This window comes from Eucalyptus grandis, chromosome 9, assembly GCF_016545825.1.
Source record: "Eucalyptus grandis isolate ANBG69807.140 chromosome 9, ASM1654582v1, whole genome shotgun sequence".
Classification (NCBI taxonomy): Eukaryota; Viridiplantae; Streptophyta; class Magnoliopsida; order Myrtales; family Myrtaceae; genus Eucalyptus; species Eucalyptus grandis.
Genome location: NC_052620.1, coordinates 29342547 through 29611089, shown reverse-complemented (window position 1 = coordinate 29611089; position 268543 = coordinate 29342547). Strand labels below are relative to the sequence as shown.

The window sequence follows — 268543 nt, the reverse complement described above, 5'->3', positions numbered from 1 at the left end:
TATATCCAGAGTTTCATCTTGCTATTCAATTCATTTAGAGTAAATTGAGAAATCTGGTCTCGATTCAGAGGCCTTAGCCCGAAGTAAGTCATTTTTCTTGAAATATCGAATCTCCTTTACAAAATGATCGAATCTAAACGCGCTAGGCATATGATCGTGCCCCTGATTAGATATGAGGTCTCGCTAATTGTATGGAATGACCATTATACAAATTAGGTATGTCTTGACAACCTCCAATCTCCCATTTGTTTGAACCTTCCCGTTCTTTTTCAAAGACATGTTGAACAAGCAACGCAAATCGTTTCAATTATCTACTCCATCTTTCACCTTGAAATACTCTCGATTTCTCTAGAAAAAAAAATTCCAGGCCGATTTGACGATTAAACAAAACCTTTTTTACCGGGGCGTTGACCCCGGCGCAGCCCCGTTGGTCAGGCTGCCACGTTCGGCAGCTGGCCGATCTCGTGAATTTGAATTTGGGAAAACGCCGGCAAACGGCTCGAGCCGGTTTTCAACTGCTGCCGGCCTGATGATTCTGGATTAGCTTTGCTTTTCCATTTCGTCTTCTTCGTGCAATGGAGACTTTCTGTTGGGTTTTCACCTTTCTTTACTCCTCAGCCTGTCCCTTTCCCAGGTCCACAGATTCAGCATAAAAACGCTGCTTCCGTTGCCCCGTTGCTTTTGGTTTTTTGCAAAAGACTCCGGTCCGGTAGTTATTCCTGGATACGGGAGATGGTCGTCTCTTTTCCAACAGTGACTTGTCACCCGAACTTCACCAGACCATGGCGACTTCGTTTTTGCTTCCCTTACCATATCCACTCTTTTGAACTCTTCATTTTTGGGTAGCTTACAATGGAAGGAAAATTGGAAAAAGAGGAAAACTGAGAACTACGGAAACGACGAAGTCCGAATTCGCCCAGGCAAGTGGGGGCCGTCGATGATGATCACCCGTTGCTTGGAAAGGTACTACTCTGTATGACGGTTATGTGCGGAGGCACCGTGTGAAAAAGTAAACCAATCAAAATTAAAAATTTCGGTCTTCTAAAGAAAAGTTTGCCGACATGCATGGCGTGCTTATGATATTTTTTCCTATCCTACTTCGGTTTTGGATTACTATATGGTGAATCGATAATACTTTTGAATTTTTACGGCGAGGGTTGTATCGATGAGTAATTTGTTTAGTGCACTAATGTGAAGTAATTCAGTCCTCAAAATCACATATTGCACATGATGTGATGAATCACTGACCAGCTTGTGTCAACAGGTGCTTACAAGACACCTTCTCGTATTAATATTTGTATGATAAGTTTGATTAGGACGAGAAAAAAGTCATGAGACAATAGATCATTTTTAGTGCTCAATGTAACTTAGACTCTCGTTATGAGAAAGACGGCATGTCGATGCGTAAAAGCCAAGTGGGTTCTTGTTAACAAGTTTTCTGATCAGTTTGGAAATGGCTGGAGGATGAAGGTGGCAGATGAAGCACGGCACATTATGAATTGCTTGAATCGTAGGCTACAACGAATGGTCCCCTAGTCGTTCGTGCACGACACGAGAGAAGGCAAAACGCACGAGTCAAGACAAAGGCTTTTCAGCAATTTCCTTAAGGACAGAGGACAGCGCGGCTCATATCCGACAAGCGGGTCTCTATCCGAAGCATGTTCTCGCATTATGACGGTCCGGAGTTTGTAGCTCGAATGGTGTTTCGTTCCATCTCGCTGGTCATAATCAGTTTTAAATTCGAAGATACGAGTCTCTACTAATAATTACGACGATAAGAATCGTAAATTCAATGATTGGAACTCGCATCGTTGAGCTAGGAAGACAAAATGCAATAATTTTATATTTTTCGAGAAGCGACAGTGCCGGGAGGGGCACTAAGGCTAATGGTGCAACTGCGTTTTATATAAGTTATCATACCAATTGCACGTCACTGTACTCACATGAAACCCCAAGATCAAATGCTAACGAATTCATCGTCACAGCTACAGTAACATGCTAGAATTTGGGATCACTTCCTTGGTCATATTCTATAGACTTTAGGGGCTAATACATACTTGATGATCAGTTAGGGTGATTTTTGTTCAACTTTGCAAATGAGATTTTGGTGTAATTAAAATGCTAAAAGTCAAAACTATATTGAGGAAATGCAAATTGTGTTTGGTTAATATGTGTTTGGCAATGGGTATATGTATTATATTACATATATATATATATATATATTTGAAAAAATATATATATATATATTTGAAAAATGAGTCAAACCTTTGCTGGCGGCAAAAGGCTACGATTGCCAACAAGCCAAATTTGACATAAACGGTTGTTGGTTAAGGCCGCGACCCAACTGAGGGCCACCGAAAATCGCATGACCTCAAGTGACCCCTGGCAAGGGTTGCTCGACCTAGGCGACACGCGACTCAAGCGACTACTGCCTAGGTCTCACAACCTCAAGCAACCCTCGCTTGGGTCTTGCGAGGGTCGCACAACGGCAATCGCTTGGGTTGTGCCCCACGTGGGTCAAGCAACCCTCGCCGAGCATCGCTCAAGGTCACTCGACTTGGGGCAACCTCGATCAATGGGTGTTAGCGCCAAATTTGGCTCGCCAACAACCATAGCCCCGAACTATCAAAGGGTTGTCTCTTTTTTTTAATAAAAAAAAAAAAAGTATGAACAAAATCAAAATTTTGAAAAATTGGTGAGGATAGTTTAGAAAGGAAAAAATTAGTTTCGGTATTTGACTAAATATTGAAAGCCCAATATTAATCCCTACTAGTATTGGGCTTTCAACTTTCCCAAAATCAGTATTTAGCCAAAAAGCTCATTTAAATAGTTGTCAAATGATTCAATATTTATCAAAGGGGCTTTGGGAGTCAAAAATTTCTTGGAGATGCTGAATTAAGCGCACCTTTAATCCTTACAAGAAAAGCATTTGAATAAGCATTTTTTGGAATTCTCTCATCGCGTGTTTAAAAATTATTACCTGGTGTAAGATAATGCGATTTTTACTATCTGATCTTATTTTATGGCATATATTTTTATATACTTAAGTATATTTGCGAGAGAGGGGGGCGTACAAAAGTCTAGTCGGATCGGATAGCGGGCCACTCGACTAGCTAGAGACCCTAATGATCCCAACCCAACACGTCGGGGGGGCCCAAAAGCCCATTGAATCAATGGGCTTTTGGCCCGAACGAGTTGGTAGCCCAAGAAGCCCAACTGGCCCCGACCTAATCCTACGCCGCAACACGCGTGTTCCCCGCCGCGGCACGTGCTGTCTCCAACTTGATGCCCAGGCACGGCAAGAAAGGGATCAAAAAGGCAAAGGCGAACGCGAAAGCAAGCGAAGCATATTCCCCAGCTCACGGGCAAGCGGGCACGATTCCCACGTCTATGCTCGGGACGGATTCCCCGATTCCCCGATTCCCCGATTCGTCGATTCCCGATTCGTCGATTCTCCGTTTCGATTCAGCTGGGTTATGTGATGATAGTTGATGGTTCTTCTTCTCAGCTGCTTTTGAAGAGAAGGAGACTCGCCATCCCCGACCCCATGGAAGCTGAACCCGCAAAGGTCCTCTCTCTCTCTCTCGCTCGATTTTCTCCATGTTGATGCTGGGTCTGTGATGGTTCTTCGTTTACTTTCTTGGGTCGGTGATGGATCGAAGCTGCGATTGTGGCGCTTCTTGGGTTTTTGCTCGATCGGTGGTAATTCGCTTCACGAATTGTCGATTGCTTATAGTGAGAAGTAAAGATGGCTTTTTTTAGGTGCATTGCCAGTAGAGAGGGAAAGAGAATTTGAGGAAGTTGCCCGCTTTAGTTCACGGGGGTTGTTTCGACCTGGCTAGATGGTGGGGGTTCTGTATTCGTGTGTACAGGGATGAATCAAAGAAAGGGCATGATGGGCGAACACGTCGTCTGTCTGGTTGTCGCATTAGACAATGCACTGTCGATGCTGTTTGCTTCTGTATCTAATCACCGGTCCGTGTCCAGTGTGGTGATTTGCGAAAAAAATTTGTGAACATTCTCTGGCATTGGTTGGAAGTGTAACTCTAGCACTTCCTGCTAACTAGAACTATCCATGGAAGAGAAAAAAAAACTGGTTAATGTCAAGTACTATATGAAGTGAAGAGATACGGGTAGGCCAGTTGCATAGAGCGTAGGCATATGAGACAAAGAATTGACTCGTTGCAGGATAGGAGGACAGTTAGGTTGTGAGGGAAAATCTATGGTGCAAGTGGTTCTAAAGTTCATGAGCTTATGGCTAGCTATCTGATTCGTGCTTTGGATTTGACTTGTGTCTTGCCTAGAGTTATGGAGTTGTGCAGTCTTTGTTGCTTTAGAGACAAATCTCAAATGCGTCTCTTATTAATTTAAAGTTCCAAACTCTAAGATAACTTGGTCGTATTCATTCGTTGAACCAATCAACTCCCTGTACTGGACTATGTTCTACAAAAGTGAGATAAGAAATGTTATTCTAGGCCTTATTTCTTTTGCAGACCTTTGAATACTCTACGGCTTTTGCTATTTGTCTCATCAAATGGTTAAAACCCTTGCCTTTTCTTATCTATATCAGCAGAATGTGACATTCTAAACATGTTTCTTGCCAATTGTCTATTCCACTTCCAGTCCTGATTAAATGTGTGTTCTTGCTCTGATTTAAATTAGACAAGGGCCATACATGACGACGAGTACTTCATTGTATCTACTTTATCAAACACCCAGTATCACTAGATACCTCGTATAGCCTAAGATCATTGCAAATAAATTGGCATGACTGTCAATAGCAGAACTAAACACATGACACATCATCTATGGAAGGAAGGGCTTAAGAATCTTTTATATTGTGTGAGGAGGATATTTTGCATATCTTGGATTTGCTGCGTGCAATCTGGTTGATTGTTGTAGCTCATCTCAGGTGAAACTTGCTGAAATAAAGGAAAAATTTGGTCGTGAAATACGTGTGTTTGAAACTTCAGCAAGTTCTTCGACAGAAAATGCAGCTCCAGATACTGGTAAGAACAAGTTCTACCAACTGATTTTCAGTTCAAGCTATGTATCTTTTACCTGTCCAGGTATTTTGTCTGACTGTATTTTACAATAGATGAAACAGATGACTTCTATGAGTTCACTGCAGAGGATTATCACCGACTTTTGAGTACCAAAAAAGAAGGTATTATCCAGCAATAAGTCATGTTAATTGTGCAAATAGAGGAAGAGGCTTTAATTTTTACTGGTAGGATAGCGTGCCTTTTGGATGTTTAGGGAAAAAGACATCTGATTTCTAATCAACTGGGGTATAGAGTTACAGATATGTTTCCTTCTCGGACATTGAATCCCTGGCCTGCCATACAAATTAGGATGGAGTGGAGAATATGTTCTCTGCGATTATGTGTGCGCTCTTGGAGTGCTGTTTTCTCACATTATTGCTATTGGTGGTTTGAAATTTTAGTTTGATAAAAGAGTTCCTTTCTAATTCCATTTTCTAGTATGTTCACATTAATAAAAATAATTGATTTTATGGTTGTTGATTTTTTGGTTGGATGACTGGCAGAAAAATATTTAAAGACTAAAAAACTCCGAGAAGCAGAAGAGGCAACACGGCGCTCAAGAATAACAAAGGTGATTTAATATCTACTCTACCAGTGCCCCTTATGATTTTGTTTTTGATGCTCAATTTTTATGTGTAGCTTGTAATCTCAATATATAGCTTCTGTTATATTGGTTACTTGTGCAACATACCCCTAAAATCCCTCAGCTTTGTGATGCAGACTGTTATAAGGGTACGGTTTCCTGATAATCATACACTAGAGGCTACATTTCATCCGTCAGAGAAAATAGAGAGTTTGATTGTTCTCCTCGAGAAAGTGGTAGCTAAACCTGAACTGCCATTTTATATATGTACGTTTGCTCCATTGATGTAACTAATTTGCAATATTTCAATGATTTCGATATTCAAGTCTCGAGAATGTGTTTTTGGAAGCTAAAGCATAACGCAAATATCTGATCATGTTTCAGATACTGCTCCACCCAAGAAGCAAATAAAAGACTTGTCTCAGGACTTTTACTCTGCTGGCTTCCTTCCTGGTGCAATAGTTTATTTTTCATATGACACCCAGAAAGGTTCGTGTGCTTATTATTGACCTCAAATGTAGTATCTTCCTTTTTCTTTATGCTCACCACGGGTTGCTTCTTCATGTTTTATTTAGAGTGGCTCAGCTTTAAGCTGTTTTAAAGAAGCAAATTTGAGTTTTACTGTGTGCCTAAGTGATCCGAAACTGCCCCGAGTGCAGTTCACTTTTTTCTAAGCACCTCAAAGCTTAAGCACATTTACAGGTCCTTCTTGGTAATCTGCCTTGGGTATACTAACACATGCTGAAAGATGACCCACTCACATGAACTACCAACCGCTGCACGTTTGTGGCGATGTCAATTGAATAATTTGTTAAAAGGCTATTTCACCAAGATTGGATGTTGTTAATCCGTTGCTCATTGATTCTTGTGACATCAATGGTAGATTACGTGGGAGTGCTCTGACAATGGAATGCTAATATGGTCTTTGTGTCATTCCCTGTCAGTTTCAAATGAGGATATAGCAGCTGCTGAGATGGGTCCTTTCCTTCAAGAGTATGTCATGGCTCTGAAAGGCTTGGAGCGTGACATTGAGATTGTAGAGCCGGTTCAATCTGCGCCAGAGCCTGTAGAGCCAGCTCCTCCGCCTGTTGTCCAAGAGCGCAAGCCTGCTGATAAAAAGCCTGTTAAGCCAAAGTGGCTTAAAATGTGAATTGAGACCTGAGTATTCCCTTGAAACTCTCTTTTTCCCCTGTACGATATCTTTCACATCAAGATTTTTAGTTTTACTCCTTTCTCAGATTATGCTGATCTTGGTGCAGGTGCAGTTAACTCAGGGTATCTTTCATCGATCGTGACACTTCGAACCAGTTATTGTGGGCAACTGAGCACTCAATTCTGAAAGTGACTTAGTCGAGGATGGGTTATAGGAAGAATCCTTCAGAATTGAAGAGGGATGTCATAAGTGACTGACCAAGTGACTTTCTCCTAATGGAGAGACCCTTGTATTTCGATCATGTTTATTGTAAATCAACTGTGTCCTTTTCTGGTTGTGTATATCCATATGGTTCCCTAGATTATGGCCATGCGACCTCTCTTTGTTCACCGCATTTAAAGTTTCAATTTAGATTCTCAAGTTGGGTTTACGTATGGCCCTGTACGCGGTACCAGTTGGATCCGTTTTCCTTTCCGCCAGAGACCGCAATGACCTGATGTCCCTGGAATTGTGGATGGTGGTCGATGGTGGATGGATTTTTTCTACTCCTACCAATCGGAGGCCTGTCGTTAGTCTGGACTCCCCCAGGTAGGAACACTTATCAAGCGTGAACAGTATTAGCTTCATCTTTGGACCCTAGTCCTCAGGGGCGGTAAAGAGATGTAACAAGTCTCTCTGGCCTTCAGCAATGCTCCAGTATCAGGGTCCACTGATGTGAGTCACATTTGGCAAAATCTTTCTTGGAGGCGAGCAATTCCAAAGCAGGTAGGATATTCGCTTATCTTGGAAACGGCGAAAATTATTCGCTCTTAAATCCGGTTTGTCATACAAAAAAAGGGGATCGAACGGTGCGTACTCCCATGTTAAATGTGGTTGTGACTTGTGAGAGATCTAAGAGAAAGCCGAGGTCAGAAGTTTCTGAATGATCGATCAGTTGCATGTGGGGTTGCTCCTGGTTCGGTCAACGGAGGCACGGATTTCAGTGGACAAGCTTGGCAAATTAGAACGGAGGTAGGTAGCCGTGATTGAGGAGGGGGGGAAGTGGGTAGTTGCTTGGCTAGTCACTCACCAGTTGCCCCCCTTTTGGCATCGCGGACGAATCGGTTGGTTTTTAGACTTTAACCACACGCGTGACGCGTGGCCCCACCTGCCACAACCTCCCATTAATTTGTGTTAAGAGGTACGAGTTCAACTAACCTTCCATCATTACATGGACCGCGCGGGGAAGACGGTTGGGGTGTTTTCGGAATGATTGCTCGTCAATGTGCATTGTCGTCGAAGATGGAAAAGAGCATGTTCTGCCCTTTGACCGTGCGGATTCGAAAAATAAAAGCAGGAGGTATTTCTTTTTTTTTTTTTTTTATGTTTAAAAATAGTCAAATTGTGCTCTTCGACCTGTTGACATCATTGTAAAAGTTTCATACCAGTGATGAAATGTTCGATTTGAGCTGTGATTACTGCTTCATGTCGAGCAGGCCTATCACCATTACCTACTCACGATGCTAGTGAGAATAAACTCGGGCTTATCATATATCGTGGCATGGTCAAACCTACACTACAAAAGAACCAAGGCTTTCCAAGACCGACGATTAATAGGAAGGTTTCAGACTTGTACTAAGAGACCTTGAATCGCTTGAGAGTGAGTTCCACCCGAAACGAATCGCGCACGCATTTGCCTGTCTCCCTAATGAGAAAAAAGGCTGCATACTTCCAACCTTTGGAATTTCATCAAAGAGGGGGCTTCGGTATGTCAAGATTCGTTAATCCAAACTACGGTGAATAAAATAATTTCGCTAGAAGCTCTAGTTCATGTAGTAATCCACTTAGAACAACTGGCTATTTGCCATTTACCTATCAATTCATGTTTCTTTTTCTTTTTTTCGATGAATGTTCATTCCTAGGAGGGAGTGATAGTCATACCGATCAATGCCCAGCTCCCATATTTCCACGATTGCGCAACGGCTGACTTCATAATTCAACTCATTCTTTTTCTCAAATAAAAAAAAATAAAAACAACCACTTCATTTTCCTAACACGTTTCTGATTTTGTACGTCAAAGTGCAAAAGGTAAGAAATTTCTTCTTCTTCTTTTATCTTTTTTCGCATTGACGAGCACGTTTCATCTATATGTTGTGAGTTCTCTATTGACATTTTTTTTCTAAAAGACAGACCAAATTGGAACCGACTAATTCAAGTAGGTGAAGACTTGATACTTTCATCTTTTCTTTCTTTTTATGACATTGAATTCGGTTTGATTCAATTGCATGCTGACTTATAAATTTACTGAATTATACAACCTCTGAATCCGTGCAATAATAATCTCAGGATGTGGAAATCCAAGCTAATCCAAGGGATCGGAATGTCATCTTATGTGATGTGATTATGAAATCTACTATAAAGTCAATGACGGCGGCCATTGAAGTGGCGTCCACCGAGAGCGAAAACTGCCCCTTTAGAGAAGGGTCAAACAAAATATGCCACGGAAGACTTTCTGGTCAAACCATGTTGGCGACCCGACTCGAAACTTAAGTCCGAACCCGAACCCGAACCCAAAACCCTGTCCTTAACAGGTGGGCCCCACCGCTACGAACACAAACAAACTAAACTATCTCGGCCGCCTCCGGCGGGCGATGCGCTGCGATGCGATGACGTGGTGCGGGCTCGTGCAGTGCGGGGATCGCCTGCTCGCGCGACCAGGGGACGAGCAGGGTCTCCACCAATCGGATCGGCGGAGCCTCGCTACTTTGACTTTTTTTAGGTCTCGGCCGGCGGGTTTCCGGTGGTCCGCGACGCGGGCGATCTCGACGCTTGTCGAGGTTTCCGAATTCCGCACGTTGGCGGCGGCCCGTACTGCTGCTGCGTGCGTCTACCTCTACGTCAGGGTATCTTGGGGGGTGCAAAATCGAAATATCCGGTTATGGTGGACCGAAGGATAGAATAAAAAACAAAATATATGGTCAGGAACAGAAAAAGTTGATGTTCGCTTCGCAGCGACCCCGCCATTATTAAAATGGACCCACTTATCTTTTCTTAATTTCGGTTTAGGGTCCCTCTCATCCGCTCATGGCCGTAAGGGCCCGGTGACTTCGAAATAAAGGATTAAAATGCTTCTTGGGGGAATAGATGCTGCTGCCCCATATAGATATGTTTTGATACTTTTTATATTCATTGATATATGTTTGTACATATTCGGAACATGATGATTCGTTACACTCTATTTTTCAGTTGATTAATTGAATTATTGAAATTTGCACACAATAGATTTTTTTTCATATGAGGATACCATTATCTTCACAAGTTTTTTTCTTGTCATTTTTGCATATATTAATGGTAGGATTCATGATGATGAATTTCAACTATATGTGGAATTGGAATCGACACGCGGCAAAATGTTGAGAAAAATAATACTATAGAGTTAATATGTGAAATGACGTGATAAATTGTAGTTCGGTGCAAATAAATGCACTTAGATACATTTAATGGGTAGTTTACTTAAATACCCATGGGCACATCATTTGTGGTTGACAAATTCAACTTGGATGCCATAAAATGTACCTTTTGTGGTACACATCAACACCACATGTATTGATTGTCATTTTCAATCGGATGCAAATAGATTTCAACAAGTCACATTGACATACAAGATTTTCATGCGCTGGTCTCACCTTTCCCATTGCCGAGGGGCATAACATTGCATCCCTCATTCAATTCAATCATGACACTTGTGTTTCGTGTCCAATCTAGTAATCTCCAAAGTCTAGATTGTCTTTTTGCCCCCATCTATTTGAAGGAATGTACATCTATACCCAATCAATGCTAATTGTCATAAAATAATTGTTTGCCTGGCCCAAGTTATTGTTTTCTTATGAAGCACATCGAATAGTTAATTTCAATGGATTGATTGAGCAATACAATATTTAGAATCTTGTTTGCAAAAAGTCTAGGAATCACGTGTGAAACCATACTTTGAGAGATAATTTCTTTCCAATTTTAGAGCCCTAACATTAATGGCTGGTCTCTTAAGATTGGAAGATGAATCTATTCTTTGTGTGAAATTTGGTTCGCAATACCAATCATCATTTACATCACAACCTAAAAGATATATCATATCCCAAAAACACAATGCAAATATATTTGTTACCTTTTCTATTTTATTTTCCATACATGTTCATTTTCCTAAGAAAGAATGCAACGTCAAAATCACTCTTAACAACCGTCAATAATTTCCATTCTCATGTCTCTGCGCGGGCAGCACATCATCTATGTTTCTGCAAAACAAGCGAAGGATTCTGATAAGCAACTCCTCCTTTCAAATATGACCGTACGCCCAAGAAAATCAAAAAGTCGATCTTTTCTCCCCTGGCCAGGACACAGAACGAAGTAACTAGTACTCCTGAAACCTGAAAAACGGGATCTCATGCAACAGAAGAAAAGCCAGCGGGGGCAGAACCGCAAATACGAGAAAAATCCGGGGGAAAAGCGAGACGGACGAAGCCAGTTGGCTTCTCTTCCCACGTTGAATACGGGAGCAGAGAGCAAGGGGAAGGGGACAACCATTTCGTAAGGCAATTCGTCATCCATGGAGATGGACTCGATCGCGACCATTCTGAGTTGGTGACCGACTTTCTCCCCCTTTTCATTTCTTTCATATACCCAGCAAAGCGTCATTTCTCTGGCCGTGCTTTTCACATTCCGGGCTCGCACCACCACCAGGGAAGGCGGCTGTCGGTAAAAAAGCATTTCTTGATCTCTTTCTCCTCCTTTTTCCTCGCATTAGCGTAATTGCTGTCGCACCCGTGACGTTTGTTTATATTCCGACCCCTTTTTTGGCGCTGTTGATTATTATAAGCTGATCCCGCGACTCTTTCAACCCTCATCGATTCCGTCCCTCTCCCACTGTTTCTCTCTCTTCAACGCGTCGGCGTCCGGGCATTGCGGAGCCTCTAACTTCCGGATCCGGCTGCTGCCCTTTTGCTATTTGGGTCCTGCGCGTGCCCTTCGGTTGTTGGTTTTCTCAGGCGGGCTCATCTCAGGTGACGGGTTCGTTTTCGGGGAGCAATTCTTGTTATTGTTCGTTCTCTGGGTGGGTGGTAGTTTGACCGTGAGAGTGAGGGAGGCCAATAGAGCGCGGTGTGCGGTGACATGCTTGTCATGCTGCGTTTGTTGGTTTAGGATCGCGAGCGAATGCTGTGGTTTTTATATGTGATGGTGTCTCAGTAGCCAGGCGGTGTGCATAGCAGATCCTCGTCCCTAGTTCTTTTCTTTCTTTTTTCGTTTTGGAGTGATTGTGCGGAGCATTTTACCTCTGTTGTGGCCGAATGATGATCAAGTTCGTTCATTTTGCTCTAATCAACCCGTGTCTTGCTTCTAACTGCAGATCAAAGAGGTGCCCTGTTTGTGAAGCAGCATCTTTGTCTTCAAAACTCTTTAGAAGATGGGATCGGGTCAGTGGTCTGTTGAGAAAAGATCCAGTCTCAGAAGCGATTCCTTCTCGAAAGACATCGATGATGTGCCCGAAACTGGGTGCCTCTCGATTATAGTGCTCGGTGCTTCTGGAGATCTTGCCAAGAAGAAGACTTTCCCCGCGCTCTTCAATCTCTACCGCCAGGTCTGCTGCAGTCTTCTGTAGTCGATATGCCCACATCAATTCGCATACTAAGTGGACTTGCATTCTTTATAAGGTTTATAGCACTAGGTTGTTTCTGGAATGGCATTTTCCTAACCGTAGGCTGCAGGAGCGTCTGCCAAACAACGGACCTTTTTCTGCTGTGTCAATGCTCATGCCATCGTGTCCTTATCTGGACTTCACCATCTTCTTGATTCTATAATCACACGAGGACATCCTTTTATTGCAATAGTATTGTTGGCCAGTAGTTCCTATTATTTTTTTTGGCTCCGTGGTCATACGAGTTATCTTAACTCTTAAACTGGATGAATTGGTGCAGGGATTTTTACCAGCAGAAGAAGTCCACATTTTTGGCTATGCTAGGACTAAAATATCGGATGAGGAGTTGAGAAATCGCATCCGCGGGTAAGACATCCGTCGACATTCACTTTTGCATGATTTATCTGGCTTTCGTTTTCTTATTTTAATGTTTCATCGCACTTCCTTCCTTCTATAGTATGATTAAGAAGGGACATATTTTGTTTATCTTTTTTAACTCTGTTGCACCTGATATGAACATCATTATCATTACTACTCACTTGGGACTACTTTTGAGAAGGTATTCTATTTCATGGTAATCTATTTCTGGGTAACCACCTCAGTGGTTCTTTATATTAGCCATGATATCCATGATCTTTCAGTATTTTAGCTTCAGGAATTTTAGAAGTATTGACAATGGATGAAACTTATTGGCAATCAATATATCAGGTTTCTTGTTGATAACAAGGCTGCTTCATCCAAGTACTCTGACGATGTTTTGAAGTTTCTCGAGCTGGTTAGTTGCTGGTCCAGTAACTAGAGTTTTACAATGCATTCTCATGCTAACTCTCTTGATGATCACTTTCAGATCAAATATGTAAGTGGTTCTTATGATACTGAAGACGGTTTTCGGAGGTTGGACAAAGAAATTTCAGAGCATGAAATTTCAAAGAATAGTCATGAAGGGTCATCGAGGAGATTGTTTTATTTGGCACTTCCCCCATCTGTATATCCTTCTGTCTGCAAGATGATCAGAAACTGCTGCATGAACAAATGTAAGAGGATATCTGAAGTTTTATGAAGCTATATTGTTTGAATACTTGCTCTCCATCCGTGTTTCATTAGAAGTTATTATGGGAGTGCTGACTAGTAATTGAAGGCCAATCTAAATTTGTTTACTGGCCCTTTATAAATCGGTGGTTGTTTAGCAAGATAGCCTGGGATGCATCTTCTTAGGGAGTGCATGGTGCTGCTTTAATATGCTCATATCTTTGTCTGGCTAGCTAAGAGTCATAAGATCCCCTTAAGTTCTTGGGATCACACTTTTTTAACTGGGCAACAAGTATTCTTTTTGTATCTAAAAAGGTTCTTCTAGGCATCTCTCTTGTTGTTTTGGGGATGATGACGAAAAGTTTGTGAAGTAATGTGAATCTTACGAATAACTTACAGTTGCAGGCAAAGTTTTGGGCAATAAGAGCTGGGGCTTATTTTTATGTTCACACAAAAATGTCTCTATTTAACATATATGAACAACTGCATCTTGCCTTTTCAGCTGATCTTGGAGGATGGACTCGAATTGTTGTGGAAAAACCTTTTGGCAGGGATCTCGAATCTGCAGAAAAACTTAGTACTCAAATTGGAGAATTATTTGATGAACCACAAATTTACCGTATTGATCACTATCTTGGAAAAGAACTCGTGCAGAATTTGGTAGATATTTATTATTTTATGGTGCTCTCTTTTTCATTCTCTAAATATCCTATCTCTTCTCACTTCTATTCCTTCATACAGTTGGTCCTGCGTTTTGCGAATCGATTCTTTTTGCCCCTCTGGAACCGCGATAATATTCATAACGTGCAGGTAAGTGCCATTATCTTAAGTTATTATTTTGCCAAAATGCTGAATTTGCTTCTTTGACAAGCTTTCATTATTTTGTGCCTGCGTGCTGATTGTCCTTGAAATAAGAAACACTAGCAACATGGCTTTGTCCATTATTGACATTGTTGTTTCGTTGCTGTATTTGCAGTGTACTTATTTTTTTGTTTATTGTTTGCTTCTATCTTTGGCAGATAGTATTCAGAGAAGATTTTGGAACTGATGGTCGTGGTGGATATTTTGATGAATACGGGTATGCATGCTGTTGGTATTTTCTCCCTGTCTATCAAACTAGATGTCTGGATAGAGATTGTTTCTCTACCATCGAATCCATTTGAGATATTTAATTGTCTTGCGCCTTTCGCGATGGTTTACTTGATGATATTTCTTTAATGATGTCTAATCATCATGAGGTTGTTTTTTCTATGCTTTACTTGATACTAAGGCCCATGAACTGTGCCATCTGAATTTTGCAGGATCATCCGTGATATTATTCAAAACCATCTTTTGCAGGTACTGCCATTTTGATTTTGTTATTTACTTGTACCCTAGATATAATTAGGAAGATATGCCTAGCCCATTTGTACTGGATTGTAACTTGAATTGTCTTGGCACTTTTTGGCACCTTGGGTGCCAACATTTTTTCTCCCCATGTCCTTCTGCTACCCTGCTACATACCCATCACCCATCCTCTGTGCCCCAAACCTGCAGAAAAGAAATTATAAACTAAACTCAACAACCCGAGTATCATCTAAGGGGGAAAAAGATCTTCATTTGATTAATAAAATTTGAGTGGTTGCAGGTTTTCTGTCTGGTTGCCATGGAAAAACCTGTATCTCTCAAACCAGAGCACATTCGCGATGAGAAAGTGAAGGTATTCTCTTATTCCATGGCATGGCAACGGAATACTTCCAACTAGTAGCATGTCAGTATTCCTTGGCACGTAATACTGGTTGGTTTCTGATTATCATATGACATATGCAGGTCCTTCAATCAGTACTTCCGATTACAGATGAAGAGGTTGTTCTTGGACAATATGAAGGTTACAGGGACGATCCAACTGTCCCTGACAATTCAAATACTCCCACTTTTGCAACTATGGTTCTACGTATACATAACGAAAGATGGGAAGGTGTGATACATGGAAGTTGAAAGGAACCACTATCCAAACTTCCCTATGGACATTTGTTTTGTACATTAGCTACATCCTCACAGACATATGCTAATGAACAGCTGAATAACATTGTTTTAACTGCTCTAACTACTCATGCCATTTCTTTTTTAGGCGTTCCTTTCATACTAAAGGCAGGGAAAGCTCTAAACTCAAGAAAAGCAGAGATACGTGTCCAATTTAAGGATGTTCCTGGGGATATATTCAAATGTATGGTAGTATACATATTTGCTTTCCACTGATTTTCTAAAGTTCATGCTTGGTCAATCCATTGGTTAACTAAAGAACTGTTGATTTTTTTTTTTTTTTTCAACTTTTTAAGTGTAACCAGCATTTAAAGCATAAGCCTGAGGATGACATTTAGGGGATGTGTCCTGTCTGCTGTGTAGTTGCACTATATGTGACAGTAGTTACTAGAATTTGATTTCACTACCAGACGGGCCTATATGTACTGACCAGAGGACAAGAAGTTTTCATGTTTAAAACTTTTGGTTTTTAAAAACTTGTCGATTATGAATTTTGGCCACGTGAAATACTTTGTGATGTACTAAACAGTCAAATATTACATGTCCTCCAGTTTTGCTGCATATAGTCATTCTCTTATGGGTATTTCATTTTGGCAATGGGTTGATTTGCTCCTTGAATGGCAACTTTTCTTCAGGTAAGAAGCAAGGGAGAAATGAGTTCGTAATTCGCCTACAACCTTCTGAAGCCATGTACATGAAACTCACGGTATGTGACTGGATTTGCTAATACTAGCTTTCTTCAGAGTTAGTATGTCCAGAATGTTGTTGCTAAGGCCTGCTTAATGTTACGTGCATAAATTCACACACACACTAGCATCTATCCGTAAGTAAAATGCTCACAATGAGGTCTATGCTATCATATGCAGGACTTGGTATTGTGTCAGTATAGCCCACTCTTAGGTTGTTTGGATTTGTTATTTCTCACTAAAGATTGGAACTCAGAGGCAGCACTTCACTGATGTTGTGACATTATTACGGGGAGAAAATCATGATGTTCGAGAGCGATCTATAACCTACTCCTTTTTCTTCATGCAGGTCAAGCAGCCTGGGTTGGATATGTCAACCGTGCAGAGTGAACTTGATTTGTCATATCGGCAACGTTATCAAGGAGTCGTAATTCCTGAGGCATATGAGCGTCTTATACTTGACACGTACATTTCTTTCCTCTTTATTTAGAGTACTTCCAACTTAAAAAATCTCGTAGCTCTTTGTTTGGAGCTTAGCTCAGTGGAGTAGACTTGCATTCAGGCGGGCAATTAAATTGAGGATAGTTTTCTCTGGCATCTGATATGAAAAATCATATAATATGCCTCTTCAATTACTGCAAGTTTTTGTTGGTTGAAATTACTGCAAATAGAATAATGTGAAATTGAGATATGTCTTGCTTTACCATAACGGTTCTTTTATCGATAATGTTGAAATTTGGTATTGCAGAATCAGGGGCGACCAACAGCACTTTGTTCGGAGAGATGAACTTAAGGTACGAGCATTGCCATACTGTTGCGAAACTTTTATCCACAAGCAGGCACAACTTTTCTTTTTTTCCCCGGTTTTGCAAAAACAGGATTGCCCATTGACAGTTGCATTGTTCAATTGCAGGCGGCTTGGGAGATTTTCACACCGATGCTTCACAGAATTGACGATGGTGAATTTAAGCCAATTCCATACCAACCAGGGAGCCGAGGTCCTGTTGAAGCGGACGAGCTGCTGGAAAAAGCTGGTTACGTTCAAACGCATGGTTACATTTGGATCCCTCCAACCTTGTAGATATGAAGACACCGTCCACAAATAAATTTCGGTCCAGCGCCCTATAAGCTGGCAGTTTTTGAGGCCTCGTCCTTTAGTACTATAATACTACCAGTACTACAAACCTACCTGTATACAATCAAAGTGCAATATCTGCTGCAGGCGGCCTTGTGCTTCAAAGAAATCTCAGCAAGGTGCCAGCTCAAGAGAGTGAGGAGGTGTTGTGTGTAGACTTGAAACAATAATGGCATTGAGCCTTTCAATAAGTAACGAGTGGTGTCCCAATTATCTCTTGGTAGTTGTGTACTCGATTACAGCTCTCTGATTTCTCCGAATCGATTAAACGGGACAACTAGCTTGGTTATCATTGATTATCTTAACTAGTTTCCAAAGCTTATTGGAGTACCGGCATGTTGCATTTTCAGAAATCAAACTCAATACAATTTTACAAGAGCTAATATTGAAGCAACTGCCCAAACTCCTTTCCTGATTAGTAAGAACAGTGTCCATATGGACCTAGGAGCAATGCTTTGACCCTAGCCGGTGCTAGTGGCTATTTTCCTTCCCTGAGCATGTCCTGGAATATTGAACTAAACGTTTAGGATGAATTATAGCGTGAATCTTTAGGTGAGGTGGACCAGGTTGATTTGACATGAAGCTCAACCAATCTTAGAGACGGTGAAAGCATATCCACCGGATGCATATGACGTACATACCGAGAACAAGGGATTTCGCGGTGCATGAAATGAAATCTCGTGCGCTTCTAGCCCTCAAAATATCCATGTAGTTGTTACATTTTCTCATTATAAGCTGATTTATAATGATGCTCGAATCAAGCTCATAGCAAGTAGGATCTAGCAACTCTTCGGGATAGGGGGTTTGATCGGCTAATCAAGATGATTACTTCTTATAGGCAATAATAACCTTCCTCAATGGTGATGGCCAAAACCATCTTACATGCAATAATATAACCGTCCCCAATGGAACTTAGCAACGACTTCTTTCCTGTCACAGTTGCCGTCGCCTCCTCAGCATGCTGCTAACAAGTAGAGATGGTCTTGTGGAGCCGGTTGCTGACCAATTGGGGACCACATAGAAGGCGGTCTCAGGTTTTCAAGGCCTGTCCCTGAAGCGCTCTGAAAACCATCACCTCCATACGTGGGCAATGACCTGCATTTGTGACCAACGTCGCTATTGTCATCCACACGTTACAAATCAGTGCATTGAGGACAGTGGAGCGGTGACTATAAGTGTGACTTGCTTTTGCCCCCCCTATCACCATGTAAGGAATTGTTCATTCAATAATTGCTGCTTTAACTCAAAGCCGATTTTGATGTATTCAGAACTAATCCAATATTTAATCGGGTTTAAATCATACAACGCCATCCAATGCCAAAACGAATTGAAGGCATATAAGTATCATGAGTGCTCTTGAATGAACAAACAAGAAGAGTATAAGTGAATGAATTCACCTATGTTCTTACATCAATTCCATTAATGAAATCTCATTTTCTCGGATGCAATTGCAACTGAATTCTTACATCAGTATTCCCTAGTGATAACACTTTGCAATTGCATCCGAGAAAATGAGATAAACAAAACACCGTGTCCTAAAGCATTGATTGTCTAGACTAGTAACCTAAAGCTTCTCATCCTCACAGGCGTCCAGAAACTGACATTTTATAGAGAAAGCAACTATCCAAAGAAGACTGTTTATGTGTGTGTCTTCTCTGGCATCTGCAAACATCCATAAGGACAAACACACAGAAAGAAAGCTCAAGATTTAACAGAGTTTTTTTTTTTTGGTAAAATGGATTTAACAGAGTTTGTGAAAAAGAAAAACAAAAAACAAGCCTAAAGAACAAAAAGGAGAATACAGTTGACAACCTTCACCATGCTTTGATCATAATTTGTTCCGGGAGGTCCAACAAACTCATGATCAAAATTTTGGTGGCATTGAAAGTAACTGATGTTAAATTCGCCAAGGAAGGAAGTCTGAAAACCTGATGCTGATCCATCTTGTTTTACCAACTTGTAAAAAGTGACTCACAAAGATTGAGGACTTATACTTGCCAGCCAAAGTATCATTCTCATAACCTGAAAATATATATAAACATATAGAGTTGCTTGTGTTGATCTGTAAAAAAGTAGGAATACATTAAAGGTAGGGAACATACTCAGAGTAATTTGTATTCTGCATCATGCATTGTCAAGAATGATGTAAATTTCTATGCTTCCAGACCATACAGAGACGTGGCTCCTCAGCGAAAGCTGGCAGCACTGAATTGACAACCACTTTTTAATCCTTCCACGAGAGAACTGATGAGGACTTCTCACGTTACCAAATTATCATGAATAAGATAAGGACAAACTGGAAAAGAAGAACAATGGTAAGGTAAAACTCCAGTGATAACAAAGGAACGAAGGTAAAAAGTTGACTCTTCTTAGTTACTACCTAGAATGCATCGACACTTTCTAGGAGCCTTCATGTCGTGTCAAACACTCCGACACGTGTCCGACACGTGGTCAACTCTCTCAACATGTTTCAACACATGATTCTGACACGCATCGAGTCAATTTTAAAAATTTTCAATAAATGAGGGATCAATATATATATATATATATTAAAAAATAAAATAAAAATTTCAAAAAAGGTGAAAGAAGTGATTAATTGTCAAATTAAAATAATAAATGATATTAACAAATGGTGGATTAATGTTTTCAGTGTAAGTTCATTTTAGGCTCTTCTTTTATCATTTATTAAGTTGCAAATTTGAATCATATATATAAAAATATACATTAATAATATGTATCCTAACGTGTTGGAATTTTCTATTTTTTGAGAAATATCGTATTGAAGTGTCATGTTGTGTCGTGTATTGGCACTACTTAAGTTACATACACTAGGGCAATGATATCCATTAGTCATGGGATTAGTTGATTTGGAGCACTATAATGTTCTCAAGCAAGGGAGGAAACTAATATTTTATGAGATAACAGAGACTCTCTTGTCACATGTATCTAAACAGGCGATCCATTTCATTCCCATGGGCTGAGCAAATGGAAAATGCATTAGTTTCTCCATATTCAAAAAGCAATAGCTTATGTAAAGCAGTCTGGATTGCTGAGACAAGGCACTTAGGGATTCAGTGTGTGTCAGGTATACTTTAGTCCTGAAGAATAACAGAATGGCTAGCCAGTTACAAGACATTTCTCAGAGTACCTGCAGACCAAATGGTCACAGAGCGGTTTCAACTTCTTTGAAGCAGAAGCAACCCTCGGTGCTGTGGCATGGAACAGATGATGGATATTTACTTTATGATGCTCAAGATCATCTTTAGACCTTGATCATTTGGCCTCTAGTTGCATAGGAATAGACTTGGGATCCAAGTCCAATCCACCTGGCAGATACGAAAGGCAGCCATAAATTGAGTATTTAACAAAAAAGAACAAAGCCATTGAAGTGGAAATGATACTAGAATAAAAGGAAATCAAATCGCAGGGAGTACCTTAGTATCAGATATGCAGGTCACTGCAAGACACTATGAACTCCATCTTCAAATGATGAACCGGGGTCTGATGATACAGTAGGAAATCAACCACTTGACATTGAAGCTTCAGGCAGATAATTGTTCCTTTCAAATTGTCCATTTACAAGGATATCATATGTAGTATCATCAGGCACAAGTCCTCTGTCAAGCATTTCATCATGCAACCTAAAAGCCTCTTGAAGATTGCCTTCCTTGAAGTTTCCAGCAATCAATGTGTTGTATAAGAGAACATCAGGCCTGACACCTTTCCTATCCATCTCTTCCAAAATCTTGCCAGCATTCTCTAGCTGTCCCTTTTTGCAGAGACCCTTCATCAGGACATGGTACAACACCAAATCAGGTACAAGGCCCTTTGTAAGCAACTCGGAGTAAAGATCCAATACCATGAGTAGTTTACCCTCTTTCAACAGTCCGTCAATTAAAGTGGTATAGGTTCGCAAGTCGCAAGGGATACCCTCATCTACCATTTTCTTACGAAAACGAAGTGCTGCCTCCATGTTGTTTAGATCTCTAAACCCACTAATGAGGCAATTATATATGACTGTATTAGGAGATAGACCAACTTCTAGAAGTTCAGAATACAAGTCCAGTGCCCTTTCCATGTCTTTCATTTTGCAGAATCCATCAATTAGAGCACCATATGCGGTGATATCCAGTTCAAGACCTTTCTTCTTCATCTCATTCCACATCTTAAGTGCCAGATCAATATTATTGCTTTTGCAAGAACCTCTGATCAAGCTGGTGTAAGTAGCTACATTTGGGGTAACTCCAAAATCATGCATATCTTTAAAAGCACATAAAGCATAATTTATGCCACCCTCTGCAACAAATCCATCTATAATGCTATTGAAAGCCATGCAGCTCGGGACAAAGCCTTCATCGATGAACTTATTCAACGTGTCCCTTGCCTCAACAGTCTGGCCAGCTTTACACAAACCATCGATGACTATGTGAAATGTGAAATCAGAGGGAGCAACTCCTGCATGCTCCATCTGTTGAAACACATCAAGAGCACGAAATGGATCGCCATGTTTAAAGTATCCATTTATTAAGATGGTAAATGAAAGTACATTAGGTTTTAGTCCCCTTCCTTGCATCTCTAAGAACGTGGTAGATGCCATATCCATATTGCCACTTTTGCAGTGTCCATGAATCATGGTGTTGTATGAAACTGCATTTGGCACTACACCGTTGACCATTATTTTATCCCATAATTTGCAAGCTTCAGTCAAATCACCCTGAGTGCAGAGCCAGGACAGAAGATGATTATAGGTTATGGTGTTAGCAGCTCCACACTCAACAGCTTCCTCAAATATTTTACGAGCCTCTTCCCATGACTGAGCTTTTAAATATCCCCTAATCAAATGATTAAAATTGGAGTCACTAGGTTGTACACCAGCAAGTTTCATTTGGGAGAACACCTCAGATGCCTTTTTGACATTCCCATTCCAACAGCATCCGCTAATCAAAGCAGTGTAGGTCAGCTTGTTTGGGACAAGACCATCCTTGCAAATACTTTCGAACAAATTCAGGGCAGAATCTAGATCACCTGACATACAATATCCCCTAATCAAACTTGTTGCCGCCACCAAATTCATCTCATACCCTCTCTTTAGCATCTCATCCTTAACCCTCAGAGCCTCTTGCGTATAACCCTGCTTCACACAAGCAGTGATCACACGAGTAAATGTAAAGTTCGAAGGGACCAATCCCTTTTCTTTCATCTCATCCATCAACTCACACGCCAAATCTGAATTCAGCTCTAGACACCTAGCCTGGACCGCAACAGTATAAGCTGCATCGTCCAGTTCCACCCCTCGATCCTTGGCCTGTCTAAAGTACTCTCCAGCCTCCTCAGGCTTCCCTTCCTTCATACACGCTCGCATCACCACGTGCAACGTAAAGACATCACCTCTTTCGCCTTTTGCGACCATGGCATCATACAATTCCCGCACCGCCCCAATCCTGCGCCTCCTAAGCAATGCATGCAAAAGACCATTTAAGTACTGAAGGGAGGGCATCACATTGCTCTCAATCATTCTATTACAGCAATCCACGGCGTCGCCAACCCGATCAGCACGGAGGAGACTACCCAGCAAGTAATCAAAGACCCGCGAACCCAACTCGAAGTCGAACCGCTCGGCGCACTCGACCAGACCATCCACGAGCGCGGTCGGGGAGTGAGCCCGGAGTCGGCGGCGGCGTTCCAACGGAGCAACCTCCGAGCCGAGGGCCAAGACTCCGGAGATCCCGTCAAGATATGAAGCAAGACGCAATACGCATCGACGCTCCGAACGAAGCCGCGCCTCCTCTCGGCTCCCAAGTAGAACTTGAGCGCCAGGGACGGGTCGTCCCTGAGGCTCAACAGGGCGCCCACCACATCGGCTCGTCCAGAAACCGAACCGCCGGGACCGCGCCTGGTGGGTTCGGGATCATTTCGACCGGATTCAGATGGGCTGTGGGGAAAATCCGGTCTTGAGCCGATCTGCTCGGGATCGCTCGACTCCGGGCGCATTCTCTCCGGAAGAAGTGGTTCCGGAGCGGCGGAGCTCGGGCGTTCCGGCATTGAGCAAATGCGTCTCGAGATGGTTGGAGAACGGAGCAAAGCGGAGCTACTCGCACGCGACCGAATCGAGAGCTCATCGTTTTCTGCTAGATTCCAGCTGCGGAATCTTCGGAAATGCACAATCCCCTTGATAAACCCTATGGAAAATGGATAGAGTTTTTCAGGGACCAGGGGGAGAGTGACGATGCAGATGCAGCGCAAGGGACCTGGGCTGGGCTTATCACATGGAGGGCTTGGGCTTCATATTGGGCTTTCATGGCTAGTTTTGGAAGAGTCTTGGGCTGATTTGCTTTGCAATTTGTTTCTTGGAGGAGGCCTATTTAGGGGAGTCGAAAGGATTTTAACATTTTACTCGGGAAATTAGCCTTGTCTATTCTTCATATACTTTTCAGATGGATTCAATAATCTAATCAACAGTTTAATCGATTAGCTTGGGTAGATTCTTCCTTATAAAATGAGTGAGTTCAGTTACTTACTATCCTACCTTTTTAGATCTCATTCGGTTATGTGTGGACAAAGTGAATCATTTATTTCATGAGATCTTTCAAACCTGTTTGTATTTGGTAATTCATATTCGAGCATGGAATTTGAGTTACCAATCTGTGCCATGGCAAAACAATATAGTTTTTGTTGGGTGCATTGAAATATTGATTTATTATTGGAAATCAAACCCATTGGTGTCATTTCCATGTTTCCAATATGTGTTTTCATAAAACATATCTATCGTACAAAGGATAAGGAATGACATCCCTTTGGGTTTTCCTCATGGCATCAAAGAAAGCTTTTAAAGTCCGTCTCACTTTTCTGACCAAAAAACAAAAAAGAAGAAGTATTGCTCACCTTTCTGACCAAGAAAGCATATATTAGCATTGAATTCCACAGAATAATCCCTTTGGTGCTTAGATTGATCTATCCATTGTCTTCCTAATTGGTGTAGACCCTGGCTAGGCTGGCAGCATAGGCTTTAGGTTTCGAAAAGCTCCCATTTTGCTGAGCATGTAGGACGGGGCTCTGGCTGTCCTAACACGAGCGCACATGGTGGCATCTGACAAGCAGCTTTTTTATTTATGTAGTTTTCCTTTTCAGCAACGTATATGGTGGGGTTGAGAGTCCCATTCTTTTGTTTTTTCTTAAACAGGAACAGCTAGCTCTCTGTCCGGACCCCCACAATCTCATTCTGATTTTCGCGTGATACTGGGAAAATTAAAAGGAAAACAAAAAGAAAGGAAGAATGGCAGAGCAGGCCAGTTATGCAGACCTGAAAAAGAGGAATGTAAACCGGGGAAAGGAAGGAAAGATATGATTGGGCGCAACTACACCCACAAGTCCAATAGTAATTCCTACTCAAAGCACCACCTTCCTTCCTTCCTTGCCCCCTCAGCCAAAAGAAGAGAAGTGTCATCTTCCTCGTTCCCAAATGCTTGCTTGCTCCATCACTCCAACCAATCTCTCCCCCCCTCTCTCTCTCTCTGCACGCACTCTCGTCGAGTCAGCCTTGCATTGTCCCTAATCTATACAAGACTCGAACGTGGTGCCTAAATGATCGATGATCCGGGTATCAATTTGGATCCAGATATAGGTAAGTATTTGCCCATGCTTATCGATCACGCATCGAAAAGTTATTGCACAAATCTAGGTCTATTAATAAAATTGATCATCACAGTTTGATGAGGGAGAGTGTTGCGTAAGCCCCACCAATGGATCCCACGGCACCATTGATTGCGATTGTTTCCCGGTCCCCGCTCACGGGCTATTATCAAGAATCTCCCCTACCTCGCAATCTGAATATTTTCTCACTGATTAGACTTATATGTTTCTTTTTATGCACACTTGCTTTTCCGAAGGAGATTGGCCCATGAAAAGTCGCAAAACCTCAACTTCAGCAAAAGGAACCCCTCAAATCCTCCTGTCCATTTCCTCAACCTCATCATTAAATCTTTCAGACACCACGTCTCGTACCGCAGCCCTCCACATTTCTCCATTTCCAACAACACAGCTTTTGTCCTCACTCTTGACGCGGACTGACGAGACATCGCAGAATGACAGTTCCCTCACGCTGACGCATTTCCGTGTGAGAGTGTCATCTCTCTGACTCTCTCTTTCGCCTTTTCTTGTTTCTCTCGCGTTCTCGATCTTCCTTGATGCCTCCCACGTTCTTGCCTCTCCGGTGGGCGAACACCCGAGACCAGTGGTGGTGCGCCTCCCCTATAGAATGCGCAGCCGCCAGCGGCCACTACGAGCTCGTCCGCGAGCTCCTCCACATCGACCCCAACCACCTCATCGAGCTCACCTCCCTCCGCCGCATCCGCCGCCTCGAGGCCCTCTGGGAGGAGGCGGGCGACGCCGGGCGCTTCCGCGGCATCGCCGAGCACCGCTCCCGGGTGGCCCGGCAGCTCCTGCAGGAGTGCGATTCGAAGAACAGAGATTCCCTCGTCAAGGGTCGGTACGGTATCGGTGGGTGGCTCATGTACACTGCCGCGTCGGCAGGGGACTTGGGTTTCGTCCGAGAACTGCTGGAGAGAGACCCGTCTCTTGTTCTGGGAGAGGGCGAATACGGCGTGACCGACATTCTCTACGCCGCTTCCAGGAGCGGGAGCCTTGAAGTCTTCAGGATGGTGCTTGATTTCACGGTGTCTCCGAGGGCGTTTTTGTCGGTGACGAAGATTGCAGGGCAGGGAGGTGTTGCTTCCGTGTACAAATGGGAGGTGATGAACAGAGCAGTGCATGCTGCTGCCAGAGGAGGCAATCTGGAGATCCTGAAGGAGCTCGTCGCGGGTGACGGCCGCTCTGATGTTCTGGCCTATAGAGATGCTCATGGCTCCACTCTCTTGCACTCTGCCGCCGGCAAAGGACATGTCCAGGTGAGTTGGAAGCTCGCGGCCTCTGTGGCAGGTTTATGTCTTTTGATTGGATTATCTTGCTAGAGCAAGGCCCAGGACGCACGGTTTATTTCATGAACGGATAATTTTGCTCGATGGTTAGATGATGTCTTTCCTGTTTTACGGACTTTGAGGATGATCACGTTTTGACTGCCATAGGGTCGGTCACCATTGGACTAAATGTAGCTCTGCATTGTGACTGAATTTCGGCTTCGTCTCAGTTCAATTGGAACATAGCTTAATGTCGACAGTAAGGTCTCGACCAATCTGATCAATTCATCAAGCCTGTTAAACGCACCGAAACCTTTGTTAGGAAGGAGACTGATTCCCGCACCTGCTAGTTGTTTTATATTCGTTCGTTTACATATCACATAGGCTGAAGTCACAGATGATGCTAGTGCAGACCTAGTTTGTGATCTCCCATGTCTAGAGCAACTCACCAAGAAGATTAAATGATCTCAGTGTCGCTCCCATGTTGAAAACAATGCAGGTGGTTGAGTATCTCATGAAAGCCTTCGACATGATTGACTCGACCGACCATCGAGGCAACTTGGCGTTGCACATGGCTGCTTACAAGGGTCAGTTACCCACCATTCAGGCACTAATTTCTTCTTCTCCGTCTTCTGTCCTGTCGACGAACAAAAATGGAGAGACTCTCCTCCACATGGCTATTTCCGGTCTCCAAGCTCCGGATTTCCGAAGACTGGATGTCCAGATCGAGACAATGAAGAAATTCTTGAGCGGGGAAGTCTTCGATGTGGAAGACATAATCAATGCGAAGAATAACGATGGCCGGACCGCTCTTCACTCGGCAATCATTGGTAACGTGCATCCTAAACTAGTGGAGATCTTGATCGCAGCACGAGGAATCGACGTGAACGTTCCTGATGAGGACGGGATGTCCCCACTCGATTGGCTCAAACGGCGACCTCGCTCCGCATCATCAGACATATTAATAAGGAAGTTAGTTTTGGCCGGAGGCCGAATGCTCGGGATTCAGGAACTTTCTGCCAGAGAAGCCTTGCCTTTGGAGATAAAGACGCATGGTAACGGAACTACTAGTCCCGGAACAACTTTTCGAATAGCCGATAACGAAATTTTCTTGCACGCCGGAGTTTGGGACACGTCAGATGCGGACGGCTATCGGAATAGCGCAGGAGTCAACTCTTGCTCGTTCGACTCGACCGACAGAAACAGCAGTTCGTGCATCAGCGAGAGACCCGGTTCCGCGAGTAACATTTCGAGGCGACTTAAGAGGTTCATGTGGCCAGCGGTACGAGCAAACAAGCATGACCCAGGAATCTGCAACAAGTAAGGTGTAGAAACGTAGGGGCTTGAAAATCATAGTGGGAATGTATAACATAAAGAACTGAAGGAGAGAGTTTTTCTTCTTCGGCTGTTCAATGGAAGTTATAAAAACCCCGGTACAATTAGAGGGGTTCATTTCATTCTTGATTTTTAGCATCTGGGCCTAGTTTTCGAGCAATGTGCATGGTCATAAAGCGCGGGGAATCGTCGGGTCAATTTAGGTCCTAACTCCAGACTAAAGGCCCAAAGGATGATCATTGGATAGATCCGGACCACTCAAGAAGGCGGGTCGGGTCATACAAGAAGGATCTCTCCTCAAGACTACTCAAATTTGGTCTTCGGGCCCATTTAATCTGGGCAGGCTCAAGCAGGCCTACTGCCTTAACATCCGAGTCTAATCCTAACAATTAATGACGGAGAATACTCGGGTAACTGGAAAAAGAAAAAAAAAAAAGTTACCGAGTTACTCTTATTTTCCCATTCCTTACCGTAGATTTCCAATGAATGTTTAAATATGCTTCGCTCACTTGAAATGAAAATTATGCTTATCTAATCTCTCTGTTATGCAGTACTAAAAATCAGTGCTTGTGTTATTGTTATCATTCTTTTTGCTAGAAAGCAATTAATTCTTTTTGCTATAAAGCTAATTCTAATTGAAAATGAAGAGATAATTTGGTATCTGGGATAAGGCTGACATTCTCCATAGCTTTATATTAGGAAAAAATGATTCAAAAAGTAATTTAAGCACAGTAAAGAAATATATTGGAGTAAAGAAATGTTAAATTTTATTTTCGTAAATTATCCTCATGATTGTGGATTTTTTCACTTTGAACTTTAGTACAGATTTACTCAAAGATTAAATATTATGGCTGATATATGCATTATACACAATTTAATCAAAGATTACTCTCTTATTTGTGCTTAAATTACATTTTAAATAATTGTTTCCATGTAAAAAAAGAAATATAAAAATCATTAAAAAATAATTATTTTTTTTGCCATAAAAAATATAATTAGGTAGCTACCTATAAAATCAAGATTTTTTAAAAAGAGGTGCAGCAATTTTGTTACAAATTGACAAAGAAAGGGAAAAAACCAAAAAAGAAGAGATAAAGGCAAGTGTTGATCTTAAATCAACAATGGGCCCACATATAATATTAATAAATATTATTTGAGCATGGCATGGGTAGTTTGTCTCTAGTAAAATTGAAACAAATGGAAAAAAAGAAGATAAGAAATAATCTTAAATCTAAGGTGGAGCCTGTAAGGGTTAATATGGTTAATTCAATGTAAAAAGATAATAAGAGGGTGGAAATAGTGTGAGCCAAAAAAAAAAAAAAAAAAAGACAACTTTAATAGGAAAATTCAAGCTTCTTACAAAACTTGATGGCTAAGAAGGAAGGTAAATGGAAATTATAGGACAAAGCAGAATCGAAGTATGCTCCACGTGATACCTGTCTTAAACCTTAAGCCAGGGGCGGTCCGTGGATCCTCGGTGGTCCAATCATTTTCGCAGGATATCTAGGGTGCATCTCTAGCTCCAAAGCACTTTCGGTAGTCCCACGCGTTTTCCAACTACTTTAACTTGTACAACGTTTGGTCAAAGATGTTATTATATATCAAAACATATAATCATGAAGAATGTTGACATAGCATAATATGGAAAGTTTCCTTCTTTTCAATACCGAATACGGAGAAGTACCACATTTTTCCTTATTATAGGCGCGCGGGCAGGGGACTGGGAGAAGTCCGTAGGTCTTGACGGGTCGTGGAACAGGTAAAAACCGTGCAGTCCGGAGCAACGCAGGATAAAAAGCACACCTTCTTTCCTTAATTCCTTTTTTCTCGCTATCCCTGCTTTCCTGTTTCTTTCTCTGTGTCTCTTTTTATTATTTGTTCCAAAGCCAAATCGAAGTATTCGGCTACACGTGAGGCATGGACGTGTTGCCTTAAATGCAAAGAAAAGAAAAGTTACGATTAGAAAAGATTCACTCAAGAAAAATCAGATAATAAATAAAAAGAAATAACTAACATGATGAGATGGAATTGTCTATATATATGTGTGTGGAAAGAGAGATTCATTTCAAAATGTCAAATTTTTGTTCTAACATAATTCTTTTTAGATAGAAAACATTCGTATTTTAAAATTGAGCTACGCGAGGAATAACCGGAAATGACCGTAATTCTTTGAAAGTAAAAGCAATCGAATCCTTGGCCCTGCCCTTTTGGCTTTTCGTCTTCCCTCCATAAACATGAGTACTCCTAGACCCCACACGTTCCAAAATGGGTCTAGTGGTCCAACACGTTCTCCTTACCCCCTCAATTTTACAATGTTTTTTTTTTTTTTTGTAACCGAAGACTCCGCCTTGATCCGCCGCGCCCGGTGGCACCATCGGGCCTGACTCCTTTAATTTTACAACGTTTGATGAAGGCTTTATTCATAAATCAAAGGGTTTCCTGTTTTTCATATCGAATACGGATAAGTACAATCGAATGACGGGCACACGGTGGGAGGAGAAGTTGGATGGGTAAATCGGATGGGTAATCGGAACCGTGTGGTCCATGGCGACAACCATCGCAGGTTAAAGCGCATTTCCTCCTCTCAATTCCCTTCCTCCTTGACCGTCCTTTTCTGTTCCTTTCATTTCTTCTTTTTGTTTTCTTTCTTGTTCTCTTCCTCTTCTTCCCCTAGTTGGTGAGGTGCCTCGTCTTGGCCAGATGAGGCTTCGGTGAGGTAGTTGGACCTCGGTTGGTCAATTGCTAGCCATCGCCATGGCCAACGATCGGCTAGAGGAAGAAGAAGAGAAAGAATTAAAAAGAAAAAGAAAAAAAAAAAAAGTAATAAAATTATTTAAAAATAAAAGAAATTTTAAGTCATAAAAAAAAAAAATTAAGGTTCATACTAAATGCATTTTTATTTAGGGAATATAAATTTTGGATAATTACGAAATGTCTTCGAATGCTTATAAACTCGTCTAGGAATAGAATTAAAAAAAATTATAAGTAAAAATTATTCCCGAAAACATGATGGTTCTAAATGCATCCTAAATATCTAAAGAATTAGTATTAACCACGAGTCACCCTCGGGCTATAGTGAGCTTGCCATCGAATTGACCGTTGACCTTTTAGTATTTCCCATCTACACAAAACTTTTGGCTATGTCTCGTGGTGTTGCCAAAAGGTAAATGGGAATGAAATTATGAAAAAAATAGAGATGGTTGGAAAGGGACTTTTTAAAAATTAGAGATGAGATTAATGACTAAATGCCCAAAGCACTAGTATTAGCCATGAGTCACCCTCAAGCTATAGGGAACTAAATTTGGACGGCAACCTCATGAACATTCTCTCGAAAACGACTGAGATATTTCCTCAAGGTAAGATGCACTGGCTTTTAATGGATTAAATAACGCCAAACGCAACCAATTATAACCACAACCTAATTTACCCTATTGCACAGCTCGAGTTTTTTTTTAATAACATGAAGCATATGAACCTTTTCACTCCGCTAATTTTTGCTGATATATGTAAGCCGCTCCATCCGCGCGCATTAGGTTACACATCATCCACATGGCGGTTTATTATAAACCAGGGATGTTTTGATCAGAACACTGTTATATCTAAACAACACTCGCCTAACAGATTCCTGTGTGATAAAAACCAATAGAAGGCTGAAAATGCTTGCGTGAGTGCTTGTGTCACTATGAAGTGAATTTATACCAGCCAATACCAAATTTATTTAAATATTTTCAATTCAAATTCCCCCTTTTTCCCCAGCAAATTAATTAAATTCATTGTCGTTATCATCACCGGGACGAAGCCACCAGGAAATTTCCATGCCTCGCAGTCCAATCTTTCCAAGCATTTTACCCAATTTGCCAAACACATCGATAAGGACAGAATCTAAGATTTAGCGGTCTACCCGATTTTCCTTATTCTAAATCGATCGACCCTCTAAACGTTTTGATTGATCAACCCTCTAACTTTTCCATTTTCTAACATTGTATAATCAATTGGGTAATTGTGAAAATCGACTTTGCCAAATAATTGAAGTTTTCAAGCAATTTCTTGGTGGAAAAAAATTGAAAAAAAAGAAAAAGAGAAAATTCCAGTGTAAATGAACGGGACGAGAGAACTCGCGGCTAATAAACACAACTCAAATTACACGATTTGTTCTTATTTGTGTGGCTTAATAATCTTAAAAAATCACAAGCGAATCATTCGATTCGACAGCAAGAACACCAAAAAGTCAACCCCACAATAGCAGCCGAACATGATTGGATGTCGGCTAAGATCATCAATAGAGTCGGAAACCATGGTGGGTGCTTCCGTGCACAATTAGTCCCAAGTCAGCCCCAGGCCGTCGTGGGGTAATTGCGTTGTAAATTCCGAGGATCAAGGGCCCACTTGTTTTTGATTTCCCTTCCAAAGCCCCACGGCAATGTTTCCTAATATATTTGCTAATGTATGTTGGACACATTTTCGTGGTCGCAATACCTTAATAATGGTTACTAGGAAACTGCCTCGTCTAGGTTTTTATTTTTTGTCTCATCTAGCTTAGGCGCTGCAATTTGATAATATTAGTATATAAATGCATGAGTTATATGCAGTACAACAGACATTAGCTGCATAGAGCCACAACGCCGGCCGGAAGACCCTGGTTAAGCTTAGACAATACTTATGGGCTATTGTCAAAATGTGAAGGGAAAGGTAAATCGAGAGAGATGAGGTGTAGGAATTTCTATGTATTTCTCTATATCGTAATATGAGCACAATACATTGTATTTAACTACAAAGGAAGAAATAATAAAGGAAAATAATTATCCCTATCTTTCTAGGCCTAAGATAGACAATATTACATATCAATTTACAATTTGACATGATTTGCTAAACTTTCCTATTTTCTGCGTATCTTCCAACACTCCCCCTCAAGCTGGTGGCTTGTAGATGTTCAAGACGCCTAGCTTGCTCAAGAGATACGCATGCTGTTTTTGACACAGAGGTTTGGTGAAGACATCCGCCGGTTGTTCTTGCGTTCCAATCCCTTGTGTCTCAATCATCCATTCCTGGATTTTTTCTCGGGTGAAATGACAATCGACTTCAATGTGCTTTGTTCTCTCATGCACGATAGGATTGGATGAAAGTTTGAGAGCTGCATCATTGTCGCAGAACAATCTTGTTGGTCCCTTGACATGCACTCCAAGATCCTGAAGTAACCCTCTCAACCACACTATTTCACATGTGGTTTTAGCCATGGCTTGATATTCTGCCTCTGCCGAATATAACGAGACAGTTGGTTGTTTCTTCGTTCTCCAGGAAAGTAAAGAATCCCCCAATTTGATACAAAAACCGGTTATTGACCTTCTGCTCATAGGACAGGTTGCATAATTTGCATCGCAATATGTGATCATTTTCATGTCACACTTCCTAGAGAGAAGAATCCCAAGACCAGGACATTTCTTCAAGTACCTCACGACTTTCAGCGCGGCATTCATATGAGACTGTTTTGGCTTATGCATGAACTGACTAAGTGTCTGCACAGCGTAACTTATGTCTGGTCTAGTCATAGTCAAATATATGAGCTTCCCGACAAGCTTCTGATAGCCCAAAGGATCTTTGAGAGTAGGGTCTGCCTCCTGAGGCACTTCAACATCATAATCGGCGGTTGTCGGCTTGACATTTTGTTCAATAGGCACTACAAACCGGCTTACACCTAGATAATCCCCTTCGAAATGATCTCCAATGCAAATTTTCTCCGGCTGAGAGAGATTCCTTGGCTAGATCGAGCAATTTCAATCCCAAGAAAATACTTTGGCGATCCCAGATCTTTAATATGGAAAGTAGAATGCAAGTATCCTTTAAGGCCTTTGATAGCTATTTCATCATTCCCCATAATGAGTATGTCATCTACATATATCATCAAGTAGATAGATGACGTACCTTGAGTCCATGTGAATACAGCATAATCAAATCTGGATTGTTGAAAACCAGCAGCTATTAGTGATTCAGCAAATTTCGCGTACCACCGTCTGGATGCTTGCTTGAGTCCGTACAAGGATTTGCGGAGACGACATACTTTATTCTCCCCTTGTCTCCGTAAGCCTTGAGGTATTTCCATATATAGCTCCTCATCTAAATCACCATGGAGAAAGGCATTATGAACATCCATCTGATGTAACGACCAGTCGTGAGAAGCTGCTACAGAGAGAAAAGAGCGAACTGTGACATCTTTGGCCACGGGGGAAAAAGTCTCGTGATAATCGAAACCTTCCTTCTGTGTGAAGCCTTTAGCCACAAGTCGCGCCTTGTATCATTCAATCAATCCATCTGCTCGATATTTGATATTGTATACCCATTTACATCCAATTGCTTTACGATGTGGAGGTAAAGCAACAAGATCCCATGTATGGTTATCCATGAGGGCTTTCAATTCTGCCTCCATTGCCCTTTGTCATCGTGGATTAGTGCTTGCCTCATGAAAGTTGGATGGTTCTTGGTCTTCAGAAATACGAGCAATGCAACATCGATGCATTGGGGATAAACGATCGAAGGAAACATAAGAGGAGATTGGAAAAGGAATACCTGGTGAATTCCTGACTCCACATATATAGTCTTTAGTCCAGGTAGGAGGTCGAGTAGCACGTCCAGAACGTCTGGGTGGATCATCTCCTGAAGATGTATCGTCTGGGATTTCCACTGGAAGTGAGTCTGGGATAGGTAGATCTGAAGAAATCTCATTATCATTCAGTCTTTCATCCTGGGCTTCCTCTAAAGGTGTTGTGCTGTTAGTGGAGTTGAAAACACCTTGTGTATCCGTCGGCGGAGGAATAAATATATATCGGAACCCGCAGATCCATCGTCGCCGAGAATAGGTCGGAGAATGCCCTGTTCGGTGCCACTTTTGTTCTGGTGGACAAAAGGGAAAATAGTTTCTTGGAATATAATATCTCTGCGACGAAAAATTCTCCAAGATACTCGGATCATAAATTCGATATCCCTTTTGTAAGGTAGAATATCCCATGAATATGCAGTAGCGAGCACGTGGACCCATCTTATCTTTGGGCCCGTCAATAGCAGCGTAGCAGAGACAGCCAAAAACTCTCAAGTGGCTCAAGTCAGGCTTCTTTCCAAAAAGTACCTAGAAAGGAGACTGTCCATCCAGAACTTTGGTCGGCATTCGATTTATTAAATAAGCAGCAGTCAATATGCAATCTCCCCAAAATGTATCTGGAATAGAAGCTTGAAACTTCAAAGCTCTGGCAACCTCTAAGAGATGACGATGCTTCCTTTCCACCACTCCATTTTGTTGTGGTGTATAAGTACAGGAGCTCTCATGTAAAATTCCTTGAGATGAAATGAGATCCGCACATTCATGATTAAAAAATTCCTTCCCATTGTCTGTCCTTATTTTTTGTACATGTTTTCCAAATTGGGTTTTGGATAAGGAAAGAAAGGTTTTCAAGTGTGACACAACTTGACTTTTAGACTGCATGAGGAAGATCCAGGTGGCTCTGGAATGATCATCCACAATGTAAGGAAAAAACGAGATCCATCATGATTTACTGTATGGTAGGGTCCCCAGACATCAATATGTAGTAAGGAAAGGATATTTCTTGAACGACTTTGACTTAAAGGGAAAGGATTACGCGATTGCTTTGCAAGATGGCAAATTTGACAATGAGGGTAAGGAAATTGAGAACTATGACCCAATCTGGAGTGCAAAAGGAAATTTCTATCATTGGAAATTGAGTTACACAATGATTTCTTATTACAAGGAAAATTAAAATTTGCAGGCAAGCTTTTCCAGAAAAACAATCCTTCAGAGAGACTACCCCAGCCCATCAGTGTCCCAGTCGAAAGGGCCTGAAACAGACATGTATCAGTGTTGAAAAGAACTCGACAAGAGTTGTCCTTACAAGCTCTAGACACTGAAACCGGATTAAATTGGAAGTCCGGAATATAGAGGACATTAGTAAGGATAATATGGGGATTAAGTTCCACTGTTCCTGTTGTAGTGACATAGGCAATACTTCCATTGGGTAATTGCACAGTGACAGGATTTTTTAACTCTTCATTTACAGCAGAAAATAATCTTCTATCACATGCTATATGATCACTGGCTCCTGAGTCTATAATCTAGGTATTTCTAGAAATAGTACTTGCCAGGCAATATGAAATACCTGTAAAGCTGCTTCCCTTTTTCTGGACATCCAATTTCTGCAAAGCCTGCATAAGTTGCTGATATTCCCCATGTGTAATAGGCTGATTAGCAGAATTCATTGATCCTGAAATTTGATAGGCTGCTGCAGATATTTCTTTTCCTCTTTTTTCCTTTTCTCCAGGCCTGCCATGTAATTTCCAGCAGGTATCGATGGTATGGTGGGGCCACTTGCAAAAATCGCAAAATAATTTGCCTTTATTTCGAAAATTTGACCCATATCCTTTCGAATTTTGAGGACCGTTGGATCCTCTTAAAGCGGACGTATCTCCACCGTCCAGATGATCCGAAGCTCGCGTGCCTCTGGAGCCGTCGGATCGCGACATCCGATCTGAGCCGTCCGAGCTACCCCATTTATAGGGCTTTTGATCCGCGAACCCTAGTAGCCCTCGGTTCTCTGCGAACCCTAGCAGCCCTCGGTTCTCTGCGAACCTTAGCTGCTCCCTGTTCTCTCCTCCTTTTTGATCTAGGTTTTTCTCCTTCTCCTTTTCTACTCTTGCCGCCAGCGCTAGGGTTTCGGAGATCTTGCTGTCCGACGAGGCAAGCCTTTGATTCTCCTCTTGCACCGCAAGCTGGAAGATTCGGCCGAGGGTTGGCGCTGGTTCCATCGCCAAGATCTGCAATCGGAAGGTGAGATACGAATCGTTCAAAATCAGTAAGAACCGAGTCGCTTTCTCCCTGTCTTTCATAGCCTTGTACTGCTGGAGGGTTGATTCGGACCCTTCCAGTATTTCTTTAGCGGCTTCCAACTCGTTCCAGAGTGCTAAAAGCCTGTTGAAGCACGTCATCACCGATGTGTTTCCTTGCTTTAGTTCGCTGAGCGCTTGATGGAGCGAAATTTTTTTTGCCCGATCCAATTTGCCGTACATTTCTCGGATCTTTGTCCCAAATAATTTTTGAATCCTCTGTTGGTGGTAACCCACCGCGATTTCGGGTTGATGCGATTCTGGATCCATGTTCTGACTAATTGATTGCATTTTCTCCACTGTTTTCCCATTTTCTCGTTGGTCGGGATCGGAATGGTCCCGTCAACGAAACCCTCTTTGTCTTTGGTGATTAGGGCTTGCCGAAATTCTCGCGCCCAGGTTGTGTAATTCTCTGGACCCGTGAGAGGGTGGCTGATGAGCCGCAACTCCGGTCCGTCGGAAGTGGAAACATAGAGCGCGTCGCTGAGCTCTGGTCGTCCCATGGCGGCCACGAACGGAAAATTAAGAAAACCAGGTGGTATTCCCTGGGATTGTCCACGAAGTCCCGCACCCGATTGTCCCCGAGATCCTGTTCCCGGAGAAAATTCGATGCGCCCGTCTCGCTCCGGGCCGATGGTTGCGTCTGCCCCAATATTGGCTGGTGGACCTCCGTCGCTTGGCATACTACTCGGCAATGATGTGACTGGATTCATCCCTGGGATCCATGGATATGGCATCCATTGGTAGGGATACGCCGAAAATGGTTGACCCAGATTAAACTGAGCCGGAGCATTCTGCCAATACGCATGTGGATTTTGGATCTGGCCGAGTTGTTGTTCGGTCACAGAAGTGCCAATACCAGCACTGGAAGTTTGAGGAGTCGTCGACATTGGTTCATTTGGATTGAAGGTGAGGTTCTCTGGTTGGTTTTCTGGTGGGTTCATATTTGACAAAAAATTCCCTTCAAAAGAATTTGATTCCTCTCGGTAACCCTTTTGCAGGATTGGGTTCCTTTAGGCAATCAACAGAGATGGTGCGGAAGCAATGTCAGAGTCAAAGCTCTGATACCATGTCAAAATGTGAAGGGAAAGGTAAATCGAGAGAGATGAGGTGTAGGAATTTCTGTGTATTTCTCTATATCATAATATGAGCACAATACATTGTATTTAACTACAAAGGAAGAAATAATAAAGGAAAATAATTATCCCTATCTTTCTAGGCCTAAGATAGACAATATTACATATCAATTTACAATTTGACATGATTTGCTAAACTTTCCTATCTTCTGCGTATCTTCCAACAGCTATTGAGCAAAAAAATTAAATTGAACTCTCATGGTATGTATTACAACAACCTCACGTAACATGCTTCCACCGCAATTTCAAAACACGTGTTGCCGACACTAACGTGAGCGATGACGATTTTGATAGCCAATCTTTAAGACTTTGTGACCCACAGGTGAGCCCGCCCTTTAACAGTTCCACCGTCAAACCAAGTTGCGTCTTTGGCCCCACAATCATCGCATGTCTCTCTCTCTTGATGGCCCACCCTCTGAGACTTGCCACGCTCAAGCCAAGTTACGTCTTTGACCCACCGTCGTCATCACGTTTCTCTTCTCGCACAATTTGGTTGAAGGGTGGAGCCTCTAAATTCCAGGTCGGAACTCTCTCTCATATATATAAGGGCCGAAGCAAACCCGATCCTCACATTGCAGAAGATTATTCTACGGACTAAGGCGAGGACGCAGTCACGGGGGAACTCGAGCTCGGAACGATCATACCCCTGATCGCCAGTGCAGTGTTTCTCTCCCTCTCCCTCCCCGCCTCGCTCTCCCTCCCTCTCTCTCTTCCTCTCTCTCTCTATTGCCCTCCTCCCCCCCCCCCCCCCCAAAAAAAAAAAAAAAAAAAAACACCTGCCCCTCCCCAAGTACATGAGCATTTTTTTTTTTTGGGGGGGTCAAAAAGTACATGGGCATTGAAAATTTTCTTTTGGGGCGCAAAATAAAAATGATATATTTTATGAATTAGATGTAACAATGCACGTCTGTCCTCCACTTGCAGGGTACCAGTAGCACGATCTCATTCATTGCGGTAACCACAAGTGATTTCTATTAGCTGCCTAACTGTATAATTACTCTCAAACAAATTAATTAATGATGAAAATGTAAATTATCCACTGGTTTCGTGCCCGGACATCTGGTAGCTCTCGCTCTCTCAACAAGTGTTGGGCTCTCGATGGAAGCAACCCAAAACTCTTTAATTGTACATATGGGCAAAAGTAAAACGATTCTTGATTTGGAATTAGGATCATTTATTGGGAGAGTACATGGTGAGTCTTTAATGAAGCCCCTTATATTGAGATACACTTGTGAGCATGTTTAGAAAGCCTAATATTGAAAAATTAGTATGGTCTAGAACAATTAAGATATCATTTACTTATTAATTTAGAACTTTTGAATAAAGGTGAACATAACTGAATAGTTAACGGGCTTGGACCTGAATTCTCTTTTGGTAATCTCCCTGGGTGAAGATATCACACTTCTATCGTGCACTCCCAACACTTTACATTTTTTAAATAATGATCTTCCAAAATAATTTAATTTGGCTAAAATTTCTTTTCTTAAAAAGAAACTATATAGACTGGCTTCGCAAATAAAGACACATAGTAACAGAATTATTGAGCCCCAAAGCATCTCTCGAATAGCTAATAACGAAATTCTCTCATCAAATGTGGACAGATGTTAGAACAGTGCGGCAATCAACTCTTGTTCGTTAGAACCGGTTCCACAATTAACTTTGCATGGGGGCTTAGGAAGTTCATGTGGCCAACAATCTGAGCAAACAAGCGTGACCCAAGAATCTACAACAAGTAGATGCACAAACGTGGGGGCTTGAAATTGGTGTTGGAATTTATGATATTAACAATTGAAGGAGAGAATTTTACTTCTTCAGTTGTTCAATCAATTTAAAAGAACCTTGGTACTATTGGAGATGTTCATTGTCATTTTTGACTCCATGGGAACGCTCTGAATTTTCAGGAAATAGCTTGTGCGGCTGCGTGGAGAATCGTTGAGACCGCTGGACTAAAATATTATGACCTGAAGGGTCCCTAACTCTAGACCTGGGCAAGTCTTTAAAATGTTCAAAGGGACAAAAACAAGTGGGAAATCCTATTGTACTCCTTCATCGGGGAAGAAAATTTTTAAGGAGGAACCGGAGGGCCTTCAGTGGTGAAACTAGACATTAGGGGTGTGGAAAAAAAACTGAGCACACTCGGAATCATACTAGAACCAGCGGTTCCGAAGTTGAGTGGTCCAATTCCCAATTCCAATTTAGTAAAGTCGGTGAGTACTAGTCCAGTTCTCGGTTCTAGGTATGGAGTTGCCTATCTATCCACCTAGATTGGACCGGTATATATTAATTTTAAAAAAGAAATTTCATATCAATTATTTAATTATTTTGTAGTTTTTCAACCAAATATATGTGTACATAAATGTACGTTTGTAGTTATTTAACACTATTGATTGACTAACTATTGATTGGTCTGTTAAAAAAAAACACTATTGATTGACTAAATTTGTCTCTTTGGCGTATAATAGGATTAACCCCTTTTTTTGTCCATTCTAATAATTCATTTACTCACTTTCTCAACCAAAACAAAATAAACAAATGTAAAGGAAGGAGCGGCCAGATTAAAGATGTCTATAAAAGCCAATAACTCATTTTAAGAGTATAATTAGGTCTCTCCTTAACCATTTTCCTGATTATATTAGGTTGACATGAAAAAAAGATGGATCAAGCGATTAATATTTTAACTTATGTGGGGATTAAGACTTTTAACGTAAAGTCTAATTCACCACATATTTTCTGTGTTGGGAAACCTTAAGAGGATCACATTATAACCTTCAAAGAAATTAATTTTTTAGCTAATTAGTATTATCTATTTATTCCACCCTTAGTTTTCAATTCTTAATCAAAATCAATGGCTCACAATTTAACCCGAGTATAAGTTCGAACAATCTTTATAGAGATTGAGGACTGGTCCATAGACCCACTTGTGAACCGGACCAGACCGGCGATTTGGTTCTCGGATAGATCTATGAAACCAACGGATGGTTTTTAGTTCTAATTTTTAGGAATCGGTTCTTAGTAGGCGGTTTCCGATTTCAAGGTGGGAACCACCCACTCGAACTATGCTTACCCCTAATAGACATCACGTCAAGGTCTCGGCCTTAGCTACCGTTGAATAGATAGGTACAGTAGCCTCTTGCGCCTAGGGTGAGAAGGCGAGGATGAAATGCCCTCTACTAGGGCTAGCTGCCTTATGACAAAGTCTAAGCAATCGATTGCCATCCCTAATACTCTTGGTTATGTAAACTTTGCCACTAAGGTATTATGACCCGAAGGGTCCTTAACTCCTAAATAGAAGGTGATGATTGGACAGGTACAATCGTCGGATTGGACTCAACTTGTTGCTTTGGCTAGTCCATCGACAAAAACATCGCTTATTTAATCTAGACAGACACAAGAAGACCTAGCCGAGCATGACAACTATTTTGTTTATCTATTTTTCTATTTTTTTGTTCTTGAGAATAGATTTGGAACGAATTCCGTTTGATAACATAATTTTATTTTTGTATTTTTGAATAAATTTTTACTACAAAAATATTTTTATGATAGAAATGAGAAGTAAGGAAAAAAAAAAACTCTTCACATCATTTGCTCTCGCTACTAACTAGTTGCCCACCCATCGCCGCTTGCCGCCACTCATCGCCCTCTCGTTGCTGCTCAGGAAATCGAAATTATATGTTGTTATCAAATGAATTTTATTTCGAGAATAAACATAATAGAATAGCTATTATTCGCGGTTGCGTTATATCCAAATAAAACGCCTACCTAACAGATTCGTGTATGAATGGAAGTCGATGAGCGCCTGAAACACGTTGATGAGGACAAATATAGGATTTTGCGGTCTACAGAGGCAGCTGTTTTCTGTAATATTACGCGGTATACGCAATTTTTCTTGTTTTTAACTGACCGACCCTCTCACGTTTCGATTTTCTAACAGTCGTAAATTCAAGTAGGCAAATCTGAAAATCGGTTGGACTTTGCCAGATAACTGAAGTTTCCAAGCAATTTCTTTGTACAAAAAAAAAAAAAGAAGAAAAAAGAGAAATTTCATATACAGATGGACGGGATGAGAGAACTCGCAGCTAATAAACGGAGTTCAAATTACTCGATTTGTTCTTTTTTGCGTGGCTTCAAGAACCTTAAAAAATCACAAGCAAATCATTCGATTGGACCCCAAGAACACGAAAACATCAACCGTATAAAGCGGCAGCCCAACATTATTGGATGCCAGCTAAGATCATTAATAGACTCGAAATAATGGTGGGTGCTTGTGCACTAGCATTAGTCCCACCGTTGACCCGCCTCGTCCTTAGAAGTCCAAGTCGTCGGAGGTAATTGCGTTGGATCTTCCGATGGTTAAGGCCCCGCTTGTCGTATTGCTTCCTCTTCCGCCTTGATTTGATTACTAGAGAGGCGCAGGACAATGTTTCGTGATATATATGGGATACATTTTTATAGTCGCGTTATCTTAATAATCATAACTAGCAAACTGCCTTGTCTAGACTTTTATTTCTTGCCTCACCCAGCCAGTATTAGTATATAAACACATGAGTTATATAAAGCACATCAAACATTAGCTGCATAGAGCCACAACAACACCTGACGGACACTGGTTAAGCTTAGACAATACTTATGGGCTACTAAGCAAAAAAATTAAATCGAACTCTTATAGTGTGCATCTCTACAAAAACTTGAGTCGGAGGGTGCAGCATAATTTATTCGAAAAAAGAAAGACCTCGTCTAGCTTGTTGCAAATTAATCCAAAGAAAACAAACTACTTGTTATAATCAAAACATCAATGTAAAGAAGATGATAACGACTTTATAATATCCTTCCTTTTACAAATCTTGGAGAAAAAGAAAATAAGATAACCCATTCCAACAATTTGCAAGCCCTTTTTTTTTCTTGGTTAATTCTAAAGACATCAAAATTTTTATAGAATTCACCGGTGAAAGAAAATTTTCCTCAAAATACAAATGTATTGCAATAATAACAAGTTTCATATGCAACTTGACAAAAGATATTGTCCGTTCAACTTGTTCACTCCCCTAAAAAAGTTACTCTCTCGAAAATATATTTTACATGATCAGACAACAAAGTTTTTAATTATATCAACAAGAGAGCCATTATTCATTCAAAACAATATATATCAAGGAATAATTTTCAATGTTATCATGGAAGAAACTCCAAATGAACTTGTTGACATGATTGATTACTGTTCTTCACTCGCAATTTCATCATCAAAAGATACATTTAAGTAATTTGGGTCACCTTTAATATTGTCTTTCATAGTGACTGCTCTACAAAAACAATACAATGAAATATGAGTAACTGTGCAATGCATTCATTGACCACAATATTCTAGCTTCAAGTAAATTCTTGTAAATTTGTACTGCAAATAGAAATCGAAAAATTCACGAATATAAGAATTATTTAGGAAAATAAAGTTAATTATTTGCATAATAGTTTAGCAGCAGAGAAACACGAAGGATGTTGAAATATTAGGGTTGTGGAAGAAGCGGTTAGGATGAAAAAAAGTTGTTTGAAAGGGATGTGTGTGGTTTTGTTTTTTAATACAATTAAAACAAAAGAAAGAAAGAAAAAATGTAAGAAATAATCTTAAAATCGAACGTGAGACCCACAAAAGATAATATAGTAAATTTAATACGATAAAAATGTGTCAAAGCCAATAAGTTGGTGAAAATAACGTGGGCCACTAGAAAAATATTGTATTGAGCAGTTGGGTTTCAAGCCCTTGACTACAGCTGTAACCCAGCTCGTGCAGTGCAATGCCATCCTTGCTTGTCTTCTAAATAGCACCGACATGGACACGTGACACGTGATACGACACAACACGACACAACACGACACGTCGACACGTCATTTCTTAAAAATAGAGAATTTCGACAAGTTCCGACACGTTATATATTAGATATATTTTTATATATAAATACATAAATAAATAATAATAAAAATAGCCTAGAATTAATTTACACAAAAAATATTAAATAATATCATTCATTATTTTAATTTGTTACAATAATACACACAACTTAGAGGAAAAAAACATTGTTTAAAGAAAAATGCTGAAATGATATTTTTAAATTTATTTATTTATCATATATAGCATTTTTTATTACTTCTTTCAGAGTAAAAGACTTTTAAAAAAAATAAAACAATTCTAAAAAATAAAACTGAAAAAAAAAAAAAAAATTGACCCCGTGTGTGTATATTTATAGCAATTTTATTACTTCTTTTATTACTTCTTTTGTGTATATTTATATTTTGACCCCTCAAGTATTATAAATTTTTAAAATTGACCCGTGCGTGTCGGAATCGCATGTCGGAATTCTGGACTTGCGTGTCGGAGCGTGTCGGAAAGAGTTGACCACGTGTCGGATTTTTCAACACTCGTTGACTGCATGTCGGAGCGTGTCGGGACGTGTCGAGCATGTCGGACACATGTCGAGTGTCGGACACATGTCGTGTGTTGGACACGACAAGAAGGCTTCCGGAGAGTGTCCGTCTTACATAGCTTGTCTTTGCGTTCGTTCGTCGTTTTGCATAGTTCCATAAATGTCTTATTTCATCTTTTTCTAAGCTCCAACATGCATTGAACTTAGTCCATGTTTTTTGCAAAAATTGTCCAAAAAAATCCTAAATCTATTACACTTTCATTAATATAAAATTTTCAATTTTACTAATTTAGTTATAAACATTTTCATGTATTGTAAATTGAGCACACTTGGGCAATTTTAGCTGAAAATCGATGACATGAACGCTGACCATCCTACGTGATACAGCCAAGTACTAATGTAAACAATTATTAATAATATTTTAATATCTTTTGAACTTTTTATTTTTTTTTCCTTTTTTTCTTTTCTTCTCTTTTCCTTCTTTTCTTTTTCCCCTCGCCAACCATCACCAAGCCTCTTTAATGGACGGTGGAGGCCACTAGCCTTAGGTAAGGGATGCCTAGGCCCAAGCTGGAGAGGGCAAAGGTTGAAAAAGTATCAAAATAATATTAAATATTGTCTACGTCAACAACGCCGTGCCACATAGAACACTCGTTGGCGTTTATGTCAGTGATAATGAACTCAATTGGTAAAACACAAAAAGGTTTAGAACTCTATCGACAAAATTGAAAGATTTAGAACTGAATTAACAAAAGTGTAATCGGTTTTTGACTTTTTGGACAATTTCCCCTTATTTAGTTTGTATCTAAAGTGAAAAATCGAAATACTCATGCATTTTTATACCAAAATCTATTTTCGTGAAATCAAATTTATATTACTAGATTTTTCACCATTTATTTTTTCATCTAAGTCATAGGTCTTAATTAGTTGTTATTCTATAATAGAAAAAGAGGAAAAAAAGAAAGAGAAGAAGAAAAACATATGGACCGAATTTAAGCAATCATTGCATCATAGACTTGGTGTAACTCATAACTAGTCTTATTTCTCTTTATTTTGTTGACACATAAATTGTTATTACCTCATTTCATCGTAGATTGCATGAGGAAATTAGGGATTGATTCCAACCCCTAAACAAAAATATTGTTTAATATAATTTTCATTTATATATTACGAATATTTGATAGTAATAGGCAAATATAATTTGCATTTTAATTAGTCTGGTTTTAAAGATGTTGAATGGGTTTAAGTTGGACAGCCTAAACTAAATTAAATTTTCGAGATTAAGCTCTCACTAGCATAAAATTTGGTCGGAAGGACTACTTTTGTGCATAAGGTTTGGGGATAAATTGGTGAAATTAAAATATTTAAGATTGAATTTATATCTATATAAATAGATATAGGATTAATTGGATAATCTCCTCTTTTTCTCATTTCCTAACAATAATTAGGAGTTAAAATAAGTGGAATTTGTGCGACAACAACCCAAAACCCACCCCCCGCCCCGCGGGACCCCCAAACACCCCACCCCCTATAAATACGAGGGTTCCCTTACGTCCATTGCACAACCTCGAGGAGGAGATTTCCCGAAGACTCCACTCGAACTCTGAGGATATTCCAGAGATTTCGTGGGAGAGCAGAGGAGGAGGAGGAGGAGGAGGAGATTTCGCGGGAGAGCAGAAGAGGAGGAGTGGGAGAGCAGAGGAGGAGGAGGAGGAGATTTCGTGGGAGAGCAGAAGAGGAGGAGTGGGAGAGCAGAGGAGGAGGAGGAGGAGATTTCGTGGGAGAGCAGAGGAGGAGGAGGAGGAGGAGGAGGAGATTTCGTGGGAGGAGGAGGAGGAGATTTCGTGGGAGAGCAGAAGAGGAGGAGGAGGAGGAGGAGGGAGATTTCGTGGGAGAGCAGAAGAGGAGGAGGAGGAGGAGATTTCCAGAAGACTCCACTCGAACTCTGAGGATATTCCAGAGATTTCGTGGGAGAGCGGAGGAGGAGGAGGAGGAGGAGGAGGAGATTTCGTGGGAGAGCAGAAGAGGAGGAGGAGGAGGAGATTTCGTGGGAGAGCAGAAGAGGAGGAGGAGGAGGAGATTTCGTGGGAGAGCAGAAGAGGAGGAGGAGGAGGAGAGCAGAAGAGGAGGAGGAGGAGGAGGAGGAGATTTCCAGAAGACTCCACTCGAACTCTGAGGATATTCCAGAGATTTCGTGGGAGAGCGGAGGAGGAGGAGGAGGAGGAGATTTCGTGGGAGAGCGGAGGAGGAGGAGGAGGAGGGAGGAGGAGATTTCCAGAAGACTCCACTCGAACTCTGGGGATACGGAGGAGGATCTCCAGAGATTTCGTGGGAGAGCAGAAGAGGAGGAGGAGGAGGAGGAGGAGGAGATTTCCCGAAGATTCCACTCGAACTCTAGGGATACGGAGGGGGATCTCCAGAGATTTCGTGGGAGAGCAGAAGAGGAGGAGGAGATTTCCAGAAGACTCCACTCGAACTCTGGGGATACGAAAGATTTCCAGAGATTTCGTGGGAGAGCAGAAGAGGGAACAGGACGCCCTTATGGCAACTCAGGCTCCAGCCAATCACACGCCCGATCGCCAGCGCACTGTTACTCTCTCTCTCTCTCTCTCTCTTTCTCTCTCTAGAAACCATCAAAATCATCTAGTTTGGATAAAATTCACGATAGAACAAAACTAAAAATTAAGGAACCTTCAACCCAAAAAAACAAAATATGGAAGCCTATTCACTTTATCGGAGTTGTCGAACCCATGCTCGCCGGCGGAGTTGCCAGCGACGAGTCCAACCCAAACCCAACCACCATCGCTCACAGCCATGGACAGAGATCTCCATTTCTGTGTCTTTTTGTTTTTGTTGTTTTTGACCTGTCCCTGGCTCTGGGAATCTCCAGCTACCGTCCATGTCCCACCACCATTGTCCATAAACCCTAGACACAAAGAATAGCCTTGGATTGCACATCAATTATTTTTTTGATATAATTCTGGCAATGTACCAACGTCCATTAATCATAACACAGAGAATAGCTTTGAATTCCACACCAAGTCTTTTGTTATTTTAATTCTAGACAACCAAATTTTGAGTGGAATGTAGTGGGTCCATTCACGTGGCGGTTTAAAATTACTTAACACATGCACTTGGAAAATGGTTTTTTCCCCGGGGGTGGGGGGAAATGACAATGTTTTTGTATATCCCAAACAATTTAATTATTAAAGAAAGTGTAATTATCCAACATATCCCGTGTCCGGACGTAGTTTGGTGGCTCTTTCTCTCTCAACAAGTATTTGATATAATGGGGCAAGATTGTGCTTGATCGTCTGACACAGCCAAAACTTCGCAATTGTAGACTAATCTCGATTTGGAATTAGGGTTTTTGTTGGGTTGATCAAGTTTTTGGATGAAGCACCTTACATTAATTTGAATGGTCCCCAAGGGCCCAAGATCAATTTTAACTCTTTTCCTTTCAGCTAAAGTGTTTACATTGGGACCCAAATTCATCAAAATTTCGTTGGCTTTTCTAAAAGAGAAATGACATACGCATCGATGGACTGCATAATTTACAAAATTCGAATATCACACGAGTTCCCACGTTTGGACTTTGTTGGCGCAAGAACCTTTTCTTAATGCTCTTGCACGGAAATGGTGGCTTGGTCGTGCACTTTTGATTTCGCAACGCCCAATTATAGTCCGAGTAGCGTCTTTCAAGAGTCAGGTGTCATATTCCGAAACTCAAACCTTACCCTATAATTAGATAATGTACGAAATATGCATGTAATCAATTAAACCGTCCCCTGTGATAGATATCTCTTCTGGTGGGCATTATTGAGGTCAAAATCAGTAGCCTAAGTTGACCAAGAACCTTCCATGTGCCCATCCCGATTCTTCTTCTGCTTCTCCCAAGTGCAGAAGGTGTTGACTTTGGGTTGAGATCGATCTCATTTACCCATTTCTCTTTTCCTTCTTTTAGGACTTTCCTTGTTCTTTTGGTCAGAAAATATGTTATCCTTTCGTTAAGATCGGGTCCAATTACAAGAGCAAGGGGCTTTAAAACATTGTAGCTCCCAAAGAGGAGTGGAGGGCTAGAATCCAGTTAAGTGGAAGGGCCTTGCTGCTGGAGGCCTATAAAACTCAGTCCGCTAACTTATTTGTTTTTCTCGGATAGTGGGCCAAACTATGGTTTAGGAAGTAGGCCAGAAGAGGTAAAGCTAAATCTTTAGATATGACCCAGCAGATCCACACCAAACGGCTAAATTCGACACATATCTAAAAAGATCAATCCTAACTGATTTCAAATCCTACAAACCCGATGATAAGGTCCGACGGTTTGCCTGACCAAGCCGTGGTTAGTATTCGTCACTAGATGGACTCTTCCCTGATTTGAATGTCCAATTTATTAAGATTTTGTTTGTTTTGCGATTTCTTATTTTCTGAATTTATCGCTTAGAAAAATGAATCAACAAATTTTTTTTTTTTAAGTCAACGTAAAATCCATACTTAAATTTAAGAGAATGATTGCTTCAAATAAACTTAATGGATTTTTTTTTTTTTGTTATTGATAACAACTTTTTGTTTACTCATTTTTGTAAACAATGCAAATTATTATTTATAAGAAAATGTTTTATAAATCATTTATTTTCCCTGAATAAATAGAGCTAAAAAATCAGAAATTATTTTTCAAAATATGATTAAATATCGGCACTTAGATTATGAATTCTACACTTTGGTAGGGGAAATTTAATGCTTGTTCTCGAGTCCTCCGTGTCCAAGACCGAGTCCTCGACGCCTCAGTCCAGTCCATCAAAGCCACCCCTGGTTCCAGTGCCCAATACCCATGCTTAGATCATTAGCACTTGGGCCCTAGTCCACAAAGGTCTAGCCCGAGGCCCCAATACCCGAAAATGGGTCCACAAAGGCTGAATGTGGGACCCCGATACCCGTGCCCAGGTCCCCAACACGGGCTCTGATCCACAAAGGCCGTCCCGATCCTCAGCGCTTGGGCACGTTTAACAAAAAGGAAGGGAAAAAAAGTGGGCACGGTATTGTCCTCTAAGACTAACGAAGGGGGATCGATCTCCTTAGATACGTTCCAAAGAATTTAGCAATTTGGTGTGGATCTGCTGGGTTACCTCTAAAGATCTAGGATTAGGTGCATCTTCACATAGTATCTGTATCAGCCCTAGAGTCACCTTCTAAAATGTTTTAACCTTCTCTCCCTCCCTCTATAACCGGTTTGTAATAGTAACGAACTTTGTTAAATGGACAGCCATGAAGTGATGAGGGTTCTAAAAAGGTCAAAAATAACATCACTTGGTTTGTGTAGTATTTTGCTTATGATGTGGTGTTGAGCGCTCTTTGCATCGGCATCATGAAAGCATAGGATTACTCTGTTCATACTAGTGTCACCAGGAACATAAATTTGCAGCATGGCATGTTCACCTTTTTGGTCTAGTAAAACCGATGCTCTAACTAGTAAGAAGAATGGACTTCGATCTGCTATATGTAGCCTGAGTTGGATGTGTTATGGTGTCAATAGGTGGAAGAGAAATTGGAGAAGCAGACGGCAATTGACGATTGGCTACCAATTACATCTTCAAGAAACGCAAAATGGTGGGACTCGACTTTTCACAATGTCACCGTCATGGTTGGAGCTGGCATGCTCGGTCTCCCGTACGCAATGGCCGAGCTTGGATGGTGGTTATTTTTCTATCAAACACTTGACCGAATTCCAACATTACTTCCAATTTTACCTCTTTTTTTCGAATTGAATCATGTTATCCTGATCAATTTTGTCTTGCTTTCCATTTCAGGGGTCCCGGTGTGGCGGTGCTGGTCTTGTCCTGGATCATCACCCTCTACACGTTGTGGCAAATGATTGACATGCACGAGATGATTCCTGGAAAGCGTTTCGATAGGTATCACGAGATGGCCCAACAGGCATTCGGTGAAAAACTCGGTCTCTACATTGTGGTTCCTCAGCAGCTCATTGTCGAAGTTGGAGTTAGTATCGTCTACATGGTGATTGGAGGCAAATCCCTGCAAATGTTCCATGACACGGTTTGCTCGAGCTGTAACAAAATCAAGACGAGTTACTTCATCATGATACACGCTTCTGTTCACTTTGTTCTCTCCCACCTTCCCAACTTCAACTCCATTGGCGTCTCCTTGGCTGCTGCTGTTGTGTCTTTGAGGTATGTCCTGGTCTATTCTCTTTGAACTTGTACTCCAAATTCAATATCAGTTCTATGGATAAACAATCGGTAGCCTCGTCTTAATCAGATCGCTTGTCATAACTCATGACAAACCAAGGACAACAGCCTTGCTAGGCGAAACATTAATTGAATATATACATGAAGAAGTGATCCAAATTAACAAAAACTAGTGCTATGTTATTAAATTATGCATAGAGCGAAGCAATGGCTTGTGTATAGGGGGACTTAAGCATGCGTCCTTCATGTTTCCGAACAGCTACTACACTATTGCTTGGACAGCTTCACTCCACAAGGGAGTTCAGCCCAATGTGCAGTATGGGTACAGAGAAAAGTCGACAGCGGGAACGGTATTCAACTTCTTCAGTGCATTGGGCTACGTTGCTTTTGCCTATGGTGGGCACCATGTCGTGTTAGAGATCCAAGCGACAATCCCATCAACGCCGGAGAAGCCATCCAAGGGCCCAATGTGGAGAGGAGTCGTCATTGCATACATTATTGTGGCTCTCTGCTACTTCCCTGTCGCCTTAATTGGGTACTGGATATTTGGGAACTCGGTTGAGGACAACATCCTCATCTCGCTGGAAAAACCCGCCTGGCTCATTGCTCTGGCCAATATGTTTGTGGTTGTCCATGTGATTGGAAGCTATCAGGTGAAGATTGCGTCTTCTCATATCTTTTCCCTATATTCCTGCGATTTTTCAAGAATTTGGACCAATCTTACCCGCTATATACCCGATCTCATTTATGATTCTCCTGGCAGATTTCTTCAAGGCTGGTATTTGATATGATAGAAGCTGGGTTAGTGAAGAAACTGCACTTTGAGCCCACTAGAACACTCAGGTTTATAACACGCAATATCTATGTGGGTAAGTGGACTCAAACTCCGTATCATGATCAGTGGTTGACATTGCAGCGTTCACGATGTCTGTTGCAATATCTTCCCTCAAATTAGATGGCTTATCGCTTCTATTGAGGTTTAATTTAACTCTTGAATTGGTTTACATTACAGCGTTCACGATGTTCATTGTGATTACTTTCCCCTTCTTTGGTGATCTTCTTTCATTCTTCGGGGGATTTGCTTTTGCCCCTACCACGTATTTTGTAAGTGTACACATATAAGCATGGCACGCATATAAGCCAAATTGCAAACGTGCGTAACGACTGAGTCTTCTGACTTCTGCTCTTTCTTTTTTGAGCTTCCCTGCATGATGTGGCTCGCGATGAAAAAGCCGAGGAGGTTCAGCTTGTCTTGGTGGACAAACTGGGTATGCTTTCTTTTACCTGATTTTTTGTTCACTGTTCTCTCCTCTAAATAATTATAAGTGAGCTGGTTCAACTCGCGTTCGTTCATCCTGTCAGATGTGCATCGTGATTGGAGTGCTCTTGATGGTCTTAGCGCCTATTGGTGCATTGAGGCAGATCATTATCAAGGCCAAGACCTACGGATTCTACTCTTAGGTACCGCACTGAAGGGGGTGGCGTTGTTGCGTGTGTATCTTATGTTGCTCTTTACGCCGATTGCGGTGGGGCAGGTGCGGGGGTGTTGTTGTATATCTTATGTTGCTCTTTACGCCGACTTGCGGTGGGGGGTTGGGGGGTGTTTTGTTGTCTTTTTATATCTTATGTTGCTCTTGCCGACTGTGGCGGGTGTAAGATGCTGCTTTTAAATTTGGACAAGATGATGGCCCACTGGTAGGACCATTCTCTATATACGTCTCATATGATTTTCAATATAAGTCTCTTTGTGTTCGACTTATCTCTGTCCGAAAAAATTCCTTCATATCCCTCTATTATACTCTCCCTCAACAAGAGAATCCTAGACAGTTTATCATCGACAGGATCAGTCTTCACTTTTATTTTTTCAAAATTAATCATTAATATCATTATCATTCTAGTGTACAGTTGAAATATGCCGTAGTGGCTTCAACCCTAGTCGTACCTGACCATACCGAATCCTTGGTTCGGTCGGTACCCAAGCTGAGTGCCCACCAAATTTTCCTTTTGGTGGTGTTGTTGCTGTCATTCTGACGAACCCTAACATACTTCTTCTTGGTTCTCGCACCTGCTGAAACTTAAAGCAGCAACCCCTTTGCTTCCTGCGTGCGACCCGCCTGGGCCTGGGTCGTACATGGCCAGCTTCGGAGGAGCTATAGGCCCGTGTCAGCAATTTGCCGTTTGTAAAACCCATAAGCTCCCACCCATCTCACCTCCCGTCCGCCTCGGCCACCGCTCACTGCCGAGGACCCTCTCTCTCCTCACCGAAAAAATTTGGCGGGAGTTAACACGCGTTATCTATTTTCACTCATCACATCTGGTTTTTTCTGTTTTTTTGGCCCTTTTGGCCTAACAATGCCGAGAGAGTCGACGGGAGAGGAAAAGAATCTCCTGCCTAGGGCATTTCCCAATCATGTGGATGACGCGATTGCCCCGAATTTCTCGGTGTGGGGGCCCACTGGGCACATCGGAGAGGGCGAAGAAAATCAAGCCTCCTCCTGATTGGTCCCTGGGGAAGCTGCCAATGGGAGGATAGACAAGTGTCGAGCACCGCCGATAAGGCAAGGGACACATGGTGCTTTCGTCCGGAGTCCTCGGCAAGAAAGATTGGATGCGCGTCCTAAACCCTAAACAGAGAACGGCCTCCTCGTCGAGCCTCCACGCATGGAAGCCCTCCGAGCTCGTCCGTCCATCCTCCATACGTCGCTGGGCACGGCCCTCGCCCTCGTCCGCTTCTCGTCCCGCCATGTCCCTTGGCACGTGAACGCCTGATGCCATGTCATGTCAACTGCCTTCCCTTTGTTGGCTGGGTCCTCCCCGTATGTGGGGCCCAGCCAATATGATAAAATAAAATAAAACAAAAAAAGAAGAAGAAGAGAAACAGTCAAAAAGCAAAGGAAAGAAAAGGAAAAGAGTGGCTGCTTCGTGCATGTGCGCCCAGTAGTAGAGACAGAGAGAGAGAGAGGAGCGCCTTTTTTTGTTTTCTTTTTTCAAAGTTAGGGACCGTTGCCCCTCCACCTGTTCCCTGCACGATAAGTCCAAAATGCTTCATGAGGCCGGCCCTACTCAACATTCAACAACGCCACTGCCACTGGTGCCCAGTCTCGTGATCTAGTCAGACTCGTCCACTTCTCGTCCCGCCATGTCACTTGGCACGTGAACGCCTGCTACCACGTGAACTGCCTTCCCTTTGTCGGCTGGGTCCGCCTCGCATGTAATATGATAAAATAAAAGAAAAGAAAAAAGAAGAAGAGGAACAGTCAAAAAGCAAAGGAAGGAAGAGAAGAGAAAGGAAAGGAAATGTGCGGCTGTTTCGCTTCGTGCATGTGCGCCCAATAGTGCGAGAGAGGGAGAGAGAGAAAGTGAGAGCTCACCGAGAGCACCGGGAGAACAGGGGAGAAAAGAAGGGGCGCGGCTTTTGCGGTGAGCTCCTCCTCCTCTTGCACTGGCTAGTGTTCTTCCAAGCCCTAGCGTACCTCCTCTTTGCTCTTCTCTTCACGGTGAGCCAGCTCTTGGTCCCCAGGAGGCTACCAGGGCCGGAGACTGTTTCGCCAAAGACCGGCTTAGGTGCTTTTGGCCAGAATCTAAGCAGTATCGGATCAATTATTGCGATGCGCTTGCTAAGCTTCACCGTCAGATAGGCAGAACGTGTTCCGCTATCACATGAAGGAGCTCTGCCGGTGCCACCACCAGCTCAGCCCTCACGAATTCTCCCCAAAAACGAAAAATCTGGGGTTGTAGCCCTGAGAGATTCACGCTGTGAACTTTGACAGAATAGGAGCTCTCTTCAGGCGATAATGAATGGGATTGGCAAACACACGGTGGTCTGGGATACAAGCGTCCCGTGTGCAAACTCGAGCTGATAGCATTTCCTATATTCTAGAATTGAAAAAAAATATTGGACAGGATGACTATGCGATGGTAAAAATGAGAGCTTATATTTCTCACTAGTCACACGAAAATCTAATTTTGAATTTAGAATCTCGTAAATTAATATTGATCGTGCTAGATACAACTCTTAAACAAATTAGATGATAAGAGGTTTCTTTTATTTTTAATCAAATAAATTTCCTAATGTTGTCAGACATACACGACAAATCAAGAACCATCATTAAGGCATGACGGATATTCTCTATGCTACTTCCAAGATCGGAAGCCGTGAAGCCGTAATGATGGTTCTTGATTTCATGGTGTCTCTATTGAAATAATAGTTATTTCCTTTTGCACGTTTTGCTGATTTGGTTTTTCCGTTATTAGAGTTGGTGGAGTCATGTGTGTTTGTTGTCCTAGTTTTTAGGTGTTAGTGGAGTAAGTGTTTTATGCAGAACATGGATAGTTATGGGTCCTATTTTAGTGGTGTTTTTACGTTATGTATTTGTCTTTTGTAAAAGACTTTGTTGTTCTGTACGAAAGATGATGTTTTGGCTTCATCTCTCCTCCCTTTAGCAATTTAACAGTGGTATCAGAGCCTGAGAGAAGCGTGAGAGAGTTTTTAAAAACAAAGATAAAGAAGGTTTAGAGGTGTGAGATACTTTCGTGAAAAAATTGCAGCAGCAATATTTCCAATGGCCACCGAAAATTTTGTTCAACCAGCAATTCCACGCTTTGATGGTCACTATGACTATTGGAGCATGCTGATGGAGAATTTTTTACGATCAAAGGAGTATTTGTTGGTTGTTGAATCTGGAATTCAAGAGCCACCAGTAGGCATGGCTTTGACAGATCCCTAGAAAGCAGAATTGGAAGCTAGAAAGTTGAAGGACCTGAAGGCAAAAAATTATTTTTTTCAGGCTATTGATCGTCCCATCTTGGAGACTATTCTTTGCAAAGAAACTTCCAAGGATATTTGGGATTCTATGAAGAAGAAATATCAAGGCTCTGTTAGGGTGAATCGTGCACAGCTTCAAGCCTTGAGAAGAGATTTTGAGACATTAGCGATGAAAGATGGAGAATCCGTCACTAGTTATTGTGCCAGAACAATGGAGATCAACAACAAGATGCGATTCCATGGCGAGAAGATGGACGACGTCACCATTGTGGAGAAGATTTTGCATTCCTTGACACCAAAGTTTAATTATGTTGTTTGCTCAATTGAAGAGTCGAAAGACATAGATGCGCTCTCTCTTGATGAATTACAAAGCTCCTTATTGGTCCATGAACAGAAGATGAGCAGAAGTTCAACAGTAGAGGAGCAAGCGTTGAAAGCTTATACCAATACTCATTCCAACAATTTCAGAGGAAGGGGTAGAGGTAGAGGTAGAGGAAGGGGAGATCGAGGAAATATAGATGTTAGGTGTAACAGCTCAGAAAATTTTGAGAAAGAATGTCATATGGTTTGGAAACCTATGAGGAAAGTTTGGGCAAAGACTGTATATCACACTAACTCCATTGAACCCCGGAAAATATGGGTACCAAAGAAAGCTTAAGTTTCTTTTTTAAACACAAGTCACTATCAAGAAAAAAAGGTTAAATGGTACTTGGATAGTGGATGCTCAAGACATATGATAGGAGACTCAAATTGCTTCATAAAGCTTGTGCAAATTAATGGTGGAAAAGTTTCTTTTGGAGGAAATAACAAAGGCAAAATTGTAGGATTTGGAACTGTAAAGATTGGAAGTCTCACGATCAGTAACGTTTCCTTAGTAGAAGGACTCAACTACAACTTGTTGAGTATCGGTCAGCTATGCGACATCGGTTTCAAAATCAACTTTCAAGAAAAAATATGTTCATGAACCAGTAAAGATTCCTCTCAGATTTTCACGGGGCGAAGACATGGGAATATCTATCTTTTGGATATCAAACCAGAAAAATCCCAATGTCTAATCTCAATTCAAGAGAAAGCGAATCTATGGCACGAAAACTTGGGCACATCAACATGAAACAAATAGCCAAAATCTCAGCAAAGAAGCTTGTTCATGGACTACCCAATCTGACATACCAAAAGTCTGACCTATGCACACCATGCTTATTGGGAAAACAGGTAAGAAATTCATTCAAACCAATAAATCAAGTGTCTACTAATCGTGTACTGCAGCTATTGTATATGAATCTCTTTGGACCAACCAGAACTCAGAGCATTTGAGGTAAGAAATATTGCCTAGTAATTGTGGATGATTATTCATGATTCACTTGGGTATATTTCCTGGCAAGTAAGTCTGAAACATTTTCTTATTTTATAAAATTTGCTAAGAAAGTTCAAAATGAGAAATGGTATGTTATTTCAAGTATATGGATAAACCATGGAGGTGAATTTGAAAATCAAGACTTTGCTAAATTCTGTGATGAATTTGGTTTTCAGCATGTATTCTCCTCACCTTATATTCCAGAGTAGAATGGAGTTATGGAAAGGAAGAATAGATCGCTCTAGGAAATGGCTAGAACTCTTTTAATTGAAAGTAATATTTCTTCTCGTTTTTGGGCTGAAGCAGTTTCTACAACGTGCTATATTATTAATAGAGTCTTCTTAAGGCCTATTATGGAAAAAACTCCCTATAAGTTGTTCAAAGGAAAGAAGCCAATTGTTTCTTATTTTCATGTGTTTGGTTGCAAATGTTTTATATTGAAAAATGCAAATGATCGAATTGGTAAGTTTGAAAAAAAAATCAGATGAATGTATCTTTCTTGGATATTCAACCACCAGCAAAACTTACAGAGTATACAACAAAAAAACTCAATTTGTGGAGGAATCGATGAATGTCAAATTCCAAGACTTTATGCAAAATCAATCGATTCAGACTCAACCTAAAGAATCTGAACTTGCTCCAGACTCTACAAAGTCTAAATCTCGATAAGCAGCTCAAACTTCAGAAAACCAACAACGAATGATCATTAAAGAATTAAATGAAGAAAAAGACCAACAGTCTGACAAATCAACCAGCAATTGGAAGCACAAGTCTATTCATTCTAAAGAACTCATTATTGGTGACATTAATGAGGGAATTCGTACAAGATCCAAAAGTGTGAAGAGTTTAGTGCTGTGGCTCTTATCTTTGAAATAGAACCCAAAAGCATAGAAGAAGCTTTAACTGATGAAAGCTGAATTGAAACTATGCAAGAAGAACTCAGGCAATTCAGTATCAATGATGTCTAGGAATTGACTCCTAAACTGAAAGGTAAATCTATCATTAGAGCTAAATGGGTTTTCAGGAACAAGATGAACGAGAAAGGAAAAGTCGTAAGGAACAAAGCAAGACTCGTGGCCAAAGGATATACACAAGAAGAAGGGATAGACTATGATGAGACCTACCCACCAGTAGCAAGGTTAGAAGCAATTAAATTATTACTTGCTTTTGCTTGTTATAAGAATTTCAGGTTATTCCAAATGTACGTCAAAAGCGCATTCCTAAATGGATTTATCCAAGAGGAAGTTTATGTGGAACAACCTTCCGGTTTTAAAGACCCAAGGAAACCAGACTTTGTATTCAGACTGAAAAAGACGCTATATGGTTTAAAGCAAGCACCTTGAGCTTGGTACGACATACTAAGTAAGTTTTTAATCCAAAATGGCTTTGTTAAAGGTAAAGTAGATACTACACTGTTTATCAAAAGAAAAAGCAAAAACTTCTTACTTGTTCAAATTTATGTTGATATTATTTTTGGATCTTCTAATGAAAATCTCTGCAAGAAATTCTCTAAGACTATGCAGGATGAGTTTGAAATGAGTATGATGGGTGAACTATCCTTCTTTCTCGGACTTCAAGTAAGACAATTGAAGGAAGGAATTTTCATTCACCAAGAAAAATATGCTAAAGAACTTGTGAAAAAGTTCGGCTTGAAGAATTGCAAAAAGATTGATATACCAATGTCAAGTTCCTCGAAGCTGGACAAAAATGAAGGAGGAAAGAAAGTTGACCAAAAACTATACAGGAGTATCATTGGTTCACTTTTTTATCTTATTGCTTCTAGACCGGGCATTCTATTTAGTGTTTGTATTTATGCCAGATTTCAATCAGATCCTAAAGAATTTCATTTAAGTGCTGCAAAACACATCATCAAATATGTTGCATCTACTTCTAATCTCGGTCTCTAGTATCCTAAAGAATGAGACTTTACTCTTCTTGGATATTTAGACGCAGACCTAGTAGGATGCAGAGTTGATAGGAAAAGCACCTCGAGCACTTGTCAATTACTTGGGAATAGGACAGTATCTTGATTTTTGAGGAAGCAAAGTACTGTAGCTCTTTCTACTGCAGAAGCATAATATGTGGCTCTTGGAAGTTGTTGTTTACAAATCTTGTGGATAAAGCAACAACTAAGAGACTTTGGAATTGAAGATTCATGCACTGAGATCAAATGTGACAACGCTAGCACAATCAATCTCACCAAGAATCTAATTCTTCATTCAAGAGCAAAGCATATAGAGATCCGGTGTCATTTCATTAGAGATCATGTTCAAAATGGAGAAGTCTCGATTCAATTCATTGACTCAAAGAATCAACTAGCGGACATCTTCACAAAACCTTTGGAGAAAAGTCAATTCGAGCTTATTCGTTCCAGACTCAATATCTTAAAGTCTGAAAAAGTTCAGACTCAGGGATAAAAGTCTAATGATATTCAGACTCAGAAGTTCAAGATTTACGACTATAAGTTATTCTCGTTTTTGGAAATTTATCTCATGGATAAAATCTCGAAAATGTACGATTATCTATTAACCTATAATTGATTGATGTTATTAATCTCGAAAAGGTACGATTATCTTCCCCAGTTTTTGCAATTATTGTAATCATTCCTTTTCGAAAAATGAGTTATTTTTGAAAAGACGATTATCTATTTTTTTCAAAAAAGCAGTTATTTTTGAAAATGCATTTTCTATTTTTCCTTTTACGTCGTTCCGTATGCCTTTTTTCGATTGCTTTATATACTGATCGTCTTCCTCACAAACCCTAAAAGCACAGACCTTCGCTTTCTCACTTTTACTCTCTAGTTTAATATTCAAAATTCTCACATTTTTTCGCGAACCGAGTTTGGAATCTCTCAAAGACTGTGAGAATGGCGTCTCAAAGAAAGTCTTCAAGGATCACGAACAAGGGACCACAGCACATGCGTGAGGGTCCTACACATTTTGACCTCACTGAGGAAGAAGAATCCCCAAGACAGCAGCAGAGCCCATAACATTCTCAACCGCATCAATCTTCTCAAGCTAGACCTCGGGATATTGATCAAAGAACGGAGGAAGAAATCATTGAAGACGCAGAACCCGTAAGATCTCAAAAGCCCGCCTTTATCTTTAAGCTTTACTCTGCTTTGAAGAAGGGAGGCACTCCCTTGAAATATATCAATGAATTTTTGAAAGATAAAGGGTATCAAAATGAAACCCACTTTTTGCAAACAATGGAACGATTGAAGATTGCTCCTGCGAGGTCGCAGATCGAGCATTTGCAAATATTTCTAGTGATCCACATGTTGGAGGTCTTATTCAGCCCGATGGGAATGATGATGACAAAATGTACACTCATTTCAAGTCTAGAATGGGTGTTGGGGGCAAATATTTGAAGCAAATGGACAGATTTGTTTCGCTCGGAGGAACACAAGCGACTTTACTCCAAGTTGCTAAATAGAGGGGTGATTAATCCGAGAAGTGTAGACTTTGATTTTCTTGACTCTTTGAATGTGAAGCTGCGGGAGAAATTCACTCGACTTCAGCTTGAGCTTTTTTGTTCTGAGATGACAGAGGCATGTCCTGAATTTACTGCTTACTTCTATTCTAATCTAAGTTTCTTGGATGCGAATAGATTTTCGTTTAGTGTTCGAGATCAAGACTATATCGTTGACATGGACATATTGGCGGATGTGATTGGAGTAGAGCGAGGGGCATTCCAATCGATTGGTGTGTCTATTGGTCGTGCGACAGTGGAGCTTGTTTAGGATGGAATGGCTGAAGGAAGAATTTCGTACTTGAGGATGAATGCCTCTTAACATTCTGCTTCACAAGATCGTGATCAATTGCCTCAGACCCAAGTCAACTTCGAAGATCGACGTCTCTAACTCAGAAGCAAAGCTCATGTATGCCATCAACGTTGGCAAGAAGTTCTCTGTCTCACACAATTATGTTTCACATGTACAGAACAATGGCGAAAGACAGAGGGCAACTACCGTACTCAGCGCTTATTACAAAGCTTTTCAGATGTTTCGATATTCAGTCTCCTAGGATTTTATGTGTTCGATCATGTGATCAAATGATAGTAAGACTGAAAATGGTTTCCAAAATGCGTTTGAAAGAGCTGGACAAGGCTTTGGAGAGATTGAAAGAGAAAACCCCTGTCAAGTCTCACCAAGGTTCTTCAGTTGCAAAACGGAAAGGGAAGGAGCCCATGACAACTCTATCCAAGAAAAGAAGAGCACTCATTCTGGAGGATGAAGACGATATTACCGTTTCCGCTCTTGCTCTGAGAAATCTTCAAAGTGATGTTCCAGAGAGAGAGGAGAGAGAGGATCGAGACAGAGAAGAAGAAGAGGAAAGGAGTGGAGAGAGAGAGAAACAATGCAAAAAGAAGCAGAGGAAGAAAGGATTGCAGAAGAAGAAGAAGGGAGAGGTGAACAAGAGGAAACAGAGCATGAAGCGTACTTCTCACCTCCTGAGGGCATCGAAACAGGGGGAGTTGCTGAGAAAAGAGGTACATCTTCAATTGTTGTTCCCAGTGAAGGTGTTAGTCATTCACCTGTAGATCCATAAGACATCTATGCCTCTCAATTCCCAGAGGAAGGTCATGAGGTTTCATTGTCAAATCTGAGTGATCATGCTGGCTTACCATCATCTGCAAATACTCCTAGTGATCATGCAAAAGCCAGTACTCAGACTGATAATTCAGCAGACTTTCGTAGAGTGCTTGATGTTCTTTTGGAGATGCGAGGCTAGATTTATGCCTTGGGATGCAAAGTTTAGAACTTGCAGAATGCAGGTCAAGCCTCTTCAATTTTCTTGCTTGATCAAGTTCATGCCCTTGCTCTTCAAGTTCAAGCAAATGGCAAGGGTGAAGATGTAGCTCAACTAAAGGAGGATTTGAAAAAGCTGGAAGGGATTGTTCAGTCAATGGGAGATTTTCAACTTGTTCGCGTTCCTAGGCAACCATAATTCCATTATCTTTTTATCTCTACCTTTTTTAATGCTGACAAAAAGGGGGAGATGGCGTAGATTTGAAACTTGACTCTCGTTTGACCTTACTTTTTGAATGTCTTTTCACTTTTGTTTGGTTGTTTGGTTGTGATTGGATTTGGATTTAGACTTGGATTGTTTGATCGTCCGTTTACTTTAAGCACTATTGGTATTTCATGGCAAAGATAGTTTTTTATTAGCAGGACTAACTTATTTCCTGTGGATGCAAATTTAATACTATCTTTACTAAGTCAATTATCTTTTGTGAGATATCCATGTTTGCTTGAGTATTGTTTTGCAGGTCAAAAATATATCCAAATTTGCAGGAAAGTTTTGTCACCATAAAAAATGGGGAGATTGTTGGAGAAAACTTCCTTTCGTGTTTTGAAGCTGACAAAACATTTCCACCAGTCTAGTCTGAAGACTTGCAAACTCTTTAGTCAAAGTCTGAAGACCGCCGAACCGCCAGACTCTAGATTCAAAGTCTATTCTCATTGACAATTTCTAGACCGTCGAAGAAGACTTATCTAGAATTGAGCATTTCATTAAGGATTTGATTCTATGGACTGAAGAAGATCTCTCGGTTGGATATAGCATCTTGGAATCTATTATTCGTTTTGATTTCAATTCAAATAATTTAGATCCATTGATTGGCGAAGTATACTTGGAAGGTTCTACTTATGGAAACCTAGATCTTGATTGTATAGGCAAGCAGGATTTATGGGCTATAGTCATATTCCTTAAATAACTCGAAATCTCCCTAATTGATTCTATCCAACGGGTAGATTGGAAGAGCTCCTTTGGTAAGTGTCAATGGATATGAAGACATTGAGGAGTATATAAGGAAGATGTCATGATAGAAGAATTCAAAGTCTAAAGCTCATTGTTCTTAGTCAATTCAATTGTTGAGCGAAAAATTATACTCAAAATAGAGTTTATACTTTTGTGAGACCTTGATGAACTGTAGCAGAGTCTCTACATTGTGGAATCAAGGAAGAGCTATTCTGTAACAACTCTTTTGATTCTTAGTGAAATCCAGCTGGTGGGCTGTCAGTGCGGAAGAGTGGACGTAGGCTTGGATTAAGCCGAACCACTATAAATCTTGTGTTCTTATTCTCTTCCCTAAGCCCTTTTACTTTGATCGTAACTCTATTTGATTATTAGAGTCTAATTTCTTTTTCATAATTTATTGCTAATCAGAGTTGGTTTAAAAGCAAAATTATATACTCTACTCTGCAAAATTTGTTTTCGCATCTATTCACCCCCTCTAGGTGCTCGTACTAGCTTTAACAGTGATGAGCAGAGCAGTGCATGTTGCTGCCAGAGGAGGCAATCTGGAGATCCTGAAGGAGCTCGTCGCTAGTGGCACTCGCTCCGATCTTCTGGCTTATAGAGATGCTCATGGCTCCACCGTCTTGCACTTTGCTGCCGGCGAAAGACGTGTCCAGGTGAGTTGAAAGCTCGTGGCATTTGTGGCAACTATGCTTTTCAATTGAATAATCTTGCTATAGCAAGGCTTAGGAAGCGTGGTCTTTTCTCGAATGGAGAATTTTGCTTGATGGTTAGATGGTGTCTTTGCTGTTTTACAGGTTTGGAGGATGATCACGTTTTGACTGCCATATATTGTCACCTTAGGAGTGAACGTAACTCTGCAATGTGACTGACTTTTGGCTTCATGGTGTCTCAATACAATTGGAACATAGTTCAATTAAAAAATAAGGTCTCAGCCAATCTGACCAATTCATCAAGCCAGTTAAACGCGCCAAAACCTTCATAAAGGAAGGAGACTGATTCCTGCAACCGCTAGTCATTTTGTATTCATTCGATTGAAATTGCAGATGATGTTAGTGCAGACCTAGTTGTAATCTCCCATGCTTAGAGCAGCTCACCAAGAAGATTAAAATGATCTGTCTTGCTCCTGTGTTGGATACAAAGCAGGTGGTTGAGTATCTTATTCTAGCCTTCGACATGATCGACCGGACCGACCATCTAGGCAACTTGGCATTGCACATGGTTACTTCCAAGGGTCATTTACCTATCATTCAGGCACTAATTTCTGCTTCTCCATCTTCTATCTCTTCCAAGAACACAAATGGAGAGACTCTCCTCCACATGGCTATTTCTGGTCTCCAATCTCCGGATTTCCAAGAGATTGGATGTCCAGATCGAGACAGTGAAGAAATTCTCGGGCGGGGAAGTCTTTGATGTGGAAGACAAAATCAATGCGAAGAATAATGATGGCCGGACCACTCTTCACTCGGTGTAATCATTGGCATTGTGCATCCTAAACTAGTGGAGATCTTGATGGCGGCACGAGGAATCGATGTGAACGTTCCTGATAAAGATGAAATGTCCCCACTCGATTGGCTCAAACGGTGACCTGGCTCTGCATCATCCGACGTATTAGTCAGGAAGTTAGTTTTGGCCGGAGGCTGAATGCTTGGGACTAAGGAATTTTCTGCTAGAGAAGCCTTGCCTTTGGAGATAAAGATGCACGGTAACAGAACTACTAGCCCCGTCACATCTTTTCAAATAGCCGATAATGAAATTTTGTTGCACTCCGGGGTTTGGGGCGTTTTGGACGTGGACAGCTATTGAAAAAGCACGGGAATCAACTCTTGCTTGTTCTACTCAACCGATGGAAACAGTGGTTCATGCATCAGCGAGAGACCTGGTTCCGGGAGTAACATGTCAAGGCGACTTGAGAAGTACATGTGGCCATCAATACGAGCAAAGAAGCATGACCCAGGAATCTGCAACAAGTAAGATGTAGAAACGTAGGGGCTTGAAATTCATAATGTATAACATTAAGAGCTGAAGGAGAGAGTTTTACTTCTTCGGCTGTTCGATGAAAGTTGTAAAAACCCTGGTACAATTAGAGAGGTTTATTTCATTCTTGATTCTAGCAATTGGCCTAGTTTTCGAGCTCTGCGCATGGTCACAAAGCTGAGGTATCGTCGGGTAGGCCCAAAGGGTGATCATTGGACAGATCCGGACCGAGCGCTCAGATTCGACTCACCTTGTTGCTTAGGCCCATCCATTGACAAAGAAAAGAACACAGAATTTCTCCGACCTAGATGGACCTCTCTCAGGCTCAAGAAAGCGGGTCGGGCCCTGCAAAATATCCTCCATCGAAGATATTCAAATTTGGTCTTCAGGCCCATTTAATCTGGGCAGGCTCAAGCAGGCCTAGTGACGTAAGATCCACGATCAAGTCTAATCCTAATCATTAATGATGGAGAACGCTCGGGTAACAAAAAATGAAAAAGAGAGAAAAGAGTTACTGAGTTACTCTTATTTTTCCAATCCTCACATTAGATTTCCGAGGACTGTTTAAGTACGTCTCGCTTGAAATGAAAATTATGCTAATCTCTCTGTTATGCAATATGCAGTACTAAATATCAGTGCTTGTGTTTATTGTCATTGCTCTTTTTTGCTTGAAAGCAATTGATTCTTAACTTATCGCAATTTAGGATATGTTCGTGACGCAATTTGCTAATGTCTCTGCTAGTCCACGGAGACAAGTAAAAGCTAAATCTAATCGAAACTGAAGAGGGACTTTGGAAAGGGTTGACGCTGACATCTCTACAGCTTTGCGTGTGCACGGGACGAAACATACCTTCCGTGTCGCTTAAATTCTTTCCTCGGACGGAGAACCGAGGAAAGCGGCATTGACACAAATGCTTTGAGCAAACTCCCAAGGTTACTGTGATGCTCATCTTCTCATAAGCTGCCCAATCTGGCTATATTATATTTAGTATTAATTTAGTTTTTAACTTTTTAATTGGACTAGTTTTAAACATTTTCACATCAGTACCAATTTAATCAATTCAATCAATTTTAACTAGAAATTATTGACATAAATCATTTACATGGCACAATTGACGCTAATATTGATATTTTTAATAATATTTTAATATTTTCAAAATTTTTAAATAATTTTTGAATAATTTTTGAATAATTTTTTTTTCTTTTTCTTTTTTTTTCCTTTTTATTTGCCTTTTCTTTTGGTTGATGGCCATTGCCGATTGCTGGCCACAGGCCATAGCTGACAAGGGCTAGCCGCACTTAGGCAATGGCAAATGCCGGTTGTCCAAGTGAGCCGACTCTTACCCAAGCTAGGGTGGCCTTACCGCACCTCACTTGAGTGAGGATTGGCCTCACTAGGTCTCACCTAGGTGAGGGTTGGCATCCTTGTTGTGAGATCGACCCTTGCCTAGGCAAGGGTGAGGCTCACCGGTCTTGCTGTTGCTTGGTGAGATCGACCCTTACCTGTGACTAGCGAGGGTAACCTAGGCAAGGCTAACCCTTAGCTGCGATGGCTATGGCTGATGGTTGACAATGGTTACTGTGGCAAAAGAAAAGAAAAAAATAATTTAAAAATTCAACAAAATATTAATATATTATTAAAAATGTTCGTGTTAGAGCCGACTGTGTCAAATAAAACGACCAACATTCTTGTCAGTAATTTCTAACCTAATTTAGTCGAATGAACTAAATTAATACCAATATGAAAATATTTATGACCAAAGTAGTCTAATTGAAAGGTACATGACTCAATCAATGCCAATGCAATAAATTTAAGATCTTTTTGTTACTTTTCCTATTTATTTTACAATATCTTATCAAAATTTATTATTTACAAGGTATAATTCTGAAGAATATTCACAAGTATAGATGGAACAGTTCTTTTTTTCAAATGCAACCCAAAAAAAAAAAAAAAAAAAAAAAAAAAACGGGATCTCAATCTCAATCTCATATCGAAATATACAAATTCAATGGAGTGCGCGTGTGGAGAAATCGGTTGTTCTTGAAAGGGGGAAAAGGGAATTATATAAAAAAAAATTCTAAACATATTATATTGATACTAATTCAATTATAAACCTTTTATTTGAATCAATTTAATTCTAAACATTTTTACTTCGGTACCAATTAAGTCATTCCAACCAATTTTAACCAACAATCGTTGACGTGGATCTAGTTATCTTACATTCATGTTAGCTATTTGTGACTAAAATTGGATTGATTAAATTGGCAAAACGTGAAAATGTTTAAGAGTTAATTGATATAATTAATTATTTATGACTGAATTAGCAAAAATACAATAGGTTAATGACTTTTTGGATAATTTTCCCATCGAACATGCCTGCTACCATTTGTTCCACGAACAAGTCTAAACCTAGCAACTAAAGAAAGAGAATGATTGAATTAAAGAAAAAAGAAGAAGAAAAAAGCCAAGTTATTCTTATTTTTCCGGTAATAAACAACGATGCAAATGATACAAAGACTAATTTACAAAATTATGTAATACACTTCGAAGGAACGTTTTAATATGTTTAGCTTATTTAAATGGAATTATTCTTATCCAGTCTCTCTGTTATGCTACTGAATTAATCGTTGTGTCATTGTCACTACTCTTTCTGCTAAAAAACGATCGATTCTTCTTCGTCCAATCTGAGATTCGTATGCTATCAAGTCTATCATGTCGCATTATGGTCATATCTCGGCAACTTCCTATTCTATCAAGTGCACAAGCAAAGCTAAATTGGAGGTAACCTCGTGAGCATTATATCGAAAATGACGGAGATATTTGCTGAAGACCCATTAACTTTAAAGAATAAGATCACCTCAAACGTCGAGTTGAAAACTAGATATGTTAAATACCAAAACTCATATTTAATTTAGATATATATGCATTGGTAGTCTTAAAACTGATTAAGAAAGCGCAATTAAATTTTAAAATTTACAAAAAATATAATAAAATCTTAAAATTTATCAAATTGATACAATCGAATTCTTCCGTTAATTCCGTCCATTTAGACTAACAACAAATGCTGACATGGCTTTTTAAAAATATTTTCTTTCCCAACATGGTGATGACATCTGATTTTTACCAAAATCTTAATTAAATAAAATTTAAAAAATAAAAAAGGAAAAAAAAAATCCAAGGCAAGGGCTGAGCCTTGCCACCGTCACCCTCATCATCTAAAAGGGCCAATGAGAGCACAGTGAGGGCTGAATGACACTCGTCAAGCTCCCGCTGGTCCTTTTCGACAACGGGTGGCAATAGCAAAGGCCTGCAGTCCTTGCCCTTGGTTCCTTTTCTTGTTTTTTTTTTTTTTTTTAATAAATATTTTCTTATTTTATTTAATTAAGATTTTGGTTAAAGAATTAGCATTTAATCCAAAACGATGTCATTTTAATCATGCATTTTATGTTTTATCTGTGTTCTCACCACATAAGGGAGAAAATATGACAAAAAAAAAAGGTCATGTTAGCATTTTCTGTTAATCTAAATGGATGGAATTAATGGAATAACTCGATTGTACCAATTTAATAAGTTTTATGACTTGATTGTACGTTTTGTAAGTTTTAATACTCAATCGCACTTTCATAACAAGTTTTAAAATTTTCAGTGCACATATTCCTCCGATTTGTTACACCGTCAAATACCATTTTTTGTTTTCTTTTGTTTTTTTCATAACACAAAACATTCCGACCGTTTAACTTGAATACAAGTCATTCCATTCAAAAGGTGGCAAGCGTGGCTCACAATTACTATAAATGGGAGATACCACGAATTGAACACATTACCTGCTGCATCTAAGTAAAACTCTCAATTAACGTCCTTTGAAAGCTGAAAACCGTTTCTTTCTTTTTCTGCTTAGAAAAAAGGGAATACATAAAATGCATGTTGCATTGCAGCATGATTTGAATACAGATGATGTTAGTGCAAACCCAAATATAATCTCCCATGCCTAAAGCAACTCACCAAGAAGATTAAATGACCTTCAATCTCACTCCCGTGTTGAAAACAATGCAGTTGGTTGAGCATCTTATTCAAGCCTTTGGCATGATCAAGTCAATTGACCAACGACACAACTTGGCATTGCACATATAGTTGCATACAAGGGTCAGTTACCCACCGTTCAGGTGCTGATTTCTGCTTTCCCATCTTCTATCTCGTCGACGGACACAAACGGAGAGACTCTCCTCCACATGGCTATTTCCGGTCTCCAAGCTCTGGATTTTTAGAGATTGGATGTCCAGATCGAGACAATGAAGAAATTCTTGAGCATGGAAGTCTTCAATGTGGAAGACATAATCAATGTGAAGAATAACAAACCGCTCTCCACTTGGCGATTATCGGTACTGTCCATCATGAACTAGTGGAGATCTTGATGGCGGCACGAGGAATCGACCTGAACATTCCTGATGAAGACGGGATGACCCCACTTGATTGGCTCAAATTGCGACCACGCGCCACATCATCTAATATACCTGCAATGGAATTAGTAGCCCTAGAACACCTTTTCGAATAGCTGATAACCAAATTTTCTTGCACGCCATGGTTTGGAACACATCAGACGCAGACAGCTATAGGAATCGCAGGGGAATCAAGTCTTGCTTGTTTGACTCGACTGTTGAAAAAGTAGTTCGTCCCCCCCCAAACACACACACACACACAAATAAATAACAGTGGAACGATTAAAGAAGTTGATGTGGCCATCAATTAGAGCAAACGAGCATGACCGCAGAATCTGCAACAAGTAGATGCACAAATGAAGGGAATTGAAGTTCATATTGGAATATATAATATTAAGAACTGAAGGACAGAGTTTTACTTCTTCAGTTGTTCGATAAAGTTATAAAATCCTCGGCACAACTAGAAAGGTTCATTTGTCATTCTTGATTTGATTCATTGTAATGTTAGCAATTTTCTGTTAGAACACTCCGAATTTTCTAGCTCTGCATATAACTAAGTGTTGAGCCTAGGGAATTGGATGTGTGGGATATGTCCGGTCAGTTTAGGATCTCTAGTGAGCTGAAATATTACGACCAACGGGTTCTAGCTCATTGCTTTGAACCCACTGCAAAGAAAAGAACATGGTGTTTGTCCCAGCTAGATGCGCCTCTCTCATGCTCAATCAGGTTAGGTCTGGCGCTCCAAAAAGGGTCTCTCCTCGAGCCTATTTAAATTGGTCTTTTTAATCTGGCAGGCTCAGACATGCCTAGTGCCATTAGATCTACAATCAGGCTTAGTCCTACCTAACTACTAAAGACGGACAACTCCCTTGTAAAAAAAAATTAAAAAAAAATGCCAAGTTACTTCTTTGTTCCCAATAATAACAATGACGTCACTGGTGCGGAGAACCATGCAACAATTCACCATGAATAAAATATAATCCAAGATCAATTTCTTCCTCAAAAAACTAAACCAATCAAAATCAACTTAGCCTCAACAACAACTAGGCAATATAACCTTGGAATAAGCAATATAATGCCAAATCGATAAGGAAATAAAGCCAGCAATAGCACAAAGAATTTAACGTGGAAACTCAATGCGAGAAAAACCTCAAACCATCCAAAAACTTCCGCTAAACACTAAAAATGGCCTCAAACCATCCAAAAACTTCCGCTAAACACTAAAAATAGTGGGATGCATAAACTAGTCTTTTCTAGTCACACACTAAATGTCCACATAAATATTATAAGCTTATTTCCTCATCACAAAAGTGAATAAATATAAATGAGGCAATAAAACCCTAAATACGATTGGAGAATTTGGAGGTGGTTCTCAATGAACTAATATATTAACTCATAATCCTCGGTTTCACGAATAACATACTCAAATTTGAGCCTATTTTGTCGATGTTTAGCCTTTTGAACGGGGACCACAAAGCTGCAGTAGTTTTCTTCTTCTTTCTCCCCTAATTTAGTGAGCCTTCTATAGGCGCACTCTCTTTCTCCTCTCTGAACTCTCTCCGGGCTCTATTGGGCACACACGAAGCAGGCCCTTCTTTTTTTTTTTTTTTTTTTTACTTTTTATGTTAACTGGGCCCACGTGTACCTAACGAACAGATGTTAATGTCCAAATGTCATGCGAATGAATATTTTAGTGTTATTTCAATGAATTTAAGCTTACCTAATCTCTCCGTTGTGTAATTTGAAAAGGGGAAAATTTCAAAAAGGACCCGAAATATCTTTATTTTTTCAAATAAAGATTCGGAATATATTTTGTTTCAAATAAGGGCTTGAAGTAACCTTGATTGTTTCAAATAAATGTATCGATCTCACCGGTCGTTGATCGGCTAAATTTTCTAACCGGTTAGAGGGGTTTTCATTCAAAATTTCTTTTCTTCTTTTTTTTTCTTTTTTTTTTGGCGGCCATTAGCAAAGGCTAATAATCGATTGACAACCTCATCGGCCGCTGGGAAGGGCCAACGAGGGCCTGCAGACACTCATTGCAATGGGTGAGGGCCTGCAAGCCCTCATCGGTTGTGAGCAAAGGCCTACAAGTCCTCACCAGCCATGAATGAGGCCATCCTTGCAAGATCTAGCAAGGGTCAGCCTTGCCTGGCCCAGGCAAGAGCTCAACAACCCTCGCTAGTGAGGGTCGGCCTCACTTGGGGTCAGCGAGGGCTCAAAGACCCTCATTGGTCTGGTGAGGATGGTTGAGCAACCCTTGACAACCCTTACCTGTGGCCCGCGACGTCACCCAACCCTCGCCGGCCACAGGCCCTTGCTGGTTGCAGGTGACGTCACCCTTGGCCTCACCTTGCCAAGGGCTGGAGAGGGCCAACCTCATGGATGGCCACGAGGGGCGACCTCCCTCAAGGCTAGGGTTGCCTCACCCAAGCAAGGTTGTCCCTCGCCTATGGCCAGCGTGGGTGTCCCTCCCTGAATCGGGCGAAGGTCGCGTGAGGGCGACCTTCACCTTGCCCTCTATGGGCATCACTATTGGCTAGCCGCCACATTGGCCACTAGCAAAGAGGAAGAAGAACCAGATATTAAAAAAAAAAAAAAAAAAAAGAAAAATGAAAAAAAAAAAAAAAAAAAAGGGAAAATAGCAAATGATGAAAATACCCTTAACTACCTGAAAATCAAGTCCTTATTTGAAATAGATATAATCATTTTAGGCTCTTATTTGAAACATACATAACTATTTCAACTCCTTATTTAAAATAATATCCACTTTAAACATTTATTTGAGAAAGTTATGACACTGCTTATCCTAATTTAAAATAAGATTCATTTCGGATTCTTATTTTAAAAAATGAGGACATTTGAGTCATTTTTGGCATTTTCCCTTTGGAAAGTTGGTCCTTCCGTCAGTGCCAACACTATTGCTCAAGGTCCCCCAAGTTTTACTTGAGGACGACGAGGAAACAATTGTTTTTGAGCATTCAAGGCCGTGTCGCTTTCATGCTGGCTATTCACTCGGCAAGTTCAGATTCGATCATAATAGCAGAGCAAAGCTAAATTGGAGGAAACCCATCAACGTTGGACATCGACTTTAATGCATTGGATATCACCAAAAGCAGAGAATCAACCACAACTCAAATTTAATCTGTTACACCGCTATATTCCCTTTTTCCCTTTATTATTATTATTATTATTATTATTATTATTATTATTATTTGTAAAGCGAGACATTCGAAACTTTCAAATGGACCGATTTTCACGAATGCACGCAAGTTGTCAATTCCACATACATTAGGCAAAACACCATCCGAAGGGTGACAAACATGGCCGTCCTAGTTATTGTAAATGGGAGACAGGATGATTTAAACACTTAATCCGCTCAATTAACCTCTTTTGAAAGTTGATAACATTTATTTCATTTTCAACTTAAAAGAAGGTGATATTATTTATGGAGAATTAGTGAACTGGAATTCTCAAAACTTGTCGCAAAAATATAATTAAGTCCTAAAATTTTTAAATTGGTGCAATCAAGTTATTTCGTTAACATAGTTCAATTTGATTATCGGAAAATTTTGACCTTATTTTTTAATATTTTCTCTCTTTATGACCAAAGTGGAGTTGTTTTGGTTCAAATCTAATTTTTTTATACAAATTTAGTTAAATTAAATAGTAAAAATAGTTCAAGCCTAAAAAAAAGCAAAACTAAAAAAATATAAAAAAAGTTGGAAACCAGCCAACAGCGCTGCAAAGCCCTCCCGCCATCATCCAACCAACGGCGGTGGGGTGGCTGGCGGGGTGGCCTGATTGCACTAATGAAATTTGATTACAAATGACATAGGCTTCCGGCATCGTGCTTTTTTTTAAGTCAAAGGTACACGTAGGCTTGTTGTGTATCTTCCGGTGATTCCTGGCTCCTTTAGTCACCCATCATTTATTACGCGACGTACGGTGTGCAGACGCTTAGACCACTGGTAGATGACATGACCTAAGCATGCTTAGGTAAGCACTTAGGTCATGTCATCAACAATGATCTGGAAAAGCCTCCCAAAGACACGCGTGAGGAAACCTTCTGAGGAATCAGCCGCCCAGCCAAATTTCCACGTCCTTTCTTCGTTTCGTTTTCCTCCAAAATGACGAACCTCCGACCTTCATTCCATTCGTTAGCTTATAAATCACGTCCAAAGGATTTAATTGCACTAATTTGTTAAATTTTAGAATTTAATTATACTTTATAAATTTTAAAATTTAATTACACTTTTATGACAAGTTTTAAAATTTTAATGTATTTATTTCTATATAAATAATATAATGCAAGTTGTATTATGGTGTGATTGGAACTTTACATGATTGATGTAGTAAAATTATCTAGAAATCAACGAAAAGTATATATATGTGCGTGTATGTTAGTATCGTGGTTTGGTTGGAACTTCACTTAACCGTTATAGTAAAAATTATCCAAAACTCGACAAGAAGTATATATATAATTATATATATATGCATGTTGTCTTATGGTGCGGTTGGAATTTCACGTAACTGTTATAGTAAAAGTTATCCAAAACTCGATGGGAAGTCTTATATGAAAATAAGAAGAAGATTTTCTTTTTTAAGGAAAAAATGGTAACTTTTTTTTTTTAATAAAGTATTCTTTGAGATATTATTGAGAATTTTTTAAAGGGAACAAAATGACGGCGGTTTTATATATGCACGAGATCCTCTTTATATTATATAATAGTGTCGACTAAGGTCGCTGAAAATAATAAAGAAAGAGGTTCATAAATCTTGTTGTACTTGATTGCAACAGAATATATTAGAAAATTTAAATAATAAATCACGCATTCATCAAATAATTTAAACTTTTAAAATAATTGATAGTAGCCTCATAAATTTGACATGATATCAGAGCAAGAGGTCCTAAGTTCAAATATTTCCAAGCCCCATTTGCCTCTCCAAATAAATTTCCACACTTAATACTAAGCATGAGGAAGAGTATTTTCAGCCCTCATTTGTCTCTCTAATTAAAATTTTACACTTAGTAGTAAGTGTGAGGGAAATTGTTAAAATATTTAAATAATAACACGTTTTTATCTAACAACTTAAGTTTTTAAAAGAGTTCGTAGTGTGCCTCTCCAATTAAATTTCTACACTTAGTACTAAGTGTGAGGGAAAGTGTTAAAATATTTAAATAATAAATCACGTTTTCATCTAACAGCTTAAGTTTTTACAAAATCTAACAAAATTTTCTTCGTATCACACAATTTGGATTGATTGTGGCCCTACAAAATCTAACAGAATTTTCTTTGTATCTCACACAATTTGGACCAAGTTCACTCAAAATGGGCACATAAATTGTCGTATGCGACTTCGATCAATTACCCCCGCTCCTCTCTTTGCAAAGTTTGTGTGAACTCGGTAGCTACATCTTTCCCTGATCGATACTTCCTCTCTCTTTATATACGATATTTTTATCTAACAGTTTATGTTTTTGGAACAGTCAATAGTGGGACCCACAAAATTTTTAAAAAAAATCTTCGTATCACACAATTTGGACTAACTATGGCCCCACAAAATCTAATAGAATTTTCTTCGTATCTTGCGCGATTTGGACTAAGGTCGCTCAAAATAGGTACAGAAATTGTTGGATCAATTACCCCCCTTCCCTCTCTCTACAAAGTCCGTGTGAACCCACAAAATCTAATAGAATTTTCTTCGTATCTTGCACGATCTGGACTAAGGTCGCTCAAAATAGGTACAGAAATTGTTGGATCAATTACCCCCCTTCCCTCTCTCTATAAAGTCCGTGTGAACGTGGTAGCTGCATGTTTCCCGTGTCGGAACTCCCTCTCTCTTTATATACGAGGATTCTTGGACATTCTCCTCCACCCACGCACTTCCCATAAGCTGGTCTTCTTCCTCTCCGCCATCTCTCTCTCTCTCTCTGTGTGGCGTCCGGTTGGTCTGCAACACCAAGAAGAGGACGCAGTTATGGGGACTCAAGCTCCGGCCGATCATACCTACGACTGCCAGCGCAGCGTTAGTCTCTCTCTCTCTGTCTCCAAAGTACGTGCGCATGGAAGATCTAACAACACTACAGAATCTCTTCTTTGTTTTTTGGTCGAAAGAACTCCCTCTCTTTAAATATGAGGATTTTTGGACATTTTCATCCACGCACGCATTTTGCATAAACCCTTCTTCTTCTTCTCTTCTATTGCGTCCGGTTGCTGTGCAAAACAAGAAGAGGACGCAGTTATGGGGACTCGAGCTCCCATCGATCATACCTACGATCGCCAGTGCAGCATTAGTACTCTAACAAATTGATCAAGTTTTTGTATGGGATAAACATCTTCGCTGATTCCCTAGTGCCACTTACGCGATCTCCATTCCAATACTGATCGCCATGTGTCCGTGCAAAACCCCTGAAAAGAAAAGAGAGATGAAAAGGCACCTCCATTCCCTCCAGTGGTGGATCCCTCGGCTGGGAACACATCATACAGAGAACCCAGCAACGGCGACGGCCGCCTTAAACACCCCAAGGACACCTGATTTTTCTCCAGTGCACACGCCCTGATTGAAGACCCCAGTGACTCCGTAAAGCTCCAACGCTTGATCGGGTGGGCGACAGTTTCAGGCTATTCTTGGAGTCGATGTTTTCTGAGATGGTGAAAACCCTCTCTTTCAGAGACTACATCAGCTTCGTATGGTGTTCTCTGTATGGTGTGTTCCATCCGTTGGAGGGAATGGAGGTGGGCGCGCTCTGTTCCATACCTTTCTTGTAAGATAAAAAAAATGAAGCATTTTCAGCATTTTCTTCCGTCTTCTCTTTTTAGGGTTTTGGCCCGCGTTAGGAAGGAGGAGGCAAAAAGGTAAATGGCTCATTTGAACACATGGTGATCAATTATTGCGAGTGGAGATATCGTAAGTGGCACTCGGGAGCACTCCGGATAATGTCACCTAAATTCCGATATCTGTATTTTGTTTGCGCAAATAGCTTTTCCTAATGTTTGTGCACGAAAACGGTGGTTTTTTTATTTTTTTTGAACAGACGAAAACGGTGGTTTGCTCGTGTACTTTTTGCTAACGAACCCGATATGCACGCAGTAGAACTGTCCCATCTGATAGATACTTTGGTAGGGGTCATCCTGCACGTACGGCAGTATACGCGTTGCAATTTAATGTGATCAAAGGTCAAAATCAACTGCTTTCGTGGACAAAGAATATTCCATAAGGACCCGGCATTGTGCGATTATCTTGACTCTTGTTCTACTTCTCTGCATCGTTTATGGGGTTAATTTGAAAAAAAAGAACACCAATTTTAGATCGATTGACAAATTTGGCCCAAACTTCTTCTTTTTGTATTGTAAAAAACACCAACTTTAGGTCGAATAACAAATTTGGCCTAAACATTTTTTTTTGTCTCATAAAAAGGTCGAGTGACAATTTTAGCCCAAATTTTTTTTTGTTTCAAAAAAAAAATCACCAACTTTTCACTTAAATCCTAAATCTGGCCCCCTTAACTTAGATTTATTGATTGTCCTACAATTGCTGGCTAATACCATCTATTGTCTTCTTGTTTGAGCCACAGCTTGAAGAATAACAATAAAACTGTGTCATCTCATATACTTTACTAACAAGTAAAAAAATCTCCAGATTGAATTTTTCTGACTAGACTTTATCGTTTTGTTGTAATATGAAGTTGTAGATCACCACCGCCCGTCAAGAGAAACTATGGATGAGATCCACTAACCTCACGACTAGAGCATTTTCTCCTGAAATAAAGTCAACTTCAAATATAAAGTTAATGGTAGGAGTTAGATTTTGGATAAGAGTAAAAGTTTGTGATTCTTTATGAGAGAGAAAAAAATTGGGGCCAGTATTGTCACTTAACCTAAAATTGGTGTTTTTTTATGAGACAAAAAAAAAGTTTAAGCCAAATTTGTTCCTTGACCTAAAATTTATGTTTTTTCATGAGACAAAAAAAAGTTATGACCAGATTTGTCCATCGACCTAAAGGTGATGCTTTTTTATGGAATTAGCCCTCGTTTATGTGTTCACTTTTGAGTCAAATCGATCTTGTCAACTTGAGAAAACATCGCATAGGCTAGTCTTGTTAAGTCGACAATAGGTCACTCATTCAAAGCACGAGGGAGGAAGGGACAGAGAGTGTAAGTAAAGGAAGAGATGATGGAAAAGTAACGGGGAGAGAGACAAAGACTTCTACAAAGTGAGACCCTCTGATACACTCGACGAGATTTGAGTTGAGTGTCATTTTGTTGATTTGGTAAAATTGGCCTGTACGATATTTTCTTCATGAATTACAGTCTTTGAACTACTAAAAATAATAGTATACCGTGAGCTATAAAATCTCAAAGTAATAATCTCCATAACAATTTCTAATTATTTCTTATATATTTTTTTGTGGTATAAAATAGACTGTTATTTTTATAATAAATTAATGATAGTCATATAAGCATTTTCATTTCTCTATCAATCCATTTCTATTTTTTTTATTTTATCATATTTGAGGATGATTTAGTGTTCACTTTTCTTTTTCTTGAGATACGTGCATTGAAGTCCTAAAACTTATCACAAAAGTGTAATTGAATTCTAAATTTTTTTTAAAAATACAATTAAGTTCTAAAACTTGTTAGAGAATATAATTGAGTCCTAAAACTATTCAAAAATTTAATCAAATCATAAAATTTGTCGAATTGATTAAATCAAGTCATTTTATTAATTGCACTTTTTGAAAGTTATAGAATTCGATTTCACTTTGACGATAAGTTTTATGACTTAATTGTATTTTTTGAAAGTTTTATAAGTCAATTGTTGTACTTTCTCGATAAGTTTTAGCATTTCCAGTATACTTATCATTTTTTTCTTGTTAAACATGCACAACTGCAACTATGTGTAACTAACCATGGCTCATCAATATAAAGAGAGAATATTGCATAAATAACATCACTTAATTTGTGTACTAGTTTGCTTATGATGCAAAGCTTTGTTGAGTGTGTCCCTCGTATCGACGTCATGAAAGAATAGAATTGCTTTTTCATAATCACGTCGCCGAGGAAATAAAATTGCAGGATGGCACTTTGGCTCTAGTTAAATTGATGCTCTAATTAGCAAGAACAGTGGACTTTAATCTGCAATATGTAACCAAAGTTGGAAGTGTTATGGTGTCTATAGGTGAAAGAGAAATTGGAGAAGCGGAAGGCGATCAACGATTGGCCACCAATTACATCTTCAAGAAACACAAAATGGTGGTACTCGACTTTTCACAATGTCACTGCCATGGTTGGAGCTGGCATGCTCGGTCTCCCGTACGCAATGGCCGAGCTTGGATGGTGAGTTATTTTCTATCAAACACTTGACTAAATTCCACTATCTTCCCATTCTACCTCTTTTTTTTGGAACTGAATCATGTTTTTTAGGAGAAGTATAAAAAAAAATCATAAATTTATTGTATTGATACTAATTTACTCTTAAATCTTTCAATTGAACCAATTTAATCCTATATATTTTCACATCGGTACCAATTGAGTTCATCCAGCCAATTTAGATTAAAAATTGCTAATATGAAAGCTAGTAGTCCTATATGGCACTATCAACACTAACGTTAACAAATTTTATAATTGTTAGATATTTTTTAAGATTTTTTGTATTTTTTTTTTTTTTTCTTTTTCCTTACCCTTTGGCCAATGCCGATGAGGTTGCCGGCCATAGGCTGGTCTGGGTGCACCCTCACTGGCCAATGGCTAGGGCTGCCCCCCATCGGCCATAAGCGAGCATCGGGCCCCTACCCAAATCCAAGCGAGGGCCTTCGCCCCCTCACCCATGGTTGCAAGGGCCATGACACCCTTGATGGAAGTAATTTGAAGGTGAAATATTCACAACTTACACAATATCTTACTTTATCTCATTATATGTCATCATATTGCACCATATCTTCAAAAATAATCACTACACTTAGAAATACAAATAGACTTGTTAAAGATTATGCAACAATTATTACTCTTCTTCAATGCGGGTACCAAACAATCTTTGGTATCAATTCTGGCATCTTGGTGTCAAATTGTATTGGCATCGATGAATTTTGTTTAATTTCTAACAACTCTTGCCTAGTTTGAGCGGCACTCGCCCGCTAGTAGGCAAAGATTTTGGCCCTCACTTGGACCCAATGCCCTCACCTATGGTCGGCGAGGGCTCGGTGGTCCTCACCCAAACCAACTTGTGGCCAGTGATGGTTGGCTGGCGACCTCTTTTTTTTTTTTTTTTTAATTGAATCATGTTTACCTTATGAATTACGTCTTGCTTTCCGTTTCAGGGGTCCCGGTGCGGCGGTGCTGGTCTTGTCCTGGATCATCACCCTCTACACCATGTGGCAAATGGTCGAGATGCATGAGATGGTTCCTGAAAAGCGTTTTGATAAGTACCACGAGATGGCCCAGTACGCGTTTGGCCAAAAACTCGGTCTCTACTTTGTGGTTCCTCAGCAGCTGATTGTCGAAGTTGGAGTCGGCATCATCTACATGGTGACCGGAGGCAAATCCCTGCAAATGTTCCACGATACGGTTTGCTCGAGTTGTAAGAAGATCAAAACGAGTTACTTCATCATGATATTCGCTTCTGTTCACTTTGTTCTCTCCCACCTTCCCAACTTCAACTCCATTGCCGGCATCTCCTTGGATGCTGCCGTTGTTTCTTTGAGGTATGTCCTGGTCTATTTCCTTCGAACTTCAACTCCAAATTCAATACAGTTCTATTGATGAACAATCAGTAGCCTCGTCTAAATCAGATCTCTTGTCATAAATCGTGACAAACCCAGGACAAAAGCCTTGCCAGGCGAGACATTAATTGAATATATACACGAAGAAGTGATCCAAATAAAAAAAGTTAGTGTTATATTGTTAAATCATACAAAGGGCGAAGAAATAGATTGTGTGTTCGGGGAACTTAAGCATGTGTCCTTCATGTTTCCAAACAGCTACTACACTATTGCTTGGACAGCTTCACTCCACAGGGGTGTTCAGCCCAATGTACAGTACGGGTACAGAGAAAAGTCGACAGCGGGAACGGTATTCAACTTCTTCAGTGCATTGGGCGACGTCGCTTTTGCCTATGGCGGACACCATGTCGTGTTAGAGATCCAAGCGACAATCCCGTCCATGCCAGAGAAGCCATCCAAGGGCCCGATGTGGAGAGGAGTCGTCATTGCATACATTATTGTGGCTCTCTGCTACTTCCCAGTCGCCTTAATTGGGTACTGGATATTTGGGAACTCGGTCGATAACAACATCCTCATCTCGTTGGAAAAACCCGCTTGGCTCATTGCTCTCGCCAATATGTTTGTGGTTGTCCATGTGATCGGAAGCTATCAGGTGAAGATTGCGTCTTCTCATATTTTCCCCCGTCTTCCTGCAATTTTTCGAGAAGTTGGACCGATCTTACCAGCTATTTACCCGATCGCATGTGCGTTTTATTTTGACAGATTTCTGCATTGCCCATGTTTGATATGATAGAAACTGTACTGGTGGAGAAATTGCACTTTAAGTGCACTCGAACACTCAGATTTATAGCGCGCAATATCTACGTTGGCAAGTGAATTTAGACTCCATTCCATGATATCTCTTCCTTTCAAATTAGACGGGTTTATCGCTTTTATTGAGATTTAATCAAACTCTCGAATTGGTTTACATTGCAGCGTTCACGGTTTTCGTCGCGAGTACTTTCCCATTCTTCGATGGTCTTCTTTCGTTCTTTGGAGGATTCGCTTTTGCCGCTACCACATACTTTGTAAGTGTACCCATATGAGCATGACCTGCATTTCATTATCTCTAGCCAAATTGCCAATGTGCATAACCACTGAGTCTTCTGGCTTCTGCTATATCTTTTTTGAGCTTCCCTGCATGATGTGGCTTGCGATTAAGAAGCCGAGGAGGTTCGGCCTGTCCTGGTGGACAAACTGGGTATGCTTCCTTTTATCTGATTTTTTGTTCATCTTTCTCTCCTCTAAAGATTTATAAGTGAGCTGGTCTAACTCGGGTTCGTTCATCATGTCAGATATGCATTGTGATTGGACTACTCTTGATGGTCATAGCGCCCATGGGAGCATTGAGGCAGATCATAATCCAGGCGAAGACCTACCAATTCTACTCTTAGATTATGTGTGTCTATATCTTATGTTTACTTTACGCGGACTGCGGCATGTTGGATGCTCTTCTTATTGTTAAAGTTGGACAAGATGATGACCTACTGGTCAGACCATTCTCTATGTTATTCAACATATGTCTGTTTTTGTTCACCTTATCTCTGTCCGACAAAATTCCTTCATATCCCTTTAGGATACTCTCCCTCGACAGCCCATCATTAATAGGATTTGTTGGGATTAACGGATTCCCAAAATCGGATTCGACACTAAATCGAACCCCTAAAACGAATGCGGAAGACAAAGCCCGGGAAAATCACGTATCACCGATCCTAAAGCACACCATGGATTCGAGCGTACCTTGTTAGCCACAGATTAAACACCAATGCTGAAGATTGAGGAAGAGAAAATGATCATGTTCGATCCGATGACGTCAATTGGCTTTGAAGGGAAGACGGCGTCGCCTTTAGCGTTCTTTTTCTTTTGGAGGGAGAGAGGGAGAGGAACCTACGTTTGTTATGCCAACGGGTGTCTTCCTCTCTCTCTTTCATCCCTTATATACGTTCCTCCAATAGAAAGGAACGTACCCCTTCAACTATGGGCCCTAATCCCATGGGCCGGGCTTTTTGGCCCAACATGGGCGGACGGGCTTTAAGCCCATCACATAAAACCATAATCTCCCACTTGCACATGGTGGGCCGAACAAAATTCTCTTTACCTTTCTTCAACATTCGTACCGGTGAATAATCCGTGCGACCGGCATACTTTGAGAGCTCGTTGCCAATTGGCATCACACTCTAAGTAGATTTAGTATGCAGTACCCTAGATCGATCGATCACATTTATATCTCTTTTGATCTCTTTTAAACAATGATATATATATATATATTGTATTCACAATTATGATTATGCCAAAGACAGTCATAATTGGTTAACCAGTGAATACAAAACTACAATATGATTCTCCAAATTTGATCTTCCTCTTTCCTTCAAACTCTCAATTTTAGTTCAGCTTGCTTTTCTAGAAATGTCCCATTAGATCGAATCAACTCATGACCATTGGCAACATCCTAAGATAGCAAACACTAAATAGAAATATTAAGAATAAGTAAGAGTCATGAGGGAACTAAAAATTGAGGAACTCTTTTCCTCAAAGTCTCACACGACATAAAAGTTGAGATCAAACTTTTGTCACTCTTATTAGTCGTCTCATGCATACGTAGTATGAAATACGTATTACGGTATTAACTCCTTTCCCATGGAGCGTATGTCTACACCTTTCAATACCGTACAGATGAAAGTTCAGACATACCTAATGTCTAACTTAATGTCTAACTTGAGTTCACATGTCTACTCATTCACAAAAATTCATCAGAACTCACATCTAGCATCATAGACAAATAAAGTAAAATATGTGGGGTATTTTACTTTTGGACATAATAAGTATTATGTCCTCATTTTAACATTTAGTTAAGGCGACATACGTATTTTAAGTTTGAGCTCTCGATTATCACCTAGATAATAAGCTTAAAAACAGTCTCGTCTCTATTTATCACACAGTAAATAGAGGCGATTACCCGTGTGAGTGGGCTAATCTTATATCTGTCCGACATACTTTCTCAACTTAAAGTAATGCGCTGAGCATTAAGATGCATAAAGATCAAACAAAGATTCATAGGCATTAATGATGAAAACACAAATTCATCAAATGTGAACACTTAGGAAAATTATAATATTCAGTACATGAGCCTCTACGCAATCCTAGAGATTTCATATGACCACAAAACACATATCTAGGTATTGGCTTTGTCATAGGATCTGCTACCATTCTATGCGTAGTATGTACTCTAAGTTCACATCTTTTCGTGTAATCATATCCTTGACAAAATTATACTTGGTATCTTCTATATGTTTGGTCTTGCCATAATATTTTGGATCTTTGGTGTACGCTTTTGCTCTTTGGCTATCATAGTTAACCAACAATGAATCTGCAGCACTTCTAATAACACCTAAATGATCCAATAATCTCTTAAGCCAAACATCTTCTTATATTGCTGCTGATAATGCCACGAACTCAGTTTCCATCGTCGATAAGGCTATACACTTTTGTTTCTTACCGCTCCAACATATGGTGCCATTATTCGGTAAGAAAACAAACCTAGAGGTAGATTTTCTTTCATCTAAATCTCCTCTCCAATCAGCATCAGAATAGCCTTAGAGTCGCAGATCATTTCCATAATAACTCAGCGTATAATTAGCAGTCCCCTTCAGATACCTTAGTATTCATTTAACAGCTTTCCAACATGCTTGACCTGGATTGGATTGGTATATGCTCACAATTCCAACTGCAAAACATATGTCAAGTCTTGTACACATCATAGCGTACATCAAGCTCCCAACAACACTAGCATAAGGAATATGTTTCATTTGTTCCTTCTCTTGTGGAGTCCTTGGACACAGTCTATGACTCAATCCTTCACCTTTTGCAATAGGAGTATCTATGGTTTTACAATCCCATATCATTCATCTCAAAGTTAGAAGACAACCAACTTTTGACAGTATTGACAAGCTCCATATTGCTTCTGGCAATTAGTATATCATCAACATATAATGATATGATCACAAATTGATCCTTGGATCTTTTGATATATATATAATGATCCTCATCTATCATTGTAAAATCATATGCCATTATGGCATTATGAAATCGTATATATCATTGTCTTGACGACTGCTTAAAGCCATATATCGACCTCAAAAGTCGACATACCTTTTCTTCTTGGCCTTTCACTATGAAACCAGCATGTTGTTCCATATATGTTCATTCCTCTAATTCTCCATTGAGGAAAGCAGTCTTTACATCCATTTGATGTAACTCAAGATCCATACTAACCACTATTGCCAGAATTATGCGAATCGAGGTAAATCTTACTACAGAAGAAAATGTTTCTTCATAATCAATTCATTCCTGTTGATTATACCCATTCGCCACAAGGCGAGCCTTATGCCTTTATATCGAGTCATCAGCTTTACGCTTTATTTTGAGAATCCACTTGTTCCCAATAGCTTTGCGTCCTATTGGAAGATCAACCAGTTCCAAACTTGGTTTGACTTCATTGACTCCATCTCCTCTTTCATTGCATAAATCCATTTTTCCTTACTAGGACAATTCAGAGCCTCATTAATATTTCTTGGCCCATCCTCATCTTGTGGAGCAATCATAAAAGTTTCACCTTCAATGTCAAAACGTCAACGGGGAATACTTTGGCGACTTGTTCGCCGCATGGGAGATTGTACACTTTGCACATCATTCCCCATTATGCTCTCACTTGGATTAGATAATGATAACGTTGTCTCATCATGTGATTGCAATTGAGAATGAGTTGAATTCAATTCATAACTTCTCATATTACTCCCACTTGGACGAACTCCACTAATATTATTATCTTGATTCAATGTTTCAAGTATAGGTAATCTTCCCCTATTTCGCCATTCTTAGGAAATCCATCCTCTAAGAATGTGACATCCCATGATTAAAATTCAGTTATACTCCCACTTTCCTGCTCACCTATGAACACATACCATTTCGAGTGTTTGGAGTATCTCATTAAAATACTCTACTTTCTTTTAGGACCCAATTTCCCAAACTTGTGAGAGGACTCATGAGTATAGGCAGCACAACCCCATGGCTTAAGAAAACTTAAGTCTGGTTTTCTACCTGTCCATAACTCATATGGAGTGGAACTAACTAATTTGGAAGGCACCCGGTTAAGTATATAGACAGCAGTTAACAACGCATCACTCTAAAAAGTGATATGTAAATTAGCATGCGCCATCATGGACCTAACCATTTTCAGTAGGGTTCTGTTTCTTCTCTCTGTAACACCATTTTGTTGAGGAGTGTTTGAAATAGACAACTGTCTTTCTATTCATTTTTCACCATATAATTTTCTGAACTCATTAGATAAATATTCTCGACCTCGATCGGATCTCAATGCTTTTATTTTTTTGTCTAATTGATTTTCTTCCAAGTTCATAAACCTTTTGAAACAACTTAATGCTTCAGATTTATGAGAAATCAAATAAACATATCCGAATCGAGTATAATAATCATCTATAAAAGTGATGAAATAAACAGTCACATGCCTTCCTTTCACATTCATTGCACCACAAACGTCAGAATGGATTAAATGCAGAGGAAATTCAGCTCTTTTACCTTTTCCAAATGGTTTCCTTGTCGTTTTCCCTACTAGGCAATGCTCATATATGGGCAAATCGACTTTTTCAATATTGCCCAACAAGCCCTCTTTGGCCAATCTATTCATATGTTGTTAGCCAATATGACCAAGTCTAGCATGCCACACATTCACATCAATATCAAATGAATTAGGAGACGTGAGAAGGGAATCACAAACATTTGCATTAATATAGTCAATATCTAATACGATGAAACCATCTAGAAAATAACCACAAGCATAGTAGTTTGTATCCAAATACAAATCTACACCTCTATTATGGAAGTTCATATTAAAATCAAGCTTAACCAACACCAAAAAACAGACACTTAAATTTTGACGAATCTCCGGAGCATATAGAACATCATGTATGAACAAGGTGCGTCCACCACGCATGTTCAATTGGCAGGTGCCAATCCCTTTAACTTCATCTCTGGAGTTATTTCCTACATAGATCCACTTAATTCTAGTTGGTACTCGTCAGAATTCCACGAATGATCCTCTATCCTTCGCTACATCGTCTGTTACTCATAAATCTACAGTCCACAAATGATTGGATTCAGCTAATAATGCAGAACTTGACACATAAGCAAAGTTCTCAAATGTACAATAGGTGTTTACCTTCTTTGGCTCACGACAGTCGCAAACATAGTGACCTTTCTTGTCATAATTGTAACACCTCACCCTTGACATTTTCTTCACTTGTGGACGTTTTCCTCTCTTGTGTTGGTTAACTCTTGATCTCTTGCAATAAGGACTTGATCCTTTGCATTCTCACATATTGAATGAATCAATACGCTTACGCTTAGAGCTCAAAACCCTTTTTGAGCTAGAACCAGCATTGTAAATATCTATTTTCGGCTCACATGCCGTTAAGTGGTCCTCTACCAGCTCAAGGTGGCGCACAACATCCTCAAGATCTTCCATAACATGGTTAAGAGCTTCTAGTGCTTTTTGCTTTTCCAGCACGTATTGAATCTTCATATTCAATATTTCACAATTGTTGCCGTTCATATCAGCAATTACGTTCTTAGTTGCTGAAACCATCGATCTGAACATATCAGACATATATGCACGAATAATTAATGCCTATTATTTATACATCCACTTTGCACAGACCCATCATATCAATGAATAATTTCAAGTAAGGTTTCAAAATCAAAAGGTCACTACGTTTCCAATCATCCTCCAAAAATCCTAACTTAAAACTATTATTAATATAATTGTCTTATGCAAAATAAATTCTATGAAGTTACAAAAACTTCTATGAACTATCAACAAACAATAACAGAAAGCAAATAATATCTAACATCCAATAGAATAATAATGCTTCCACATAATATAACAATCCATTACACTAAGTAATATATTCAAAGAAGAAATATCAACATAGAAAGAGATATTCACATTTAAAAAACATCTCAAACTAATCTAAGAAATAAATAAAGAATGTCCCTTCTAATCTATCAGTCAAAATATCTAAGAAATTTGAAGGCACATTTGCCAACCATGGAAAAACTTTTGGAGAGCTCTCATGTCGCCTCCAAGGCGCATTCACTCTACGCCATGTGACACTCAATCTAAGGGTTGAAGTTTTGGTTAACTCAACCCTATAGTACTCTCTAACAAAAGCTACCATTAGCCTCCTATAACCCGGGACCACGTTGATCTCCCATAGCCGATCTAACACTGCTTGCCATTCAGGTAGAAGAGTGTTCATCAAAGCCGGCACATTCTCAAAATCCGGCATAAGATAATCATTCCAGATGATTTCCTGTATCATCTAATTGACCATAACCACGTGTGATACTAAATCACCATCATGCCACCGATAATCGGCTAACTCTTTCATCAGCCTTTTAAGTCTTGCTTTTCCTTCGTCCATTCTCGGGATTGCAGGTATCTATGCATAACGTATCATAGTTCATATAACAAATGCATAACTAAAAATGGATCACTTATAATCCACAATAAACAAAATGGAAAATACATAATTTTACATGATTTATGCAACAAATGCAGAATAAAAATGGATTACCTCTAACCCACACAGACATAATTGAAAAAGAAACAATTTTTTTTTTTTTTTCGGTCAATGGTCAACGGTCGTTGGTCAACGGTCAACGCCGGTCAACGGTCAACGGTCGTCGGTCGTCGGGCTTGCTGGTTGGACCGGATGGGCCGGTCGGACGAACCGACCGGCATGTGTCGCACGCGTGCGCGGGCTAACGTCACGCCGGCGCGTGCCAGGCATCCGCGCATGTCGGGTCGGGTCGGGTCGCCGACCGGCCAGCGGTCGTTGGCGATGACGTCATCAATGACGTTATCCCAACGGTTACCGACTGTTGGGTGACGTCACGATGACGTCAGCACGCGTCGGTTCGCCGGGTGGTGGCGTCGCGCACGTGCCGGTCCGTCACCGATGCGTGTGGTGCACGCACTGGCCGAGCCAGCGCTTCAGGCGCGTGGCGCCCACGCGCAACGGCTTTTGGCCGCGCGTGTGGGCTCGTGCGGCGTCGCCCGGCGGCGGTCGACATGTTGACGGACTCGTCTCGACGAGCCCTTTCACCCTATGCCTTCAGAAATCGATTTCGACTTACAGAAACTCGAAAAAATGGACGATCAGTGCTCGGGTGTCGGGTTTTCTCGCCCCAATCCGTGTCGGTCAATTATTTTCGCGAAAAATCAATCAAAAAACATCAAAGGGGTCGGGAAAACATGAACTAGGGCTCTGATACCAATGTTGGGATTAACGGATTCTCAAAATCGGATTCGACACTAAATCGAACCCCTAAAACGAATGCGGAAGACGAAGCCCGGAAAATCACGTATCACCGATCCTAAAGCACACCACGGAATCAAGCGTACCTTGTTAGCCACAGATTAAACACCAATGCTGAAGATTGAGGAAGAGAAAACGATCATGTTCGATCCGATGACGTCAATTGGCTTTGAAGGGAAGACGGCGTCGCCTTTAGCATTCTTTTTCTTTTGTAGGGAGAGAGGGAGAGGAACGTACGTTCGTTATGCCAACGGGTGTCTTCCTCTCTCTCTTTCATCCCTTATATACGTTCCTCCAACAGAAAGGAACGTACCCCTTCATCCATGGGCCCTAATCCCGTGGGCCGGGCTTTTAGGCCCAACATGGGCGGACGGGCCTTAAGCCCATCACATAAAACCATCAGGATTATTGCTAACTTCTAATTTTTTTCAAAATTCCTTGTTTCGGCTCGTGCCCACCAAATTTCTTGGGATGAATATTAGCTGAGACCCAAGCTGAGTGCCCACCAAATTTTCCTTTTGGTGGTGCCGTTGTTCTTATTCCTACCTACTCTTGATTCTCGCACTTGAACTGAAAGTAGCAACCCCTTGCTTCCTGCAAGCGACCCGCCTGGGCCCGGGTCCTCCCCCGCCGGCTTCGGAGGAGCTATAGGGTGGAATCCGAGCATTACCTGATCAATCCCCACGATTGCATGCGCCGTGTCAGCAATTTGCCGTTTGTGAACCCCCATAAGCCCCCACCCATCTCACCTCCCGTCCGCCTCGGCCGCTGCTCACTGCCGAGGGCCCTCTCTCTCATCACAGAAAAACATTGGTCGGGGTTAACGCGCATTATCTATTTTCACTCATCACATCTGGTTTTTTCTGTTTTTTGGCCCTTTTGGCCTAACAATACGAGACAGTCGACGGGAGAGGAAAGGAAGCACCAATGTGGAAAGGGCGAAGAAAATCAAGCCTCCTCCTGATTGGTCGCTGTGAAGCAGCCAACGGGAGGGGGATAGATAAGGGTGCGAATGGTAACGTTTCTGTTCTTTTTTTGTTCCCGGGAACAAACAAAAAAAAAGTGTTTGTTCCTGGGAACAATTTTTGAACAAAAGAACGCGTTTGGTAACGTTTGGTCCGGAATAAAAAATGAACGAAACACGTTTGGTAAATTTTATTCTTTTTTTGTTTCTTTTAATTTTTTAAACATTTTTATTTTATTTTTCATTTTTTCCTTTCTTTTTTATTTTTCTTTTTTCGGCCGGTCACCGGCCTCCGCGACCGGCCGACGGGGCCGGCGGCCTCGCCCGGCCACGGCGAGGCTCGCCGCCCTCGGCGAGGCGGAGGCTCGCCGTGGTTGGGCGAGGCTCGGCCTCGCCTTGGCTGGCGAGCTCGAGCTCGCCCGGCCATGGCGAGGCTCGGGCTCGCCGGATCTGGGCGAGCCCGAGCTCGCCCGGCCAAGGCGAGCTCGGCGTCGCCGCGCGGGCGAGGCCGAGCCTCGCCTTGGCTGGGCGAGCTCGGGCTCGCCCGGATCCGGCGAGCCCGAGCCTCGCCATGGCTGGGCGAGCTCGAGCTCGCCCGGATCCGGCGAGCCCGAGCCTCGCCGGGGGCGGCGACGCTTGGCCTCGCCCGCGCCGGCGACGCCGAGCCTCGCCGGGGCCGGCGACGCTCGGCCTCGCCGGATCTGAGCGAGGCCGAGCCTCGACGGCCGGTCGCCGGCCATGGCCGAGGCCGGCGACCGGCGAAAGAGAAAAGAAGAAAAAAAGAAGAAGAGAAGAAGAAGAGAGAGAAGAAGCTCGCCCAAAATGTTTCTTCATTTTTGTTTTCTGGAACAAGAAACAACAATTTGTTGTTTCTTTTTTTCTGTTCCTATTTTGTTCCAAAAAAAAAACAAAAAAGGAACAAAAACGCAACCAAACGCGTTTCTGTTCCTTTTTTGTTCCCGGGCACACTTTCCGTACAAAAGTGTGCCGGAAACACTTTTTTGGAGTGTTTCCATGCACGCCCTAAGTGTCGAGCACCGCTGATAAGGCAAGGGACGCGTGGTCCTTTCGTCCGGAGTCCTCGGCAAGAAGATTGGATGCGTGTCCTAAACCACAAACCGAGACCGGCCTTCACGTTGAGCCTCCATGCAAAACCCCCCGAGCTCGTCCGTCCATCCTCCATACGTCGTTGGGCACGGTCCTCGCCCTCGTCCACCTAGTAGCAGCATATACAACAAGTCTGCTGAAAATGCTAAAGAAGTTTCTCACCTTTGACATGACGTTTCGATCACGTAATACTGAAGCAGATAAGAATAACTGCAGCAAAGACAATAAAGTACATCATACAAACTCTGGGCACTCATGTAGAACATCATATGCAATGTGTCACAATTTTAGGAAGAAAGAAGGAAACGAAGGAAAAAATTGGGGAGAGGAACTATATTGTGTACTTCTCACTCATAGTAATACTGTATACAAGAGAGCCAATATATAATACAAAGAAGAATCAATAAAAAAGAAAGAAAATATTCTCTACTCTAGGTGTATCAAATCTTATCCTAGATTGATCGCAATCTCGATTAAATGTATCGATTACAATCAGTACAAATCTCTTGAATCTCAAGCATATCTTCCGACAGAATATAAGAAGCATGTCATTGGAAAGTTCATATCCTTAACTGTTTCTGCAGAATGAACAATTGAATTCTGTATAAGTCCAAGGCTTAGTTAGACTTTTGTCTTAATTTAGCAGCCCTTTCTAAAAAAACTGATGAAAAGTTCCGACTAAATTTTCGATCAACTCCAATTTCACCTCCTTCATAAATTCGATTCACACCCACAATCCCACCCTAAACCCCCGGTGAAAATTGTGGCATCCACACTCTCTCTGCCTTCCAATAGTTGACAGAAACAGACAACAAAGTGCGTTGGGTCGGCTGTGACGTCTTGATCGAGGACCCTCTCATCCGAACCCACAAAACAGACCCACGTCAGAACGATCGCGCGCATACTGAAGGGACGAAACAGCGGTTTCCTTTTTGGAAGGCTAAGAATCATATCGGAACTGGATCAAGCTCGAAGCTTTGCGTGTGTCCTGGGATTCTTGGTGAATTCTGTTGCCATATATAGATATAGGAGTACAGTTCGACATGTGAATAGGTGTTGATTCGAAAGTTGGACGTTTCCATCTTTTGTTTATCCGTTTACGATGACCACGACCAGCGTGGGGTATATCACCTTCGTCGGGTAAGTTTGGGTAGGGGGATGAGAGGAGAAGATAGGAGAGGAGACGAGACGAGGGAATCAGAGAGTGAATGAGGGGTTGACCCAGAAACGTATTCAAGTCGTGCTGCGTTTAAAACGTCAGAGGAAGTCTCTGGGAAAAAACTTGGATTACCTCTGAGGCTTGACGCATGGTGGGTTTTTGATAAGTTGATGGATAAGGTCAAAAGTCGGATCTTGACTCTCTGAATCGCTGTGGGGAGAGAGAGACAGAGATGGGTAGCAAAATCGTTCCGACATCATTGTCGTTGATCTTTCTTTTGAATGTTTAATAATTGAACATTTGTGAGAACGTACAAGTTGGTACTCTAACTCGACGGATTGACCATGAAATTTCTTGTGTGTTGAGTTCACGTTCCCTGTTGAAGCTCTCTCCTTTTTTGTATCTGTCTTGTATAAATGGATGGAGGGTCTTTACCCAAAAAAAAAAAAAAAAATGGATGTCAATGAGTAATGAATTTATTAAGTTACTAGATATGTAACATCGAACATCTTACTCAAGATTTTTAATTATCACATTCATATTATTGCAATATTGCATGTACATTAAACATGGCCATGATGAAATGTAGATAGATTATTACTTTTAAAAGTAGGATCTTCCTTTCCATTCAATAATATAGATATAGATTGACACCTAGTATTTAATCAATAAATGATCTATTCAAGAAATTATTGGCCTCTCGGTTTCCTTCCCCCATCTATCACGTGCAATTAAACTTAATCTATCCAGGTAAGCATTAGACCATGAGAGATTAATGACATGTCGATCTCTCAAATGCTAGTTTTTTACATAGATTCTTAACAATAAGGTAAAATTGGCAAGATTAATTGAGTCAGCATGTAAATGCATAAATGGTGTCTGCCTAGTCTAGATAATGAGAGCATCCACTTCAATACTTCAACACCATGTTTTTCTAAAGACTAAAAGGAGACAATACATACTCAAGAAGTTGTGTCTCTCGATATTGTGTGACTGAAGAAGTCTGTGATTTCTTACTATTATTATTAATGAATTGTTTTCTTATAGGCATTACAGTTCGAATTACACTTTTGACAAGTGCTCAAAAATGCTTGGATCACTCAACCCTATCTCAAGCTTCATGCTCTCCAATGATATATATTAATTTCATGCCTTTACATGAGAGATGACTTATAAAAATCAACAGATCAAAGAATCTTTACTATTATAAGAGTTATACATGACATCACACATCTAGCAATCCCCTCATGAAAAGACATGTTTTTTTTTTTTTTTTTTTTTTTTTTTTTGAAAGGCCATGAAAAGACATGTTTAAGTATTGCAATAATTGGTCACTTTATTAGAATGATAATCTTGATTTGATATGTATAAATGTGATAATAAGTCATATTATCCCAATGTCTTTTGCCTATCCAAAAGTCTTACCATATTTCTTGGATCTTTAATTCTATATTTGAGTATTCTTTGCTTAGATTGAACCAAAATCCAAACCAAGAGATTGCACATATAAAATGTTGGTGATCAATGCCTTACTCTATTTAATATTGTCCAATCAAAAGCAAATTAAAAAATTCATGATGAAGTCGCATTCTACGATCAAGATGTTTTAGTTGGCAGATTGCTTCCAATTCGATCATGACTTTCTCGCTAGAGTTTCTACACGGCTCCGTAATCCACGAAATTCGTGATAATTTGGCAAAAAGCAAGCTACTTTCCTTCCCCCAAATCCCAATCGTGCCAAAAGGCAATATCCTTTTCACCCATCGATTGGCTTTTTCCAATTTTTAACTTTATTATAGGTATACATCCTTTTTAATTTAAAGATTTAATTACAGGAATTTATTAACGAATATTTTAAGATACCTACTACCAAGAAACCAAATGAAGAACTAATTTTTCAAAACATTATTTTTGCTAATCGAATATATAATTGACCGTTTCCAAAATTAATTCTATTTAAAATACCCCTTCTTCTTCTTTTTTATAGTACTTTTCGCAAATATATATTCAAGTCCCAAAAGACTTTTCAATTTTTCCCAACTCATATATACGCAACGAAGGTCGAAATTCTCAAATTGCCCTCATCGAGATATTACAATAAATGATCCCTATCCACCCCTTCCCACATTTGTCCTTCCTCCACAATAAATTTCCAAGATCTTGCCCCCAAGACTCAATTCATCTCCTTAGGATTCGATCCAAAACACGAACAAACGCCTACGTCAACGCCAAAGTCAAGCCAAGCACGTCCTACTATTGATGTTGAGCCTCTACTATGTAACTAGTGAACAACACTTTATATATCCTACTATTTTTAGTGATTAGTAAAAGTTTTTTTATTGTCCGTGATTTTCTCCTCATTGGATTTCCACATTAAATTTTTGTGTTATTATTCTCTGTCTTCTTATCATTTCAATATTATATACTGTTGGTTAATGTAGGAGTTAAGTCAATTTCAATCCATTTAGTTTTGGTGGAGAAATTGATACTAGATTAAGTTAGCACTTGATGAATTGTTGCTTGATTCTCCCCAACGCCCTTCACCACCAGCCTCACCTCGATCTCTAGCGGTGGCCGATGATGATCATGATGATCTCCATTTTGGCCACTCCCAAACTAGACATATGCGTCATTTGTTGGGAAAATATGGCTTCGTATTGGGTAAAACAATAAAATCGGATTTTTAGAGTGATTAAGTCGGACTTTGAGGCGTGATGTCACTTTCTTTAAGGATTTATTTGCCCCCACAAAGTTGCTAATAGTTACCGGCAAATATTCTCAAGGATACAACAAAGTCTCAAAAATGTGAATATTATATAGTGATTCTAGTATTTCTTCAAAATCTCTCTAGGAAACAATTGAAATGATGGTTGTAGTTTTCCAAAAGAAGACTCGAAAAGATAAAAAAAATGATCACACTCACGTTCTTCTGAAAATTGACATGTATATATATAAAACAGTCTTAAAACATAAGCAACTCTTCGTGAAAAATTGCAAAATAAACAAATTTGTCCTTTCGAAAAATTGCCCATATGAACAAAAGCGTCCATTTAGAAGAAGTTGAAAAAATGAACAAATGCAACCCTTCGAGAAAAATTGCAAACTGAACGAGTATCTTTTCCAAAGATTGTCTTGAAAAGACACAAATAAAAATTTGGAATAATTAAAAATATATATTATTTATTTTAATAAATAAAATTTCGAATTTTTATTTTTATTTTTTAATAATTTTTAAAAATTCTCAAAAACAAAAACAACCTTTGAATTGATTAAAATTAATAAGATAACCATAATAATAATAACAATAACAATAACAATAACAATAACAATAACAATAACAATAACAATAATAATAATAATAATAATAATAATAATAATAATAATAATAATAACAACAACAAAAAGGGGTTAAACTAATTAAACCGCAGGCATGCAGGCGTGTTAAGTGCATCAAAATCACGCAATTATTCGCGCACTTGCACGCGGGTATAGTGGGGTCTAGTCCGCACCCAATCATTTACATAAAAGAAACCCTACACTTATTAATTGGCCAACTCCCTCCCACTTTTCCTACATGGGATAAGAAAACAAACATTTAATTTGTTTTACAAACAAACTTCCAATATCATTCACCCAGTGAACAAGGTTTAGGAAGTCCGATCGACACCAGACCGGGACAAATTTCCAATTGGAGGTTCTTTATCGTCTCGTCGTCCATGCGCTCAAAGAAGAATTCTCCCACTGTTCCCTTGCAAGGATCAACGCCGAACCACTCCTTGTCAGCCATGACACGCCGGCTCGCTTAAGCAGATTCACCATCGTCCAATCCCACGAGTTCTCGCCATCAGCAATCTGTCTAGGAAACCTCCCTTGGCGTTATTATCATCGGAACTAAATCAAGTGAAAAGCCGGCAGCCATCAACTCTCGCAGCTCAGCTTTCTCCGGCAGGACTTGGAGGGTCAAGACGGTCTTCCCATGATGGCGACCTCCGGCCTGTGATTTGCTCCTCCTCTTGCACTAGCTATTGTTCTTCCAAACCCTAACGTACCTCCTCTTCGCTCTTCTCTTCACGGTGAGCCGCCTCTTGGTCTCTAGGAGGTTACCAATGTCGGAGACTGTTTCATCTATGACCAGCTTCGGCGCTATCGGCTAGAATGTAAGCAATATATGATTAGTTATCGCGATACACTTGTTAGCTCCACCGTCAGTTAGGCAGAACGCGTTTCGCTGTCATATGGAGGAGCTCCGGTGGCGCCACCGCCAGCTGAGCCTTATATTCTAGTGATGGTTTTATGTGATGGGCTTAAGTTGGCCCGTCCGCCCATATTGAGCCTAAAAGCTCGGCCCACAAGATTATGGCCCATGGATGAAGGGGTACGTTCCTTTCTGTTGGAGGGACGTATAAGAGGAGAAAGAGAGAGGGAGGAATACATCTTTTGGCATATTAGGCGTACGTTCCTCTCCCTCTCTCCCTCTAAAAGCAAACGGTAAGCAAAAGTCGAATCCATCTTCCCTTCAAGGCCAATTGACATCATCGGATCGAGTGGGATCAGTTTTTTCTCTTCCTCATATCAGCGTTGGTGTTTAATCTGTGGCTAACAAGGTACGCTCGATTCCATTGTGTGCTTTAGGATCGGTGATACATGTGAATTTCCCGGGCTTGTCTTCCGCATTCGTTTTAGGAGTTCGATTTAGTGTCGAATCCGGTTTTTGGGAATCCGACATTTCCAACATTGGTATCAAAGCCCTAGTTCATGTTTTCCCGCCCTTTCATGTTTATGAATGATTTTTGATTGATTTTTCGTGGAATTATTCGGCGAAACCGATCGGGCGAAAAATCCCGACACCCGAGCACTGTTCATCCATTTTTAAGTTTACGTAAGTCAAAATCAATTTCTGATGGCATAGGGTGAAAGAGCTCGTCGAAACGAGTCCGTTGATGGGTCGACTGCCGCCGGGAGACGCCGAACGTGCCGACTTCTTGCCGCGCGCGGCCAGAAGCCGCTGCACGTGGGCGCCACGCGCCTGTAGCGCTGGCTCGGCCAGCGCGTGTGCCACACGCCGATCGGCGAACCGGCACGCGCCGGTCGGCGAACTGACGCGTGATGACGTCATCGCCCGGCGACCGGCCGGCGACCCGACCCAACCGACGAATCAACCCGACCCGAGATCCGATCGGTCGCTCACGTGTGCGAGGCACGTGCCGGGTCGGTTCGTCCAACCCGGCTCGACCGGTCCGACCCGCGCGACCGTTGACCGTTGACCGTGACCGACAACCGTTGACCGTTGACAAAAAAAAATTGTTTCTTTTTCAATTATGTCTGTGTGGGTTATAGGTAATCAATTTTTTTATTCTGCATTTGTTGCATGAATCATGAAAAATTATGTATTTTTCATTATGTTTATTATAGATTATAAGTGATCCATTTTTAGTTCTGGATTTATTGCAGGAACTATGATGCGTTATGCACGGATACCTGCATTCCCGAGAACGGACGAAGGAAGAGCAAGACTTAAAAGGCTAATGATAGAGTTAGCTGATTATCGGTAGCATGACGGTGATTTAGTATCACACGTGGTCAGAGTCAATCGGATGATACAGGAAATCATCTGGAATGGTTATCTTATGCCGGATTTTGAGAAGGTGCCAGCTTTGATGAACACTCTTCCACCTAAATGGCAAGCAGTGTTAGATCGGCTATGGAAGGTCAACGTGGTCCCGGGTTAAAAGAGGCTAGTGGTAGCTTTTGTAAGAGAGTACTATAGGATTGAGTTAACAAAAACTTCAACCCTTAGATTGGCGCCACATGGCACAGAGTCAATGCGCCTTGGAGGCGACATGAAAGCTCTCCAAAAGTTTTTTCATGGTTGACAAATGTGCCTTCAAATTTCTCAGATATTTTGACTGATAGATTAGAAGGGATATTCCCTATTTATTTCTTAAATTAGTTTGAGATGTTTTTTAGTATGAATATCTCTTTCTATGTTGATATTTTTCCTCTGTATATATTGTTTAGTGTAATGAATAGTTGTATTATGTGAAAGCATTATTATTCTATTGGATATTAAATATTATTTGCTTTCTGTTATTGTTGACTGTTGTGGGTAGTTCATAGAAGTTTTTTGTAACTTCATAGAATTTATTTTGCATAAGACAATTATATTAATAATATTTTTAAGTTAGAATTTTTGGAGGATGATTAGAAACATAGTGACTTTTTGATTCTGAAACCTTACTTGAAATTGTTCATTGATATAATGGGTCTATGCAAAGTGAATGCATAAATGATAGGCATTAATTATTCGTGCATATATATCTGATGTGTTCAGATCGATGGTTTCAACAACTAAGAATGTAATTGCTGATATAAACGGTAACAATTGTGAATTATTGAATATGAAGATTCAATATGTGCTAGAAAAGCAAGTAGCACTAGAAGCTCTTGACTAAATTATGGAAGATCTTGAGGATGCCATGCGCCGCCTTGAGCTATTAGAGGACCGTCTAACGACATTTGAGCCAAAATAGATATTTACAATGCTGGTTCTAGCTCAAAAAGGGATTTGAGCTCTAAGCGCAAGCGTATTGATTTGTTCAATATGTGGGAATGCAAAGGATCAAGTCATTATTACAAGAAATCAATAGTTAACCAATATAAGAGAGGAAAACGTCCTCAAGTGAAGAAAATGTCAAGGGTGAGGTGTTACAATTGTCACAAGAAATGTCACTATGCTCGTAACTGTTGTGAGCCGAAAAAGGTAAAACACCTCTTGTAAATTTGAGAACTTTGTTTATGTGTCAAGTTCTGTATAATTAGCTGAATCCAATCATTTGTGGACTGTAGATTCAGGAGCAACAGACAATGTAGCGAAAGATAGAGGATCCTTCGTGGAATTCCGACGAGTACCAATTGGAACTAAGTGGATCTATGTGGGATATAACTCCAGAGATGAAGTTAAAGGGATTGGCACCTGCCAATTGAACATGCGTGGTAGACGCACCTTATTCCTACATGATGTTCTATACGCTCCGGAAATTCGTCGAAATTAAGTGTCTGTTTTAGTGTTGGTTAAGCTTGGTTTTAGTGTGAACTTCCGTAATAGTGGTGTAGATTTGTATTTGTATACAAACTACTATGGTTGTGGTCATTTTCTGGATGGTTTCATTGTATTAGATATTGACTATGTTAATGCAAATGTTTGTTATTCCCTTTTCGCATCTCCTAATTCATATGATAATGATGTGAATGTGTGGTGTGCTAGAATTGGTCATATTGGCCAAGAACGTATTAATAGACTAGCCAAAGAGGGCTTGTTGGGCAACATTGAAAAAGTCTATTTGCCCATATGTAAGCATTGCTTAGAAGGGAAAATGAAAAGGAAACCATTTGGAAAAAGGTAAAAGAGCTTAATTTCTTCTGCATTTAATCCATTCTGATGTCTGTGGTCCAATGAATGTGATAGGAAGGCATGTGGCTGTTTATTTCATCACTTTGATAGATGATTATACTCGATACGGATATATTTATTTGATTTCTCATAAATCTGAAGCATTAAGTTGTTTCAAAAGGTTTATGAACTAGGAAGAAAATTAATTAGACAAGAAAATAAAAATATTAAGATTCGATCGAGGTCGAGAATATTTATCTAATGAGTTCAAAAAATTATGTGATGCAAAATGAATAAAAAGACAGTTGTCTATTCCATATACTCCTCAACAAAATGGTGTTGTAGAGAGAAAAAACAGAACCTTACTGGAAATGGTTAGGTCCATGATAGCGCATGCTAACTTACCTATTACTTTTTGGAGTAATGCGTTGTTAACTGATGCTTATATATACTTAACCGGGTGCCTTCCAAATCAGTTACTTCCACTCCATATAAGTTATGGACAGGTAGAAAACCGGACTTAAGTTTTCTTAAGCCATAGGGTTGTGCTGCCTATACTCATGAGTCCTCTCACAAGTTTAGGAAATTGGGTCTCAGAGGAAAAAAAAAAGTATTTTCATAAGGTACTCCGAACACTCGAAAATGTATGTGTTCATAGGTGAGCAGGAAAGTGTGAGTATAACTGAATATGAATCACGGGATGTCACATTCTAAGAGGATAAATTTCCAAAGAATGGCGAAATAGATGAGGATTACTACCTATTTGAAACATTGGATCAAGATAATGATATTAGTGGAATTCGTCCAAGTGGAAGTAATATGAGAAGTGATTAATTGAATTCAACTCATTCTCAATTACAACCACATGATGAGACGACATCATCATTATCTAATCCTAGTGGGAGCATAATGGGGAATGATGTTCAAAGTGTACAATTTCCCATACCGCGAACAAGTCGCCACTTTTATGATTGCTCCACAAAATGAGGATGAGCCAAGAAATATTAATGAGGCTCTAAATTGCCCTAGTAAGGAAAAAAAATAGATTCATGCAATGGAAGAGGAAATGGAGTCAAACCAAGTTTGGAAACTGGTTGATCTTCCAAAAGGACGCAAAGCTATTGGGAACAAGTGAATTCTCAAAATAAAGCGAAAATCTGATGGCTCGATATAAAGGCATAAAGCTCGCCTTGTGGCGAATGGGTATAATCAAAAGGAATGAATTGATTATGAAGAAACATTTTCTCCTGTAGTGATATTTACCTCGATTCGCATAATTATGGCAATAGTGACTAGTATGGATCTTGAGTTACATCAAATAGATGTAAAGACTGCTTTCTTCAATGGAGAATTAAAGGAAGAAATATATATGGAACAACCTGCTGATTTAATTAAAGAAGGCCAAGAAGAAAAAGGTATGTATGTTGACTTTTGAGGTCGATATATGGCCTTAAACAGTCGTCAAAGACAATGGTATATACGTTTTCATAATGCCATAATGGCATATGATTTTATAATGATAGATGAGGATCATTGTGTATATATCAAAAGATCCAATGATCAATTTGTGATCATATCATTATATGTTAATGATATACTAATTGCCGGAAGCAATATGGAGCTTGTCAATACTGTCAAGAGTTGGTTGTCTCCCAACTTTGAAATGAAAGATATGGGTGAGGCTGCATACATTCTTGGAGTTAAAATTTCAAGAGATCGTTCGAAGAGATTGTTATCTCTTTCGCAAGAAACATATATAAATAAGGTTCTTGAACGATTTCGTATGCAAGATTGTAAACCCATAGACACTCCTATTGCAAAAGGTGAAGGATTGAACCATCGACTGTGTCCAAGGACTCCACAAGAGATGGAACAAATGAAACATGTTCCTTATGCTAGTGCTGTTGGAAGCTTTATGTACACTATGATGTGTGCAAGACCTGACATATGTTTTGCAGTTAGAATGGTGAGTAGATACCAATCCAATCCAGGTCAAGTACGCTGGAAGGCCGTTAAGAGAATACTGAGGTATCTAAAGGGGACTGCTGATTATACACTGAGTTATTAACGAAAGGATCTGCAACTCTAAGGCTATTCTAATAATGATTGGGGAGGAGATTTAGATTAAAGAAAATCTACCTCTGGGTTTGTTTTTTTACTGAATAATGGCACCATATGTTGGAGCAATAAGAAACAAAAGTGTATAGCCTTGTCCACGATGGAAACTGAGTTCGTGGCATTATCAGCAGCAATATAAGAAGATATTTGGCTTAAGAGATTATTGAATCATTTAAGTGTTATTGGAAGTGCTGCAGATTCATTATTGGTTAACTGTGATAGCCAAGCAGCAAAAGCGTACATCAAAGATCCAAAATATCATGGCAAAACCAAACATATATATACCAAGTATAATTTTGTCAAAGATATGATTGCACGAAAAGATGTGAACTTACAGTACATATTACGCATAGAATGGTAGCAGATCCTATGACAAAGCCAATACCTAGAGATATGTTTAGTGGCCATATGAAATCTATAGGATTGCGTAGAGTCTCATGTACTGGATTGTAATTTCCTTGAAGTGTTCACATTTGATGAATTTGTGTTTTTCATCATTAATGCCTATGAATCTTTGTTTGATCTTTATGCATCTTAATGTTCAGTGCATTACTTTAAGTTGAGAAAGTATGTCGGACAGATATAAGATTAGCCCACTCACACGGGTAATCACCTCTATTTACTGTGTGATAAATAGAGATAAGACTGTTTTTAAGCTTATTATCTAAGTGATAATTGAGAGCTCAAGCTTAAAAATACGTATGTTGCCTTAACTGAGTATTAAGATGAGAACATAATACTTACTATGTCTGAAAGTAAAATAACCCACATATTTTACTTTATCTGTTTATGATGCCAGATGTGAGTTCTGATGAATTTTGTGAATGAGTAGATATGTGAACTTAAGTTAGACATTGGGTATGTCTGAACTATCATCTATACGGTATTGAAGGTGTAGACATACGCTCCATGGGAAATGAGTTAATACCGTAATATGTATTTTATACTACGTATGCATGAAACGACCAATAAGAGTGGCAAAAATTTTAATCTCAACTTTTATGTCATGTAAGACTCTTAAGGAAAAGAGTTCCTCAATTTTAGTGTCCTCGTGACTTTTACTTATTCTCAAGATTTCTATTTAGTGTTTGCTATCTTAGGATGTTGCCAATGGTCATGAGTTGATTCGATCTAATGGGACATTTCTAGAAAAGCAAGCTGAATTGAAATTGAGAGTTTGAAGGGAAGAGGAAGATCGAATTTGGACAATCACATTGTAGTTTTGTATTCACTGGTTAACCAATTATGATTGTCTTTGGGATAATCATAATTGTGAATACAATATATATATATATATATATATATATATATATATCATTGTTTAAAAGAGATCAAGAGAGATATAAGTGTGATCGATCGATCTAGGGTACTGCATATTAAATCTACTCAAAGTGTGATGCCCATTATGAGCTGCTATATATTCTTAACAGATGTATGGCAACGAGCTCTCAAAGTATGCTGGTCGCACGGATTATTCACCCGTATGAATGTTGAAGAGAGGTAAAGATAATCATGTTCAGCCCACCATGTGCGAGTGGGAGATGATGGTTTTATGTGATGGGCCTAAGTTGGCCCGTCCGCCCATGTTGGACCTAAAAGCCCGGCCCACAAGATTATGGCCCATAGATGAAGGGGTACGTTCCTTTCTATTGGAGGGACGTATAAAAGGAGAAAGAGAGAGGGAGGAATACACCTTTTGGCATATTAGGCGTACGTTCCTCTCCCTGTCTCCCTCCAAAAGCAAACGGTAAGCAAAAGACGAATCCATCTTCCCTTCAAGGCCAATTGACGTCATCAGATCGAACGGGATCGATTTTTTCTCTTCCTCATATCGGCGTCGGTGTTTAATCTGTGGCTAACAAGGTACGCTTGATTCCGTGGTGTGCTTTAGGATCTGTGATACATGTGAATTTCCCGGGCTTGTCTTCCGCATTCGTTTTAGGGGTTCGATTTAGTGTCGAATCCAGTTTTTGAGAATCCAACATTCCCAACATCTAGAATTGAAAGGGATCGGTAAACACACGGTGGTATGATATACAAGCGTCCTGTATTTGAGCAAACTCCAAGCTGATTGTATTTCCTTGGTTGATCACCCTCATATTCTAGAATAGAAAAAATACTGGACAGGATGACTATGAGATGGTAAATATGAGAGCTTATATTTCTCACTTGTCAAAAGAAAATTTAATTTTGAATTTAGAATCTAGTAAATTAATATTGATGGTGCTAGATACCACTCTTAAACAAGTTACATGATAAAAGGTTTCTTTTATTTTAATCAAATAAATTTCTTAATGTTGCAAGACATACAAGACAAAGCTGCAACTAGGGCCTCGCCGAAATTATTCTGAAATTGAGATGAGTAAGATAGAATTAAGATCAACCCTTCAGTTATTTATATTTTAAATAGCCCAAGGATATAAACCTTGAGACTTAACTATTTAGAGGCTAAAAAAATACCCTACAACCCAATTAAATTGAAGCCTTTGGCCTATAAAGGGAAAATTACTAAAAAGGTCCTAAGTTTATTAACTTGTACTAATTTAGTCTTAACTTTTCAATTGTGCCAATTATGTCATAAACCATTAAACGATTTGCCAATATAGTTCTTTCGGCCAATTTCAATAGGAAAATACTGGTGCGGTGGTCTAGTCAATGCTGGTCATTCCACGTGGTATGACCAATGTTAACATAGACAAATTTATTAAAAAAAAATTCTAATTTTGTTTTCTCTTTCCTTTTTGCCAGTGGTCACTCTCAAGTGATGGCCAAAGAGATTTGGGCAAGGGTCACCCTCGCTTGATCTGGTGAAGGATGGGACGCCTTGCCCACGGTTGACAAGGCCCTAGACGAGGTGTCCCTTGCTCAGATCTAGCAAGTGCTTGCAAGCCGTTGCCCAATGACTAGCAAAGGAAGCCAAGCCCTCACTAGCCACAATAAAGAAAAATAAATTAAAGAGAAAATAACAATTCAAAGTTTCAAAAAAAATTATAGAATTGCCAAAATTGTCCATGTAGGATGGCAAACGTTCACTTTAGCAATTTCTACTCAAAATTAGCCGAATGGATTATATTGGGAAAATGTCAAAAATTTTAGAACTAAATTGTTTTAATTAAAATGTTTAGGATTGAATTGGTATAAGTGCAATAGATATATGAATTTTTTAGTAATTTTCCATAGCCTATAAAAGTAGTGTTGATCCAAAATTGATTTGTTCTTAAGATTGGAATAAACTAAACTCATATAATTTGCATCTACTTCCTTTCTTTTGCGTCTGTAATTTTAGTTCTGGCTTCGAGCTGTATTTTTTTAAGTCGTAGGAGAGCATTACCCCCTTTTGCTTTTCCCTCCCATTTCTTGCATGTAAACCCACTTGTATCTATGGTATCTTTTTATTCTGTAAATTTGTTTTGATTTAGTTTGAGAAAATATTTATCTAGCTCCATTTATTAGTCAAAAATGTATAATTGAAAAAAAAATTTTCAAAAAAAAATAATCAATTGTATTTGTTAAAAAAATAAATAAACGAAAAATATTTACACATAATAGTTGTCGATAATGAAAACCTTTTTTTATTGACTAATTAGTTTAAGCAATCATTTCTATTAAAATATATTTTAAATCATCTATTTTTTACGAAATAATTGTATCCCGGCTCTGATTTTTTGTGCTAATAGAGACCAGGTTAGGAGTCCGGCCTAAATGGCTAGATGTGGGTTTCATGAAATTTCTAGGCTCAAAGGTTGTATTAAAGTCCGCCCTTCAGAGTTCCACTTGTCTAGCGAGAACTAGTTCTTGGGCCCAGAGACCCTGCCCAACCAGTGTGTAGACGGGCTCACTGGCCCCCGACTACCCTACGCACACATTTAGCCCAGTTGGCCCATATTAACGATATGCAAAATTATATTAGACCCAAGTAGCACGTCAATTATTTTGGGCCCAAATAGCCTACCATCTAGCCCATTTAGCCCGTGTTAACAATCTACATAAACTATAATAGGCCCGAATAGCCTGAGAATCAATCTGCCTCGAATATAGCAGGCCCGAATTGCTTGAATAACAATCTGCTCAGTCCTGAATAGCCCGGCAATCAACCAACCCAAACTATATCCCAAATAGCCCGAAACCAATTAGCCTAAACTATATCAGATCAGAGTAGCCCAAAACCAGTCGGCCTAAAATATATCCAGCCCGGAAAAACTTAAAGGCCCAAAGGGTGATCGTTCGATGCATCCGGACTGGGCCCCTACATTCAACTCAACTTGTTGCTTAGGCATGTCCATTGGCTAAAAAAAGAACACAGAATTTCTCCGAGCTGGATGCACCTCTCTCATGCTCAAGGAGACGGGTTGGGCCGAACGAAAAGGGTCTCTCCTCGACCTATCAAATTTGGTCTTCAGGCCCATTTAATCTGGCAAGCTCAAGCAACCCTAGTGCCATAAGGTCCATGATCAAGTCTAATCCTAACAATTAATGACAAAGAATGCTCGGGTAACCAAAAAAATAAAAGATACTGAGTTACTCTTATTTTCCCAATCCGAACAATAGATTTCCCACGAATGTTTAAGTATGTCTCACTTACTAGAAATGAAAATTATGCTTAACTAATTTCTCTATTATGCAATGATTAAAATCAATGCATTGCCATTACCCTTTTGCTCAAAAGCAATTGATTCTTAAATAAGCGCAATTTGGAACATTGTCGCTATCATGTTGCAATTTGCTAATGTCTTGGCATGTTCCCATTGCAGGTCCCGAAAATGGAACTCCAAGATCTCCATAGCTTAATTTGGAATCGATCATTAATCTCAAGTGCTTCTCCTTTATTGCCTTCTATATTGCTGGCTTAATGCCCCTCACCCTTAGCATTGAGTAACCGTTCCTTATGTGAGGAAATCTATCTATCAAAATTAAAGAAGAGACTTAAGCATTATATATAAAGTTTTAAAACACAAGCGCTCTCATCATAGACCTGGCTTTACTAGGCGTATATTAGCTAACCACATATTAGACTAATTAAAAAGCTATCATACCTTATTAGATTAATCCTGTAAAATAGTAAATTACAGTCTCAATTAACGTAACCCACATCATAAAAACTTTTAGCCTCATTTGGTCAAATGAGGCAAGTAAAGCTAAATCTTTGGGTTAGATCGAAGGAGGCTAATAGTAATTTGGGTAGTTGCCGAACTCTATTATCGATTTCAATTGTCCTTATAATTTAGCAAGCAAAGCAGGCTGATTGTTTTGCAGTTTGAGATTCTGCTAAAAACAGAGGAAAAGATGTCAATGTCACGGAGACGTTTGGTTGCATCTTTTGTGGGTTCAAGTTCGAAACCTTAATGGATGTATTTTAGGATCTTGAGGCAGCAAACGAGTTCCGTAATGGGAATGGAGCCTTATTCGCTAGCGATTAGAAGACAATTCCAATCTAGACATCTGCTAATCGACTATTTATTCATGTCTCTGTGATTCGGATGAGAACCGGACAAAGTTTCGGTCAGCGAAGAATTTAAGTTCTTCTCATCGGTTGGAGGATGGACGTATCGCTTATGTCGATGGGAAGTAACCATCGTTAGTTCCTTCTGCGTTATGCAGCTTTCAGTTGCCTTTGAAGACTGTCGTGCCGGATTGCAATGTCTTGCGAATACCGCCTTTGATTTCTTATATATAGCTCTACGCGATTCCTTTTCCTAGCATCAAAAGCGAAAAGCAAGAACATATTAAAAAGACACAGAAAATGAACAACTTCAGCTTTAAGTTCTTGATCTAATTGCTTCTTGTTCTTCTGGCTGTGTGTTGCGTGCTAGTGCAAGCTCAGTCGTGCAGGCCAAGCGGCAGAATCAGAGGGAAAAATCCTCCTCCTGGGCAATGCAACACAGGGGACGACTCGAAGTGCTGCAAAGACAGCCAAATGTATCCGCTTTACAGGTGTTCGCCGCTAGTCAGGCCACACCAGCGCCCACCTCACCCTGAACAGCTTTGAGAAGGGCGGAGACGGAGGCGGCCCATCCGAGTGCGACAACCAGTACCATTCTGACGACACGCCTTTAGTGGCACTGTCGACGGGGTGGTTCGATAACATGAGCAGGTGTCTCAGGAACATAACAATCTACGGCAATGGGAGCGTCGAGGCTGTGGTGGTTGACGAGTGTGACTCGACTATGGGGTGCCATGAAGAACACAATTACCAACCTCCATGCGATAATGACATCGTCAATGCGTCCAGAATCGTGTGGGAGGCCCTGGGCGTGCCTAAGGACAACTGGGGCTGGCTCGATATTACATGGTCCGACGCCTAGCTCTTTATGCTATGCTTATCACATGCTTATATGTACCTATCGAACGAACGATGTGCTTGGAACAAATATTGAAACTTATGCCAGTAAGCTGGTGCTTTTGCTGCTGAACTATTGAGAATGACAGTACCCATTTGCATATTGAGTTAGATTATCAAAAGAATCTTCTCTTATCTTTGATGGATTTACCTCTTTTTTATATTAAGGACTTAAATTCATTGAGTGTTGCATGAAATTACCAAATCGTAATCAAATTATTAACTAACTATTTTTTGATTAAGTGACTAACTAGTTTGGGTTATCAGCCCTCATTTGAGTTGTTTGCCGGTATTTTTGTTTGTCTAACTATTCTTTGATGAGCAAACAAGCATGAACAGGAATCTGCAACAGGTAGATGCAGAAATATAGGGGCTTGAAATTCATATTGAAATGCATAACATTAAGAACCGGAGGACATAGCTTTTTACTTCTTCGGTGTTTCAATCAAATTATAAAAACCTTGGAACAATTAGAGAGGTTTTGTCATTCTTGATTTGATTCGTTGTAACACTAGCGAAAGGCATTTTCTCATTAGAACACTCCGAATTTTACCAGATCTCATGTACGATTTCTCCCGGCAGATTTCTGCAATGCTAGTGTTTTTTTTCAAAACAATGCTAGTGTTTGACATGATATAAACTGTACTAGTGGAGAAATCGCACTTTAAGCGCACTCAAACACTCCAATTTATAGCGCACATTATCTATGTTGGTAAGTGGATTCAAACTTTATTTTATGATATCTCCTCCTTTCGAATTAGATGGGTTATTGCTTTCATTGAGATTTAACTGAACTCTCAAATTAATTTACATTGCAGCGTTCACGATGCTCGTTGCGATTACTTTCCCCTTCTTCAGTGGTCTTCTTTCGTTCTTTGGATGATTCGCTTTCGCTCCTACTGCCAAATTGCCAATGTGCATAACCGGTGAGTCTTCTGGCTTCTGCTATTTCTTTTTTGAGCTTCCCTGCATAATGGGGCTCGCCATTTACAAGCCGAGGAAGTTCAGCTTTTCTTGGTGGACAAACTGGGTATTCTTTCTTTTATCTGATTTTTTGTTCATCGTTCTCTCCTCGAAAGATTTATAGCTGAGCTGGTCTAATTCGGGTTCGTTCATCGTGTCAGATGTGCATTGTGATTGGAGTACTCTTGATGGTCTTAGCGCCTATTGGAGGATTGAGGCAGATCATAATTAAGGCCGAGATCTACCGATACTACTCTTAGATTCTACACTTTACTTACCAGCTTAAGAGGTGATATGGGAGGCACAAGTAATCGACGAAGAGGAGATTCATCGTTTCTACAACGTTCTTGACAGGTTCGACCTTCTCTCTATCCTCTCTTCCTCTGTGCGTTTCATCTTGTCCGAGGCTTGTTTGTTTAATTGCTTGTAGAGAGGGAAAAAGACGCACGCGGCTTGACTCTTTTCAATTTGGAAGTGTTATTTACCCTGAAACCAAAAGGCTCATTCTTGATCGAAGAAGGCGATAACTTCAACAGCAGAGACCACCCTGACGAGCTTTTCACAAATTCATCACTGCAAGGCGAATTGCCCGCGATGCAGAGTCGCACAACCGAGGATGATTTTGCAACAGTGTTCAGGAACTGCGACGCAGCACTGGAACTCGTTTTTTAAGCTGACCGCTCCCTGTGCAAAGCCAGAGAAACCCCACAAGATGCTCACAAACACAGCAATCACAAAATCTCCACGACCAGGAATCTAAAAACTAAGCCTCCCCTGAGGGTGGTGTTTGTAATTTGTCAACTGTTGCATGAATATAATAGACAGAAACAGATGCTGCCAATTCGTCGTAACTTCAAAGATTTAGGCTCAAGCAGGCCTAGTGCTGTAAGATCCATGATCAAATCTAATCCTGACAATTAATGACAGATAATACTCGGGAAACAAAAGAAAAAAAGGGTTACCAAGTTACTCTTATTTTCCCAATCCTAAAAGTAAATTTCCGAGGAATGTTTTCGTATGTCTCGCTTACTCGAAATGAAAATTAAGCTTATCTAATCTGTCTGATATGCAATGGTAAAAATCAGTGCTTGTGTTTATTGTCGTTTCCTTTTTGCTCAAGAGCAATCGATTCTTAAATTAGCGTAATTTGGGACATGTTGCTATCATGTTACACTACGCTAATGTCTCGGCAAGTTCCTATTCGGTCAAAGGAGGCAAGTAAAGCTAAATCTTTGGGTTATAGATCGAAGGAGGCTGATAGTAATCTGGGCATTTGCCACACTCTATCATCAATCTCAATTGTAGTCACATGTAGCAAGCAAAGCAGGCTGAAAGTTTGTTTTGCAGTTTTGAGATTCTGCCAGAAAAGCAGAGGAAAAGAGGTCTGTCATGCACTCCTTTTGTGGATTCAAGTTCGAAACCTTAACGCGTGTATTTTAGGATCTTGAGACAGCAAACGAGTTCCGTAAAGGGGAATGGAGCCTTATTCGCTAGCAATTAGAAGTTAATTCCAATCTAAACATCTGCTAATCGAACGTTTAATCATGTCTCTTGGACTCAGACAAGAATCGGACAAAGTCTCGGTTAGCGACGAATCCAAGTTCTGATGTGGACATCGAGTCACATCAAGGTGGAGGTGCTAGGGACCCATTGTCTATTCCTACTGGTTCGATTACTCGAGCGCGGGCCAAACAATTCGAGACATGTTTGTTGGCGTCGTGTTCGTGATCTTTGGCGTGAAGATGACCTTGGATCAAATTCAAATCTTGAAGAATTTTGGAAATCTTTGTGCAATTTAATTATCTTGTCACCAAATAATTGACCAAGTCAATTTATATATATTCTTGTTTAAGAATATTCTAGAATATAAATATTCTAGAATATGACGCATTAGATATATATTATTGTTTAATAATATTCTAGAATAGGAATATTCTAGAATATGACGCATTAGATTTTTAGGGTTTGTGTGGCAGGATTTGCCAAATTTCTTTGGGGATAGAGATAGATTTTATTTTTAAGGAAAATAATTGAGAGGTTCTCTTTTAACTGTTCTTTTGAGGACTTGACTTAATCAAGATTCTCTTGTGGCGGTCAATTCGACTTATCGAGCGAGATAGCGAATTCTTTCGCTCGTGGCATCTATAACGTTGGTTAGTTGACACGTCAACAAGTCACGTTCATACCAAGGTTGCCAATCACAGGTTTGATTGGAGGTCGAGGTTTGCAATTCGCACCATTTGGGCCTTCGTAGAATAATCCTTCCGCAACGATCACATCAAGTTCCTTCTGCGTTATGCAGCTCCCGCTTACCTTTAAAAACTGTCATGCTGGATCGCGATGCCTTATGAATACCGCCTTTGATTTCTTATATAAAGCTTTACGCGATTCCTCTTCCTAGCATCGCCGGCTAAAAGCAAGAAGAACATCTTAAAAAGACGCAGAAAAGGAACAGCTTTAGCTTGATGTTCTCAAGCTCATTGCTTCCTGTTCTTCTGGCTACGAGTTGTGCGGACGTGCAAGCTCAGTCCTGCAGGCCGAGCGGCAGAATCAGAGGGAAAAATCCCCCTCCTGGGCAATGCAACACCGGGGACGACTCGGACTGCTGCAAAGACGGCCAAATGTATCCGGTTAACGGGTGTTCGCCGCCGGTGTCGGGCCACACTCGGGCCCACCTCACCCTGAACAGCTTTGAGGAGGGCAGAGATGGAGGCGGCCTGTCAGAGTGAGACAATCAGTACCATTCCGATGACACGCCTGTCATGGCGCTGTCCATGGGCTGGTTCGATAACATGAGCAGGTGTCTCGGGAACATAACAATCTACAGCAATGGGAGGTGCGTCGAGGCTATGGTGGTGGATGAGTGTGACTCGACTATGGGATGCGACGAAGAACACGATTACCAACCTCTGTGCGATTACGACATGGTCGATGCTTCCCGAGCCGTGTTGAGGCCCTGGGCATGCCTAAGGACAGCTGGGACTGGGTCGACATTACGTGGTCCAACACCTAGTTCTTTATGATATGCTTATCACATACTAATACGTACCTATCGAACGATGTGCTTGTTATAAATGATGAAACTTATATGCTTCTTTAGCCAATAAGCTGGTGCTTTTGCTGCAAAACTATTAAGAATGACAATACCCGTTTGCACATTGACCTAGATTATCAAAAGAATTTACTCTTATCTTTGATGTATTTTCATTTACCTTTTTTTTTAATTAAGGACTTAGATTAATGGATTATTACATGAAATTACCAAATTTTATCCAAATGATTAACCAACTATTCTTTGATTACGTTACTATCTAGTTTCGGATTACCAACTCTCATTTGAGTTGTTTACCAATATTTTTATTTGTCTAACTATTCTTTGACAAGCAAACAAACATGAACGGGGGATCTGCAACAAGTAGATGTATAAACGTAGGGGCTTCAAATTCATATTGGAATGCATAACATCAACAAGTGGAGGAGAGAGTTTTTACTTCTCCAGTGTTTCAATCAAAGTTATAAAAACCCCAGTCCAATTAGATACTCAATGTCATTCTTGATTTGATTCTTTGTATCACTAGCGAAAGGACATTTCCCATTAGAGAACTCCAAATTTTCAAGCTCTACGCATGGTCATAAAGGTTCAAGCTTAGGGCTTCACATGTGCTCAAGCACACAGGGTATCCCCGAGTCAATTTAGGAGCTTCGGTAAGCTTAAATATTACGACCCGAAGGGTCCTAAGTCCAACCTAGAGTGTGATCATTGGGCAAATCCGGGTAAAACCTCAAGTATGACCCTTAACTTGTTGCTTCGGCCCATCCATCCAAAAGAAAAGAACATGATATTTCTTTGAGTTAGATGGACCTCTCACGCTCAATCGGGTATCACCATCCAATTTTTATTTAATGTAAGGACTGCCAATTCCACAGCGTACACTCAAACCTTGAAGAATGGAAGCGGCATGGTTGACACAACCGAAATTCCCAGATTTTGTTCGAAAAGCTATGTGCTTTGAAGAGGGTTGTATTGCAGAAACCATAGGCTATTTCGTGCTATACAAAAGGGTCTCTCCTCAAGCCTATTTCAATTAGTCTTTTGCCCCATTTAAACTAGGCAAGTTCAAGTAAACCTAACATCACTAGATCCACGATCAAGTCTAATCCTAATAACTATAGACTAAAACACTTGTGCAATAGAACAAAAAAAATGTCAAGTTACTTTCGTTTTCCCAATAATGACATCAACGTAAATGATATGGAGACTAATTTACAAAATTACATAATAATTTACAGATGTGCGATTAAATATGTCTCAATTACTTAAATAGAAATTATGCTTATCTAATCACTCTATTATACAATTGGGAAGTCAGTCCTTGCGTCATCGTCATTACCCTATTACTGAAAAGCAATTGAGAATCCTTTTCGTGCAATCTGGGATAAGTCGTCATCTTAGCGTTTTGCTCATTTCTATGCAAGTTCCCATTCAATCAATGACACGAGTAGAACTAAAATTGGAGGGTAAAACCTCATGCGCACTCCCTCGAAAAGGATGGAGATATTTCCTCGAGGCAGGCACATTGACTTTACTGGATTAAAAATATCCTCAGAAGCAATCAAATAAAAGCTAAACCCGCCATAAACCAGAACACATTTGATTTATCACACCTTTGAATACTTCCTCTCTTTTTTAATATCACGAGGTATTCAAATCTTTCGACTTGACTAATTCTTACGAATGCATGCGAGTTATTTTATCCACATGTATTGGGTTAAAACATTGGCTCCCACAAAGGAGCAAGTGTGGATCTCATAAGACATTACAATCCAAATAATTAACCCGCTGCATGCGAGTTGTTCTATCCACATGTATTGGGTTAAAACATGGGAAAAGTGCCAAAAGACATTCTAAACCTTTTGCCTTTGCATGCCAATTTTCTAGTCCACATGTATTACATGGGAAAGTGCCAAAAAAACCTTTTGCCATGTTTTAAACCTTTTTTGGTACCAATTCGGTCCTAAACCTTTTTAAGCTGTGTCAATTCAGTCCTTTCCGGCCAATTTTAGCCGGATTTTGCTTCTTGGACGCCGGCCGGCGACGTGGCATGATCGGCGCGACGTGGACAACTTTTAATAATATTTTTTTATTTTTTATTTTTAAATACTTTTAAATACTTTTAATATTATTTTTTCCTCCAGCCAAGGTCCGAGACCGGCCGTGACCGCGGCGAGGCGGGCAGCAAGGGCGAGCCTCGCCCATGGCCGCCTCGCCGAGATCAAGCCATGGGCGAGGCTCGCCGAATCTCAGCGAGGTCGAGCCTCGCCGGTCCCGGCGGCGGCCGGGCGATGGGCGAGGTCGGGCCTCGCCGGTCCTCGCCGGCCATGGGCGAGGCCGGCGGGTGAGCCTCGCCCATGGCCTGATTTGGCGAGGTGGCCATGGGTGAGGCTCGCCCTCGTCGATCCGACGAGGTCGGCCTCACCCTCGCCGGCGATCGCCTCGCGCCGGTCGCCGACTGGAGGAAAAAGACAAAAATAAAAATATATATATTAAAATATTATTAAAAGTTGTCCACGTCGGCGCCAATCAAGCCACGCGCCCGGCCGGGCATTCACAGCAAAATCCGGTCAAAATTTCCGGAAATGACTGAATTGGCACAACTTAAAAGGTTTAGGACTAATTGGCACCGAAAAAAAGGTTTAGGACTAAATTGGCACAAAGGCAAAAGGTTTAGGACTTTTTTGGCACTTTTCCCGTTAAAACATTGACTCCCATAAAGGGGCAAGCGTGGATCTCATAAGGCATTACAATCCAAATAATTAACTCGCTGCATGCGAGTTATTCTATTCACATGTATTGGGTTAAAACATTGACTCCCATAAAGGGATCTCATAAGACATTACAATCCAAATAATTAACCCGTTGCATGCGAGTTGTTCTATCCATATGTATTGGGTTAAAACATTGACTCCCATAAAGGGGCAAGCGTGGATCTCATAAGACATTACAATCCAAATAATTAACCCGATGCATGCGAGTTGTTCTATCCACATGTACTGGGTTAAAACATTGACTCCCATAAAGGGATCTCATAAGACATTACAATCCAAATAATTAATCTGCTGCATGCGAGTTGTTCTATCCACATGTATTGGGTTAAATATCGACTCCCATCTCATAAGACATTACAATCCAAATAATTAACCCGTTGCATGCGAGTTGTTCTATCCACATGTATTGGGTTAAAACATTGACTCCCATAAAGGGGCTATATTACAATCCAAATAGTTAACCCGCTGCATGCGAGTTGTTCTATCCACATGTATTGGGTTAAAACATTGACTCCCATGAGGGGCAAGCGTGGATCTCATAAGACATTACAATCCAAATAATTAATCCGCTGCATCCGAATAAATGCGTTCCTTTCATTTTCAACTTAGAAGAAAGCGAGTATACATGAGGCGTGCTGCCTTGTAGCGTGATTATAGCTTCTTGACACGGCATTAAGATTCATCCAAAAAGCTAGATGTGAGAATGAGAAAGAAGAGGGCATCCATCCTCCTCGGACCACTTCAAAAAAAAATCGAAAAAATGAAGAGAGGATTTGGAATTGTTGTTAAGCAATAAGCATAAAATGCTTACGTGAGCGTTGGGTCACTCACATGTGGATTTATACAACTAACATATTTATTTTTAAAAAAAATTAAATGCAATTGTAATTTTTCCCCCAAAAAGTCAATTAAATTCCTTGCTGTTAACGTTACCAGGAGAATCCACCAGCAAAGCTCCAACCATGTGTGCCCAATTTGTCAAGCACGTGGATATGGACAAATGCAGGATTTTGCGGGCTGCGATTACAGCTGTTTTCTTTAGAAATAATTGCAGGAAAATTGACATTTTTGGCACAAAATATGATTAATTGAGAAATTTTCCGTCTGCTGTCCTCCGGTACATTAATTTGTGGATAAGAGTTGAAATTAGTGTCCCTCGCGCGGTTTCAGTTTCCTTGTTTTTGACCGACCGCCCTCTATCGGTTTCGATTTTTCTAACGATGCATAATCAATTGAGCAACTCTGAAAATTGGCTGGACTTTGCCAAGTAACAAAAGTTTCCAAGCAATTTCTTGGTCAAAATATATATATAAGAAAAAAGAGAAATTTCTAATGTGAATGAATGCGACGAAGGAACTAAACACCTAACAAACGGAGCTAAAATTATTCAATAATTTCTTTTTCTTTTTTCGTTACGTGACTTCAAGGATCTTAAATAATCGCAAACAATCATTGGATTCGATATCAAGAACATGAAAATATCAACTGATGTCGGCCAAGATCCCGGTAGAGACGAAAACCATGGTGGGCCGGTGGGTGCTTCTGATCACTATTATTAATCCCACCGTTGACGTGCCCCCTTATTGGAAGTCCAAGTCGTCGGGGGTAATTGCGTGGGATATTCCAAGGGTTAAGGCCCCCACCTGTCTTTTTGATTTAGAATCTTTGAATGTATTTCTAACACGTCAAAATTTGCATAATTTTAGGAAGGGAACCTATGTACTAGCAAATGATCATCACATCTTAATTTTAGATATGCCGCTGAGAGATTTGATTCCTTTATTAATAGGAGATCAGGTCCAATCTAATTTCGTTAGGCGAATTCTAGTGTAAGATTTGGGTTTTGCCCCTTTCAATAGATTAAAAAAAAAGGCTCGGCTTGTCGTTTTGATTTCTTTTCCGTTTGATTGGATGATAACTTGAAGGCACGCCCCAATGTTTCCTAGTAGATATTGAGAATATTTTCATCGCCGCAGTACTTTATCATTGATTCTAGGAAACTGTCTCATCTAGATTTTATTTCTCGCCTTATTTAGCTTAGCACTGCAATTTGATATCAAAAGTCATATGTAGCACATCAGACATCGGCTACATAGAGCTACAACAATACACAACTAGATACTAGTTAAAGGTTGCGCAATCTTACAGGTTATTAAGTGAAAAATTAAATCGAACACTTATATTACATATACAAACACTTTGGTCATAGCATGCCGCATAATGTTTCAAAAAAAAGAAACGTCATCTAGCTTACCATTGCAATTTTATAACATGTGTTGCCATTTCATGGAAACTGCTCGGCTTAGCCTACTTGTGCTCCTTGATTGACAATATATACCTTAGGGCAAGCAACCACACCGATTCATAAGGGAACCGATTCAAAAAGATTGGGAACCAACTTTGACCATTTCAGTTCCTAATGCTACACCCTAAACTGATCAATTGTACCCACTAGCCAAAAACCGAACCAATTTTTGAACCGGTTTGTTTCTAACTCTAAAAAAGTTCTTTCGCTTTAAAAAAGAAAATATTTGGTATTATTGAATATATTTCATATATTTGTATTTATATTTGACACACGCATATTGTACATATAATAAAAAGAGAAAAAAAAATCCCCAATTGGTTCGAATCGGCTAGTTTAGTTCTACTTCAATTTCATGGTCAACAGAGTCGGTTCCGGATGCCAAAAACTAGGACTCTAAGCTCCAGAGTTCAGGTGTGAAATCTACCTACCCGAGCCATCACTTGTGGTCATCAGTGCGCCTTTTTTAGTTCCAAAAACTTTTGAAGCGCTTCTTAGTCTCCTCGAGCGTGGAGGTGGGACCGATTGAAGCATGAATTATAATAGAATAGCGCCACCCTTACTTTCTTATCTCTTGTCCATATCATATTCAAAGCCAAGCATGATTAACAGAGAATGCTATTGCAAAATATCTTGCCAACCCCCCCTTGCGGAAGAAACCAGCACTAACAATGCGATCATGATAAAAAAAAGGAACGAGGCCGACGAGATTATCTCCGAAGAATATTCAAGTCGCCAAGTATAAACGCAGCGATGCTTTTGAGAAAATGCCGCCGTTTGACCGCCCGCACATGAGTTAGATCTTATCAGGTTCTCCAACTGCACAGTTCGATAATTTGCACGTGCGAAGATCTTTGCGATGAAGTCAAGTTCACAGAACTCCACGCGTTTCCGAAAGGCGGAGGAGATAGGGAAATCAACCAGGAAATCATTTGGATCTAAGCAAGTCCTTAAGAAGGCTTAATCTTACTCCCGTTTGGATCTCGAGATCATCAAGAGGTACAACACAAAAGAGTATTCATTCCTCTTAGAAAAGATAAAGATACAAGGAGAATTAGGAATACGTGGTGTGCGGAAAATTCATTCGTGAAGTCCGCTATCCATATAAATGAAATGAACAGGCCTGGAAAATCCCAGTAGGAACACGAGGTGTAGGGGATGGGAAGTCAACCATGGAATGAATTGACCTTTCTTTTGGGCCGTGGAATCAAATTTAGACAGCCGAAACCACAAAAAGATAAAGGAGGGACGAATTGGAGATTGGGTGGCGTGTGGAAACACGTAGCCAAAAGGCGCATTCTTTGGATTCTACAGTGACGGATTGATCAAAAGGAGGCTTAAGGTTCAAACCCTCGAATCGGTCCAAACATAAGAAAGTGCACTTATCGTTGTCGAGTAGGGACTAGTTGATTTTTCTTCTTCTCTTAAGCTTAAAAGATGCTCATTACACGGCTCATATGTCATGCCCCCGCCACTTGAGGGATTATGTGTAACATCCCAGGCCCCACTGTGTAATATTGTCCGCTTTGGGTCACTCGCTCCATCCGCGTCAGAGCGGATGATCCAAAACGAACAATATTATACAGTGGGGCTCGGAATGTTACACTATGTTTTAAAGTTGAACTTGAGTTTGTAAGACAAATGGCACAAGCGCTCTTCTTTTATGTGAAAATCATCAAAAGAAAGTTATAAAAGTATTATATTTATGTCAACTCAATTATATAATTTTCAATTGTACACATTAAATCATAAATCTTTGGAAAATTTATCAATTTTATCTGAAAATTACTGTCGTGGATGCCAATCATCCTATGCGACGTAACTTGTACTGATATGATAATTTTTTCAATTTTTTTCTAAAGTTATAATAATTTTTTTCTTTTTTTCACTCTCTTTTTTTTTCTCCCTCCAGTGGACTAGCTAGATGCCAGGTATTATTTGGATTCTACAATGACGAATCGATCGAAAGGAGGCTTAAGATTCGACCCCTCGAATCGGTCCAAAAATAAGAAGGTATACTTATCGTTGTCAAATGGGGACTTGTTGATTTTTTCTCCTGCTAAGTTTAAAAGATGCTTTTTACGCTACGCATCTGGCATGCCCCACTTGGGGGGCTATATGTTTCAAAGTTGTACTTGAATTCGTACGACGAAGGGCCTAGGCACTTTTTTTTTATTATCAAAATTACCAAAAATCATTATATTTATATCAATTTAATTATAAACATTTTAATTGTATTAATTGAATTTTGAATCTTTTAATAATTTACCAATTTTAAATGAAAATTTTTGGTGTGAATGCTAATTGTCCTACATGGCTAACGTGGATTATTTTTTAGACTTTTCTTTCCAATTTTTTAATAATTTTATTCTTTTCTTTTTATTTTCTGTCCTTTTCTTTCTTTCTCTGTCAGTCGCCGTGGCCGAAGAATAGCTAGAGGTATTCTTTGGATTCTACAACAACAGATCTATCAAAAGAGGCTTAAGGTTCAACCCCTCGAATCGTTCTAAAAGTTAACAAAGATGCCCATTCCACTCGGAGGACTATATGTTTCAAAGTTGTCCTTGAGTTTGTAAAATGGAGAGCACATGCTCTCCTTTGTGAAAATTACTAAAAAAGTCATAGATCTATTATATTTGTACAAATCAAATCATAAACCTTTCAATTAAACTAATTAAGTCATGAACCTTTAGATAATTTGTCAATTTAGTCATTTCGACCAATTTTGATTGGAAATTGTTAATGTAAATGCTGGCCATTTTACATGATACTCTTAACTTTGATGTGAATAGTTTTATAATTTTTTTCTTAGAATTCCAATTTTAAAATGATTTTTAATAATTTTATTTTTTTAATCTTTTATTTCATTTTCTTTGTCCTTCTTCCTCTTCTGGTGGTCATGGCCTATGTAGCACGGACACTCTCTATAAGCCTTCGTGTCATGTCCGACACTCCAACACGTGTCCGACACGCTCCGACACGTCTTGACATGCTCCGACACGCGGTCAACGAGTGTCGAAAAATCTGACACATGGTCAACTCTTTCCAACACGCACGGGGTCAATTTTAAAAATTTCTAATACTTGAAGGGTCAAAATATAAATATACACAAAATGAGTAATAAAAGAAGTAATAAAATTGCTATAAATATACACGCATGGGGTCAAAAAAAAAAAATTTTAGTTTTGTTTTTTTAGAATTTTTTTATTTTTTAAAAAGTCTTTTACTATGAAAGAAGTAATAAAAAAATGCTATATATGATAAATAAATAAATTTAAAAATATCATTTCAGCATTTTTCTTTAAACAATGTTTTTTTCCTCTAAGTTTTGAGTATTATTGTAACAAATTAAAATAATGAATGATATTATTTAATATTTTTTTGTAAATTAATTCTAGGCTATTTTTATTATTATTTATTTATGTATTTATATATAAAAATATATTTAATATATAACGTGTCGAAACGTGTCGAAATTCTCTATTTTTAAGAAATGACGTGTCGGCGTGTCGTGTCATATTGTGTCGCGTGTCGCGCATCTCGTGTCGGTGCTACATAGGTCATGACTAATGATCCATTAGAAACGAGGTCAGCTTGCCGACCCTTACCACTCAACCTCGCCGGCTTCAAGCAAGGCTTGCTCAAGGAGCTCAAGCCTTGTCTGGGGAGGGCGAGTCTCCCTTAGACTTGGGCAAAGCTCCACCTCGATAGATCCAATGAAGTCGAGCCTCGCTCGAGACTAGCAAGGCTTGATCTCGTCAAGATTTGGCAATGTGGAGCCTTGCCGGCCTTAGGCAAGACTCACACTCGCCAAGCGAGGTCAACTCATGCAATGATGGTGATTGGCAGAAGAAAGAGGAAAAAGAAATAGTAATAAATTAAAAAAATCGATATTTAAAAAAAATTATAAAATTTGTCTACATTAACACCGTTTATGCCATATAAGACTATTGATATCCACTTCGACAATTTTAAATTGCCTAAATTTTATAACTCAATTAACACAATTAAAAAGTTTAAGCCTAAATTAATACAAATATGATAAGTTGAGATTTTTTTTTTTTTTTGTGGTTGATTTTCTCCACTCGTTTTGATCGTGCAAATGTTTCAATTTCTATCGTTGACCCAACCGGTCGGCCGGACGATTTTAGCACATTTAATTACGTGCAAGCTATTTATTTCTGATTTTTCCAAGGGAGGACATGTATAGGAGATATCGTGCCCTTCATTAAGGAAGATAAATAGTTCACCGATTCATGTACGGAATTGGTGAATTTAAGCCTTTTTGCTTTTTCCCCGTACGCATTCTCTTGCTCTATTACCCCTTTACGTGGGAGAATGAACAATCTACCCATTCCAAAGATCGGTCCGATATCTGTCTTAAATTTTTCTTTCCCGCATTCTTTTACCAAAAACAATTTTCATAAAAAGAAAAATATCGCAAATAGTACTAAGTTCGGCATGAGATGTCTTGTGAGGTAATGGCATAACGACGAAGAACTAGTTGTAAAACCCGAACGTGTAACATCGAAATATTTTATACACGTAACTCTCGGAGTTCACATAATGTGCGGGGAAAGTGGAGATGGACAATTCGCTCGGCTCGACGGTTCGCATTTTTGACCAAATAAAATATTGCATGAATTTGATACATACACTCAATCAAGTTTGGATCAGGCTTGATCTGCTTGGATCTGCTTGGATCTATATGGAACCGTCTACTTTCATACTTGACTCAATGCAACAATTTCTCCTTTTGAGTGCACAGGGACGGTAAAGGGTTAGGTGTTTTCCACAAATTGCCAAGAAAATTAAAAGTCGGGGAGAAGGTGCTTGTTCGATTTCAAGACCCATCACCATCCATGACCACACATGTGACATGTTGCGTGAACGCGTTCGCCAATATCACCTAATTAGAAAACATTTGGATCATTGATCAATAAAAGGAATTAATCATATCCAATTTGGGTAGATGTATTGGTATTAGAAATTCCTCCCTCATCGTTAAGATCGAGAGTTTGAATTCGAACAGTTACCAACGTTGTAAGGAGGAGCCATGGTGTTGGAGTCTTGTGCTAATTTCCCTTGAGGGCCGGTGCTGTCCGAGCACGGGGGCCCATGGTGGAGTCATCCGTCATCAAAAAGAAAAAAATGAATTATTCACATGGTATCTTATACACATATGCGTGGGATGAGGAAAAATATCATGGTTGCTCAATTTTTTTTTTTTAATGCAAGATTGTTTATAGAGATAAAGAAGATTCAAAATTTTAAAACGTAAGGAATAAAAATGGGATTTTAAAAATGGGATTGTCAATTTACGCATTTATTTATTGATAGAATTTTCTCAAAAAATTAATTATGTTTTTTGTAAAGGGGAGAAAATGACCGCGATTTTATATATGCACGAGATCCTCTTTTAATTTATATAATGACTGGATGAAAGTCCATGAATAGAATAAGAAGAAAGAGATTCCGGTTCTTATAATGACTTCACTCGAATTTTCTTCGTATCGCCCGACTCACCCGGCGCCTCCCTTTCTTTTTTTAAATTATTCGTCGCCGTCAGATTAGAAGACTTTCCACGGTCAAAGCAAATTACGTCACGACTCGCCTTCCCCCCCCCTCTCTCTCTCTCTCTCTCTCTCTCTCTCTGCACAGTTCGTGTGAACTGCGAAGCTGCGACATCCCCGGTCCGAACTTTCTCTCTCTTTATATACGAGGGGTCTTGGACATTTTTCTCCAACCACGCATTTCGTGTAAACTGGTGTTCTTCTCCTCTCTCTCTCTCTCTCTCTCTCTCTGAGGCGTCTGGTTGGTCTGCAAAATCAAGAAGAGGACGCAGTTATGGGGACTCAAGCTCCGGCCGATCATACCTACGACCGCCAGAGCAGCGTTAGTCTCTCTCCCTCTCTCTCTCTCTCTAAAAAGTACGTGATCATGTGAACTGTAATGTCTGATAAATGAGCTGCAAGAATAGCCGTCGGTCCTCCATTTGCTTGGAAAGGCTGGGGCCTAACAGTTCCCAGTCATCTTCCCGGCCCTGGTCCTTCCATATCTATTAGTGCTAATATAGATGCTTAGCCTTGATGTTAGAATAGGGCTTGGGATTGATATTAGGGTCATTTTACTTACCCGCCTTCCCCGACTAGCTAGTTCGGTTCGTTTTTATGAATACTCCCTTTTCGGTTCATACATAAAGGCCACCCTTGAGTTCTCTGCTAAACAAAGTTGGGAAGGGATAGCTGAGGGGGGGCGAAACGATCGATTCGGTTTTTCCGCTCATCCCGGAAAACTAGTTAGGCTGACGGAGACCGTTTCCTAGTAAAAAAATTGGGAACTACAATCACTTGTTAGTGCAATCTCGTCCATTCAGTATTTAGTATTCATTACTATATGAATTAACATGTGCAATCTTGCTGGATACATAACTACAGATTCTTGTCAAAACGTAGATAGATGGGTAGCTCTCTTGTTCTTCTCAAGTAACTTCGGCCCAGACAATGAAAAATAGAGTATCTTAAACAAATTAATTGGCAAAGATAATTCAATTATCGGACGGATCCTGTGCTTGCGCATAGTTCGGTAGCTCTTGCTCTATTAACAAGCATTTGGCTCTTGATGGGGGCAAGGTCATGCTTGATTGCCTGGCGTAGCCGGAACTTTGCAATTGCGGATTTGGGAAAGTTGCAACTTGTTGGGTTAAGTTAGGTAGGGAACATACATGTCTAGTTTTCGGATGGTCTACATCTAAGCTTAGGCTTTTGGGTAGAACATTTATAAATATAACATCCGAGTGTTCAAGTATTTCGGATCGCTCGAACGTCGTCTCTGCACCGGAATGCGCTTTTGTTTTCAGCAATTGGTGGTCTTTTTCAAAACCCAAAGTGGAACCCACAAGTGAATAACGTAGTATAAAATATACACGTAGTCAATTAAACCATCCCAAGCGGTAGAGAATCAGGCACAATCCCAAACCCTACGGCAACCATGCACGTGTCGCGTCATTACGTGTTCAAAGGTCAAAGAGTAATTGCCTTCGTTGACGAAGAACCTCGCAGAGGGGGCCGGGACCTGTGTGCCCATCTTGATTCTTCTTCTTCTGCTCCACTCTGCATTGTTCGTGTTGACTTTTGAGTCGGATCGATCTCCTTTACCCGTTTCGTTTCTTTTTTACTTCTTCTGTCGTTTTCCAGGACTATTCAGCGCCCGCTTTTTCCTTTTCCTTTTTGGTTAAACGTGCACAACTGTATGTAAACCAAACCATGGCTTATCAATATGATTAACGCAAAAAAGGGATGATACAGCATGAATGACATCACTTGATTTGCGTACTAGTTTGCGTATGATGCCGATCTTGTTGAGCGTGATCTTAGTATTGGCATCATGAAAGCACAGGATTGCTCTGTTCATACCCGTGTTGACACCAGAGATATAAACTTGCAGCATGGCATATTCGCTTTTTTGGTTCTAGTAAAATTGATGCTCTAACTAGCCAGAATAATGGGCTTCAATATGTGGCCTGAGTTAGATGCGTTATGGTTTCCATAGGTCGAAGAGAAATTGGAGAAGCAAAAGGCTATCGACGAATGGCTACCGATTACTTCTTCAAGGAATGCGAAATGGTGGTACTCGACTTTTCACAATGTCACCGCCATGGTTGGAGCTGGCGTGCTCGGTCTCCCATACGCCATGGCCGAGCTTGGATGGTGAGTTTTCTCTAAAAGAGTTGACCAAATTGCACTCTTGCTCTCGACTTTACTCTTTTTTCTTCTTTTTTTCCCAACTGAATCATGTTTTCCTGATCGATAGTATCTCAAATTCGATTTCAGGGGTCCCGGTGTGGCGGTGATGGTCTTATCTTGGATTATCACCCTCTACACATTGTGGCAAATGGTCGAGATGCACGAGATGGTTCCGGGAAAACGTTTTGATAGGTATCACGAGCTGGGCCAATACGCATTTGGCGAAAAACTCGGCCTCTACATCGTGGTTCCTCAGCAGCTTATCGTCGAAGTCGGAGTGAACATTGTCTACATGGTGACCGGCGGCCAATCCCTGAAAAAGTTCCACGATACGGTCTGCCCGAGCTGTAAGCCGCTGAAGACGACTTACTTCATCATGATATTTTCTTCCGTTCACTTTGTTCTCTCCCACCTCCCCAATTTCAACTCCATCGCCGGCGTCTCCTTGGCTGCTGCTGTCATGTCTTTGAGGTATGTCCCGGTCTATTCTCTTTGAACTCCAACTTCAATATCGGTTCATATGGATGAACAATCAGTAACGTCATCTAAATCAGACCGCTTGTCGTAGCTAACGACAGAGCACTGAAAGATGTCATTTAAATATAAATGAAGAAGCGATCGAAATAAAGGAAAACAACTGTTATGCTATCGAATCATACAAAGAGTGAAGCAATAAATTGTTTATTCGGGGACTTAAGCATGTGTTCTTCATGTTTCCAAACAGCTACTCCACTATTGCTTGGGCAGCTTCACTCAACAAGGGTGTTCAGTCCGATGTACAATACGGGTACGCAGCAAAGTCAACACCAGGAACGGTATTCAACTTCTTTGCTGCATTGGGTGATGTCGCTTTTGCCTATGCTGGTCACAATGTCGTGTTGGAGATCCAAGCGACGATCCCATCCACGCCAGAGAAACCATCCAAGGGCCCGATGTGGAGAGGAGTCATCGTCGCGTACATAATTGTGGCTCTCTGCTATTTCCCGGTTGCCTTAATTGGGTACTGGGTGTTTGGGAACTCGGTTGCAGACAACATCCTCCTCTCGTTGGAAAAACCCGCTTGGCTCATTGCTATGGCCAATATGTTTGTGGTTATCCATGTGATTGGAAGCTATCAGGTAAAGATTGCGTCTTCTCATATTCTTCCCCTTATCCTCCTGCGGATTTTTTTTATGAGATTGGACCGGTTTTACCATATCTCATTTACCATTTTCTCATGGCAGATTTATGCAATGCCGGTGTTTGACATGATAGAAACTGCACTGGTGAAGAAATTGCACTTTAAGCCCACTAGAACACTTCGATTTGTAACGCGCAATATCTATGTTGGTAAGTGAATTCAGACTCCATACAACGCGATGTCTCGTTTTTTTTCAAATTAGACGGGTGTATCACTTTTATTAAGATTTAATTGAATTCTCAAATATATTTACTTTGCAGCGTTCACGATGTTCGTTGGCATTACTTTCCCCTTCTTCAGTGGTCTTCTTTCGTTCTTCGGAGGATTCGCTTTTGCTCCTACCACCTACTTTGTAAGTGCACCCATATAAGCAAGATATGCATTTAGAATTTCTTCCCAAATTTTGCCGATGTGCATAACCACTGAGTCCTCTGGCTTCTTCTCTTTCTCTTTTTAGCTTCCCTGCATAATGTGGCTCGCGATTTACAAGCCGAGGCGGTACAGCTTATCTTGGTGGACAAACTGGGTATGCTTTCTTTTATCTGATTTTCGTTCGTCGTTCTTCCCTTAAGATGAGCTGGTCTAACTCGGGTTCGTTTATCATGTCAGATATGCATTGTCATTGGAGTTCTCTTGATGATCGTAGCGCCTATTGGGGGACTGAGGTTGATCATAATCAAGGCTAAGACCTACAAATTCTACTCTTAGATTCTTTACTTGCATACCAGCTTACAAGGTGAATCGGGAGTCGCTCCAGCAATCCAGATTCTGGCAAAATTATGGATGTAGATGAACACAACGGCGAATCGGTGCAAATTCTCATTGCCCAAACGGAACCGTTACCTTGTTTCCACGGGACCCCCAACAGGATCTTTGTAGTGTAAGCGTGCAGTATTTGTCAGCGGAAAAAATGGGAAGTTTATGGACATGAAATTAACTTAAAGGGAAGTGTACTGTTTTAGTTTTCGAGTGTATATGTCAACCTGTTCTTGTCTCAGGCTTGTTTGTTTCAGCGCTAGTATAGAGGGAAAAAGACGTGTGTGGCGTGATTCTTTTCACTTTTGGAGTGTGTTATTACCCTGAAACAAAAGGTTTATTCTTGATTGAAGCAAGGGCCAACTGTTAACTTCAACGGCAGAGCCTACCCTAGTAAGCTTTCCACATATTCATCACTGCAAGTGAAGTCACACAACCGGAGATGATTCCGGGACGGCATCGGGCAACTGCAAAGCGCTGCTTGAACTTATTTTTAAGCTAACCACTCTCTGCACAAAACAGAGAAACCCGCAAAATGCTGACAAAACCAACAATCGCAAAATCTCACCACTAAGAACCCAAAAAATAACCCTTCCCCGAAGGTGATTTGCCTGTAATTTGTTAACCGTCCCATGATAGATGATAACACCATATGCAGCCGCATAGCAAGTCTGCCTAGAGTGTTTTTCTTGGTTTATCAGAAAATAAAAGATAGCAACTGATGTGGGCCGAACTTTGTAGAATTGGAGCTCATGCGAGAACTCCTTTTTTAGCCCTGTCACCTTTCATTCTCCCAAGACATCAAAACCACCATTGAAGCAACTAACCGTAGAGGATGTCCTTCAATAGTACCTGCTGTGATGCAGAGTTTGCATGATGCACTCTTTTTCGGGACACGAACTTCCACAAAAACCACCTTTTACACAGTAACAGTGCAATTGCCAAAAAAAAAGTTTTAGGTGGCACAAACAAATCCTGCCTTTTTAATTCCCACAAAGCACACATTACAACTAATATACATTTGCAAGATTAGTTCGTCGCCACAGCTAGAATCTAACATCGATTTCATCAGAAATATCTGATCTTCCAGATTTCCCGAATGCATATCACCACATACAAGACTTAAACAAATAGATTTATTTTGCCACCACTTTCATCTTTCCATAGGTACATAAAACCGCAGAATACTTTTGAGGCTATGAGCTTTAGACCAAATTCCCTCCAGTCTCCAAGCTTCGGACTCTACATTGTTCCATGTTTGACCGATCTTTTTCAGCTTCAATCTCTGTCGAATGCATAACTCACTTCATTGCAGATCACCTACAAAGTCAGGCCACGCATATGCAGGGATTGATACTAAATGAATAAGGTGAATAAGACAGACCCAAACAGAGTCTCACAGAAAATCACAAGAAAAGTGCCAAATCAAACAAACTGATTCAGTACAGAAACTTATCTCACATATGATGTCGACTATTTGCGTGACCAAGCAGGCTGATAACTATTCAATAAGCTCTCAAAGGTTACCACATAATAATCGATTTTTGTAATCCGATTTGAACATATATAAGCTCTAATATTCTAGTCACATTCAATCTATGCACACAAGATGAGATTCTTGGCACTTTTATTGAGATACAGACAAGTGGCAGATATTAAATGGACGACCATGTTCGGTCCACACACTTCAACACGAACTTGCAATCTGTCTGTCTGTTGGTTCTGGTCTACACTATGTTCACTGCATACAAAGCAGTGAAAAGAAAACTCCTCCACCTGTACCGTTCAAAAGTTATGTCCGATCAAGAATCTAGCGACTTAGTTTATTAGTATATTTAGAAGTAGCTACCTATAAACACTGTTTATGAGAAATTTGTTTGTCCACGGTGACGACAGGAACCAGTTTTCACCAACTTTTGACTCGAAACCTATATCTTGCAGGCCCAGTAATCTATTAGGGCCACTCTACTTCCTGGGAATACCAACGTTGAGAATTAAATTTAGTTAAGCGCCAGGTCTAGGTCTAAATAACATGAACATACAAACAAGATTTAGTGAAACGACATGGTTCAACGAAAATAAATCATTGGCACAAATTTATGCAACATGAACATATGAAGAAGTTAATAGTGAACAAAACAAACGGAAGACTAAATATGACACGTGGAGAGATGGCTAAAGGAATTTGTTCAAAAGAAACCGAAAATCGAAATACTAAAACCAGATCAACAAAAACCCGACTCACTTGATGTCTTGCCTCGTTTTATTGCCTCTATTCCAATCTTGAAACAAAAGCAATAATAATGAAATCTGTCCTCAGGCAGGTTAATCAATTTTTTTCCTGAAGTAAGTTATCGGTTTTGTATCATATCGTCCTCTCTCATATGTTCAAAGCGTGCAATATTGAATGCCTAATCAATCTGTGTCATTCCAAAATACTGGTTACAGTGAGAAAAACCCAGAACTTACAGTTCTTGTTATCTTGAGCCTTTCATTATCTAGTTAATAAGGAAATTCAGATTTGGACTAAGGTTTCGACAGATTTGGACTAAGGTTTAAGCAGGAACCAAACCAAACAATGCTGTTCGCCGTTAGGTTCAGTACAACAGCTAACTTCTACCTTTTGAATTAATTTCGGCCCAAAAATTTTGAACTTTCATATTTTTACTTGGTTCGAGCACTTGAGTTTGGATAAGTTTCTAAGTCAAAGATAGTCTGTTTAATTGAACAGAAACTCAACTAATGAAAACAAGAACCAAACTAATCAGTTTGGCATAGGCTTCTTGTTTTGCTCTTTTAGTGTTGAGTGTAGGGATTTGGCTTCAGTGATGGCGCAAGGGAGGACGGAGAAGGGATTAGAGAGGAGATTCTTAATGCAACAGGCTGTTATTCTAATTATCATCTAGGAAAAAATCACCAAAAACCCCATATTATATTTACCGTGTCACATTTATCCTAAAAAAATTTTGTGACAAAAAAAAAATTGAACTATACACATCGTGACACATTTACCTTAAATTTTTTTCTTGTAACATCAAAAATCCTAAACTTGCACCCATGTAACACATTTACTTTCTGTCAAGACAACATCGGATGATGTTCTAGCCAAAATGATATCATTTTGAAATAGCCATATGGATGTCATGTTAACCTATTTACTTTCTGTTGTCCATACCGGAAAAATTTTAATGATGCTTGTTGATGGAATTTCGATGGGATAAACATGTCATACAAGTACAAGTATGGGAATTTTCATATCATTAAAAAAGTTGAGAGAAAATATGTCACATTGAGCAAAATTTAAGATTTTTGACAATGTTTCCCTAATTAATATCAAGTCATCAACTTACTAATAATTCGATAATTAAAAAAGAAGATTTCTACCACAATGACATATGCGATTGAAATGTGGTAAAACAAATTAACTAAGACCAACGTGGAAGTAAATTATGAAAACATAATTATCATAACGTTACTTATCTTTATTTGATTTTATGAAGAATTCAAAGGTTTAGCTTCAGTTGCCACAAATTTTCGGATTTATTTTGTGAAGTTTAGTGTATACTTATAATCGAAATAATATTTTGTGATGCGTTAATATACAAATTCAAATTTATAAGAGAAAGTAATACTATCCTCATACTAAATATGGGTTATACAACTACTTCTATCTTGTCTAAAAACTAATGCAATTAATTTAAAAAATATTTCTAATGATAAACGTAGGAGAAAGGCCATGCAAATATCCTACCGTTTTTCTTGAGGAGCTGGAGTTGGGACTCGGCGAATAAAATTGCCTTAATTTTTCCCAAAGGGGAGAAGGGCAGAATGGTCAGACTACATGAAATCTACTGAAGTGCTACATATGATGGAAAACGTTTTTTTACGCAATTAAACGTTAGATTCACAAAAAAAATGGTCATCGCTTTGTGCAGTCATATTTGAGAGCTTATTTTAGGGCCTAAGTCTACGTGTAATAGACTAAATTGTCAAAGATGGTGCCAAAGCAAGGCTTCCCTCATAGATGTGTGGCTCGAAGACGGACCAAAAGTGCATTTGTCTTATGAAAATTTCACAATATAAAAATATATATATATATATATATATATATATATTCTTCATAGAAATTATTTTCAAGAAAAATGATTGATTTTCATTTATTTTGTGGTTTGAGGAAAGTGATTTCCTTCTAGCTAGAAGGAAAAATTGTTTTCCCCAATCTCAACTTGTCATTTTCAGTCTAAGGAAAACATATATCGACGTCCAAACCCCAAAAGGTAAGAAAATAATATTCCAAAATGTATTTTCCTTTGAATAAATGGACCTTCGGTTCAAGCTAACATGTGTCAATCCAGCCAATTTTACATTGGCCAAGCCCCTGAGAAAAGTACTCAAAGTAACAACAGAAGCTAGTGACCAATTAGAGGCAGGTGTTAATTTATGAATCACTCCTCAAGGCCTTTCCCAACCGATGAGACACTATGGAGTATTCTCACCTAGCAATACTCTCCTTATTCGATATGTGGCCTAATCCATTCTTATCCCATTCACCATCCTAAAAGATTGCTAGAATTTATACCTTATTTGATCCCCTCACCCCGGTGATTACTCACCGCTCTCTTCAAATCGGACGTGGGGCTAGTCCGTCCACAAACCACATGTTTGTTGGGGGAATCCTGCTCTGCTACTGCCTAAATGAGGCAGCCCGTTTCACATGGGCTTAGTTCCCAAAAAGAGTACATGAAGTAACTTTGCAAGCTAGTGACAATGGTTGGGGTTAGATGTTTACTTATGAATCACTCAATCAAACCTCTTGCAACCAATGCTGGCTTTAGGATGTCACACAATCTAAGGAGAACGAGGACAGAATGTTGAGGCGAGAGTGCTCAAAATTTGATGCATCTCTCGGTTGGCTTCCAGAATGATAAGGAGTGCGTGAATGAGTAAAATCATGCACTGAATTAGGAGAGTATTGCTTAATGATATGGCTCGACACCAATGAGGAAGTCATTGCTTCTAAGTGGAGAAGTCAATATGTGATGCCCCTAGGTTCCATATTAAATGGAAGATGCCCTTTTTAGGCGACTCACAAAAAGACTCAACCATAAATAGGCTTAAATGATAGTGCAATTGAATATTATCTACTTATTTTGAAAACTTGACCTATATGGAATGAGTCGAGCCATTACATTAACCCATTCCATAATTTGCCCTCAGGTTTAATTATCAAAATCCCAAATACAAATGAATTAAGAAAACCTAAAGCCAAAATAGCATCAAGTACAACTAATTTAAAAACCCGAGCTAAGGTTGAGGCGGGATTCTTTTTCTATACCATCAACTACAAGTAACCTAGGGAACTTGTCCAATCAGTCCTAGACCTATTATATGAATGTCAATTTAGTCTAAATTTTCCAATTTTATCAATTTAATCATAAATCTTTGCGCGAAATTCCAATATAGTCCTTCCGACCAATTTTCGTCAGAATTAATACCACAGCATGCCACATGAGACAACCGGTGATGACTAGAGCGACGTCAATAGTTTCTGTGCGAAAAATTAACCAAAATGACCACATTGGAATTTCACGCCAAGATTTATGACTAAATTGATAAAACTGAAAAGTTTATAACTAAATTAACATATGTATAATTGATTAGATAATTTTTCCTAAATAAACTTATTTCGAACTCCTCATGCAATTTTTAACTCATTTTTTACTTGGCCGATTAGGCACCGAAACACTTTCGTGAACTTAGAGGTTATTTAAAGAAGTTGGAGTTTCATCAACATAAAAAATACAATGAAAAAATTGGGTTAGTTGCCTGAGCTTATAGGCCCTAGTTTGTACTAAGTGTGCCTAGTGCCTGGTCCGACATTGAGGGACGAGGCTGGGCACATGAGAACTAGACGTTCCACGTGTCGATAAGATTAATCAAGAACGAGTTTGAGAAAATAGAAAAAGGAAGTGGCATTATTTACTTTCACATTTTTAATCTAAATCATGCAAGAGATGTCCTTATATTAAGATCGATACCATATTCACATGCTAAATTAATAATTAGAAGCAAAATTCTAACTAACATCAACTTGTTAAATTAACAATTTTGTTAGCATTAAGTTCCGATGTAATTCAAGTAAATTACATGCACGAAACTCCATTTATGAGGAAATGTATCGATTAAGTTTAGCCTAACTGTATGAATGTCAATGACGAATATTTAGTTTTTAGCTACAAGTGAACAATAATGGTAAGGAAGAGTGACAGCATTTAAATAAAGCAAAGTTTAGAAAAATGCATTGTAAATTCAAAAGGAAAAAAAAAATTATGAAGCTAAACGATAGATTTCCCCTGATAAAAATAATGAGTTTGAAATATTTAGCGTGTAATGTGGTGGAATAGTCAAAAGAAAAGGAAAGCTAATTAATAATTGGATTTATTAATAGACTTAATAGGACAGGTGGACAGGGAAAGAAAATGACTGTAAGATTAAGAAACTACGAATGCAAAAGCTACGGTGATTATCGTATGTGTAATATGAGTATATAAAGGTTGGCGACAAATTATACATTTAGAGAGGGATATTCAAAGATAATTTACATTGCTTTAACGAAAAGACTTTCTTACTTAAGCATTTAGATCTTGACCGTATCTAATTTTACTATATAAGGGATATTATGGTGCAGCTAAATAAGTGCAATATGGTATCTTGACCCATCATGCACTTGTACTAAAGTCATTACTCTTATTTAATCGAGTGCCACTAAAAAAAGTCTTGCTAAGTATTGACCGAATTCGAGATCTTAAGTTCCGTTCATGATTCCAAACTTATATTTGAAAAGGATTAGATGCTTTCTGAAAATAAACTCGACATTTTCTTTGCTTTTCTTTCTAACCCCTTTCTTGCAATATGACTCCTTTTGTTAGCTAAGTAGTGCAAAAAGGAAGTAATTTCACATGCGGAATCGAAGGACAAATTGAAAGGGAAAGAAAAACCCATTTTCTCAAGCTTAATATGGTTTATAGAATAAATAGTTTATCAGTCCGTATAAGTACGACCAATGTTACCCTACAGGAGAGAATCCTAAAGATCTCTATTAATAATACTGTAGAAGTCGAAGATTATCTCCGTATATCTCATGTACTTCTCAAAAATAAATCTCTTTACTAAAACTGTGTTTTTTATTTTTCATGGTTCAACTATTCCTTCATATCCTTTTATTATATACTCTCCCACTCTCGACAAGAGAATCCTAAAAAGCCGTAACATCAACAGCATCATTTCTAACCTTTCTTTAATGTTTTTCGAATTAGTTATATTTGATCTCGCTCAGTTAATCATTAAATTTTATTATCATGGCAATGCACGGGTCGAGATATGATGCCCTAGCTTTGGTTCAACCCTAGTCGTACCTGATCATACCGAACCCTCATTGCCCGGTCGGTGGCCCCCGGGATTATCGGGTCGTGTCAGCTGAGCCCCAAGCTGAGTGCAGCTTTGACGTCCAGCCTCCATGCAAACCCTCCCATCTCGTCCATCCTCCACACATCGCACGGCACTATCCTCGCCGCCCACTTCTCCTCGCCCCACCACGGATGGTGCCGCCGCCTCAACGTCGCCCTACACGCGAAGGCCGCGCGTGTCTTGGGCAGCTCCTCTTTCGCCACCACCCGCACCGCGATCTCTACCGGCAGCGGGCCGCCGTCGGAGCCGTCGTCCGCCAGATGCTCTCTCGTCACCATCCTCTCGAACGCTCCGTTCACCCACCTCACCCGATTGCTCGGATCCGCTAGGAACCCGGGGCACGCGTCCGCCTTGAGACTCCTCACCCGCTCGGCGTCGGTGAGCCCTACCAGCTGATGGTGGTCCTGCGCGTCAATGTGGGTGTCGGCGACGGACTCCACGATCACCCAGCATTCCAGCACCGTAGGGTAACGCATCCGGTGAGGCGACTGGAAGGTCGGGTGGATGAGACCAATGGGGTCCGACCTAGACCACAGGGGCGGGACCACATTAGGTATGGCGAGATTCACGGTGCTAAATTCAGGACCAGAGTGGGTGCTGCAGCGATCGATGCTGCCCCGCCATTGAGGTTCCTCCTTCTCAGATTGCTCAGGCTTTGCTTTAAGCGCTTTAGATTCTCCATGATCAGCTTTCTCAGGCAACAATTGGAGGGTCACTATTCGCTTCTCCAGCCCCGACGAATCATCAGGCCCTCCTTTTTCTTTTGGCCCTTGCGCTGCTCTTTTCCTTTTGGTGGTGCTGCTGCTGTCGTGGTTATTATTACCGCTGCAATTACTATTGGCCTTGGCCTTGCGAACCCTAACGTACTTCCTCTTGGTCCTCGCGCCCGAAAGTAGCCACCCCTTGCTCCCCACATGCGACCCGCCTTGGCCCGGGTCCTCCGCTGCCGGCTTCGGGGCGATAGGCCGGAACCGGAGCATCGCCTGGTCGATCCCCGCGCCCCCACGCGCCACGCCGCCCCCACGCGCCACGCCGCCCCCGCCGGCCCTTTGTTAACCCCGTCCGCCCTACCCATCCCGCCCCCACACAGCCGCCTCCGCCGCCGCTCACCGCCACCAAAGACGCTCTCTCTCTCTCTCTCTTTCTCTCTCTCCTTCTCAGAAAGGCTTGAAGACTGACGGAGTAAACGTTTTTTTTTTTTTTTTTTTTGGGAGGGGCGCCTTTCGGCCTAAGAACACGGAGAGAGAGGAGTTGGTAGGAGCGGGAGAGAACCACGTGTCTAGGGCATTCCCCAAACATATGGACGACGCGATTGGTCCAATCGCTAGGCGGAGTGGGGGCCCACAGGGCACATCGGGGCTGGGGAGGGGGAAATCGAGCCTCCTGATTGGCACCGGCGGTTCCAGCCAATGGGAGGCGCGACCGTGTCGAGCACTGCCGATAAAGCGATGGGACACGTGGTGCTCGTGCGGACTTAGCGTCCGGTTGTCCCTCAGCTTTATATTCAATCGAAAAGGAGGGTTTTGCATCGTTCGAGAGAATGGGCGCGTGGCGCGCCCTCCTTGGCCCGAAGGCGCATATTTGAACAGCAAAAGTCGACCGGGGGAGCTGTGGAGAACACCCCCACGCGGGGGCGAGGCGCGTGGCGGGACACGGGGCTGGCGGTTGGCACCGTCGGGGGCACGCGCGGGAGGGGAGAGTGGGGGGTCGGGAGGGGGTCTTGGGCTCGGGAGGTACGATGAGGACGCGTGGATGGTCCGATGGCGGTTGCGGATCCGCGACAAGATCCGCCCACGTCATCCGAGGAACCCGATCGGCTCGGTCTCTGTTGCCGATGCTGTTGTTTCGAGTCGAGTCGGACTTGGATTGGATTTGGATTGGATTGGCTCCGGGACTCCAGCGCAGATGGTCCTCCTTTGATAGCGAGGTTTCGCTGCTTGCTACTGGTCCACTCCCCTTTAGGACATGCCTTGTTTTCCCAATCATCTAAAAATTCACCCTCCCTTGGAACTTTCTCCACAACATTTTCTAAACTTATTTAAATTTATAAATAAATAAAAATCACGGGATTATTATATGTACATCTACGTGTCAGCAATTATATATTGTTAAAATTTCGAAAGTTTTTTTCATTAAAATGCATCCAATCGCAAATTTTTCATATTAAATTAAACGTAAAACTTTATCGAGACACACCCTTAACACTGACGGCCAACCAACCACGAAAGGGTATGAGTATACCACCAATACCAACACCGAGTGGGTTTTCATGGAGTTTTGAACTTGAGTGATCATTCTAATATTTATTTATGGTCCATCACATCACTTTTTAAATTTGAAAGTTGCGAATTGTGACGGATTTTCGATTACTCTCTTCTAAGCCTAACATTTAGACGGCTAGAAGTCAAAATAGACTCAGCACAATGCTCATACGATGGATATAACCGTTTTATCCACATACCTAGACGACAACTTCCTTCAATCATGGTTCAAAGTATGGCTAATTCCAACTTGAGTGTGTCACATCAGTAGTAATATTGAAATGGTATTATTTCCTTCATTCAATGACACAAGATGATTAGACTCCAAAACTTAGATAGTCCAAAATGTATGTCCAACATGCATCGTCATACTATGATCACGCTCTATAGGAGACTCATTTACAATCTAATGTAGATCTATGGTAAAAAAATTAACATTCATCATAGTAGCGATCTCTATGACTTCACTGCGAATTATCATGTTCTCAATTCAAAACGAAACCGTATCAAAATTGCACATGAATCTCTTCGAGCTAAAGAGAGCCAAAATCAAAGAAATGTATCTCACATGTTCGCACGCATTCACTTCCATGTGGAAATTGGACGGTCCATATAAATGACGCCGATGAAAATGATGACTAATCATCCATTATCATGCTCAGCTCCGGACCGAATCAATAGGAGGATGCCAACGCATCTACCCCTATAGGAAAACGTCCGATTATGCGTCACTTGAACCCAGACCACGTGTCAGCAAGAAGAAAAGAATCAGCCCAAGAGCTTGCATTTCCTCAAGCCGGAATGGTGGTGTTCTACCAACTTTGTGACACCACATTCCGAGGTAACATGCATTCTAGCCGTGGACCAGCACACCTTTTCTGACATCGTAACATCCACGATGAAGCATGTGCTCATCCACCAATGGACAGCATGTGCCAGTAAACTTAGTTACCGTCCAAATAAAATGTGAGGATTGTGGTTTATTTCTCGCACATACTGCGGTGTAAAACCCAAAGACGGTGCAAACCAAAACTTTCTTCGACCACCGGCCGGCATATTGTCTAGATCACACTCCCAATGCCTTCACCAGAGAGTGAACTCGAAGATTTAGTTAAGCCTATGCTAAGGCAGTCGATGGTTATTTAACTATAAAGGGTTTCATAGCTATCTCCCCAACTAAAGTAGCACTTGATAATGCAAGCTAACCTACCCTTCACAAGCCCCTCCATGTTGACCAATGGCACGCATTCATGATGATGAAAGAGGTTCGATCTCTTTGCAAATTGTGCAATTTTTATTGCTTTATGTGATAGTTATCAAGACACACACACAGACACAGCCCCAACAACCAAGAAAATTAGATACGTGTCAATTTGGGACTCTGAGAAGCTTCCTCCCAAGGTCCTTACGTGTCCACAAGAGAAAGCCACAGCACACTTCAATCAATGTGAACAAATCCGATTCTTTTTTAAGCATATCGGAGCCTAGCTATCGGATCTTTCTTATTTTTTTTTCACACAGTTCATCGCTCCTCTCTTCAATCCCCTTGCTTCTTAGCGTGTGTATATATATATATATATATAGGAGGACATTCAGCTCCGTCCCTCGTCTATGTATCATCACTATTGTCTTAAAAAGACACCTCGCACATCGCTTTTTCTGTTATCTTGCTAGCATACGCAATCGTTCCTGAGTTAGGCAAAAGCTTTTCAGGGCCATTCGAAGATACACAGATATATATATATGGTTATACCTGAGCTTGAAGTGACCCTCTGCCTGGAGGGCTTTGGTCCTTTGCATTATTTGTTTCAAAACCCTAAACCGAGAGCGGCCTTCACGTCGAGCCTCCATGCAAACCCTCCAAACCCGTCCAGCCTCCACACGTCGCAGGGCACGGTTCTTGCCCTCGCCCACCTCTCGTCCCGCCATGTCACTTGGCACGTGAAAGCCCGCTGGCACATCGGCAGCCTTTCCTTTGCCACCAGCCTCACCTCGACCCCCGGGGACGGAGGCCGATGAGGATGGTGCTCCACTTCTCCTCTATTTTGGCCGCTCGCGAACCAGACGTACGCGTCGTTCACCCAATGAACCCGGTTCTGGAAGTCCGACACCAGACTGGGACACATGTCAGACCGGAGATTCTTTATCTTCTCGTCGTCCGTGCTCCCAGGGAAAAATTCGCCGACCGCTCCCATGCACGGATCGACGCCGACCCTCTCCACCGTCAGCCATGACACGGCGACGGCTCGCTTGAGCGGGTTCACCACCGTCGGATCCCACGAGTTCGCCCCGTGCACGTTTAACTTTAAGGGCCTTTCGCGATCCGGCTGGGAAACCTCCCTCGGGGTTATTATCATCGGAACGAGATCGAGGGGAACGCCGGAGGCCATCGACTCCCGCGGCTCCGCTCGCTCCGGCAGGAGCTGCAGGGTCAAGACCGGCTTCCCCCGACGGCGACCCCCGCCCTGCGATCTGCTCCTCATCTTGCACTGGCTATTATTCTTCCGAACCCTAACGTACCTCCTCTTCGCCCTCCTCTTCACGGCGAGACAGCTCTTGCTTTCCGGGAGGTTACCAGCGCCGGAGACCAGTCCTCCTGTGGCCGGCTTCGGCGCTATCGGCCTGAATCTGAGCATTCCCGGGTCGATTATCGGGACGCGCTTGTCGGCACCACCGCCAGATCTACCGAACCAGAACGCATCTCCGCCGTTCATGGAGGAGCTCCGGCAGCCGCCACCACCAGCTCAGCTTCCTCGGGAGTTTCTAAACGGAGAAGAGAAGAATCTCGGGCCGTCGCTCAGGCTGGGAGCTTCGAGAGAACAGAACAGCAGCAAACTCTCTCCATCTCCAGCCGATAATGAATGGGGATCGGCGAACACACGGTGGTCTGGTATACAAGCACCACGTGTCTGCGCAAAGCGCGAGCCGATATTATTTTATGTAAAGGATCGAAGATTAATTGGACGGATGATTATGCAACAGCTACAGGCTACAGTAGATATGGGATTTTCTTTTTCTTTTTTTTATTTCGCCTAATTTAGGATTTTGAAGAATCTCGAATTAAAAATTCTTATTCTGAGTTCGCGAATTTTTATATAAATTAAACCACATGATGGGGGGGCGCGAGACAACTGTTATTATAGGCTAGATAATGTCCCAACTCAGGAGCAGCGAGGGGACGTGATTGGAGAGGAGTTTTAGTTGAGGGGGGGCCCACGGAAAAGTGCCATATTTGGAGTAATTGCTTGGTCTGTGGGGGCGGGGCCCACGCCGGGGGGCCAATGGGAGGAGGCTTTGTGGCCTGCACTCCCCGAGGAGATGGACACGTGGACGTGTGGCTGAAAGCGGCTCTTGCCCTTTCGCTTGCTTCGTCGGGGGGAGAAAAAGGCCAAAAGAAAATGCTGCTGCTTCTACCACGGAGTAGCGGCTTCTCGCTCGGGGACACGTGGCCGGATCTCACCGGCGGGATCGGCCAACATCCCGTGCCTTGGTTGGTTCGGTGCGGGGAATAATTAAATGGGGCTCGACATCGCGATTTGATTCGGTTGGTGGACGGTCGTTTCTCCGTAACGAGGAGACGCAGAAACATTCTTTCGAAATTTTTACCTTTTTTCACTCGCGCTTCAAATTTCGCGTGACCCATCGACATGTGCTCCAATCTCAATCTCAGTTCAGTCCGGACATGTTTATCTCGATTTTATTTTTTTGGTATTATCAAAAATCTTAAATTCATTCCCAAATGATTAATTTAGCTCAAATTTATATTTATGTGATAAATTTATTCTGAATTTTTTTGGTGAGATGATTATCTCATATTTACATACATAACACGTTTATTGTCGTATCAAGATTTCTTTTTCTTTTCCTTTTTTCCTTCCACCTTTGTTTTTATTGCCACCCTTGTCACCCCTCCCCTTATTGTCACAATCACTACACCAATGAGGAAAACGAGCCAGGAAGTTAAAAAGAAATCAAAAAGAAAACGAGGAAAAAAACATACAATTAGTTGACATATTTTTGCTACATGATGTTTGTTTTCCATCATCCTTGTAAGCATCCACGCAAGATTTTTTAGTAGCGTTTGTAAACAGAATTTTGATAGAAGGTAAATATATCATACATTATAAGTGCATGTGTCGCACATATACAAATTTGAATTTTTTGTATCACAAAGAAAAGTTAAGGTGCTACACAAGTACAAGTTTGGAGTTTAATTTAGTGTGAATGTATCAGAGTGGATATAGTATTGGATTTTTTGTGACATTTTCCCAAAAAGAAATAATATAATAAATTCACCATCATTGGAGTAAGAAAATATGACTTATTATTTTCACAAACCTTGAATTATGCCCATTGTACTACAAATACTCCAAACCTTTTTTTTTTGTGTAACTAAAAATCATTATTTTGCCCATTGTGACACAAGCAGCCTAATTTTATTTTTTTTTATATCATCTATTTCAGTTCCATCCATAAGTAACTTATAATGTATATACCCTCCCTGGTTATATACGTCACACATGTATAAATTTAAGTTTTTATTTTTACAACGTAAAAAAAGTTTAGAGTATTTATGTCACGGTGGATAATTTAAAGTTTTTAATAAACGAATAATAAAGTTTGGGGTATATATGTCATATTAGATGCAACTTGAGATTTTTTGCCCCTTTAGTTTTTTTTTTATAATATTAAAAGCATTGAAAACTCTTGCAAAGTTCAAAATTTGTTTTATCATTTGACTCGAAATAATTTTTTGCTTGTTTTAGTTTGAACAAGAGTCGTAAAAGAATGACATCAACAAACTTGCTAAAAAGCACATAAACATTAGATCAAGTTTTCTGCTCTAGTCAGTACTCTCTTCAAGTTCTATCCACACTAATCAAACCATACCGACACTTGTCTTGTACTTTGATTAAAGAACGGTAATGACAATCCCTAAATTATAAATCTAAATAAATATTAAGATATTAGTTGTTCTTATCATGTGGAGCCGTGGACTTCATTATCTACACATCCAATGTAAATGAACTTTATCCTTATATATAGCCAAGTCGAATGGACAAGTCTCAAAGGTGCTAGAATCAATTCCCTTTAGCAATTGACAGAGTCACGAAGCACTCATGTTAATTCGACTTGGATTCGAATTATCGCTTCACTTAGTGCGGTAACTCAATCATTGTTGGATAACCTTACACATGGCAACTACGAGGATCAATTTTCCGATTTCAAGCATCCGGCACTAATTCACTGTATATATATTAAACACAATGGTTAAAGAGTAATTAGGTGATGACATGAGTTGAGTGCCCGAGGAATTTCAACTGGCCAAGACTTCACCAAACCCTGAATATCATTGTCGATGGGAGAGTGGTCAGCATCCTCGAACGTGGAAAAAGTTGACGTGAGCCGACGGGACGACGCGTGTCCCGGGCTGTCCAACGGAGACGCAGACGCTCGTCCTCTTCACCTCTCTCTCTCTCTCTCTCTAGATAATCAGAGAGAAGAAAAGGAAGGGAGGGAAGGGACAAAGGAAAATGATTCCTCCTCCATCCCGACGGAACGCAATGAGTGCAGCGCAGGGGAGGCAGGCCAATGGGATGCGTCGTTTTGGCAACATCAACATCATGTCCGACGTACGATCGAAAAGATAAGAGCCGTGCGCCATCGAATCATCTTGCTCCAAATGCTGACGGCCCACAACCAGAAAAAGGAAAAAGGAAAAAAATAAAAATAAAGGAGTACGTAAGAATATTCTTCGATATGTGGTGTCAGTTGTTATTTTACATGTCCAGCAAAATCCGGCTCTTCACCTGGAGAGAGCGATTTCGCACGCCCGATTGAATTGACCATGATGGTTTTCTCAGAGATGTCGTTCTTGGCTTTGGCTTACTTGCTTCCATGAAAACAGACCGATCTGGGGAGTACCGATTAGTCTCGTTCGTTCATTTGGGTACAGGGTTTACATATCTAGACGGGCTTCGTCGATGGTAATCTCCCCTTTCTTATAAGAACTTGGGGGGGTCCAATCGTGACCCTATGATATTCGGAGTTGGTGGCTCGTTATGTCAGCGAGGAGTGATGATACGTTTGGGCTGTGGAATTGGGACGCAAGGAAAGTCTATCAGATTCTCCATTATCTTCGTGGAAGTCAGCTCTCCTGATTCTCTTTGCCCTCCCCCGTTTCATCTGCCGCTCCAACCCAAAAAGTCGTGACGACCCGCATTTACCCCTCAAACCTCACCTTTCTATTTCACGTGAATCGTGTCAATGTCATGACAGATCGCTCGATGTGGGAAGGCCAAAGATAAGCCGGAACCGAACACGGCCTCCTCTGGTGCTGTCCTGTCTGGGCCATGGATTCAGGACCAAGGGATGGAACTCTTTTGATGCTAACCGAGTGCTTCTGCAATTGTGGGGACATGAGTGTTCGCGGAAATTACAGTCTCAATTTAGATATCTGTAACCCATTAGTGACAGGGCAGGTCACTCTCGTAACTAGAGTGAAGGAACAAACGACATGCATCATGCTACAGAAACCTGCTGTCCAGTATTACTTCATCCAGGAAAAAAAAGGATTCTTGAGGTGGTATTTCCAACTCAAGAACATAGCATTAGGAAGATCAACATCCAAAACTCAAGTCGGCCAAAAAGAAAAAATAGCATCTTGCATCATGTATATCGAAAACCTTATTTGCATCTCAAATAGCGAAGAGAGATTCCTTAAAAGTAACTACGTCGCCAAGTAGTCGATTGAATCAATTTTCGAGGGCGATAACAAAAAAATCATTTGATGAGAGCTTATTTCCAGCGCTCCACATGGCAACATATCTTAAGGCAGCTTAGTTGACAACGTCGAGAACCAACTTCCGCGACTTTAGCACCGACCATCTCAACCGCCGATAATAAGCAGCTTGCAGCAAAGCCAACGAAAGTACGAAGATCCACTTAAATCCCATCTGCATTCGAGGAAACAAAAGAAGTCAGGGATGCAATTGTTTCCACTTCGATCCTTTTAACTAACAATGACCAAGTAAAAAGGTACCAGCTTCCTTTCTTCCATTTCTGGTTCAGCAGCCCAAGACAAGAATGTGACGACATCTTTGCCCATCTAACATCATGACATGGAGACAATTAGCAGTAGAAGATAATGAATTAGAATAAACTAGGACGAGCTAGTTTGGAAACTTCGAGGCATTTAATTCTAATATGTGTCAACCTGTGCTTCAGTCGCAGATGTTCCATCTTCATACTCAACAGCTCCATCGTTGAGCATTTTAGGCATAGCAATTGCTCCACCGGGGAAATAGGGGTTGTAGTGTAACCCTTCTCTTATCTTCAGTCATAAAAAGAACGCATCAGGTTAAAACTTATCACCCAATGCCAATAACACACGAACTCCATAAGCAATAGAGTACAATAAGAAACTTCCGAAAGGGATAATCTCCACACTAAATTACCCATATCAAAGAAGGAACTCTGAATTGATTTAAGGTGGCAATATAAGGAAATCGAAGTAGAAGAGAACTGATTAGTAATTCTCCACCAAAGCAGAGGAAAACACAAGCAAAAACATCCAGTGCATCGGCTTATTTTTGCCGGAAAAAGAAAGACCTAGCAACTCAAAATGTGGAAATACAGGATATAATCATTCACAGTCTGCATAAAATATTATAAAGCCATTCAACTCATTATTGACCTCCATCAAAGTTGAATAAACTATTGTGTGAAAACTATTATTAAATAAAGTGTACACCCCATTTCGGTTTTAGCTCCTGCTTTCCAAAGGAATGATGAAAATAGGAGAAGCTTGGCAACTCTTACCATGACTTCAAAACACAAACAAATAATGACAGTTTGAGTGTGTTAATGCTTAGGCTACCATAAATGCTACTGCTTTAGCCCACCAAACAAACAGTCATTCACAATAATTCATGAAAAACATATGTCATCACGACAAATAATTACAAAAATACCTACCGCAACACCAGCTGGGGGATCACGGTAACCAGTTAGGAGAGCGAACACATAGTTCTGACCATTGTGCCGAGCCTGAAAACGAAAAGATTCATAATATTAGCGAAATTTTCAGCTTAATGTGATTTCTGTAAAGTTAGTAATAACAAACAAAACTCACTTTAGTTATTAGACTTAAGTCAGGAGGATAAGCCCCCCCGTTGGCAAACCTAGCTGCAGCTTCATTCGAATATGGCTGAGGGAAACGGTCACTTAGTTTACCAGGACGAGTGAACATCTCACCCTCATCATTAGGTCCATCTTCCACCTCAATTTCAGCAGCCATGGCCTTCACCTCCTCTTCTGTGTAAGCAACCCCTACCAGATCACGGTATGATATTAGAGACATAGAGTGGCAGGATGCACACACTTGCTGATACACCTGGTGACCACGACGAATCCTGCCCATCCACAGTATTTAAGATGAGTAGTTGCCACTAGAATCAGACAGCAAATTACTATAAAATAAAAGATATGACTGAATTTGATGAGGATCAAAATCCCTAATAAAAAGGTAAGAGAAACAAGAATCAGAAAGGTAGAAGGAAAGTTCGTGCTTAGGATTCACATGTAGATGTACATATGATTGAAAAAAATTTCACGATCATGCTCTAAATTACAAAAGCAGACTCATGAGCCAAGTGACGAGATTAACACTAACAAAGAAGTTAAACAGAGATCATGAAAAACTCACGAAGCATGGTCATATGAACTAAGAATGCCTTTGTGAGGCCATGGATAATTAGGGCACTCCAATCCATGTTCAGCCTCATCAGCAGATGCGACTGTTCCAAAGCTCAGGAAACCGGAAACTCCAGCTCCAACGAGTGCGATACTCCTGAAATAGTTTGTGTATGCGGAGCTAGAACCATCATGGCCTCTCTTTGAGAAGATAGACGACAACAAGGCAGAGGCCTGCTAACAGACAAACAATTTTCATAAGCCAACCACGTGAAAAACAAGCAAAAATGTGAAGAGATATTTGCAACTTTAGATTAACACTGTCCACGATCCGATAAAGTTAAACAAAGAATTACATTACATCAAATATATTACAAACAAGAGACTATGTGAAATAAGAGAAAGCTAATGGATTATCTTCATAGGAATCAAAAATTCATGTTAGACAAAGGCAGATATGACATGAGAAGCAATGCAACTTCACTGACACAGAATGATGATATTTCATACTATCAAAATCAAGTGAACAACATCACCAATTCTGAATGTCTCTTTGATAGGCTTATTGTCCTTTTAAGGTAAAAGTCATCAATGGCACTGGTAAATTCACCGCTGTGAGCACACCAAAATCTCATGCAGGTGCATAAAAGATTAATATGATTGCATCTCTGCAAGATCTAAACTAAAATGCAATAAATAGATGCCTTTGAAGCGGTTCCCTAATAAATACATAATCCCACCACCTGAGACTGAGGTTGAAGTTTCCTCCGTAGAAGCTGGTGGATTGCCCCTCCTCCAGCCATTTCACGTAGGCAAACCTTTCTGCTAGTGACCTAAAATCAAAGAGGAGAAAGCAAAACGGCACCATAAGATAAAAGAATGCGATCAAGGAAAAGGAGAAAATTTATGTCCAGCAATAAAGTCATTTCCATAATGCCAAACTAATGAAAATTGCATGTGTCGGATTAAGAAAGCTACTCTGATTGATTCAGTATCTATGGAACAAGGTTAAACATTGACATCCTCATAACCTCGCATCAAATGCAAGTAGACACAGATACAACTTATCAACATTCTACAAGTAGTGTGTCATGTGCATTAGGTTGGATGACTCTTCAGAAAAGCCAGAAAGCAGCTCATTCTACGAAAAACAGCGAGACCAAGTCATCTATTGAAGTTCAGGGACCGTATCCAGCTCATTCTTAAATTTCTATAGGCAATAACAGGTTCGCATCATTGTATTAGCTTTGCAAGCAGCATTTTCTGTCTTGATTGCCTTAGGTTAGCATCACCCTTTGAACTGCATAGACAGAGTTAACATGACACTGCAGAATCCCCAGGGATGCTATTATCAAAAACAGGATCTCCTGAAGATTCGGAGAACATGGGCTAACCTGAGGGCAGACACCACTTTTACTCAGTCTCTTTCAATTATTAGCTAAACGATAATGCATCAAGCTACTAAGAACAAACTTTCTTCCTTGCTGCGGAAAACCTATAAACACAAATTGGGAACTCTACAAAACGCCTCCCCGATCGCGTAGAGGAAAATTCTTGGGAAGGTTGCTAAAACCCATTAACTCGATAGAAGATATTTCGTCGTTAGTTATAGGAATCTACTTCTCAAAAAGACCCTCGAGCTCTCCAGAGACACATGACATTTCTTCGTGATCAATGCGAGAATCGAGACGACCGCCCACGAAATCCGAACTCGACATCGTTTTAAATTCACAAAATCAAAATGAACGCGTAAAAAAGCGAACCCATTCGACCAATAACACCGCAAATCTATCCACGCACTCAAGAGTCTCGAGCTGACAACAGCTACAACTAGACATGAATCTGCACCGCCCGAAGTCGATCGACCCAAGAAAAAAAAAAATCTAATTTTTCCTAAATAAAAAAACCGAACCCAGTAATTCTATTCCATCGAGCTACCTCACGCAGCTGAAAAAACGCATCGAGGGTAAAGTCTAGAGAATGCAAATACACAGATTGGCGGCCAAATCGAAAAGCGCGCAACGACTCGGATCGAGAAAGCGTGGAGGCGAATTGCGGAGCGCTCACCCGGGGACGGCGGCGAGAGGCGAGCGGCGAGAGGTCAAAGAAGGGCGACGCGGCCTCGGCCTCCTCGAGAGATCCAGAACACAGAGATGAGGACTGAAGAGAACCAGCAAGGCAACGAAGAATAGCGAAGTCAGGTGACCCGAGAGATAGAGAGAGAGAGAAAAACGGGAACGGAACGAGACGAGCCGAACCCTTTCCGTTCCGATGGGTCGGGGCCGATCCTGGGCCTTTCTCTGTGTGGTCTGGGCTTCATTTTGGGCCTTGGGCTTCTCGTTTTGCGGGCTATAACGTCCTACAAGCCTGTCCAGAGACTCCATCGAAGCCTCGAGAATGGAATTTTCTGTTGTAAAATCCCAAATTTTAAGAATTGCTCTTTCGATTTTTACGAATTTTTAAACTAAAAAGAAAACCCGCCCTGCCATTTCCACCGCCACCACGTGCCTATGTCCCCACCGCCTACCGTTTAAAAAAAAAAAACAAAAACAAAAACAAGAAAACTCAGCCACATTGCAAGTTTTTCAACTTCCAGCAAGCTTCCAACTTCAACTTTCTTTATTAATTTAAAAATCTTCGAAAAGGATGAAGATATTATTCATATACACATGTCAAAAAACTTTTGCACCAGAAAATTGGTAAGTTATAGAATAATTAATCCATAATTCACAAAATTAAACTTTTTGAGTGACGGGAATCAATCGAATATGTCGATGGACACAAACTTACATTTCTTCTTTCGGCAATTCCGCCGGCAAAAATATCGAATTTCTTCTGCCGCACGAGTAATCCAAAAAAAGACAGAGAGAAGAAAATAGAATAAAAGCCGAAAATAAAAGGAAAAAGAGACCCAAAAAAAACCATTGGCGCCCAACTCTTTCCTGCCTCAGGAAAAGGCTCCTCTCGAACCAACGTTCTCCCCCCGCCTTCCAACGCCTCTCTCTCTCTCTCTCTCTCTCTCTCTCTCTCTGTGGCAATAAAAATGGGTGCTTTCCATCGTTTGCGATTCACCGGTTCAGGACCTTTTCGGGTGAGCAATGGCGAGGAACGCCCACAAGCACGCCGCTTCGGCTACGCATTGGATCGCGCTGGCGACATGCATGGCTCTCCTCGGAGCCGCCCTGTTCGTGGACTTCCGGTGGGCCTACTCTTCTTCTTCCTCCTCCTCCTCCCCTCCTTCGGCTACCTCCGCCTTTTGGTCGCTCGCTTCCAACTGGGCTCTCGAGAAGTCCGGAATCATCGTCTTCCCCGACCTCGGATCCCGCAACGAGTCCGGTGATCAGGTACCTCTGCTTTTGCTGCATTCGTGTGAACGTGGGGTTCTGTGCCTCGGCTTCTTTCTATTTCCCCGGCGCTTATCTTAGCCAGCAGAAGAGTAGGTTCGGTTTTCCCTCTTGTTTTTCAGTTTGTCTGTGGAATAGCCATTGACCAGCTTGATAGCGATCCCGCTCTGATGCAGCATTCTGCTTTGATCTTTTGATATATGAATAATGAGCTCAGAAATGAATTTACTTATTCCGAGTAGAATGGCGCGTTCGCCGTTATTTAGAGAACGAGTATAGGGAGATTAAAATGCCAACTAAAGTAGCTCCATTGCCGTGAACTTTGGTAGTTTCACTACCTTGTTTTGCATAATCAAGAACGAACATTTATGCGCTCTGCACTCCGAGATGATCAGAAAACCAGAATCTAGATCAGACCCGGATACGGTTTCTCCCCTTTCCTGGTCATTCAATGCCTTGGTCGAATTGTCATGTTTATGTTATTGAGTGAAGTATGTGAATTGTGATTTTGTCTGGGCAAAATTCCAGTTGCAGGAGGTACGTGCTCAAGAAGATCGTGGTCCAGGATCAGACGCTAAAGAAAAGCGCGATCAGGGACCGGATGCTAAAGAAAAGCGTGATCGGGGACCGGATAGATTTTTATCAGCTACTTATGCCGATTTACCCGCTCCAGACATGAAATGGGAAGAGATGCCGCCGGCACCGGTGCCTCGTCTGGACGGTGCTGCAATCCAGATCGATAATCTGTTGTACGTCTTTTCAGGATACCGCACTCTTGACCATGTAATAACCAATGCCCTCGACTTTTTTCTCTGCAAAGTTTTTCATACCAGTACTTTTTTTTCTTCTGGCCACGGACACATGCTGCTATTAGATCTCTGGCTCCTAAATGCAGCTACCATTTTTAGAGTTTGTGATATGCGTGCAACTGGCTGACCGGATTCCGCTACTTTCACGCTTGCATTTCCAGGTGCATTCTCATGTGGATGTGTTCAACTTTACTAGCAATACATGGGGAGGGAGGTTCGACACACCGAAAGATATGGCGAATTCACATTTAGGAATGGCAACTGATGGAAGATACGTCTATATTGTCTCAGGCCAATACGGTCCACAATGCAGAGGGCCGGTGGCTCATACTTTTATCCTCGACACAAAGACGAAGAAATGGGATAAAATGCCCCCATTGCCGGCCCCAAGGTATATAAGTTCACTGATTAGGCGTGAAACACGACTGCCAATCTGTTTAGCCACCATATGGTTGACTCGATCTTAAGTGATGGTAGGTAATTTTCACGTCCTTCAGGTATGCTCCCCCTACGCAATTATGGAGAGGTAGACTTCACGTGATGGGTGGAGGCAAAGAGAATCGCCACACGCCCGCGTTGGAGCACTGGAGTATAGCAGTAAAGGATGGCAAAGTCTTGGAGAAGGAGTGGCGAACTGAAGTGCCCATTCCTCGCGGAGGACCACACAGGTATGGGAACGATCTATCTGGTAATTGCAATTCACGTCCAGAGATTGCTCATTTAGGTTGAATAATGTGAGCTATAACTTAACAACAGGGGCTTCTAATCTCCATTTCCGGTGATTAATTAATTGATCAGCAATTTGGTTTTTGCAGGGCTTGTGTCGTGGTGGATGATAAACTATATGTTATTGGCGGTCAAGAGGGTGATTTTATGGCCAAACCTGGGTCACCCATTTTCAAATGCTCACGCAGGCATGAGGTATGTAGACTTGTTACCATAATTGAATAGAAACATGCTTAGATGCAATCTTTGCAGGTCATGCTACTCATCATCTGGTCGTTGCTTCTATTATCAAAAAGTGCATGCTTGTGTCATATGATGTTCCATTCGAGTTGATTCTTCAGAATAGGATCTTTCCTATTTCAGGTGGTCTACGGCGATGTCTATATGCTTGATGCTGGAATGAAGTGGAAAGTACTGCCTCCTATGCCAAAACCCGACTCCCACATAGAATTTTCTTGGGTGGTGGTGAACAATTCCATTATCATCACGGGAGGTACCACTGAGAAGCATCCAATAAACAAGAGGATGATACTAGTAGGGGAGGTGTTCCGGTTCGATTTGGACACACTGGTACGATTTCTTCTCTCTCATTGAATACGAAGGACTGATGATGCAGGCGGGTGGAAAAGCTTTTCCTATCCAAAATTCGACAAAAAGCAGAAAATGATTCGCCATTTGACGTCTAGTCTAACGGAGTACTCGCTTTAGGAAATTTATGTGGCCATTGTTCAATTTCTCTTTAGTAGTTTCTCTAAGGTAAAATGGACCTGGCATGGCGGCCTTGCTCTGCCTGTTTCTTTAACGTCCTCTTGCTTCTGCACCTGAACGGTGATAACATTTGTGGACGGTGATGTTTTGTGGCAGAAATGGACAGTGATCGGGAAGCTTCCTTACCGCATCAAAACCACAATCGCGGGCTTTTGGGATGGCTGGTTGTACTTCACATCGGGGCAGCGGGATCGAGGGCCAGATAATCCGCAGCCTAAGATGGTCGTCGGAGACATGTGGAGGACCAAGCTGAGATTGTGATGCGAGTCGCGCTAAGTCGACCATTCAAAGCATTGTCTCAGCTTAGATTTTTTTTTTCCCCAAGCAAATTTTCTCTAGGCCCGGTAAATAGTCCAAGTATTCTTTCCTCAATTTTTCTACTTGAGCGAGGCATACAATTATTTAACTGCAGTTTGTCTTACATCCTTGTACAAAAGCGACAGTGTCTTGAATTGAATAGAGGAGAGCATTTACAAAGCAAACGCTGCTTTTAATTTCTCTGTCTTTTGGCGAATAAGTTATTATTTGTATTGAAGTAATTAGTTGCTAGATCGAGATTCTTCCATTGTGCTTTATCATATTAAGTTTGCCTTATCTCTCGATGCTTTGAAGTGCTCCAGGAGTGAAAGACTCGGATAGCCAAGGCTATATCATACGAGAGTCGGATAGGACAAAATTATCTTATCGAAACGTTTGAGGGTCCTGTCATGGATCTGATCAAATCCGGACTAGTCCATGAGAAGCGGAATAATCTAATCCTACCTGGAAAAGACATGGAAAATATAAAAAGAAATGGAGGAAGTCGAAGCTCGAGGTCGTAGGAGACAGACGCATGCAAATGACCACAGCGGCGATGGTCTCTCTCTCGAGTCTCAACCATCTCGTGGTGGTGACGGCCGCCGGCTCACGGTGGGTCACTATCCTGAGCCTAGAGCGAGTGGCTATGGGAGTTTAATGGTTGATTCAACCAGTCACATTTGGGACAGTTCTTATTTTAACTCTTACTACCTTCTAAATTCATCTGTGGATATGTCAATAGCCAGTGATACATTTGCTCATATAGAATACTGAATAAAAGAAAGCCTTTCCTCATCGTGCGGGCGATTAAAAATAGCCTAAGTGTACGAGTTACTGACATGATTTATTCATCTTGTTCTCATATAATTAATAGGCTCGGGCTCCCCGGGCGATTTGCTTTCAATTGCCATACACTTTTCCTTCGACATATTTCTTGCTGGATCTTCCAAATGCAGTCCCGAAATACTCGGACCACCCATAAATATAAAAGACTCTTGATTCTCAAAAGAATCAGGTAAATTTCAATTGTATCCATATTGACATTTCCTATTAGCCCTCCCACCAAGTTGTTTTTCTGTTCTCCGGAATAAAAACTTAGCTCGAGAATAGTTTTGAAATAGAAACGAGAAACAAAAAAAAATTGCTTCTGTTCCCGGAAATAATTTCTAGAAATAAGCTAATTTTCTTTTTTATTTTTCTTTTATTTCTCTCTCTTGCCGCGATCACCTTCAACCGCCCGGAGCCACCGCCCGGCCGGCCGCCACCGCCACCGCCAGTTGGCCTCCACCCGGGTCATCGCCCGCAACGCCGCCCACCGGGAGCCCGCTACGCCGCACACGAGCTGGCCGCTGACCGTCACCGCCGACCACCACCACACAACCCATCGGCAACTGGCGGTCATCAATCCGATGGGGTCATGCGCGGCACAGTGATGATCGGTGGCCAGCGGTCGTGCGGCGACGACGATGGGTAGCGGCAGGCGGCAGTTGGCAAGCGGCAACGGGTGGCAATTGGCGGTCAGCAATTCGTGAGCAAGAATAAAATATAAATAAATACAAAAAATAAATTATTGCGTTGCCAAACGCATTTCTATTCTTTTTCTATTCCAAAAGTAGAAATTTTATGTAGTTACCAAATGGGTTCTTTTATTCAGAAATTATTTCCCGGAATAAAAATAGAAAATAACTATTTTGAAAAAAAAAACTCTTCCCCGGTCAAGAAGCGTTACCATTCACACCCTAAAGGACCGAGCACAGGAACAAAGTTTAAATTGCCATCAGTCGTCTCTGTTTACATTTACATTTACAAAAGGTGGCAAGACAATATCCAGCACTAATACTTACAAAGCAATTGGTGCCTGCAAAATAACATCTTCTTGCCTAATAAAAAGATGAACACTTCACATGAAAGTCACACAGAAGACCTCCTATGAGGAAAGGGGCGGGGACAGAGTACGAAAGGCCTACCGAGAGTATCTTCATCATGGAACCAGTTCACGTCTTTCTCAAACCTAAAACACAGTGCACACTCTTGTCTTAAGGCCTGGATCAAACCCGCTGAGGTGGGGTTCTACATCAACTCATTTTTTGATAAAAACCCATACCCATCTGTCCCACTGTACCTGCACAACATGTGAAGAGCAGTTGAAGAAGACAAGTAGGAATCATCAGATGAAAGCAAGTAATCTGACATCAGCATCTCAATTCAAAATCAGAATGATGACTCAAATTCGGTTCCTAAATTCTAAATTGGCGAAACTCCAATGAATAATAGATCATCTATTTGTTATTTAAACACAACAAGGAAAATAGTGTTAACCATGTCCAGGCATGGGATACCGAACACCACAAAGATGTTTAATAAAATGAGTACATCACAATCATGTATGCTCACTACTAAGCAAAGAGCATACGAGAGAGAGAGAGAGAGAGAGTCCACTGCAAATTAAAGTGCTCCTCTGCAGCCAATGCTTTAAGCAATTTTTGGTTTTCCAGTCCCGGATAAATTCTGTCAGTTGACTTGATTTACCATTCGCAATCAGAATATATAAATGAGAGTTAATGTAAAAACTGTAGATTGTGACTGACCTGATTGTAATCTTCCACTTGAACTCCCCAAGCATCTGGATGCAAAACTATTACAACTTCTTTCTACATCATACAGACATTTCTAATTTCTGGAGAAAAATAAACCAAAATAAATTAGCAAAATAATGAGAGAAACCGGTTAAATCACAAGAAGAAAGAACAAGGAAAGAGAGTATTGCCTTTCATTTCAAGTAAGGAGCATAAGGAGCAGGACAGGGAGAAACAGTGTGATCAGGTAACTGATTTATCAGATCAACTGCCGCCTGCAAGCATGAATTTAGAATTTTCTTTTCCAACCGCACAAGCTGTGTGGCAACTCGCTTCTTTGGGTTTAAAGAGGGATCTGCCAACTAATGATGAAAGAGGAAAGGTAATGAAACCTCAGCAAACAGCTTACAATTGGCATCTTAAGATGGAGTACAGTGGAGTCAAATTACCAAAGTCTCATCTTCACTCAAGGTTGTAGGATAGCCAGCAATCCGTGACTCGAAATATTCAACTAATTGGTCCAAGACAGCCCTCTCTGTGCAAGGACTCACCTGAAGAAAACATTCAACATTTCACAAATTAATTCTTACCAAAATAACATGAGACTTACGGAGCTTCTAAAGCAAAAGACCATCAGTGAACTCTATACAAACAGTATTACATAGAGTAGCATCAGTGAACTGTAGATGAGGTCACTCTGAGAGACGCATCGAGAATCAGAAAAACTGAAAAAATAGCCGAAAACTAACATGTCATCCCCCAGAGTTTAATTTATTATTCAAACTATCTAAGCTAAATGCTAGATAAATGATATATGCATTAAGTATAACATGAGAGCACTTCAAAACTAAAATTGGTTTCAAAGGACGAAACTTACGGGACATATTGGACCTTGGGATGAAATGACTGACTGCATATCTGAAGGATCCGAAACATAGCCCAATCGCAAATAAGGAAGCATATCCCACACAGCTTCCCTTTCCTTTCCAGCATACACCTGCACAACATAGCGTTATAATACTCATGATAGGTAAATCCAAGCTACTAATTTGCCACAAAAAATTTCATACATAAAAGAGTTGTTTCGAAAGCTTTCCGTTTCGTTGAGCAACTATTCTTTTATCCTGATATTGAGGATCCTCAGTATTCAAAGAAGCCTAAAGAGACACAAAGGAGGAAAGCATATTAGAATGTTTGACAAGCATATGATAAAACGACACGGAAAAGAGCAGCCACGTTTACCTCAACCCCAAGCCGATCATAAGAGTTATCTTCATCAACAAAACCATAGTTCAAAAGCAATCTTGAATTAGGCTGTGGTCCACACCTAAGACCAAATATAACAACTAGTAAGGTTGCACTGAAGTGCAGAAGAAGGATGCCTTCAGGATTGCCAAGAAAAGAAGGAAGAGCTCGATTTTACACTGAAAAGCCAACATCAGGAAGAGAAGAATTCATACCAAACAACTATTGGTTCTCCAGCCTTATATGCACGATCAACCACTAGTTCAACAGCACCATCAACGGCTGTCAACATTGCCTTGCAATTGCTTCTATATGTTAGCAATGGGGGACCAAGAGGAACTAAAGCAAATCTTCGTGCAAGACTGACTTTCTGAAATTAAACAAGAGTCATCTGATTAAACAACTATAAAATAGTTCTCTAGTGAGAGCAACAGTGCTTTTTTCCCCGATGCAAAAGGTATGAAGAGCAGCACCTGCAAATGCACCACGCAAGATTGAATTGCCACAAAGGCTTGCTTGAAAATCTCAAACGGAAAGGCCTCAGTTGGAATATCGTAAGGGTATTGCTGCAAGATCAAAAGTAGGTAGTGTCACTGAGCTAGCATAATTACTGGCAAAAGTACAGACAAGAAAATTACTGGTGATAGGAAATGGACAGAGAAAAAGGTATAAGAGCAAAAATTATTACCTGAAACAAAGAACCAGCCATAAACCAAACAGTGTCAAGCTCATTGTATTCTCTTCTGATCCCTTCAGCCCTCTCAAGCACTTCGGCCTAATGCTCCGACACAGAATGTAGAGTTTCAGACTTTTGAAACATAAAACATATAAATACACTTTGATGTAGTTGTCGAAGCATTGACTACAGAGCAACTACAACACCATAGTGTTATAGTACCTTTGTTGGACTTCCTGTTAAGTAATCAAGTTCAGATTCTGCCCATAAAAGCGGAGATTCCACTGCCAACTGGCCCCTTCCACGCTGACGATCAAGCTCCCTTATGTAAGGGTACCAGAAAGACTTCTTCCCTTGCTTCTTCTCATACATTAGATACAAGGCCAAGCATGCCAACTCCGACAATTTGTTCGTGGCAAGTAGTTCCGCTGCAGAGGCCCACGAGATTCAAGCAAATTATGTGCAAGCTAAAACCTGTTGTACTTGAGGCTCCAGAGAACACTAGCGAATTTAAAATCAGTTGCAGGCATCACAGCTTTATCGAGTAGAAAAAGGGTGCTAGATGCAAAACAAAAAAGACCCAGAAAGCAAATTCTCTATCTAATGCTTGCACCAACCTGTAGTAAAATTTCAAGGACATCCATTCATAGTCCGGGGACCAGGCACATAAGTGGCATGTACCACATTTTACCAAATTCGGGATACACAACAGCTTCAGTCAATAATTATCAAGTGTATACTCTGTTCTAATTTTAAAATCACCCCTCGTGCAGTCATTGCTATTACAATAACGATTGCTTTGCCAAAAAAAGTACGCACCATCCTAACAATTCCATGTCATGGAAACAAGTCTTAAGACTAAATTACAATTCTACGACATGCCACACAAACTGCCCGCAGAAAAACCAGTAAAGAAGGTTCCGAAGGAAAATGCACCTTACCAATAGTCTCGTTACCCAGCACTCTCTCCAGTGTCACAACCAGCGAATTCGGAACAGAGAATGCGACATCGCCCACCTGGTCAACGGAAACAATTTTCAGCCTTCAAAAGCTTCACCAATTCAGCAACCGGAAATCAAGACATCAAGATTCGCGACATATCACCGTCCCCCGAAATCCGCACCTGAAGATCTTCGCTGGCGGCGACGTAGTGTATGGGCTGGTGCCTCTCATTGTGCGACGCCCTCTCCTTGAGCACGACCTTGCACGGTGGAAGCCCGTTCCGGTGCATCCAAGACTTCAAGTCGTCCTCCTCCTCCTTCTTGCTCACGACGACCTCGCCGCGCCGCTTCCCCTCCTCCTCCCTGAGCGATCCCCCCACCAGGGTCTCGGAGCTCGACGCCAGGCACAGGTTCCGGCGGCGGGACGGCCGGAGGGCAGCCCGGCTCCTGAGGAGGAAGGCGGCGGCGGCGGCGGCGGGGGAGGCGGGGGGAGAGGGAGCGGAGCGGGAGCGAGACGGGACCGTTGCTCAGGTGGGTGGCGTCCATCTCCGGCGAGGGAGGTGGTTAGGGTTTTGGGGGAGTGGAGAGAGAGAAATGGGTTCTGGTCGTCGTTGCTCGGGGTGAAGAAAGATCTTAGCTTTTCTCGGTTTTTTGCTGGTGGGGGAAGTTCAGAGACGAGATAAGAGAGAAGGAGAGAGAGAGAGGGAGACGGAGACGGGAAGTGAAGGGGCGGAAAGGGAAATGGCGTTCGAAGGACGAACAGATTCTTTTTTGATTGGAGGGAAGAAACTAAAATATTTCTTTTTGTCCCTTCATGAATTTGAAATAGTAAAAATCTCTCGTAAAATTATTGAATCAAATCAAACTTAGACTCGAAAGTTTCCAAACTTGTAAAATTAGTTATCATAATCTAACTATGATAATGAATTTGATTCGTACAAAGTTTCCTTATTTTCTTGAAAAAATTCATCAAAAATCCTAAATCGTGACTAGTACGACAAATTTACGCCAAACTTTTTTTGTAACATAAAAAGCTTTAAATTTTATCAACCGTAACACATTTATCAAAAACTCTATAATTGAAGGGCATTTTCGTCTTTCAATTTTTAAAGTTTTTTTTTTTTTCTTATTCTCTCTTCTCATGGCAAAGGAGAGCTGAACTCAAGCAAGGATTGTAATCGCTGTGTTGGGGGAGGGTTGCCCTCACTTGAGCGGGTGAGAGCAACCCTTGCCTAGGCTGGATTTATTGAGGAAGGCTATCACTCGACATCGAAAATGGGGCATGACTCCAACTAGGGCCGCCCTCACCTGCGTTCAATGAGGGTTACCCTCCTCAAATCTGGCGAAGGCAACCTTTGTCTGAGTCCAATTTCCCTCCGTCAGTGGCAAAGGGAAGGGATAAAAAGAAAAAGAAAAAGAATTTAAAAAGTAAAAGATGAAAATGCTTTACAATTTAGGATAAATACGTTACATGGATACAAAGTCAAAGTTTTTTACATTATAAAAGAAGATTTAAGATAAATGTATCGCAATTGGCAAAGTTTAATATTTTTTTTGCATCACAAAAAACAAGTTTTAGATAAATTTGTCATACTAGGTAAAATTAGGAGTTTTTTTTGGCTTTTTCATCAAAGCCAATAATTATTGTGGAGCCTATTATATATTAGATTTTTGATTGGGAAGAGAGGAATAAATGCTGTGAGGATGCTTTGTTAAAAGAGAAAATGCAATGACATTTTATAATGGTAAATCAAATCTAAATAAGTTTCTAAACCGTTTCATTTGAGGTTTTACGTGCATCTTAGCATCTCTTTAACGTAAAATATTTAAAGAAGAGAGTTGACTATGGAGCTCCAAAAAAGATATCGTGTGGATACCGATAGATTAAAATAATGAACGTAGTCTGGCAACCCACCACAGACGACCCCTATTAGTAGGAAACTACTCCTGTCTTGGTCAGATTACCTAGGGTGTGTTTGTTTATGTTTCTTTTTTTTTTTTTAAACATTTTTCTGTTTTTTGTTCTTTTGTTCCCGGGAACAAAAAAAGAAACACAAATAAGAAACACAAATTTTGTGTTTCTTATTTCAAACAAATCTTAGAAACACTTTTGTATTTCTTCTTATTTTCTTCTTCTTATTTTCTTTCTTTTTTTCTTTCGCCGGTCGCCGGCCTCGGCCATGGCCGGCGACCGCCGACGAGGCGGCGGCCTCGCCCGGCCATGGCGAGGCTCGCCCGTGACATCCCGATTTTCCAATTCTATTTTCAATAAATTGAGACGGGCATTTGGTTGGCACACATATAGTTCTTTTCCTTGAGTCGGCCACTCATGTGGAAACTAGTCTATCGGGTGAAGGTTAAGAGTTTCTAATGCATCGGACTCGAGAATTTGACCCGGGAAGCGATCTTTCGACCGAGTTAATGGGCAAGGGTCATTACGGCACAATTAAAATCGATTAGAGATCGGAGATAGGTCGACTCGACAGAGGCATGTGATCGGTGTGGGTGATTCCACCAGATCGCACAATTCTTGTTGATCGGCCTTGGACCGACTTTTTGTCGATTGGGTACCCTATGTTCGTATTTGAAACCTTGAGATTACCCCGACAACCGAAAGTCGCCAATGTTTCAAAGATGTACATTGTGGCTTGAGATGATAAACCACAGGTCAAATGCATGAAAATTTCTAAAAGCTACTCGGTAGGTTGGGCCTCGCTAATATCGTGCCAAAGTGAAATTAACCGTGGAATTGAGATCGAATCGAAATTGGAAGTCGGGTGTGTCACAAATCATTTCAAGATCATTGAATCATCTTTGGAAGATTTTTCATGCAAGCAGAGCTTTTTAGCAAAATAATCAAGAAATGGCTAATTTGGCTCGAGAAATTAGTATGTCGCTTTTGGTCGCGCTGTTGGGATCTAAGTTGATTATATAGACAAGTGAAGATGTGAATTAAAGTGTGGTGACATTGGATTAATTTTATGGACTTCAATTGGACTCAATTGGGAGAGAATTGATTGGAATTGAAGAAATTGGATGTACAAGAATTGGACTCCAGCGGAAAAATAAAATGGACCCATTGGAGAAAGGTTATGGAAGATTTGAGATAGTGGAATATGACATCACTTGGTGATGTCATGGTGTGGGGCAAGAATGGCTAGGATGTTGACAAGTGTAAGGTGGAGATTTGATTTCAAAAAGGGCACCCATCAACATCATCTTCAAGCTTGGGAAGAGAGAGAGAGAGAGAGAGAGAGAGGAGGGGAGGAGCCGCTCGTGCGACCCGGCCCGACGCCGCCTCCATCCGCTCGGCCAGGCCGCCCATCGCCGGAGTTTGCCACCTCGCCGTCATGCCGAACCGCCGTTGGCCGACCCCCTCTCCTTCCCCTTCCTCTCTGTTGCGGTCTCTCTTCTCCATCTCCCTTGGGCGCCGAGACCCGGCGGCAACCGGAGAAGTCCGTCCGAAGCTACACGCCAATCGGAGGTCTCGTCGTTCGCCGCCGCCGCCGTCGCGCGTCTACCTCGCGCTCGCTGCGCCCGGCCGCGCGCCACTCCGCCCGCTTCGCCCGGCTCGTTGTCCCGAGCCGCTTTGTTCGCTCGCGCAAGAGCTGCCGGAGCTCATTCGTCGGCTGCCGTGCACCGCCGTTCGTCGCCGCCGACCCACGCCATAGCTCCTCCGCCCTTTTCGACCCGAACCGGCGCCGGATCTACCCTTCCTCGGCCTCAAACCGCCATGGACAAAGCGGCTGAAAAAAAAAATGGGTATGCGGCGGATGTTTGGCCCGTTTTGGCCACCTTCCGAGCCCGGATGCTCGGCCCGCCTTGAGGAAAGTCGATCCTCGTGTCGTCCTCGTCGTTTTAATTCGCTCGGCTCGCTAATCCGATGAGTTTAGCTCATTAAACCTCGCTTAGAGGGTTAATTATGCTTTAGGTGTGCTTAGCTTAAGTTGATTAAGCTTAGGTGGTTAATTTAGTTGATTTAATTATGATTTAGATTAAGATGCTTGTTTAATCTAAAGTATGTTTAATTAAATGCTAAGAGAGTTTATTTAAAGTTAAACCTTGATGGGACATAATAGGGTTTTAATTTTGAATTATTTAATTGCTTCGAAATTCTGGAAATTTATAATATTATATTAATTCCGAAATTATTAAAATATTATTATTTAAAAAAAAACGGAAAAATTATTTTTGATCCCGGTTGTTCGAATTTCGTGCCGATCGTTCTTTGTGTATTCGGATTTTGAAATTGATGATTGGATATTATAAATTGAGCGTGGATCATGAAAAATATGAATATTATTATTTAATTATTTTCGGAATAAATTTAATTATTTAATAAATTCCGAAAATTTTGTCGAGACCCTAAACTCTCGGAATTTCATGCCGATCATTTCTTTGTGCATTTAGAATTTGATATTGATGATTGGTTGTGATGAATTGAGTGTGATTGCGATTTATAGGGATTCTTTATGAAATCTAAGTGTAGAAATTGATGGGAGATTGGCCGTGATTGACCACCTATTAGAGGTCGTGCCCAGTGAGGCCGTGAAATACCACCTAGGAAAGGTCGTGTCCAATGAGGCCGTGAAAAACCACCTACGAGAGGTCGTGCCCGATGAGGCCGTGAAATACCACCTATTAGAGGTCGTGCCTAATATGGCTGTGATAAACCACCTATGAGAGGTCGTGCCCAGTGAGGCCGTGATGAACCACCTATGAGAGGTCGTGCCCAGTGAGGCCGTGATGAACCACCTATGAGAGGTTGTGCTTAGTGAGGCCGTGATAAACCACCTATTAGAGGTCGTGCCTGATGAGGCCGTGAAATACCACCTATTAGAGGTCGTACCTGATGAGGCCGTGAATTACCACCTGATTACAGGTCGTGCCGAGTGGGGCCGTGATTGCCACTAATTGTTAAACCTTCCTATAGGGTTGGGATTAAGAGCAATGATTGATTTGCTAGAATGACATGTAATCGGTCGAGTCGATTGATCGCTGAGACGATCCAAGTGGTTGAATGGTTTGATAATGTGATTGTGCCATGGTTGTTTGGTTATCATAATTACACGTGGTTGGTTCATATAAATTGTGCTAACCTGCAGATAAAGGCTGAGGCGAGGTAAGTCCTCTGTGTGATGTGGCTAGGCCACCCGGGGCGTATTTTCTTTCTAATAGGGGTTTAGGGGGTTGAACTTGCTGAGACATCGTCTCATCCCTGGTTGTGGGATTAAAATTTCGGGTCCCCGTGGACGGAGCGACCGGATAGCTTTGGTTGGCCTTGAGGAGTTGCGAGTGAAGTCATAAGGATTGGAGAGCGTGTCCGACTTGTAGGTCGTAGGACAATTCCTTTTTTAAGGGCCTGGTCTTTTGTAGACGGTTGGCGCGAGACCTCTGTTTGTAATTACATTGAATTATGGAAGTGTTATGTTGTGATTTGGTTTCTCGCTTTCTATCCCGTATTTTATTGTCGGGGTTTTATAATACGTTCGCTTGCGCAATAAAAAATGAATGGGGTCGGCGACACTACAGGGAAGGTCGCATTTGAATGACCATGGTGAGATGTTGACACGCTCGGGGTTCGGCGTGACATCGCCGGCCCCGGCGAGGGTCGGCCTCGCCCGGCCACGGCGAGGCCGACCTCGTCTTGGCCGGGGCGAGCTCGATCTCGCCCATATCCGGCGAGGCCGAGCTCGCCCGGCGGCGAGGCTCGACCTCGCCGGCCACCGCCACCGGCGACGCCGACCAGGCGGTGGCTCGGCGAGGCCGACCTCGCGCCGGGCGGGCGAGCTTGATCTCGCCTAGATCCGGCGAGGCCGAGCCTCGCCCGGTATGGCGAGGCTCGACCTCGCCGAGGGCGGCGAGCCTCGCCGTGGCCGGGCGAGGCCGCCCTCGTCGACCCGGGTCGCCGCCCATGGCCGAGGGCCGAACCGGCAAAAGAAGAAAAAAAAAAAAAAGAAAAAGAAAAAGAAAAAAAATAGAATAAAAATATTAAAAAATAAAAGAAATAAAAAAATTATACAAATTTACCAAACATGTTTCGTTTATTTTTTATTCCTTAACAAATTTACTAAACGCGTTTTTGTTGAAAATTGTTCCGGCAACGAAACATTTTTTCTTTTCATTCGCTCCCTAACAATTTTTAAACAAAACACAACCAAACGCACCCGCAAGAACCAAACACCAAGGATCATGATCACCGGGTCGGATTCGTTCACCAATATTCGGCCCAAAAACATGGGCCTCCAAGCGTACACCGCTCTGCTTCCGTTTCCAAAGCCCAAGCCCGACACCGGATCGACCACTGAGCCCACGAAAGAAAACCATCACCATCTCCGATCTCTTTTTGTGTCTTTGCTGACGGATCCGAAGGGAAGACTCCATTCAGTTTTCCCCAGCTCCGATCACCACCATCATCGCCACCGCTCATGCTCGCCGTCCCCGATCTCGCGCCGTAGCCACGCTCTCCGCGCGCTTCGTTCGCAGCGAATGCGGAGCTGAATCGAACCGCTCCGAACGCCGGCGACGATGGACATCGTCTTCGCCCAGATCCAGGCCGACCTCCGCTCCAACGACGCCCTCCGCCAGTCCGGCGCCCTCCTCCAGGCGCTCCAGCACTCCGCCGCCGGCCGCGACATCTCCGTCATCGCCAAGTCCGCCGTCGAGGAGATCGTCGCCTCCCCGGCCTCCGCCGTGTGCAAGAAGCTCGCCTTCGACCTCATCCGCTCCACCCGCCTCGCCGCCGACCTCTGGGAGACCGTCTGCACCGGCATCCGCAGCGACCTCGACTTCCCCGACCCCGACGTCACCGCCGCCGCGCTCTCCATACTCGCCGCCATCCCCTCCCACCACCTCTCCAGGCTCATCACCAGCTCCCACAAGGAGATCAACGGCTGCTTCGACTCTCCCAGCGACAATCTCCGCTTCTCCATCACCGAGACTCTGGGTTGTATCTTGGCGCGCGATGATTTGGTCACGCTGTGCGAGAATAATGTCAGCTTGCTCGACAGGGTTTCCAATTGGTGGGCGCGGATCGGGCAGAACATGCTTGACCGGGCCGATACGGTTTCTAAAGTAGCGTTTGAATCCGTCGGGAGGCTGTTCCACGAGTTTGATAATAAGAGGATGAGTCGATTGGCAGGTGATAAGTTAGTTGATAGTGAGAACTCGCTGGCAATTCGGTCGAATTGGGTATCTTCTACGGTGGATTTCGTGTGGAAGAAGCGCAACGCTTTGATGGCAAGATCCTTGGTCCTGCCTGTAGAGAGCTTTAGGGCTACAGTCTTCCCTATAGTGTATGCTGTCAAGGCGGTGGCTTCTGGTTCAATCGAGATCGTGAGGAAGCTTTCGAAGAGTAATTCAAATGCAAGCGTGATTGACTTGAATAATGCGGAGAGATTGGTGGGTGTTTCGGATGTTGTTTCGCATCTGGCACCATTTCTGGCTTCTTCCTTGGATCCGGCATTGATTTACGAGGTTGGTATTAACATGTTGTATCTAGCTGATGTACCCGGTGGGAAGCCAGAATGGGCTTCACAATCAATTATCGCAATCTTGACTCTCTGGGATAGGCAAGAGTTTTCTTCTGCCAGAGAAAGTATTGTTAGGGCTGTGGTTACGAATCTGCACCTTCTCGATCTTCACATGCAGGTATGTGCCTGATTTGCTTCCTTTATTCTAAAGGACACTCATCTTTTTGTAGAAGATTTGTGGCTGAACTGATCTGCCTTCTGTTTATCATAACTGTTTGATTTCACTGATGATCATATGTGATACAATAAAGACTTGTTACGTTATGCAATCTCTTTTCATTCTGCTGCACCTAGCACAAAATACTGTCAAGCAGACTTCTAGGTGCTGTAAGAGCTGGCTATCGCTATTCCTAAGTCGAGTATGAAACTGAGATAATGCTGGATTCCCTAAGGTATCTATATGAAACTGCATTGCACAATGATTCGAAGAACTGTTAATGGGCATTTAACTAGTGTGCCATTATCTAAACCAAATAAAAATTTACCAACCAATTTGGTCAAATGGTCTTAATGTACCTATCATTATTTACAAAAGTATTAGCTTTTGTTAAATCTACCATTACTTGCAGTGTCTGATTGGAGTCTGCTTTATAGCTTTTCTAGGATCTCTATAGGATCTTCCATGTAATTGAATTAACATGTAGCCTAACAATGAATATCTGGAAGTCGTGCATTATGATGTTTGAGATAGAATTCCTCAAATGCCAACAAGCTAATGTCCGTGAATTGAATGCATGAAGGTTTCTCTTTTCAAGAGGCTGCTTCTTATGGTAAGAAACCTGAGGGCAGAATCAGACCGCATGCATGCCATGGCCTGTATCTGTCGAACCGCTCTTTGTGTTGACCTTTTTGCCAAGGAAAGTGTTCGAAGGGGTCAAAAACCTCTAGCTGGAACTGGTATTGCTTCCCTTTTTGAAGATGCAAGGATAAAAGATGACCTCAATAGTGTTACTAGTAAAAGCTTATTGAGGGAGGAACTAGTAGCATCACTGGTTGAAAGTTGCTTTCAGTTGTCATTACCTTTGCCTGAACAAAAGAACTCTGGCATGGAGAGCAGGGTCATTGGAGCCTTGGCCTATGGAACTGGTTATGGTGCACTTAATTGGACGGAGCCTGCTTTGGAGGTGGTGGAAGTCTGTAGACCTTGCGTCAAGTGGGACTGTGATGGTCGGACGTATGCAATCGACTGCTATTTGAAATTGCTTGTTAGACTTTGTTATATATATGATACAAGGGGCGGTGTTAAAAGAGTCAAAGATGGGGCTTCCCAAGACCAAATTCTAAATGAGACCAGACTGCAGAATTTGCAGCGCGAGCTGGTGAAGGACTTGCATGAGGTATGTATGAAAATCTCACGAGACCAAAGATGTGCTAAAGATCTTGCAATAGATAATTCAGATATGAATTGTACCGTTCGCTGTTTTGGAAACATACTTCTTCGACTTAAAAATCAGACTTGGTTATTAAATATTAATTTCATGTCACGATTTTTTTAGGCTGAAGATCATGACTCTGTTTATAACGTATTTCTTAATATAGCTTGCCTGTGGATGATTTAGCTTTCACTTCTCCAGCCCTGTTTTTTTTTTTTTTTTTTTTTGGTTTAACCTTGAAATTTCCATATGGCTTTTACTTTATGGTCTGGCACTGACTAAGTGCATAAAAAAAACTAAATTGCCCAATGCAGGCAATGGATGCTTTGTGCATGTGCCCGGTGTGGAACTTAATGCTCAGAAGTCAAAATTATTCATGAGGCATAAAGTAGAAATTGGAGTTATACATGTCTTCCTAGCTTTTACCTTTCCAAAGACAAGTCATTTTACCGCTATCTTAGAGGCCTATACTCTATGAAGCTAGAATATATTATAAAGGAAGAAAACACAAATCTGTCTGCCCAGGTGGCTGGCAATTTGCCACAATGAGTCTGTAAGTTCGGCAAAATGGAGAGGCTTACATGATGTCAACTTTATATGGGCCAGCAAGTTTTCTTTTTCAGTGCAAAGTTCTGGAATCTTTTTGACATGGCACAACCACGTGTGTCATCTCCACTTACTATGTTTATGCAGAGTCTTTATTTCGACAGTGTTGTCATTACTTTCAGGGTGTTCACTGGCTTCATGATAGAATTGGTTGGCATTCTTCTTATTCTAGTTTCAGCATTCTTCCTAGATGAAGAAAGAAAAATTTAGTTTCCGCATTCTTGACTACACTCTTGAAACAAAGCACGTTAAGTACTGGATGCTTGCTAACGTCCTTTAGCTGAAGCGCTGTACTCAATGGAGAGATTATTTTAGCCATGTGCTCTTATCTTTCATCAGCTACACTTTAAGTCTTGTCTTACACTTGCATGAATTTCTTCATTTCATGTGAAGATTGGACTGTTGTCTAATCAGCAGTCAACTGCCTGGGGGCGAATGCATATTTACAGGGGCAATTTCTCAATACTAAGCTGCAGAATTGAATTTAAGTGCACAAATTACTCCTGTGGTGATTCTCCTATCTTGACGAGGAGTCTTGAATGTTGTATAAAGTGGATGTATTTTGTTTTTGTTTTGCAACATTTCATCTAATGCAATATTTGTTCTATCATTTTTATTAAGGGAATGTTGAAGTCTTTTTAACATCTTCCCTATTTTTACTCTCTTTCCAGAGATTTGTCAAAAGGAAAATCTCACATATCCATCTAAATTGCAGGTGAATACCCCCAGAATATGTGCTCGTGTTATTTGGGCCATTGCTGAACACATAGATTTGGAAGGTCTGGATCCACTTTTAGCTGACGATCCTGAGGATCCACTTAACATAATCATATCAAACATCCACAAGGTCTTGTTCATGTACAACATGGATGCATCTGGAGAAGCAACAAATAGACTTCAAGATGTTCAGGCAGTTCTTTTGTCTGCTCAAAGGTTGGGATCTCGTAATGCCAGGGCAGGACAACTACTAATTAAAGAGCTTGAAGAGTTCAGAAACAATAGTTTGGCTGATTCTGTGAACAAGCATCAATGCCGCTTGATATTACAGAGAATTAAATATGTCACCAGCCATCCAGACAATAGGTAAGGTTGATAATCTTCAATTCCTTTTGAAAAATATGAGCTTAACGTTGCAGATCTTGTCTTCTCTTTCTTATCAAATATATTTGTGTGTATTTAGAATGAAATATGTATCTCTTTCAGGTGGGCTGGAGTTAGTGAAGCCCGAGGTGATTACCCATTTAGCCATCATAAGCTAACTGTCCAGTTCTATGAAGCTGCTGCTGCTCAGGACCGAAAGTTAGAAGGATTAGTTCATAAGGCTATCTTGGAACTTTGGAGGCCGCAACCAAGTGAATTAACCTTACTGCTAACCAAGGGAATTGACTCGACCTCACTTAAGGTTCCACCGACTGCAATTACTTTGACTGGAGGCAGTGATCCTTGCTATGTGGAAGCATATCATTTGGCAGACTCGGGTGATGGGAAGATCACTTTACATTTAAAGGTGCATTTTGGTTTAAGTTGGTGTGCATTTGGTGCCTAAGTCGTGCTTGCCACACTACGTCCTTTGAGATAATAACTCCCGTAAATGTTCGCTTGCATTTTTTGTTAAGCAAGATAAGAACATCTTCTTTGTCCTACATAGGCAAAAGAGTGAAAGATGGAAGTATTGGTTATAAATTACTCAGAAATGCATGGTTAATGAGTCTATGTGCTCTTACTAGTGCCTGAAATGGAAGCTTGTAGTGAGCACACTGATATTGTGTGAGGGTCCCTTACTGCAGAACCAAAACTTGAACTCATTTTCCAAGTCATATGAATGTAGCTGTGGAACCACTATCATTCTCTGCTGGGTTTTATGTGATTGCATGGCAGTTTAATTTTACAACTTTATATTCTGTTACTACAATGCTTTATTTTACTTCTGCTCATGCTTACTGAAGATAGAGAGCATTCCTATGTGCAGCTGTCTGGTATATATGTAACATGGGGGCTCATCAGCCTCAATTTTATTAGGAGATAGAAAGACCTCGGAATCGATGCAATTCTTTTCATTAGTTTTACACTGCTCCTCATTTTTTACTGTTCTATAATCCCAGTTGTGAAGGAATATAGTGCTAATTTGATGAAGTTATTTCAGGTGTTGAATCTAACTGAGCTTGAACTGAACCGGGTTGATATTAGGGTTGGACTATCTGGTGCGCTGTACTATATGGATGGGTCTCCTCAGGCTGTCCGGCAATTGCGCAACCTTGTTTCACAGGTCCCATTTCATAATCCATATATTTTAGATCCCTTCATTTGTGGTTCCTGGTATCCTATTTTAGGTCCATATAAACTTATACTGAGTGCGCGTGTTTGAAATTCTAGTTGCTAATCCATGAGCAGGAGACTGTTTATGTTGGATTAAGTCTTCCATGAATTACTATGGTAGAGTTATGCCTTGCCAGTAAGGTTGAGTTATTCCTTGTCAGTATGGTTGAAGGGATATTGAAAAAAACTTCCTCTTTCTTGGTCTTTTAGCCTGGTCTGTATGGATGTCCTCAGTTGCAAAAGCAGTTCTATTTTCTATTTCAGGAGTTTCCACATTAAAAGATTGGCTGTATAAATTATCCATAAACAAAAAGTTTTGCCATATAACTTATATAGTGGGATATTAATTACTGTCTCAGACGATAAATGTAAATTGATTAGTACTCTAATCTCGGCGATCTATTTCCAGGATCCAGTTCTCTGTAGTGTCACAGTGGGTGTCTCTCAGTTTGAGAGATGTGCTCTATGGGTTCAAGTTTTATACTACCCATTTTATGGAAGTGGTGCTGCTGTTGATTATGATGCTGATTATGCTGAAGAGGATCCACAGAGTGTCAGGCAGAGGCGAAGTCTAAGGCCAGAACTAGGCGAACCTGTAATTTTAAGGTGTCAGCCTTACAAAATTCCGCTGACAGAGCTTCTATTGCCTCATAAAATTTCACCTGTTGAATTCTTCCGTCTCTGGCCTAGTTTACCAGCTATTGTAGAGTTAACTGGTACTTATACCTACGAGGGAAGTGGATTTAAAGCAACAGCTGCACAGCAGTATGGGGCTTCTCCTTTCTTGAGTGGCCTAAAGTCATTGTCTTCCAAGCCTTTCCACAGAGTTTGCTCACACATCATCCGCACAGTGGCAGGCTTTCAGGTAGGATGTTAGACTTGGTATTTACCATTTACCTCCCTCTCTCTCCCTCCCTCTCTCTCTCTCTCTCTCTCTCTCTCTGTGGGGAACTACAGGTTGGTAGTTTGAAAATTCGTGTGCAATTATGTTCTCTTCTTGCACTTAGAGATGCTGTTGTCCTTTGATATCGATATTTATTCTTGATTATCCAGTAGGAAATTTGAGACCAAAACCATGGAGAAACTTCTGAATTATTGCAATAGGAAGCTGATGAAAGTAAATGCCTCTATATGTGTCGAATTGAGATTGTTGTGGTTTCGTAGACCTCTGGGTAAGTTGGTATATAGGTTGTGATGTCTCTGCACTCGGTATCATCTGTGGACCCCTAGCCACCATCTAGGTATTCTAACATTAAGTTACTATTATGATATTTGACACAGCTTTGCTTCGCTGCAAAAACTTGGTATGGAGGCTTCTTGGGCATGATGATTTTTGGAGCCAGTGAAGTGAGCAGAAATGTGGACCTGGGCGATGAGACAACTACTATGATGTGCAAGTTTGTTGTCCGAGCTTCTGATGCATCAATTACGAAGGTCATAGAGTCAGATCTTCAGGGCTGGTTGGACGACCTTACTGATGGGGGTGTTGAGTATATGCCTGAAGATGAAGTGAAAGTGGCTGCTGGTGAGAAGCTTAGGATCTCAATGGAAAGGATAGCTTTGTTGAAGGCAGCCCAGCCTCCTCCCAAGACTCCAAAATCTGATGATGAAGAGGAAGAAGATGAGGAAGATGAGGAAGATGAGGAGGACGAAGAGAAAAGGAAGAAAAAGAAGGAAAAAAAGAAAGATGGGGAGAAGGAAGAACCTAAGGGACCTGCAACCCTCTCAAAGTTGACGGCGGAGGAAGTCGAGCATATGGCTCTTCAAGCAGCTGTTCTACAGGAATGGCACACGTTGTGTAAAGATAGAAGCACCAAGGTTAATTGATTTGCTTATCTTAGAAGGTTTTGATTTTATTTTTTTCATAGTAATCTTATCCCAACCATGCAGTGGGTTTTGCATTGGGGAGATGACATGATTAGAGACAGGTTTACTTTTTTTCTCTGAGTTGGGTGTTTGTGAAAGAGGCGGCGATTGCTTGGAGGAGGATTTTGTTGTATATCTTTGTAGCAGTACCATTAGTCTGTTGTTCATAAATCCGATTACCAATGAACTCGTCAATTCTTTTGGAGGTTGTCATCCCGTAGAAGTCCCAGAACATCTATGGGGACTCCCTGTGATATGAAAAGTTGTGTATTGTTTTACCTTTTTGGCTGGTTTGAGTTGTGTATTTGGTAACCGTCCAAACTGTGGCCTTCATCTGGAAGGTAATTTTTTTGCCGGAGGTTTCGATTTAGATGTTCAATGTCATTGGCTTGTACATCTGGTTGCCATGATAAGGCTCAATCGATCCACTCCACGCGTAATCAGCTACAAAGACTTGCTGTTCTGGGGCACGGGCATTTTGTTCTGCGAGGCACGATGCGGGTTTAGACAGCGATCACGAGTAACCTTGGCCGACCATTCTGAGAAATGAACCGGATGATGACAAGCAAGACGCAGGAAGTATCGAGCCAAGAATTCTGACAGCTGCAGCTTAAATCAACAATACCGGTTGACTAGTAATTACTAATAATCGTCTCAGCTTCATGCTCTAATAACATCCGATGAATGAATTCTGCGATCCGGGCAATCCATTAGTAGACACACCAAAGTCTCCCTTCATAGATACACTTGCATGCTGCATGACACGTTCCAAGGTCAATCACCATGAGCAAATGTTCGCAAACAGGTCTGTTGTTCCTCCGAACTTCAAGGACCGGGTAAAAGCGCTCTACTTTCTGGGGTTTATTTACCCTGGAACGGCATGCATGGAAATAATTATAGGAACGCTGAGCAGATTCTTGAAATGGAACAAGATGAAGAGGGATTTCAGGAGAAAAAAAACGAAGCCCTGAGCGAGAGCTCCCCATATATATGATTATCTCCCATTAGCAAAGAAGCTGAGAGCATCCATTTTCCTCATTCTTGCTTATTTTCAGTGAACTAGGAGAAAAGGTCCTTTGTCGGCAACAATGTTGCAAAATGGAAAGTCGGATGCAATGTTACATAATGGAAAGTCGGATGGTACTCCACCAAAAAAACTGTTTTTCATCAACCAAATGGGGGCCTAATTAGCACTTGTGGTTCCAAATAATAACCTCGATGATTACCGCAAAAGAACAAAACTGGGGAGCAATTTCAGCGAAGAAAACTCAACTTGCTTCTAATTTCATGACTCTTAAAGAGAATTTTCATTACAGATATTTGCCTTCTTCTATCTCAATTAGAAGCAAATTGAGCCGGTGAACAATGGGAGGTTGATTTTCGAACGGATCTAAACATTTTCGTCCCATATGCATATCCTCAGATGGGAAATTTCTGGGGAACTGTATCGAAGTCATCAAAGTCGAATCTCTGTCGCTCCCTCCCAACCTGAGTAAACAAAACCTTCAGAAACAACAGTAACTTGCCTCAAAATCTCAAAGCATGTCCTTACCTTGCTTAGGTATAGAGGATCATATGACATTAGCTCATCCATAGCATTCAGTTTCCTGGACAGTGTCATTATCCTGACAAAAAACAGATAATAAGTACCACATGCTTTGCAGCCTATGAATTTACATTGGGCATGCAATTGCACAAGTATCTCCAAAGAAGAAGAGTAGAAAAAAGTTTTTATCCTATCCACAATACTAGTGGTCCAGCAATAGAACTAACTAGATCAAATAAAAATCAACACAAAACGACGACTGGCAATTGACCTTGACCGCTACCAAAGTAACAACTCCTGCAGTTGCTTAAGAGGACCTCTAGTTATAAATAAGGTTTTAAGAATGCAAAACAAGAGTTCACTGGATAGAAGGTGCAACTTAACGAGCTTCGAGATAAAACATGGACCTGGGCAACAGTTGATCAAAATGATCACCGGGAAATGAGAGCAAGCAAAAGAAACATAGGGCTATTGGAGAAAAATAAAAATTGACTTCAGACTATCCGGGAGAGGTGATGTAACCCTAAGAGAGAGTACAGCACTATGTACTGTCCAAAAATCTGTACCTCTGGATTGATGAGTCGATGTGTTCAATCATCTGGCAGGTTTTATACTGTTCAGGATCCTCCAAGAACCTAACCATTCCATCTTTCTGATTAATGGTTGCAAAGATCTCACCATCTTGAATCTAAAAATTAAACACTCAATAATTTAGAGACGGTTTAAGAGCAATATATTACAAAAATACAAAAGGAAAAATATGATCTATTATTCTAAATACCATTTGCAGAACATGCATTTCTGCCTCCTTTGGGCTACCCAGTTGCACTGTGTTGGCTATATCTTGAAGTGAGAGAGTCAAGTATGTTTGAGTCAGCCTCTGGATGTTATGCTTGTACATGGAAGATACGACTTGCTTAACCAGACCTAGGTTTTTGTCCTACAATGAAATCAAAATTATTTTTCATAAGCATAAAAAGCCTTGCAACAGTTGTCGAGGCAAGTAGAGAAGAAAAATGGTGGATGTTCAGTACTTACATTATCATATTTCTCCCTATTTGTATCAACATATATTTTGAACTCCGCAATTTTCCCTGAGCTATAAGTAGTTGCTAACTCTATATAGGGCTGATTAGGGAGAAACAAGGTTAACAGAACAATAATCAGAGAAACCGGGTTCATCATGGAGAAGAATAAGAAACAATATAATAATCAAGAGATGCCTCAAAAGAACAGGAAAAAGGAAAAATACAGGATCATCAAATGAAAGGTAATATTTAACAGAGCACGCATGTGGCAAGTATAGAAAGGAAACGCCTGCAGAGCAAACTATTTTTATTTGGAACTTTACCTTCTGGCTTTTCCAATTACAGGGATACTTCTGCTTTAAATTTCTGTTCAGTCGCTCATTAAAACTAGATGCACAATATCGTTGCTAGAAACAAGCAATTTCTAATTGTGCTTCTGTGGTCATACGCTTGAAACATATATATCGCTATTAAAGCATGAATATGACACTTGAATCTCTTTCCTCAAAAGTAGTACACGTAAAGCAACTTTTAAGTACAAGTACTCTGTTCAAAAAATGCCAGTTACAAGTACTAAACTTTACAGGTCAAGTTGAAATCACCAAGTCAGATATCCTATAAGAAGTCATGCCAGTAAACAACAATCTAACCAGACATAAACATGAATCCTTTCAATGCAGATTAGAAAACCTACAACATGATATACTCACTTGGATGTGTTCAATTAAGCCTTCACAATTACCAATATGCACAAAAGTCAGTTTGGACTTGAACTGGTAAAAATTGGAAATCATCATACAATAGGCATTTGATTCAAAAAATAAATATCCTTGGAAATAAGGAGAGATATACACAGCTATATTGTAGCTTAATCTCAACTTTATTGTCCACATACAACATCCATGTGACCAATCTATGCTATTAATAGATGCTTTACAGAATCTGCATACCTGGCAGAAGTTTTTTAAGTTCCTTTGAGCTGCTGAAGAAGCGTACTTGGGAAGACTAGTTGAGAACTATGAAGAAAAGTGCAAGATATCCATCATTCTCAAAAAAGAAAATTTCAGCAAGTATATATATCGTCTCCAAACCAAACCAGCACAGTATTAAGGAAAGAAAGCTTACTACAATAAGAAAAAAGTTCATATCATCAAGACAAAAAAAGTGAAAAACTACAATGTTGCAAATATAATTAGAAACAAGTTTGCAAGGGATCAAAGTACACATTTAGATAATAAGTACCTGCCCATAATGTATTAAAGAAACCAGTATGTACTTTTTATATGCTTCAACGGCAATAGCATTGATTGTGTTCATTGGAGCAGTAACCACCTGGAATTTGATATGACAATGGAAGAAACTGGTCATAACATAGAACTGCACAATAATTTACAATATTTCAGTACATGCATGTACATTAATTACTTACATTGTGCAGAAGCTCCAATGCTTTTCGAAAACGCTTTTGACCAATGCATATCATACCCCTACAGCCAAAGTAAATATCAATCAAAATAAAATAACCAAAAACACAAGACGCACGTTAAAAAACCGATATTGGACAAAATGTGAAAGGATAGAACTATTAATGCAAAATATTTAAAAGCTCATTCTCACAAACAAAAGGGGCAACGAAACAAGAGAAAATACTTCTCATGTAAACAAACAATGTAGGAATGTTCAAGCCTGATGCCTCAAAAGTCAACAAAACCACATAATGGGACTCGGCAAAATAACCCTCCACTTATTTTTGTGACGTGGCTAAAACATCAGCTTCATCACTTCAAATCGAACTTTTTATGACGAAGAAAGCTGATCATGTTCGAATGTTTGTTAATTCTGTGGATAACCTATATAGTCAATATGCAGAAAATCAGACAATATTCTCATTGGAGCCTCACTTCACATCCGAAAATTCGAGAATCAGAGAAATTAATCCTGTTCAAAAGTCCATTCTTGGTTTGTGTGGTGGACATTATGACCAGCCCCACTTCTTGGGATGATGCTTACTTATTTCTTTGCTGTTGAAAATATTTTCTGAAACGCCTCAAGTGCCATTTTCTTACCCAGCTTAGACAACCCAGCTACATTGTATCGTATCAGATATCACAGACACCCTTTTTCTAGCACACTTAAAATTTTCATCTAATGATTGAGAAAAAGATTTAGATGGCAGTAGCATTAGTAAATCTGGCCTGTTACCTGAATACAAATGGTGCAAAATGTACACTGGAGAAAAATAGACAAACATATAAGCAAAGCTTACCCATAATAACAGTATAAGAAAAGGTCCCTTGGCTGATCAACGTCAAATATATCATCCTCCAAAACGGATAGACCAATGTTATAGCTCTTGGACAATAAACAAAGAAGGAGAAAATCTGGGTGTAAGGTAGTCAAATGTTCAGAGGTAGTCTGAAGCTTTCGGACAGCTGCTCGCATTGGAGATACACCACGCAGTGGGGATTCAATCAACAAAACATGATCCTTGAACCTTTTGCAGACAGAGACAACTGCGGGCTCAATAAGAAGAATCAATGCTGTGAGTTAGCAACCGATGTTTAACAATACAAAGCGAATCACAGTTTGCTTTGAGGTATAGAAGGGTACATTTATCAGGTGCGAAACGAATTTGTTGTGCATCGCAGCAATTGATAAATCTGGCGAGAATCGGTATGAGGGTAAGCGCTTGCTCTTTTGAAACTGGACCGGACGTGAACGCCTCTCTATTGTATATTCAGACACGGCAGTCAAGTGAGTAGCAATACAAGAAGAATGTCTCGAGAAAGCTATTTCTGTGTGCTTAAATCAGGCCAATTTACTACAAATGCCACATAATCTCTACTCTACCCTATTCCTATCCTCAGTATCTCCACAGAAATACAATATATTCAAATTCATAAGTGCCGTGTTTGCAATAACAGCCACTGCTTCTAACACTTCCAAATCCACCATTTCACTTTAAGCTAGTAAAGAAATGAATACTCGCGTCTCCAGCAATTATTTCACGCGAGATTGATTTCCTAAGTACATCGCCATCCGATCCCCAGTCGATAACTAAAAAACCACACAATAAACCACATCGCGCGGGCAAATCGCAATCCACACGTCGTCCCAAATTCAAAGCACGAGCCCGTCGAAAGCCGAAACCCTAGGTAGGTCAATGCAGCGAAGTGCCGCGAAATCGCGATCGTCCCAACGGCCGACCGCGGCGAGCGAAGCGAGGACTCACAGGAAGTAGAGGTAGCCGAGGGAGTGCTTGGCGGGGTCGACCTGGTCGAGGACGGAGCTGAGGGCGCTCGGCTCGGCGTGGAGCGACTCGTCGGCGACCTTCAGGATGTTGTGCAGGTGCGCGATGTCGTCGATGCTGCCGGAGAGGCCTTGGATTTGGGTCACCAGGTTCTCGATCGATCCCATGCTTCGTTCCCCAGTTCGGACCTCGGTCCCCGGTGAAGAATCGGAGGAACCAGCGGAAGGGGCGAAGGTGGAGGGGGCAGAGATTGCATCGGCTCCCGCGTGACTCGGTACGGAATCGGCCGAGTCGATTGAGTCGTCGGGCTCGGTGGGCTGACGGAGGAGGGCCTTTGGGCTTGTGATCTAGAATCTCGGCCCATCTCGTCTCATCTGGATTGGACCTGATCTGGGGTGTTCGTTTTGCCACCGAAAAGACGGCCCGTTTGTGTTGCGAAAATGTTCTCAAATTTTTTTATTAAATTTTCTATTAAAAATTACTTTGAAAAAAAGAATCGACATTATTTTATTTTATTTTTTTGTTGAAAACGTGTTTATTTGTGTTGCTTTTACATTTGTGTGTTCCGATTTCATGGAAAACCAAGTCGAAGTGAAATTCACGAAAACTACTTATTTTTAAAAAATACAATTATAAAAAGTGGAAACAATTGTTCATATTCTACTTTGAAATCATTTTAAGCATGTGTGGTTTTTCACTTTGAGAAAAGATGAAACTAGACCCACCGCGTGTTAGGTATGGCCGTTTACGGCGGATTGGTCCGATGATGCCAATAATAGTCTCAAATGATGAACGGTTTCCTTGTTAAAGGGAACCAGATCACATTTTATTTTTCTTGGCCGAATTTATTATTATTTAACTGTTAGCTAGCTACATTTACATAGTGAGAGTGGCGGTCAACAGTGGATTTCGCGTTAATGGCAATAGCCCATGAACTCACTCGAGATTAATTCTGGCTATTACAATAATTCGGTTTAAGGTAATTTAGGTCAAGAGACTGAAAATGGAATCTCCCTTAAATAATATCAAGTATAGGTATAGACTGGATTTCAAGTACACGCTACACGATTTTGAGGAGTGGTCTCTCACGAAATTGACTAAGCTGTTGTGTAATGAAATGGGTCTCATTTCCTTCACTCAACTAAAATGACTTTTTGATGACTTAAAACATAAACATTAATATCAATTACGCATAAAAATAGACGAATTAAAGAAATTACCCTACCGATTTGAATCTTGTAAATGAAGGCATGTGATGAATTAAAACATTACAAAATCAATTTTGAGATCACACGAGTCAAAACAAAAGTTTCAAAAAAAAAAAGAAGAAGAAGAAGAAGAAGATTTTTGATCGAATCATGTATGAAGTTTCTTCTTGGCCAATTAAATTTCTTTTATTCGGGAATAATATTCTTTAAAAAATTTCTTTAGCTAGAGAATAATATCCACTATTTCAAAAGTCCTAATTTAGAACTCTCGAGTCTACTTTAAATCTTTTAGTTTGGCGGACCAATATCCAGCAAACTCCGTATCCCATCTTTAACGGCACCGTTCCACACTAACGTCCCATTTTAATTCTCAGTTAGTTTCGCTTGGCGTAGGATTCGAACCTCCGTCGCGGACGACACAATCGTCCCCTCCGCGAAGACGACGATGGAGCAGGGGTTTAGCCATTTCTGCTAGAACCCTAAAGCCAGTTCCTGCAACCCGCCTTCGGACAGAGCCATGGCCACGTCCTTGCTGCTGCGACGCGCCGTTTCATGTCGAAGCGTCCTCCTCCGCCGGTGCATCGACCTCCAGAGCCGCGATTTCTCTGCCGCCGTCGCTCGCCCCGGCGGCGTCTCGTCCGATCCCGCTCGCCGGATCGGACCTCCGTCCCTCGCCCCCGCCGAATTCATCAGATTGAACGCCAGGGATTCGCCAAAGGCAAAAAATCAAGTAAATCCCCTCCCCCCTCTCTCTCTAACATCTCTCTCTAGCAAAATGGCATCTGAGTTGGCCAACCACCCTCGGCGCCGCGAGTTGTGTTCATGGTTTTTTTTGGGGTTCGCGTGCTTTTAGAGGATGATTCGGCTGCCGGTTCGGTCGACGTCGCGACGGACATCGGGCCCAGCGTCAAGGAAGCTGCCAAGTCCCAAATGGATGCCGCCGTGGTGGCGTTGTCGCGCGAATTGGCGAAACTTAGGACTGGGAGGGCCTCCGCAGGTTGGTTTTGCCGGACTCGATGCGATCGCTTGTTTCCGCGTCTTGCTCTTTTTCTAGTGGTTGATTACCACCGTGTGATGGTTTTTCCCAGGGATGCTCGATCACATTATAGTGGAGACCGGTGGCGTGAAGATGCCTCTGAATAGGTTAGCCGTCGTGTCGGTGATTGATCCGAAGACGCTGTCGGTCAATCCTTATGATCCGAATGTAATTAGCTTCTATTCCCTCAATGCAATAAGCCTGTTTTCTTTTTTGGGTATCTGTACCTTTTATCCCATTGCATTTGTTTCGGGTTTCTTTCATATCGTTGCGACTGCAGCTGGAACTTATGGATCATCCCCCCTCTCCTGCAGACAGTGAAGGAATTAGAGAAAGCTATTGTTTCTTCTCCTTTAGGATTAAATCCTCAGGTGGATGGTCAGCGTCTGATTGCCAATATTCCTCCGTAAGCCTCGTTCTGTATTTAGCTTATTTGGAATCGACAACTTTTGTTGATGCAAATTATGAGGTTTCTCTCTATTTGGAATTCGTCATTCTTTCTGGTATGCCAAATTTCCTGTATTGACTTGTCACCTTTCTGTGGTTAGGTTGACAAAAGAGCATATGCAGGTGGGAATGTGCTGATCTTTGTCCCGGTTAATTTCTGTTTCTCCTTCCTGTCTGTGACAATGTTTTGCTCTGCACAGGCAATGAATAAGGTGGTTGCCAAGTCCTGTGAAGATGTTAAACAGAGTATAAGAAGGGCTCGCCAAAAGGTATTTTCTTGGATCCTTCTATCAAGGATTGGACTATGAAGTACATGTTGCGGAGGACTAGACATCGTAGTGATTGATATGAATACTAGAAATCGTGATGGTGAACCACAATACATCGAAGATGATATCTGCAATATATTTTTAACACGAGTCTCCACTCCATCTTGTTTTTTTGATAATGCAAGCCTCTGATCTGCTTGGTATACAATCTATTCATATTTGCATTATTCTCATGCTATTACTTTGAAAAAGTGTGTTGTCACCTGATCTTAAGATGCTACTTCATAGGAGTTGGATCATTGTTTTCACTAGGGAATGGGAGCTCTAAAATGACTACTGTTCACATATACAAAGCCACGGTGATGTCTAGGGCAATATAAAGTTCAGCCTTGGGAACAGACTCTTTTAGTGTAATTCAAGGTGCATGGACCGTTTCGGAAGTACTCAAGTTGAACCCTTATTCTCAGAATGGAATTGCTAAGCTGCATACATCTAGGAAGTTGTGGTGCTGTTTGTTTTGGTATACTAAGTTCTCGTGCAACAGCATTGACATTAAATTTTTCAAAGGTATGTTAGGGGCAATGACTTTACATGTTGTAGTTCCCAATATGGTCATGTTGCAAATTGGCTTCCTAGACTTGATATTTGATAGAAGGAACTGAATGTTATATATCGAGCCTTCTACGTAGTTGAAAAGAAAAGTATTAATTTGATGAGGCGTAATGGCGAAAGGCTGCTTATGACCTGTCCATGCAGCACACTTACTGTAAATGGCACAGTAGTTTGAGAGAGTCAAGGTGTTCTTGTAGCCTACGGTTGCAGTCAGCTCATGCTCTGTCTTTCACTAAATTGTGCAGGCATTGGATACAATAAAGAAAGCCGGTTCCAGTTTCCCCAAGGACAATGCGAAAAAATTGGAGAAAGAGGTGAGTAACGGTTCGTCATCTATTGTGCGAGTCAAGCAATCTTCTTATCTCCTCCTTTTCTTTTTTTTTCTGCAGGTAGATGAGTTGACTAAAAAATTCGTTAAATCAGCCGAGGAGATTTGTAAAGCAAAGGAAAAGGAGATCATTTCTGGCTAAACTGTTGTCGTTAGCAATTTGTAATGAAATCGAGATCTCGTCTGAAGAGTAGTCATCTAGGCACCGAAAATTTCGTAAAATTTGTTCCTCTGATCGATTGGGAATTTTTGTTGTTGTCATATTTAAACTTACGGACGGAACCGACCGTTTATATATATGGTTGGGCGGATCTGTGTGGCTTGATGACACTTCCAAAAGTAGTGCTACTTATTTCTCACCACCACTTTAGTAGCGGAGCTTCCTAGGCATTTGTTGACATTGCATTTAGCAGTGGGACACCTTAGATGAAAGCAAAGTTTCACCAAATTGGAGCCCTTTCTAATGAGAAATTATTCATGAGTTTCTAATGCATTACACAGATAGGGCAAACATTTACAACCACTCCAATCTGAATCTGGATTGCATCAGCTCAAATCCTAAAAATCTGTACATCAAAGTAATGCGGAGCCTCATGGTGTTCTCTATTTGCCAAAAGCGACGTCTCTGGCAACAAGCTTTATACCTCGGACCCAAAGTTCAGCCTCCTCTGTTCCACCCTCGCAAACGAAGTGGACCTCCCTGTTCTCGGCGGTCACCACCCTGAAAATCCCAGGAGCATCGGTACCGCCTTTCCTCAGCCTATTTTTCTGAAAGGCCTGGCTTGGCCCGACCTGAACCTCTCGGCACATTACGTTTCTGCGGCTTGATTTCCCCCACCTCAGCACTCCAGAGTTTCTGACCACCCTCACTTCTTTCTGGTGCGGAGTTCCTTTTCCTCCTTTGGTGTGTTTCCATACTCGAGCACCGCCCAAAACAACGTTACGTGCGAGCTCGTCCAGAATCACATTGACCGTGCCATTTACCATGCCGCTATTTTTCCTTGCGATTGAGAGGGCCGTTTCGCCTCTGGAGTTCTTGAAATCACAACGCGACCCACTTGATATCAAAAGCTGGCACATGGACATGTGGCCTTCCCTTGCAGCCAACATCAGAGGAGTGTACCCGTCCCCATCTGGGACGTTGACGTCGTAGCCTCTGCTCACCAGTAGTTTGACTGCATCCAGATCTCCATGCCGAGCTGCAAAATGTAAAGCGTAAAATCCCCACGCACTGCAGCTGCCCTTTTCAAGTGCAAAATCCAGCATGACCTTCTCAAACAGGTCCCTGTTTGGGTTCAGTTTAGATATGGTAATTGCAGTTTCACCAGCTTTGTTTGATAGCTTGACATCTGCCCCGGCATAGACCAGTAAGCCGAATACTTCCACATGGCCCTTGAGAGCAGCAATCATGACGGCTGAAAAGCCATTTTCATCTTGGTAGTCAAGGTTGACGGCTTCAGAGCCAATAAGAGTTTTTAAGGCCTCAGTATCACCGGCTTGGGCTGCCAATAGCAGTGGGTGGAAAATAGTGTGGTTGCTGGAATAAGGAATCTTTCCAGCTTGGATCACATCTACTACTGCTTGTTGAAACCCAAGGGACCACCGGTTTGATCCGGCAATTGAACTTGCAGATTGACCAAATGTATTGGTAAGGCCAAAATCTGCGCCAGCCATGGCCAGTATCTTGAAACACTCCCTGTGCTTATATTTTGCACAGATCATCAAAGCCGTGTCACCAGAAGTTGTCCTGGAGTTCAAGTCACAACCAAAGTCAATTAAGCATTGGAGAATTGTTGAAAGACCAAGACGGGCGGCCATGTGTACTGGACGAATGCTGGTTTTAGCAGCAGTAACAATGGCAGTTTCCTTGTCGACGCCTGATTTGAGTAGCACATGTACAGCCCCTGAGTTGCCGCACAAGATGGCATGATGGAGGAGAGTTCTTCCATGATGATTTTTATTGGCAGATATGTGCTGGAGAAGCATGCGCAAAATAGCACCACTAGCTTCGAAATACTCCACTGCACACCAGGTGATGGGATAAGGCTCAGCTAGTCCAGCACCAACTCGAAACTCTTCATCAGAAGCTATGTCCCATGACCATGCTCCCAGTCTTACATTGACATCCGTTCTTGCACCAGCCTGTTAATGTGACCACATCACGTCACGAAGTAGATGACAATGAAGAACACTATTCTTTGATAAAACTTCAAGATAAGGGTACTAACTAATTCTCAGGCAATCAGAAATAAAGAATGCATCTGGGGGTCACGCCAATATATGTCTAGATGAACTGAAACTTGGCTTACCTGTAATAGCAGATGGACAGCAGCGACCTGGCGACCAACAACAGCAGCAACAAGAGCAGTGCAGTCAATGTTTATATGCAGAGACGGCTTGGATGACTTGAGAAGAAATCGATCAGATGCACTTGGATCCACTCCACACTATTAAAAGTTCAACCGTCTCAGTCACACTAAAAAAATTAGTAGCAGAGTATAGAAAAATTCTAAAACAGTTGGTTAGTCAAAGCCATTGTAAAAGCATCATTGGATATATGTCTATCTGCCATTCTATTATAACGAAGGGCCTGCCCTTAGCAAAGGGAAATCAAGCGTGGGCTAGCTGATATAATGCCATTGTATCTTTTTCTAAGAATGTAGGATCAGTCACGTGAATCTTTCTACGCCATTGCCTTAGCTAGCAGAACATGAAAACTACTAGTAGGGTACTCAATCTGTCTTGACATTACAGTCATTATGTTGTCCAGAACACCCAGGCTGTTGCGCAAATTAACATAAGTTACCTACGTTAATTTTTCTAAAAGTTTTCATTTTTCTATTCGGAGATAAACTCTACGATATCATTTAATATAAACAATACCTTAATGAGAGTGTCCACTACATCAGTAAACCCCCTGAAGGAAGCAGTGACAAGAGCATGCACAGCGACGTGAGGCCGAATAAGATCAGAGCCCATCAAGAGCTCCACCAGCCTTGCCCGTCCATGACAGCTCCCTTCCAACAGGGCCTCCTCACAGGCTGACTGAGTGGCTCCAGCTTTCAACAAGATCTCCAGAATCTCAAGGTGGCCCTCCCGTACGGCCGCGGTAGTTGCACAGCCCTTGAAGAGATTCTGGTTCACATCAGCTCCTACGCTCTGAGATTGATTATAACAGCTAGATGTTAGCGAACAGCGAACAGAGATGGTGCTAAGACCCAAAGAGTAGACTTCTACTGTTGTCCACTTTGTTTTTTTTTCGTTGTTCACTTTGTTTTTTTTTCGTTTAAAGCTTATATTCGCCTGAGACCTCGATGGAACCCAGGAAAAGGACGGAGGCCCGGTACGGAAGTTTTGGATTCTTCCCAGTCTACAAAGAATGGGGACACCAAGATAGCTAAGGAGGAAAAAAAAAATTAACCTGATGTGATGGACAAGAAAGCTTGGAAGTATCATCAACAGTGCGTAAAAAAGATCATTGAAAGGTGAGACATTATGCCTATGCGGATTGTCGCGTGCTGCAGGATCTTCAGTTCGCCAGAAGCAAATTGCATATGGGCCTCATAGACGAAGTGACTGAAATGTATAGCAACTTAGCAGGTTCTCTGTCTTTCCCCGATTTTACCAGCACAGAGCACACATGCGTCCAAGCGAGTTTCATACAGTAAAACATCTGACCCGACTTCAAAAAGATATAGAAAAGATGATAAACGCCTTCTCCTCTATCTTTGCCGACAAAGAAATCCCAACATCAGGAATCAAATTCGAATCTTTACTTTAGAAACGCATACGAGATTACCAAAATAATTTCCTAATTTCTTCTCTGCGACGAAAAGAGATAAAAACCCGACATTTATCTTTGGGACCAAGGAGGGGAAAAAGCACAAAGCGACATAAAACTACGACTCGTAATAATTAAGAACTTCGATTTCAAAACAAGGTGCCCGCCTTTGCTTTTCCGGCACAAAAAAAAAAAAAAAAAACTTAGTAGTTAGTGCTATTTCTAAGAAGATAAATTTCCAGCAAATGTCGCGGCTGAGGAGATCGCACGTTTAAGAATAATCGGTACGTTGACTTGCGAATCGAAACGTAACGGATTCGAATGGGGATTTGAAATCGAGTGTGTTTGAATCAGTGCTAGCTTCAGTTCGATGGCTATGGAAATTGGCAAAACTCAATAGCAGAGAGCAAGGAGAAAAATTAAAAGCAAAAACAAAAAATCGCATCGAAATTTGCAGAGCATTTCAAAATTACACGAAGCCAACGGCTTCAGCTCAAGCTCTCGCGAGCTCTGAAACAGTATATCCGCTCGAAAACGAAAAGAGAGAGGATTCAACAGAGGAGATAAGCCAAGCAGGAGCTAAATCCACCATGCAATCGAAAAAGGAAAGAATTTGTCGGAAGATGAGAAACGTGTCGCCTGAAGAACGCCGAAACTCGCTGAATGGAAGCTACGAAAATGAAAACAGCGTCGCAGTTCGAAGTTCAAACCAGAAGTCTCGCTCAAGAATGGAGGATGGGGCACGGATTTTGACGGAAAATGCTCGAATCTGGTTCAGGCGCTGCAGCGAGTTTGAAAAAAAGAACAACGGGAGGGAATAGCGGGAGCGTTACCAGGAGCTTCTTCACCAGGGCCACGTTGCCGACGTGGACGGCGAGGAACAGAGCCGTGACGTCCGTCCTGAACTCCTCGTACTCCACCCGGACCTCCGCGGCGGCCTCCCCCCGCAGGACGACGTCGGCCCGCCTGGTCTTCAGGCTCACCGCCCCGACGTAGTTGACGTCGACGAGCGGGTCGGCGAGGCACTCGGCCGCCGACTCCGCGTCGCCGCCGAGGGCGGCCTCCAGGAGGCGCTGCGAGACCTCCGCGGCGCAGTCGACGGGGACCACCTGCCTCCCGCTGAACGCCGGCATCGCCGGCCGGGGCAGGGGCAACGGCGCCGCCGCCGCCGCCGCCGCCGCCTGAGCCGCTCCTCCGAGCACCGGCGCGTCGCGCTTCCTCTGCAGCATCGGTGGCGTCGCTCCTCCGCCGCGTGCGCTCCGGAATCGAAAATCTCTGTCGCTCGCTTCGGGTTTCTCTTTCTATCTCTAGAAAGCGGAAACGCGAGCTTTTAGAGAGAGAAAGAGAGGGAGGAGACTTCAAAAGAAGTGAGCGCCAGAGTCTAGAAACGCAGCGAGAGGGAAAGCAGCGAGGCCGGTATATATTATTATTTTTTTTTTATTATTAATGTCTTTATCGAAAAGAAACGGGCGAGTATTTTTAATTATTTATTTTTATCGTTCGATTAAATTACAGTTTTTTGTCGCAGCTGAATTTCAGCCTTATTTGAATTTTTAAAGGATTCTTTTTTTTTCATCCGGACATCGCTCGTTTCGTGATGAGAATCGAGACTCGGTGAGATTTTGAAATAATTTAATTTTATACAAGTCCCATGATTTTTCTCAAAAGCTTCCTTCGGTGCCATATCATGCGCCTGAATTTTTACAGTTTTGAGAATATTTATGCCTCTAATGAGAATTTATTAATTGTATCTTGCCCGATTCGTCATCCATGTAAATCTCATGTAATTAATAAGAAACCCTTTTTGCACCTCTTGCTCCGTGAATTGAAATTTGGTTTGAATTTGAAATTAATATGCTAGGGCTCCTTAAAATATACGAGCATTTCTTATGCCCTATCGTGTTTCGTTGTCATGGACCGAAAGAAGAAAAAGAAAAGGTTCACCTAGAAAATGGAATTTCCTGTAGAGGATTTGAGCTATCACAAATTACATAATTAAAATCGTTCAATGAAACTCTCCATATAAATGGTTGACATTCTTTCGGGAGTTCAATAAATATACTCTTTTGGGATACGATACCATGTGCCATGTTCATGTATGAGTCCTTTGCCTTTGACGTGAGTAGGAACTATATCATCTCGCTTAAACCACGAAAATTCAACCTGCTTTGATTATCTCTATACGACAACGGTATAAATGAAGTTAGATTTAGTGCACATCACCAATTGGCAACGTTGTTTCTAGATATGTGTTAAAATGAGAGATCTAGCGATCAACTGAATTATGGAAATATGCTTGTCACCGATGAAAATACGAGATCCAGTGATTAACGATGAATTGTTTTGCTTGATAGATTTGTTTTTATGGGTCGAGCGTGTGCTTAATCCCAACTGTGCTCTATTAATCATTATTTTTTTTGTTTATATTGCAGTGTTTCGAGTTTTGCTTCGGTTCGAATTATTTTGCTTTAAGAAATATGTATCATTTTGAATAATTAATATAATTTTTTGCCCAAAAAAAGGGTCGAGATTTAGCCGAAGTGTTCCTAGTTCGGATAAATCTAACTTAATGCAAAGAAATTCTCGAATGAAAGGAGGGGGGCCAAGTTCAGCTGAGGTCAGGCTTTAGTGATTCCTTTTGGTTCAGTCTCAGCGTACAACCTGGAGCAAATATCGGGAATCGCCATCCCAGAATCTGCTTTCTCTCTCTGTCGTTTTTTTTTTTTTTTTTCTCTGTTTTACTTTTAATTCTTTAGGAGGGCCGGCAGCAACCTGAAACGTGCATATTATATATGCCATAAAATAGCTACACGATGCTGAAACCGAACATGCTCGTACGTACTGAGATAACATATCGCGTGACGACGGTTCGGCTCAGGAAAAAGAAGAAGGGAGGAAGAAAAGAAATCGATCTGTTGAGGGAGGAAAGACGCATAAGGAATCGCGTCCGACCATGTGTTGAGTGTCAGATAGGAAGGCTATGCCCCTAGCAGCCACGATCCCTGACGACGACGCATGTGGCCTGTAGCCTAGCCATGTTTGGTACACTGCACTGGCATTTTTCTAACCTGATCTTGGCATTGTACATGGCCGTGTCCAGAGGAATCGGAACATCCCATTTTCCTGCACTGGTGGATCTTGGTATTCGGTTTCGGCATTTCATGCTCAGAAGAGACAGCATCCTATGAGAATTTCGTGGTATCCCAATCCGTTTTGTTAAAATATCACACCACATCACTCGACGGCGAATTTTATCCACTCTTTATATAAGCACGATTTAATACCACTTAATGATCATATTTCTTTTTATACGACTCAGAAATTCTCAAGACTCAATTTGACAACAAATTTTCTAAAAATATGCAGCATAAGAAGGGGGCAAATTGATGCATGTTGCTCCTGGTTTTCTAAATGCTCTGTTTCTTGTGTGCGTACACTGCGAAAGCCTTACCAACAAAATGTGCAATTAGTACTTTCACTGATCTCGAGAGTCCATGGCAACAGTTATAAATTCAATTCAACCATCATTTTTTGCATTGATCATTTGTATGAATGGACAAGACACTTGTAATGAAAGCATTGACTGGAGAATCTTATCCATTGCAATTGCATCTGTATCATCAAGACAAGCATATATGAAAGAAGCGAGAACAGTATGATAAAAAGCCATAAATGTGAAAGTATTGGTAAATGCTTGCTTCAATATCATGTCGGACAAAGCTTGTACGTCTCACGTGCAGCCGAGTGAACTTCCCGTTCCGAGCAATCATACGCCGGGGAAATCTCAGGAGGGACATGGAAGTGATTCACGGAGCCCCCTAGGACCCTCTCTAACAACCGGCTGTGGTGGGTGCTGAGAGGGAGTACAATGTACTTGTCTTCAATTACGGTGCGGAAAGACATAAATGTGCAGGAAGAAATTAGAAGAGCACTGAGCTCAAAAGAGGATGATAGAGGTAAACGCCCACTTGGCGCGATCGTGGCCCCGACAATCTCTCTCGCCAGCTAGGTATCTCATCCAAGCTCTCGGTTAACTAGTCTATGTCTGAGTGGTTGACACAATCAGACCCGGGCCACGGAGGGACTACATCGTATCCTAGTCAATCTTTCATTGTCCACGAGATTTTATCATACGCGAAACTTATTTCAAATATGAGTCTATGATTCGATTACGTGGTATCCCAATCAAACACTCATGGGTTATATCATTTTATATTTTTTTTGTGCATGGTGCGGTTATAGCCTGGAGGGTATCCGCAATGGTCAACAGCAGTACTTGAGAAGCCACTTCTCATCTTTCTGCCGGGACTCCAGTCTCAGCGTCTTTTTGACCGTGTCCTATATTTTTATTTTTTGGGTTTTGCCCTTTTGTCTTCCATGTTGTTCTGAGGAAACCTCCCGTGGCTTGCCGTTCAAGTCACCGTCGTTTTATCGATTGCGGTAGGTATTATTACTAGCTCACTTCGATCCATGACTGACCCGGCTTCACGGCTCCGGACCGATGTCGCGTGCCGGACCTCCCTCGGCGATCGTCCACTTCACCTCAATCGAAACTCAAGCAACTAGCCTTGAGCGTACTCATGTAATGACACCGTGCATTTTGCTTCGGTCGAGCCCCCCGGACGGCGTACTGAAATATGCAATCTTTCCTGCGCACGGTCTCCGCTTCTTAATCAAAGTATCGATCCTCTTTGGTTGGACACGAGAACGGGGTGCGATGTGGCAACTATCTTATAACGTTTGGATCCAATGTCTCTGCATAAATATGTGCTGAAATTTCCCCGTGTTGTCAATGCAAATTAGCACATGGCTTGTTAGTTTATTGGTATCTATTAATCAGTAAATTGACCGTTAAGGGCCTACTCGGTAACACTCGAATTATTCCGAGAATATAAATTTTACGTATTTACCAAACGTGCTCGAATGCTCAGAAACTCGTATATGAAAAAAAAAAAAAACTATTAACATGATAGTTACCAAAAGCACCATAAACCTATCAATTAGAGTGAGTACAATTCCAAGATATGAAGGGTAAATTCTAGATTAAAAAATAAAATAAAATGAACTTGTTCTAATGGATGGATTTTAAATCGAAATGGAATTTGAAACCGTTGATCTCTATTTACTAGCATCCTTTCACTACTTATACGCAAAATTGATTTGTTAAAGCCAAAGCAAAGATATGAATTCTCAACAACTAGATATAGCCACCAAGTCCTCAAATCCTCATTTGGTCGTGGCACACTTAAAAAGTCTAAAAATTTAGTTAAGTTCTTTTAAATCCGGAAAAAAGAGGACAAATTAGGCTTAACTAAAAATGAAAGAAAAAAAGAGAAGAAATCAGCCAGTTTTTTAATAGACTCTGAAATATATGACATGATACATTTTGGATTTCAAAAAATGAAGAACAGCAACCCAAGCGTCACCGCAAGACTTCTATATTCCTATGTATAGGTTATAGGTTTTGGGTGAAACTGTTCATCTCTAAAGTCTGTGCAATCGAAATTCTCATAATTGTCGACCAACTGCCCTCTCAAATGCATGGAAATCCTCAACAACAGGAAGCAAGAGGCCAAAAAACGCATTGGAATCCGCCATCCGGGCAAGGCCTTGTCTAATTGTACTTAGGACTAGATCTGGTTTTGAGATTGCTGACCTTAATCTCATTCTCTTGTACTTGTTAGCGTCACCTCAACAACCGATGTCGTTCTTTGGATTCTCATGGCTTGACCGCGTGCAAATCAAAACCCCTGATGATTACTTTAATCGGACCACGTCACGTCAAAATGCAAGTCGAATATCTCTCTCAGGACTTTTCTTTTTCGGCTGAGTTGCCCCTCAGATGCAGACGGATAGGGCATCCCTCGTCTGGGACTTTTCTTTTTCTTACCCGAATAATTATGTCGAAATATTGTTATAAAACAAGTTGTGCAGAAGTCCAAACCCATGAGTCGAAACCGGATAAGCAGATCGGATGTTGAATTATTCGCGCTCCAAGATAAAGGGAGCCAAACGCGCGCCGGCCGCGACGCCTGATCTCACACGAATGAAATTCGCCCGTTCATCAATTATTAATCAGGCCTCATTGATTCCTCTCGTGTATTGCTAGACGGAATGTTATGCACGCCACGCACCTGCAATTTGGGCGCAGGAAGTTGCATCTACCGAAATCACACGAAGGAATCAACAATCCAAAGTGCCCAAAAGTCGTGCAAAATCAGTTACGGGCGTCCACCTACCAAAACCCCGAAGCAGCATCATGCGTGATCGGTCGAAACTGCTCAACCACGCGATTCCTATGTCTGCGTGATTGTGAAGACATGAATTAAAATGGAGATCATCCTGAGGTTTAAATCGAGAGCGCTGTTTCCACTAAAATAGAGAAAAGTAATTATGGGTCCAGGGCAACCTCGGCCCAGCTGTTTTCGTGAATCTTGAGGACATGGAAAGGCCACTAAAGGGCGTTTGAATTTCCTCCTACTCTTCTCTTTTTTTTCTGCGTTCGTTGGTTAAGCAAGGTAAATTTCAAATTTAAAATTGCACGAGCCCTAATTCGAGAAATGGCTACCAAACGAGGTCCATGCCAAGTTTTTTGAGGGAGACATATGTCTAATAATTCATTCTCATTCCCCCACCACGTCCACAAAAACCATCATCACATTTGAAGTTCCAATCACTTTGGCGCCTTCACCGACCCCCACTAGCGAAACAATAGGATTCCGATGTACTAAGAAAGCGATGCTCGATTCAATTTAAAAGTATGGTGCAAGAAAACCATTGATTTTAAGATATCATATAGCGTGAAAAAACTATCGAAAAAATTATCAATTTATCAAACATATGTCAACTCAATCCTATACTTTTTAATTTGTCTAATTTAATCTTAAACCCCTTGACAATTTCTTAGTGTAGTTATTCGGATCAATTTTGATTGGAAATTATTTATATGCCTATATGATACAGTCTATGTGTGACGTGGACGATTTTTAATTTTTAAAAGTTTTCCTTTTTTTTCCCTTCTTCCTTCATTGGTTGCCAGTCCTTGGTGAAGGCCGGTCACAGGTGAGAGCCAGTGAAGTTGACCCTTGTGGAGGCTTGGTGATTAGCTAAGAAAAGAAGAAAGAGAGAAAATTGTAAAAACTATACATGGGGCATCACGTAAGATGAACAACGCTAATCGAACTACCGCGTAGCAATTTTTTGATCAAAATTAACCGAAATGACTACATTGACAAATTATTAAATATATTTAAATATTAATTGGTTATGCAATGCGAGAAATAAGTTTATGACTTCTGGTAGTTATAACTATACAATGTGAGAAATGCGAAGTTATTCCATAGATAATACCCAAGAAAAACCTCTCGAAGTGATGGGTTTTAGAATTCACTTGTTTAATGAAAGAATTCATGGACAAGGCCTAAAAAAGACAGATTTCCCGGGGTCATGATTTCGTGCGAATACAATGCTATTTCTTTTCTCGAAGGCCTCGACCAACTTTCGCCTCGTTCAATCACGTTCACTTGAGCCGCCGATCACTTAAAACCAATCCCATCTCTTTGCTTTGGCAATCTTTCCTTGCACAATACGAGATTTTCATGGTGGCGCTCCTTCGAAGCTAGGGGGGTTAACCGCTCCATCCAAGGGACAAAGGAAAAAGGGGGAAAAAGCGCAAAGCAAGCGAACGCGATTTTAAATTAGGGGGCAAGTTGCCGGGCCGGGGGATGATGAGGGGGGAGGCCCCAAAGCACCTTGTTTGGCCATAGCAAAGTGGGACAAATGATGGGATTTTGAAGATTTGAGTGAAAAATTAGGAGTGAAAAAGAAGGGGTCGATTGAGTGGGTAATGAGGGGGAGAAGGGAATCGTGACTTGTTTATGAAAACTTTTGTGTCATTCCGTGGGAACTTAGGCACGAATTCGAGGCTTCGTGTCGCGGGCAAATAATGAAAGAACCGAAGCTTGAACCGCACGTTGCTCCTCCTTTGCTTGAGGAAGCATGTTGGGGGGAGAGGATATGTGGGTTTTTCCTTTTTTGCGGGAGCTAAAGTTGTGATGTGGGCTTGCGTTTTGATGCTGAAGGTAATCATTAGCATTTGTTCTTTTGTGGCTTGATATTTGGTTCTTTAGATTAAAAGATGATGGAAAATACTTTATGACTTTTCCTTCTTTTTTTTTTTTTTTTTAATGATACACAAACCATTCTGTCCACGTACATCAAGTAAAACTTCACTTAATCGGCTGATCGCAAGGGTGGCTCCCAAGCTTTAATCTGAAGAGCAATCATGATTTGATGCGACCAATCTATCCTTGGATTTTATATTTGTGAATTTTTTACCTTGTTCGCAGAAAATGGAAAATATTTTTCGTGAAAGATATGAGAACATTGACCGCCCATAAATCCATTTACATCAGAATTGTTCGTTTTCTCGATTCAATTTTTTTCTCATAGCAGTATGGTGACTCTATGTGCACTAGTTTCCTAATGGGAAAAGTTAAAAGGCATCGATACTCACCTAGATCGCGGTCACCTTATCGTAAACTCATCATATGCGTGACGACGCTTTTCAACTTACCATTTGGACATACGTTTGTGTGACGATGTTTGTTTCCTTGGGCCATAAACTCTGTTCACGGTACCCTCTGATTTTCTCAATGTCTCGAAGACATGTCCGTGGGGCTACGCTTGAGCCCGTGGAACGAGCCCCGAAATGGCCCGCAATAGTTTCCGGGTCTTGAAGCAGGCCGTTGGACCCATGAACGCCATAAGAACCCACCTCGCAGCCGTCTCTCTTTTCCGACTTCATCATCGCGTTTTGAATTAGCATGTTTTACTACTGCATTACAGAATTTTTTTTCTTTTCTTTTTTTTTGGTCTGAAAAAACTGCATCACAGAAGTTGAAAGCTACGGATTGCGAGCAAGGTGGTCGATCATGTCGTTACCAGTAATTTATAGGCCCATAAACAGCCCACTGAAAGGTCAAGCCCATTATTTGTTAGCCTTAGCCCATGTAAATTAAGAAAGGTCTTCTCCTCCAAGTAAGCTTTGCGAATGACAGATAAAGAAAACGAATGAGCGGACAAAACAAGGAAATTGAAGAAGGGCTCGTCCATGAAGAAGGCAAAAGGGGAGAAAGAGAGGAGAAAAAGAAATTTACAGGTGTAGCAATTTGGGACGTCCCGACAAGCCGAATTATCTTCAAGTTGCAAGGATTGGTAAGTATTCAGGCCTTTTATTTGTCTAATCAGAGTAATTTTTCGAAATTAAGTCATAAATTTGATGTCAATTTTGGACTGTGAGGGCTGAGTGAGAAGTTATTGAGATGTGGATTTATACAGAACGATGGTGTAAGGCATCGTGGAGCATTTTAATGAAGATCAATTTCAAAGTACAGCTTAAACGAACTTCTGAAGCTACGCGTCGAGTTACGCATAACTAATAGTACATGTAACGGGAAAGATGAACGTACACGATAAGCGAGTTTCTTCTTTAGCGCATAAAAATCATTTTATCGGTGATTAAGCATAGTTTAGTCAAGTTGTTTGCTAGTGTAGTGTATTATTACTCAGCTTTTTATAACATTTTTCTAATTTGTAGAAATATGAGTGCGTTGTCTCAAGTAACCATTGGGAAGTGGTTTTTGGTTTTCCCAGGTGAATGATACCATCTCTATAAATTTACAAACTCATATCTTAAAAGTGGTAAATATTTAATATAGAATGAGTCATGATAAGTTGGATCGAACTTTTGCAAAATCTTTTTAGTTAGTTAAAAAGGAATTGGAGATGCCTCATTTGAAATAGTTTGAAATGATCCTTTGGGAATGTTTTGATTAAATGTTTTGTGAAGGGAATTGCCGAAAGCTATATGTATTGATTTGTCAAATATTTTATAAAATACATTCTATTTCAAATGGAATTGTGAAAGATTATATAATTCAATTTATGAAATCGGTTTATAAGGCGAGTCATGGACTGTTTTGTTGGTTATTGCAGAATGATATTAGGATGTCCTTTGGGTCAAATCGACTGAAATAGATGAAGACTTAGCTAAGGGGAGTAAACTTAGCCGCTTTTGTTACACCATAGTTAGATATTTGAGTATTATATTAGTCAATGGAATGGACCATTGATGTTGATTTGATTGAGATTGATCAATTATATTGTCAATATTGTTGATTGATCTTATGTATAAAAACTTTTGTTGAAAAGATATCATTTACTTTTGATATTTATATTGTTGATTTTGGGATTGATAAGTGTTGATATCATTTTATAAAGATACACAGTGAACGTCCGGTCTACTCATAAAAGATGTATTACTCACTAAATTGTAATTGCTCATTTCATTTATCTTACTTGTTTTTTAGGTTATTTAGCGAGCCTTAAATAAGACAAGAGTGTTTTATCATGAGAAATTTTTGATAGTAGGGATTTTTGGATATGGGTGGTATGATAAACTTTTGAGTGAATTGCTTGTTGGACCTTTTCATTTGCATTTTCTACTTAGAAAATATGTATTACTCACTAAATTGTAATTGCTCATTTCATTTATCTTACTTGTTTTTTAGGTTATTTAGAGAGCCTTAAATAAGACAAGAGTGTTTATGTTATCATGAGAAATTTTTGATAGCAGGGATTTTTGGATATGGGTTGCATGATAAACTTTTGAGTGAATTGCTTGTTGGACCTTTTCATTTGCATTTTCATCTTGAATGACAGTTACAACCAAATTTTGCTTTGGTCCTTCCGTGGTCCAATGGAACGAGATGTCCAGATGTTAAGTGGGCTATCGAAGCAAATTCAAGATTGAGACTTTTTTTTATGCATGCCGTTGTAAGTAGTGTTGACAAACACAACACGCTAGACAATTCCCAGCGATGCGACGTTGATTACGTGAGTAGTTCCCAATCATTTTGCTCAAGTTAGTTAGTCGCCATTGATATGGAGTTAACTAATCCTACTGGCATCCCTACCGAGGAACGTGCCTTGGATTCAAGCACTAATAAAGATGGAAAAGATAAAGACCCGAAAGCCAGTCTCTCCTTGCGACCCGCGATTCCCTTTGCAGTTAAAATAACAAGGGAAGAGGAAAAAAAGGAAAAAAAGTAAAAGTAAAAAGCGTGATTAGAGCAAGTTGCTCTGAGGCTTTCCCCTTATTAAAGTACGTGGGCGGGTCCGTTCAAATCGCATAGAAAATTGCTCAGCGGCTCATCTTTACACAAAAGACGACAAAATGCACAAAAATGTTGGGAACTTGGAGATTGATTTGACTGACCCAGATGCCTAAATCTATCTTTAACTATACCTTGAACACAAAAAAGAAAAGGGGAGGAGAAAGAATCCCATGTGAGGAGAAAATATAAATCGGTTTTCCGAGTTGATGAGGTCAAATTCCTATAGAATGTCTTGGGTGTCTATATTTTGGCTTGTTGATTGTATTTCCTGCTTGAGCAATCTGCTCACCCCATAGTGGTTTTGAAGCCATCTTTACCTCACCCGAGGCATAGAGAGCTATTATATTCCCCTACCGGACGGTAGCTAATGCAAGCATCGACAAGGTGTCTACTTTCACTATCAGCTGACCCTTTGATTCTCACTCGAGCTTTTATTCTCAGTGAGTGGGAATACGGAAAGTGACATTGTGAGATCTCCTACCCAAAGGCGGATCTCTCACTTGTTTCTTCTTTTTTATCTTTAACTATATCTTAAAAAAAAAAAATGGCAAGGAGAAAAGAAATCCCATGTGAGAAAAAATAAGATAACTAAAGTGCATTATAAATCAATTTTCTAGTTATTTTTTGCTCAGTCCATTTTCATGGATCGATGAGGTTGAATTCTTATTGAATGTCTTGGGCGGCTACATTTGGCCTTTTGGTTGTATTTCCTCAAATAAATTTACGATTACCCTCTTTCCACTGCTTAGACGATTTATTTATATATTACTTATGAAATAGATAATATTCATTCGAATAATTTAAAATTCAAAATCCAGCTACTTTTTATAGCTTATTAATGTTAGAGATACCAAGACTCATGCGTTGAATGAGTTTACTAAATAAGATGATAGATTTGGGACTTAAATAGGTCCGCTAATTTATTCATCACTAACCATTTAGCAAATTATTTGATAAACCCATTTAGCATATCGATTTTACAGATATATATGAATTGTATTATTAATACACGTTAAGATTGATTAATGATGAGAATCGACAAATACAAGCTGCGTTAATAGATAATTGGCGCTTTCTGGATCCATGGCCAACCAACATGCCTCTTTGTCTGGGCAGTCAACACGGTCTCCGTCCACGTCACCGTCCTCGGAACCCGGCACATGACTAAACAGTCCCACCCGCCCTCGCTGGCGCGTGTACCGCAAAGCCCCGAGAGGCCCCAGGGGAGTTGGCGCGTGGTCGTGACGTCCCCGCCGCTTCATGGGATTCCCGAGCCCCCCATCATCCGGTAGATAACGCCACGTGGTCTCGCCATTCGAAACAGGCTGGCCTGCATGGGCTAGCGGACCCCACCCACCCCCGGAACAACAGTTCCAAAAAATCCAAGGGCGGCAAAAGCAGAGCCAGCGGTCCCCAATAAAAAAAATCCAATATGGCACTATCATTTCACCTTGATTCGTTATAATTGGTAGCTTTTGATTAGATCTTGATGCAAATGATGGACATGACAATCTCCCCCAAGTTAAAAGCTCTTACACATGGGATATCCTTAGATAATGCACATTTTTGTCTACATTTAATTTTATCCCGATAGACTTGTGGGAATTCGAGTGAATAAAATGGATTCAAAGTCCCTATTTATTCGATCATGGCTATTTTACCATCACTTTAAATGAGAAAAATGGTAAAAAAAAGTTGTATCTTGAGCCGACGAAAGAATCAATACAAAAAAGAAAAATAAGTTGATAAAAGAAGATTGAGATCAACCCGAATCAATCTTAAACTCAAATGAGTTTTTTTAGAATATGTTTATTTTGGATTAAAAAATAAAAAAAAGGGTTTTCTTTTAAGCTTTCCCAACAAATGTAGGAGAGATTGTTTGAATTTCAAAAAATATGAAATATTATTCTTGGGTCCGCAGGAATACTAAACTTTAGCTTTCTCAAAAGATTTTTGGCATTCGATGGTTAGAATGCAAGGAGGATGCCGAACTTTAGCTTTCTCGAATCCTTGTGGGGCAAATAACTTCCAAGATAAGAATTGTACACATTAACTTTTCTCGATCTTGGCATGACTAACCTATTACGAAATGAGCACATTTTAGATAGATATGTTAGCAAATAATTTTAAAGTCACTCTCTTTACAAAACTCCTAATAATCAAAGCTCTATTATAAAGCTCCAAAATTGAATTTTCCAAGAAGTTAAGGATCAAGCATCAACCGAGTTACCAGACACGCGGCATCCGTCCAAAGCGAGTCTCAACTCTCCGCATCAATTCGAAAATGGGGAAGGGAGACCACGTGATGGCAGTCCCGCAAATAGCAGCGGGATCCGTGGGTATTTCATCAGCCCACCAACAGCTAAAGCCCAAATATAATATAAAAAAAAGGGCCAAAAAAATTAAATCCAAAGAAATAAGACCAGAAACGCCTGCAAAATCTCCAGTCCAAGTGCAGACTCCCGTATGACCAAAAAAAAAAAAAAAAAAAAAGTGCAAAGTCCCGACTCGCACCTCCACTCACCGAGTCGCGGAGATAGCGAGTGACCGAGTCGGACTCTTTCTTCTTCCTCTTCTTCTTCGTCTTCTATTCCGCTCGCTGTCTGTCTGTCTGTCTGTCTCGCTCGTCGTCCTCATCTCCACCTCGGCTTTCCTTGTCTCTTTTGAGGACCGACCTCGACCGCCATTAATTTCCTCTCCCTCCTCCTCAGACCGAACCTGCAAAAGTCGCATTACCTGCGTGCCCCCTCTCTCTCTCTCTCTCTCTGCCACCACTCCCTGACACACTCCAACTACCTCCATTACTCTCTCTCTCTCTCTCATCATGTTTCGCCTCGCATTCAATGAAGATCGGTCGTACAGCATTCGGTTTCTTCATTGCGAGCTCTGACAGCGATCTCACCCCTCCTCCCGAGGCTCCGTCACTCCTCCGTCGCGGCAGTTACTAGCCATTTCTTTCTCCCCTTCCGTTAACCAGCCCCGTCTCTCCGTTTTCCCCGTTTCCGTTTCCGTTTCGTCTTCGTGTTTCCGAGTTTCGACTCGGAGTCCGTCCTGAGACATTCCTTCCGAGCAATTATTAACCAGCTAGCAAGCAGCATTTCCGCCATTTCTCTCCGACTATATATTCTCATTCCCTCGATTTCGCGTGTTTCGTTTGCTTTCCCGGGAAAACGGCCGCCGTGTGTTCCCTTCCCGGCATTTCGCGGCGTGTTCTCGGAATCCTGTCTATCTTTCTCTCCCGCACGTTGTCCAGATTGTTCCCTGAATTGATGGATGCGAGGGGGGTTTCAATCTCTACTTGTCCTCTCTTCGGCGTGTTTAACCTTCACGTTCGATTTGATCAGGCTATTCTTCGGTTTTAGGACCTGACCTGCTTCATCTCCAGCAACTTCTTCTTCTTCTTCTTCTTCTTCTTCTTCTTGGCGGTGAAAGTGAGAACTCTCGAGATACTAGAGCTCCAAATTTCTCTCCGAAATGGGCCATGTTTCCTGCTTTCTGTTGCTTTTTCTTTCGGGAATCATCATGCTAATTCCGACCACACACCAACTGCAGACGTATCAATCGCAGGTCCTGCTTCAAGTACGGAAGCACCTGGAGTACCCACCATTTTTGGACGTTTGGGTAAATTACACTGGAGATGTCTGCAGCGTCCCTCACTCTCCCCAGTTGAGCATCTCCTGCCAAGACACCTTCATCACCGAGCTCAGGATCATGGGAGACAAGCGCGTCAGGGGCTGGGACTTCGATGGCCACGCAATTCCCAACCAGACTCTGTCGGAGACCTTCTCTGTCGATTCCTTCGTGACCACTCTGACGAGGCTGACCAGCTTGAGAGTGCTCAGCCTGGTCTCCCTCGGCATCTGGGGACCGCTCCCTGATAAAATCCACCGGCTATCTTCGCTCGAGCTCTTGGATTTGAGCTCGAATTACTTGTTCGGCCCGATCCCGAGTCAGATATCGAGGCTGGGGAGCCTCCAAATACTGACTCTAGATGGGAATTACTTCAATGGCAGCGTTCCTGATGGCTTGGACTCCATGTTCAATTTGACCGTCTTGAGTCTCAAGAACAACCGGCTCGGCGGTCCGTTTCCGTCATCCATTTCGACGATAAAGACACTCACTACTGTGGCTCTATCTAAGAACGAGATGACTGGTAAATTGCCTGATTTGGGTGCCTTGAGCAGCCTTCACCTGCTGGACTTGATAGACAATCATTTCGATTCCGACCCGCCTAATTTGCCAAAAGGGTTGGTCACTGTGCTTCTGAGTAGGAATTCTTTCTCTGGTGATATTCCTGAGCAATATGGTGAATTGGGTCAGCTCCAACACCTTGATCTGTCCTTCAATCTTTTGACCGGAATGCCTCCGCAAGCCCTGTTCTCTCTGCCGAACATCAGTTATTTGGATTTGTCCTCGAACATGTTCAGCGGTTCGCTCCCGGGGAGTCTACATTGCGGAAGTAAGTTAGGCTTGGTAGACATATCTAACAATAAGTTCATCGGCCAGCTTCCTTCATGCCTGGGCACTACTTCGGCCAAGCCCGTGGTTAAGTTTAGCGGGAACTGTTTGTCCGTTGATGTTAAACATCAGCACAGCGAGTCTTACTGTAAGACACCTGCTGGGGGGAGGAAGCATTTCCTTAGAGGAGAATTAGTAGTTTTGATAGCCGTCCTCCTTGGTGCTGCTCTCGTCATTGTGCTTTTGGCGATTGGACTTCTTATCTTCCGTAGGAAAGTTCGTTCTAGAGGACCATTTGAGCAGCATGATTTTCCAAAGGTTGTACAAGAGAATGCTCCTACTGGGCTGTCTGCCGAATTCCTGGCCAACGCCAGTAAGTGATTGCTGGATTACGGTCTTATGGTTTCATCACCCACCTAATGTTTGTTACATTTGAGCATTTCGGGTTTATTCTTGTTCAATGAGATGTTGCTAAGGCATTGATTCTGAATCAAAACTAACCTATGCATCTCTTCTGTTCCTTGGAGGGTTGATATCCGAGGCAGCGAAGATAGGGTCACAAAACGCACCTTCATATCGACTGTTCGCATTGGAAGAGTTGAGGGAAGCGACGAATAACTTTGCTGCATCAAATTTTATTGGTGAAGGCTCTATCGGGAAGGTAACTCACAAATAAGATTTTCTTGGAGATCTCATAACCTAGCTTGATAGATATTGTTTGCTTTAACTATTCTGTGATGGCTGCTTGTCATCGGAGACTCAGAAGTAATTCACTTGAGATAGCAATCTCTGAAGCAAAGCAAAGCTCGAGATTGTGATCTCCTAACCGCTGCTTTCCCTTACTCTCTTTCAAAGTAAGGTCTTCTTGAAGGATGTAATTGAAGATATCCGCAAATACATACTTTGCTTTACTTTGAATAGGATTCATCCTTCACGAGCCGCAATCACTTTATCGAAGCTTGTAATGTTCTTTGAATTTGCTTCTCTCTATTGACATGCTCACTTCCGGCCTCCAATGTTTAAAATTATCAAGTAAAGAAATCATACAGAGAGACCATAAGACCGGATGAAAGTACTTGAAATCTCCCAGAGCCATTGTGACTTTTTATTCCTTTCAGCTTTACAAAGGAAGGCTTGAGAGTGGAGCCTATGTTGCCATTCGATCCATAGCCTCGCTGAAGAAACATTCAGTGCAGAATCTCAGGGTTCGGCTCGACTTGTTTTCGAAGCTCCATCATCCACATTTGGTCGGACTTTTGGGCCATTGTGTTGGTGGTCAAGCACAAGATGAATCCAGTACTAAGGTCTTCCTCATATACGAGTATGTGGTCAATGGAAATTACCGTACCCACTTAACAGGTCAGAATCCTACCGTCGCCATATAGGAGAAATTTCACAAGTATGAAACTATCAGTGTGTTTGAGAATGCTGCCTTCTTCGTAAGGATAGTTTATAGGAATCCACAAATGGTTCAAATCCCATGTTCTATGTGTTCAACATCTTCATATTCACGTTGTATGCAGAGAATTCTCTGGAGAAGGTTCTGAATTGGTCAGATAGATTGGCCATACTCATTGGTGTTGCCAAGGCTGTGCATTTTCTTCATACCGGAGTCATTCCCGGTTGCTTCAACAATAGGTTGAAAACAAATAATATATTGCTTGACGAGCATCAGATTGCCAAGCTAAGTGACTATGGGATGTCCATTCTCACTGATGATTTCGAAAAGTTGGAGGTAACTTTCTTTGGTATTACTTCTTGATACTCATAAATAATCTGCAGGTATTTTTTTGTACGAATTTGTTCCTGATACATTATTTTTTGCTTATTTATAGGCAAAGGGAGAAGGACATAAAACAGGGTATGGAACTTCATTTCTGAAATTCTCGTTATATCGTGTATTTGCATCATTACACGAACATACATAGTACATGCACGTTCAAATGTGTATTTGGTCCGCGGACAATATTGTGCTGTTTGAATCACCCGTTCCTTGATATACTATTATGGATTTCATGCACTGACCTTAAGTCATTTGGAGATTTAACCAGAGCTAGCGACATCTGGAAGTGTATATTGATTGAATCATTGCAGATGACTGATGGCACTGAAATACCCAATCATCACCTGTTATTTTCAAATTTCTCGTCATTTGTTTAATTCTATTTACTTTGAATTCCATGGATGTAGTAGACTAGTAGTAATGCTCAATCTTGACACTTCCTTCTTGCAGTCGGAAGATGAACATGGAGGATGATGTGTACAATTTCGGATTCATATTACTCGAGTCCCTTGTCGGGACCATAGTTACCGGGAAAGAAGAGGCATTTCTGCTGAATGAAATGGTAAGCCGAAACAAATCAAATGTCTAGTCAGTTTCTCAATGCAAATGAGACTCACACAATTCTTTTTTCGAGCTTCAGCTTTTTGTTCTTACAACTTGTCTGTTCGGATAAGTGGCTCGGATCTACACCATCGTGTTATCTTTTTTAAAATTTATAAGGTTAAACTTAGGCAAAGGGAATGTATCTGCCTGGAAGCTTTTGACAGGGCTTAAAACTGGCAGTTTTAAGGTTGTCTTCATCCTAGATACAGATATTCCTTTGTCTGGCGTTAATGTTTTCTTCCTAAGAGTGCGTAAAAACGTTTTAGATGATAACAACAGCTACATGCCGAAAGATCTTTTCATCCATCTTCCTAGCGGTCCTGCTGCTGCAGAAATTTAATACCCCGTTCATCGTGCAGGCATCTTTCGGTAGCCAGGACGGACGGAGACGGATTGTGGACCCAATTGTCTTAACGACTTGCTCACAAGAGTCGTTGTCCATCGCGGTATCCATCACGAACAAATGCATATCTCCCAACCCGTCCGCTCGGCCCTCTTTTGAGGACGTCCTCTGGAACTTACAGTATGCGGCCCAAGTCCAGGCGGCCTACGATACCGACCAAAAATCCGACACTGCCTCTCAGTCCTGAGGAAGGGCCTGCATTTTCAGGGACCGAGCTCTCCTGTAAATAGTCGGGGGGGCTACGCAGGCGTAAACCGATTCTTCTTTCGATTTCTCAATACAGGCGAGAGCGTGAAGCAGGCTTTGACATGTTTGCCCATTTGAATCTCGAATCCGTCCGCCATACGGTCTCAACAGCAAGCATCAGCATCAGCCCGTGATGCTCAATCGGATTATTCTCATCTGGATGGTACATCGTTCGGTGATGCTTTGTCCTGGAAATGGCTGTCTTGTCCAGGAGCATCTATCGACTCTCTCTCACACGGTGTCCACATTTCTTTAATTTTGGGCTTTTTACTCGGCCTTAGGTGGTCCAGTCATTGCCACTCCCCACTGAAAAATAAGACGATTCCAAAGCATTTGATGGATTCTCCACCGTCCATGGTTGGCCGTGAGCTGTGCTGTACGAGCTGAAGTCAACGTCACCCACGAACCAATTCGTCTTGCTCATCACTCCCATCTCCTTTCGCTCTCGCGAGAACTTGTCTTGTCGTGCCGGCTTCCAAAGTTTCTGGCTCTGCTGTTGCAATTCGTATTCACATGCTATATTCAAATTACGAGATGGTAGAAATTGATTTACTTTCTTTTTTTTTTCGATATTTTATCTGAAACTCCATAAGTCAAAGTTGCATTTATTAATTCCTTTCAATTTTGTATTCGTTACATGTTCCAATTTGTATATAAAAATTGTTTTTATTCCTCTATTCTGATAAAATAAGTAAAAAATTCTGTGATTCAATAAACAAAACAGAAATTTCCATCATTGCTAAATCAATTGGTGAAGAATGGGTCAATAATGGAATTTGAGATAATGCGACCGGAAACGATGTTATTCTTTTCCAAGAGGCTACGGTGGCATTTGTTTTTATAAATGTATCAAATCGGGTCGAGAATTGTCGGCACGTTGACAATTTGCCCACGAGTTGCTACTTTTGGGGGAGACGATCAAATAGTATATCACATAATATATATATTTCGCGCCGGCAGCTTCCCGTTCCTGCTCACCTCCACCAAGTTGACACTAGTCAACTCTTTTTTTTTTTCTTTGATTCTGGGGCTGGGATTGCTCTGGACGTGGACTCTTCAACCACAACCTATATATTAATTATTCCCCTAATTATTCAAGACCTACCAAAATAGAATTAGTCTTCATCACCTTATTTTGAAAAAATTACTTTATATTAGGCATATTACCAATGAATTGAATAAAAAATGATTCGATCTAAATAGACAAATTTAACTTATTTTAACTATTTTGTCCAGGACACATCCAATCCGATTTATATTCTTAAAACCTTTTCATATTTAAATAAATTTAGAAAAATCATATCCAAACCGAGATAAGATTGTAAAGTAAGCCAATAAATCGAATGAGAATAACAAAAAATGAAGAGATAATTATAGATATGGATTAAGCTTAAGTAAATTATAAATTCATTTATGATCTATTTATTGAATAAATAACTTATATAATAATTTGATGCATCATATATGAATGAAAAAACGGATCTATAACATTTTTGGTAGGTCAACTTTATGTCTACTTCCGGGAATCATCGTAGGAATATCAAATCATATATCTCCATAGCAAGACGTGGGGTCGCTCTCGTGGGCTTTGTTGCGGGTAATGGGCTTGGTCCGACCCATCAGCACGGACGAGGATCGCGGCCGTCCGCGTGTAGTGCTGGATGAACGGGTGAATGGGACCCACGTCTTTTCAGAATTGTGTCGGCGTATGACGCCAGCCAAGCTTTGACAGCGACGCGCCAATGTCCCACTATACGCCAGTCCTCTCAGTAGTCAGTACCCCACGCGCGTTTGGACTCACGCGCTGCTTTGCTGCCGATCAAACTCCGTCGAGCGTTAGGTCATGGAAAATGTATTTTTTATGGGTTCCTATGCTCATCAAATGATTGATGTGAATATACTAGTCGTTTTGCTTGTCATTACAATTCGAAATCAATCATTTTTTTATTAACTTATGACATTATATCTACCCAATTCCCCGTCGTTTTGTGTGACCATCACATGTTGGGTACAAAAACAGGCATAATTCGGCCCCGCAATGAATATCCGTTGTAATATAGTTAAGTCTCATTTGCGTTATTTTCACGTTGCGGCCGGAACGGGAAGGGCTCCTCCGATTGGCCTCGTCCGACGCGCGTGGAGATCCTCGCTTTGTTCGCTGCATTCAGGGAACAAGTCATTTCCGCCCAGGCGTCGCTATCGAACGAACTCAAAACGACGCGATTTCCAATCCACGGACCACGTGGAACGACATCGCCCTTTTGCCGTCGAAATCAGCGCCCACCTGGCCAAACCGAGCTCGCTAGTTAATTATTAAAGAAAAAAGGGAAAAATAAATAAATCTTTTTTTACTCAGTCATGGCAATTCTTCTGCTCTGCTCTGCAGATTTCTGGCTCGTATTTTTGCGCAGTTCACTGAGATTCTCTCTGAGCTGCATCTTCTTCCTCCTCCTCCTTCGCTTTCATTCCCTGCGGAAAGCTCCCCCGAAAACGTCGGGCGTCGCAGTAGGCCGGGCGTCGCGCGAGTTTGACGGAGCGACGGGTTCGTGCTCAGCTTCTGACCGGCTTCTTCGACGAGTTCAGCGGCTGCCGACATTTTGACTGTTGAGGAAGCGTGAGTTGCTGGAGCCGATGATTCCGCGGAGTGCTCGCTTTTTGCCTGATCTTGGTAGTTGAATATGGAGGTTTCTTCATGTGTGTGTTTGTGTTGTGATTTTTGAGTTAGTTCTGGTTGCTGCATTTTGGATGTTTTTTTTTTTTTTCTCTTAGTCGCTGTTATGCTTTGAGCTTTGAGCGGTTTATGCCGGTGTTCAGAATGCTGTGGAGTTTGTACGTGTCGAATGAGAAATTTTGCTGATTTCGAGCTTCTCAGGTCACGTTTGCGCTCCGTGAGCTGGAAAGACGGGCTTAAGAAATGTGCTAGAGCTTGAACTGCGGAAATAAGAGACGGTTATTTGGTCGATCGTTCGTGACAGGACTCTGGTTTTTCTTGCTTTGTGGCAGTGAAATTTGAGCAGAGACCCTTTGCGGTGAATGCATAGATTTTTCCGGGTCGTGGGAAAGGTGGAGTTTTGGCAACGATGGTTCTTGGTCTGAGGGCAAAGGCCAGGAGAAGCGCCTCCGTTAAGCGCCATTATCTGATCCACATTCAGGAGATCAGGCCCTGGCCTCCGTCGCAGTCCCTCAAGTCGGTCCGCTCTGTCCTGATCCAGTGGGAGAATGGAGAAAAGCATAGCGGGTCGACGAGTTCCGTCGTTCCATACCTGGGCTCTGGCGCCAATGATGGCAAGATTGAGTTCAGCGAGTCCTTCAGGCTGCCGGTGACTCTACTGAGGGATGCCGCTGTCAAATCGGGAGACGGCGATGCGTTCCAGAAGAATTGCTTAGAGTTTCACTTGTACGAACCTCGTAGAGATAGGAGTTTGAAAGGCCAGCTGCTCGGTACTGCCTCAGTCGATTTGGCAGACTATGGTGTCATCAAGGATGCCATAAGCATTACTGCTCAAATGAATTGCCAGAGGAACTTTAGGAATACTGCTCAACCTGTTCTGTACGTTAAGATTCAGCCTCTTGATAAAAGTTCCTCGCAATCATCAATGGACAAGAATGGCAGCGAGTCTGTTGCCGCCTTGATGAGAGAAGAATATGCAGCGGAAGCGGAAATGGCATCTTCCACTGATGATGATGTTTCATCCCACGCATCAGTGACGGTTCCGTCTTCTCCATTAAGAAGTAATGGCGTTCTACCTCCTCAAAATGAACAGGTACTTGTTCTAGTCCCTCTGGTAGTAACTACCAGTGTTTTTCCTTGGATACCTTGAATAATTTTAGTGATGATAGTCCATTCATGCTTGAAGAAATCCTAATTATAACATTAGATATTTTTCCTAGAAACTGTACCAGCCTCCTGTAGCATGTATTTAGGAACATACAACAAGATAGTGAAAAAGCACTGTTTTGTGGTTTTGAGTCTGGACCATTTTCCTCAAAGAATCCAGGTATATGTTGGAAGGATATGGGATGCACCTAAATGTTTTTGAAACACCATCTGATTCTTCAGATGATGTGAAACTTGGTGGGCTTGGGCTTAAAGTGCCAATTAGATTCATCTTTGGGTTATGTGCTCTTGCATGGAGGTATAAGACCTGTGTGGCACTGGGCTGATGGGTTTGGACATCTAACTTAATTGCTTCAACTTTACTGAAAGGACTATTGGCTTTGAATGGCAGAATGGATCTGTTGCCATTGACAAGACCGCCATAAGGATTGAGGAGAAGCACCTTTTAGCTTCAGATCCAGTGTTGGAGCTCAGAAGATCTGATGTTACATCAGAGATTGCGCTCGCAGAGAACTCGCAGCCAGCAGAGAACTTGCTTCCAACTTCTTCCCGCTCATCATCAGTTGACCTTTCTTCCGATCCAGGGAGTTTGGACAATGGCAATGCATCTTCTACTAGCTTGGGAAGATCTAGTTCAATGGCCTTCTCAAAAGCAGGTGGTCATAGTGCTCATTCTTCGATCTCATCCTTTGCCATTGACCAAGCAGAGGAAGAGTCCATTATCGCTCTAACTTACGGCAGCGAAAATTTGACCCATGATGCTCATGGAGAATCTGAATCAGGTGTTGAAACTCTTCTAAATGCTAATGACATTCTAATTACTTCTGCTAAATTAACTCCTCCTGGTGAAAATCTGGACATCGTGGATGATACTGATGCTCAGGTCATTGACAATGATGATGAGAAATGTTCAAAAGTGGGTCAAGGTGATGTTTGTAAATATTCAGCAACAGATGGAATTGGGGCAAATGGGCACTCGGAATGTTACTTAGAAGAAGAAAAAGGTACTGTTGGACATGATTCAGTCGATGCTGCTAGTGAGCAGAGCTTTCTCACAAATGATGAATTTTCTTCTGGGGGAGAAAGCCATGGAATGAAAGGACATGTAATTGACAGATTAAGATGTGCAAAATCTGTCCGTTCACCTCCAGATATTGCCAAGAGCATCGGAACAGCAAGTGCTAACCTGTTAGCCAGTCATAATAAGGAAGGTGCTGTTACACCGATTGGAATAAGAAGCTTCAGAAGTATTGAAAGAAGGGATGCTAAGGTTTATACTACGGACACGAGAAGTGCACTTTTGGAAGCTAAAGTTCAGCAATTGGAGAATCGAATCAAAATGCTAGAGGGAGAGTTAATTGAAGCGGCTGCAGTTGAGGTTGCTCTGTTTTCAGTAGTTGCAGAGCATGGTTCTTCTATGGCTAAAGTCCATGCTCCGGCTCGGCGACTTTCTCGATTATATATTCATGCTTGTAGAGAGCTTTCACATTCAAGAAGAGCTAGTGCAGCTAGAAGTGCTGTCTCAGGTTTAGTGTTGGTTGCAAAAGCTTGTGGCAATGATGTTCCAAGGTACACACTATATAGAGTGAGACTTTTCTGGAAATTTTGTTTTCATTAGACATTTCTGATGGTGACCATTATGTGTCCAGAAGTCTGAAAATCTTATATTCAACATCTAGAATAACTATTATAGCTTATTCAGATTTTCAACAACGATGCATATTTTCGCTTCTCTGAGTGGGGATCATAAGAGTTTTATTTTATTTTTCATCAGTCTGGGGGATAATATGAGTTTACTGACATGATGTTTTAGGATATTGAATTACCTGCAATAGCAGATTGTAGGTTTAAATTGTAAGATATATTTGGAAGCTATAGAAGAATAAAGAGTCCTTGCAGAAATTGTTCTACCATGACTATGCTAGTGGATCATTGACTAAGTCCATAACAACCTATCCATATCACCCACTTAGACAATTACTTCCGAGCATTAAAAATGACAGATGGTCCATATTGGTTGATTTTGCTTCCTATGTGCTGAGTGCAGGTTAATGTACTGGTTGTCCAATTCTGTTGTATTAAGAACAATAATCAGTGAGATGATGCAAAAGATGGACGTATCACTTTCCTCATCGACCCAGAGCAGCAAAGATTTTGCTGGGAAGCAAAGTGTTGAGATTCCATCATCGTTAAAATGGAAGTCCTCTTCTCGTAGGAATGGAAATGCGAATGGTGGAACAGCGTGTGACTGGGAGGACCACCATACATTTGTATCTGCACTGGAAAGGGTTGAAGCTTGGATCTTCTCCCGTGCAATAGAGTCCATATGGTGGCAGGTCTTACATTTAATTTGTTCTAACTTCTCCCCCTCCCTTTATACTCATATCTATTCTTTTTCTGAACTGTATTGCGGGCTTTATGATCTTCACAAGAAGCAGCTTTCTTTTCTGTCCTGTATGTTTCTCTTTTCTGTTGTGGTTGATTCATAGTTCCTTATATTCTTTCCAGACCTTGACTCCATATATGCAGTCTACTACTATAAAGGCTACCGTTATCATGGATTCTAGCTTGAATGAAAGTGGTGAAAAAGTAATTCACGAAGATGTTCAAGGGAACATTTCACTGGACCACTGGAAGAAGGCATTTAGGGATGCTTGTGAAAGACTTTGTCCTGTTCGAGCTGTGGGACATGAATGTGGCTGCTTGCCTATGCTTGCGAGGCTGGTATGAAGTTGCTGCATGGCACGAGCCATGCATGTGCTCTTTTCTACCGTTAACAACACCATCTACAGTGGCATAATATTCTTATCTGATGCAATACTTGTAATATGGCTGTGAACTTGTTCTGCACATAGTATCAATTCAGGTCGACCATTAACTTCCACAAGAAGATGGGGTGATACACAACAGATTAAAGCAGCAAAATGCTCATTCCAATTTTTTTCCATTCTTTCAGATGATGATGCTTTAAACAATATCGCAACCGAGCAGTAAATGGTCCTTGAACTTGTGCTGCACTTTATATTCTATATGCAACTGATAAATGACAAATACTTTTCTTTGGCCTTGGTTACATAAGAGTGACCTAGCTTCGGCCATGATTCAAAATCGCTTTTAAATGAAATGCTTTTTCATAATTTATGTTAGCATGACAGGAAAACAATGAGGATGCACTAGTCTGAGAACTTGAGCATCATGTGATTTGTAAACTGAAAGCCTGTATCTGTTGTAAAAAACAATTGTAATGTTACTCTAACTAGTTCATCTCTCTCCATTCATGATTGTCTTTATCCAACCAGTGCTTTATTTCCTTGTCCTTAGAATTACGGCATTAAAATTGTGGTTTTGTTCCCAATTTCTGCAGATTATGGAGCAATGTGTGGGAAGATTAGATGTGGCCATGTTCAATGCTATTCTTCGTGATTCTGCAAATGAGATCCCAAGTGATCCAATATCTGACCCCATCGGTGATCCCAAGGTTCTACCTATACCAGCAGGGATATCAAGCTTTGGCATTGGTGCCCAACTAAAGAAAACGGTAGAATTTTCAAAGTTGTCCTACTTATTCCCTCTTTTTTTTTTTTTTTTTTTTTTTTGGGGTGGTTCTTATCATCAGGCAGTTCCTATGTCATAAAAAATTTGTGTTCTTGTAATGCATGAACTATAAGTATAGACGTAAGAAATAACCTTCAGAAGTCAAGACACCTCGAAATGTCAATTTTTTTCTATAATGAAGAAGCCCACTTCAGGCAGATATGCCTCGACTCATTCGATACCTTACTAGATTTCGAGTCTATTTCCTTAACCACTCAGACTTATTGACAACTTATTCCTGTCCTTGGACTTTAACCTGGGTCTCCTGGCTGAGAGCTGAGAATCCCATACCAACCAGACTACAGCAGATGTTGACTCAGCCACGCTAACTCAATGCAGATTCTCTTTCCTTCCCAAGAAATAGCAGTGCATATGAGCAATGGGTAACCATGCTGTTAAGGACCATTGTGAACTTCACGGTTTATGTAGCATATTTCCTGAAGCAATCTTTCTATCTTTTGGTGGTGTGTGACAGCTGTTGCCTGATGCAATAACAATCCATTTTTTTCCTGAAGTTCTTTCTTGGTGTGATTTACAGATTGGGAACTGGTCAAGATGTCTTACTGATTTATTTGGTAGAGATGGTACTGATTTACCAGAAGATGAGGGTGAATATGTTGATGAGGGGAGAAAAGACAATTCCTTTGAGTCCTTCCATCACTTGAGTGCGTTGAGTGATCTCATGATGCTGCCGAAGGACATGCTTTTGAGTAGATCTATCAGGAAAGAGGTTTCCTTCTGAAGACATTACCCTATGATATGCTTTCCTGGCACGTGATATTGTAGATTACTTACTTTCAACACCTTTCTTCAGGTATGTCCTATGTTCACTGCTTCACTGATCAAGAGGGTTCTCGACAATTTTGTGCCAGATGAGTTTTTCCCTGAGCCCATTCCAGACGTTGTGCTTGAAGCCTTGGAATCTGAGGTTAGTTCTTTGTCAACCAACACACTAAACTGCATTTCTGTGTTTAGGTATGCAAAATTTCTCTTATTGAAGCAGCAGCTTATTTTCACGTGTTAGTGGAGTACTAGGAGATTCAAAATGCATTCTTTTATACATATACATATATTTAACGTTACATATCCAAATTGCAACAAGGAGGAGAGAGTGTTTGGGATAAGTTACTCCCAAATGCTGTTATCCAATAAATATTCTGGAACAGACAGCAGACTTTGTGAGTCTCATAGTGTCCATATCCATAATCCCATATCCATAACCAGCTTATTGCTTCCAATGCAGGTTCACAGTTTGGATGCTGAAGAATCCATTGCAGACTATCCATACCTTGCAGCACCTGCGATATACACACCACCTTTGGCATCTACTGTTGGTGGAATTATCGGGGAGGTTGTTACAGATGCTCAGCTTGTACGATGTGGGTCCTCTGTGATGAGAAAATCATACGCTAGCGACGATGAACTCGATGAACTGAATTCTCCCCTAGCTTCAATCTCCATGGATGGTCCTCGGTCTTCACCTGTTTCGATTAAGCCTAGTTGGACATTGAAGCAAAATGCCAATCAAAATACTGTCAGATACGATCTTCTTCGGGAGGTGTGGACGAACTGTGAATAAGTGCGGCATCACCAGAGCTTTGTACATGCGTGATTGACGCATGAACAAACCACTGCAGTCTCTGCTTTTGTTCATGCTGTATATATCTTTTACAATTTTGGTCACACGTTGTGAAATACGTGAAAAGATCGACCAGGCGGCTCCCTGATCATCTGGAGAACTTGCAAAAAGGTCGATTATGGGTGGTGCATGGAACTTCTTAAAGAATAAACAGCGTGTGTTCAATAAAGTGGAACTCGTCATTCTTAATAATCTTTTCACCAGGAGTCTGTTTGCGCAGAATCCAATCTCAGTTCTCCACCCGAATATTCAGCTTGCATTTTACCAATTTAGTAGGGTATTTCATGGTCTTCCTAAGTCAAATGACCTTTCTAGTTTCGATTGAAGATGAAGAGTCAATAAGAACCTATTTTTTTAATTCCTTAAATCAGCAGAACAGGAACAACGGAAACAGCAGCAACATATATTTAAAAATTGATAAACTCATTTAAAGATGGATGGGCAAGCTGCAAATTTCACAACATAGTCGATGTTTCTGACAATGTGAACATGGAGTACATAGAGAACTTTCAGTGTGTACACCCACTACATATTTTGTTATTGCTGATGATTTCAAGCCGAAGTGGCCTTCCTATCCTTCTCGTAAATCCTAAGCTGCAGTGGGCAGATTCATCCTTTGATTACAGAGGACTCTGCATCTGCATCCATATCTGGAGCTACGAAAGCTTACACGCCACATGCTTTCAAACAACTACATTTCTCGTTTGTGCCAACGCGAATATACGGAACACAAGCTAAAGAAAATGCAATCACCTCAATGTTAGTTCTGACTTAAAGACACTTTTATTGATGCATGAAAAAGGAGGGATACAGAGTGTGGGCATGCTTCTAATTTGAATTTAGGTTCGACAGCGAATGTACATGACAAGAACTAGGACATTGGCCAGAAAATAAACTTGTAATGACCTGATCATAACTCAAAACCGAAACGTTTCAGTTTCCAAACAGTTATTTACGGCGGGTTGGTAGCAGCAGCCTGCACCAGAGGCTTACAGGAGCTCTCATTCACCACGCTCTGTTCTCCCGGCAGTTCTTCCACTAACCTCAGCAGCCTCTCAACAATTTCTCCGGCACTTGGCCGTGTAGATGGATCTTCCTCCGTGCAGGCTCTCGCAAGATTGGCCAACGTGACTGCTCCGTCGAATGAGTAATCTTCTCCCAGAGCGTCATCCATCCATTCCCTGAGCTCATCCGCATTGTCTGATCGGAGAATCGACCGAATTTGGTCCGACAGCCAAACTGCTTCCTCTCCCTCGTTCTCAGACCTGGTCATCGGCATTTTACCACATAGTGCCTCCAACAAGACAACGCCGTATGCAAAAATGTCGAGGCCAGGTGATATGGTGCCTTGACTTATGTATTCAGGTGCTAAATATGCCTTGCTCCAAGAGTCTGGCTCGTCGGCTGGTGCATTTCCACTGCCATCCTGGATACAGCAAGCCATGCCGAAATTCCCGATCTTCGCGGTGAATTCTTCGTCCAAGAAGATGTTCCGGCTCTTCACGTTCGTATGCACATAGCTCGGGTTCATTATGTGGTGCATGTACTGCAAGGCCATCGCCACATCAAGGCAAATCCTCAGCCTTTGGCTCCATGTCAAGAAGCAATAGCACGAAGCTATGAACTGGCTCTTGATCGCCAAGCCTCCATGAAGCCAGTCTTTCAACGATCCATTCTTCGCGTACTCGAAGACAAGATAAGAATCTGGGCCTTCGGTCGGACACGTCCCCAGAAGTCTGATTATGTTGGGGTGCTTGTGGGTGGCGTCATGGAATAGCCCGAACTCGATCTTTGCGAAAGTTTCCGTCTTTACCATCTTCACTGCCAAGTTCTTCCCACCGAGCCGGCCGTGGTAGACGGACCCCTCGATCTGGTTACTCACATTGAAGTCCTCGGTGGCCCTCTTAAGTTCTTCGATCGTGTACATCTCAACCTGCATCTTGCGCGGTGTGGCGTCGATAACTTGACCGTCCAGGGGACCCTGCGAACCGTCGAAGGAAACTTTCTTGTCGCTCGTGGTTCGGACGCTCAAGCTGAGTTGCTGCAGCTCCACATCATCCGCTAGACTCCCTGGCTTGCATAAATTCCGGTTCCTCCTCTTGTGATGCATTACCATTATGACCGCCACAATCACCCCGCTAATCCCAACCGCCACACTACTTGCAGTAACGTAAATCCAAGGCTCCCACATTCTTGATTTCTTCTTGTGTCGATGGACTATCGGCTTGCTAGCGTCCTCAAAATCCAAGATTGGCTCGTGGGGTCTAGCGGCAGAACCGAGCATAGGCCGACCATGAATGGGAATTAAAATGGATGTCGATGGAATCAGCCTTCGGGGATCGAACTTTCCTAGCGATTTATTATTGACAGATATGATAGCTTGAGGAGTGGTATTGAACTTCGAGGCCAAGCCTGATAAAGTGTCTCCTTTGCTTACAGGATAAGTGAGCAAGACACCAGGACTAGTTTCAGAAGAAGGGCAAGCACATTTCAGTGGCACATGTAACTGGACATTTCCATTAAGGTTGAATTGAGGAATACCCGGGTTCGCCTCTTGGATAGCTCGGCAGGTTGTTAAGCCTTCGAGAGATTCAGCAATGCCCCGAAAGCTCTCTCCGCGTATCGTATTCTTTATCAGCTCTGCCCGGAACGACCTGCCGCTGCATTTGCATTCCACTGGGATTGCTAAAGGCTGATCCAGGGGAAGGAACTCTGTGTCTGCAGAAAAGCCATTAGCCTCTGCAACTATGGATTTGCCGATACCCAAGTATAAGCTCAGATTGGAGAGGGAGGAGTAGTAGGATTCGCGCGAAGTACGGCGAACGTATGACACCGTTTCGGAGACTCATTTTCGATGCAGAGGGACCAAGAGGCCTCTGGAAGTGAAGTTTCGCAGCTAAGCAAGTCCTCCCCAAGAAGAAAGGAGGGCAGAAAGCAGATAGACAAGACCAGAAGTCTCAACTGGTGTTCAGTGATCAGCAGAGCTTCCTTGTCCATGACCAAAGTACTTATAATTAGGAAACGAGATGGCACCGAATTAAATAAAGAGCTTGCTCAGTTACAGAGGTTGAATATTTTTGGATCTCTACACAAAGTGGTGTTGAAGAAAAGTTGTTTTTTAGGGGGCTGACAAGATTCTTGGGGATGATAAAGAAAGTGGAAAATTCCACCTTGCTGTGACCCAGCTCCTTGTTAAGATAAAATTCTTACCCTGGGGCATAATTTCCAGTGGCAGAGGCAAGATCCATCTATCCCAAGATTCAAAGTGTGAGTATAACTATGCCCTTGTCTCTTTTGCTTCTTCTCAAGACATTGGTATATGGTGCGGACCAGGGAGTACGAATTTTGCTATATCAATTCACACACTAAAGAGATTTTGTTAGTGCCATCTCCATTTTGCAATTCGATCCGATCCATTAATTTGTAGAGCTATTTACTCGATCACAAACATTTCTAGAACACTTCTGGACAAATAGTTAATTTTTAAAGAACTTATTGTCAAGAGTGCAAGTATAGCATCATTGCCATAGTGCTTTTTTTATTGTGGTAAGGAGGGAAAAGAGACAAAATCAAAACTCATTTTTCTTGAAAAATGGAAGGAAAAAAAGATCATTTTATTAAGAAATTCAAAAATTAGACTAGAAAAGGGTATGCTGTGAGAAAAAATGCGGCTCTCATGGCCTGGTTTTGGGTCCGTAATATTTTACATTTGTAGGTCGCGAAACCGAACGATTTACACAAGAGAGGGACGTGGTCATTTTCTCTGATTATCGCAAATTCCACGGACTAGAACACCTTTTTACCAAGGCCATGCACGCAAGAATTAGAAGGGACGGACAGACAGAGACAGAACTCGAAAAAGCATACGGAGATAGATGGAAGAGACGCCATGCGGGGCAAAGCAGGAGCAAAGACCGAAAGGACGGAAGGAATCGAGATTGATGGGTCAATTTGGCCATGAGATTTCCCACATCGACAGGGGACATATATTCCATGTAAGGAAGCACTTCATCGTCTTACACTCTAATGGTCCTCAGCGGTGCGCGCTGGCTACACGTGTCGTCGCCATCATGGAGCAGGACGGGGGGGCCGGTGGACATATGTTTTTTCAATCTTCGGAGCGACTCGAAGCCAGTCCCACTGAAAAAGATAATGATAATGATGATGACAAGTTCAAAGAATGAAGGATAGGGGGAGAGTCGTCCTAGATTCGATGGAAGAATTCCGCTGTTCCGCCGTGGATGGACAGTGCCCCATGGACGGTGGATTTTAGTAATGCTTTTGTTATCTTGAGAATTACTATGGGACAGCCACAGCGCGCGCGCCGCGACGAGGCGCCGGCATGTTCGGAAGCGTCGTCCCCTGCGGACCACGACGCCATGTCCGACTCACATCTTTTTTCGTTGCCAGCGAAGTACGATTTCTCCTCCTTTTCATGGGAGTTGAAAGCGTTCCCAGATGGGAGATTCATGCTCTCTTGCTCGCGAAGCATTCTCCTAGGAGCTTGGAATGCGTGGGATATGTTTGCCTTCTCTTAGAATAAGGTTAGAAATACAGAGGACAAATGAGATCACGACAATCATTATGTGCTCTAGCTCCCTAAGATTCTTGGGCTACTGGAAATCTTCTCAGCCTCCATTGACTCGTGGCCAAAGCATAGCCGGGTTCGACATTTGACGAGCCCAACTCGTGTTCGATTGAAGATCGCGACGGGTCGAGTATGAGCAAGAGGAGTGGAGCTAGATCGAGCTCACCTAGAAAGTATATAGGACAATCGAAAGTAACTCGATACGATCAACTTTCGCCGTCGTCTGGACTTAACTCGAACTCTTAACGCTGGAACGATGCAGAAGGGACTGCCAAGGGCTTTTCTCCTTCACAATTTTCCAAAAATATGCGAGTAACAAAACGGAAAAATTGCGAGTCCCAAGGGGGGGAAACATAAAGGAGGGGTCACATGCACGTGACAACACATGCTGGGCACTCATGCATCCCTGCCCTAAAAGAAGAGCAAGCAGCAGTACAGAAAGAAAACACTAAAAAATTGCTTCACGCAAAGTTCAGATCGAACGCCATCAGCAACGCCCACGTGACCTTGGACGATGTTTTAGGTGGTCAAAGCAGAGGGCTGATCTCCTGCATCGTTTTCGACCCAAGCTTAGGACCAGCATAAAATGCTAAAAACTCGCTCTTGCGATGATTGATTAGTCCCATGAAGTTAGCGTGTTTAGAACAATGTATTCTATATTTCTTCTGACGCTAATTAGGGCAAAAATATCGCGCTCATGGGGTGCAGGACAGCCGCACCTATAAGCTCAAGTTTGCTCATGCATTCGGCTTCGGCCAAATTTCACTCGAAGCAACTGAATTGCATAATTGACAGAATCTCATGAGAGCAATGTGCATCCTTGCAACTAAGATTGGAGCAAGTCACCTCAAATCTTTCATCACCATACTTAGTGTGACGCTAACAGATACTCTTGCTTGACGTTCATTGCTTAGGTACATGTATAGACAGTACCCAGCTTAAAAACATTCAAGCCGACATGAACCAAAATGCAATAAAAACATCAGACCAAATGATGGTTCAGCATTGCAATCCAGAAATGTGTATACATAATCTCAAATAGCTCTCATGTTTTGTCATAAAAATATCATCTTTAGGCTTTATTTATTATGTCATTACAGAGATGGCAAGTGCACAACTGTTACACTTAAATTGAACCATATTATTAGTGGTACATGTTACATCTAGAAATTAAAAAAAAAAAAAAAGTGATTTATCTTGCCTGACCCAGTATCAATTGCTATTCTGCACATCCTCGACACTCTTCCTCATATGAAGTATAACCTGTGCTGGCTCTGGTGATCCAAACACCGAACTTCCAGCAACAATGCAGTTTGCCCCCGCAGAAGCTGCCATATCAATGGTAGAAGGTCCCAAACCGCCATCAACCTGATAGATCCGAAATCAAATGGAGAAGATCAGGTGTTATGAACAAGTACTTTCAGAAGCCCACTAAGATGCATCAATGAAGTTCCCTTTCCAATTCTTCAGCAACATTTCCCGCCAAGGGCATGATACCGATGTCTTTAAAATCAAAGTAAGAAATGTAAGGTTGAAATGATTTGTAAATGGAGTCATTTTCTTTAGAGAGAGCATGCGTACCGTCAATCAAACTAAACGTCACCTGAACAGAATTATTTCCAAAAAAACTGACTAGTTCATCAGTAGTTGTCAGAGGGATTGATCAACCTACTAGGATGAACACATACCTCTATGTCAAGTGATGGGTATTTAGCTCTCAGCACGCGAACCTGAAAATAAAAAAAAGATGGGTACAAGGCCACTTAGCCAGGTTCAAGTTTTAAAAAAAAGCGCTCAGCAGAAAATTGAACAAATAATATGCCAACATTTGCGACTTTAGAACAATTACTCAAAATAGTTTAAAGATAGCAGAGGACTGGGTCACTGGGGTACCTTTTCCATCATTTCTGGCATGAACTTTTGCCCACCAAACCCAGGTTCTACAGTCATGACAAGGACCATCTCCACAGGATTTTCACCTTCGACCTATGAAGACAAAATAAATAAATAATAATAATATTAATAATAACGGACGCTGTTACTACTCTTCAGAATATGTGACAACATGACAAAACGATTTTAAAAGGATTTCATCGAAGTCCACTAATCAACCAAAATCCTTAAAAGAATGAAAGTTCACAAAGGAAGTCTGAATATTGAGAATACACACCAGGGGGTAAACCTCTTCGATAGGGGTGCCAGGTCTTAAAGACACACCAGGCCTCATGCCTTTTGACTTGATTTTCTTCACAAGTTCTGGCCAGTTTTCTGCAACCAGCAGATATTATCAAACAAAAAAGGGACATTTAAAAGAAAAGGTCCAGGCGGTCAGCATGAAAAACAGCATGAGGGCCCCACCTCTTGACACCTCAACATGAAATGTAAAGCCTGAAGCACCGGCGTCCCCCAAAGGTTCAACATAATCAAGAGGATTGGTGACCATAAGATGGCAATCCAAATAAGCACTATAAAACACAAAATAATCCACTTTACCCACGCAAATTGCTAATAGTGCCAAAAAAGAAAAGAAGAAGAAAAAGGCACACTAGATGTAGTAAAAGATTATGATAGAACATTACTTGGTGTGCTTTCTCAAACTCTTGATGACTGGAGCTCCCATAGTTAGATTAGGGACAAAATGCCTGTAATCAAAAGTATTTAACTGAGATGTCATTCAAACATATTTTTTCTGAGAAGTAGAATGGCAGTGCAGTACACCAGTGCCTACAAGAAGAGCCTGTCTGTCATGCACATCAACATACAACCAGTCAAGCTATCAGACTCTCGGTAAGGGCAAGTTGACTAAACAGCACCACAGTACAGAAATTTCCAAATTTTTATGCTTAGGGCACAAACCTCTTAAGTGCACGCTCTCATACTTTAAACATTACGCAGCACTTCACTTATCAAAAGCGCAGGTGTAATCTTTCCAACCTCACATCTTCATGTTCTCAAGAGAACAAGCTAATTTGTTGCTCTTGTCAACTCCTCAAAAGAGGTTCAATCTAAAACCAGCAAAGCACAGCCACGCAAAATCTTTCTTCTCCAGTCCTTTCAGTTGAGGATTTTTAGCGAATGCTACTGGTTATTCCAGATTTCATCATATTACTTCAGATTTGTATAACTGTCCTTTTCCCTTTTCATGGTTACTCCAATTAGATACCATATTCACGCAAGTCACCGTTTGCATGCCTTCTGCTAATAGATGCACGAGTATGATGTATACCAAACTTCCGAATCTAAACACACTGAGAGCAGCCTGAGCTCATTCAACCACTTTCAGAATGGTTTGAGATTGTTAGACATATAAAAGTGCAAATGATCTGGTCAATCCTGCAATCAACAAACTTTGGCTAAATGATGCTAGTACACATGAGAATAAACGCATATCCAAGCATAAGTGCCACAGTAAGTAAAACTAATCCTTGAAATTGACTATGTGCATATATTGACCTAAAATTCATCAAAGTAGAAATGGAAAAGAAGAGGAAGAAGAAGAAGAAGAAGAAAGATAATGATGATGATGATGGAAGCACATCGCCAGACATGAAATCTCTTCATAAGGCTATTAAACAGCAAGGAGATTGAACTGACTGTGGAAACCTACCCATCCTGCAAATAATTAGAGAACTATGTCACTTGGTTACAAACGGAGTAAAAACTTCAAACAAAAATGGCTATGATGAGTAACAGGTATAGAGCATAGGATATAATGCTAATGCATTCATATGCCAAAATAAGGATAGACAAAATAGTCCTCAACCAGTGACCGTAAGACACAGTTAATACCAAACAAAGTCATCAACTTTAAAATTCGAAAAAAGGAAGACTTTGGGGACATTTTAAGTTCGCTGTTTGCATCAAAAACAAGGGAAGGCTGCAATCTTCTCGTGCATCAGCTCGATCTTTTAGGTTCATGTATAAGAAATTGATCTTTGATGGCATCAAAGAGAACATTCCTACAAAAAGGAAACTGATGTGGGGAATTCCCTAACGAGGAGCACTCATACCAATTCGACGTAGTTGGAAAAGTACATGATAGCAAAAAAAAGGAAAAGAAAAGAGGGGGGGGCTGGGGGCTGGGAGTCAAGTTGAATTGAAGCTGGATCAGAAGAAAAGACATTCTAATACTAGAGTTATACATGAAAGACGATCTCAACCACTGAAGCTCATTCAAAGCTACACTGCTAGCATATGACTGTTTATTAACCTGATAACTTCATAACAAGTAAAGACTTTAAATTACTGAAAATTGAATTGTGCTTCTGCATCCAAAACAAACATGCGGCACGCTCGAATCAAGAAGAGTTGGAGAAGAATGAGTCAGCATTCAAGAGTACGACTTCACAGCGAGGTACTTATGGCTAGAGTTCTAGGCCATTCTCTTGATAGGTTTCTCTTTAGACTGCGATTTACTTACTTTTTTTTTTTTTTTATCACTCTAAATTCCCGCTTGCGTTTTATCTTTTCTGCTTTCTCGTTGTCGTACATTCTTATGTTATACTCTCACGTACTCATTGCGCTGCAACATCGTTCCATTCCAATGAAGTGCTTATTCATCAAAATAAAACGACCAATGTACAATATCAGATCCTCCCTTTCACCGCGAAGAAACCGGCCATTAGAGTTAGATTTGGATGCTATCAAGACATGGTAAGCCCTTGTATCGCACGTCGTGCTAAAAAGCTAATCAAACGACCTAATTTTGCTCACATCTCCTCCGTTCATTTCCAATTTCGCTCACTCGTTCGTGACAACCGCAGAGCACAAACCGATCGCACCTCAGCTAACCAGCATTCGCAACGGCAAAGCAGCTAAAGTACAAATATCCGAAACCTAAAAGCTCCTTTAGGTAGGCATCGGTGCCGGATACAAAGCTCGAGCAAAAAGCCGGTCACATCGGATGATGCAGAGAGATCGAACAGCGCACAAGATCCGACACGATCTCCGTAAACGAAACTCAAATTCGAAATCGCGAACCGCGTTCCGAGCGTACCATGATGTCCATGTGAAGCCAATCGGCGCCGCAATCGAGCATGCGCCGGGCTTCCGAGGCCAGATTGGCGAAGTCCGAGGACAGCATCGACGGCGCTATCTTCGCAGACACCCCCATCCTCTCTCTCTCTCTCTCTCGATGATGATGATGATGATGATGATGATGATTGGGAGAGGAAGGTCGCTGAAAAGCTTTGCGCGAAACAGGGCGGACGTTGAAAAGGAGACGCGGACAGCGAGACGAGACCCGAGTTTGGTGGACGGACGGTCGGACGGCGATGCAGAGAGGACTCGGCAGCTTGTTTTTGACTCCATGCAGAGAGGAGAGAAAGGGAGGGGAGGCGCAATGGGCTGGGCCGTACTGGGCCTAGCCCAAAATGAGGCCCATTGGACTTGACGGGCCTGTGGCGTTTTATTCCGGAGATGCACAACGTAATCGAGATTGCTCGACCAGGAAGCACAAAATTGATCAGGCTACCATTGGGCCTTATCTCTCGATAGAAAAAATAAAAGCACACCTAAACTCTCGTCTATATAGGATAAAGATATGCGGACTTTCCAAATGAGCTGAGAAAACCCAGAGACCATATCTAAAGACAAAAACACCCACAGTAGAAAGTTTTTAGTGAAGCAATATGACGTGGCACATGATACGGCTAAGGGGATGTTTTGGAAAAACAGATTGATAGAGTATGTAATCGTTGTGAACTCTTAAAAGTCGATGAATCATGTATGTAGTCCTAATTAAAATAAATCAGAAATGACGATGGATTATAGAACTAGTATAGTTGACTTTTGTTAACTCGTCTATGGCATCTCTTGGCTCGGGACAAATCGGCTCGCTAGTCATGTCATGAAACGTGACAGAAACACATCGAGTGAGAGTTTACAAATTCATCATTTCATTTGAAAATTCAGGGTAATCTTATCATCATTTCTAGAGTGTTCATCGACAATTATAGCTGCAGAAGAAGTAATGATGGAGAAAGAAATAGGAAATGCGTCAGAAGGAGCATGTACACGGCCAAAGACGTGAGAATAGACTACTTTGGCTAACGTGGACGGGGAGATTCAATGGACAGATCCCGCGACGGTCATTGGTTTACTTCATGCCTTCCATCGCAAAAAAAATAAATAAATAAATAAAATGGCATTGTATTTCCACACATGGGCTCGGCAATCTTCTGGTGGGGTGGGGGGCCCCACAGTCTAGGGAAGATACCAGCGCTGGCGACAAGCAACCACGTGGCCGGCGGGCCCCATCGAACGTGGTCGGCGGGCCTCGTCGGACTCCCTCTCTCTAAATTATCGTGGCTCGATTGGTTGACGATAAACATAGAACAGCAACGAAGGTTGAAACCCCCGATGGAGACAAACTCGCGATCTGGCCGTTATGCCACGTGGCCGGCCCAACTAGATCCAATTAATGGAGTTTCCCTAAAAGAGAAAATAAGAGAAAAAGGCCCATTTCTCTCGACAGCGATTGCATCATCACGCGATAATTCCACGTCCTCCCCTCGATTCGTCTGGATATTTCACTGGCACCGGGCCCACGTCCCCCCACCCGAATCGAAATCGAATTTGGCACGCCCACCGCCCGCACACAACTTTTTCCAACGGGGGCACCCACCACGTGGACCGTGGTATTTTCTGGGTAGTGCCACGAGATTTTTTCCATTCATGTTCCGTCCCAACTGATTTCTCTTTCTCTTTATTATTCTTGACAGAATATAAGGTCGGGTATTTCCTAGACCAGATTATATTCCCACGTTCTTGCAATAGCCATTGTCATGTTTATGTTCAAGTTCCTTCCGCTCATTAGTTATTCCAAATTTATCTGTCGACATCCTGTTCTGGCCCAACTAATGATGGACATGATAATTTTTTGTTCCGCCGCATATTGTCTACAAGTGCATCTTAAACAGTAATCTACTACAAATGCAGATGATGCGTCACTGTATTGTAATGCTCAAAAGATCTAAGTCCCAAATTGATATTATAGAAGTAATGATCAATAGTCCCCAAATTTTGATCCAATATACAATATGATTCTTAAACGTAGTACATGTTCAATTTAGCCATTAAACAATACAAAAATGTTTAATACTATTCTCTTGTTAATTTAAATTTGATGATAATATTGAACATTTTTGTATAGTTGATAAACTAGATATCAAAAGTCATTGATTATATTGAACAATTTAAAATTTTATGAACCACATTACAAATTGGGTTAAAGTTTAAAAATCATATTGAATAAATTAAAAAGTTAAAAATCTCATTACATATTAAACTAAAGTTTAAAGATCATTTGTCTCGTTTTTTTAATATTATTATGTGAAATCTATTCAATCTCTCCATCTATACAGAACCATTTCCTCCGAATGAATACATATTTTTTAATTTCACTTCCATTGTGACTTTTCACTTCGGGGGGCGTCGAATTTGTGGTACCACTCAGGAGTTAGATGAGTCACGAGATTTCCTATCTATCCCCCGGGAAATTAGATGGGATTACGGCGTCTGATCGACGCTGTTAAATGCCGTGGTGGTCGGCCTGATCGCGAACGTCCTAAAACGCTATTTCTCCACGAGTGTTGATGAAATGAATATAGACGAGTGGACAGAAAAGCAACCATTTTCTCCGATGAGGAGGTAAATGGAACTGTCAGTACTGCTCAAATTAGACAATGCGTGTTTTGTCTCCATCTGAGGTCGCTTTGGTCCCCATTGCCTTCCTTAATCCAACGCTAATCCAAACCGATTATCAAATCATTTTTTTAAGATTAGTCCTAAAAAGACCAACCCAAAACTGACCATCAGAATGGCCCACCCCCCGGGGGCACACTAAATTATCTTAGAAAGAAGTGCATGTCAGATCGCTTGGATATGTTGCGTTAAATTCGAGAGAACGCGGCATGTGGGGGAGTCCTACTATAAATAGCCATAGTTACAATTACACATTTGACGTGTATTCATTAGAACATGGCAACAATTATCCTAATTTATAGACACATGCAGTTATTGAGTGAATAGCTATTCATATAATAATAATACTTTATTTATTTACTGAACTATTTACCGCAAGAAATTGCCACCTTCTCGAGAAGCATAAATTAATTCTACTAATAAAAAATTGAATTCTAAAACATATGAAGAGATATGCATGATTTTGAACATCAATATTTAGATAATTAGATAATGCCAAAATGTTGAAGCCACATAATACACAAAAAAAGAAAAGATTAAAAAAGTAAAAAATACAAATAAAATTTGCTCTAAACAATGTTTAATTGATCGAAAGTGGTTGGTTTGTAATGCCTCACGCAAAACATATTTTTTTTAATTAATTTTTTAAGTTTTGCCTAGTTTTTTTTTCTGTAATTTATGAATTTTTTTTTTTTAACCTGTGAATTTTGACCCTCGTGTTTCTCGAGTCACGGGCGCATATTTCCACCAACTAATCAAGATTTGATGTCTTGGGTGATCTTATCTCGTTGTCATTTTCAGCTTTTTTTTTTTTTTTTTGCTAAAGCGTTTTTTTTTTCTTTTTTGGGGTGATTTTGTCTTTCCCAATAAAGAATTTGAGGTCTAAATTGAAGGGCCGACTTCATTTTTTTTTTTTGCCCCGACTGCATGCGCAACGACCCCACTTTCTTTGTCTTGACTCCTCCAAATTGCTCCATCCTATTGTAGAAATTCTCCTTTTAAAGCATTCTTATCGGTGTAATGATGCCGACTTAGATTCTTGAAATTAGGTAATAGGCCCACGCGCGATGCGTATATTCCAGATAGTGAGGTTTAAAAGATTTTACAATATCAATTTATTATTATACGTTTGAATTATCGATGAAAATAGATTAGTTATGCGTATCGATAAATGTACACATGTGAAGATAAAAACCTTTCAAAATTTATAACTTTTCTCCATTGTTTGTAAGATAATTTAGATATATAATGTAATGACATCAAAAAATATGCTTGAGTATACCTGACATTATTGTGCTCTTGTTTACAAGATTGACATTTCTTTTTCCAAATATGTCCCTACAATTTTTCTCACGTCCACCCACCTTCAAACCTATAGCCAAGAAAGCACAAAATCTACAATCTAGCTTAGCCGCCATAGCCCACCACCATCAAGGCAGCCGATCACTCGCCTAGCCTCCTCCTACGGTGACTCCGCCCGATCCAAAAATCGTAGCGGAGCTTCATCCTCTGCGATCCTCTCTCTCGCTAAAATCGTGCCGCCACACCTCGAGGCCTCGACCCAAGGTCGAGACGGCAAATGGCGACATTGATTCGAGGTTGCAACCCTTGGGAGAGAGAGAGAGAGAGAGAGAGAGAGAGAGAGAGAGAGGCGTTGCATATAAAGGGAGAGAGATCGGAACAAAATTTGACCTAAGTCATGGGAAGAGAGAGTAATGGAGTTGCAATGCTAATGGATGGGGACGGCGGAGAGCTCCGAAGGGGAAAAGGAGGTGGCCAGTTTCCGGGAAAGGTAGCGGCAAACTTGGTTGAGAGCCTGGGTGTAAGGCTAAGGATATTTGAGATTTCTTAGACGACATAGGTATTTAGGTCATTCTAATTGGGCCGAGGTAGCAAACTCTGTAATTTAAAAAAAAGAGGTATGTTTTTGGTATCTAGATGAAAATTCAGTTATATTTCCGATACCTTCCTAACTAATTTCAAGATTAAAATACGTGAAAAATATAATAGAATTGTAAATTCAAACATTCATCAATAGATAGAGATTATCTATAAGATAATTAAGCAAGGATATTCTAGATAGAAAAAACGTCGTCATAATCACAACCTCTTAATAGTAGGAGGCCCCTCTCTCTCCCTCCCTCCCTCCCTCCTATACGCGCATGCGCGCGCGTGACGAGAGCAAATTGATTCATAACGCGTGTGCTAACAAGTGGCACTAATTTCTTTTAACTCCATCATCACTTATGTCATTAGAAGAAACTCAAATCGTGGGGATGAACCTCCTCAATTAGAGCCACCTTTTGAGACCCCCATTTTCATTGAAATTCATAGAAAATGTTTGAAAGTCTAGGCGTGATTGGGTAGGTAGACAACCAAGGTCCGTGTCATTTGCGCGGAGGCGTTATCGAATGCCTAGGAACATCTAACAAGGCCACCAAGAAGGACTCAGGGTCACATTCTTGAGCACATTCTATAGGACCAAACGGACAAATGAAGAGTCGCATTGGAAAAAACAAAAGGGAGGAGATTCAATTGAAAACTAATTCCAAGGCCTTGAGTTGTAGGTACCCATAAAGATATTTGTATTCTTTGACGAGTCAAAGCTGTTAAAATTATTAGATTTGGAACCGTGCTCGATCAAGAGCAAGGACAAACGTGGCGATGAAAAGAACACAAGATAAAAAAAAAAAAAAAGTATAAAACAAACGAATGTGGACGTGCCTTTATTTCTCTGTACCATCTCAGGAGACTAATATCTTTTCCCTTTCTCTAGTGAAGGAAAGTCGTTTCTTTCACACGGAGAAGTTGATGGAAACAAAACCCAGCTTGAATATTTCGGTGAATTTATCAAATTCAACACTTAATATAAGCTCGAACGATGAAGGTTGATGTGAATTCACTGAGCGCTCGGAGAGTTCTTTCTTGAATTGACTTGACAAAGCAATGCGGTTTTCCAAAAAAAATAATTGTATCTAATTTTTGAACCACTAAAAAAAGATTTTCATGAATTAATATTTCGAATTAATGTGACTTGGCCACTTTCCTTATATCCCATCTTTTCCGTATTTCACGCTACACAATGGATTTTCTATTATTATTCTTTTGGGTCAGAACACTTCGCATGAGATTAATTGGTTGATTTGATATTGAATTGCACCTAAGATTGACTTACCATATACAAACCATAATCACCAATCTCTCAAAATCTCTGATTTTTCAGATGTTTTTTCACCTAACTTATCTTTAGCACACCACGAATAACGCACCCAAAAAAAAGAAAAAAGAAAGGAGCCACGTCATTGGCTCTCTCTTTCTCTCTCTCTCTCTCTCAGCGCGTGGAAAGTTCTCTCTTTTTTTGTTTGGGTACGCTGCAAACGCTGCAAGCCTGCAATGGTTTCTGTGCTGTCAGTTTAGGAAGTGGAGAGGGAATGGGTTCGTGCGTTTCAGCTCACCGGAGCACCAGCTCCGCCGCGGCGATTCCGCCTTCGCCCATCAAGGCAAAGGCCGTCGGCGGCGGCGACGTTCCGATCGGCGGCGGCTTCCTCAAGTCTCAGTGGTCGCCGGGTCCTCGGTCAACGTCGAGTTTCAGAGACTACGGTGCGATCTCGACGTCCGTCTTTTTTTCCTTTCGATATGCCTTTTGGGGGAGGAGTTGGGTCGATGGGATCAATGGAAACAGGCAAAGATGAAGTGGGGCTCTCGCTTCCGACTTTTCCTTTCGCTGTGTAAAGAAAGGCCCCTTTTTTTCTTGCCTTTTTTAATCGTTTTTTCGTATGATCTTCCGGTGTGTGCGTTTGAAGTAACGGTGTTTTCGCCCCTTTATGGCTTGATTATGAAATGATTGCTTGCTGCTGAAGCACGAATAAGGACGACCCATGAACTCCGCTTTTCGTATGGTCACGACGGAATGGTTCTTTTGGGCTTTATTTTATTTTGGAGTTCAGTTTCTTAAGCAATCTTCTCTGTGAAGCTTTTAGTTCGTTGATGCGTTGGCTTTTTACCCTCTTTTTAATGGGAATGTTTTGAGTCCTTATTCCGCAAGCTTCCCCGCGTCGAGGAGTTTTTCCGGCGCTTTGATGATTTTTTTCTTTATTTATTCTCGTCCATGATGATCTAGACTAGTTAATTTTCGTGATGATTGGAGTATTTTCTGCTGAATCTGCAAAATTTGTTGCTGGCTGAGGCTTTAATGATTTGGCATCATACCCACCAATCTTGTTTGAAGGAATAGTCACCCGGCAGAGAGGACCTCTGTTACATCTTTTGGCTGCGTGGTTCGTCTCTATCTTAAGGAAGCTTAACTGTAAACGATGTGTATATTTAAGCCGTATAAGTGGCAAGTGATGATGGGAGTTCCCATGTGGAGCAATAATCTTATATGATACTGAACTCAGGGGCAAGTTTGCAGATTGAAGAGTTATTCTGTTGCTCCCGGCGAAGATTAGTTGTGGTGGAGGGACGTTTAGAGGGGGTGTTTTGATCAGGGCTTCACTCAAATCTGCTCTTTGTCCTGTGAGACTAAGAGACAAAGTAGAATGTAGTTATACTATTAAATAGGAAAGTTGGGTAATTAACTTGATAAAGACAATCAATATTTTACTATGTATCCAGTGAAAGTTTTTCTTTTCTCGGTTGAAATCTAGTGGAAGTTTAGCGGGTAAATTTTGCTAATATTTTGGGTTGCAATTGTTCTTCACTTTGTTTCATGTTGCCTTCAGCTTCATCAGATGAGAGGTCAATGATGGACCTTAAATTGGATTGAAGTAGCATGTTGATTGTTGAAAGATCATTTGGACTTGGGCAGAATATGCTGAACCTAGCCCTTTCCTACTAAGCACATATTTTCAACATCAACTTATCTTCTTTAATTGTCATAACTGTTCGAAGTTTTTTCCATATCAAGGAGACTATTTTCTTTAATTGTTATATTTTAACCCTCACTTCTGTTCAGCAAGTAGCATTTCTGGTGCCCAGGCCAGGTGGCACTCAACCATCCTCTCTTCTGTTAGAGAGCAGTGATGATGTTTGCATCACTAGTTTTTCTGCTTTATTGTCTGTATAATTAGTTGACTAAGGGAATAAACTATGATGTAATTACTGGATTTGATCTTTGAACTGAGCGACTCAATGTGCTTTACTTCTCTTGATGCTTAAATCTGAATGCGTCGTTTGTGTTTTTCCTAAGTGTGGTTTAATTTTCTTATGTCGTCAATGCTTGAACTTGAACTACATATCTTTGTCAAATGCAGGCAGTAAAGAGGATGTGTTCTTTGATTCGAAGCCCTGGTTAGAGTCTGACTGTGAAGATGATTTTTTCAGTGTCAATGGTGGTAAGAGACATGTGGGTGCTTTGTGGTCCGTGTAATGTTTTGCTAGTTGCCTCCTTCCTTTATCAATTTAAGTTGGTCTTGGTTAAGGGGGATGCTTATAAGCTACCACCACTCCTTGATTTCCCCTGTTAAAAACGGCAGGTTTTAGACAACTACCTTAGCACTCTCACCTATTTAGTATGCACCACTCACAAAATCCTCTCTATTCCTCTATGGGTAGGGGGTGATGAATTGGGCATTCGGTCTTCTATTGAGTGAGGAGATGGAAATCAATTGAAGTCGATTCAAACATGTACCTGACACCATCTTGACACCGAGAGCAGGGGCTGCAACTTGCTCTGATTTTTTAATCGATTGATAATTCTTCAGCCAAAGTGCAGTTGTCCAACTCCATGCGTGATTTAGCATCATGAATCATGAGCTTACCCGAAATCTCTCATCATCTTTAAGAGTTTGCTTTTAATCATCATAATTCATAGGCCTTAAAGTTAACAACTGCATGACAAATTTTGTCATTGAGGTCGTGGCACTTCTTTTAGCCATGCAGATTTTCCTGACTATTATATTTGTTTAATCCTAAGGAAGAAAAATAACAAGAGAAGGAGTAAGAATTTGCTTTACTCACGAGATATGCTGTTTATTGCATCATCATACTCTTTTCAGGCTCATATCATTCCACAATACTTCTTTTTGTTATTTGTCATTCTTGTTTCTGCTGCAGATTTCACTCCTTCTCGTGGGAGTACTCCTTCCCATGGAAACACTCCTATCCACCCATCCTTATTCAAGGGATCACAATTGGTTAAGAATGCCCCTCAGGACAAAGCACCCGTCCCTGTTCCTGAGCATTCCCCAACAAGTAAGAAAAAGAAACTTGCGGACCTTTTCCGAGATAGCCTCGGGGGGCAAGAAGATGTTGCCAATTACGATGCTTTGGCTGACAAAGCTACGGAAGAAGCAAAGGCTGAAGCCAAGCCAACAATACTCGATGTTCTTCCGAGCTCTGATCAAGGAACGCCTTACATCTCTAAGACCACTTCCTTGTATAGTGGTGAAAGGACTCCTAACGGAGACTATGTGATGGAGAAGCAGAAACCAGTGAGAACCACGACTTGTTGCCTCCCTAGATTGTCTTCACGTGGCGGTTTTAGTGAGAGGAGTAAGAAGATGAGCTCTGCAATAGCTGTGCATGATTAGAAAAATTTATCAGCTTGAGCTTTTTACATGGAGGAAGTCGGGATCTCTCGTGCTGAGAGAGCAATTTTGACTTCACATCCGTGAGACTGTATAGTCAATAGAGGTCTTGAATCTTGTATACATGCTGTTATCTTATGCGAAAGCATGTATATTGCGAACTGGGGCAACTGACTCGAGTATTTTACTACTGCACTAAGGTGAAGTAGCATCCTATAGCAAATTTTCTTTTCGCTTATTCATGTCCACCTCGATTCGCTTAAATGCTTGTTTGGTAATCATCAGGAACAGAGAAAATTGAATCATGAAGTAACTTGTCTCTGCCCTTGATGAAGACCAAAACCTCCTTGGAAGTAAGATTCGCTCGGATGGTTGCGGAAAGCCGTACTCCTACTTATAGATTGCGGAATCTTCTTCATGAGTTGCCTGAAAAATGGAAAAAGAAAAAGATGGAAATAGAAAAGGCAAGCTTGCACGTCATGCAGAAGTGTAGGAGTGAGAATTACAGATGGATGAATCCCGGTTGATAGCTTTGTTTCAAAGACACGCTTTAGACCTTTTAAGCCAACAAATCCTTTGCTTTGCGGGAAATGCAAACACCGAACAGCCTTAAGTGCCACCAGAGTAAATTAAACATGCCTTAATACGTCATAATTAGTGACAGAACCCTTCTTTTCTTTTCAGTGATTGCCATGTACGGATGTGGTTAAAGTTTTTTAACATCAATTTCTTCACCTAACATCGAGTGACAAGAGGCTATCCTAGATAGTGAAGTATTCTTGGAAGGCATACCATGCCTAGTGTCATGATCCATCCCTGTCAGAAATCGAATTCCAACTCTGCTTCCAAGAAAAGTCATAGCAGATACAATGATGACGAGCCAGAGGGGAAGCTTGCGAATGAAAAAGCTGTGCAAGATGAACATATAAAAGCAGACAGAGATTCCCAGGGAGTAGGAAGAAAGAAGAGAGTATAACATTAGGCGGCGAATGAAAATGGTTGGTGTTCAGAGAGCTGTGCTGGTACTGCTTGTGGCTTGTTGTGTATTATTGGCGATCACACAACAAGCTTCGGCTGCAAAACATGCGGTTGGAGGAAGCCAAGGCTGGGATGAATCCACCAACTTCGATTCCTGGACGTCTGCTCAGACATTCAAAGTCGGTGATCAACTCGGTAATATCCCCATTTTCCTCTTCTTTTAGGCATGACCTGTTTGTCGTAAAAGCATCAACCTGTTTCAACGGATCACGAGATGACGCAAAATTGTGTTAGGCGAGGCTGGCTTACGCTATATTCTTCGCTGAATAGGGCATGGCTAACCATACATGGCCAAGGAATTGGCATTGTCAAGTTGCCATGGCCTGGAAGCATTCAAATTTTATCTGAACAATGGTTCTTCTCGTTGCCTGTAAAGCCCGATGTTTTTTCTTTTTATGGTGGCAATGCAATTGGATGATGGCAGAGATGCCGTCTCATTGCGAGATGGTGGCAATGAATCGGTCCGTCCAACCGGATACGACATGAGATTGACATAATTTGGCATGCATATAGGTTTTCGTAGATTGCTATATTTTATATAGAAATTATGTGAAAATGTATGCCATCAACGACGTAATACCATCGAGCGATTGACTTCTTGAGCGATCATGAAGCTCTCTCTGAATCCCTCCCAATGGAGGGAGAGAGCTTGGTTGCTTTTATCTGGGACGTTCCGTTCAGAAGTTTCTTCCCGTTTTGAAAAATTACAGAGTCCATGCATATGATTTTAGGTGTCTAGGTTCGATTTGTAAGAACAACCCATTTGCCAAAAATGGAAATTTCACCCAAGTACTGAGTCCATCATTGAACAGTGTTCAAGTACTCGCAAGGCCTGCACAGCGTAGTCGAGCTCAGCAGTGAAGCCGCCTACAAGAGCTGCGACATTGGCAAGAGCGTCAACTCCCTCAGCACCGGCAATGATGTCGTCAAGCTCGACAAGCCTGGCACCCGCTACTTTGCCTGCGGGACCACCGGCCACTGTGGCCAGGGCATGAAGCTAAAGGTCACCACAGTCGCCGGCAATGCCCCATCCACTCCGGCATCATCTTCATCCACTCCAGCTTCGACGTCTGCTGCCAGTCCCCATTTTCCAGGCCCAGCATCTTTCGTGCCCCTGATGATCCTGGTGATCCTCTGTGCGTTCTCAGTCTTCTGAGTGCGTTCTTTGGCGATGATAGTGGTGATGATACAGAGTATACTGGGAGAGGAACAGTTTGGTAGATGGGGTAAATTGTTTTGATTGGATACGTTGTTTTAAAATTTGGGAGCGAGAGTTGCTTGTAATAGTGAAGAAAATTCAATTTGTCATTCATTGATACTTGATAGGCAACTTACATTGTATGACGTTGTGGGCCTTTTCTGTACATGTTTCTGGAGAGAAATCATGATTTGCTGTTTGTTTTAACTAAGCTTTATATTCAAATCCCGCATTAGGCAGTTCAATTCTCGATTATCGCATCAATGGTGTCGAGTCGATAACTGAAGAAGGTTGAGAAGGTGGAAATACCCTTCATAAGCACACGGAAAAGCATATGCTTCTACTGATAAGTCTTAACCAGTGTCTGATTTTGGAGTTGGCATGTTGGGTTCTGCAACTTTTTGGTGCTTTCTCCTTCGCTCGTGTCTTTGAAAATTAAGCATCGAAAAGGAAGACAATACGACTTCAGCGCTTGCAGCCTGGGAAACATGCGCGAACAAGTAACTAGGGAAGAAGGACCGGTTGCAGGGTCTTGTATAAACTCTGACGGCCATGAGGTATTTTGAGGTCTCCTTTCTACTTGCAATCGGAAAGTAAGACACTTTATTCGAGATTCATGAAGCAGAATCGGAGGATAGAGCAATCAGGAGAATGATATCGGGGGAAAAAGAGTGGTGGAAGAATAAATATACATCGATCGAAAATTCGCATCGTGACCCTGTCTCTCTCCATCTTCTATAAAGCCTGACAAAAGAATACAAAATCGAAAAAATGGGTATTATGAAAACTGTTGCTCGGAGAATATTGATCCCGTAATCTCTTTCTAATGGGAATTGAATGCAGCTTGTTGAGCTAGATACGGACTCAATGCCCGCCTTCCATGCCCTTGGATTTCGCCAGGTGAGGGAAGGCCGCGAGAATGTTGTAGGCCCTCAAATCCTGCCTTGTCAAGATGCCGACCACCGGAGACACCTGCAAATCGTGCGCATGGTTTCAGGTCAGCTTTGCTTGGTGAAACTATACCAACTTTAGCATCTCATTTTTCGCAACTGATATGGAGACTTCGTCATAATTATGCCTAATGCGTTGAGAGAAAACAGCAGAAGGCAGGGGAAAGAAGCCTGTCTTGGCTGGCTTCTAATTTTAATTAAAATTATCAGCACATGGAAAGAATGGGATTGATAAGCATGGATGACTCACCCCAGCTGCTTGATACTTGGGTAGGATCAACATGTGTCGCAGCCCGACTTGTCTGAAGAGCACCATGGCTTTCGCGACCGACATGCTCTCCACCACCGTGTAAGGAGTCGTGTTCGTGAAGGGATGCAAATCTACGTACATCTCCATCTCGTCCCTCGTCACAGCTACCTCTTCGATCTTCCCTTCCCTCTCTGCCAAATCGATCCAGGAAAATCTCTCCCTCACTTCCCAATCCTCGGTTCTCCTCCTCTCTTGCAGGAACCACTTCTTCTTGATCACTTGGACCAAATGTGCTCTAAGGATTAATCCATGAAGTTCTGTCGTGCTGGTGATGAGTCCTGCTGGAGGCACCACTCCCTCGACGACAGGAAAGCCATTGTGCGTCGTGTTTTTCAGAACTTCCACTACGCGTGACACCTTCTCTACCCCACAGAGGGTGACTACTGGCGGCTTCACATCAGCAAGCTCACCAACAGTGAGATCCCTCATCCACGGCTCAGGATTGGCGTCCAGAAAAGGTAAGCCTTTTAATTCTAGGATGATCTCGTAGATGCTCGGGTTGAAACTGTCTCCAACTGTTTTGGATATGAGAAGGACGATCATAGTTAGTGGTAATAAGACAAGATTGTTGGTCAGCTCGAGGAATATCACGCAAAGCGAGACGGTCATCCTCATTGAGCCAGACATGAGAGAGGCTGCGCCAAGGACAGCATAAAGACCCTCATCGATGTTTGTATAGGAGCCCATGGCCATGCCAAGCAAACGGCCGTAGGCAGAGCCCATAAGAATGATGGGGAGGAAGAGACCTGATGGGACGGCAATTCCAAAGGTAAAGAGGCCTAAAATGCAATAAAGCGCAAAGAAGATGAGGAGAGAGGTAGTTTGGTATTCGCCTGGCGTATTTGTGGAAAAGATGTTCCGAACGGCATCATCATTGGTTGTGAGGAGCAGAGTGGCTAGGTCATTGTAGTACCCATTGGGGCAGTTGAATTGCTTGAAGTTGCCCGACCGTCCCGTGTTGGGACAGACGGAATCTGTGAGGGCAGGGTTGCACTTTGTGCATTTGGCTAGGAAGGGCAGCCCATACAGACAGCTCGAGGTGAACAAAGAGACAGTCAGGCTCAGCAGAAGTTTGTGTATTTTGCCCTTCCTGCAAGAAAGAAAGCCTCAGTTACCCCCATGACTCACAGACGACTATGTTCAGGATGCAATACTCAGCACATCAAATGGTTATTGCTTGATGCCTTTTCAGGTTCAATAAATCTGGAAAGACAAACGTTTGCAAGTATGTTCATAACCCAATATCACTTTTAAACTCTTCCATTCATAAAATTGTGTAATACCACTGGAGTCTTAGAATCTATTTTTGGTCCTTATCTAGTTATTCTTTTCGACTCAATGTGGAATAGGTTAAGAGGTTCTCACTGATTGATCATACTGTAGAGCCTGAGAACTTTGTGGAGGACATAGTTGTAGAGGCTTCCTAGAACTCCCCCGATGATGCCGATCAATGTCACGGGGATGATGTCCATCGCATGGTATCTCACCGTAACATTGCTCACGTCAAACATGATGAGTCCTCCCTGTCCGAACAGACCACAATTACCGGAGCTGCAGTACTCAATGAAAGCCCTAAGAACCACCGCCGTCGTGGCGGTGCTGAAGAATGTCCTCCACAGAAGGGCACTCCTCCACCACGTGGCCACCTCTTCAAGAGAGAAGAGCACCCCGCCCACTGGAGCCCTGAACGCTGCACAAACACCTGAGGACGCACCGCAGGTGATAAGATCCCTCCTGTCCCGGTCGTTGTTGAAGTAGCGAAGCCAGCGCCACCTCAGACGATAATTATCAGGGCCTCCTTGTCCGAGCAAGGATGCGATGCAGCAACCGGTGTGCACCAGAGGTCCTTCTTTGCCGAGATCAAGGCCTGCAGATACTGCTCCGATGCTTCCAACAATCTAAGACAGCGGCATTATTTTTCGTTAATTCTCATGACAAATGCTTCAAGCTTGTATAGATTAGAATATTCATAGTCTATCATGACGCAGTCCTGCTTCTTTTTTGGAAAGATTTTAATCTAAGATCACTGCAACTTGCAAGTCTCATCTTAGTTGACGTCATAAATGAAAGAGGATCAGTTCAGCAGTTAGTGTACCCTGAATTTCGTGAGTAGAAGTGAATTTCCGTGACCAGATACTTTCGCCCTTAAAAGCTGCTTACGTTTTGACGCTACCTTTCAACTGACCTGCAAGTAACTAGACCCCTCCTCGAGTCTCTGAATATACTATCGAGCTAGGACCTCTACTGTATCCCCTAAAGCTGAGAAAATTCCTTTTCGATACTTAGAATTTAAATTGCCTGCAAGTTACAACATAGATGCCATTTTCCATTGACGACGGAAATCTGTGAAGTGTGACCCACCTTGACAATGAGTGTCGAGGCACCAAACATGTTGGGAGTGTCGACGCCATTGAGATAAGCTTTAATTTCAGGTATACCTGGCCCTGCTGCGGTCGGTGCAAAACACACGCACAGAACAGCAGCGAACAGAGTCAATACGAAATTGCTCCCGGTGAACAGAAGGAACCCGGTAAAGTATCTGCATCAAAACCATTCCCGAAAAGTACGAAAATTTCCATGAGTCTTCTTGCTAAAGCAAGCAAATTACTCTCATGAAGGACGATATTACAAAGTGGAGGTTGTCATCACTGATCAAACCTTTCCTCATCTATGAAATGAACCACCGCGAGAAGTTTGTATCCGGCAATGTTCTCCACAGCAAGATTGATGAGCGTAGCAATGATTCCCGTGAGGAGTCCAACTAGAAAAGCAAGTGTCCACTTCAAGAAGACGTACTGCAACACTTGCACTTTGGATCTGCTTCTCCAATCATGCTTGAACAGATCATTCTCATTGATCCTGCAAAACAGAACCGACAAAGCACCAATACGCAGATGAAAATCTATCTTGCAAGAAAAGATAGAGTCATCAACAAAACGGAAGGATCTATTTTAAAAAATTACTCATAGTCCAAGCTCTCTATATGTGCAACTTTAGCTCCAACCATGGCCAGAGGATTTGAAGAGAGCGTCCTGTGTCTCCTGAGCAGTGGCTGGTTCAGTGAATTGCTTTCAGGGTCTCTCTCTTCTTCATCTTCTTCTCCGGCCATGCCGTTCGGTGATGATTCTTCTGCCACTCGATTTGGGTCTTCCTCCATCATGAAGAACGAAATAATGAAAACTCTGGACTGAAGAAAAATGCTCTTCAGCTGTCGTTACAATGCGCTCCGTCCGTGCTCATTTTGTCTCCCCCAAGTATATATACCGTCTGCTTCGCTGGGTTTCAACGCATGGTAACAATCGTTTCATGCGAATGCACCGGAAAAAAAGTTTCATGCGGGCAGGTAAAGAGTAGAAACAAGATTGCATCCACATGAAGTTTTTGGGTCTTTGGTTTTTCTAAGTAATCTGATAAAAATAGCTTCTTCCTTACATTACTTGCAAGTCTGGCAATAAATATCACGCCTTGTTTGCTAGCCATTAAATTTCATCATCACATTTTCTCTAATCATACTCGCGAATTATTAGAGGGTCCAGTAACTAGTGATCTAGCCAGTGATATGCAGCTTTCTCCTTTTTCTTTTTACTTTTATCTTACCCTGTGTGGGTCAAGGGAAAGCTTTCTCATTCAAATGAGGACTTTCGCATCATCTACAGAACTTCACATGACATGTTTAAGGGCTGATGCTTTTCACTAAGAACTCGTTTAAAAGAAGTAATTTGACTTGACATGAATAAAGAAATAACTACGACCAATGACCAAGTGCAAATGCTGGCACTTGGAGATAGATATGCAATCCACGTGATTTTTGCCAGGGACATGAAAGAAATATGCTGGGGTCTCAAGTTTGAGCCTTCCCTATTTTCTGGTCATGAAAGACAGCACACGCAAAGAAACTTTCTAATCACGAATCATTAACATGATAATTAATATCATAACTAGCGTTTAGAGTCATGATCAGAATAGCAAGTTGATCATTCACTGTACATAACTTTCCGAAAATGGATTTTCGTGGTGGACACTCTCATGCGTAAATTTCAGCTCCAAGAGAAATATTGAGTCCATAACGTTTGTTTTCCACGACATCTTAATCGCGATCGCCTTGCTTCTGCCAAAGATACACATTCATTGGTGGGAATTTTCTTCTCATTTTCTTATATCAACCAACGTGATTTTAAGATCTTCTCTGTTCTCAGTTAATATTATTCATTTTCTGTCGCTCTTGGGCCACTGCTGGTGCCTACCCAGAGGACAAGTGGAGACCACTCCAAGACTAGATGAACGGCTCGCACTAAAACGACCCTTCATGCCATCGAAACGCCACCTTATCTGCACGTCTTCGCATAAAATAAACATACCGGCAACGATTTCCTTTTTTAAGGAATTATTCCCGATTCAGAGGCATCAACATGGGGGTCGGACCCCCACAAGGTCTCGCGTTCCATCAAACCAGGTGGCACAGCTCAAGACAAGACGGGACAATAACCCTAAAAAAAAACGTTGGCAATGGTAATAAACAGAAGCTGGCGAAATCCGGGTGCATGTGACTCCACAGATGAACTGCGGTGATTGCTCTGGTCTGCTCTGCACTCAAAAGAAGATTCGACGCCCGGACAAGAAGTACACGGTTTGCTGCAGAACTTGATGCGGGCACTTAGCTTTTTCGACCTTGAAACACAAAAATCCATCGATTTGAAAATGTGTGTAGCAAATACTTGAATTGGGTTTCATTGAATTGGGAGCGCCGATCACTGCGGACTAATTTATTACAAGTTCGGGCAGCACGAGAGTCGGAAGGACCACGGTCCCACATGATCCCAAAAACAAGGGAAAGTTTTCAGATCCGTAATCTCTCGTGAGCGAATCGAAATGACAGGTGTACTTAGAAAGAAAAGGCAAAATATCAATATTCTAGGGTTTTGTTACATAATAAACCTGCTATATGCGAGGAATAATGAAATACAAGGGCTATATAATTTGCCTTCTCACCCTTCACCCTTGTTCGATCAAGTATGGATTTTGTCTATCCACAAATCATACATCTATTAGAGAGAATCTTACTCTGATACCATCTGTAATGACTTAACTATTTCACATAGACCAAATCATAAAAAAAAGTACTTTGAGTAAGCGCACAAAGTAGTGATTATTTGGAGATTGGTGTTGGCTAATAAATAATTAAACAGGGGTTCCCCTGTTCAATATTAAACTTGAGATGTCACAAACCAAGACATGACAATTCCATCAAATGAATTTGGTTGGAACATTGATTTGTGTGGAAGATGGAGTATTAGTGTGATGCCCTTGGATTAAAAAATCACTTGATGTCTTATTTGCTTTGGTCCATTTCGTGTTGAGCCTCACGTTTTTGTCTATTCGTTTACTATTAGATTACTTATCATGGCAATATTCTTATCTAAGCATGCTTAGCGTTGGAGTTTTAATGCCAGAAGATATGTCATATGAAATAGATACAGTTTTTACATATATGATTCAAGAAACGCTTCCTCCTGCTCAATATGCAAGTCAATTTATTCCGGTCTCATTTGCCATCATAGAAGCTTATGAGGAGCCGTACCTTGCCCGAATCATCTCAACACGACTATCACTCCCCGCCCTCGTGAAACCAACGCATTACAATTGGAGTGCCTGTTCTCCTACAGAATTTGCTGGAGTGATTCGTATTGATGGGTAGCTGGAGCTGTTATTCGCAAGTAGCATTTAACCTTTTCCTATGAGTTTGTAAGGGAAACCTGCGTTTGGGTTCGGAGGCTAGGGGGGCGGACATCAAACAAATGGGGGAGAATACAATTAGAAGAGGCTTGGCATTTTGTACATGATGAACCTTGATTGCGTGATGCAACGAGACGACGCGGAGAGAGACGGCCATTTTCGGGATTTGGATCGGGTGATTTGGTGTTACAATCTTCTTTGAGTCCAGCGGAGCATGAGAGTGACTGGTAGATCCTGGGTCCTCATCCAATCCTCATGTAGCGGATTTTGTGCGGGCTCCTCCCTCGCTCTTCGACTCTTGACCTTTCCAATTATGATCGAGAATGATCGAGGAAACACCGCCTTGCGACAAAGATGATGAACTTAATCGGGTGTGTGAAAACAAACTATTTCGAGATTGAATCAGATCGCTTGATTTGGACTCCATACACGTGCTTGAAAGTGAATCTCTGAATATTTGTTTCATCTGCCAGAGTTCGAGTGTCACAAGTGTGATTGGGGCGGCTGATCGCGACAAGTTGCCCTAGCCTCGATTTGCTTTTGATTTTATTTGGTATATCCGGATCCGACCGGCTGTCCTTAAAATGACATTTCACCTTGGTTATCTTCCATATGAATTAAGCAGCAATCCCTGTTCGAGCCGAAGTCAAATCGAATTAAGTGCTTGGGCCTGATTACAATGTTTTCTGCACTGCAAGTACCTTGGTCCTAATAATGGTCTGAACGGCGTGGCCAGCACGAATAACAGCAGGCTGAAGACTGATACTTTGCCCATCTGGTCAGAGGCCGAGGTCGTCCAGAAAGTCGAACCAGGTTGGTTTTGTTAATCGACACTCCTTTCCGGAGCAACTAACCCAGTCCCAATATGTTAATGCCATCTTTTGTTCTCTCTGCTAAGTATCCATCGCAGTGGAAAGATCTCACTAACCCATCTGCAGCCCCAACCCGACCACCTGGTTTATACATTGTCGATGATGACTCCAGCACAACCAGTCACCAATTTTGTTGACTCTTGAAGCGATTCGATCTCGTGGATGTAAGCTTACCTTCTCTTATGCAGGAGGACAAAGCTGTGTGGTTCCGGAATCCATCCCGAGTTTTGATGTGCTCACTGGAATGACAAATTCCTTCAGTACCAATTCACAAAAATGCCACCTCCATTTTAGTTCTTCAAGTACTGGAACATGGCAAGACAATCACATCCCGGTTTTTGTATTCATCTCTCTTGGAGGTTACCATGCAGGAAGTTTGCATATCCAATTCTTGGACACAGCCTTTTTGGATTGATTCTGCTCGTTAAGCAACCAAATGAGCGAAATATATACCAAGCAATCCAGTTCGGCACTTCAAACATAGACTTTATAAAATTAAGATAAATAGCATAATATGAGGTGGAACAATATATTTTCTGAGGAAGCATCGAGGAAACAATGAATGCACACCAACATTGCTGCAGCGTATCTTTTAGGGGTCCAACTCTACCGTCATTTCTAAGCCAAAATAAGGGATAGACACGTTTTCTGAGGAAGCATCCAGGAATCATTAAGCCAGCCTATCCTGCTTTGTAAAATGGGGACCATCTTACTGGACATCAGTCAAAGCGAGACAAAAGAAACTTGTGGAATGACTTCCCATCTTTTCTGCAATTATGGTATTGCCGGGAGAAACTCCATAAAACACTTTGACAAGCTCGACAACATAGTTCAAGCTATAGAACATATGAAGGTAAAATCTATCTGTAGGCAAATCTTGTTATTCCACTAACAAAATCATCATGCCACCCATGACGGAGTTGAATGATATGAATATGAATCCAATAGCTTCGTCCAGCTGTATCATGATCATAAATGCAAAGGAAACTGATGAGGGAGGACAGGATATGTCATACAGAGGTGTGCATGGAAGAAACCAGCCCAACATCATGTAGTCCATATGGCCAATGCCAGCAGCAGCTCAACATGTGTGCTATAACTTTGATAAAATAATGTAAATATTGTTCAATAATAGCTTCATTAAGTGCAATTTAAGAGTGAAAAGAATCTTGTCAATGAGAATGGTGGAGTCTAATGATCACCCATCAAGATCGATTTCGCACAACTTCTATCGAATTTTCAAGAGTACCTTCAAATAAATTTCATTAGTTCTCCTGGTAAGCAAAGATTCCTTAGCCTATGTACAAGCAGAATGGAAATGATTTAAGTGAAGAGGCTTTGTGACAACACTGGATGCATTTACCATATGTACTGCAGAAAGGTATAATATACTCAACACTTCCGGAACCAGTGTCACTGCAACATAGAAAAAGCAGAAAAGCTCCTGAAACCAAAGGCAAGAAGAAGTCCTCAAAAAAGAAAGCGTGGGAGGTAAATCAGTAGGGAATATCCTCTTCTGGAAGATCCCAGTTATCTCCTTCATCATTGCTCTTCTTACTTGTAGCAGTCTCATCCTTGTTCTGTGAAGCAGCTCTTGAGAAGGGGCGCCTGCACATGCATCAACATGGAAGACATAGGTTAGAGATAGTAAAGATAACCAGAATCACGAGCAAAACAGACACGCCAGATATTTTCATTGAGCGAGACGCAAGACATATTAATAGATCAATACAAGAATGCTAAGTGAATGCGGAAGAGGTTGAGAAGAAAACCACTAGGCAGAAAAAAATCAGCTTAACACTATCTACTTTCTTGTGACAGGACGGCATACTCCCATTTATCATATAGAACTTTCCACTCAGTCACGGTGACAACCGACAGCATTTGCAAGCAGATCAATACAAGAAGTATTCGGCGGCAATTTGAAAAGACTTGTATGCCAAAGTGACTATACTGTCATCCGGAGCAAAACTCTTCGTGATGAATCGTCTTCAACCCCTCAAGTTCAGAGGAACTCAAAAGACAGCTATGGAAGTTGAGCTCCTTCGGGAGGTGAGAAAGCGTCATCATCAGGCTAAAAACAGTAAACCATCCTAATTTCATACGACAAACTGCGCCGAAGCCAGACACTGTACCAAGCAAACTAGGATTTTCGTGTAGTGAAGATCCCTCGTGCAAGAATAAAGGAGACATGGAAGAATTAAGAAATTGCGTTCTCCTCATCCACGCTTATACACTGAGAGCCCAAAAATGCAGCAGGTAACGCCACAATCTATAGCCTCCCACAGCTCAGACCTCAACCTACAGGCTACAGTGCCATCTCAACGAACTAAATTAGCTCAGACGATTACGAATAGATCAACGAATCATCTGATCTGACAGAAAAGGGGGGCGATCGGATCGGGAAAACCTCTTGCGATTGCGCTTCGCGGCCTCGCGAGACTTGCGCTTCTTCTCGTCCTGGGCGTTCTCGAAGAACCTGCGCCGCTTGCACTCCTGGATGACGCCGGCCTTCATGACCTCCCGGCGGAACCGGTTGAGGAGCCGCTCCTCGGGCTCGTTGTCGGCCACGATCAACTGCACGTTGTACGCCGACCGGAAGAAGAGCGTGTTGGCGTACGCCAGGGAGGGGCACATGACGGAGGACAGCTCGGAGGTCGGGGGCTCCTGGCCTGGGGGCGCGGGAAGGGCGGATTCGCGGCGCGATTTTCGGATGGCCTGCGAAGGAGCCGGCGACGGCGAAGTGGAGAGGGAGAGGACCGGCGGAGGCGGAGGCGGCGGCGGAGGCGGTTTGGAGGGCAAGAGGAAGGAGAGGAAGCCGGGGAGAGAGGAAGCCATGGAGTGACGGCGAAGGAGTGATGCGTTTCGTGGATAGGATGAGGTGGGCAGTGCGGACGCGACCGTGGTTTTTCCGTGGCAGGTGGGCCCGGTCCAGCGGATTGAGGTTACGTGGCCCACGGATTTGGATGTTATGTTTAGATATAATATTATACTTTGATTTAATATCTAACGTGATTTCTAAATTTTTAATTTAGTCAATATAATTTTTAAAATTTAACTTATTTTGATATGTGTTCAATGTAGTCTTTGATTTATATAAAAATATTCAAAGTCAATTAATTCAACATTAGTGATAGTATTAAATATTTTCATGTAACCTATAAATTAAATTAAACATATAATAAAAATTTAGAGATTATATTGAATAAATTAAAAGTTTAAGAGTTATATAGAACAAATTAAAAATTTAAATACCATATGACAGAAATTATTTATGTTATTTTCCATTCGTTAAATGATATTTTGTCCATGAAATTCATGTTAACTTCTCCTTCCATAAAAAGTTTGACAGCATGTATAGAGGGAGAATTACCAAAAAGTCCTAAACCTATTGTAATTGTGCCAATTCAGTCCTAAACTTATTTTTTTGACCAATTGAGTTCTAAACCTTTTTATTATTATTCCCGATCAATTCATCCGGCCAAAAATGGCGGCCGGCCGACGTGGCGGTTGGCCGTGGAATTTTTTAATAATATTTTTTAATTATTTTTATCTTTTTTCCTTCTTCTTTTTTTCCCTCTCCCTCCTTCTTCCCCGGGCTCCGGCGACCCAGCGGGCGAGCCCTCGCTAGATCCTAGGCGAGGGGGCCTCGCCGTCGCCGGGTTTGGCGAGGCGAGCCCCGCCCCGATCCGGCGAGGGCTCGCCTCGCGGTCGCCGGCGAGGCGAGCCCTCGCCGATCCCGTGAGGGGGCTCGCCAACGGTCTAGGAACCGATCTAGAGGAAGAAGACCTTGGAGTCACCGACGGAGGCGGGGGATGAGGCGGGGAGTCGACGATGCCGTCGCAGATCTTGGAGAGTTCGGCCTCGATCTTGGCACGGTAGTCGCGGATCGCGTTTGACAAGGCCCTCCTTGCCGAATCTCGGCGAGGGCTCGCCTCTCGGTCGCCGAGCGAGGCGAGCCCTCGCCGATCGGGGCTCGCCGAGCCGGACCCGGCGATGGCCGGGGCTCACCCCGCCGGCCATCTCGGTCCGAACCGGCCAGCCCTCCCCTCTGGCCGGTCGCCGAAGCCAAGGGAAGAAGGAGGAGAGGAGGAGGAAGGAGGGAGAGGGAAAAAAAAAAAAAAGGAAAAAAGATTAAAAAAATTAATAAAATATTTTTTTTAAAATAAAATATTATTAAAAATGTCGCCGATGCCGACCGGCCGCCACATCAGCGCCCGGCCGGCCATTTTTGGCCGGATAGACTGATCATGAATGATTATAAAGGTTTAGGACTTAATTGGTCAAAAAAATAAGTTTAGGACTGAATTGGCACAATTATAATAAGTTTAGGACTTTTTTAGTAATTTTCCCCATGTATAGATGATCATGACTATGAGCAGTTCATACATAACGTTTGATTTGAACAGATGACTTCTTTGAGATCTTCTGACACCCTTGTCTATTATGCTATCATGCATTTTTTTTCTTGTTGAAAGAGGAGTTGTCGGCAGATCTGGAGCAGCGCCCAAATTCGGATCTGTATAGAGACGTATCGATGGCCTTAGAAAGATCTCAACTTTGTTTTTGTTTTTTTTTTTTTGTTTTTTTTTAACGCAGTGGACCTTCACTCCGCCATTGATCGTCTGGACGAGCTGCTTCGTTCATACACGAAGGGCGGCCACGAGCAACAACAAAGTGGGTGGCCGGCTGGCTCGACCATGGACAGGCAACGAGTGCGAACCGCCACAGACAAGGGAGGGGAGCTGGCTGTGTGAACGGAGGAGGGAGAAGAGAGAGAGAAAAAGAAAGTGAGAGTTTTATTTTTCTTTGGGCTTTACTAGCAAACTAGTTAGAATAACAATATATTATTGAGCCACAAATCCTTGGGTGACAGTTTTTAATATACCGTGAGAATAACAGTTTATTCTAAATCACAAAAAATCAAATCGTAAATAATTATAAATTGTTATGATATTCAATTTTTTCAAGAATTTATGATTCACAATAAATTGTTTTTGTGTGTGCGCTTTTGTGTTGTTTGTTTTTATACCACCCGTGGTGGTGGCATCGCTGGTTAGGCGCCGGTTCCTTTTACGAGAGGTCTAGCGTTCGATTCACGGCGTTGTCAAGCGACTTACCCAGGGCAGCAAGAGTGGTGGTGATTCTATTGCTCCTCCAGGGTTTACTCTGCCGCGAAGTGGCGCACAAGGCTTCCTTGAGTTACCAAAAAAAAATATATGTTTTTGTGATTGAATTTTTTTTATTTTAAAAATGCCATGGCTAGGGGTGTGCATGGTCCGGGCGGGCGGTTTCGACCTAGAACCGGAACTGCCCGCTAAAGACCAATTCCGAAAATTAGAATCGGGATCCACCGTTTGTTGCATGGATCCACCCGGACCGATCCGGTTCCCGGGTGGATCCATGAAACCGATCTTGACGCGAAACAATTTTGGTTTTCAACATAGAACAATTACGTGACATCAAAATAAACAAAATAAAGAAAAACCAAATTTAAAACGTGAAGATGCGAACGGAAGAGAAATAAACGCAACGAATTTACAAATACGGTCTTGGCGGTTCCGGGTATTTTGCACACCCCTAGAAGAGAGTGAGATGAGATTTAGGATTTTTTTAGTAAATTTTTTTTTTAATATTAAAAAGGTTCCGGTCCGATCCGGGTGGGTGGGCGGGCGGATCCGCTCATGGAACCGGGAATCGGACCGGTACCCACCGTTCCCATAAATTGAACCGAAACCGGACCGATTCCCTCAAGAACCGCCGGTTCCGTGCGGTTCCTAGGTATTTTGCACATCCCTAGCCATGGCAGTCTATGACATAACACATTGAGACCTATGCATGCCGTGCCATCAAAGTGTCCGTGGAAATTTTCTTGTCTCATTGTCGAGGGAACTATATATATCTCATGAACCGGTTCCCTTTATTCACATCAAAGGTGCTATATTAAGTTAGCAATTTTGTCAAACGTCACAGTAACTTTGCGTTGAAATTTCCCAATGAGCTTTGAGAGTCGCCGACAAAATATAAATGCAAATCGATAAAGTACGATAAATTGTGATTTATGTCGATTTCACATTAATAAGGTTGACAAATTTTCATAATCACTACCAAAATTCAAATGTCAACAGTCGACTCACTTACACGCGCCTTGCTCGACATCCTGTCGGCAATTACGCATTCACTAATCACGCGTGCGATCGGCCCTGTGCATCATTCGAATCGTCCCATCAAAGTCCGAACTTTTTTGACGGGAGGAGCAGACGTAAAATGATGCTTCCACGCATGCACGAGCACGCACGTTGATATCGTTGACTTTGATGTGCTGCTTTGGAAGAGCTTGCGTTAGGTTACATTGTATAGTTGTTAGTTTTTCAGCATCGAAGCATTATCCTCAGTTTCCACCGGCGCAAAAACTGCTCACAGAAATCGATCCCCAAAAGTAAACGGAACAGAATGGATTGAACATGAGAATACGAAATATAGACTCCATAGAGTTGACTTATTAGTTAAAAAAGATCTTGAATTCATTAAGAGGATGTACATGTTCGGTTCTTGCGTCGTGGATAGATAAATAATTTGAGCTGCTTATCCGAACCGCAGCTTGGGTCTCATTTTGCTCACGAGCTTGGTAAGCGATGAAATAATTAAATATTAAGTCATGTTTTTATTTAATAGCTCACAATAAATTTTATAATGTCTAAAAAAGTTCTTCGATCAAAGTGAAGTTGTTCCCTAAAAAAATCGAACATGTCGTTTGTAGTATTTCACGCCATATAACTATTACGTAAGACGTAAGTGTTGAAAAAATATTAGAAAAAAATGAAAAAAAAATGATAGAAATCTATTAAAAAATTGAAAAAAATAAGATCAAAATATCTTAGGCATATAGGTATTTTCCTTAAGAATAATTCTATCGCTTAGAGTATGAAACACAATGTGGTACCCTCTAATGACTATCCTCTCGAGATATAATATACAATTTCTTTTTTTTTTAATTTCGCATAGAATAATAGAATGAAGAAGAATAACGTTAAGTGTAAATCCAACAAAGAAAGAAAAGATATGTGTAGAAAACCATAATATTCTTGTTTATATTTATCTATGTCACTTTTTAATTATGTTCAAATTAACAATAAGTAGGTTAAAAAAGAGAGCCATTTTCCATTTTTTAGTTGTTTTACCACACACACCTCAATCAGATGTGTCTATATTTATTATCGAAAGTTTTTATACTACAATGGTTATTGTTGCTTAGCAATCATAACGCGCGTAACAATCATCTACTAAAAAGTTTCTTAACTACTCAGCCTTATTGTCAAATCTACATCCAAAGGCATTGGTTTCATTCAAATTGTAATATATGCATTGCCAAAAAGTTTCTTAACTATCTTAATATTAGATCCAGTAATGTTCTTACTAGCCTTTTATTGTCAAAACTCTAAGTTTATAACCACTGACAAAAAAAAGAGACCATATATAACCTTCGTATCTTTCTTTTTGGTCCACATATTTTTCTCATTCAATCTCATATTTGCACACATAAATAAAACAGCACGAAACAATTTAGCTACAAGTCAACTTTTGGCACATTGAAAAAATTTGCTAATGTGAACCGGAAATAAAAGATAAGAATAAAATCATCATATAAACAACACCAACCGACAGAAGATTTAGGGAAAAAGACTTTACTGGATGCATATCCTAACGTAAGATTGTAGGGTTTATCTGCTTACTAACGACATTTAGCGTTTGTCATTGCATCATCACAGTTTTCACTGTTTATTTGCTAATTTTCTCAATTTAACAAAAAACAACATATTTCAACTTATTTCACCTCTAGCTCAAGTAATTGAACATTTGACAACGATATTCCTTAAGTTGGTTCTGGATAAAACTTCTTCATTGTTGGCAACAATTTTCCTATTTTACCTGGTCACGATTTCCTATCCTCGTCGAAAATCAAACAGAGACCAGTGAATTCATGAATAAAAAATGGAAAGTCATTGAGTGCCTCAATTTTCAGTCCTAGACGCATGTTTACAAAAGAGTAATCATGAACTTCAGAGAGAAAACACCTACAAACATCCAAGTTCCTCTTGAAAAGCAAACATAGGCATCGAAGCCCCAAAGAGCAATTTACCCGACACTCATTAACCTTACCCGAACGACCAAAAATTCTTTTGTGCTTATGGCCGGTAATGTACCACGAGAAACCACCCACAAATTTGTGATACTTGTTTTTCATTATCTTTGAGTCCTTGTTCAATTCCAACAACGATGGTAGCAGTGGCAAATTCTAGTTTGGGAATCCATGAGGCGCTTATTCTTAAGATTGTTTGAAAAATATTAGATAATATGAAAATTAAGAAATTGATGGAAATCTATTGGAAAAAGATGAAAAAATAAGATTAAAACATCTAAGGTGTCCTTGAGTATCATTCCACCACTCGAAGTATGAAACTCGGTCCAATAAATTCTAGCGGCTATTCTCCTAAGATACAATAGACTTTTTTCTTTATTAGTATAGAATCAGAGAATGAACATGATGTAAACCCAACCAAAAAAGGAAAGATATGTAAGATTGCTGTTTTGCATAATCATTTCTTGCATTTACTTGAAAAACCTTACAAATCCGTTGCAAATTGTCGCAGCCAGGACTGTTACAAAACGATGCAAAATCACTACAAAACCGCGACAAAAATGATGGCTTTCAATATTTCAAGACTTACTAATCTTATTGAAATACACAACAAGAAGTACGAAACAAACAATAGTCGGACATGGTTTCCCCGACATCTTAGGTGGATGCGTGCTCTCAAATCTGTTTACACAGGCTTTTGCTTGGTCGGTTAAAAGATCAAAACGTGGACGATAGAAATGATGCAAGGAACGAGCCAATTGAAACGTTGCTTCTCTTTCGGGCCATCCACGAAAGACGTTGCTTCAAACGAACAAACTCGGGCCTTGAACTGCAAAAATCTTTCACGTGCTGCATAGCGATTCGAACAAATTCGGACAAAAGTTTGAAAGATCGCATAGGATTCCGAATGTCTCCCGCATTCGTTTCGTGTCATCTGGATCACATTCGCCATTGTTCAGCGCCCCTTCTTTATTATTAATCATCATCGTTTTGAGCCGTGATGGGCAAAACCTAACTTTTGGCCAAAACATCAGGAAAAAGTGCCCAAAAAAAGCGATCTTGATCACCGCAATCGGTCCCTTTCTTTCTTCCCTGATATTTACAACAGAAAAAATTGACGCCATTCTCGAGTCGCCCCCCCCGGAAGATCACACGTTCTCGGGCTCATTGGCTCGCAGGCGGGCGCTCTCGCTTGCGGATCTGAACCGGTAACCCGCCGGCCATGTGGGCCGTCAAGAGGGGCACGAAGACCCCGTCGTCGTCCCTCTCGACCGGCCTGATCTCGAACCGGCGCAGCACCGAGGCCACCACGTACTTCATCTGCAAAAACGCCATCTCCTTCCCGATGCAGTCCCTCGGGCCGGCCTGGAAGACCGGGAACTTGTACGGACACACCTTCTTCAGCTCCCCTCGGGGCTTCCCTTCCGGTCCCTCGAACCACCGGCCCGGCTTGAACTCCAGCCGATCCCTCCCCCAGATCGACTCCATCCTCCCCATCCCGTAGGGGAAGTACGTCACCCTGTCCCCGGCTCGGACCGGAGTCCCGTCCGGCAAGACGTCGTCGCCGACGGCGTGCTTCGAGTCCCACGCGACCGGCGGGTACAGCCTCATCACCTCGCACAGGCACCCGCTCAGGAACTTGAGCTCCTTCAGGGAGTCGTAGTCCAGCTCCCCCGCGGCGCCGTCGACTTCTCCGATCAGCTCCCGCTCCACCTCCTGGCTCCGCGAGAGCATCCAGAAGAGCCACGTCATCGCCGCCGAGGTCGTGTCTCGCCCGGCCATTATGAAGCTGATCACCATGTCTCGGATCAACTCCTCGCCGTAGCCCGCTGACGCTAGGCGCGACAAGAGATCCGATTGACTGCCCGCGCTGCGATCCCCCGTTTCGACGATTCGTTCCGCTCGATCTCGAATCAACCGAGCAATGCTCGAGTGAACCTCGTCGACTGCCTGCTTCAGCTCGCGCTCCGATCCGACTCCGAGCCACCTCTTGATCCTCCAAATCGCTGATACAGGCGCGGCTCCGCGGCGCGCGCAGATCGCACACGAAACGTCGTACGCTCTAGCGAGCGGAGAGTCGGGCAGGGAAGGTTCAAGAGAGCAAACCTCGGTCCCGAGCGAGACTCTGCAAATCATGTCGAACGCGAGCCGCTTCAGCAGCTCCTGCAGGTCGACCGTCCTCCTCTCCGCCGACAGCGACTCGAGGACCGGCATTAGCCGGCCATCAACCACATCCTTCAGAGTCGTCGCCGTATACTCCCTCAGCGACCTGACGCTGAACTCGTGACTCGCGAGCTTCCGCTGGCTCCGCCACAGCTCGCCGTCGACGTTGAAGATGCCGCAGCCGAGGAAGTCGCCGAGGATCTCCGTGAACGGCCTGCCCTTGGGGAAGTTGTGGAAGTTCGTCCGGAGGATGTGCTCGACGTTCGCGGGGCTCGCCGTCACGATGGTGCGGCGGGCGCCGAGCCGCCGCACGACGATGGTGTGCGTCGGCGACCGGGCGAGGAGCTCCGTGTACCATTCCAGGAGGCGGCGGCGGTTCCGGTAGAAGGAGACCAAGCACCCGATGACGGGGTAGCTCGGGGGGCCGCCGGGAACCTTGGCGGCTCGCCGGAGATCGCCAGCGAGCCATTGGAAGAGGAGGAGGAGGAAGAAGAGGGCAAGGAAGAGGAAGTGGGGGAATGGCTGAAGTGTTTCTGGTTCCATGTTTCAAAGCATGTGCTTGAATATGAAACGAATAACTGTGGGACGTGCTGCTTGCGATGATTTAACAGGGAAGTGGGCTCCCATTGTGAGATTATTTTTCTTTTATTTTTTAAATCTTTTTCCCTTTTTTTTTTGTTTGACTTCGAGAGGAAAAAAAGAGACAAGAAATAAAGTGGATTTCGGATAGACGTAATAATTGTAGTTATTCAGATGAACATTGATTGTTATGAAAAATTAAAAAGTTTATTAATATTATGAAGAATCTTAAATTGATACAATTATAATAAATTTATCTAAAATTAATTTTTTGATCTAAAAAATTCTCAAACTAATATATTTATAACGAATTTATTCTTAGTAATTTCGTTAAATTAGATTTATATCACGAAAAATTACAAATCGGTACACATATAATAAACGAAAAGTAAAGTCCCAAATTAGTGCATCCATCAATTATTATATATTATCAAACTTAGTAATTTAACAGCAAAATTTAATGAAAATTAATATATAGTATATTTATGACAAGTATACTAGTTTGGCTAATTTAGTATTTTTGGTGATGTTAACCTAAATTAAACTTCATACATGATATTAATAGAAAAAGAGAGAAAAATAAAAGTTATCCGGAAGGGACTGGAATTTGACTTAGGTAAAAGTGGCATGCATCATTACCCCCGTCATTTTATCCCCCACGTGATGGATTCCCGGGGAAATTATGTTTATTCTATTCTAATCTCCGGCGACAAATCGTACGTGCGGCACTATCGACCCGACCATGTTCTATGCCCTCCGATCATATCACACGGTCCCAAAAGAGGCGAAGACATAAAGACATCCACTTGATCGGTCGCTCCCTCCTGATTGGTCGGGCCCCTTCCCCTTCCATTTTCTCCGTTTGTCCTTCTCGTCTGTGGAAATTTGTTGGTGGCTGCTGGCTTTTGTAATTCGAGGACGACCCCCCTCTTCCGGTCAAGATATTTTAATTATTTATGTACTATTTTCTCAATTCTTCCTTCTCAACTTTTGATCCGTCCTTGACCCAAAAACACTTTTTCATATGTCCAATCAAAATCCTCAAATCTGCATACCTTTCCTTTTCTTTTTTTCTTTCTCTTGAACCCTTTCGATCACGAGCTTTTCCCATCCAGTCCGTTCAACCACCAGATGAAAAGAGCCTGAGCAGAAACCTCGAGTTTGCAGTTCTGTGTTCGGATTTTTTTTCCTGAGAATGTTTTTAATCAGGTCATTAACTGAAAACATGCGTGAAGAAAAGAAGAAGATAATTTTGCGTCAAAATTCTGAATTATGATGAATCGGAGTGACGTGGTTGCAAGAGTTAGGTGTGATTATAAAAGTTTAAGTAAATTAAGGTTCACACCTTCTTACCAAAAATATATAATAAAGTTGATTGCGTGGTACGCGAAAAAGAAGCACGTGAGAGAAAAGGTCACAATCGGAAGCACTTACTGTCCCGAGAGAGTCGCCAAGTACAGTCCGCAGATCCAGCCATTAAATGCGACAGGCTAGCCCCATCCACCGCTCCCTCCCGCCAACCAACCATTCTTCACTCTCACCAAGACAATGGACCGTCTACAAAATTATTCACCGCATCGATAATATAATTCGTGTGTATATATATACATATATATACATATATGTCTAGTATAAATTTCATTGTCTCTTACCCCCAAAAAATAAAATATTTCTCTCTTAATTCTTGACCGATAAAGGACGCCTGCAATAAATCATCTTTGCCGAATCTATTACTCCATGCTTTCTTAATAGAAAAAAGTTATAATTACATTTGATCGAGGAGAATTGATAACAACCGAAAGATAAGCAATTACCAAATCAGAAAAGAAAGATGGCTGTCCACGCCGCCTCTTTGTCGTTATGCATGTTCAAATGGTCCTTCCTTGTCGGCACACGCCATGAAAAAAAAAGGGACAAGAAGTTTATGTATTCTCGAGTCATATTCAATCAAGTGAATCAATTAGTCGTTGGTATATGTGCACTTTAGAAAAATGCGGTATTATAAATAGAGTACCATATTCCCATCATCGTTTTGTCAACACATGCCATTGCCCATCTTGTTGTTCTTCTTTTTTCCAAAAAAAATTGGGGTCCTTTTTGTAATAAGAAGCCCACTTTAGACAAATAAAGCGCGGACAAAAATTGTTTCATTATTCCTACGGAACCCGAATGGATTGATAAGGTCTCCTTCGCCTTCACCACTGAAAATTTATGAAAAGTAGATACGAATTCCGTGGATCGATGATTTGCCAGGTGAGGGGACTAGTGCATGCTTTTTTGGATTTTCACACGGCCTACGCGTAGCTGTCGAACCCGGACGGACGTCAGTCTTGGAAATCCGCGAGGCTGAAAAGTAAGCGCAAACAAGAAAGTGCCGATCGACCAAAACGCGCGAAAAAGAATCACCTCGCTTGATAATGACGACAGGTGGTCTGCTCAGCTGCTTCCCCACGGCCGTAAAAAAGTACTAGTCGTCAGTCAAGTAATGCAGGATCCGTTTGAGTAGGCATTAGACCTCATACAGTGGCCATAGACTAGACCTATCAAACGGACGGGAATAGGTTGGCCTGAGTTAAGAACAGGTCATAAAAACACTCATACATGACCCATAATCAATCTGACATCTATCATTAATGCACTTCATATTTAATCATCCACATCTAAACTGAAGCGAAAGTGAGCGTGGGACAAGTGAGCATGAGATCGAATGAAAACGAAAGAAAATTAACAAAAAGTGGTAAAGGTGGGTTGTGTCTAAAAAAACTTGTAACTCCATTGGTCCATTTACAAATCACATATGATCTACTTAAGATTTATATCATCTTTAAATATATTTATAATTCATTTATTCAATACAACTAAACTACACAATAACTTAGCTCATTATATATGAGTCATTAAATAGATTTATGACTTATTTTGACAGATTTACCATGATGTTCATACAAACTCAATTGTCATTCACTTATTCAAATCATTCAGTTCGTAGCCCTGTTCGTCCCAATTTGTACTAATTACAGTGTGTCCCCATTAACTTCATTTCCAGCCATATGATACACTAGTTATATACTCATCGGGTGCATATAAATTGAGTGTATCTTAGGAACTTATTGTGAAGTGTTGAAATACAATCCCGCAACACTTGATTGCTAGGATTTAATTAAGCATCATGGACATATTGTCTTTCTTCATCTAACAATTTATATTTTTTAGTTTGATTTTATAACATGGTATCAATACTTCCACATCATTTTATGTCCTATTGCGGTATCCTATTTTTCAATTTAAGTTTTTTCGGTCAAACTGTTTAGCACAGAGCGTATATGATCAGTCTACTATTCATATTTTCAGTGAATCTTTGAACAGTCATGTATAGAGAGGTCCTGTCTGGTATGATTCTAGCGGGGGCTGTAGCACGAGCTCGCTAGCTCGCCATTCGGATTTTCTGGGCTACGGCTAGGGTGGAGTAGTGCGGTGAGTTTGGAACCTTTGCGGCGATGATCGGATCCAGTGCCAGTGGCTTCTCCTCGCCCACTTATTTATTCAAATTTCTTATCACAAATTCAAAAGGAAAACTGAATTTTCTAATTAAGAAATAGTATTCCTCGTGTAACCAGAAACAGTGCGCGTATAACAGGAAACAAGGAACGCCTAGGGAGAAAAGATTGTCCGTGTTCTGGTGGGGACTGACCGAAGTATGGAAACGAACACTTGTCATAATCCCATTCGCGTGCGGAGAAAAATATCTGTCCAGCACTAGTCCCAGCCTCTTGAACATTTGTATTTTTAATTTTGCGAAGCCTATTACGAAGAAAAAAACGAAAAAGAAAATTATTTTTCACGAATGTCGTGAACGGACAAGCACTTCGAACGTCAATCGCGAAGGGTCAAATAATGTAATCAGGCGATTCTAGTTCGTGCAATTTTACTGCAACCGCGTAAGAATTCTCGGATGAAATCCAGCCCGAGCTAATCAAATTGACCCAAGGTCCGTCCCATTGGCTGATGCTTGACAAATCGAACTAGCCGACCTCAGTTTGGTCCACTGATCGTGTGGCCCTCTTTATCGTGGGAAATCTTCCTTTGCTTCTCTCCTTTTGTCGCTCCCTGTTTTCTTTTTTCTTTCCCACCCAGTGACGCTGACATGGCAATCATTCAGTGCCACGTCAGTGCCTCGTTTTGATTTTTTTTTTTTTTTGGGTCAAATTTCGATCTTATGTTGCACCGAGTCATCTGACGGTGTTGACAAAGGCGAAGTTGAAAAGATTTTGATTTAAGTTAGAGGACATGATTATATAGATTTTGTAAGCTAGAAGAACTCCTAGCCTATAAGTATGTTGACTTGTATTAAGTTGCACCTACCTAAATGCTGTATTGGGCACCATTGAGGTGAGTTGAGTAGGCATCATGATGAGTTCAAGTTTGACTCGATCCACATTCTCAGTACTCGAAACTTGATTCAAGTTTGATCAGGCTTTAAAGTTCATGTTTGAGCACGAGTCGAATGGAAAAATCAAGGTAGTCAAGCTTGATTCAACTTTAATCAATTGTAGAGAGATTCAAACTTGATATTGGATGGATCATGTAATATGGTTATATTGTGTAATTTTGGGTATTCTTGTGTTTGTTCTATAAGCATTAAATATTTTTTTAAATGGCAATAGAAACTTGAATTTATCTCAATTAGTCTCTCAACCGAACCTGTCGAGATGAGGATGGATGAGCTCAAGCTCAACTCAAGAAGATATAGAGAATAGCTTGAGCTTGACTCGAAATCATAAGAATCGATCTCGAGTGATCTTGAGGAGTGCCCGGGCTAAACACGATTAGTTTGACTCGAATTTTACTTCTGCGTGTTATCAAGCCCAACGAAGCAATTCATAAATCCTACTAGAAAATTTTATATTTTGTCTAAACAAAGCTAGATTTCAAGCTGGCGTAACGTGAGGGCTCAATCAAATGTTCTTAATGTATTAACAAATTGAATTTTCTTTCTAATTATGCCGTCGCCTTTTGATTTTGTTATCATTAATGTAGGGATAATAAGAAATTTCTGAAAGGGCACCAAGGCAAAATGCCTTTTGTTTTTACTTAAATATTAGTGTAGCGACAATTAGAAAAGCCTTGCTTGGGATCTAATATGTACGTATAGAAGACTTTCATGGGATGGATGGGAAGGAAGATGTTACCGCGGCGGTGGATGAGGAACCGAAACCACCATGCCATCCTCCTTGTCTACGGCCGGCGAAGCGTGGACACCACCGGAATTGAGAGCCAAGTCGCCACCCAAGTCAAAGCTGGTTCATCCACGTGAACTGCGGAAGTGGGGAAAAAATCTAAAGGTAAGAGTTAGAGTAGGAATAAAGTAAGATTGACAAAAAAGAATAAGAAGTAGATTCATTACATCTAGCCTGACTTAGGAAGAAGCATTAATGCACCAATCAATTCGCCATAAAATATTTCAACTACTGAATTTTCGCATTAAAAGGGTTTTTTTTCATTATCTCTTAGCCCAAAAAAAAAAAAATCATTGTCTTATTTCTTGACCGGTAAAGGAAGCCTGCAAGAAATCATCTTTGCCAAACCTATTACTCCATGCGTTCTTAAGAGAAAAAAGTTATAACTACCTTTGATTGAGGAGAATCGATGGCAACATAAAGATGAGCACCGATTGAATCATATAAGAAAGATGGTCTTTCACGCCGCCTTATTATTTTTATTTTTAGGCTTGTTCAAATGACCTGGCAGTGTTGTGAAAAATGGGGGGGGAGGGATGGGAAGTTTATGCATTCCAGATGTGTAGTTGATCGGGCGTATTGATTGGCCGTCGATACATCTACACTCTAGAAAAATGCGGTGTTATAAATAGAGTACCATAGCCCATAATCGTTTTGTCGACACATGTCATTGCTCATCTCTTTTTCTTCCAAAAAAAAACTGGAGGTCCTTTTTATAATAAGAAGCCCACTTTAGACAAACAAAGCACTGGCAGAAAGTGTTTCATTAATCCTGCGGAACGCAAATGGGCTGATAATGTCTCCTTCACCTTCACCGCTGAGAATTTATAAACAAAGAAGATACGAATTCCGTGGATCGAGGATTTGCCAGGTGAGGGGACTTTGCTGAAAGGGGGCTCTTTTTGCCAGTGCATCCTTTTTTTTGGACTTTTACACGGCCTACACGCATAGTTGTCAAAGCCGGACGGACGTCAGTCTTGGAATTTTGCGTTGCTGAAAAGTATAAAGTGCCGATCGACCAAAACGTGCGAAAAAGAAGCACCTCGCTCGGTCGATTCCAAATGACGACGGATGGTCTGCTCAACCGCTTCCCCACCACGGTCATAAAAAAGTACCACTCGTCAGTCAAGTAATGAGGGGTCCGTTTGACATGGCATTGGAGCGTACCTATCAAACGGACTAGGTCGGAACACGTCTGGACCGGATCATTTACTTGATCCTATTTGATACCTATTATTAATATATTTTTATATTTAATTTAATATAGGAAAATGTTACATAAATTGAAATGAGAGTGCGGAGGGAGTGGGCGTGAAATCAAATGAAAGCGAGAGAAAATTAAGAGAAATTAGTAAAGAAGGGTTATATTTAAGTAAGTCGCAAACTCATTTATAATCTACTCAACACTCATATCATTTTTAAATCCATTTATAACTTATTTACTCCATATGACTGACTCATATAAAACTTGCTCATCATATATGGATTAATAAATGAAATTGTGATCCATTTTGAAAAATCTAACGTAAAGTCTGTGTAAACTTGACAGTCATTTGTTTATCGCGATCATTTGATTCGTGGCCTTGTTCGCCTCAACTTTTGCCAATTACCGTGAGTCCTTTTCCACTGAGCTGGACGTAAGACTTCATCCCTAACCATATCTTTGAGTTTCACTTTTTAACACGGAATCGATTCTTCCGCATCATTTATGCCCTATTGTCGTACTCTATTTTTTAATTTAAGTTTTTCGACTAGACTATTTGACAAGAGGCGTGTATGCTTAGTCTACTATTCCCGATTTTAACGAATCTTTGAATGGTCATGTATAGAGAGTCCCTATCTATCCTGATCTTAGCGGAGGCTGTAGCATGAGCTCACTGGCTCGCCAATCTCGGATCTTCTGGCTATGGGAGGAGCGGAGGAATACAGTGTTTTGGAACCTTACGGCGACGATTAGATGGGAAGTCAGCGGCGGGGGCTTCTCCTCGCCCACGTATTTATTGAAATTTTTTCTCACAGATACAAAAAACGAAAACTAAATTTTCTAATTAAGAAATAGTATTCCTCGTGTACCACAAACAACAGTCCACGTGTAGAAGAAACAAGGAACGCCTAGGGAAAATAGATTGCCCATGCTCTGGTACGAGCGACCGAGGCATGGAAACGAACACTTGTCACAATCCCATTCGCTTGCGGAGAAAGATTATCTGTCCGGGACTAGTGCCTTCCTTTTGAATGTTTTTATTTTTGTTTTTGCGAATTCTATTTCATGATTGATCCAAAAAAAAAAAAAAAAATTGTAGTTCGCGAGCTTTTCACAAGCACATCGAACGTCAACCACGAATGGTCAATTAATGTAATTAGAATATTCTAGTCCGGGCAATAGTGTTGTAATTGGCACATGTCAGTACGCAAATTTACTGCAACCACGTAAGAATTTTCTGAGGAAATCCAGCCCAAGCTAATCAAATCAGGCCCATCTGATTGATTGGTTCTTGAGAAATTAAACTAGCCTACCTCAGTTCTGGTCCATTGACCGTGTGGCCCTCTCTATAATGGGAAGTCTACTTGTGCTTCTCCCCTCTATCGCTCTATGCTTGTTTTCTTCTTTCCCGACTTGTGTTGCTGACGTGGCAGTCATGCAATGCCAAATCAGCACCTCGTGTCGATCTTATGTCGCGTCGAATCATCTAATGGCGTTGATAAAGGCGAAGGTGAAAAGATATTAATTGAAGTTAGAGGACAAGATTATTGAGATTTTGTAAGTTAAAGGACGCTTGACCTATAAGTATATTGGCTCGAATTAAGTTGCATCTACCTTGATGTCATATTGGGTACGATCAGCCTGAGTTGAGTAGGTACAATGACAAGTTCGAGTTTTTGACTCAATTCGAAATCTAAGTGTTAAAAAATTGATTCAAGTTCAATTGGGTTTTAAAAGTTACGTTTGAGCTCGAGTCAAATAAAAAAGGTAATCGAGCTCAACATGACTTCGATCAATTTGTAAAGACACTTGAAGCTGATCTTGATTAGATCGGGTAATGTGGGTACGTTGTGTGATTTTGGGTATTCCCCTGTTTTTTCTACAAGTAGTAAGTGTTTTTTAAAATGGCAATAGAAACTTGGATTAATCTTGAGTAGGTTCCCGATGGACTAGATGAGGATTGACGAGCTCAAGCTTGACTCAAGAATATACAGAAATAGCTTGAGCTCAATTCAAAATCAAAAGAATTGATATCGAGTAATCCCGAAAGAGTGCCTGAGCTAAGCATGATTAGTATGACTCAATCTCGCGTGTTAATATAATCAAGCCCTACGGAAAAGTTTGTAATGTTACTTGATATCATCCGTTTCCATTAAATAAAGCAAGATTGCAAGCTGGCGCACTGTGCCCGCTCAATTAAATATCCCTAATGTATTAACAATTTGAATTTTCTCTCTAATTACGCCCTCACCTTTTGATTCGTGATCATGAATGTAGGGATAACAAGAAAATTCTAAAAAGGGCACTAAGGTAAAAGACTCATTTTGCTTAAATATTATTATTGGTTAATATAAAAAAAAAACTCAAAACTAGTATACTTGTAATAAATTTACTCCAAACTAATTTTTTGACCACAAAAAATCAAAAACTCGTATGTTTGTTATAAATTTACTAGGGTTCTAGGTTCAATGCAAATTCTACCTAAAATATGAAATTTACTCATTGTAACGGGTTATTTATTTTGTGGAATTTGGAACTTGCCCATCATATCGTGAAACTTGGAACTTATCCCGTCACGTGTTTTAGGTTCTTCCCATGTTTCATTTGTATTATCAAGTGACGATTGTAATGAATTATTACATTTAATGGCCACTACTTACTGCTTTAATCCACTAATCACAACATATGTTTAGAGACACGAAGAATAAGAAATATCAACAAAGTAAAGTCTTAGTTATAAAATGGAAGCTTAAATTAGTAGCTCCAAATTATATACTTATTATTGGACGTCATAGAATGTATTGTATAAAGACAAAAAAAATAAAATTAAAATTAAAACTTATTTTAAATTATAGGTTCCACCAATATAGAACATGGAACCTACTCATTGAAACAAGTTTTTCGACTTTTTGAACCTGAAAGGTTCCCATCGGTCTAGTTCTTCAGTTTCAGGTTTTATCCTAAAATTATGCTCCTCTAAAATTTATCTAAAACTAAATCCCAAATTGATACACTTGTAACAAATTTACCATCAATTAATTTCCATTAAATTTTACCGTTAAATTATTGAGTTAAATAACACGTGACAATAGACAGGTGTACCAATTTCAGGTTTACCCTTTACCAATTTTGTGATATTTTGTGATATTAATTCAATTTAGTAGATGACATATTTGTTACAAATATACCAGTTTGATATTATTGGTGGTTAAAAAATTAGTTTATGATAAATTTGTTATGAGTGTACAAGTGTTGGATTTTCGTCGACCAAAAATTAATTTTGAATAAATTTGTTATAGGGATACCAATTTTAATTTTTTAATAGTTAAAAAATTGATGTTAAAAAATTAATTTGGAGTAAACTTATCTCAAATATATTTGTTGGGAGTTTTTCGTGATATTTATCATAATATTATTATTATAGCAATAATTTGAAAAGTCTTGCTCGCTTGGCATCAAATGCGTAAGAGGGAGTATGTAAGAACCTTTGCCAAAAAATGGATAAACCATGTCTCAATGGTTTTCGGGAATATGCAGATTGGGGATTTCAGTACTAGGTTTTCTTCTTCTTTTTTCCTAAAAAAAAGGGGTTTTTTTTTTTCATTATCTCTTAGCCCAAAAAATAAAATAAAATCATTGTGTCTTATTTCTTGATCGATAAAGGAAGCTAGCGAGAAATCATCTTTGCCAAACCTATTACTCCATGTGTTCTTGAGAGAAAAAGTTATAACTACCTTTCATTGAGGAGAATTGATGGCAACAAAAAGATGAGCACCGATCGAATCAAATAAGAAAGATGGTTGTCCACGCCGCCTTGTTATTTTTAGGCGTGTTCAGATGACCTGGCAATGTTGGTTGTGAAAAAGGGGGGGGAGAGGAACGAGAAGTTTATGCATTCCAGAGATGTAGTTGATCGGATATATCAATTGGCCATCAATACATCTACACTCTAGAAATATGCGGTATTATAAATAGAGTACCATAGGCCATAATCGTTTTGTCGACACATGTCATTGCTCATCTCTTTTTCTTCCAAAAAAAAATTTGGGGGTCCTTTTGAAGCCCACTTTAGACAAACAAAGCAGGGACAACAAATGTTTCATTAATCTTGCTGAGAGCGAACGGCCTGATAATATCTCCTTCGCCTTCACCGCTGAGAATTTATAAACAAGGAAGATACGAATTCCGTGGATCGATGAGTTGCCAGGTGAGGGGACTTTACTGAAAGGGAGCTCCTTTTGCCAGCGCATCCTTTTTTTTGGACTTTTACACGGCCTACACATGGTTGTCAAAGCCGGACGGACGTCAGCCTTGGGATTTTGCGTGGCTGAAAAGTATAAAGTGCCGATCGACCAAAACGTGCGAAAAAGGAGCACCTCGCACGGTCGATTCCAAATGACGACAGATGGTCTGCTCAACCGCTTCCCCACGGTCGTCAAAAAGTACCGCTCGTCAGTCCAGTAATGAGGGGTCCGTTTGACATGGCATCAGAGCATTCCTCTCAAACGGACAAGGTCGGATCTTGTCGGATCTGGGTCGGATCATTAAATTGATCCTGTTTGATACGTATTTTTAATATATTTTCATATTTAATTCAATATAGAAAAATACTATATAAATTAAAATGAGAATGCGAAGCCCGAGTGAGCATGAAATCGAATAAGAGAGAGAAAATTAAGAGAAAGTAGTAAAGATGGGCCATATTTAAGTAAGTCACAAACTTATTTATTATTTACTCCATACAATTGATTTATATAAAACTCAGCTAATCATATATGGGTTAATAAATGGAATCGTGACTCATTTAGAAAAATTTACCGTGATCATTCAATTCGCGGACTTGTTTGCCTCGACTTGTGCCAAATTATAGTGAGTCATTTTCCATTGAGCTGGACATAAACGATCTTGTCGACTTTATCCCCAACCGTATGATAGGACGTGTCACGCATCTGATGCATATAAATTGATTATATTTTGGAAACTTCATGTAAAGTGTTGAAATATAATTTCACATCTCTTGATTGCTTGGATTTGATTACCCCCATGTCAACTCTTTTCATCTAATAATTTATACTTTGAATGGTACTCTATTCTTTAATTTAAGTTTTTTCAGCTAGATTATTTAACACGAGGCGTTAATGATTAGTCGACTATTCCCGTTTTAAGCGAATCTTTGAACAATCATATATAGAGAGAGAGAGAGAGAGTTCCTATCTACCCTAATCTTAGCGGAGATTGTAGCATGAGCTCACCAGCTCGCCAATCTCAAATCTTCTGGGGTGGGGTGGATGAATACAGTGAGTTTGGAACCTTATAGCGACGATTAGTTGGGACGTCGGCGCCGGGGGCTTCTCCTCGCCCACGTATTTATTGAAATTTTTTCTCACGGATACAAAAAAGGAAAACTAAATTTTCTAATTAAGAAATAGTATTCCTCGTGTACACAAACAACAGTCCACGTGTAGAAGAAACAAGGAATGCCTAGGGAAAATAGATTTGTCCATGCTCTGGTAGGACTGATCGAAGCATGGAAACGAACACTTATCACAATCCCATTCACGTGCGGAGAAAGCTTATCTGTCCGGGACTAGCGCCTTCCTTTTGAATGTTTTATTTTTATTTTTGCGAATTCTATTTCATGATCGATCCAAAGAAAAAAAAATTAAAAATTATAGTTTGCGAGTGGTTCGCAAGCACTTCGAACATCAACCACGAATGATCAATTAATGTCATTAGAATATTCTAGTTCGGGCAATAGTGTAATTGGAACATGTCAGTACGCAATATTTCTGCAACTACGTAAGGATTTTCGGATGAAATCCAGCCCAAGCTAATCAAATCTGATCAGGGCCCATCTAACTGATTGGTTCTTGAGAAATTGAACTGGACTACCTCAGTTCTGGTCCATTGATCTTGTGGCCCTCTCTACAATGGGATGTCTGCTTGTGTTTCTCTCCTCTATCGCTCTGTGTTTTCTTCTTTCCCGACTTGTGTTGCTGACGTGGTAGTCATGCAATGCCAAATCAGCACCTTATGTCGATCTTATGTCGCGTCGAGTCATCTAATGTGGGTACATTGTGTAATTTTGGGTATTCCCGTGTTTTTTCTACAAATATTAAGTGTTTTTTTAAAATGACAATAGAAACTTGAATTAACCTTGAGTAGGCTCTCGATGGAGCCTATCTAGATGAGGATTGATGAACTCAAGCTCGACTCAAGAAGACACAAAAATAGCTTGAGCTCGATTCAAAATCAAAAGAATCGATATCAAGTAATCCCGGAGGAGTGCCTGAATTAAGCATGATTAGTTTGCCTCAATCTCACGTGTAAATATAATCAAGCCCTATGGAAAAGTTTGTAAATCTTACTTGATATAATCCGTTTCCATTAATCAAAGCTAGATTGCAAGCTGACGCACTATGCCCCTCCCGCTCAATAAATATTCCTAATGCATTAACAAATTGAATTTTTCTCTAATTACGCCCTCACCTTTTGATTTGTTATTTTGAATGTAAGGATGGCAAGAAAATTCTAAAAGGGTACTAAGGTAAAAGACTCCTTTTGCTTAAATATTATTATTAGTTAATATCAGGAAAAACTTGAAACCGGTATACTTATAATAAAATTATTTCAAATTAATTTTTTGATCACAAAAAATTGGCATATTTATGACAAATTTACTAAAGGTAAGCAGTTCCGGATTTTCGTACAAATTCTACATAAAATCTAAAACTTATCCGTAGTAATGGGTTCTTTATTTTGTGGAACTTGGAACCTATCCATCTTACCATGGAACTTTGAACTTATTCCGTCACAAGTTTTAGGTTATTTCTAGGTTTTATTTGTATTATTAATTGACAATTGTAATGAATTATCACTACTTACTACTTCAATTCACTAATCACAACATATATCTAGGAGGAACCCCTTCTCCCGAAGTTACGGGGCTATTTTGCCGAGTTCCTTAGAGAGAGTTGTTGAATAATATGAAATATTAATAAAATAAAAGTCTTAATTATAAAATTGAAGTTTAGATTAATGGTTTCAAATTATATATTCATAATTGGATATCATGGAATGTATCGTATAAAGACATAGACAAAAAAAAAAAAATGAAAATTTATTTCGGGTTATAAGTTCCATATATCTATAATATAGAATTTTTTGTAAAATATTGCGTTGCGAATATATAATAGAGAAGAGATTGAGAAGAGAAAGCAAATGAACACCAGAAATAGTAGAGAAAGCAAGATGAGAGAGCTTTATTTCTAGTATCTCAGTGTCATGTTTTTGTGTGACTGTGTGTTGTACATCAAAACTAAACTCCTATTTATAGGAGAACAAGAATGTATTTATCATTAATATCAATGTATCGAATGATACATGTACAGGATAAGGGAGACGAACGTTCATTGTATAGGGATATGTACTTAGAACATTTGATACAAATGTACCATAATAAGTACATTGGATAAAATGAATAAAATGAATATTCATTCATGTATTTCATAACACTCCCACTTGAATATTAATTGTATTCATTATGAATGTGCATCGAATGATACTGCTTCATTAAAAACCTTAAGCCGGAAAAACCAAGTGGGATAAAAACTAGACAAAAGGGAAAAAGAGTGCAAAGCACAAAAGTTATGATCTCTCCCTTTTATGGATGCATTAATTGCCTCGTTAAAAACTTTAAGTCGGAAAAATCTTATGGGAAAAAACCGGACATAAAGAAAAAAAGAGTACAATGCATATATAGCCACTCCTGGGGCTAATCATTATTACATCTTGTGAACTAGCTGCAGTGCATAGTTCATAATATCTCCCCCTCAATAGAGCCATATAGCCACTTCTTGGGCTAATCAATCTTACACCTTATGAACTCGCCTCATACCAATGCCATATACTAATTTCTCAAAAGTTGATGTTGGCAATGATTTAGTAAAAAGATATGCAAGATTATTTATGGATCGAATCTGTTTAACATCAATTTGTCGACTTTCTTGGAGTTCATGAGTATAGAAAAATTTCGGCGAGATATGCTTGGTCCTATCACTTTTGATATATCCTCCCTTGACTTGTGCAACACAAGCAACATTATCTTCAGAAATTATAGTGGGAGAATTTGTAACCGGTATTAAGCAACAAGAATTATGAATATGTGTTATAACGGATCTTAACCAAACACACTCTCTTCCAGCTTCATATAAAGCAATAATCTCGAGTGGTTAGAAAATGTAGTTATTAGCGATTGCTTCGTAGAACGCCAAGAAATAGCGGTGCCGTTATAACAAAATAAATACCCGGTTTGAGAGCGAGCCTTATGTGGATCGGATCTATATCCAAAGATCAGCATATCCAACTAAACCAGAGTTAGTGGAATCATTTGAATAATATAATCCCAAATCTATGGTTCCTCGGAGATAACGAAAAATATGTTTAACTTCATTCCAATGTCTCCGAGTTGGCTCAGAACTAAAACGTGCCAATAAATTTACCGCAAAAGCGATATCTGGTCTCGTACACTATGCCAAGTATATCAAAGCCCCAATTGCATTGAGATATGGCACTTTAGGATCAAGTATCTCTTCATTAGATTCTCTAGGATGAAATGGGTCCTTTTGGGGATCTAGAGACCTTACAACCATAGGGGTGCTCAATGGGTGAGCTTTGTCCATGTTGAAACGTTTAAGCAATCTTTCAACATATGCTGATTGATGGACGATTATTCCATTTGCTTTATGCTCAAGCTTTTTAGACCAAGACAAAGTTTGGTTTTACCCAAATTTTTAACTTCAAACTCTCTTTTCAAATATTCAGCAGTTTCAGCTAACTCTTATGGAGTTCCAATTAAATTTATATCGTCGACATAAACTGCTACAATAGCAAATCCGGTTTCTAATTTCTTAATAAACACGCATGGGCAGATATGATCATTCTTGTACCTTTCCTTAATTAGGTACTCACTTAGGCGTTGATACCACATGCGACCGGATTGCTTTAATCCATACAAGGATCTTTGCAATTTTATTGAGAATAAATTGGGAGTGCATGCTTCGGCATTTTGAATCCTCATGAATTTTCATATAAATATCGAGTCTAATGAGCCATATAAATATGCCGTCACAACGTCCATAAGACGCATTTCCAATATTTCAAAGATTGCTAGGCTAATGAGAAAACGAAATGTAATCATATCCATCGCAGGTGAATATATCTCATTATAATCAATCCCAGGTCTCTAGGAGAATCCTTGGGCAATGAGTCGAGCTTTATACTTGACAATCTCGTTTTTCTCATTTCGTTTTCGGATAAATACCCATTTATATCCAACGGGTTTTACATTATCGGGGATACGAGTTATAGGTCCAAAAACCTCTCGTTTAGTTAGGGAAGCTAATTCATCTTTAATTACTTCCTCCCACTTAGGCCAATCTTGCCTTTGACGACATTCAATAATAGATTGCGGCTCACAATCATCATCTATAATTTTATGAGCAACTAAGAATGCAAAAGTATCATTAATGATGATTTCATTTCGATCCCAAATTTCATTACAATATATAATGGAATTCTCAGTATTCCCAAGGCTAGTGCTCCTTTCATGGGTTTGCGCCTCTTCAAGGGCAATAAGCTCTTTGGGAGCAAGCACAACGACAGGCTCTTCTGGAGCGGATTCCTGATTCTTTCCCCTTCGTTTTTTAGGGATAATATCTTTTGATCCTATCATATAGCACACTTCAAGTACGCAAGTAAACATGTAAATGTGACATTGCACGTAGATAATAGGCAAACATGAGACCATTTACAGGATGTGTCCACTAATACCATAAAATATCGAAATGGTCCACTTGGTGGTTGTATTGGTCCACAAATATCACCCTGAATTCTTTATAAGAATAAAGGAGATTCAAGATTAACCTTTGTTATAGAATGTTTGATAATGAGCTTTCCCTGTGAGCAAGCCTCACAATTATAATCTTTGGACAACAATACATTTATATCATTTAAATGGTGCCCTTTTGTATTTTGAATTATCCTACGCATCATTGAAGTGCCAGGATGACCAAGGCGATCATGCCACAGTCCAAACTGATCAGGATTTACCAATCTCCAAGATGTGGTAGCATAGGTTTCAACAGTCTTAATCATGACACAATACAAACCCATAGAAGAAGCTTCTAGCTTTTCATGGATGGTTTTCGGGTCCATCTTATAAGAGGAAATGCCAATATATTCCTTATTTTGCTCATAAATAGTCTCAATATGGTACCCATTACGGCGTATATCTTTGAAACTGAGCAGATTCCTTTTTGATCGAATGCTTAGAAACGCGTTCTCAATATGCAGGATGGTGCCATTTGGTAAAATAATTGTAGCATTCCCAAAACCATCAATAATCGGAACAAGACCTGATATTGTATGGATTTGTGCCTTACGCAATGTCATACTCGAGAAAAAGTGTCTACTACAAAATATAGTATGTGTTGTTGCACTATCAAGCAAACAAACATCTTGCTTTTTCTTGGTATTTTTCATTTGCATTTATATTGATAACTTTAGGTGTCAAGTATCATAAAAGTTGCATATTAGTTATATAGTCGAATAAAATTTCAAAAATAAATATTATATAAGGTTCATAAGCATTTCATAAAGAACAATAAAAAAGTAATACATTTAAAGCGAAACAACATAAAATTCAAAGTTCAAATTATCATCTACCAATTTGATTTATCAAAGTAATCAGAGGTTCTCAAAGAAATCAGATACATCCAATGATGCATTTGCTACTTCAGGAGCAAGAGGAGTCCTACCAACGAAGATACTGTTGGCCTTAACAGTGATTATGACAGTAGGATTGATTTCAGTGGCATGAGATTCACCATGCTTGCCCGTATTCTTTAAAGATGCTTAGTATAGGTCAACAAAATGTTTTAGCGTATGATAGGTACGTGACTAGTGTCCAGTCATGCCACAGCGATGACAAATACTTTCATTAATCACCTTCTTTGGCTTCTTTTCTTTGCCATGATTCAAGCCAAAGTTTGATTTCCTAGGGCGGTTAAATTTATTGCCATCCCTTCTAGGATTATGTTCTTGCCTGCGCCTATAACCCTTAAAATGGCTAGTATTTTTCTCAAAGTAAGCATGTGCTTCAGGCAATGCTTTTGAGCCAGCAAGTCTAAGATCATGATTTTTGAGCAGCAATTCATTAGTTTGCTCGGTAGTAAGAAGCACAGAAATTAATTCAGAATATGTGGCAAACTGACGTTGCTGGTATTGCTGTTGCAATACAATATTTGAAGCATGAAAGGTGGAGAAAGTTTTCTCAAGCAATTCTGCATCAGCGAGTTTGATATTGCATAACTCAAGCCGAGAAACGATATCAAATAAAGCAGAATTATAGTCAGACACTGATTTAAAATCTTGCAATCGAGATTTTGCCAATCATATTGTGCTTGAGGGAGGATAACAGTTTTGGTATGATCATACCTATCCTTCAACCTCCTCCACAAGATATGAGGGTCTCGAACGGATAAATATTGGGTCTGCAGACTCTCATGCAAATGACGGCGAATAAAAATCAACGCATTTGCTTTATCCTTTTCATTTGAGGTTCCATCCTCTGTAATTGTATTAGCGATACCTTGCCCTTGGAGTGCATTTCCATGTCAAGGCACCGGGATAGATAATTTTTTCCACTCACTTCTAGGATGTGGAATTTGGGCTTTTCAATATTTGCCATAATCATTGCAAAAATAAATCCTTAAATTAATTAAAAGGATTTCCAAATATCCACCGCTACTTCAGGAGCAGAATGATACTTTTAGATTTGAAATATGGTTTCGGGCCAAGAAAAATAAAAATGAAGAATTGATAAAAGAAGATGAAGTATAAGTTGATTAATAAAAATAATACCCACCTTGCAAAACTTACTTACTCAGTCGGTAGATCCTCGTGCTGATAACGTGTTGTAAAATATTGCGTTGCGAATATATAATAGAGAAGAGATTGAGAAGATAAAGCAAATGAACACCAGAAATAGTAGAGAAA

The 268543-nt window shown here is 41.1% G+C and overlaps 25 protein-coding genes, 1 long non-coding RNA gene and 1 pseudogene across 37 annotated transcripts; 15 read left to right on the top strand and 12 right to left on the bottom strand.

The window, feature by feature from the left end:
- The first annotated feature begins 3306 nt into the window (after nt 1-3306).
- LOC104419172 (plant UBX domain-containing protein 1) lies at nt 3307-7211 on the top strand. Of its 2 annotated transcripts, none has more exons than XM_010030742.3 (8): nt 3307-3568; nt 4913-5009; nt 5099-5167; nt 5549-5616; nt 5766-5895; nt 6013-6117; nt 6573-6790; nt 6867-7211. In XM_010030742.3, exons 1-7 carry the CDS (start codon nt 3482-3484, stop codon nt 6776-6778), a joined length of 762 nt encoding a protein of 253 aa, XP_010029044.2. In that variant the 5' UTR covers nt 3307-3481; the 3' UTR covers nt 6779-6790; nt 6867-7211. The 2 variants fall into 2 exon arrangements, with proteins under 2 accessions (XP_010029044.2, XP_010029043.2); XM_010030741.3 differs by having other exon boundaries at nt 3308-3568; nt 6888-7170.
- A 4188-nt stretch (nt 7212-11399) lies between these two features.
- LOC104419171 (glucose-6-phosphate 1-dehydrogenase 6, cytoplasmic) lies at nt 11400-17607 on the top strand. 3 transcript variants are annotated; one of them, XM_010030740.3, is made up of 16 exons: nt 11400-11509; nt 12159-12389; nt 12727-12812; nt 13155-13221; nt 13294-13480; nt 13978-14135; nt 14217-14285; nt 14495-14553; nt 14777-14813; nt 15103-15174; nt 15285-15432; nt 15586-15681; nt 16133-16203; nt 16533-16648; nt 16932-16977; nt 17097-17607. In XM_010030740.3, the coding sequence occupies exons 2-16, from the start codon at nt 12216-12218 to the stop codon at nt 17262-17264; spliced, it is 1554 nt and encodes a 517-aa protein (XP_010029042.1). In that variant the 5' UTR covers nt 11400-11509; nt 12159-12215; the 3' UTR covers nt 17265-17607. The 3 variants fall into 3 exon arrangements, with proteins under 3 accessions (XP_010029042.1, XP_010029041.1, XP_010029040.1); XM_010030739.3 differs by lacking the exon at nt 11400-11509 and adding an exon at nt 11568-11821; XM_010030738.3 differs by lacking the exon at nt 11400-11509 and adding an exon at nt 11569-11814.
- A 373-nt stretch (nt 17608-17980) lies between these two features.
- LOC104419170 (pentatricopeptide repeat-containing protein At3g54980, mitochondrial-like) lies at nt 17981-22872 on the bottom strand. Of its 3 annotated transcripts, none has more exons than XM_018862898.2 (5): nt 20753-22872; nt 20467-20644; nt 19421-19614; nt 19131-19340; nt 17981-18413 (listed from the first exon to the last, which is right to left on the bottom strand). In XM_018862898.2, exon 1 carries the CDS (start codon nt 22831-22833, stop codon nt 20839-20841), a length of 1995 nt encoding a protein of 664 aa, XP_018718443.2. In that variant the 5' UTR covers nt 22834-22872; the 3' UTR covers nt 17981-18413; nt 19131-19340; nt 19421-19614; nt 20467-20644; nt 20753-20838. The 3 variants fall into 3 exon arrangements, with proteins under 3 accessions (XP_018718443.2, XP_039158634.1, XP_039158633.1); XM_039302700.1 differs by having other exon boundaries at nt 19421-19562; XM_039302699.1 differs by lacking the exon at nt 17981-18413 and adding an exon at nt 18578-18980.
- Nucleotides 22873-25214: 2342 nt separating this feature from the next.
- On the top strand, nt 25215-27694 carry LOC104419169 (putative ankyrin repeat protein RF_0381). The gene is made up of 2 exons (XM_010030736.3): nt 25215-26221; nt 26730-27694. The coding sequence occupies exons 1-2, from the start codon at nt 25502-25504 to the stop codon at nt 27552-27554; spliced, it is 1545 nt and encodes a 514-aa protein (XP_010029038.2). The 5' UTR covers nt 25215-25501; the 3' UTR covers nt 27555-27694.
- A 9394-nt stretch (nt 27695-37088) lies between these two features.
- On the top strand, nt 37089-37660 carry LOC120288151. The gene is made up of 2 exons (XR_005546441.1): nt 37089-37357; nt 37450-37660. It is a non-coding gene; the product is annotated as an uncharacterized LOC120288151 (long non-coding RNA).
- Nucleotides 37661-49614: 11954 nt separating this feature from the next.
- LOC104420616 (lysine histidine transporter 1) lies at nt 49615-51670 on the top strand. The gene is made up of 7 exons (XM_010032423.2): nt 49615-49682; nt 49799-50179; nt 50457-50850; nt 50961-51066; nt 51210-51301; nt 51397-51465; nt 51560-51670. The coding sequence occupies exons 1-7, from the start codon at nt 49630-49632 to the stop codon at nt 51656-51658; spliced, it is 1194 nt and encodes a 397-aa protein (XP_010030725.2). The 5' UTR covers nt 49615-49629; the 3' UTR covers nt 51659-51670.
- Nucleotides 51671-77765: 26095 nt separating this feature from the next.
- LOC104430200 (lysine histidine transporter 1) lies at nt 77766-80648 on the top strand. The gene is made up of 7 exons (XM_039301383.1): nt 77766-77833; nt 78814-79197; nt 79474-79867; nt 79978-80083; nt 80191-80282; nt 80387-80455; nt 80550-80648. The coding sequence occupies exons 1-7, from the start codon at nt 77781-77783 to the stop codon at nt 80646-80648; spliced, it is 1197 nt and encodes a 398-aa protein (XP_039157317.1). The 5' UTR covers nt 77766-77780.
- Nucleotides 80649-105946: 25298 nt separating this feature from the next.
- On the top strand, nt 105947-110701 carry LOC104430199 (annotated as a pseudogene).
- A 10856-nt stretch (nt 110702-121557) lies between these two features.
- Nucleotides 121558-125852, top strand: LOC104419164 (lysine histidine transporter 1). The gene is made up of 8 exons (XM_010030732.3): nt 121558-121714; nt 123371-123528; nt 123652-124035; nt 124289-124682; nt 124788-124893; nt 125005-125096; nt 125202-125270; nt 125354-125852. Exons 1-8 carry the CDS (start codon nt 121667-121669, stop codon nt 125450-125452), a joined length of 1350 nt encoding a protein of 449 aa, XP_010029034.1. The 5' UTR covers nt 121558-121666; the 3' UTR covers nt 125453-125852.
- A 549-nt stretch (nt 125853-126401) lies between these two features.
- Nucleotides 126402-133983, bottom strand: LOC104419161. Its single transcript, XM_039301354.1, has 2 exons — nt 132916-133983; nt 126402-126820 (listed from the first exon to the last, which is right to left on the bottom strand). Exon 1 carries the CDS (start codon nt 133945-133947, stop codon nt 132973-132975), a length of 975 nt encoding a protein of 324 aa, XP_039157288.1. The 5' UTR covers nt 133948-133983; the 3' UTR covers nt 126402-126820; nt 132916-132972.
- Nucleotides 133984-135683: 1700 nt separating this feature from the next.
- LOC104419162 lies at nt 135684-138288 on the bottom strand. The gene has a single exon (XM_039301355.1). It carries the CDS (start codon nt 137940-137942, stop codon nt 137037-137039), a length of 906 nt encoding a protein of 301 aa, XP_039157289.1. The 5' UTR covers nt 137943-138288; the 3' UTR covers nt 135684-137036.
- A 3467-nt stretch (nt 138289-141755) lies between these two features.
- Nucleotides 141756-146144, bottom strand: LOC104419160 (cytochrome c1-2, heme protein, mitochondrial). The gene is made up of 8 exons (XM_039302222.1): nt 145990-146144; nt 144666-144755; nt 143936-144156; nt 143363-143642; nt 143206-143277; nt 142445-142561; nt 142271-142336; nt 141756-142184 (listed from the first exon to the last, which is right to left on the bottom strand). The coding sequence occupies exons 2-8, from the start codon at nt 144723-144725 to the stop codon at nt 142068-142070; spliced, it is 933 nt and encodes a 310-aa protein (XP_039158156.1). The 5' UTR covers nt 144726-144755; nt 145990-146144; the 3' UTR covers nt 141756-142067.
- Nucleotides 146145-146977: 833 nt separating this feature from the next.
- Nucleotides 146978-150073, top strand: LOC104419159 (kelch repeat-containing protein At3g27220). The gene is made up of 7 exons (XM_010030728.3): nt 146978-147266; nt 147795-148049; nt 148237-148466; nt 148573-148743; nt 148891-148996; nt 149165-149371; nt 149666-150073. The coding sequence occupies exons 1-7, from the start codon at nt 147021-147023 to the stop codon at nt 149828-149830; spliced, it is 1380 nt and encodes a 459-aa protein (XP_010029030.1). The 5' UTR covers nt 146978-147020; the 3' UTR covers nt 149831-150073.
- A 1524-nt stretch (nt 150074-151597) lies between these two features.
- On the bottom strand, nt 151598-161637 carry LOC104419158 (ribulose-1,5 bisphosphate carboxylase/oxygenase large subunit N-methyltransferase, chloroplastic). Its single transcript, XM_039302519.1, has 14 exons — nt 161472-161637; nt 155487-155830; nt 155305-155380; nt 154586-154791; nt 154376-154462; nt 154161-154253; nt 153903-154057; nt 153685-153769; nt 153513-153599; nt 153320-153439; nt 152892-152993; nt 152634-152804; nt 152455-152543; nt 151598-151988 (listed from the first exon to the last, which is right to left on the bottom strand). Exons 1-12 carry the CDS (start codon nt 161635-161637, stop codon nt 152637-152639), a joined length of 1689 nt encoding a protein of 562 aa, XP_039158453.1. The 3' UTR covers nt 151598-151988; nt 152455-152543; nt 152634-152636.
- Nucleotides 161638-161658: 21 nt separating this feature from the next.
- Nucleotides 161659-169277, top strand: LOC104419157 (protein TPLATE). The gene is made up of 7 exons (XM_010030725.3): nt 161659-162954; nt 163577-164173; nt 165531-165898; nt 166019-166322; nt 166959-167081; nt 167541-167996; nt 168413-169277. Exons 1-7 carry the CDS (start codon nt 161833-161835, stop codon nt 168956-168958), a joined length of 3516 nt encoding a protein of 1171 aa, XP_010029027.2. The 5' UTR covers nt 161659-161832; the 3' UTR covers nt 168959-169277.
- An 816-nt stretch (nt 169278-170093) lies between these two features.
- Nucleotides 170094-175096, bottom strand: LOC104419156 (COP9 signalosome complex subunit 3). Of its 3 annotated transcripts, none has more exons than XM_010030722.3 (11): nt 174804-175096; nt 174182-174297; nt 173838-174084; nt 173001-173058; nt 172814-172903; nt 172522-172587; nt 171582-171671; nt 171325-171483; nt 171110-171231; nt 170550-170622; nt 170094-170500 (listed from the first exon to the last, which is right to left on the bottom strand). In XM_010030722.3, the coding sequence occupies exons 1-11, from the start codon at nt 174986-174988 to the stop codon at nt 170417-170419; spliced, it is 1290 nt and encodes a 429-aa protein (XP_010029024.2). In that variant the 5' UTR covers nt 174989-175096; the 3' UTR covers nt 170094-170416. The 3 variants fall into 3 exon arrangements, with proteins under 3 accessions (XP_010029024.2, XP_010029025.2, XP_039157852.1); XM_010030723.3 differs by having other exon boundaries at nt 170094-170485; nt 174804-175095; XM_039301918.1 differs by lacking the exon at nt 171582-171671.
- Nucleotides 175097-176412: 1316 nt separating this feature from the next.
- LOC104419155 (ribosome-recycling factor) lies at nt 176413-179051 on the top strand. Its single transcript, XM_010030720.3, is given in 9 exon segments — nt 176413-176721; nt 176724-176759; nt 176883-177026; nt 177118-177233; nt 177380-177471; nt 177614-177635; nt 177713-177781; nt 178639-178707; nt 178783-179051. Coding segments are annotated over 9 exon segments (804 nt in total). The 5' UTR covers nt 176413-176546; the 3' UTR covers nt 178864-179051.
- A 108-nt stretch (nt 179052-179159) lies between these two features.
- LOC104419154 (ankyrin-3) lies at nt 179160-183897 on the bottom strand. Its single transcript, XM_010030719.3, has 4 exons — nt 183336-183897; nt 181605-181880; nt 181031-181168; nt 179160-180863 (listed from the first exon to the last, which is right to left on the bottom strand). The coding sequence occupies exons 1-4, from the start codon at nt 183729-183731 to the stop codon at nt 179325-179327; spliced, it is 2349 nt and encodes a 782-aa protein (XP_010029021.2). The 5' UTR covers nt 183732-183897; the 3' UTR covers nt 179160-179324.
- Nucleotides 183898-196195: 12298 nt separating this feature from the next.
- LOC104419153 (probable inactive leucine-rich repeat receptor-like protein kinase At3g03770) lies at nt 196196-201843 on the top strand. The gene is made up of 7 exons (XM_010030718.3): nt 196196-198510; nt 198665-198798; nt 199256-199496; nt 199661-199872; nt 199973-199998; nt 200371-200482; nt 200883-201843. The coding sequence occupies exons 1-7, from the start codon at nt 197154-197156 to the stop codon at nt 201111-201113; spliced, it is 2313 nt and encodes a 770-aa protein (XP_010029020.2). The 5' UTR covers nt 196196-197153; the 3' UTR covers nt 201114-201843.
- A 1689-nt stretch (nt 201844-203532) lies between these two features.
- LOC104419151 lies at nt 203533-210435 on the top strand. 5 transcript variants are annotated; one of them, XM_010030717.3, is made up of 9 exons: nt 203533-203786; nt 204176-204936; nt 205402-206579; nt 207058-207346; nt 207519-207734; nt 208375-208548; nt 209143-209334; nt 209419-209532; nt 209848-210435. In XM_010030717.3, the coding sequence occupies exons 2-9, from the start codon at nt 204253-204255 to the stop codon at nt 210181-210183; spliced, it is 3183 nt and encodes a 1060-aa protein (XP_010029019.2). In that variant the 5' UTR covers nt 203533-203786; nt 204176-204252; the 3' UTR covers nt 210184-210435. The 5 variants fall into 5 exon arrangements, with proteins under 5 accessions (XP_010029019.2, XP_010029015.2, XP_010029018.2 ...); XM_010030713.3 differs by having other exon boundaries at nt 204045-204936; XM_010030716.3 differs by having other exon boundaries at nt 203533-203840.
- Nucleotides 210436-211010: 575 nt separating this feature from the next.
- On the bottom strand, nt 211011-213520 carry LOC104420613 (protein LYK2). The gene is given in 2 exon segments (XM_039301578.1): nt 211011-213045; nt 213048-213520. Coding segments are annotated over 2 exon segments (2043 nt in total). The 5' UTR covers nt 213241-213520; the 3' UTR covers nt 211011-211195.
- A 2332-nt stretch (nt 213521-215852) lies between these two features.
- Nucleotides 215853-220115, bottom strand: LOC104419149 (ribulose-phosphate 3-epimerase, cytoplasmic isoform). Its single transcript, XM_010030709.3, has 8 exons — nt 219828-220115; nt 218439-218443; nt 217411-217473; nt 217190-217296; nt 217002-217099; nt 216725-216817; nt 216520-216561; nt 215853-216199 (listed from the first exon to the last, which is right to left on the bottom strand). Exons 1-8 carry the CDS (start codon nt 219942-219944, stop codon nt 216044-216046), a joined length of 681 nt encoding a protein of 226 aa, XP_010029011.1. The 5' UTR covers nt 219945-220115; the 3' UTR covers nt 215853-216043.
- A 5719-nt stretch (nt 220116-225834) lies between these two features.
- Nucleotides 225835-229302, top strand: LOC104419148 (uncharacterized protein At3g27210). Its single transcript, XM_010030707.3, has 3 exons — nt 225835-226135; nt 227788-227868; nt 228590-229302. The coding sequence occupies exons 1-3, from the start codon at nt 225967-225969 to the stop codon at nt 229063-229065; spliced, it is 726 nt and encodes a 241-aa protein (XP_010029009.2). The 5' UTR covers nt 225835-225966; the 3' UTR covers nt 229066-229302.
- Nucleotides 229303-229897: 595 nt separating this feature from the next.
- On the top strand, nt 229898-231509 carry LOC104419147 (mavicyanin). Its single transcript, XM_010030706.3, has 2 exons — nt 229898-230235; nt 230913-231509. The coding sequence occupies exons 1-2, from the start codon at nt 230052-230054 to the stop codon at nt 231254-231256; spliced, it is 528 nt and encodes a 175-aa protein (XP_010029008.2). The 5' UTR covers nt 229898-230051; the 3' UTR covers nt 231257-231509.
- A 366-nt stretch (nt 231510-231875) lies between these two features.
- On the bottom strand, nt 231876-235989 carry LOC104419146 (chloride channel protein CLC-b). The gene is made up of 6 exons (XM_010030705.3): nt 235522-235989; nt 235217-235417; nt 234920-235097; nt 233924-234456; nt 232499-233648; nt 231876-232270 (listed from the first exon to the last, which is right to left on the bottom strand). Exons 1-6 carry the CDS (start codon nt 235716-235718, stop codon nt 232163-232165), a joined length of 2367 nt encoding a protein of 788 aa, XP_010029007.2. The 5' UTR covers nt 235719-235989; the 3' UTR covers nt 231876-232162.
- Nucleotides 235990-240396: 4407 nt separating this feature from the next.
- Nucleotides 240397-242038, bottom strand: LOC104419145 (30S ribosomal protein S21, chloroplastic). Its single transcript, XM_010030704.3, has 2 exons — nt 241574-242038; nt 240397-240771 (listed from the first exon to the last, which is right to left on the bottom strand). Exons 1-2 carry the CDS (start codon nt 241999-242001, stop codon nt 240660-240662), a joined length of 540 nt encoding a protein of 179 aa, XP_010029006.2. The 5' UTR covers nt 242002-242038; the 3' UTR covers nt 240397-240659.
- A 5758-nt stretch (nt 242039-247796) lies between these two features.
- On the bottom strand, nt 247797-250050 carry LOC104419143 (cytochrome P450 94B3). Its single transcript, XM_010030702.3, has one exon. It carries the CDS (start codon nt 250007-250009, stop codon nt 248468-248470), a length of 1542 nt encoding a protein of 513 aa, XP_010029004.1. The 5' UTR covers nt 250010-250050; the 3' UTR covers nt 247797-248467.
- Between the last annotated feature and the right edge of the window lie 18493 nt (nt 250051-268543).

Bases quoted from the DNA above. Each gene is read 5' to 3' on its own strand.
- LOC104419156 (XM_010030722.3), bottom strand. From the start codon at position 174,988: ATGGGATCGATCGAGAACCTGGTGACCCAAATCCAAGGCCTCTCCGGC. The intron at 171,484-171,581 runs GTAAGTACTGAA...ATTTCATTGTAG, and splicing joins ATAGGGAGAAATATGATAAT to GACAAAAACCTAGGTCTGGT. The intron at 170,501-170,549 runs GTAAGGACATGC...TTGTTTCTGAAG, and splicing joins ATCCTCTATACCTAAGCAAG to GTTTTGTTTACTCAGGTTGG.
- LOC104419162 (XM_039301355.1), bottom strand. From the start codon at position 137,942: ATGAACGGCGGAGATGCGTTCTGGTTCGGTAGATCTGGCGGTGGTGCC.
- LOC104430200 (XM_039301383.1), top strand. From the start codon at position 77,781: ATGGTTGGAGCTGGCATGCTCGGTCTCCCGTACGCAATGGCCGAGCTT. The intron at 79,198-79,473 runs GTATGTCCTGGT...GTTTCCAAACAG, and splicing joins GCTGCCGTTGTTTCTTTGAG to CTACTACACTATTGCTTGGA. The intron at 80,456-80,549 runs GTATGCTTCCTT...TCATCATGTCAG, and splicing joins TGTCCTGGTGGACAAACTGG to ATATGCATTGTGATTGGACT.
- LOC104419154 (XM_010030719.3), bottom strand. From the start codon at position 183,731: ATGCTGCAGAGGAAGCGCGACGCGCCGGTGCTCGGAGGAGCGGCTCAG. The intron at 181,169-181,604 runs GTATTGTTTATA...AACTTTTAATAG, and splicing joins TAGTGGACACTCTCATTAAG to TGTGGAGTGGATCCAAGTGC. The intron at 180,864-181,030 runs GTAAGCCAAGTT...TCACATTAACAG, and splicing joins CTGTCCATCTGCTATTACAG to GCTGGTGCAAGAACGGATGT.
- LOC104419157 (XM_010030725.3), top strand. From the start codon at position 161,833: ATGGACATCGTCTTCGCCCAGATCCAGGCCGACCTCCGCTCCAACGAC. The intron at 165,899-166,018 runs GTAAGGTTGATA...TATCTCTTTCAG, and splicing joins ACCAGCCATCCAGACAATAG to GTGGGCTGGAGTTAGTGAAG. The intron at 166,323-166,958 runs GTGCATTTTGGT...AAGTTATTTCAG, and splicing joins AGATCACTTTACATTTAAAG to GTGTTGAATCTAACTGAGCT.
- LOC104419159 (XM_010030728.3), top strand. From the start codon at position 147,021: ATGGCGAGGAACGCCCACAAGCACGCCGCTTCGGCTACGCATTGGATC. The intron at 148,744-148,890 runs GTATGGGAACGA...TGGTTTTTGCAG, and splicing joins CCTCGCGGAGGACCACACAG to GGCTTGTGTCGTGGTGGATG. The intron at 148,997-149,164 runs GTATGTAGACTT...TTCCTATTTCAG, and splicing joins AATGCTCACGCAGGCATGAG to GTGGTCTACGGCGATGTCTA.
- LOC104419169 (XM_010030736.3), top strand. From the start codon at position 25,502: ATGCCTCCCACGTTCTTGCCTCTCCGGTGGGCGAACACCCGAGACCAG. The intron at 26,222-26,729 runs GTGAGTTGGAAG...AAAACAATGCAG, and splicing joins CCGGCAAAGGACATGTCCAG to GTGGTTGAGTATCTCATGAA.
- LOC104419147 (XM_010030706.3), top strand. From the start codon at position 230,052: ATGAAAATGGTTGGTGTTCAGAGAGCTGTGCTGGTACTGCTTGTGGCT. The intron at 230,236-230,912 runs GTAATATCCCCA...ATCATTGAACAG, and splicing joins CAAAGTCGGTGATCAACTCG to TGTTCAAGTACTCGCAAGGC.
- LOC104419143 (XM_010030702.3), bottom strand. From the start codon at position 250,009: ATGGAACCAGAAACACTTCAGCCATTCCCCCACTTCCTCTTCCTTGCC.
- LOC104419164 (XM_010030732.3), top strand. From the start codon at position 121,667: ATGGGGACTCAAGCTCCGGCCGATCATACCTACGACCGCCAGAGCAGC. The intron at 124,683-124,787 runs GTAAAGATTGCG...TTCTCATGGCAG, and splicing joins ATGTGATTGGAAGCTATCAG to ATTTATGCAATGCCGGTGTT. The intron at 124,894-125,004 runs GTAAGTGAATTC...TTTACTTTGCAG, and splicing joins AACGCGCAATATCTATGTTG to CGTTCACGATGTTCGTTGGC.
- LOC104419145 (XM_010030704.3), bottom strand. From the start codon at position 242,001: ATGGCTTCCTCTCTCCCCGGCTTCCTCTCCTTCCTCTTGCCCTCCAAA. The intron at 240,772-241,573 runs GTTTTCCCGATC...ATGCATGTGCAG, and splicing joins GCGAAGCGCAATCGCAAGAG to GCGCCCCTTCTCAAGAGCTG.
- LOC104419171 (XM_010030740.3), top strand. From the start codon at position 12,216: ATGGGATCGGGTCAGTGGTCTGTTGAGAAAAGATCCAGTCTCAGAAGC. The intron at 13,481-13,977 runs GTAAGAGGATAT...TTGCCTTTTCAG, and splicing joins AAACTGCTGCATGAACAAAT to CTGATCTTGGAGGATGGACT. The intron at 16,649-16,931 runs GTACATTTCTTT...TTGGTATTGCAG, and splicing joins GAGCGTCTTATACTTGACAC to AATCAGGGGCGACCAACAGC.
- LOC104419148 (XM_010030707.3), top strand. From the start codon at position 225,967: ATGGGTTCGTGCGTTTCAGCTCACCGGAGCACCAGCTCCGCCGCGGCG. The intron at 226,136-227,787 runs GTGCGATCTCGA...TGTCAAATGCAG, and splicing joins GTCGAGTTTCAGAGACTACG to GCAGTAAAGAGGATGTGTTC. The intron at 227,869-228,589 runs GTAAGAGACATG...TTTCTGCTGCAG, and splicing joins TTTTTTCAGTGTCAATGGTG to ATTTCACTCCTTCTCGTGGG.
- LOC104419151 (XM_010030717.3), top strand. From the start codon at position 204,253: ATGGTTCTTGGTCTGAGGGCAAAGGCCAGGAGAAGCGCCTCCGTTAAG. The intron at 207,735-208,374 runs GTATGAAGTTGC...CAATTTCTGCAG, and splicing joins TGCCTATGCTTGCGAGGCTG to ATTATGGAGCAATGTGTGGG. The intron at 209,335-209,418 runs GTTTCCTTCTGA...ACCTTTCTTCAG, and splicing joins GTAGATCTATCAGGAAAGAG to GTATGTCCTATGTTCACTGC.
- LOC104419146 (XM_010030705.3), bottom strand. From the start codon at position 235,718: ATGATGGAGGAAGACCCAAATCGAGTGGCAGAAGAATCATCACCGAAC. The intron at 235,418-235,521 runs GTAATTTTTTAA...TCTGTTTTGCAG, and splicing joins ATAGAGAGCTTGGACTATGA to GATCAATGAGAATGATCTGT. The intron at 233,649-233,923 runs GTGAGAACCTCT...TCTTTCTTGCAG, and splicing joins CTCTACAGTATGATCAATCA to GAAGGGCAAAATACACAAAC.
- LOC104419161 (XM_039301354.1), bottom strand. From the start codon at position 133,947: ATGCTCCGGTTCCGGCCTATCGCCCCGAAGCCGGCAGCGGAGGACCCG.
- LOC104419170 (XM_018862898.2), bottom strand. From the start codon at position 22,833: ATGATTGAGAGCAATGTGATGCCCTCCCTTCAGTACTTAAATGGTCTT.
- LOC104419149 (XM_010030709.3), bottom strand. From the start codon at position 219,944: ATGGGGGTGTCTGCGAAGATAGCGCCGTCGATGCTGTCCTCGGACTTC. The intron at 217,100-217,189 runs GTGGGGCCCTCA...TGCTGGTTGCAG, and splicing joins TCATGTTGAGGTGTCAAGAG to AAAACTGGCCAGAACTTGTG. The intron at 216,200-216,519 runs GTATGTGTTCAT...CGGATCTATCAG, and splicing joins ACCCATCACTTGACATAGAG to GTTGATGGCGGTTTGGGACC.
- LOC104419158 (XM_039302519.1), bottom strand. From the start codon at position 161,637: ATGGTGATGGTTTTCTTTCGTGGGCTCAGTGGTCGATCCGGTGTCGGG. The intron at 155,831-161,471 runs GTGCGTTTGGTT...CACCCACCTGAG, and splicing joins TTGGTGTTTGGTTCTTGCGG to CAACGGTCCCGTCTCGCTCC. The intron at 155,381-155,486 runs GTGCGGATTTCG...TCCGTTGACCAG, and splicing joins CCGCCAGCGAAGATCTTCAG to GTGGGCGATGTCGCATTCTC.
- LOC104419172 (XM_010030742.3), top strand. From the start codon at position 3,482: ATGATAGTTGATGGTTCTTCTTCTCAGCTGCTTTTGAAGAGAAGGAGA. The intron at 3,569-4,912 runs GTCCTCTCTCTC...AGCTCATCTCAG, and splicing joins TGGAAGCTGAACCCGCAAAG to GTGAAACTTGCTGAAATAAA. The intron at 5,617-5,765 runs GTGATTTAATAT...TTTGTGATGCAG, and splicing joins GGCGCTCAAGAATAACAAAG to ACTGTTATAAGGGTACGGTT.
- LOC104420616 (XM_010032423.2), top strand. From the start codon at position 49,630: ATGGTTGGAGCTGGCATGCTCGGTCTCCCGTACGCAATGGCCGAGCTT. The intron at 49,683-49,798 runs GTGGTTATTTTT...TTTCCATTTCAG, and splicing joins GCAATGGCCGAGCTTGGATG to GGGTCCCGGTGTGGCGGTGC. The intron at 51,067-51,209 runs GTAAGTGGACTC...TTTACATTACAG, and splicing joins AACACGCAATATCTATGTGG to CGTTCACGATGTTCATTGTG.
- LOC104419153 (XM_010030718.3), top strand. From the start codon at position 197,154: ATGGGCCATGTTTCCTGCTTTCTGTTGCTTTTTCTTTCGGGAATCATC. The intron at 198,511-198,664 runs GTAAGTGATTGC...TGTTCCTTGGAG, and splicing joins CGAATTCCTGGCCAACGCCA to GGTTGATATCCGAGGCAGCG. The intron at 198,799-199,255 runs GTAACTCACAAA...TATTCCTTTCAG, and splicing joins GTGAAGGCTCTATCGGGAAG to CTTTACAAAGGAAGGCTTGA.
- LOC104419160 (XM_039302222.1), bottom strand. From the start codon at position 144,725: ATGGCTGGAGGAGGGGCAATCCACCAGCTTCTACGGAGGAAACTTCAA. The intron at 142,337-142,444 runs GTTGACACATAT...TCATGATGTTAG, and splicing joins CATCTGCGACTGAAGCACAG to ATGGGCAAAGATGTCGTCAC. The intron at 142,185-142,270 runs GTACCTTTTTAC...CCTCGAATGCAG, and splicing joins AAATGGAAGAAAGGAAGCTG to ATGGGATTTAAGTGGATCTT.